This window comes from Melanotaenia boesemani, chromosome 18, assembly GCF_017639745.1.
Source record: "Melanotaenia boesemani isolate fMelBoe1 chromosome 18, fMelBoe1.pri, whole genome shotgun sequence".
Taxonomy (NCBI): Eukaryota; Metazoa; Chordata; class Actinopteri; order Atheriniformes; family Melanotaeniidae; genus Melanotaenia; species Melanotaenia boesemani.
Window position 1 is genome coordinate 2,603,986 of NC_055699.1, and position 283,925 is coordinate 2,887,910.

At 39.9% G+C, this 283,925-nt stretch overlaps 16 protein-coding genes across 44 annotated transcripts in view; 6 read left to right on the plus strand and 10 right to left on the minus strand.

The window, feature by feature from the left end:
* Positions 1-1,436: 1,436 nt before the first annotated feature.
* LOC121628896 (ATP-dependent zinc metalloprotease YME1L1-like) lies at positions 1,437-11,951 on the minus strand. 2 transcript variants are annotated; one of them, XM_041968290.1, is made up of 18 exons: positions 11,737-11,951; positions 10,987-11,106; positions 9,369-9,537; positions 9,185-9,286; positions 8,988-9,097; positions 8,677-8,827; positions 6,971-7,054; positions 6,370-6,543; positions 6,126-6,278; positions 5,909-6,041; positions 5,763-5,825; positions 5,289-5,401; positions 4,994-5,149; positions 4,734-4,885; positions 4,532-4,658; positions 4,327-4,400; positions 2,410-2,496; positions 1,437-2,318 (listed from the first exon to the last, which is right to left on the minus strand). In XM_041968290.1, exons 1-18 carry the CDS (start codon positions 11,770-11,772, stop codon positions 2,178-2,180), a joined length of 2,145 nt encoding a protein of 714 aa, XP_041824224.1. In that variant the 5' UTR covers positions 11,773-11,951; the 3' UTR covers positions 1,437-2,177. The 2 variants fall into 2 exon arrangements, with proteins under 2 accessions (XP_041824224.1, XP_041824223.1); XM_041968289.1 differs by having other exon boundaries at positions 6,947-7,054.
* Positions 11,952-12,436: 485 nt separating this feature from the next.
* Positions 12,437-21,866, plus strand: mastl (microtubule associated serine/threonine kinase-like). Of its 2 annotated transcripts, XM_041968988.1 has the most exons (13): positions 12,437-12,686; positions 12,769-12,906; positions 14,680-14,819; positions 14,914-15,002; positions 15,103-15,209; positions 15,313-15,472; positions 15,573-15,721; positions 15,855-16,859; positions 17,856-17,997; positions 18,094-18,114; positions 20,187-20,300; positions 20,376-20,477; positions 21,210-21,866. In XM_041968988.1, exons 1-13 carry the CDS (start codon positions 12,516-12,518, stop codon positions 21,365-21,367), a joined length of 2,496 nt encoding a protein of 831 aa, XP_041824922.1. In that variant the 5' UTR covers positions 12,437-12,515; the 3' UTR covers positions 21,368-21,866. The 2 variants fall into 2 exon arrangements, with proteins under 2 accessions (XP_041824922.1, XP_041824923.1); XM_041968989.1 differs by lacking the exon at positions 18,094-18,114.
* Positions 21,867-23,393: 1,527 nt separating this feature from the next.
* acbd5a (acyl-CoA binding domain containing 5a) lies at positions 23,394-29,545 on the minus strand. Its single transcript, XM_041968264.1, has 13 exons — positions 29,427-29,545; positions 29,083-29,209; positions 28,692-28,812; positions 28,104-28,176; positions 27,846-27,963; positions 27,133-27,351; positions 26,834-27,019; positions 26,473-26,552; positions 26,180-26,387; positions 25,756-25,958; positions 24,897-24,956; positions 24,688-24,797; positions 23,394-24,610 (listed from the first exon to the last, which is right to left on the minus strand). The coding sequence occupies exons 2-13, from the start codon at positions 29,177-29,179 to the stop codon at positions 24,598-24,600; spliced, it is 1,488 nt and encodes a 495-aa protein (XP_041824198.1). The 5' UTR covers positions 29,180-29,209; positions 29,427-29,545; the 3' UTR covers positions 23,394-24,597.
* Positions 29,546-30,310: 765 nt separating this feature from the next.
* On the plus strand, positions 30,311-81,019 carry abi1a (abl-interactor 1a). 11 transcript variants are annotated; one of them, XM_041969012.1, is made up of 12 exons: positions 30,311-30,532; positions 43,199-43,366; positions 59,209-59,385; positions 63,076-63,090; positions 63,716-63,819; positions 64,191-64,331; positions 70,844-70,944; positions 71,989-72,111; positions 74,815-75,054; positions 76,307-76,393; positions 77,961-78,149; positions 78,236-81,019. In XM_041969012.1, the coding sequence occupies exons 1-12, from the start codon at positions 30,416-30,418 to the stop codon at positions 78,409-78,411; spliced, it is 1,638 nt and encodes a 545-aa protein (XP_041824946.1). In that variant the 5' UTR covers positions 30,311-30,415; the 3' UTR covers positions 78,412-81,019. The 11 variants fall into 11 exon arrangements, with proteins under 11 accessions (XP_041824946.1, XP_041824947.1, XP_041824938.1 ...); XM_041969013.1 differs by lacking the exon at positions 71,989-72,111 and having other exon boundaries at positions 30,312-30,532; XM_041969004.1 differs by lacking the exon at positions 76,307-76,393 and having other exon boundaries at positions 30,317-30,532.
* A 550-nt stretch (positions 81,020-81,569) lies between these two features.
* pdss1 (prenyl (decaprenyl) diphosphate synthase, subunit 1) lies at positions 81,570-86,343 on the minus strand. The gene is made up of 11 exons (XM_041969015.1): positions 86,109-86,343; positions 85,231-85,295; positions 84,982-85,114; positions 84,760-84,890; positions 84,263-84,404; positions 84,073-84,184; positions 83,876-83,985; positions 83,692-83,772; positions 83,482-83,595; positions 82,298-82,378; positions 81,570-81,782 (listed from the first exon to the last, which is right to left on the minus strand). The coding sequence occupies exons 1-11, from the start codon at positions 86,259-86,261 to the stop codon at positions 81,642-81,644; spliced, it is 1,263 nt and encodes a 420-aa protein (XP_041824949.1). The 5' UTR covers positions 86,262-86,343; the 3' UTR covers positions 81,570-81,641.
* A 2,129-nt stretch (positions 86,344-88,472) lies between these two features.
* chrnd (cholinergic receptor, nicotinic, delta (muscle)) lies at positions 88,473-101,641 on the minus strand. Of its 2 annotated transcripts, none has more exons than XM_041968928.1 (12): positions 101,382-101,641; positions 97,024-97,169; positions 96,452-96,496; positions 96,263-96,372; positions 94,963-95,118; positions 94,646-94,755; positions 93,741-93,941; positions 93,476-93,587; positions 91,604-91,718; positions 90,686-90,896; positions 90,021-90,139; positions 88,473-89,288 (listed from the first exon to the last, which is right to left on the minus strand). In XM_041968928.1, exons 1-12 carry the CDS (start codon positions 101,437-101,439, stop codon positions 89,100-89,102), a joined length of 1,572 nt encoding a protein of 523 aa, XP_041824862.1. In that variant the 5' UTR covers positions 101,440-101,641; the 3' UTR covers positions 88,473-89,099. The 2 variants fall into 2 exon arrangements, with proteins under 2 accessions (XP_041824862.1, XP_041824863.1); XM_041968929.1 differs by lacking the exon at positions 101,382-101,641 and adding an exon at positions 97,830-97,923.
* An 11,939-nt stretch (positions 101,642-113,580) lies between these two features.
* LOC121629285 (golgin subfamily A member 6-like protein 22) lies at positions 113,581-115,823 on the minus strand. The gene is made up of 2 exons (XM_041968931.1): positions 115,284-115,823; positions 113,581-115,169 (listed from the first exon to the last, which is right to left on the minus strand). Exons 1-2 carry the CDS (start codon positions 115,550-115,552, stop codon positions 114,176-114,178), a joined length of 1,263 nt encoding a protein of 420 aa, XP_041824865.1. The 5' UTR covers positions 115,553-115,823; the 3' UTR covers positions 113,581-114,175.
* A 2,159-nt stretch (positions 115,824-117,982) lies between these two features.
* On the plus strand, positions 117,983-134,933 carry LOC121628806 (protein adenylyltransferase SelO-like). Of its 5 annotated transcripts, none has more exons than XM_041968129.1 (20): positions 119,485-119,618; positions 124,657-124,985; positions 125,073-125,191; positions 125,270-125,398; positions 125,571-125,635; positions 125,728-125,784; positions 127,069-127,167; positions 128,716-128,783; positions 131,346-131,433; positions 131,510-131,579; positions 131,666-131,738; positions 131,815-131,898; positions 131,985-132,114; positions 132,808-132,852; positions 132,939-133,020; positions 133,105-133,197; positions 134,055-134,131; positions 134,236-134,279; positions 134,353-134,432; positions 134,527-134,933. In XM_041968129.1, exons 2-20 carry the CDS (start codon positions 124,754-124,756, stop codon positions 134,647-134,649), a joined length of 1,758 nt encoding a protein of 585 aa, XP_041824063.1. In that variant the 5' UTR covers positions 119,485-119,618; positions 124,657-124,753; the 3' UTR covers positions 134,650-134,933. The 5 variants fall into 5 exon arrangements, with proteins under 5 accessions (XP_041824066.1, XP_041824063.1, XP_041824065.1 ...); XM_041968131.1 differs by having other exon boundaries at positions 119,514-119,618; positions 131,985-132,084; XM_041968130.1 differs by having other exon boundaries at positions 119,514-119,618; positions 131,349-131,433.
* LOC121628805 (amyloid beta (A4) precursor protein-binding, family B, member 1 interacting protein) lies at positions 133,748-162,027 on the minus strand. Its single transcript, XM_041968127.1, has 14 exons — positions 161,843-162,027; positions 156,101-156,160; positions 155,051-155,138; positions 153,729-153,997; positions 150,832-150,909; positions 147,902-148,061; positions 140,771-140,892; positions 139,744-139,818; positions 139,516-139,659; positions 139,137-139,247; positions 137,619-137,717; positions 137,396-137,519; positions 137,198-137,259; positions 133,748-136,004 (listed from the first exon to the last, which is right to left on the minus strand). The coding sequence occupies exons 2-14, from the start codon at positions 156,158-156,160 to the stop codon at positions 135,363-135,365; spliced, it is 2,034 nt and encodes a 677-aa protein (XP_041824061.1). The 5' UTR covers positions 161,843-162,027; the 3' UTR covers positions 133,748-135,362.
* A 4,542-nt stretch (positions 162,028-166,569) lies between these two features.
* nell3 (NELL (neural EGFL like) family member 3) lies at positions 166,570-171,628 on the plus strand. Of its 2 annotated transcripts, XM_041967451.1 has the most exons (5): positions 166,570-166,666; positions 166,738-167,405; positions 167,918-168,477; positions 169,731-169,797; positions 169,935-171,628. In XM_041967451.1, exons 2-5 carry the CDS (start codon positions 166,757-166,759, stop codon positions 171,464-171,466), a joined length of 2,808 nt encoding a protein of 935 aa, XP_041823385.1. In that variant the 5' UTR covers positions 166,570-166,666; positions 166,738-166,756; the 3' UTR covers positions 171,467-171,628. The 2 variants fall into 2 exon arrangements, with proteins under 2 accessions (XP_041823385.1, XP_041823384.1); XM_041967450.1 differs by having other exon boundaries at positions 166,570-167,405.
* A 20,649-nt stretch (positions 171,629-192,277) lies between these two features.
* On the plus strand, positions 192,278-195,890 carry LOC121629368. Of its 3 annotated transcripts, XM_041969091.1 has the most exons (7): positions 192,278-192,891; positions 193,479-193,612; positions 193,839-193,986; positions 194,507-194,650; positions 194,784-194,888; positions 194,974-195,238; positions 195,435-195,888. In XM_041969091.1, the coding sequence occupies exons 1-7, from the start codon at positions 192,467-192,469 to the stop codon at positions 195,642-195,644; spliced, it is 1,431 nt and encodes a 476-aa protein (XP_041825025.1). In that variant the 5' UTR covers positions 192,278-192,466; the 3' UTR covers positions 195,645-195,888. The 3 variants fall into 3 exon arrangements, with proteins under 3 accessions (XP_041825025.1, XP_041825026.1, XP_041825027.1); XM_041969092.1 differs by lacking the exon at positions 194,784-194,888 and having other exon boundaries at positions 195,435-195,890; XM_041969093.1 differs by lacking the exons at positions 194,507-194,650; positions 194,784-194,888.
* An 18-nt stretch (positions 195,891-195,908) lies between these two features.
* LOC121629366 lies at positions 195,909-200,816 on the minus strand. 3 transcript variants are annotated; one of them, XM_041969090.1, is made up of 13 exons: positions 200,478-200,816; positions 199,766-199,975; positions 199,427-199,665; positions 199,199-199,302; positions 198,823-199,085; positions 198,503-198,700; positions 198,327-198,413; positions 198,144-198,242; positions 197,767-197,921; positions 197,504-197,632; positions 197,188-197,328; positions 196,800-196,914; positions 195,909-196,710 (listed from the first exon to the last, which is right to left on the minus strand). In XM_041969090.1, exons 1-13 carry the CDS (start codon positions 200,698-200,700, stop codon positions 196,490-196,492), a joined length of 2,184 nt encoding a protein of 727 aa, XP_041825024.1. In that variant the 5' UTR covers positions 200,701-200,816; the 3' UTR covers positions 195,909-196,489. The 3 variants fall into 3 exon arrangements, 2 of the variants coding, with proteins under 2 accessions (XP_041825024.1, XP_041825023.1); XM_041969089.1 differs by having other exon boundaries at positions 199,766-199,978; XR_006008365.1 differs by lacking the exon at positions 195,909-196,710 and having other exon boundaries at positions 197,494-197,632; positions 199,766-199,978.
* A 2,611-nt stretch (positions 200,817-203,427) lies between these two features.
* LOC121628417 lies at positions 203,428-208,326 on the plus strand. 3 transcript variants are annotated; one of them, XM_041967427.1, is made up of 13 exons: positions 203,428-203,766; positions 204,266-204,478; positions 204,579-204,817; positions 204,941-205,044; positions 205,158-205,420; positions 205,543-205,740; positions 205,830-205,916; positions 206,001-206,099; positions 206,322-206,476; positions 206,611-206,739; positions 206,915-207,055; positions 207,329-207,443; positions 207,533-208,326. In XM_041967427.1, exons 1-13 carry the CDS (start codon positions 203,544-203,546, stop codon positions 207,751-207,753), a joined length of 2,187 nt encoding a protein of 728 aa, XP_041823361.1. In that variant the 5' UTR covers positions 203,428-203,543; the 3' UTR covers positions 207,754-208,326. The 3 variants fall into 3 exon arrangements, 2 of the variants coding, with proteins under 2 accessions (XP_041823361.1, XP_041823362.1); XM_041967428.1 differs by having other exon boundaries at positions 204,269-204,478; XR_006008169.1 differs by lacking the exon at positions 207,533-208,326 and having other exon boundaries at positions 206,611-206,749.
* Positions 208,327-208,344: 18 nt separating this feature from the next.
* LOC121628419 lies at positions 208,345-211,961 on the minus strand. Of its 3 annotated transcripts, XM_041967429.1 has the most exons (7): positions 211,348-211,961; positions 210,627-210,760; positions 210,257-210,404; positions 209,593-209,736; positions 209,355-209,459; positions 209,005-209,269; positions 208,347-208,808 (listed from the first exon to the last, which is right to left on the minus strand). In XM_041967429.1, the coding sequence occupies exons 1-7, from the start codon at positions 211,770-211,772 to the stop codon at positions 208,599-208,601; spliced, it is 1,431 nt and encodes a 476-aa protein (XP_041823363.1). In that variant the 5' UTR covers positions 211,773-211,961; the 3' UTR covers positions 208,347-208,598. The 3 variants fall into 3 exon arrangements, with proteins under 3 accessions (XP_041823364.1, XP_041823365.1, XP_041823363.1); XM_041967430.1 differs by lacking the exon at positions 209,355-209,459 and having other exon boundaries at positions 208,345-208,808; XM_041967431.1 differs by lacking the exons at positions 209,355-209,459; positions 209,593-209,736 and having other exon boundaries at positions 208,346-208,808.
* A 6,807-nt stretch (positions 211,962-218,768) lies between these two features.
* gad2 (glutamate decarboxylase 2) lies at positions 218,769-238,178 on the minus strand. Of its 2 annotated transcripts, none has more exons than XM_041968777.1 (16): positions 238,094-238,178; positions 236,947-237,009; positions 236,649-236,792; positions 235,765-235,998; positions 234,526-234,616; positions 233,671-233,783; positions 233,107-233,222; positions 232,647-232,726; positions 231,470-231,524; positions 231,204-231,320; positions 228,869-228,933; positions 228,688-228,766; positions 228,460-228,609; positions 227,973-228,080; positions 225,514-225,603; positions 218,769-221,168 (listed from the first exon to the last, which is right to left on the minus strand). In XM_041968777.1, the coding sequence occupies exons 1-16, from the start codon at positions 238,098-238,100 to the stop codon at positions 220,995-220,997; spliced, it is 1,686 nt and encodes a 561-aa protein (XP_041824711.1). In that variant the 5' UTR covers positions 238,101-238,178; the 3' UTR covers positions 218,769-220,994. The 2 variants fall into 2 exon arrangements, with proteins under 2 accessions (XP_041824711.1, XP_041824710.1); XM_041968776.1 differs by lacking the exon at positions 238,094-238,178 and adding an exon at positions 237,321-238,087.
* A 2,003-nt stretch (positions 238,179-240,181) lies between these two features.
* Positions 240,182-283,925, minus strand: part of myo3a (myosin IIIA) — a 70,083-nt gene continuing 26,339 nt past the window's right edge. The window contains exons 6-38 of one of the 2 annotated variants that reach the window (XM_041969095.1): positions 281,441-281,517; positions 278,132-278,277; positions 274,339-274,404; positions 274,066-274,221; positions 273,716-273,757; positions 271,781-271,877; positions 270,774-270,890; positions 270,532-270,636; positions 270,181-270,264; positions 269,712-269,914; positions 267,066-267,164; positions 266,833-266,947; positions 265,603-265,729; positions 264,953-265,163; positions 263,962-264,109; positions 262,137-262,290; positions 261,606-261,694; positions 261,373-261,502; positions 260,038-260,120; positions 259,789-259,830; positions 258,730-258,810; positions 258,364-258,444; positions 256,618-256,823; positions 256,365-256,476; positions 255,505-255,667; positions 255,340-255,426; positions 255,122-255,245; positions 253,827-255,033; positions 253,589-253,733; positions 249,670-249,761; positions 247,584-247,624; positions 242,482-242,763; positions 240,182-240,683 (exon numbers count right to left, since the gene is read on the minus strand). In XM_041969095.1, coding sequence (XP_041825029.1) covers positions 240,569-240,683; positions 242,482-242,763; positions 247,584-247,624; positions 249,670-249,761; positions 253,589-253,733; positions 253,827-255,033; positions 255,122-255,245; positions 255,340-255,426; positions 255,505-255,667; positions 256,365-256,476; positions 256,618-256,823; positions 258,364-258,444; positions 258,730-258,810; positions 259,789-259,830; positions 260,038-260,120; positions 261,373-261,502; positions 261,606-261,694; positions 262,137-262,290; positions 263,962-264,109; positions 264,953-265,163; positions 265,603-265,729; positions 266,833-266,947; positions 267,066-267,164; positions 269,712-269,914; positions 270,181-270,264; positions 270,532-270,636; positions 270,774-270,890; positions 271,781-271,877; positions 273,716-273,757; positions 274,066-274,221; positions 274,339-274,404; positions 278,132-278,277; positions 281,441-281,517 — 5,027 coding nt within the window. In that variant the 3' untranslated portion in view covers positions 240,182-240,568. The remainder of the gene's footprint in view (positions 240,684-242,481; positions 242,764-247,583; positions 247,625-249,669; positions 249,762-253,588; positions 253,734-253,826; positions 255,034-255,121; positions 255,246-255,339; positions 255,427-255,504; positions 255,668-256,364; positions 256,477-256,617; positions 256,824-258,363; positions 258,445-258,729; positions 258,811-259,788; positions 259,831-260,037; positions 260,121-261,372; positions 261,503-261,605; positions 261,695-262,136; positions 262,291-263,961; positions 264,110-264,952; positions 265,164-265,602; positions 265,730-266,832; positions 266,948-267,065; positions 267,165-269,711; positions 269,915-270,180; positions 270,265-270,531; positions 270,637-270,773; positions 270,891-271,780; positions 271,878-273,715; positions 273,758-274,065; positions 274,222-274,338; positions 274,405-278,131; positions 278,278-281,440; positions 281,518-283,925) is intronic. The other variant, XM_041969094.1, reaches the window with a different exon arrangement.

The window sequence follows — 283,925 nt, forward strand, 5'->3', positions numbered from 1 at the left end:
GTTTTTGTATGTTCCCCTTTACATCTTTATCCCAGGAGACTGTAATATTGTTCCAAAGGGCGACGGCTGCTGGCAGGAACGACCTCCTGAACTCGCCTGTCTTACAATGAACTTGACAAAGCCTCTTACTTAACACACTTTTTACTGTATTGTGTAGAGCAGTGGCTCTCAAACTGGGGGTCGGGGCCTATATGGAGGTCTCGAGATAATTTCAGGGGGTTACCAGATTATTGTAGAAATATATTGCCTACATTTATCAAATAAACTTGTTATTTTTACCAGAGCTGTCACAATTAAACCATTAATGACAAGATAAATCTTTGAAATCAGCACCTTAATTTTTTAACACATAAATGCATTAACAACAGAGTTAGTAATTGTCATATTAAAATCTGAATTTGACATTATTGCCTCTCCAGAAGCTGATTTTGTGCATATAGGTGTCGTTTCACAGCGGTGAACCACCAAAAACCACTTTTTCCAGCTTTACATTAACAGGATGGCTGCAAGATGACCCATTAATCATTAATCAGTCGCTGGGTGGGGGTAGGGTCGCGAACACCAACGTATGTTATCTTGGGACTCATGGCTCAAAGGGCTTAGGAACCACTGGTGAAGAAGGCGTGAAGAATCGTCTATCATGTTCAGTATTCTTCTCTGGACTATCAGAGTTCTCCCCAACACAGAACCAGCTTTCTGGATCAGTTTGTTCCACATCTTTAGATGCCTCTGTGTTGCATTTCCAGTCCAGTCTGTTGTCAAGCTGAACTGGAAGGTAATTTAATTCCTCCACCTCTTCTCCCAGGATGTAGTGTTTTATTATTGTTCATCCTGAAGTCAACAATCACCTCTTTTCTCTTCAAGATGAGGTGATTGTTTTCACACAATCTCACAAATTGTTCAGTTCTCTGGACTCAGCTTCTTGTCCATCTCTGTTACCCCACAGCTGCAGAGTCATCAGAGTACTGCTGCAGTGACTGAAGTTGTATTGGAAGTCTGAGATGTACAGTGTGAAGAGAAATGGTGAAAGTACAAGCCCTTGTGGTGCTCCAGTGCTGCTGACCACCATGCCGGACACACCTTTCAGTCTGACAGTTTGATAGGTACTCATAAATCCAGGTGGTCGTGGAGGTATCCACCCAGAATTTATTGAGCTTCTCACATAAAAGGGCTGTAGAATTGTGTTAAAAACACTGGAGGAATAAAAAAACATGACCGAATCAGTGCTGCCTGATTCATGCAGGTAACGGTGGGCTCTCTGGAGCAGGTAGATGGTGTCTTAATGTGCAGAATAAACTCTCAGCTTTGTTCTGTACATTTGTTAAGACTAAAAGAGGAACAAATAAACGTTTCTTCCGTTTAGTTTGATGTAAATATAATTTTGCAGGAAAGTAAAGCAAGTTTAAGTTTTATACAAAATAACACATTCACAAGCGTTTCATAAGAGTAATCTTTATTTGAGCTTCCAGAAGGTCTTTATCTAAAGTAACAGAAGCACCAAGCCAGTCATTTCACAAGCTTACACACACACACACACACTCCTCTTAGTTATCAGTTACTGGCGATCTTAGACAAGGACAAAAAGGTCCTACTACTACTTTTAATGGAACAAAGAACACACCTTCGGGCACTTAAATAAATAATAACACATTGTATATGCAAATGAAATATAAAAGAAAAAAACCTCTTCATTAAGAGGTTCAACAATGAACAGTGAAATCACCTGTACCTTCTTACAGCCAAAGGGTACATGATAGACTGAGGTAATTTAAGGTCCTATGGTGTTCATCTGGCTGAGCAACGTGACTCGCTATGAGCGATATCACGTTCATATGACTGATGTATTAAACTACGGCAGAAGATGTCTTCCAGGAGGCTAAAACCACAATAAAACCTCTCCTGTGTGATGAGGAACAAGTATTCACGTATTCAAACCAGATTCAGTCGTGAGACGGTTTAAAAATCACTGAAACTGAGAGTCCTCAGCAGGTGATGCCAAAAGAAAAAAAAATTTAAATAAAATAGGGTGAAACATGTTCATTTCATTGTAATCTTCACATTGACAACATGAGGAATACAAACATAAAATAGACGGCCTCCAAAAGGCCTGAGCTGGATAGCACAGCTTTATATTTACATGTACACAATTCAAGGGTCAAAAATGTCTGCTGAGGCATTTAGTGGTCCAGAGCTTTTCCCTCAAGCACCGTCTGGATCTCTTTAGCATCCAGAGTTTCATATGTGAGCAGGGCATCCGCTAGCTTCTTGTGCTCCTTACTGTAAGTCTTCAGGATGTTTTTAGCACGTTCGTACGAGTCCTGCAGAAACAATAAAAGAGAAAGAATCAGAAACTGATCAGAGAGGTAAATGTAAAAAGAATATTCACATAAGTGAACAGGAAAATCTCACCTTCAGTAAAAGTCTGACTTCCTGTTCGATAGCAGCTTGTGTCTCGGGGCTCTGCTTTGTTACATCTCCGTAGGTCATGACCCCGAGCTGCAACAAAACACAAATTACACCCTTCAGCTGAGGGAACAAGAAGACCTGCTCATGCATTTACCTGAGATCATTGCACACTGTGGGTGGGTGACTTCAGATAGAGTTACAAAAAGCTTTTCCTGGCTATAATTATGTAGCCAGAACAGCAGCTTTCTGGCTTTTTCTTTTTTTCCCCTCCAAACTGGGCCTCCATCAGTGTTTTATAGTTTATCTTTTTGGTAGACGAATAAGTGCATGTATGAAAACATCTTTTACAAAGTGGCTCTAAAGACTCATTTATGCTCGACGCAGATGACGGACAGTTTCATCCGTCTTCTGCCTCGGTTACGCGCGTAATTTGGTCCGTTTTCAGGGATCTTAGCTATCTGTCGCGGGGGCAGTGCTGAGCTAACACGCAACCAGCAAAAGGAACAAACCAGAGAAGAAGATGACGCAGAACCGGCAAATAAAAAGCACCCGAACAAGAAGACACAGGCGAAGAAGTTGAGAACATTTACAGACAACAGTAGACATGGCAGGAGGATTTGAAGAGAGGCTGTGTGAGTCTGTCTGAAACTACAGCCAAGGCACAGGGCCAAGCAGATTTTAAATAACAGCTGGGTGTTTTTGGACTTTATAGCGGCGTATTACCGCCACCGGCTGGGGTCAAAACGTGGGAGTGAACTCTGTACTTGCCCTTGTGGGTGAACTGACTTATGGAAACGTAAAAGACGCATGAGGGCGGCGACGTACGACGAAACTATCCGTCAGTCTGCGTCAAGCATAAATGGGCTTTAAGAAAGCAGTGGAGAAACATGACTGATTGGATTTGATTTGCTTCGGAGGGCTTTCTAACCAAGGAAAACAAACCTGTCGACATGTCGAGTTACAGCCATGAGAACAGCCGGACAAATCCTCTAACTATAAACGAATAATTTCTTTCTTATTTAACATTAAAAGAGAATGCTGTCCCTCTGTTCCATGCAGCTGCATTTATCATTTATTTTAACAGCCATATCCATGAGACTTGGATAAAAGTGAAGACAGGAGGAAGATATTTAACTTTTAAGACTTTTTTTTCTTTTGAACAGCTGCACATTTTCAGCTTTCATCGTCTTGTTCATATTTATTAGAGCTGGATGAAACGGATTATTCCAGGCTGTATTTTTATTAGTCCTTCTTTGTCTTCGTGTTTTCCTTTCAGATTAGAGGAAAGTGTTTGGAAAACAAAAACACTGAAGATAATTCCCTTTTGAATGTTTGACCATACTCAATGAGCAGGACCTCCCCGTATACCTTCCCCCAACACTCGATTCCTCCCCTTTAAAGCTGTGGCGAAGCTCATGTTTACTGTTAATTTCATTTTTAAAATGGGATCGAAGTGTCTCCAGACCTTTCCTGCTTGCCTGGCAAGCCTTACTCCCGAGATCTACTTTTCAAAAATATTTGGTTGAGGAAATTCTGGGTCACAGGCAGGAGGACGATGAAGGGAAGAGATGAAGAGGCTTAAATCAGACGATGGAACTGAGTCGTCTGTTGGTTTTATTTAGTGTATAATGGACGTACTGCCACCTTCTGACTACACCATGCAGAGTACTTGGCACCCCAAGGCATTTAAAGAAAATGGTGTTACTGGTTTTTGTGATGTTTCTTTGTTGGAACTGAAATAAGCTACAAAGGTTACAACTTTAGGTTGCTGCTAACTACAAACTGGTTTTGAGGGAAGAAAAACAAAAAAAAGTGTTTAAAAGAAATTGAGATACTGAAGATGTTTCATGCAGACAGACATACAGTTTACACCGAACAGAGTCTGAACAAAAATTAAACATCTCATCTATAAACTCTTACCTTGTCGCTCATGCCGAACCTTGTAACCATCATTTTTGCTATTTTAGTTGCACCATCAAAGTCACTGGAGGCTCCTTAAATGCACAACAGAAGGAGAAAATGAACTAAAACTGTCTAATAAGGTCAGTAAACAGATACTTAAGGTTCCAACATCACTGCTGCAGCATCTTAATGAAAACTAAATCTGTTCCTCTGAAGTTCGTACCAGTGGTGATGTAGTCGTCTCCAAAGATGAGCTCCTCTGCTACTCGACCGCCCATGCTGACGTCCATCTGAGCCAGCAGCTGAGCTCGGGTCTCGCTCCAGCGGTCATTCTCTGGGAGCATGGACACCTAAGCAACAAACACACGGATCAGTTTCATTACCTGGTAATAAAATGATGAGTAAGTCATGTAACCAGAACTCACATGGCCCAGAGTTGGTCCCCTTGGCATGATTGTAGCTTTATTGATGGGCATTGCGTCTTTAGTGTAATAGGCAACGATGGCATGGCCGGACTCGTGGTACGCTGTAATGGTCTTATTCTTCTTGTCTATTTCAACGCTCCGCCTCTCAGGACCTGACGGGTAAAAGATGAGAAAAAAAGATTCGAGCTTTCTGTTTTCTTACTAGGACTCCTCATGCGTTATAAAAGCTGCTGATCTGAGCACAAACAGTGTGAACTCACCCATGAGGATCTTGTCCTTAGCGAACTCCAGGTCCTTCATTGTGACCATCTCTTTCCCGTCCACTGCCGCCTTCAGGGCTGCCTGGTTGACCAGGTTCTCCAGTTCTGCTCCTGAGAATCCCACGGTGCCTCGGGCGATAATCTCTGCTTCAACGGCTGTGAAAGAACAAAAAGGTGATCAGAGAAGAGCGTTCTTTAAAGAGACGGCAAACAAAGGTGCCCTTTTAGGTCTGGTTACATCTGATGGACTAAATATTAGACAAATGGTTATTTATTATGCTACAAGGGGACCTACCAGAGTCAGTTGTGATCTTGGAGAGGTACCAGTTAAGAATTTCTGTGCGGCCTTTGACATCCGGACGAGGGACAGTCACCTGCATGTCAAACCTCCCAGGCCTCACCAGTGCACTAAATAGTACCAGCAACACAGCTCTAATCAAAATTCAAGCTCTTCTAGTCTGTCCTAAAATATGTTAAACAGGAGACCAGTAAATTTAAACTTTAACAGTATAACACGTCTACAGAGTACTCTTAAAGAGGCTGAAGAACCAACCAGTGACGAACTCTGAGGTTAAACTACTCAAAATAAATGTTTTAGCTCTAATTAACTGCAAATAATACATATAATTAGATTTAGAATTAAGTCGTATGAATTAAAAAAAGATAAGAACAATGCTGCAGATATTCCACATATTTCTAACCAGCTGATGTTTCAGCACATCAACCTGTTGCCTTGGCAACGACTTTTCCACTAAAAGAGGAAACTTACTTATCCAAAGCCTCAGCAAAGTTTGTAGCACCGATAACAATGACGCCTTCATTTGGTTTAAATCTGTAAAACATTAAAAAAAAAATCATTTTAAGAGACATTGACGGCAGAACTGAAGAATTCACATAACTGAGTCTAAAACCCACCCGTCCATTTCAGCCAGCAGCTGGTTGATGGTTTGTCTGGAGTAAGGGTGCATAGGAGACTCAATCCTCTTTCCACCCACGCTGTCCAACTCATCAATAAATATAACACAGGGAGCATTTGCTTTAGCCTCTTCTGCAGATCACAAGGAGGAGAAACTGTCGTCAGATTCGTCTTTAAGTGGTTGCTTATTTTAATCTTCATATTCAGCCAACTTACTGAAAAGGTTCCTGATTCTGCTTGCACCCACACCCACAAACATCTCGTCAAACTCCGATCCAGAGGCGTAGTAGAAAGGCACATCGGCCTCCCCGGCGACAGCTCGCGCTAACAGAGTCTTTCCTGTGCCTGGTGGTCCAACCAGGAGGATCCCTGAGAAGACAGAAGAAGACATAAAAATAGCCAGATACTCTACTCTGATAAAAAAAATAATAAAAAGAGAAAATTAAACAAGTAAGGATACCTTTAGGTAGTTTTCCACCTAAAATAGTGAACTTCTGCGGATTCTTGAGAAACTCAACAACATCCTGTAACTCATTCTTTGCCTCTTCCACTCCTTTAACATGCTCAAACGTCACGTTCTTCATCTGGACGGGGTCCAATGCAGAGTCGAGTCCCGATGTGGTGCGAAACCTCACTGTGGAATCCCAAAACAAACTTCTCAGCAACAAATTTCTTCACAGAACCTCATAACTGCAGATAAAATGACGGCTGTGCTACACATATCTGCTGCTTTTCCACAATAACTGCTAGCAGCTGCTCATTTAGCTCCAATTTGGTCATGAGCTTAAAAAAGCTGGAATAATGTATTAGTACAAATGCACCAATAATCAAACCCTACATGCACACTATGGCAAGCATATCATATATTATCTATCATTTAAGTTGCTACTTGCACACAGAAAACATTAAATTAATAATGGTCTACAATTAATTTTATTACTGTTAGAGACGCCAGTAGGCTTTGCTGTAAGTGCAGTGTGCATGTAGGGTTTACATTTAATTTATAAACTTATATAAGGAAGAAAACTGAAACAAACCAGCATCAGAAAAGGAGCCTTTACCAGAGAGAAACGGGGTTCTTGACAGGCCATAAATACCAGCAAGTAGGAGGACCAGCAAGACCAGCCTGGTTCTTCTAAGTGAGTCTGGCAAAAACAACACAAAGTTAATGATGAGTTTCATCCATATTTAATCCAGAACTTACACCTGAACACAATATGGTGGCGCTGTTGCGATAAATCAATATGAAGTAGTCATTTTCTCTCTAGATCAAAATAAGCCCCGAAGATCAGAAGGGGTGCGAGGTCATCAGATAAGCACAAAAATCTTGATGCCTTTGCTGGTGAATCACATCAAACACACAGTTAGTTGTGTGATTTATTAAAAGCAGGAAAACAAGAGCCATGCTGACTGACGTCATTTTGATTAAAATCTCACACCAGGATTTATTCACCTTTTCACAATGAACTAGTTAATTCCTAAAACCAACAGCCAAAACTATTGTCAGTGCAGATGAAACGCTCTCCTGAGCACGTCCTTACACACAGCTTTTACTCCACATATTAGTAGGGATGTCACGATTACAGATGTTCTCAGTATGATTCGTTTTTTTTAAAATAAATGCACTACTGTATAAACAAAGTTAAATAATGGTGACATTTAATACCGCGATCAAATGTGAAATCAAGTAACCGTGGCATCCCTACATAAGAACATGCTTTGGTGAGAAATAATAGTTTTTGTAACGTGTACATGAACGATGACGTTTCCAGCCTGAAGGACATGGATCATCTTCCAGATAAAATATATCCAGGAGAGCTCGTACAAAACATTTTGGATCAGACAAACATTTCCAAGAGACTTCTGCTCTTTGAGCAACAAAAACAAAAGGCCATGAAAAACGTCACACTCACACCAGATGTCAGCTGGACGTAGCCATGACGTAGGCTTCCAGGAAAAAAGGTTGGGAACCACTGCGCTGTGTTTACATTCACCCTGCAGGTCTTAATAGTAAATGGTCTGTACTTATATAGCACTTTACATCATACATCACACACACATTCACACACTGACGGCGGAAGCTGCCATGCGAGGCGCTCGACCATGACCCATCAGGAGCAATTTGGGGTTCGGTGTCTTGCTTAGGGACACCTTGACATGAGCTCGATGGGCTGGGATCGAACCGGCAACCCTCAGGCTACAAGACGACCGCTCTACCCACTGAGCCATGCCGTCAAGTCTGATTTTTTTTTTTTCCACCCGTGGCTGTTCACATATAATTTAAATGCATTTACATGGTAAATATTGATGCTACACTTGTGAGCGCGCATGCATCAATTTCAAAGTTGTGCCATCATAGCCAGCAAAATTATTACACAATATTCTTCCGTCTATTGTCTGCATCCATCTGTGCTATGCTCCGCCTCCTCCTGCACAGTTCTGTGACATCTGTCTCACTTGGATGATGTAATTCGGATGAAATTCAACACAACAACATGAGATGTACATTTCTGATTTGGTGTCACATATAAAAGTGTCCTGGGTCAAATTTGGAAAAAAAATGGATTTATGCTGTTTAGATTTTTAAAAAACAGAGGAAAAAAAAATACTTTTGCCAGCAGTGTGATCGCAGCTTCCCTTAGGCTAGGCAGGTTTATTTGTGTGCAAGACGATTCAAAGTGCTTCACATAAAACATTTGAGCATCACAGCAGGGTGCAGAAGCACTGAAAAGTACAATAAAACAAACTTTAAAAAAGGACCACATGCCTTGTGTTCTCTGAGTAAATGCCTGGGACCTCATGAATCCCTCAGTGAACCCCGTCTTGAAAGCCTCCTGCTGATTTTCTGGAAGGTTCTTTTGTTTTATCACTTGATTCAGTGACTGAACCTCAGCTTCTTTATCCCTCATCAGCAACCCCTGTGAGGAACACAAAATTACAAGAAGTCTGAAACATCTGCAGAATCACATGAATCCAAAAAGGATCATATAAACAAAAGAGGTATAATAACAAGTCAGTCTTTGTTTCACAACACAGACGTCTTTATTAAGCAGAACCTCGACTGATAAGTAACCTCACCTTCATGAAAGCTGGTGTGTCGGCCTCTGATTCCACTGGCCCGTCGTATCCAGACTCCACTCGTCTGGGTTTGGATCGAAGTGTTTTAAAACCTCGACTCTGGACCCACGCTACAAGAACAAACACAAAAATAAAAGTTGTAAAGCTGCGTTTTAGGCTTCTTCACAGTAGGCAGATGTTCAACATCAGTTTCTTACCTGGTAACAACTGTAGCTCTGAGCAGACTTCTCTGAGAGGGCTGTGGTACTGTCTGTGGAACAACGTTGAACCGAAACCCACCAATCTTCTCTGGGAAAAGCCTTCAAGACAAACTCAAAATTCAAGACTTGTTTCATGAAACGACAAACCCAAAAGATAAAACTTCAGAGTTGAGCTGCTCACCATGCTTGTTGTGAAAAAAGCTGTGTGCAGAAACGTGACTCGTCCTCCACGCTGAAGGAACAGTGGGAGGTTCCTCTGGTCCCGGTACGGGTAGTAATCTGTTGACCAGCTCGTCCAGCTGACTCACCCCGACGTCGGACAGGCCCAGATCTCTCAGACTCACACTTGGCTAAAAACAAACAACAGCAGGTTTTCACCTCTGTAATCATTTAGACTTCAAAACAACAAACTACTTTTAATCAAATATGGGACAAAACCAAATGGTTTGAACATGAAACAGACAACTTGTCATTCACCAGTCAGCTGAAGAATAACTCTCTAGGCTACTGTTACATTAAAAACAGTTAAAATATTTTAAAGCCAAAATGTCAGAAATATTTTAGTGTATAACTGATCTGCACGTGTCCTAGAGTCAAATAACTCCAACATGTCACGTTCTAACTTTTTTCATGCTGGATTCGAAATGAAAACTTGAACAGTTCTCTATGACCTGTCTATGGGGGACGTTTGTCTAATGCAATGTGTTGCTAATAGTTGGCAACACATTAGTTTAAATCAAATTTTATTTATAAAGCACTTTTCATACATAAGTTGCACAAAATGTTTTACATAATAAAATGCACACAAATACCCAGAACACGGGAAATCATAGCTGCAAACTGGAATAAAAATACAGAAATCTTTTAGCTAAAAACAGATGACAAAACAGGTATTTTCTAAGCAACGTCCTGCAGTCCAACCATAACATTAATTATTTGATGAATCACTGAAATTAGCACTACACAGCTCTGTATGACAGGTGCAAAAAAATTGTAATATTATTATTATCATCATCATCATCATCATCATCATTATTATTATTATTATATTATTAGGAAGAAGAAGAATAAATTACATATGTTAGATGTGAACCAGAAATTAATGAAGGGCGTTATAATAATACAAAAGTGTGTGACCAGACCCTTTCCTCCCCTAAACCAGCAGGGTTCGTAACCACTGCAATACCAAATTTTCTGTTCTCCAATCATTTTAAAGGAATAGGTCCAGGCCAGAACATTTAAACTGAACATTTTTGCTGATAACCTACCAAATCCACCAATACATCCTTTATCAATTTCTGTTCAAATCTCAACATACTATACAGAAAACGTCACTCTCATTAGTTTTTACATGAAGAAGTTTTTTCTCATTGGACAGATTAACTCATGTGTAACCTTCGAAGTATGCATTAGGAATGCCAGGATTATTTGAGTTAATATTTAATCGCTGCATTAAAAACAAGAAATAATCAACCAGGAAGATCCCTCAATATCGTCCCTTTCCAGAAATGATCAGTGCAACTCGTGCACTGATTGAAAACAAAGTCACGCTTCATCCACGTGTTACTACTTGTGTTCCTTTGTTTTCGTTTCATGAAGCGTGAAAGAGTCTGGCAGAGATGAGTTACTCCCTCCAAACAAACAGATTACGTCATCCTTATTGGACTTATTTGGTTATAGAAAAAATATTAACATGTCATTGTGATGGAGGCATGACATAAAAAAGTTGCAGTGAACAAAAAAACCCTATTATCATGAAATTCCTAGTTTGCATCATGTATTTGTAGCATCGCTGTTACCTCTCTCAGGTATTTAGTGTGCTCTGAAGTGAAGTCTTTGTGAAGGGTTTGGACTGATGCTGTAGCTGAGCTCTTCAGAGAGTGCAGGGCATTGATGAGCTGGCCGAGAGGAACCATCATCTGAGAAGCACAGCATAAACAGGAGGGTGAAGCATAGTTTTTCACTACATTGTGACATGAATAACATTGACATTCAAACATGTACATAACACTTACACTGGTAAAGGTTGGGGGGGGACGACAAAAAAAAAAAAACTTATTCAACTATTTCAATGTCCAAACAGGACTGTGTGTCAGGATCATGTCAGTGTTCTTCAGATAGAGTTTATTCTCTCCGCATGCGTCTGACAGCAGGGAGTTATATAACCTAGAAACTAGACTCTTTTGTGATTGGATAAGCACTTAGAATATATACTTAGACATGGCTCTTCTTTAACATATCAAATTATTAAGTGAAAATTATACAGTCAAATTTCTTGCTGCTCAACTGTCTGACATTGGACAACGTGACGTAAGCATGGGCTGATAAAACGTTGACTTGTCTAAATGCTAGCATTAGCTAGGTTGTCATTGACCAAAACAAAAGTCGTGACCAAAATAAACACAAACCTAACTCTTATTATAACTAAGCATGGAATCCTTCGGCAAGAAGATCTTTTCAAATGAAATACAAATTATTTTTAACTTAAAGACAAACGAACAGGTAACATCAGCTAGCTAAATCATCAACATGCCATTCAGTCAGATTACCTGGTGGGGCTGAAACGCCGTCGAGAGCGAAAACATTTTCGCTGAAAGACAATTAAAAATGTCTTTGGAGGGTTAGTGTGTGAGGACTGACCCTCTATATAACCTAAACAAACGAGTCCTCCTCGGAAGGATGTCCTTTTGTTTTCTTCGTTACACAACTTTCGGCAGTTACACAACTTTTTAGCAAAGAACAGCAAATGGACACTCCGCCGGCGTCTGAGGTCAAATGAACTACAATATGACGTCGAAACGAATTACTACCGGGTAAATGTAGTTTGCATCATTTAGTCACGTCTACAACGGGAATATTTAATTGTTTAAAAATAATTTAAAATACTTAAAATCTGTAATTCTAGAGAAAAAAAGTATTATGCAGAAAATCTGTGGTATAAAGAAATATCTTGTAGTATGTAGATAATCTAGTTGTATATTTTAAGCCTCATCATGACTGCCTGATTAAAATAAAATAATTGTACATGATACTATCTGAAATTATTAATGATAAATTATTTAATATTATTAAATAAATTAAATTTTTAAACACACTCACATACACGTAAGATAAATCATATAATTAAAGTAAAAATTGAACGTTTTATTCCGATATTCTGTACAAGCAGTTTCATGGCCATCTAAAATTACGTCTGAGGACCCTATCACTGTGCATTGTAATTCAAATTTCTAAAGAAACCCTGGACTGTTGTTTTGTCACGTACATGTTTACTCTGAACTAGCTGGCTGTCCTAGACTAAACGTGTTTTCTTTTCCAAAACAATTAAATGATGGAGGAAGATGAAAAGCACAATTCTGAGATAAATGTGAAATCAGTGGAGACTCCGAAACCGCCTTCAATCGACGACTTCATCGTTTTGAAACCTATCAGCCGTGGTGCTTTTGGCAAAGTCTACCTTGCTCGAAAAAAGTGCAATGCGCGTTTATACGCGATTAAGGTGAGAATATTTCTTTATTTTGATAACTTAGAATAATTCAATTTAACTCAGGTTTGGTTAAACGTCTTATTTTTTTCTTTAGGTGATGAACAAGGCAGATATGGTTAATAAAAACATGACAAGCCAGATGAAAGCTGAGCGAGATGCACTAGCTTTGAGCAAAAGTCCCTTCGTCGTTCATCTGTTTTACTCCCTTCAGACAGCCAACAAGATCTATCTGGTAACGCCTACAAGAAGTTACAGTAAAATACACAACTGTAAACAATATCAATGATGTTTCAGATTTTGCAGATTTACTTCTCCTCTCAACAGTTTCTTTGTTTTCTTACAAATGATATGTTGTTCTAGTTAAATACACGCAGCTGCTTCCCTATAGGTGAATGAAAATAACTAGCAATTATGCAATTTTAAATAACTGCAATTGCTTGAGTGTGCAGTATTTGTAACTGACCCCATTACTCCCACATTCATCCAGCTATATAACATCACAAGCTCACCTCTGTGCTTCAATGTGAGGATCTTCTGTAGATTAGGAACAGCTATGCTTGACCCCATCAGACAATAACAAACTAATCTAACTCTTATCTGATCAAACAATGTCTTGTCCAGATTTTTATTTTCCTCCTTTCCTTATTTTACATGTATGTTAATTGGAAATGACAGCACCCAGTTTTCTTTTAGTGATCACAGGCATAGACATACAATAAAGGCTCGATGTCTCTGCTTGCCAATGGGGTTGAATGGTCGTCTTGCCACAGGGAGCTCGCTCACTCATAACGTTGTTTTAATGGTGCATGCACTTTATAAATAACCATAGCTTACTCAATTTTATAACTGTTTTTAAAAGGTTTGGTTCAGTATAAATGCTAGAGGTGTAGCAATGACAACGCATACTTATAACTAAAGATTCTAGAGCAGAGTTTTAACAATGGACTTTCATATGAAAATAAACAGATAGGTGCAGTGAATATACACACGCACAAGGTATGTTAAATCAATACTTAGGCTACTAATACTCAGCGTACAGAATGACTATATATATATATATATATATATATATATATATATATATATATATATATAAATATATATATACACACACACACACAGTATCTCACAGAAGTGAGAACACCCTTCACATTTTTGCTAGGGGGTATATAATTTGAATTATTACATGTTTAGTTTAAACATGTAATAATTATTACATGATTATGATAATATTATATTACCATAACGCATTATAATACTTTATTCGCATTCTCTTTAATGTCTGTAAAATCTTGGACATAAAAGTGGAAAACAAAATAGGTAGAAGATTTACACATTTACATCCAGGAATGCAGCTTGTTGAAATCCCCACCCTGTACAGAGAACTACACATGGACATATACACACAAACAACCTAAAACACACAGCTTGGGTAAAACCCTTTGAACAGGACTGTTTTATTGAACTTCTGGTGCATGTTGTTTCTCTGGAAGCTAAGTGGAGTCATCTTGGCAATGTGGTGCAGCCTTAGCTTAAAAAACACACAACTAATGTCAGCAGCATGGTGGTGACTGTCAACATTGTACTGTATGCAGTCGGTGTGCTTCTCAAATGAATGAGTCGCTCTGATGAGCCTTACTGTGCCTTCTGATGGAGAACACAGCTACGCTGCACGTTTTTCACAGACAAAAGCTGCAATTTCAACATATTCAAGTATCCAGAATTATAGCCACGTTAATAACTTTTGTAAGAAACCAAACCGTTTGAAAATCCGTCACGATTTCAGCAAAATGCTTGTGCAGATCACTCACTTTCCCTCAGATACCATAAATCCCACGAGAGAGCAAACCTGTGGCAAGATGGCCGCCGTGTGAGGACGTCATGAAGCATCTAGCCTTTATTGTAGATATCTGTGATCACAGATTTTTCCACCTTGCATGTCAGTTTTCTTAATCTGCCATGCGCCTTATATGTAGAAAACTGTTGTTAAGCTTCGTTCTCTTAGGTAATGGAATACCTAATTGGTGGAGATGTCAAATCGCTCCTTCATATTTGTGGCTATTTCGATGAAGTCATGGCTGTGAAATACATCTCAGAAGTCGCCCTTGCCTTAGACTATCTCCACCGCCATGGAATAATCCACAGGTACTTTTCTACCGTGTTTTTAGGAGTCCTTAAATGTGTATTACTCTGAGTAATTGGCTTTCATTGTTTGAATTTATTGTAACCAAATTTTCAGGGACCTGAAGCCAGACAACATGCTTATATCCAATGAAGGTCACATCAAACTAACAGACTTTGGCCTTTCGAAAGTCAAGCTTGACAGAGGTATGAAGTCCCGTTGCTTTAAAGAAAATGTGACTGTTGTAGCCAGTATTTGTTACGTGTATTTCTGTCATGTGCTACGTTTGCTTTCTGTTTCCATCAGAGCTGAGTCTTGTGGATATCGTTTCCACTCCATCCTTGGCTAAACCTAAAACAGATTACTTCCGCACTCCTGGTCAAGTCCTCTCCTTAATCAGCTCTCTTGGATTTGTAAGCAAATTTGTCTAACTTTAAGGAAAAGACACATGTTCAGTTTATTAGATGCTTCATGTGTGCTATAATAATGACTCTTTTCTTGCTTAATTAAATTCAGAATACACCTGCAGGAGAAGGCAAACGTCACTGCAGTGCCTCTGCTGCGTCCAGCCCCATGTCTTGCAGCAAAATAAAGCAGAAGAATAATTCTCTTGCTTCTACGTTGACGAAGAATACTGAAGCCGTGTATTCTCCAGCTGGGTGTCTTTTAAAACTAGGTACATCATCAACCATGTGGGGTCTGTATGTGACTGCCTAATCATTAGCAAATCAGGTGAGATCCTGGCAATGAAAGTTTTAATTGCGCTGTCTCTACAGGACCAAAGGGGAATGTGTTTAGTCCTCATAAACTGGCAAAACATCTGACTCCCACCTTGCTGAGAACCAGAGAGAGGTTTGAAACCATGAGTGCAGGCAGCACCACTGACACTGAAGGTGTCATCAGTCCACTGTGGGAATGTGAGGAGGTCAGTGATCAGGAACCCATTCTCAAAATGTTTAACTCAAGGGAGCTCAAATTAGGAATTTGTCCCTGAGTTGATCTCTCTGATTAGTTGTTTGCACCCTTTGTGACTTTCTTTTGTCTCCTTTCTTCTTCAGAAAGAAAATAAAAGCATCAATGAGTCCAAAGGACATAAACAAGCCTATGGTCCCAGAAGCTCCTTTGCTAAAGCTTCTTGTAGTCTGCCAAAAAAGTCCAACCATCCTGCTGAGAAAAGATTGTATACCAACAATCTGGAGTCAGTCTCTGCAGTGAGAGATAACTGTCGGCCTGCAGTTCCCTCATCCTTGAAGAGGACCTTTTCAGATGTAGAAACAAGCCCAGAGCTATTGGAGGCCAAAGCCAAAAAGACGAATGGAGACTACAAAAGATTCTGTGAGATTCCAGAAGAAACTGTGAGGTCTCACACTGGGCTGACAGGGACATTTTCCACCATCCATTTGGATGGCGACTTCTTGTGTAGCGGTGACCACCGGGTTCCAAAGCGCTCCAGTCCCATCGCTGTGGCCAAAAGTCTGTTTAATGAACTGGAGGAGCAGGCAGAGGATGGGCTTGAAGATGGTGCTATTTTTTCACACTCAGGTGTCACATCTCCACTTCCCACGATCGGTGACATCTGCAGGAACTTAAGTCTCGACTCTGACGTGTCCATGCACGAAACATCTCTCACTATTGACAGTCATGCAGCTGTTCAACCGAGCAAGCTGGCAGAAAATAGAAAGTCCGTATCACCCAAGGAACCCGAGCAGAATGAAAACATCTTGTTTTTTAAGTCACGGCCACAGACTCCTTCAGTTGTCACCAACGAAACCCCAAAATTTAGCCACTTGAGCCGGGGAAGGGAATCTCGGTGTTCCCTCTTCAACCACCTTCCTGATCTCTCCAGCAGTGTTGCACAGTCCTCCTCGTTCCTCAAGCCACAAAATGTTGTTGCTTTCCGTAGTTATTGTAGCACCATTAACCAGAATGTGTCGGGCGTGTCCAGATTCAGCGTTGGATCTGTGGAGGTAATGGACAGATCCCCGTCAGCTTCTTATCACTGTGCGTCAGGCACTGCAACACCAGTCCAACAAAGACCACGCTCCAGCAGTTCCGCCTTTCAGGTAAGCAAGCGGGGGTGATGAATGAAGACATGAATGGACACCAATGAAAAGAAGTACAGACTACAAGCTAGTTGGGTAGTTAGACTTTAAATAAAGTCTACAGCAAGAGTGAGGTTGTTCCCTCTATTTTTTTCCTATTGAGAAGTCAGACTTTTCACCACAAATGGAAACGTGATCCTCTTTGTGTCCCCCTTTGGTGTTGACACAAGAAAACCCAAACAATTTGTTTACAGTCAAACAAGAGAAAAGTGGCTTAAAGTAATTAAAAAATAAATATAATTTAAGAAGAAAAAAGAAAATGGAGTCTTGGGATTTAAAGCCAAAGAATAAAAACATGTTTCAAGATAAAACTTAAAGCGGGGAAACATTGGAACCAGCCTAACGTGCACACAGGTGATGGGAATCCAGCACTGTGCTGGAATTACAGCATGTGGGTGATGGAAGAAAAAAATGTGGGATGCATGCAAGCATGGGGAAAAAAGCGCCGACTGATGAATGGAGACCTCAACCATAGCCACCATTTAACCGTTAGTGTTTCTCCAAACATTTCCCTCCGTTGTTGTCAAACACACTTCTGTGCTTTTCTGCAGTTTACATCAATCAGAGCATCATCTGCATAACTATGAAACAAGATACCGTGTCTGTTCAGGATGGGTCCACGAGAGGTTCTTAATCATTGTTCTGCAGTTTTGTACAAGATGGAAACGTGAAAGCTTTTTTTTAAGTTCATGGATGTAAATCCGAACCTGTAAATGAGCACAAAGTTGCCCCCCCCCCCCTCCATCACCTATGTCTACTTGCACCAAGACATTACCGCCTGTCCAAGTTTTATCTCTGATAGATTGCTTTTAATTTAGTTCTAGCGCCACCATGTGGTTGACTTCTGTTTGGCTGACCAGAAATGTGTCGAACTGTTGATTAGATTACATGACACATTTAATCCATCTATGGTTTTTGTTATTGGTCATATTTTCTTTTACTTCCTTCTCACATCAGACTCCTCAGCCCCTGACGACCTCCTACACCCCTCTCAGGACCCCCAAGAGTGTCCGAAGGGGTGCACTTCCTGTTGAAGGAGCACCGATTTTAGGAACCCCGGACTATTTGGCTCCAGAGCTGCTTCTAGGAAAACCTCACGGTAAGAGGGGGGGAAATTCGGGGTGCAGTAATGACTTCCGGTAATAGAAAGGCATGCTGCTTGACGTTGCAGCTCTGTGACAAAATTCTCTTTTAGTTTCAGGAAGGGGTCGGTTTGGTAAGTTTTTAATGAAATTCTTGTTTTTGCAAGCTGGCTTGCATGTTCACCCAGGCTGCTAATCTGCTAGAGGAAATGAGCTGATTCCTCACTGTTTCTGCCCTTTGGATCAGAAAACAAACTGTGGGTCTGATTGGAGGGAAGGGGGTGGTGGGTGAAGTGTGTGATTAGAAAGGATTAAAAAGTGGTTTCTTCAGTGTCCTAACATTGTACTAAAATCATTGGGCTTCATTCATCAATATCTTCTTACGAATCTTCTTAAGTTGAACTTAAAGTTTTTTTTAAAGAAAACCCTCCGTCAGAAACACAAACGTGTTCGTAGCCTCACATTTTTTCGTACCTTTCCTCTTAGATTGGTGAATGCTTATCTCTCATGAGGACGGACCAGCTGCCCTACTTTAAACAACCAAAAAATGCCTGTAAAAGGTCAAGACTTACGAAGTCCAAACAGACAGACAAGGGAAAAAAATAAACAGAATGAATGGGAAAAAAATAGAGTAGAGTAGGAAGCATTTGTCATTATACAAAATTTAACGAGATTTAAAAGCAGTTTCATAAAGTCAGGCCACATTAGTGCAGGTTTGACTTCAGTATGGTGGCGGCTTTGGGAAGAAAGATGCGTTTGTTCTGGCTCGTATGGATCTGTAGATGGTCCTGGCCCCGTCCAGTCTAATGATTAGGATGTGCACACTGTCTTCATTTTTAAAATAATTTGGTTTTAAATAAACATACAGTGAGATTCACATCATATAAAAAGTTTTATGTACGAACGGGTAATTAAATATACCTGGACGGCAGCCTGCAGTCCGGTTCTATGTGCACATCAGGATCCTGGAGGTGTTATGGGTAAAAATGGAAAAGTGACCACAGAATTCATTTTCATTACACAGCCTACTGCACTTCGTTTTAAGCTTGGGTGCGTCAGTGAAGCGAGTGGTGAAATGAAACCTCCAGAGGAAAGTGGTGTTATTAACAAGGCGACTACAACATAACCTTAATTTCCTAATAAAAACTCATCCTTATAACAAAGACTCTGTTGTAGAAGATTTTAATCATGAAATGCCACATTCAGCAGGTGGATCTGGGAGTTACAGGCGACTTGGACATTTATGGAGCGATATTCTTGCAGCTGAGGGAACAGATCTCATCAGAGACCACCAATAGCATTACATCTGTCTTCACAGCAAGTTATTCTTCAATGTTTAAAAAATATTTATAAGTTTCTCCTGAGGGTAATCATAATGTTAGGACACAATCTACAATATATATATTTTTTTAAATAAATATTTTGTAAATTACCAAGTTACTTTTAAAAATATGACCTTACTGTAGTTTTATTATTGTATTTCAGTCCATATAAAGGCTGACTTTGTTCAAACATGTCCACTCAAATGTTTGAGTACTCCTGAGACAAAAACATTTGTGAACGTCGGATTTAAGGACAGTTGTGTTGGTAAGAACTGTTGGAGAATGAGGCCCGTTGTTAACTGCAGGGTAAAGATGAGGCTGAGGGGCTTTTAACTGGACAAACAGGGTTTTCTGTGGTTAGAAACTAGTTTGGGGCGAGTGTCCTGACACCTGCATCGGTTGTGTTATGATGCTGACTGTCGGTGGCTTCTTTGCAGTTTGATTGCTCCAAAGTAAATTCATGAGCTGACATGAATGAACCCAAGTTTCTGTATTTTCTATCTTAATTTACTAAGTAATTATTGTACTTTTTATATTCTATGCTTTTGAAAAGCAAATTACTATATAAGATTTCATTATGAGACACACATTAACATTCATGTGCTAAATTCTGATTTTCATGGGTTAGTAGGAAGTCACAGGCGAGTTTTTCTTATCAAAATGGACGTTTGATTGTTAAAATGTGCTCCATTAAAGTAAATCGCTGCTTTATTTATTTCCCTTTGGTATTGATGTACGAGTAGGAGCACTAAATCAAATCCCTTCATGCTCAGGCTAACGTAGAACCTGCTTCTGCCACCGTAGTGCACTTCATTCACTAACAGGAACGACAGGAAAGATGTTTGTAACCTTGAAATGTGACTTTATCCTTTGCTTCCAATCAGACTGCATGGTGGACTGGTGGGCGCTCGGTGTGTGTCTGTTCGAGTTCTTCACCGGTGTACCACCTTTCAATGATGAGACGCCTCAGCTGGTCTTTCAGAATATCCTCAACAGAGGTGGGTTTGGTCCGTCATGATGTCAAGCTTCGTGGTTTCAGACATCAACAGGTCTTTTCCTTTTGCTTTTTCCAGACATTCCCTGGCCTGAGGCAGAGGAGGAGCTGTCTGTAAACTCAAGGAATGCCATAGAAGTCCTGCTGACCATGGATATGACGAAGCGTGCCAGTCTAAAAGGTGAGGATCGGGTCATGTTGGTCCTCAGACCATTACGTTTCACACAGTGCTGTTATGTTGTTGTCTTTTTATTTATCATATTTTGTTAATAGCCAGGTTGTCATTGTGGTTTTATTCACATTTTCAAGATGTAAATAGAAATTATTCAAATAAAAACTTAAACTAATGTGCAAAAGAAAGTTTATACTGTTTGTGAAGTACTGGTCTGGCAAATATTAAAATGACCCAAATCGTGTTTTTTTTTTTTTCACTAGAACTTTTAAATTCTAAATTTATTTATCTATGATGCTCTGAAAGTACTGGTAAATCAGAAAGTTAAGTGTTTTAAAAATGTAAAAGTAAAAGAGTAAAAAACCCAGTTTGCTCTGATTGGTCGGCTGTAATGGTCTGATTAGGCCCCGCCCACCACTTCATCCAAAATGAAAGCACTGCCCAGAGCGCAGGAGAAGGTGGTCAGCCTTCTAAAGAAATTTTAATGAAATGACTTGCTATGAATTACTCTACAAAAATTCCTGCAAAACTAGACTGTCAGGATGTTTCATATAGAAACATTTTAATCCCAGATTTCACTTCATGGTTGTTTTTATAATTAATTTTATGGAAAGTTTTGATGAGCATACCTGCCAGGAAAAACCAATAAACAAGGACACCTTTTGAACTAAAACAAAAGAAGATAAAGTTTTGATTTGTGATGTTTGTTCTGTGTTTATGGTGCATTTTGAACCTCCACAGAACTGAAGTGCCAGCCCCTATTTGACGGCCTGGACTGGGACAACCTGCAGAACCAGCCGATGCCGTTCATTCCTCATCCGGAGGATGAAACCGACACCTCGTACTTTGAGCCGAGAAACAACGCTCAGCACATAGCCGTGTCTGGCTTCAGTCTGTAGCGCGTCTTCTTCTTTCCTTCATTCTGATGTTTTTTTCAAAAACATTTCACATGTGCAATCAGCGGTCATGAGACCCAGATACCAATAAATATATACTGTTTTAAATCTTTGCGTTACTTTATTATAGCTAGATGTTTAATCTTGTGTTCATTGCCTGGATTTTTTTTTTTTTTACTTATCTACTGAAGCTTTTTGTGTTTGAACATTTTAAGGCTGATTTGCTGCACTGTCCATCTTCATTATAATGTTCCCATCCTGTAAGTTGACTTGGGTGGGCGGGCCCCCTGAATTACTCTTTAACCTGCAATATAAATAAAGAAAAACACGATAATATATCTGATTAATATGTTTTATTTGTAAATCTTTTTGATGATGTTCAGTGGACTAAAGGACTGCTTTCATATCTTTGTTTCCACTTCTGATGTGATTTCTCTTCAGTTTTACACTACTGAAACTTCCTCTTTGTAATATTTTACTCTAAGAACATTTTAAATAAAAATAAAATGTGTTGGGAACATAAAGAGTCTTTATTTCTTCACACAAACATCAGCATGTTAGAGTTTAAACTGCATGTTTAAAAGGCATGTCCTATGATGCAGAAAGTACATTTCTGTGGATCTCAAAGGGTTGTTGATGCTCATCAGACAGAAAGAGGTTTGAAAATCATCTGCAGTGTTTGTACTCCACCAATCCACAGCCAGATTGTGTACAAACCCTCGGAAACTGTTGTCACCCTCGGGAGTAGTTGATCAACAAAGATCACTCCCAAGAGCAAGATGTACAAGAGTCTGCAGGCTCACAGACGAGCTCCTAAGCAACCGAAAGAATGCTGAATAATAATATTCACATATCTATTATCAGAACCACACTGAGCTGCAATGCCATGCAAGCAGGATGCAGGAAGGAAGACACCTGAACTACATCCTAGGAAAAATATATAATATAAACAGATGAGATCAAAATAAAACTTTGTGGTTTTAATATGTTTGGAGAAAAGAAAACATACATGGAAGCATCTGTGAAACATGGTGATGGTAGGATCGTAGTTTAGATGACTCAGATGGTTTTGTCTGAGGTATTTATCATTATTCAGAGGTATTGTTTGACTTTGAACGTGGCATGGTTGTTGCTCTGAGTATTTACTGGGATTTTCACACACAACCATCTCCAGGGTTTCCAGAGAATGGTCTGAAGAAGAGAAAATATCCAGCAAGCAGCAGTTGTCTGGACCAGGATGTCTGGTTGATGTCAGAGGAGAATGGGCAGACTGGCTGGAGATGACAGAAAGGAAACAGGAAGTCAAAGAAGCACTGGTTCCTACCAAGGTCTGCAGAACAGCATCAAACTTGACAATAGAAGATGGAAAATCTGGTCTGATGAGTCTCCATTTCACCATGAGAGCATGGATCCATCCTGCCTTGGATCAACAGTTCAGGCTGCTGGAGGTGTAATGGTACTGGGGATATTATCTTGTCACACTTTGGGCCACTTAGTACCAATTTTTATTGTTTAAAAACCACAGTTGTTACTGACCATGTCCATCCCTTTATGACCACAGTGGAGCATCTTCTGATGCTACTTCCAGCAGGATAATGCACCATGTCACAAAGCTCAGATCATCTCCACCTGCTTTCTAGAACATGACGATGAGTTCACTGGACTCCAACGGCCTCCACAGCCACCAGATCTCAGTCCAGTAGAGCAGCTTTGGGATGTGGTGGAACGGGAGATTCTCATCATGGATGCAGCCGACAAACCTGCAGCAACTGTGTGATGCTGTCATGTTAATATGGAACAAAACCTCTTAGGAATGTTTCCACCACCTTGTTGAATCTATGACACCAAGAATAAAGGCAGTTCTGAAGGAAAAAGGGGGTCTAACCAGTCACTAGCTGACTGGTGGGTGAGTGTATGTGGGTTTACTTCTTCTGTAAAAGCCAGGCTTGCTCCCTGTACTGATCCATTTCATATTTAATCAATTTCCCAAACACCAGCATATTTGGAATAAAGCAAACGAACACGAATGCTTCGTTAAAACTTTATTTTAGTCTGCGATTATCACATGCAAACCCCACTCAACGCACAGGCAGAGAGGGTGAGAAAGCTTTAGTACGCTTCTTTAAAAATGTAAATCTTTACTTTATATTAAAACATAACTCTGGAAAGATTAGCGTTAATGCAGAAGCCAACCTTTGTAAATATAATTATCTACATTAATACACAGAGATGCAATTAAAATATTGCATTTGATTTTAACTGTACAGCTATTGTACACAATCTTTAAAGAGCTCACTGCAAATGATTTCCATCGCGTAGAATCTTTACACAAAAATCAAACATGTTGCTTAGTCACACATTAGAATGATACAACACAGAAAAACAACAGCGTAAACAACACAAACAAGCGATAATAATCATCAGATATCGACCTCGTGGTTCTCTGGATAGCATGATTAATGGTAATTTGGTCCAGACCTGCGACAGTCCCACTAATATGTGAATGCATGAAATCATAATGCCATCTACAGTAAAAACGTACCTTATGATGTTGGAGGCACTTTTTTCTATTAGGAAAATAAAGAAGTGAAAACTCAGACCACCCAGGCGTGAAGCACAGACTGATATGAAGCAGAACAGACGACAATAAACAAAAACCTCACTTACAGCTGAAATGTGGCCTACAGTGACTTCATTGGAACTTTCTAAATGCATTAAATATTAACTTAGAATTAAAAAGAATTCCAAATCAGTACATTACATTCAATCCTCACCTCTTTACTACAGTCATTACAACATTTTATTAAAGCAGCATCTTCTGGGCAGCTAATAAAAACATCAAAATTTTGTGCAACAAAGCCGAAGTTTCAGAAATAACCGAGAAGCTTCTGTGGTTGATCTACGGCCACGCTAACCATTTCCATCAGTGGATTTAACCTCCTAACGCAAACCGTTTCTTACAGGCAAACAGATTTCAGTACAGCTGAATCAGCTTGAAAAGGTTGTTAAATCACAGGCCCGTACATTCGTGATTCCACATCCGCAGTGCAGTTCACCGGAGGCTCAAGTTCCTCCCGCTCTTTACTCTAGATGCCTTCTTCATAGTGCAAAAGCCAATTACTGGTCTGTGGGTGTAAGCAGGAGGAGGGAGGACGTGGGAGCCATTAGCCGCCCAAATAAAGACTTTAAAGCAACTTGTTATCGTCTGTGCCTGTGGGTGTCTGAGAGCTGGATCAGTTGATGCGTCTGTTAGGACAAAGGCATATTAAATTAATTATGACATGATGATAGTGGGGATCAAAGTTCATTCTATAAAATCATACCTTCTCCTCCTCTGCATGTATAGACGGATAAGCCACTGGACCACAAAAGGCCAGATCACAGCGAAGGCCAGACTGGCTGGTGAAATGTCAAAAGGCCACCAGGATGGTTTCTAGAGGAAAGAATATAAATTTAGAAAATTACTTAAAAACGTTTTATTTAGGTTTTAGTTCCCAGTAAATGTTAAGTAGATTTTATTTTCACTTTTTACCTGACTCCGCTTGTTCAGTGGAGGCGAAACAAAAGTAGGTGAAAGCGCCACTGATCTGGCCTGAAACAGGAGAGTTTAGTTCAAATTAAAATAGGTTTACCCTCTGAGTGTTTACCAAGTCAAAGTACGATCCCCTTATCTCACCGCTTTAAAACGCCTCAGCCACGCACTGGAAATATAAACGCTCATTTTAAAAATGTTTACCGTGTAATTACTTAGTCAGGTTGGTTACTGACGTGGAAAATTACCATTAAATAGTCAGATGATGGTCAGTCTTCATCAATATAATAGTTAATATGACTGTTAAACATGTGCCTCAGCTGCTTTGTTTTGATAGCATCTCCAAAAATTATTTCCATAAATTTGTGTGAATACTTTAAGAACGCACCTACTTTTAGCCCTGACGTGAACGAAATGTGGATGCAGCTACTGAAGCTGAAACGTAAAGCCAGTAAGGACGTATTCTTTTAAGTAAAACCAACACCTCTAACTTGCATCAAAAAGAGTCAAATTCACTCTTATAATGCTAATAACCAACATTATTATGTCAGTACCTTCTGATTAGGGTGCTAGTGGTCTGAAAATAATCTAATAATTAAAGAAATATTGGCCCTCAAAGAGAGGCATTTGTCCAGCTGGATTTTAAATATCACTCCATCTCCACCCTTTCATCTAAAAAAGGTCACGTCAACATGGCTTATAGCCAAGAGTCAAGAACTATTTCCTTCCAGTTTTCTTTTGAGTATATGTAAAAGTGTGTGCTCAGCTGTAAAACAGCAACAAGTTTAAAATGCCATCAGGACCGTTGTTCACCCCCCCGTGTTTCTGAGGTTAGTGAACGACGGGGCAGGAGTCTGACCTGGCTGGCGGTTAGAGCCTCCAGGGTGTGCAGCCTCTCCAGAACGCTCTGCATGTCCTCCTGCAGTCTGGCCAGCGCCACAACAATCTGCTCATTCAGGCTCCCGCTGGGTGCTACCCCGCCTCTCCAGTGGCCCCCGTCGCCATGTCCACCGCTGTGCGTGGGCATCAGAGGTCCAGATCTGAGGCCTGGAGACCGGGAACCTAAGATCACAATCTGATTTACTGTCACATTCACGTGTGTTTAACACATTACAGCTGCACACTTTTCTTTATATAACTGACCACAGACACTTTTTACTCAAAACTGAATCATTTTCCAACAAATAAAACAAAAGTAAAAGTAAACAGACATATGAATATGTGCAGATCTTGAAACACAGTCAAGCTAAGGTTCAGGGTCTAACTGCCCCATCTAAGCATACCCCGTCCTCGCCGGACTGAGGAGCTGCCTGACTGGTCCGCATTCAGTCTTGGCCTCTGCAGATTTGTTCCAGCTGTTTCTCCATCCTCCCCCCCACACCTAACAGCCTGGGGAGGACCCTGAACATCCTCCTGCAGCTCCTCTACAGGCACCAGGACATGACTCTCCTCCACATCCAGGTCGTCCAGAGAGCGGTTGTGTTCGGAGTTCTGAAAAATATGCACAGTGACATTCATTATCAGTGGGATAATAAACAAAACAGTCCATTTGTGTGTTTTTGAAGCTCTGGCTTGCCTCTTCTTGGCCAAACTGGTCCACAGAATCACAGTAGACCTCACTGTCTGAGTCACTGGCCAGGTGATTGGTTCTTGCATCTGCAACATGAATACACTTAATTTGAGTCTTTGCATCAAGAGAACAACTAATTTACTCGACTGAAACTGTCCCAGGAGCTGCTGATGCGTAAAGTGTTAAAGATTCAGAGTGGGTTGTGTTGCTGCAGCTCTGGGAATGAAGCTTAGCAGATTATCTGGTCACATGGTACACTCAAACACGAGTGCAGGCAGAGTGTGTGTGTGTGTGTGTGTGCTGGGGGGCGGACATGCTGTGAGGCTAAACACAACAGAGCTGGAATGGAACATATTGTTTTTACGACCTGCGTGGTGTCCATTGAGAAGAGGTTCGCTGACCGAGCCCTCCTGCGAGTCGTCGCTGTTCAGGGCGGCTCTAGAATGACTCCCATTTGTCAGACTGGCGACGCCGTTGGCCAGTTTACCGTTTGATTGGTGTGCTTTGTGTCTCCTGTTTCTCTTCTTTGGTTGTGAAGCTGCAGATTTCTTGTCTGACGAAAGCAAACCCCCCAAAAAAACGGCCCCAAATAATGAGAAAATCTCCACGTTCTCCTGAGAACATTTATAGTTTCCACACTTGTTTGGAAAGATGAAACTATGTTACCTTTTCTGACTTCCATTATTTCTTCTTCTTCATCATCATCATCTTCTTCTTCTTCTTCCTCCTCGTCCTCCTCCTCATCATCTTCATCCTCCTGTTGCATTTCTTCCGTCTTTTTTAGCCTGGCAGGCCGAGTCTCCAGAGTGCCGTTCATCTCCATGTTTCTAATAATGCTCTTTGTGACACTATTTGAGGAGACCGAATTCAGCATAGTCCCAAACCCTGTGAAGAAAAAACATTAAGGACGAGATAATAAATCCTTAAAAATCTTCACAATATGCACAAAAAGAAACCAGCATTTTCTATGTTTACTTGAAGCTGATTGCTACTAATTTCAAGGTGATGCTTGGAGCCAAACGAACATCTCAGACACAATTTTCATTAATTCAGATAACGTTTGGTTTTATCTGTATTAGATGAAAGTTTCCACTTCTGATGGCAAAAGGAAACCTTTTTTATGCTAAGCTACATCTGTTAACACTATTAGAATACACACATCACATCTGCTAATAAGCACTTAAAGCATATGAGCTACAACACCAGACAGATTCCAGACTACAGCATCAACACTGCATGTTTACAGTCATACTTGCCTTCCAGTTGCCTAGCAAACTGAGTCAAACGGGCTGAGCGTGCAACAAGGGGCAAAATGTAAAGGTTAAGCTCCATATTTCTGACAAAGTAAAGCAAAAGGTCTACGAGGTGGCAAACCCTACCTGTGCTTAGGTCTGATATCTGCGTGATCTTTTTCTTCTCGTCAACCAGCTCATAGAACGGGCCGAGGACCCGCAGGAGCTCCTCCACCTCGTCAGTCATGGGCATGCCTTCCAAGATCTGCACACCATAATCACAACATTTATTCCAGACTCGTAACATATAAAGACTGGGCTGGAGTTAAGATTAAAGTGTTGAACTATCATGCGAGCATTATTATTTATTTTTAAAAAAAAGCCAAGTTTAAGCTGTAAACATACCAGTTTCATTTCATTAACATAAGCTGCCATCGCTTCTTCTTTCGGCATATCTCCAAGTGAATTCCATGCATCCCTATCACCATGAAAGTAAGCATGAAAACGCACCGCTTCATTATTTTATCCAGTAAAAAGAAAATATGCATGCAGAAACAGTTTTTTTTTCTTTGCGTTCCAGTTTTGTCAACAGAGCCGGTTTATTTGGGGTCAGTGTGCTTCCTGCAAGCTGTGGGTCAAAGGCTGCCACCAGCCACCAGAAACTACAACCACCCCTTCGCTAGGTAAGAAGTCTGCGTCTGAGTCACATTTCAGTGAGTCCAAAGGTCACCTGAAGCCCAACTTGAGACTTCTCCTCTCGTATCTTGTTTTGCACTTGGAGGTCAAGGTTGTTAAAAGGTAACTTTGTCTGCAATGTGTATAAGTTACAACACTGTTTAAGTTTTTATCAGTGAAGACTGGAGCCCAGTACAAAGTGTGCTCTGCATGTCCTTAATCTGAACATTCAATGCAACAAACACAAGATTTTCCAGTCTGAAAATCCGTGCCTTTTTTTCCTACTAAATGATAGAAGTGTGAAGGAAATATACTGACCATTTAGCTTTGCCAACTGCATCCCAGAAGCCCGGACGGGGTATATTGCATGTTCCTATAGTGGCTTGTTTATAGTAACTGTAGAACTTGAGCATCATGTCATTGGAGGGCTGAAAGGGGCCTGAGGAAATAAAGTTTGATCATACAAAATGAAATACAAGCTACAAGTTTATTTACTGACAAATTCATGAAGGCCTAATGCCAAGCAGGCTGTGTGTGGTGTTTGTTTTCCTGCTACCTAACAGGGAGACTCTCTTGGCTAATAGTAAAGTGGATTACTTAAATCGCGCAAGCTGCTGCGCTGCACCTGACCAGGTCTGTCTTCTGTCTGTTTTAAACTGGTAAAACTGGCCCGAGAGACGGATGCAGACTGGCCTGTGTGTCTTCTCACCATCCGGGGGTAAACTCTTGATCACTTTCACGGCGGCTTCAAACCTCAGCAGGGTTAAACGACTCTTCTCCTCCACGCTGACACTCTCCACCTCCATGGTGTCACTCAGTGACAACTAACACAAGACCTGCAGACAGTAGACACGCAAAAATCCCCGTGAAACAATAAACGCATATCTTAGATACTGTGTTATAGCATCTGTTGTGTTTACCAATTGGAAGAGGAGGCGTATCTAGGACACAGGGTGTCGCGTATGACACTGCTCCAATTACGCCATTATTTATGCTAACTGTTATATTTTTAACACTTCTGACGGAAAACAGCAATGAACCGACCATACGTACCGTTAAATTGTTCGGCCTATCTGTTCGTCAGAAGGCGACTTGTCCTTAGCTCTCGGCCAGACGCCATGAACAGCATAAAGCTAGGCAGAAGTGCACTCTGAGAATTGTAGTTCTCTACTGAATTCCTACAAACTCCACAATCCTCCTCGTCAGTTCAAGCTATTCTCTGTACATACAGGCTGGTTTCAAGCCCAGCAAGCGGGATCAAGTGTACTCAAAATGTTTACTATATGGATGAAAAAAAACTCTGAGATGTAAAAGTTATCAGAAGTTCTGTTACTTAAACGCTTTCCACAAAACAGGCAACACTCGCTGCTTCTTTAACTACAATTCCCACAATGCTTTAGTCAAAGTCCAAGGTTTTTCTTTAGTTGGAAGTTTGATATGTAGAAAAGCTGTTAAAGTAAGAGCTCCCACTCTGTCTGTTCTTTCGAGTACCACAACTTCTTCTACTGCATTCGGCGTGGATGATTTTATTCCCAAATTAAACTACTTTTCTAAAATAATAATATTAATAATAATAAGTAAGCACTTGACTGCTTTAGTAGGTTTTAAAATATTTTAGGTATGAGTACAACATTATTGTTAGGTCAGACTTTTGGTTGTATTTTTTATTCTGACATGTACTTGTTATTTTATATTCAGAAAAACATTTAGGTTAATTTAAAAGGAAATTTATTACACAAAATATCAGTTAGATCAAAAATATTAGTTTAATTAATTTAATTATAATTTAAAGAGATTAAAATAAAATTTTATGATTAAGTGTTTAAAAACATGAGAGCGCTGTACGTTGGACGCATTTTTCACATTTAAGTGACTCTTCATTATAACAGACGATCTTTGTGTTGAAGTTACGACAAAATCGAGGGCAGGATTCCCACAATAGCAGGCAAAGGACTTTTTTTCTACTGAGGCAGAGCTGGTCTGGTGGCTGTTTCAATCAAAGGGAAGGCAGAGGGAAGGGAGGCTCTGCGGAGAGATGTAAGATGGCAGAGCTACAAATGTTGTTAGAGGAAGAGATTCCGGCCGGTAAAAGAGCGCTTGTAGAGAGTTATGAAAACCTGACCAGAGTAGCCGACTACTGCGAGAACAATTATGTCCAGGTAAGTGACTTAGCCACCACGTTATCGCTGTTTGTCCACCTTTTGACGCAAAAAGCTCCGAGTTTAATGGTTGTTGGGACAGGAAACGTGGATAAAGAAACTCCACCCGGGGCATGGGAAGCTCAGAGCCGGGATAACGATTTGATGGCGGGGCTTTCAGGGCTGTGGGACATTTCGATAGCGCTGCTTGTTCCCACCATCGATCACATTTAGCCCGTTTACACAGAGGGTGTGTCTACTTTTATTACGGGACCGGATCGGCTCTAAACAGATGGGGAGGCCTGGGTTTTACAGCAGGACATTAAACAGGCGCTGAGAATAATCGATTTATTAACCAGCAACAAGAAAGTTGTAGTTTTTGTTGCCTGTTTTAGTGGTAAATTAATTGTGAGTAAAACTACAAGTCTATAATAAAATTAGCTGAGTAACAACAGCCTTTTACTTTTCAAGAAGTCATTAAACTCACCATATATACCACAAAATATTTGAAGTATTCTATGAAAGTGGTGGTAAACTGTAATGATTAATTTCAGTGCATGGCTTTTATTAATGAGGCATTGTTTTATATTTATTATAATGTCTCTAAATGCAGAATGTATACATGGAAATCTGTAAGGACAGTTTTTTAATCATAAATTGAGAATATTTGTGTTGGGTTTACAACTTAGATGTGAGAATGTGAGACAGAGAAAGGAGTGTAAAGTCATTGTTTGTTGGTAAAAAAAGGTTGGAGATATTGCATTTCCCCCCTCATGTTTGTTTAGCTTGCTCTGATCTCTGCAGGCTCACTTGTTTTTGTTTTAAAGTTTTTCTTAGCAGCTGATGGACTAGTGGATGATTATTATGGTGCATGTTCACAACGTTGACTGGCTTTGCCCTTTGCATTTTAGGGCAGCAGCATTTGTGGTGCACCACTAAATCAGACTTACAAACAGCGATGGTGCAGAAGCATTTTTTCTTCTAACAGGAACCCACCATATCAGCTACAGAGGGTGTGTCCATTCCAGCTGCACTCCCCAAGGACTCCCTGTAATTTAGTTTCTTTCCTCGTCCTCGGCTGAAGCTCAGATGACACAGGGCAGCTTTTTAGTTGTCTAGCTTTTCCCATGCTGGAGCAGTTTGGTTTTCCCGGTGCAGTTTTAACATCTGTATTTGCTGATCATTCAGTGAAATAGACGCGGTGTGTGTGGGGAACTAGATGTGGGAGTTTCCTTGTCATGGATTCACCCACCGCCAGCTGTAACACGAAACTGAGGCGTTCAGTCTGATTTCTCACCAGGACAACGACACTAAGTAAAATAAGTCGTTGGGAATTTTGTTAACTTAGATGTTAATGTTTAATGACACGGCAGTGTTGAAGTACTGATGTGACACCTTGTTGTCCTGGGTTTTCCTCATATTTAGTATAATTATAGTTGGAATAACAAAAGTTAAACATTTAGTGAAGCTGGGTATCAGACCTACATACTTATCAGTGTTTGGGCAGATTTCCGGATGTCAGTAAGATTTGGTATCCTCTGCCTCCTTCTGACATCTAGAAGTCTCTGTGTGGGACTGAAATTGTCTTGTTTTTCTATATTAAATTATTTTTGTTCATTTAAAGCGGTTTTTTTTAAAGCAGAGTTTGTGTATCTGCCCTTGTGATTAAGACTAACCTTAAAAACTGTGTTTTTGTAATGACAAAGTGTTGCTTAATAATTGCCTTTCATCCCAAAAAAAACATGTGTATTATCAATTATTGTTTATAAACTTAAAAAAGCCGGTAATGTAGTTTATTTGCCCATGTTTTTTATAAAAGAAATCTCTTGTAAATGTATTTAAAATCAGTAACTAGCCCTAACACAAGCACTGACATGTAAGAATTTGTGCTCAGAGCACTGGTGTAGTTTCTGTAGGGACAGTAGGTGAATTTAAGGTCTGTAAATGTGACTGCTTTTATACCAGAATGATAAATATTCTGTTTTGCTGAAGAGGTTCCAAAAATAACCTGAAACCAAACTAAGAAGCTGTAAAATGTGCCAGAAAAAGGCACAAAGGCGTCTTTAAATGGCATCTTTATGAAGTGGAGGACAGGGTGCAGCAGGGGTGGATGATGCAGTTTTCCTTCAGCATTTGATGTAAATTTAGCTCCCAGTGAAAGCACAAGAAGTTTGTTGTACGTTTGATTTTGTCCTGGTATGTTTGCCGAACCCCTTGTTGGAAGCAGGAGCAGGATCTGTGTGAGAGGAGCTGGTGTCGTGGTGCTTTCTGAAGCCCTCTCTGTCTGCTGCCTCTGATAGAAATGCACTCAGAGCGCTCCTATCAACATGTCGCAGCTTGAATCGGCTCGTCCTCTCAGCACTCCTTCTTCACATTTCCATCCATTCTTCTCTTCGTCTGTGTTCCTGTCACAGAGGCTTTCCTGTCGTGTTAAGTGTGGACGGTAGTGCAGCTCGGCGAGCTGAAGCAGATGGTGAGGGCAATGAAAGCTCTCTGACCCTCATTCTAAACTTCATAGTGACTTTTGTTTGTCCAGCAGTGTTTTCAACCCTGTGTGTGTGTGTCTGTGTGTGTGTGTGTGTGTGTGTGTGGCATATGACACACTGACAGGCCAGAGTTATGCTTCCTGTTTGCCCTGCTGACTCTAAAGATTGCCTCCCTGGAAATGCCTTCTCTCTTTGTCAGGAAGTGGCTAAATAATAGAGCCACAAACTGTCTGACTTCAAGACTCGAGCTCGCAGAAGATTCTGATCTGTGTTGGATTTTGTATTTAAACTTGTTCCTGTTTATTTTAGCTGTGTGTGCTAGGATTTCTTTTTTCTTTTTTGCATTATGCAAGTGTGTTTAACCTTTGTGACAAGGACTCACATATGCAAAGTAGGCCACCTGGCCATGAAGCCGGACACGCTGAGGAAGCTGTGCTTGTGCTGTTCTTATTAATTGTAGAGATTTCATGAAACCAACCTTTAATTCTTTATATTTTTCTTCCAAGTAACCTTGTTTTCTTTTAAAGTGGTCTTAATCAGTAGCTCTGCAGGCTTTATAAAATGTCTTTCAAAGTTTTTCTTTGGAAATTTGCTGCTCTTTTTGTGCTTGGCTATCTTCAAGAGTTTTGTTTGTTTGTTAAGCCACTTAACATTAAGCTATGAATCATTCAAGCATTAAAAAACTCAAGCGATGAAGTTAAGTCTATATATGACTGACAGCTTGGCTAAGAACCAGTTTTAGCATCACCTGTTGCAAAGACATCAATTGTTTCATTGCATTTATGAAAAAAGCCAAAGTTAGTTTCTCAATACCAAAGTATGCTAAGTGCAGACTTTGTACTTGCTGGTCCGACTCGGAAGGAAAGTCTTCCGAAGATCGAAGTACGCTCCTCCTGCGTTGGGAACGGCAGCCGACCTGATGTGTTTACACACAAAACAAACCTGCTAAAAAGGGTTGGAAATAAACGGAGCAGTGCTTGCAGGCGCTGCTGGAGTGCTCCACCTCAGGGGTGCCCAAAGTCGGTCCTCGAGGGCCGCTGTCCGGCAGATTTTCCAATGTTTCAACACACCTGACTCAAATGAAATAGATCCAACAGCCTGTTAAGTTTTACACAATGACTCATCAGTTTGAGTCAGGTGGTTTTGAAACAGGGACAAATCAAAAACCTGCAGGATTGTGGGCCTTGAGGACCGGAGCTGGGCACCCCTGCTCCACCTCGAAGCTGACCACGCTAGAAGATATTATTTCCTAAAAATAATTAGAACCCACATTACCTGAAATAAAACAGAAACGGTAGTGAATCTTCTCCTCTGCCATATTTCCATTTGTGCCGCAATGCATTCTGGGATAGTCGGCTGCCCCAAGTGCACACCAGTCACCTCACCTCGCTAAAATGGGCGGAGCAAGTATCTGGACATTTGATGCATACTTTGAATTAGACCAGTACTTCTCCGCTGATGATGTTTTATAAGTACGGACGAGTTTGCAGTTTGTACCAATGTTCTTCCCGAAAACCTGTTAGCTTAAAACTTGGCATCTCTCAGCAGCGTGTTACCTTCAACAAAGAGAAAACTCAGACTAGAGAGATGCATCTGGACCTTCAGCTGACCCATCCACACTGAAGCCTCATCAGAGATGGTCTGGAGTGGCTGTCAGGAAGCCGTTCTTAAGGAAGGGATGGGAGCGAAAGGCTGAGCCACATCATACAAGAACTGGACTGAAAAAGAGTCAGAACAGGTCTGATGGAGTGGTGGATCCTCCCCAGAGCCCAGACCGTTATCGACGTAACGTGGGATCATCTACTAAAGAACAGAACAAAAAAGCAGAAAACATCCAAATAACAGCTTGTGATAGTCTGTCAGGAAGAGCTATTCCTTAAAAATATGTAAACCATTTACAAGAAAAAAGGTTCAGGCTGAGTTTTTATTCCCATTTATGTTTGGTCAAATTTCGGTAAATGATTCATCTAGTTCCTGTTTCCTGTCAGTACAACCCCGTGTTTAAAAGGCAGATTTTTTACTTCTTTATTGTAATTTATAGCTTTTCTTATGTACACAGTGGACTGAAACTAGCAGGTGTAGCAGACCTCTGCAGGCTGATATTAGCAGGATCCTCCAGACTTGTTTCTGTTGCATAAACACACCTGAATCTTTAAAGTTATATTTAGATGCAGCGAAGCAGGAGAAATAAAACGGATTTCTCTAACAGGATGATGTCAGATCTTTTCTCAGTAAATAGACATTATAAAAAACATTTAGATTTATTTGATTTATTTATTTGTTTACCAGGACAGTGCATATTAACAACAGTAAACCAGAATTAGCCAAAGTCTGGTTTTCATCTGTGGTCCTGTTGGCCAGGTGTAGAGGGGCACCCTACGTGGTTAATTGATCCATATCTTATTTTTGTTGCACTGATGGTTTATAAATAAAAACCTCGAGTAAGAAATCAAACAGTTTAAAAGATGTTTGAGTTAAGACCTGTCCATCTTTGGTTTGGGTGGATTAACAGATTTCCTGAAGTTTTTATTGCATTTATTGTAGTTGAACCACTGCGTACGTGCTCTTATTCAGGCACTTAAAAAAAGGAAGAGTTTGTATAAACGTGGTATCAGCGTTAAGCAGGCAGTAAACAGCAGGGAAGGAAAGCGAGCTGGCGGCTCGGCCTGCTGAGCCAGCATGATGCCACTTCTTCTCCATTTGCATAGCTGAGCCTGGCGCAGAATAGCACTGAATAGATGATAACCCCTCTGAATGAGCTGCTTTAAACTGTAGGCTCATCTCAGATGTGCATAGATAAATGTTTTGACCAAAAAGGAAACGGACATGTCCTTTCTGGTCATTTAACCTTGCTATGCTGTTCTGTGCTGTTTCCCAGGAGTATTCCTGCCAGTTTTTCCACTGCAAGAGGGCCAGTCTTGCCTGAAGGTGATAAATATGAAGTTTTCTGTAACATAGCTCTGGATTGCCCCGATTCCTCATTTCCTGTCCTTCCTCCTCTCCCCCTCTCTGTGCAGAGTGGCCTGGTTTTCCTTGCAGCATGGAGAGGCCTGGCGGCTCTCTGCCCACCAGCCAGACCCATTCATGCTTTCAGCCACCTGTCACGCCTCCCTACAGCAGACCGGGCCGGTTTGGCTCCGACTGGCCTGTTTCTTTTTGTTAGACTTTTTTTAGCTGGATTTATGAAGAATGTAAATACATAATTGACCTTGTGTCACTTGGCAGACAGGAAATCCTCAAAAAAACAAACAAAAGCTTTTGTTTACCAGTTAAATATACGTCGCAGTCCTCATGTGTCTGGTCCAACCAGTTCAAGTCATTCAATAAAGGTTAATGACTTTCCTCCATGTGCAAACTTCTCCTTTGAGTCTCATCTCTCACATACTGAAGGAACTTTTAATAGTGTGCTGGTAGTTTTCAAGGTCAGGGAGACCTTATGGCCTTTCACTCAGCCTCCATCTGCCCTGCTGGAGGAAGAGGAGGAGGAGGATGACTTAACAATTCATGTCATACTCCAGGACTTTATTTCTCAAGGAGGAGTTGAAGTTTGCTTCAGGTTTTCCTTAAACATTTCCATCTCACTTAAACTGTCTTGTGGTGTGTGTCGTCCCAGTTTAAGGTGTGGATGATGTTTTCTGCTTCCTGGTGAGTGGATCCAAAGGTCCTTCAGACTTTACTGTAGAGGAAAGGAAGGTGAAAAGTTATGTGTTGCAGCATGAGAAATGTGCAGTACAGAAGACCACCAAAATGTCGACTAAACTCAGATTCCAAACCAAACACCGTTCAAACCAAGCAATTATATGCACATTTAACAAATACACGAGAACAGCACCGTCCACTTTAGAGCCTCTAATCTCTCCACTTTAAGAAAACCACACGAACATCATCATAAATCATGTTTTACATCTGCTGTTTTATTTCAAAAGATTTATTCCATCTCAAAAGCTCTTAGTTTGAAATGAATCATGAAGGTTCTGGTAGTTTCCATGAAGATGGAGGAGGTTTTATGGTTGGGATATTCTGGCTCGGACTGCGCTGCTTTCTGCATTTTAAGGTAAATTTGGGGGCAGTCCCTCAATTCTCCTGATGCTGGTGATTGATTATTAACATCAGCAGATGGCTTTCTGAGATATTTACCTCTGTTAACTCATCAGGTTCACTTTTTCAGCTTCTATTTTTGCACAGTTCTTCATCAGACATCACTTTACTGATTCCTACATGAATCGTGCTGCTATCCCATTTATTTAAAAAAATAGTAATGATGTGCTTTTCTGTTAAGAGATGGTAACAACGGTAACACACATCTTGATTCTGACGCTTCTGTAGGAAGATTGTACAGCTTGTAGTTGGATGTCATCGGCCTCATGAATAAGACGTTATCTCTTCTGACCCCCTTAAACATCATGGCTGTTTTAAACAAAGAAAATGAATATTTAATGGATTTCTTTCATTAAGATGGTAGATATTAAAAAACAAACACAAAAAAAGAAATTAATGTCTTTTTACACTAAGATATTTTTAAGGGACAGACGAATGTGCAGGTGGCTCATTCATGAACATGATTGGCTGCAGCAGCTGGAAGTGGCAGAAACTTTAGGAGATCATTTTTCATTGTTTTCTGTTTATAAAGCTTTTCATAATTAGGCTTTTTTTTTCTTCTGACCTTAAAATGAAAGTACTGGTGAGGTAGGAATGGATGAGTTGGGAACTAGAGAAGAAGCAGTAAAAAAAATGGCAGACTTCTTCCATCCAGAGGCGTTCGCTGGATAATAAATGACTTTCTGTCTCCGGTTCCTGTTGGAGTTTTCGCTTCCATTTGACTTCATCATATATCAGCGTTTGCTACAGCAGGAGGAACTAAAAGATCAGGAAATGGCATCATGTGCTCCGTCAGATCCTCGACACGTCTGTCTTGTAACCTCTTATTAATCAGCTCCAGCTTCCGGCCAATCAGCTGCTGGGCGTCAGGCCTCAGCTCGATACAACAACCCACAGATGTGTCCATTATCCAACTCCGTCCACTCTGCAGCCGTCAGCGGTCGATGCATCCAGCGAGCAAAGTGCCATGTGAGCCGTAGGACCTTTCAGCTGGATCTTTCTGCCCTGCACTGGGCAGCTCTGCTCGTAGCTGCTCCTCATGTTGACAGGTCCCGTCTCCGTTAGGGCCGACCCCTGAGCTCTTGAAAGTCCCAGAATTCCGAACATTCCCTAACTTTCTTTGGTGTGTTTGAGTACGCTCTTAAGAAGTGGGAGCTGATCTGTTTATCAGGCTAATCCAGTGTTGGGCTTTTGATTGGATGAGTCAGTGAAGCTTTTTGAGTGGATGTCCGGTCTTTCAATTCCCTCCATCTTCTGTTAGTCATGTGCTTTTCTTAGTTCTGCTCAGACTTTTGGGTGGAGGGTCAGCCACAGCTCCTCTGACCCCTGAGCCATTTCCACGCTCGGGGAGGAAGTCTTGACCTTCTGTACCAATGGTGTCAAACGTATGACCTGGGGACCAAAACCGGCCCGCCGTAGGGTTCAGTCTGGACAGTGGAATGAATTTGGTAAATGTGAAAATGACTTATAAGACATTAACTCAAATTTCTCAAATAAAAGTAACGGCAGTTTCTACTTTATCCATCGTTTAGATAGAAAACTTTTCCAGAGCAGGGAGAAAATATTCTATCTTTTTATAAATTTCTTACCTAATAGTTCTGACTTCAGTTTTTATTACGATGCGAGTCCCTTCAGGTGGTCGTACGACTGCACCGATGTGGAAATGTACACGTATGTACATTTAAAATAACTTCTAGACCCTGAAAAGTTACTCCAATCATAATGTGAAATACCATATTTTTCACTTCCAGATCCCTGTTGGAATGCACATGTAAATAAAATCTATAAAAATAAACAAAAAAATAAAAATATATGTAGGCATATACAATTAAAAATATTTTTATGTTAAAATATAAAGATACTCATGTTTAGATTTTATATAAATAAAAGTATTTTTGTTCAGATAAATATAAAGGTATATAAAAACAAACATTTTATATATGTATAGAATATAAATAAAGTAAATTTATATATAAAGTAAATATAAACAACTTGAAAACATGACAATGTACTTTTTTGGACTAAAAACCATTTAAAGCTTATTATGCTACTGTTTTGCAGGTCTGGCCTGATATCAACTGCTTGTGTGTCTCCTGAACTACCAGGAGTTCGACCCCCCCTTTTAACCCCAACCCTCTCCGAGCAGCCAATCAGGCCTCGCCGTAAACCAGCACCTTGTTTTAAAAAGCATTTCTGGCCGTTATCTTGTCAGACTGGATGGATTACTGTACATTGGCAGGCGCTCCCTCTTTTTTCTGCAACACTCTGTGACCAGATTTTCGCTCGTTCGTGTAGCTGTTGGATTTTGTGATCTCCCTTGCCTCAGCTCCCAGCTACATGTTTATTGTGAATGTGCAGCTCATGCATTCCTCTGTTCTCCCTTTTATAACCCAGCTGAGGTGCTGACAGCCTGTCTACTACTGCCTGGATATTCCATAGTCTTCCACTCAGTCATTACTCAGCTCAGAAATATGAGATAAAGTGCCCCAGGAGCGTGAAAGCTCTCAGAGAGCTCACCTAGTTTCTCTGCACCTCCCGCTGAGCTGGAGTATACTCAGCTCTGTGCTGCCGGTATCTGGCACTGATCAAGCACACACTTTGTTCCTTTCCTGGCAAACGTCTCAGCACCGTTAGCCCTCATTTGTCTGAATAACTACCGTACTGCTGAAGATGGATGTCAACGCAGATTGTTTGGTAACCGAACAGCAAATCCAGTTTGTTTGAGGATTTGCGAACCGACATCTGATCTGATGCAGAAACCAATGAATGGGAGTTGTAGGACAGTAACTAGAGCAGGAGACCCTTAAGCACGGCCAACACTGATGCCATAAAGTGTTGTATCTGCCCCCCTCCTCTGCTGACCTCACATCATATCTCCAACAGCTGATGCAGCTTAGAGGACTTTATAAAAAACACAAGGGTAAAATCTATTTATTCCTTGGTCTAATAAAATGCGTTAAAGTTGTGCCGTGCAGCTCGGCTGTTTTGAGGCTCGTGTAAACTCTAAAAGGCCAGTTTCAGCCTGATCGTGACGACTTCTCGACAAATCGTGATGACTTCATTGTGGTGGCTGTTTCTGCTGAGCTTTCTGTTAATAGACTGAGGTTATGTTTGCAGCAGCGTTGGTTTGTCTGTCCATGTTTTACAACATAAATCAAAAAGTAATGGACTGATTTTCATTAAATGTTCAGGTAATCACACAAATGGAATAAGAAACAAGTGATTTAGATTTTGGGGGGGATCCGGATCCCCATCTGGATCCAGGAGGATTCTTAGCTATTGGGAGATAACAGATAATCAACAGATAATGCCCAGAATAATTAACCCAAAAATAAAGAACAAGATGACATGGTCGATGTTGCATACACTAACAGCTAACCCAGATTGTTCCTGACCCAGACTGCTGCTATATCTTGGTGTTTAAGGGTTTGAGTCCAGGGTCAAGCATGCTAAATAAGATGTGGCATCTCTCCTGCTGGAAATAGTGACGTTAAGCTGAAGTATACATAATAGTGTTGGCATGGGGTGGGCTGTGGAGCCTTTTGGGGCTTTTCTCAGGTGAGTGGCCCTATAGCTTGGCAGAGGTCTGTGCTCTCTGAGTGCTTCTAGTTTTCTTCTTTTAACAGCTTCAGATTTAAATTACAGCTTCAGGCTGCTCTTTCTTCTCAGAGTCATATTATAGCTGGTGCAAGGCAAGCTGTTTGTTCATTGCCCCGTCTGTTCTTCCACTTGGACTGCATGATGGCTTGTTTGAGGGTTTCAGGGGATTTTAACCATTAACCCTTACAACTCCGCTAGATCGCTGGCACACTGATTGGATATCGGATTGTTCCAAAGACTACACTTCTAATGCAGATCTTTAGACTGACTTGCATAGAAAAGCTTGTAGTTCTGCACACTATACAGCAAAAACTGCATCCTGGGCTGTTTATTAAATTGCTATCATTGATATAATGTCGTTGGTTTATATTTGTTGTTCCTGTTTTCATCCAGCTGTTGCACCGTGTACAGTACTGTGCATGTTGCCACGGGTGTCTGCGTGTGCACGAGTGATTAAGTGATATCAACAGATGGCCTTTTGCTCTGAGCCTGCCGGAGGAATCCCCTCCTTCCTGAGGCTGTTACCGCTCAACACATCTGCTGCTCTGATTCCTGCTAAGAGGAACACAGCTGAAATGGTCACCTCCTCACCCGGCCGAGGCTAGCCAGAAAGCAGCTCTCCAGGTCGGATTGCTTCTGAAGTAGTTAACACACTGCCACGGGGGAATCGATCATCTGGTTGTGTCTTCTTGTGGCCTAATGAACCAGCATTGCCCCTCCAGGTCTTCCTTTTTGCCTGCCCCAGGACGGGGCTTAAGGAGATCAAAGATAACGGTTAAGTTGAAGCACAGCTCTCTTACTATACTTTTTAAAGGGATGTGCCTCCTAAGGGATGGGTATCTGGTTAAACAGTGTGGTGTCTTTAAAAAAACAACCATGTGGTGGGCACGTGTTTGTTCATTAATGCTGTCGGTTCTTACGTTGCATCCTATAGTGTTTAGGTTCTTCTGTACAATCATGGAGGACCATTAGCCTGAAATACAGTAGTTTATTAATATAATTATGAGGCAAAAAGAAGATTGTTTAGTATGTTTCTGCTTTCAGTTCTTTACGTATTGTCAGGAAAATGGGAATAGGTGCAGGGATTTATGGAAATATGTATGACCTAAGTGGAAACACAGCATATAAGCCAAAATGAGCTTGAAGTGGTCTTTAGGAATAGTTTTCCTGGGTTCTTGAAGGACGTGTCAAAGCTCTTCCTTTTGCTCTGTAGCGACGTCACTATTATAGATGTTCTTGGTACAATCATGGTCAAAGAAATAATCACAGTTTTACAATTATTATGATTATTAATTTCTTTCAAAACCTCCAAATGTGTAAAATGACATGCACACTTATTATAGGTCTTATAGTTTTATTTATCTCTATATTTCAAAGCAAACTAAACACGATAATCTAGAAAAAAGTAAAGTGACCATTCAAACAAAATCCCCTCTGCTCTGAAAATGATAAATAAATACTACATATTACCTCTGGATTTCTCTGAAAGAAAAACATGGAAAAGGCTACAAGACATGAAATTTTTTTAAAACTAGAGTAGAGAATTTAGGAACACAGGAAAAAACATGTTGCTGGTTTTGACTTGCAGCTGTCCTTTAACAGAAAAGCTGCTGTTTGAGACGTAAACAGTGGAAGTAAATAAACAAAAACATGTCTGTAATTAAATACGGTTTCTTTTATGATCTGTTGCACACTGATGACTCAGCATGACGACCTCATGCTGAGTCATTTATGTTCGAATGGCGAAACTATCCATCAAATAAACTGTTTTGGTGTTTCTCAGCTGTAATGTAACGTGAAGTAAACGCTGCTGAACTCGTCACTCCACCAGTCACACACGACCGGGAAGTCATCACGTTAGTATCGTTAAACCCAGTTATTGTTCATTTACCTCCTTCAGCATCGGGCGTAACTTTGTTTTCGTTCCGTGCAGAAGTCACGCTGATCTTCCAGATTCGCTTCAGAGATAATCTTTTACAGAAGGTGACTCTGAGGCGTCTTAGAGAGCAATTTCTAGGTCTCTGTCTACACTATGTCACACTGGGTTCTGGAGCAGGTTTATCACTCCATACGACGCTGGTCCGGTTCTTCTTGCTTGATCTTCAGAAAGCCAGAGCAACCAGAGCCAAGTCTCCCTGCTGTGGATCACAATATAACAATATTTAGTCTAGCTACATATGACCAAACTTTCTGACTTATTAAAGGGAAATGAATGATTTATGATTTGGTTTAGAAATGTTGGGAGATATTTACACTCTGTTCTTAGAGCATTCAGTATGGCGGTTGCAGGATGTGTTAAATCATCTGAATTCCTCCAGAGGGAGTCGAGGTATCTGAGGAATGAGAGTCAGGGGGGACAACTGGATGTCTGATCTAATCTGTTGTCTTCAATCAGCCAAACCTGACCTTAATACAGGCTAGAAGATGGATGCAAATGTCATGAGACATTAAGAGGAACTGGATTCATTTATTGATACGTCATTTTTCTCCCCTCTCTTGTCAGGCCCAGGACAAAAGGAAAGCACTGGAGGAGACCAAAGCCTACACCACCCAGTCCCTGGCCAGCGTGGCCTACCAGATCAATGCCTTAGCCAACAATGTCCTGCAGCTGCTGGACATTCAGGCCTCGCAGCTGCGGCGCATGGAGTCCTCCATCAACCACATCTCTCAGGTCAGAAATAAACACAGACACGAATACCGCAGATCATACAGCTGTGAAGGATGGTGCCCCACATTTCCCACTTCTCCTCTCACTTTCACACACATGATCACAGTATGCAACCCTCTGAAGTATCCGTACCTCTTTCTATTGGTTTATCAGGCTCATCCAAATTCTGTCTTTATTTCCCCCCGTAGACACTTAAAAACATTTAGATCCATCATGATACTTGTGCAATACTTGGTTTTATTTTTTATTTATTTAGTTTTCTTCTGTTATATATTGATGTTGACATATGAACATGGATAGTAAAGTAGACTGTCTCTGTGTTGCATGAGGCTTTTGCCATGTGCAGGTAAATCCAGCCGCTCATCCAATGAAGTCATTAAGCGCTCAGACAAATCAAAGAGCTCCAGCCATGTGGTATCACATAGATTAGAACCAAGCTGAACTTACAAGTGAATCGATTTCCTGTGACTGGATGTGAAGTGGGAGGAGCGCTTCCTCTGCTTTTGTCTTTCTTGTGTCTGCAGTCTGTGTTTATTCCTCTAGCACAAACTGTGCTGGAAGTGTCAAAAATCCTTTCAAGATACACTGAAGGTCAGATTTCACTCTTAATGGAGGAAGATGCGGCTTGAAAGGCTGAAGGGTTTGAGTCACGGCGAGAAAGAGAGGTCTGGTAAATCAGCTGGAAGGCAGAGAGATGGAAGAAGAAAAGAAGAAACGAGAAAGGAATAAGAAAAGGCATTTTCACACTCCTTCAGGTTTTGAGGCAATATCCTGTGAAGGAGCATTCAGCCAACCGCAAGGTCACCAGGATTCTATTGGTGGCTTCGGTCTCCATGACAACCACCCCAGCCATGCTGGAAAAGTACATTTAAGAGACGGTTAGACAATGATACTTTAGATGAGCAAAAAATAATCTAAACAATGAATTCTCAGCTTTGATTACCTTGTTTGACTATTTCCCCACTGGCTCATGTGAATTTCCAAGCTTCCGTTGCTACATTTACCCCACGTTCGTGTGTTTTTTGTGGCCGTACCAAAGTCTACAAGATGAGCTTAAGTCCCTTTAGGTCAGATGAAATCTCCCCTTTTTTTTGGCTTCTTATTTTGTTAAGGTTTTAAGATGTTCTGAGAGATAAAATGTACACAGCCTGTCTGAGGAATCCAAATGATTTAGCTAGTTTTCCACTACTAAACATGAATGCTGCTTCCATTAATAACATCTCATCTGTGCCTGGGTGTGTTTTCCAGATGAGCCCGAGCGAAGGTCTTAATGTGTTTGTCATAAAGAAGAGCATCTTTGTAGGAATAACAGAGGCAGGACTCCCAGCTTTGCAGAATGTTGGGGTGTTATTGCTTTCCGTCTTGTTCAGGGGTGAATCATTATCGTGTTTTCATCACTGCTCTTGGATATGAGATTAGCAGAGGCCCCTCAAGGCCGGTATTGGGTTCTGCTAAGTGAAGATGGAAGGTGTTAAATCAGGAGAAAAAAAAGGAAATTATCTTAAGGTACCACTTAAATATTATCACACTTCTCCATAGTGTGAATAAAGTCCTTTAAAAATTTGGACTGTATGTCAACAACTCTAATCCCGGTCTTCTGTTTCAGTCCTTCCCGTCCCCAAAGCCTGAGAAGCCTCAGAGTGCTGAGACGCTGACTGGCGTCAGGACCGGTTATAACTGGTCAGGGTGTGTCTGCTCGGTGGTGGCATCTCTGTGACTGGAATACATCTTCTGTTTTTTTTACGCTGAAAGGCAAGACTGTCATTGGATAGTGGGTTTTGTTTTGCTGGTTTCAGCCTACATGATATCAGCAGGAAGTCACGCTGCACATATGTAGTTTATTGTGGTTGACGACGGCCGGTGCCACATCTGGTAGGCCTCTGGAAATGGTGCCACAAATTCCACAAACTGCATCGCCCTTGTTTGTGTGATCCACCAGTTTTTTCTGTTCCTTTTAGGCTTTTGCAAACAGAATGTAACTTGTGCCATTCTTAGTTTACATTTTTGTGTCTCGCAGTTTCCTCTGGCACTGCTCTTATGGTTTTATGCTAAAGAAACAGAAGATTAGTATTGGGTTTAGCAGACCATGATTGGTCAGTGATACATAGGCGGTCTGTTTGCAAAGTCTCACCAAGAAACAAGCTCTTGAGGGGTAGTTTTCTATCACAACTGTCTAGAAAAACGCAAATGACTCCCACCACACCAAATGTCAAATGTGTCATCTTCAGATTGCTTTTATTTGTCCAGAAATGTAAAAATAATGTGCAGATCCATTTTAGAAAGTGGTGGTAATCTTTTAAAGCAGTAGTCCCCCAGACTTTCTGAAGGTCTTTTAGTTCCAGTCCAGTCATTGTGTCTAACCTTGTTCAGAAGAATGTGATTTTCTGTTAAGCCACTGAAAGCAACACCACATGCGCTTTGCAAACTTAAAGCTCTGTGTTTCTGACTTGCTACTCTCACATTCATTATGTACATTCTTGAAACTGTCGTCGCCCTGCAGCACCCTGAGGCTGAGAAACCAGACTGCACAACTGTTTTTCCTGTTCTGCTGCGTCATTTTACAGCAGCACACGCTAGCAAATGGATATCAACACTCTGACCGTTTGGTCGTGCATCATGGCTCATCCAGCAAGGAAAGGAACAGAGGAAACGATAAGACTGGAGACAACACTGGCTTATTTTTCCTGACTGGAGAAGAGACAGCATGCTGAATTAGTCATTGTTAGGAGGCGCCTCACTGAGGAAAAACTGCAGTGGAACGTTAACACTGACCTACGAATCGAGCATAAAAAGGCTCCTAACTCAAAGGATGAACCTGTGTTGTCAACTTAGTAAAGATCCTATTAAATCACATGTCCAGCACCTTTGTTATCCACAGTCACAAAATATCAAAATAAAAACACTGAAGTTTAGTTTAATTAGAAAGATGATATCTTTGTGCTGTGAAGTGTTGATGTCTCTGTCGTTGCTGTTCAGTCTCTGCAGTACTGAGGCGGAAGCGCTGATGGGTGAATGGAGTAGCTTGCAGAGCCTCCACCTTGTGCTGTGTGTGAAGTGGCTGTTAAGAGGCTGTGAACAGGGAGCGCTTTGTCTGTTCAACAACAAAAAAAAGCTCACTGCGATACCCCAAATACAGAGGCAGATGGTGAGAAGAGTGTGAGGTGTGCCAACACACTGTGGTTTCTGCCGACGCATATCAGAAGGTTTTTTTCTCTAATCTCGGTCACACAATTTGGTTTTACAAAAGTGAACCCAGAGCCATGAAACCACCCAGTTTACTGTTGCCATGTTGATAATTTAAGCCAGAAACAGATGTCTTAACCTTTGGGCGTAAGATGTAGAAATTATTAAGGAAACACCTCAATCCGATCACAACTCTGGCTCATACTGAAACTGAAAGATGCTGAAAACTGGCAGTCGTGCCATTTCTTCTAGTTCTTATGTATTTAAAGTAAGGGTATAAAAAGTCATGGTGGTGTAGATAAGCTCTGCCTCAAATGGCACTATTCATGCACGTCCACCAAACATAATTTAAGTACAGCAAAGTGTGTAAAAGGTTGTTTTCAAGTCATGAAAAACAACTTTGTAAACTCTGAATACTGCTTTACTGAACCCTGCAGCAGCTCAGAGGAGCAAGCAGACCTGAGTTTATTTCAGCCAAACCCATCAGGTTAGGTCACAAATGCAAACTGTAGATATGAAATTTCTTTCCCACTTTACAAGTTTTCTACTGTGATAAACTAAGCAGAGGAGGCAGCTTGATGGCGTATCAGCTGATGGTGAAGGTCGACCGTGTCGACCATGCACGTCACAATTTCACACTTAATGATAATAAAATGGGTCAAGGACTTTTTTTAGGCTGTTGAGATAATATGTCCAAAACATGTTCAGACCAAGTCAGATTTTAACTATTGAACTTTCCGTTGCACTTTTCCAGTTATCAAAACAAGACCAGTGATATCGGTGCCACCTTAAGCATGAAAACCTGAGAATGCAGAGTAGCCACTGGGGCGTTTGCGCCAACTAACACCTACAATACGTCTTTAACTCCTCTCTGCATGTGGTCAGACACCGGTGAGCGAGGAAATTCCCCTAAAATCCGAGTAAATTCTTTTACATTGTCTGGTGGAACATGGTGAGTCATCACAGCCGCTCGGTGAGGGAAGAAAGTCTGACTCAGGATCACACTTTAAATGTGGGGAACTCTGATCGTAATGCAGCTCTAGTAGAAAGTCTAGTAAGACTGGAGGAAATGTGAAGGGAATAAGTTTTTCTGCCATGTTTATCCCATCAAAATGGAAGTCAGACCACTTTCATACCACAAATGGGCCATTTAATGTTCATTTATGGAAATTTGAACCTTCTCATGCATGTGATTAGAGGATAGGGAGCTGATGAAGCAGCTGATAGATTTATGGATGTTTAGTCAAAAACAGCATTTTGCAGCTCTGTTTTTAGCCAGTACATTTACTGATGATGTAAATCCCTTGCACTTACATTTGGACTTTGGCCCGTGTTCATATTGAACCCACTGACCACCACAGCGATGAAGCAGCACAACAACTGGCTGAATGCAGAAAACAGCTGAGCCGCACACATCTGCTCAGCAGTCCCAGCTCGATCCCAAAGCAACGCAGAGTTCCAAAATATTCTTATCTGATCACCAGTCTTACTGTTTTTCTGCAAAGTGGGATTGGGTTTGCTGCTTCCGTTATTTGGCATTCCTGTTTGCATTCCCGGACGTACAGTTGCACGTCGTTGCGCTCTGGTGCTGCGCCACCATAACAATGCACACATGCTAAATAGTGTCTGTGCTGCTGTGGTGACTTTTTAACCTCATGTCAGGGAAGAATGGCACTTTCCCAAACAGGATGTTTGTGTGTGTGTGTGTGTGTGTGTGTGTGTGTTTCTCCTTGTGTTTCCTGCTTATTCTTGCACATGTAGTGTATTTTGGTCCTTGTTCTGCCTCTCCCACTGGTTTCTCCCTCTTCTTGTAAAATGCAGGCTTCTTCTACTGTAAGACAGTAAATGCATCTTTTTTTTCTGCAGTTGATTTTTGTCAGAATTTTGGGACATTTTTTGTGGTTGTTCATTTGTGAAAATTTGTTTTTAATGGAGAGCTTTGATTAAATGGGAACCTGAGAAAATTCATCCCATAAAAGGAATTCCAGTTATCTGTGTAATCTCTGTATATTGAAGGGGTTCTGGAAGGAATGTGTCTTTTAAATGGTTGGAGGGTTGTGGAGGCATCAGTCTAAAACAGGAATGACCCGTCAGAGTGCTCCAGGTCATTAATCGCAGGCGAGCATCTTAATGCACAACCTGCAACTCAGCATATTTAGCAGATTCGCTGGCTTCATTCATGTGTTTAACACTCCATTGTTTCTGAGCAGTGGTGTGGTTTTAAAATATCCAGCTCCACCCATCTGTCCCTCCCACTCTTGTGATACTTTAGAAATGTTCTCAAATTTAGTAGCAACATCAGCTTGATTCCAAGAATGAACTGCTGAGAATTTGGAGGTCAAAGTTGAAGACATGTTTTTGGCCAAAGCTCCAGAATTCACTCAGATGAATAAACTTTGCACAAAAGGAAAAAAGTAGTTTGTGTTTGGTCATTTTTTCCTCCTCTTGAATAAAAGTTCCAGTTGGTGTTGTATTAAACATCTCTGAACGCCTGATTAGTCACCTTCACAACGATGTGTAACTTGTGTGGGTCATGCTTCTGTGGAATGAGCAACGCAGCTAAACATACGATGATCACTCTTATTTTTAGTGCTGCCCGGTGTGTATCAGTCACAGATGCATGATTGACACCTCATTGTCGCGTTATTGATAGACAGACATATCTGAATGAGATTTTGGTGCCAGTGGTGATTCCGTATCTCCAGAATCTGGGACATAAATCTATCCTCCAGGATGACGATGCTCTCCCCCACAAAGCCATGATCATCACACACTGTCTTCAGAATTTGGGAGGACTTGATGGCCTGTCATGAGTCCAGACATCAGCACAACTGAACACTTGTGGAATGAGCTTAGATGTGCTTGTTTGTGCTACCGTGACCAGTAAAACCAGACTGGGACCAGGCTGGTGACCAGCATGAGGAGAAGGTACAAACATATGGCTGCGAATGAATAATCCACAGGTTTTTGAGGTCCCTGACTGTGTACAACGTATAATGTGTAAAAATGGCCAATATATATATATATATAGTATTTTTTCCTTCTTGCTGTGGGAGAACAGAATAATCCAGTCCACCAAGAAACTCAACAGGAGTGAACACCAACAGGAGAATATTGGTTTGGCACATCTTTTGGGGCTTAATCCCTACAAGTTATGGCTCGTTATGAAGGTGACGAATCAGGCTTTCCAGCAGTGTAACATACACCAACTTGTATTATTAAATAATACAAGTAATAAGTAAGTAAGTAAGTAAACAATACTTTTTTTGTGCCAGGTTTATTGCAATGAAATGAGGAAGAATAAATTCAACTTCAAAACTTATTTTGTATAAAACCTCTTTTTAACACCATGAGAGGAAGACAAAGATTACAGCGCTATAAAAAGAAGCCTTTCTTGTTTATAAACCATTACATGAAAACATCAACTTTTTTTTTTGCTTTTGAATCCCAACAATATGTCACCTTCCATCAGAAACTCACTTTTCTGTCAGCTTCGTACCATATTTACTACATTTATATTCCTGATTTTAGTCTGGAGAAATCACATCTTCATTAGTTTTACTCTTCATATATCTCATGTTTTTAAAGCAAACAGCCTAAAACCTGAAGCAAAAACAAGTAACAGAACAAGCTGCTCTTCATATTTGAAGCGTTTTCAGCTCCGTACCCATCAGAATTGATGCAGACTCATTAGGTTTCAGTTTTGTGGTGTTGTCGGTGGAGACCTTTGCAGCTTCTCTGAATGTGACACACATCTGTCCAGCATGGTTAAAGACGAGGTGAGTGGTGGGAATTGAAAGGTTGTTCAGTGAATCATTAGCTCCTCTGCCCCCACCCCCACCGCAGAGTGCAGTCATCAGGACCAGAACATTTTTTCCCACCTTGCAACCCCCCTGCGGCTACATCTCAGTTACACCTTTGTTCTGCACCTCCATCCTGTACAAGAAGGGAGGGGATTATTAGACACACTGTTTGATTTAAAATATCTGTTTCCTCACAGGAGGCTTTGTTTCTGAGATTTGGATTGTGCCGTTTATTGCCTCTGTTGTTTCTGGGTCCAAGTCTGGGCATGATGGAGGCTTATTCTGAGCTTGTATGTAAACTTTAGGGCACAGTCAGAATATTGTTTTGGCTGTGACCCAAAGCGAGATTGTCAGAAATCTGCCAGGCTGTTTCCATATGTGCTGTGTTGGCAAATAAAGCGTTGACCTTGGCATGCTGTCCTGACTCTTTTAACATATTTGTTCCCCGCTGCTGTTCATGTGGCAGAAATTGCCTCTGATTTTTCACATGTCCAGTCTTTGCAACCTCCACTCCTGGCTCCATAATTTCTCACAAGTTGTTGGATTTACTAGGTCCAGTTTTTGAGGGATTCTTGCCAAAGTGAAAACTCCCCACGGGGCAACTGACCTTCCTTTTTGGCCCAGAGAGCAGATGGAAGCTCCGACATGCTCTGTGTTGCAGCTCTGAGAAGCAGCCCCACCGAAGGCCCTTTGGACAACTGTTTGACTCCACAGATGACGGGCTTCAGATGTGTTGGCTGCAGTCTCGCTGAGGCAGACCAGACTAAGAGGCGTGTGCTCTGCTCCAACAGCCGTTTTGGCTCGGTGCAGAGCTGTTGGATTGCGTAGCTCTTACAGATGGCGCTGGATGCTGTGAGAACCAGAGGACATAAAAAGTTCCAGTGACCTGAAAATGTGAGCAGACACAAGAGCCGAAGTTTACTGGTTCAAATGGAGGACAATGTGTGGAGGACAGTGCCTCCTGAGAGGCCCTGCCACCATAAGATCAAGCCAAAGGGTCTCAATGGACAAGGATGATATAAAATTCTCACTGGCGAAGCTGTTGTTTATAGTTTTCAGCTTGTTTTCCAACTCATTGCAGATGTTTGATACTTTAGATCAAATATATATTTGTGCATCTGAGAGATTAAAGTAGCACTTTTTTAATTTAGTGATAGTAAAATATGTCCTTCTGTCTCATTTTGATGGCACAGTGACATTAATCATGACACCTTCATTGCCCAGCAGCATCCCGAAGCTAAGAAACTTTTTTTTTTTTCTGGGATACTGCACCCCTTTACAGGGATGCGCTAGCAACTGGATATCAACACACTGGCCGTTTTGAACATTCACCATGACTAATTCATAAAAAAACACAAGAGATAAGAGAAGAGCCAACACTGGACTAACTTTTACTGACTGGAAAGACCTCAGAGAAGAGACTGGATGCAAGATGGACCCCAAACAAGCCGTCATAAGTGAGCGCCTCACTGAGAAAATCTGCCAGAGTTCAGTAGTACTTCTTTAAACATTTTGCCTATAGTGTAAATCCTTACTGTCACGTTTGGAAAAACATTGTTCTGAAACTTGGGTAAGCTGTACATGAGATATCAATGATTCTTTATGTTGCTGTCCCATTTCTCTTCCATGCCAGTATACAGAAACGCCCACATGTCTATAGCATGTGACACGTGACAGCTCTGTTTTCTTTATGGCACAGCATCACACGCCAGCAACTGGATATCAACATATTGTCCGTTTTTAAATGCGGACAATAGCTGATTCAGCAAAGAAATGCAGAAGGACATTATCAGAGGAAGAGAAAAGAAGAAAGTGACAAAGTAAGAGATGAGACGAGTCAAAGTTCAGTAATTTAAGGCTGTAATTATTTCAGAAATGTTCTGTAGTTTAAGAGCTTTAGGGCTCTAAGTCAGATTTTAAATTTAGTCATTTATTTTGTCTGAGATTGTTTTTATTCTCCACTGTGTAGCTCGGTTATTGGTTATTGGTTCTTTTAATTTTCAAGGTGTAAATGGCTGGCAATGTTAAGTCAAACGATGGCTAAATAACGATTTAAATAAGCAAATAAAATTATGAATCTAACCAATTTCATTATCATTTTACTGTTTTACAAATTCAGTCCCATTTTATTTTGAAATACTGAGGCTCACTATTAAATATGTTGGAAGTTGTGAACCTACAAAGTGAAGTTCACTCTGATAAAGAAGAAGAGGTTTATTCATTTCCCAGTTTGAGACATTTTGTCACTTTTCCATCTGACCTACAGACTCATTTTAACCGGACTCTTCTGCTTCCTGTCAGCAGTCATGCAGTCGTATGAACCAAAAGCAGACGGGTTAATTATAGGAGTCTCATTGCACAACAAACACTCCCACAAGTTGTCTCAGTGACACAACTTCAGTGTTTCTCACAAAAGAAACATGTTCATGACTCTTTCTGTTAAAAGATTATTTCAGAAAATGTTGGAAACCACTGTGCTAGAGACCATGCAGGTTGAAAGGAAGTGTGTGCAGTAAAATAAGCTCTCCTCACTGCTCGTCTTCATTAAATAACTGGATGCCTTTACCTGTTAGCAGCTCTGACTTCTGCAATAAATCCTCGATCCACAGCAGGAGGACCAGATGTGTTAAACAGATGTGTTTCGTGGATATTATCTCCTCCTAATCCCAGTTCCAAACTACTATAAATTGAGCTCATCTTCATTAATTTCCTGAAACGTTCTGTATTCAACCTCTCATTTCATTTTCATGTGAATTTTGATTTATACTTCATGGCAGTGAGATGTTTTTAGCTAGCAAGGAGCTCTTTGTATGTTTGTGCCTTGCTCCCACTTTACTAAAACATTTTTCTTTTCTTTTGTTTTGTCTGTGAAGGTTTTCATTTATCCAGGTTATGATGTCCAACTTTACTGAAAAGAAACTGCCTCAGTTACACATCATCGTCTACGTTTCGTCTTCTCTTTTCGGCCACTGATTACCTCTCCCTCCACACCTGTGTTTGTCTGTCTGCTGGGAAGTTGTCACGTAACGTTTGAGTGCGGCTCTGAAATTCCAACCCTTTGAGTGGCCGTGTCACCGAACTGAGAGATTTAAGCCTTTCTGCTGATGTTGCATGGTGCATGCTGTCAGTGTGTGACCTGGTTCCCACCCCCACACCCACCTCTTACATACACTGGCCTGAATAACACAATATTTTTCCTGGAAAGTAGGTTTGAGTAAGTCGGGGTGGGGGGGTGTCCTACGTTCCCAACGTCAGGTTTTCCTTTTGAAAAGAGTGATTATCAGTGTTTTTAAGAGCGGGTGGGGATTGTTAACATTGTTATTGCTTAGTGTTTAATTGCATTTATGGTGAGTCTTTCAGTCTCAGACGCTCCTCAAATTGTTTTTTAAAAGATTTTGAAGTGTGTTAAATAAACAGATGATCACATGACGTGAAAATGACTTCACCAGGCTGCTTTTCTAGACGGAGAAGTTATGGATATTTAGCTTTTTGTTTGATAGAATTAACCTAAAATCCACTTCAACCATTACAGGTGAACTTAAATTGGTTTTCTTTAAACTTTTAAATGCACATGAACAACATGCTGTTCTCTAATAAAGTGACAAATTGCTTAAAGTGTCTGAGCCATGAATGGGCTACTAAATGTCCTGGTTCAATGACAGATTGTATTTAAACAGTCCTCTTTATCTTGCTGTTCACATTTAAGCAGGCTGGACAGAATCAGATCTATACTTTAACTCAGCATTTGAGACGCCCTTTTTAAACAACATGTGCCTTCCAGTCAAATCAGATTGACGTGTCATCTGTTAGATTTGTGGTTGTTGAAGTTCAGTTATTTAACATGAGCTCATCCTGCGTCATATTAGGAGCTGCTTTCCAAGCGCGGCCTCAGCTAAAAAGCAGCCGTCTGGCTTTAACAGAAATAAATAAATCACAATATTTAGATGCTTGATGCCACTGACAACACAACAGTTTCTGATTGTGCCAGCCACAATGCTGACTCACTTCTACCCCAAAACGGGAAAATCTTTAAGTCCAAAGAGATCTTGACTGGACTTTTTTGGTTCTTGTGTCTGGTTAAAAATGCCTCAGTGATGATGATGATGGCAGTAACTCCAGCTCCTAGCCGTTGGAGGTGGATGGATGCTTCTTCTGCTGGGTGTGGGAAGAACTGGGGAAGAATGAGCTGGATAAGGAGAAGAAGAAAACCTGAAGATAAAGGAGATGATGAGTGAAAAGAGTTGCTTTAAACCGGGTTGCTTTAAATCCTAAGAGACCGTATCTGATGGCTAAGCCAAGCACTGGAGCCAAAACCGTGCAGCATTCTGGGAAAATGGCTGCAGGCCTCGAACATGTGTGACAGTGGTTGAGAGCACATGTGAATGAATCATCCAGCTCTCAGATTTTATTCTCTTTCCACCCAAGAGATGAACCAATGGGGTCAAGTAAACACCTTTTCAGAGAAGCACATTCAGTCAAAGGAAGAGGCGAGCTGTTAAACAGGCTCCTCTCAAATTAAAGACCCCGCTGGGTCAGTTGAAAGGGTTCCAGCCAGAATGTGCTTTTCTGTTCAGACCTTTGAATTTTTGTCAGATCCATTTAACTTTCTTTGGACACCGGTCAGTGGATCAGCATCCTGCTCTCCGTGGGGGGCAACCTCTTGCTGAAGTTTGCTGAAGAAAGTGGTTTCAGATTTCCCGGTCTGTTGTGTAACTCGAGCCTGCAGAATTACAGCAGTGGCTATTTTCTCAGCACACAGGACAGAGATGAGCTCCATGTCTCCTTTTTCACCTCCCTCTCTTTGCCAGCTGCAGTGGTGTTTGTCCACATGCTGTCCTCTGATAAGGGCAACTCGTTCGTCTGCTTTCCCGGTTTCTCACTGCGGTTTCGTGGGAACTTTTGGAGTTCTGACTGGAAACACCTGCTTTCCCACATTGCCTCATGCTGTACGATCAGAGTGCTGCCTGTTGTGGCTCCATTAAGTTCTCTGCTAATAGAAGACAAATGGGTTGATTTGAATTTTGGCTCTGTTGTTTCCACATGATCCAGATATGTGACAAATTTGGAAATGATCTCCAAAGCTGTCTATGGAGTCTGGCTGTCAGCTCAGTAGAGCTTGTATCCTTTTGTTTTCTGCTCACTGCAAAGAGCTCGAGCCAGACAGGTTAGAAAAGATTTCTCTGGCTGATGCCTGGTCTTCCTTCCTAATTCAAACCCACACAAAGGGGCACTGAAACAGAACGGATGTTTCCCCACTGTATGGGAAGTCTCTGTGGGAGCAATTATATATGAGCAACATTTCCTTTTATGAAATATTGATTCTTCCTTTTACTCTAATTTTGAACAATCTGGTTTTATTATACCCTTGTGTGTCCTGCAAGAATCTTTGTTGCATCATTCTTCATACAAGAGTTAATTATGTCTCTCAGCTATGCAGGATTGTGCAAAAGTCTTGTACCCCCTCATTTCTCTATACTGCCAGGTAAATGAGAAATAGATGCAATGATAAGATAAAACCAATGAAATTATAACACACTGAAATAGAGCGTGCAATTTCTTCACGTAGTCTTCAGTAATAGTTCTCCAGACTTCTTGAAAGACTTTCCAAAGTTCTTCTTTGGATCTCGGCTACTTTTTTGTTCGGTTGTGTGTTGAGGTTTGGGCTCTGGTGAGGATTTATCCTATTTATAATATAATATTTAGCATATTTTCTGTTTCCCTTCTTGTCAGCCTCCCACCTGCATGGAGACCATTTCTGATGAGGGTTCTGTGAACCGTAGATGGATCAAATGAAGGTTTTGATGCATCTCTCAGGTCCTGTGACGTCTTTCATGATTTATTTCATGTTTCTTAAGGACCTTACTGTTCATCTGCTTGAAAGTTTATTTTAGTTTATCTAGTGGCCCCAAACTGTTTAATGATGAGATGTAATTGCCATTTGGAAATCATCTTTTTGGTACAAAAATAGTGGTTTATGTCTGTCAAACTGTTATCGTTGGAGAAATGGCTGCCGGTAGAAAGTTTGTTTCTAGAGGACACAACGCTGGTTTGACCATGAAATGCTCTGGTACATGATCTGGACAACCAGTAAAAACTTTAAAAGATCTTCAGAGTCTGAAAATATTCATACTTCTTGGGAGTAAAACATTCTTTTGTGTAAAATAAACTGTTTATGTCTTTGTTTGAATTGGGTACTTCCCAGATATGAACTTGGAGTGAACTGTTTTGTACATAATTTAAGCAAAGCAGACTGACGCTGATCTCTGTGGGATGAGGGATACTGTGAAGGAAAAGTGGGCCACACAGTGGAAAAGTGCAGAAAGAAAGACACCCCAGTCCAAATCCAGATCACTGTGGCATGAAAGGAATCCTCTGTTGGGTTGGTCGCCACTAACTCCCCCCCATGGGAGACCATGGCTTCCTTGGTCTGCCCTCCACAGACATTATAGCCTTTCATCTCTCAGAGGAAAGCCAGCTGCTCCTTGGGGTCCCTCAAGCCGATGTGGGTGTGTATTTTATTTATATTTTCTTATGGCTGATGATTTATAGGATTTATAGGGAATCGATTAATGAATAATCATTCCCTCATTGGTTCATTCAAGCACATTAACACAGTCAAACGTGACCAGGCTGGACGTCATCTAAACATAAACCACAAGTAACCCACAGATACGGCACGTTGTAAATGGTAGAAAAATACAGACTAATACTATCGTATATGTAAATGCCAAACAATGTTTAGTTTATCCATCGTATTATTTTCTCCTCTTTTCATTAACTGGGTCTTGCTACACAGCGTATTTGTTCGTAAAAACACTATTAAGGTCTGCCAAGCCTGCAGCTTTCAGACTGAGGAGGCTGCTCATGGTTAAAGCAACCAAACTGATCATAGCATTTCGTTTGTTTTGACTCATTGCTACATATTTGGTATCCTCGCATCTTAGTTTTAAAGACAAGTTCTCCATGTGGTTTAATGTTATGTGGCTCCATCCATTTTTCTGCCACTTATTCGAGGTTGGGCTTTAGCCCCTTCTTCCAGGTCATGCGGTGGATCCTGAGGTGTTAGCCGTGAAACATGTCCAGGGTTCTCCCAGGGCCTGTTCGCTCTGGACAACCACAAAGGGAGGCGTCCAGGAGGCATCTTGATGCCCGGGCCACCTCGTCTGGCCCCTCTTGATGTGGAAGAGCAGCAGCTCTGCTCTGAGACCCTCCCGGATGTCCCGACTTCTCACCCCGGAGAGCCCAACCACCCTGTGGAGGAAACTCTTTTCGCCCCTTGTATCTGTGATCTTGATCTTTCACTCATTACTCACAGTTCGCGCGCATGGATGAGGGTAGGAACGTAAATTGACCAGTAAGTCAAGAGCTTTGCTTTTTGGTTCAGCTTCTTCTTCACCGTGACAGACTGATGCAGAGTCCACATCACTGCAGACCCCGTACCGATCCGCCTATCGATCTCCCGCTCCATCCTTCCCTCACTTTGTGAACAAGACTCACATTTTTTTTTTTAGGTTTTGCTTGGACCTTGATCTGTTTCTGAATCTTTTTCTAGAGTCTATAGAGATGGACGATATACCAACTTCTTACCTTATAATGGACTAATATTTTCCATTGAAGATAAAGAACTCAAATCAGACACGTGTGACCAGAATAAGCTGTTTTCATGTTCTCTCTCATGACTCCTTCTCTGCTGTAAAATGACAAATTCCCAACGACTAACAGCTTCTCCTCATGCATGAGTGGCTTTGCCCACACTTTTTAAAGCAGCTCATTTTTCATGTGTTGGACAAACTGTGGCTAAATCACAGTTTTCCTCCGTTACATCTTCGTTCCCAGCAGACCCGCTGCTATGTGTGAGCAGCAAACGCCGCCTCAGTTGCTGTTATTTTAGTCTGTTTCTGGCTCATTGTGCTGTATGATAACAGAAATGAAACAAGAAAAGCTTTTTAAGGAATTACAAGAGCAGAGATGGAGGTAGAGAAGCCGAATAGATGACGCTGCTGATGGGGCGAAATACAAATGACAAATGTTCTCTTTATTATAGTATAAATAAGTTTTGGTATACGTGGTTTATACATGGGTTCATGTCGTCCAGTCTCTCTGCAGTTATGGACTTTTCTGACTGAATTTTGAGGATGATTTATAGTTAATATACTTGTAGTTAAAAGCACAAAGTTTCTAAAAATATAGAGTTCATATTGTTAAGTTTGTATTTTCAAAGTGAGTCGCTGCGGTAAAAAAATCTTAAAAGAATCCTATAAATTGATAATTATCAAACACTTTGGGAACTCCTGATGAGTAGTGTAGTAAGTAATTTACTCTAAAGAGGAATGGGTAATTAATCAAATAGTGGTGCAGCTTCAGTAGGAAAACTGTCTTGATCCCAGAAATTATAAATGGTGTATTTGCCTCTTGGAAAAGAACGAGATGCTTCTCAGTGTATAGAAATCTGTGAGAGAATGATGTCGGGACAGAGCGAAAAAATTTCTTTCCTCTAAAAGAATCTCAGACTGTCTGAGCTCTTCATTCTCAAACTCACATTTTAACCTTATAATTAACTGAATAATCTTCTTTTTTTGGCGTTCTGGGTCATCACAGCAATTTGTGAGGCCAGAAATGTTCAGATGTACTTCCCTCTGTCACTATTCTGAGCAGCCCTGGTTCGTGCCACCGTTTCATTACTGCACACCGGCTCTCGTAAAAAGATTAGGACCTCCGTGATGAAAAGCACAACCCCTTGATTTAATTAAACCTTCTTAATATGCTGCATGATGAGCTGACTGAATCCATGTTGAGATGCACGTCTGTTTGGTTTATTTTTCACTGCGGCATTAATGGCGTGTGTTTCACTCTTTACAGACGGTGGACATCCATAAAGAGAAGGTGGCCAGGCGGGAGATCGGGATCTTGACCACGAACAAGAACACGGCGAGAACCCATAAGATCGTAGCGCCGGCCAATATTGAGCGGCCGGTCAGGTACATCAGGAAGCCTATTGACTACAATGTCCTGGATGATGTTGGCCATGGTGTTAAGGTGAGCAGATTTGCTTCAGATTCAGTTCAGTTTAGGTGCTCTTCAGTTTTCGACTTGCTTGTTCTACATCTAATTCTCTCTCCCTTCCCCCTCCTTGTATTCTCGCCAGAGGTATTCCTATCTCCCTTCTTCTCTCTCCCACTTTTTCTCACACACAATCTCATCTTTTGTGCTTTTCTTTCATCTTTTAGTAAGCACCTCTTCTGACCCTACAGGAATATGTTGAGTGTGGGTTGGTGGGAACTGGTCGGGGGTGGAGATGAACTAAAAAGTGATTACATCATACAGCTTTCACACAGCGGCCCTATTCTTGGTGTGTTGTGAAAAAGGCAATCAGAGACAAATTTATGAGGCATGTTTAAATGCACTCAGGCCACTGTAATCTTGTTCTCAAGGTATTTGGACATCAGCTCAGTTTAAAAGGTGGGGAAGAGGCTTTTTGATGTTCCATTAAGGTTTTCTTTTAGGGTCACAAGGTTGTCCAGACAATGACATCATTTCCTGATAGCTGCAGGCATTTTTCACCACATCCAGCCTCCCTCTTGAACGTCGTCTGCTCCACCAATCAGCCAATCGATTGCAGCTGTCGGACAGATTGGATTAGAGGCCCACCATTACCGTCCCATAGTGTTACCCTGATAAGACAGGATAAAAGCCATGGTGCCACTCTCAATATACTCTGTAGAGGATTACTTTGAATCCTTTTGTCAAAATAATGAGATGTGAAACATTTTGATTGCATGCAGTTCCTAACCAGGACAGGAGTTATGAGTACTAAGTTCTTATAATGTGTCTTTGGAAGTGTTCTTTCTTTCGGCGTGTAGCCTAGCATGCATACTTTTGTATTTTTCTGTGTCGGTGAGCTTCTAGCCTTTATGCTAGGCTAAGCTAATTGTCTTGAGCGAAGCAATTTTTACTGGAGTTTTAAACTCTAAAGTTAAGTTATTTACATGTATGCATTAAAGTTAATAAACCTTAAACTCCTACTTTCAGTCAAACATTTTAATTTTGCCATTTGTTGTAGAATTGTTTTCTGAGTCAGTTAAGGATATTTTCCTGAGCACATATAATAATGAAGAATAATAGAAAAAAAGTGTTTTTAATGGATAGGAATGTAAATGTTGTAAATTACAGGGCAAAATAAACTATAAGATCGAGTTGTGAGGAAGTCATATGATATTAGAAATTTAGTGAAACCATCTTGCTTCCTGGCTGCTGCGTTTATTTTAAGGACATCAAGCATTACACCAGGCCTAATCTCTGGATTTTCTCCTTTCAGTGTCATTATGAATGCTGCATTTTAGTCAGTAAGTGTGGGAAACTCGCACACCCACACACACACATGTGCATGCAGCGGTCCTACATCACTCACCTCTTCTCATCTGCACATGTCACAGCCCGAAGAACTGATCGATACTTGATGTCAATACTCCATATTAATTCAAAGAGCATCTGTGATGGCAGCTGTCAGCGGTGGGCTCTTCTGTAGACACGGTTTAGTTATTGACCAGAATCAATACTGTAATGGGAGTTTAAATGATGTGTTTTAGCTTCAGTTTACATCGGCCGTTGGGTTTGCGTTGGCCTGAATGTTGAATTGGTTTTACACAAAGTTTGCATTGCTAAACACCTACAAAACGGAAAGGAAAGGAGCATTTAGTGCTTGCATACATAATTTAGAAAAAGAGCTTTTGTGGGAATCAAGAAGGGAGGCGGGGGTGCTGCACAAGAAGAGGGCAAAATTCATCCAGAGAATAATCGGATTATTATCTGTACACGGCAGCATCATGTCAGCAATCCTAAAAGTGACAGATCAGGACGTTCCTGCATCTCAAGGCACCCGGTCGGCGACATGATGCCTTTTAGAATTAATACAGATGAGATTTATTCTTCCAGTCAGATGATGTTTAATCTAGTCAGTGGAGCTTTTAGGAATCCAGGCATGATGACATCAGGCGGTAAAGTTAGATTCAACGTTCTGCCTCGTCTCAGTTTGGAGTTTACACAATTACTATAAAAGGCCTAATTTTGTCATTGAATAGAAGTGTCAGTGCCGGCTTCTTTACACTCACAGAATCTAGTGGGGCAAGGTCAGGACTACAGGCCAGGCCAGACCAGGCCAGACCAAACCAGGCCAGGCCAGACCAAACCAGGCCACGCCAGGCCAGGCCTGTACCTTTTTATCTTCTCTCCCTCAGCTATGCAGCCTGTAAAGCACAATGTGGTTTTGCATTGTCTTGTTGAAAAATGTATGAGTGTTGCTGGAGAAGATGGGATACGAAGGCAGCATATGTTGCTCTGAAGTGTCAACTTTTCTGCATAAATACTTAGAGCAGAGAAGTTGTAAACGAGCTTTGCTAAGAGCTCTGATTCAGCCTGACACACAATCTGACTTTGGACTTGTTGCTCATAACAGTCTAGATGGTCTTCAACTGGAACACAGTGTCAATTTTTCCTTAAAAATAAAATAAATAAATCACAAATATTAACTGGTAACTACATGTTACTGACATGTGATGGTGCATCCCAGATGCCACTACTGGACAAGGTTAACATGAGGCCAGTTTGTTTTGCACAATAAAGTTTTAAGCTTCATGATGTCCCAAACTTTTCCCATTTGTGAATTTATTCCAGTAGATGGAAAAATTGAATTATTTTCAATGATCAGAATATTAGCCCATTAATAAGGACATAGTCTAAAAATAATTACAGCCATAATGGCAGAGATGATGATAATAGAAATAATAATTGGTTCCCTTTTCCTCTTCATCAGCTTCCTGTCGCTTCTCCTTGTTCCATTACTTCTTCCTACTTATCCACCTTTAAAAAAAGATAAATGTTGTATTTTTAATGATGGGGGGCTGCTCTGCTAGGTGTCAACTTAATATTTTGAGAGTGTCACTGTCCTCAGAGTGTAAATATCAATTATAAACTCTGCTGGATGACAACGATCCTAGTTTCACAAGCTAAGCCTTCTTGAACTTCACAGTGACCTTCATCTGAACCCGTTTGTCCATAATTCATCACCAAAACATTTCCAGACCGACAGCCTGGTTTGCTCAGCAGAACAGAGGTACAGTATTTGCCAGCAAGATAAGGAAAGCAGACTCTGGCATTTCGTCAAGCTCTGACAGGGAAGCGAGATCTGAACGTGAAATTGATCATTTTCATCTGAGCTGCATGTTTTTCAAATGAGGAAATATGCTGCTGTTCTGGTGTCCTAGTGTTTAAGGAGAAGCTGCGTTGACTTTATAGCTGTCAAAGCGCAGATGTACCTCACTGCTTTTCCAGTCCTGGACTCTGGACTCTGTCTGCCATCAGCTGACACCTGAACCGGTGCTAGTTATTGCTGCGCTGCATTCACTCAGATTTCTTCTGTTGCTAAGGCACATTTTTACATTTCTGACTTGTCGATCAGTTTCATTTGAGCAACCCTGGAGGTTCCTGCAGTGTGACTCTTGTTTCTGGGTGTGGCTCTGAGCGAAGGGATCAACAGTCAGAAGCCACAGTGTTTTCCTCCGACTGCCAACCTTCCAGGTCTTGCTAAATATTTACTCAGCAAATGATCTTTTTTCTCTCGTGGCTTGTACTTTGACTCCTCCTGATGGGTTTCAGTGTGGCAATTTTGACATGCCCTCTTTCTGTCTCTCTCCTCTTTTTGTTTTTTTTCCTCCTTCGCCCACATTTTAGTGGCTAAAAGCCAAGGTAAGTCTCATTTGTCACATGACCCATTTTCCTCCACTGTATTATTGATACACTTAACAGTTAAACTCCCTTTCAGACCCATCTCCATGTAATTAATGTTGTCGTTTCCCATGTTAACCGACCTGTAGTCGTCCCTATAGAGAAGAACATGCCCCCTGAATCCTTCTAGCTCTGCCTCTGTCTCTGTATATGTTGTCATTTACTTTTCATGTTGTGTAATTCTCCCTTAAATGTTTGTTAGTCGCGTTTAACCTTCCAGACTTCCCAGACAACTCACATCTCCAGAAACAGTATCGGCACTGTACAAATATCCTTAGATATTTTAACACAAACCCAGATTCTAAAAAAATGCCAAAGAACTGAGTATGTTTCAATAAACTGCTGCAGCTCTTTCATGCTTTTCTGTGCAGAAAATAAGGAAATTAGTGGTTCAAGACTGTTGAATGAAATCTGTCTGAGGGAAACATTAGGTTGATGGGATTATGTTATCCTCAAATAATGCATCTGAGTTGTCTTTTGGGAAGCCTGTAACATCTTATTTTAGTCACATTAGTACTTGTTGGCTGCTGTGACTGAAGGAATTTGTTTATAAAATGAGTCTTTGTTTTTTTTTTCCTAACCACAGCAACATGGGAACAATCAGTCCATCAGGGCTGGAACACTATCGAGGACCACTCCGCCAACGCAGAAGCCGCCCAGCCCTCCCATGTCAGGGCGAGGCACTCTTGGGTAGGATCTTCATTTTTCTTTCGCTACATATGGTGTAAACATATGTCTTTTGTGCTTTTTTATTTAATGAATTTACAAAGCTTTAAAATGCCCGAGTATATTATGATACAAGCCATTTTTGTCTTTCTTTGATTTTGGTTTGTCTATTTAAAACTGATGCAAAAAAATGTTCTTTAAACTTTTATGACAGTCATCGTTGGATGCTCTGCATCGCTCACAGACACTAATCTGATATTAATTATGATGCACGCAGCATCCAGCTGATTTACACTCCGTTGATCAGCTCTGGATTTGCACTGAAATCGAATCATTCTCAATTTTCATTCATCATTATTTGCTTTTTATTCCCACTTTTTTTCCGGCTGCTACAGACGCAACACGCCCTATAAGACCCTGGAGCCAGTGAAGCCACCCACGGTGCCCAATGACTACATGACCAGCCCTGCCCGAATCGGCAGCCAGCACAGCCCCGGACGCACGGCGTCGCTCAACCAGAGGCAACGCACACACAGGTAGAAACACTCAGAAAACAAGACTAAAACTGTTACTGTAAATAACATCTTAGAGTTTCAAATAAGTTAAGCTTATCTGGGACAGTTTCACTTCATGGGTTGCTCAGAACACAAACAAAAATAAAATCTCTTATTTGCTTCAGTTCACTGATTCATTTAATTAAGAAGACGACACGTCTTATTTTGATATTCATACAGACATTAATAGATCTTCTCACATCACCAGGCCATGTTAAGCACTTGCATTTGGTACATTTATATCAGGGATACTCAGTCCAGTCCTATGAGGGCCACGGTCCAGCAGGTTTTCTATGTATTCCTGCTCCAACACACCTGACTCAAATTAATGAGTCACTGTGATTGGCTGTTCGATCCATTTAATTAAATTTCAGGTGTGTTGAAGCAGGAATTCATTGAAAACCTGCTGGATTGTGGCCCTCGTATGACCGAAGTGAGTAGCCCTGACTCATTTCAATGCAATTTTCTTTCCATTAATGCAGCAAATTCTTGCACACACATTTTTGCAGCAGGTGTGATGTTGCATGCCTCATTTTACGTGATGACCTTGTTTTTAACATCAAAGTTAAAAGGTTTCTGTAAACACTGATCATTCTGTTTTTTCAGAAAACCAAACAGGGATTAGGAAGTTGTTTTCAAACGCTGCTCAGGTTTTAAAATGCTGGCTTTTAATTCAGTGTTTCAGTTGTGCGATATGCAGGTGACCATCAGGGTCGCCTTTAAGGGAGAAGAAGTACGGTTTTCTCAATAAATGTACAAGACGGGCGCGATGTTTTTTTCTCTTAAAATGTCAAGACATAACCTGGAAGAGATTTTGGAACAAAACTGGGCTCTTTGTTGTTTATCATATTTAAATGAGTTCTGTTTAAAATAACCTGAGGATCCTCATTCCTCCTCTCGAGTTGTCGGGGGAGGGCTTAAGGTGCAAGGAACGGGATCACAGGTGTGTTAATTAAGATATGGGATAAGAAAAATTAAAGAACAAGTTTATCCTTATTGAATAATATTGAATAGCTGACTTCATCAGACACTAACCTGCTTGACTTTCATTTTATTTTCATTTCTCATTTTGATGCTGCAAATCTCATTTAAATTTGAAGTTGAAGTTTTTTGGTTTGCCATCTTTGTTGAATTCTCCAGTAACGTAGCACACAGGCAACATGTCAACATTGCTTCAACATTTAGGATTTTTTTTAGTAAATAGCCTTCAGGTATTTTGGATGAACTCCAGTAGATGCGCCAACCAAGAGAGAAATCCAGGGAGAAATGCTGTAGTAGGTGCAGGAAATCTAGAAAATGCAGCGCAGCACTACAGTCAGCGACAGAGATGCTACAAAATATTCATCAACACTGAGTAATGGAATCAAATACCGATTTTATAATATGATGGAAAACAAACAAAAAAAAAAAACAAAAAAAAAAAAAATAAAAAAAATAATATGATGGAAAACTAGTGAACATATGTACATATTTGTGCAGGAAAAGTACAGTAACTCTGGAACTTCATCATGTCAGACCTAACAGGTCCCTGCTGGTAAAATCTTCAATTTTTGCACGATAAAGTTTGTGGATAAAAGTCTCCAAATCCCACTGATAATCCTCAACTTTTAATTGAAACCCACATGGAGAATTTACTCTTTCTTTTTACTTTTTTGACACATAAAAGTGGAGTAAGCGTTCCAGCTCCACCTCTAAATTGAGCACTAGGTACAATGTTAGGGTTTCAATAGCGTGTGAAATGCATCTCTCCAAAAACACCGGTCGCCTTCATGTTGGGTAGTTCTAATCTCTTCCTTTAACTCAGCAGCTTATAGCACTTTCACACCTCTTCCTCCACTCTGCTGCACTAAATCCGGCATTTGTCTGACAAGGTTTGGAGGGGCTGTTACCACAGCCTGATCCTCTCTGATATTAATATCTGTAAAAGCCTTTGAAATAAAGTCAGCTGCAGCGTGGAAACCCTCAACACTCCACTCAGGGATTGTTCCTTCAGAAATTTAGCACAGAAAGCAGGAGGTGCCTTCATCAAATTTGAGTTATGATGTGAGTGAAGTTGCCCATTAGCTAAAAAGCCTGTTGTGCTGACTGTGATGCTCATAAATATAACATAACTGTTTTTTTTCCTCTTCTTCTTGTTCAACTTCTTTCCTCTAACTCCTGGTTTAATGTGTTTGGAAGGAGCAAAAGAAATGTGAGGGTTTTGGCTCTTCAGCACTGTAACCAAGCCGAAGAAGACCACGTCCGTTTAACAGACCCATGCTGTCCAGCTCCCCCATCCTCAGCTGATACTGCTGCAGCATCGCTATTTGATTATACTGGCTCAAAGTCGGCGGAGCTTATTCAGCTCATCAGTCGCTGTCAACCTCAGCTGAGGTCTGAATTCAATAAAGCCTCCTGCTGTATGTTCCCTCTTATTATCGAATATAGATTACACTCTCACAAACCGGTATCATTGTTTAAAAAAAACATCTTTATTGCAGATTCTGCAGAATCCTGGTAATTACTGTCATGTCACTGCAGTCAGGATTGGTTTAGAGTTTTGCATCAGCTCTGACTACGACGACGGCATGTACATAAGATAATGTGATGTTTGGTCCATGCAGCACACCATACGACATAAAGTAATTCTTCTGTCTAAACTTCCCTCAGCCGTCTTCCTCACCTTCCTCATACATCCCTCAACTCTTTGCATTAATGAAATTCCTCTGTTTCTGCACACAAGTGCTGCGTATAACCAGTTAAATATACCACACATGGAAAGCTGTCGTGGGATTTAATAAATGCGTTTTTGCTCTATGGTGACCACAGCAGATGCAATCACCTGTAACAACAATCAACACTGAACTTTATAAGAGTTCTTGGTAATTCACCAGTCAATATTTACTCCAATATAGTAGTTTAGTTAAATCCTCAGCCCCTACAAGTAGTTCCTATACCACACTCTATTCCGTACCACAGACTGATGTTCCTCAGCTTTCACAAAATCTCCAGTTTACACGTAAACATGGTCGATACAGTGATTTGAAATATGAAAAAAGTAATATAGAAATATAAAATATACAGCTAGGCTGTTTAAAAATTACAAGTTTATCAGGAAGTTATCAGAGAGAGAAAGGGGAACATTTCTGTGTTTATTTCATTTGGGTTACGACTTAGTAAGGTGACTCAGTAAGCTCACAAATGCTCTGAGTTCTGACTGGGACAAATATTTAGTGTTAGCTCTAAGAAGGCAAGCCAGGTTTATTTGTGCAGCACATTTCATGCACTAGACAACTAAAAAATGCCTAACATAAAACATTTAAAGCATTACAGCAGGGTGGAAAAGAAATATTAAAAATACTTTTAATAATAGAACTATTAAAACAAAGCAGAATAAATATAAATAGAAACAAATTCTAAAATATAGAGCAGCAGACAACAGAATACATAGTGGGTCATATAAAACAGACATCAATGGGAAATACATCATCATCACTATCAGTGTACACATGTGAGTAAATATATTCAAAAAGAAAAGAAAAAAAAATAATTAAAAGCTGTGAGAAGGTAAATTAGAGTTTTCAGGATCAGGCTTCAGGTTTTCTGGTAGTTTGTTCCAGATATCAGGAGAATAAAAACTAAACGCTGGTTCTTCTTGTTTAGTTTTAACTAAGTGTTGGTGGCTGATGTGGCGGAGGCAGATGTTGGACCAGAACCATTTAGAGCCTTGTACACCAGCAGGAACATTTTATAATCAGAACAAAATCAAATACCCCCAAAAATTCGCCATCACATTACAAAATAACCAAGACACCCCCCCTAATGATTTCTGATCATTAAAATAATCCATTCAAATAATTCTCCTTCATAAAACACTGTGATTCTCTCAAAGTCAAGAATAAGTGTGTTATTTAGGTTCAGACTTGTGAAGTAGCTGAAATGGAAAAAGCTTGTGTGTTCTAGTCTGTTATGCATCTTTATAACTGGGTGACTGTTGTCAGTTTGACACTAAGATGAAGCACCAGTCAAAAGTTTGGACTCATTTTCCCATCAAACATAATGAAGAAATGCATCCAAACTTCTGACTGCTGGTGTATTAAACTAAATTCAACATTACATTATGTTTGTTGTTTATATTAGGAAAGATTTTGGCCATTTATGAAGCTTTATAAAGCCTCAGTTATGCTTTAAAATGTATTTATAGCTCATTCATGAGTAATAATAAACATGACCATCATAGAGGTTTCATCAGATTTTCAAAGCCTGTTTGTAGGCTCGTAGAATTTGCACAGGAAAAGCAGAACCTCTCAGCTGCTTTTAGTTATTCTGTATCAGCACTTGCTTCAAGATGCTCAACATTTCTATAGATAAACAGAATATAATTAAATCTAAAATGGCTAATGAAGAGGTTTCAGGGACTTGTCACATACAGGGGGCCGCCTCCCCCCAGGCGATGCGTTATAAGAAACAACCGGCCAGCAGAGATGATTTTTAAAATAATTGTTCATGTAGGACTTTCATTCTCTGTGCTTATCCTGAACCACCTTCCTAAACTTTTACTGGTAACTGAGGAGCTGAGCTGTAATCATGTTTCTTATCCGTGTGAGATTACAGCAGCACTTCTTCTTCATATGTGTATTTTTATTCAAGCCTGGCTGCGTGTCATTAATGATTGATTTATGAACAGTTTGTATGCTATGTAGATACTGAATGGAAAAGACAGGTGAGGAGGAGGAGCTTCAGACAGAGAAGAGGGCTTTAACTTCACAGCGTTTTGAAACAAAGGAGGATGATGGAGGAATCAAAAGCTGGGGGAGAGATAAATGGGTTAGCAACCGAAAGGGTAAGTTTTAGAGGGATTAGGATGGATTTATCCAAAACACGCTGGGGTGGGCTGAAGTGCAGCGTACACTTCAAAAGAGGGATGACATGATATTGTTTGGCTTTTATCCCCCACAGACACTTTGCTCCCACTGTCACCATCATCCTTTAGGGGGGTAACCTCTGTTGTTTGGGCCTAGAAAGCCTGAGGGCGTGACTGACATGGATAAGTGAGGCGAGAAGGGTGGGAGGGGTTGATGGGGGAAAAGGGATAAAGAAACGTGGGGGAGGTGGGAGCGAGCAGGGGCTTAGCTGGGAGGGTTTTTGGGGAAGACAGGTGATGAAGACGTGAGAGAAAGAGGTCAAGGGAGGGTTGAAGTGCAGAGATGAAAGAGGGAAAAGAGAAGTTAGGATCAAGAGCAGCGTGAAACAGCGAGAGACAGCGGATGGGGGATTTAGTTGGCCTGACTGTTGCTCTACAAGCCCCGAGGTCACATAGAGGATGAAACTGAGCTTTTACTGCAGAGATGACATACATACTGCCTTCACATGTCCTACATCCTGCACAGAGGCAGTGTTTCTAAAATCCAATACTGCCACCAGGTCTGATAGGATACTTCTATCAGAGAAGCTGGAAATATTTAATCTGAAAATGGAACCAAGTTTAATAGATCAGTATCGAGCTCGAGCAGTCAGGGCTTCATGGCAGACTAACTGGACTGAACAACACGTCCTTTCCTCTAGACTTTGTTTTATTAAAAAAAACTCAAGACCGTGAGAAACAAGGTTTTTATTTTTAGTCCAATGAAACCAGCATTGTGTGTCTGTCTAGTTTTGTTCCAATGGTGAAGCATGGTGGTGGCAGCATCATGCTGAGGGGGTGTTTTTTAACATAGGTTATGGCGACTCAATGTAAAATACAGGTATGTATCTGTGAACATCTTGAAGTGTCACAGCCAGAACCCGGAGCTTAACTGAACAGCATTTCAGGAGACGCATTAAAAATGGCCGTCAGTCAAACCTGATCTGCAACAAATGACGGAAATCCTCAAATCTATACATCCTGACTGGAAGGTTATGGTCGTATGTAAGTATCCAGAGGCAAAGATACTGACCTGTGTTTGATCAGAGCAGCTGTTATATGAATGGATGTAAAAATGTTATGACCAGAGGCTGTAACTGACTCTGATATTACACATCAGTGTTTGGTTTATCCTGCATATTTGCAAAAGAAAAACAAAGTACATTTAACATATGATGTGCTTTCTACATCAGGCGGACTTCCAGCTGCAACATTTTTTAATATTTGTAGCCCATTTGCTTGCAAAAACTAAAACACTGCAGACTAAATGCACATCATGAAGATCAAACAAAACTCGAAGCTGGTGGTTGATGATGATCACTGTGAAACATCTGAGGATATCTTACAGTTTAATCTATTTAAATCCTGGAATACTAAATCTAATTCTGTTTCCTTGTTTTTTTTATGCTGGGTGTCCCCCTGCAGCTTAGTCCTAACACTCTGACCAAAGACATGCTGGAGTATATGCAGCATTACTGGGAAACAGAGCTTGAGGTTTGCGGTGTTGTAATAGTAAATGGGACATGAGCAGAGAAGATGTCCTTGCATCTGCAGCTTCACTTGCTGAGCAGGTCGCCCTGAATATTGTCCTCTTTCTCTTCTGTGTCCTCAGTGGAAGCAGTGGGGGCAGCGGCAGCAGGGAGAACAGCGGCAGCAGCGGAATCGGCATTCCCATCGCTGTGCCGACACCCTCCATCCCCAACTCTGGACCAGGTGAGCTTTACAGTGACAGCAGTGCAGACCAGTCTCTCACTGTCAGTGATCCAGCATCAGGCACTTTGTAATAAAACCTGCCCTATTTACTGACATTCAGTTTGGTTTCTAATATTCTGAATGCGTCCACAGGGGATTTTCTTTGCCCTTAGAAGAATACATGAAAAACGTGGCATTTAAATGGCGAAAAATCTTTTTATTTTTGACCCGAGTAAAACCTGAGATAGCACTCTTTAAACATTGGCAGGGAAAAATGAGAATGCAGAGCTTCGCTGTTTGCAGTGTGCACAGCTGTTTGAGCCTCAGCCAGCTAACGTTGTACATAAATTAAATGACAGGATCACCACTACTGTAAGCTGCTCGCACTTCTAAGAGCATATCTGTTTATAATTGTAAGGAAAAAGCCTACTTAAAAGCAACATTTAACCTACAAAAATCAGGCAACAAGTTTATTTATAAAACATTCCTATAAAATGGATGTTTAAACCTCTAAAAGGCACGTTTAAATATAACATGCTATTTGCAGTTATTTGCAGTGGGACTGCACGACACAAAGCCTATGTTTACCAGACAGGGATTATTGAGGCCCATTGTGTTCTAAGCACAGCTGATTCTCTATCCTACTGTGTAAATAGGCCAAGCTGTGTGAGGCCCACTGCTTTACATTTGAACTCTTAAGACCCACAAAACTCTCGATGCAAGCTGCACCATGCTGCACGACAGCGTGACTTAGACAGTGCCTTGTTTTTACAGCCGAGTCAAACTGAGAAAGACATGTTGACGTTTTCTGCAGCAGCTTTCTTGCTTACAGCATCAGGATCAGGCCAAGTAGCACACGGCTAACAGAAGCTCTTGCTGCAAGCGTGTTGCCATGGAGACACTTGAAGTGTGTAGAAGTGAGCAGGAAAAAAAGGGGGGGAAATAAAATGGAGTGCTCCCCTGGTACCCAAAGAGTTCCTAACTGTGATGATGTTGTGTAAGAAGCAGGGGCAGCAATGTTACGCACTTTGTTCCTGCTTCAACTAATGTTAACGCTCCTTGCAGTCCCACCCATGTCTGCTCCTCCGGGAGCCCCTCCGCCTCCCCCACCCCCTCCTCCACCACCTCCACCTGCTCCTCCTGCAGCCGGACTAGCACCACCAGCACCACCTCCTCCACCACCCATAGGTGAGATCCCTCGAACTCGGCTGAGCTGGCTGGATCGTCGCCCTGCTTTCGGGGTTTTCTTGTGGAGGACACTCGCAGATAAAGGGCACCGTGGGCGTCTGTACACACTGCAAGTCTTAGTTTTAGTTTGAGTTAAAGGATAAATCAGTGGTGGGAGTTTAACTTCAGTCAGTTCCTAGAAAATTAAAAGATAATATTGAGAAAATATAAAAACTCTAATTGGCTACAGACAGTTTTTCCCCACCTGTAAATATGTTGACCTGAGCCGTAGATTAGCCACAGATTTTTACTCCTTTGTTTGCCCGGCAGCTTGCAGTGTGTAACATTCATCTTAATCCTCTGTGGTAATGGTGGTGATGGTACTCTGCTCCTTATTTCTTCACCAGTCTCTTACTGGACGAGGTTCATGTCACCAGTATCCACCTAAAGTTACTTCACATCTACCGCAAGCTGCTGCTCACCTTAAAAATATCCACGTCTACTGGAAAAATCCTCAGCACACTAGATTCTATAGCATCAAGTTAAAGCACTTAAAGGCAGTAATCTGGTATGAAAATGTGTGACAGACTTTTCCTGCACAGGTAAAGTACATTAGTTTCACCTGGTTTTCTTTGTGAATAAATGATTCTGGTTAAAACTGCATCAGGCAGCATTTAGCCAAGTTTAAGCACATGACTGCACAATTTACTCAATAATTAATCATAGCGAGTTAGTAATACCAGAGCTGACCTTTGCAGAGATAATGTTCACACATTGTACTATGATCTAAAGAGGTTCAGAGCTACAGCTGCGTCATGATATTCACATTCATCATAACAGTGGGAAACTTTTTCTTATTTGTGCTTATTGCCATCTTCATTTATTCTTCACCAGTAATACACCTACTAACATTCAACCAATCTCACAAGCGTTTCATTTACTGTGACTCCTGAAGTATTCGAGTAAACCTTATGGTTGTGAGATTTACTCATTTCATTATAGCTCAGCAATTTCAATTTATTGATGGAAACCCTTGAGATGTAGCATCTTGTTTGCAAGGGGGACCAAAGGAGATTACTACTCTACTAGATTACCACCTCTACTAGGTTCATTCCCTAGTAGAGGCCTAAAAAATAGGTACATGATTTAAAGAGTTAAGTGGATCTTTGACAAAAGTTGATCCTACCATACAATTTTACTTCTAAAGCACTAAAAACAACCGCAGCTGACCAAAGTGCTGTACAATAAAACAAAAGAAAGGAAAAAAGCACAAATAAAGAACAAGGATAAAGATGCAAATAAAGTTAAAATGGAACCATAAAACAGATCCTTTTAAAACCAGGCGTATATATGAGTTAAAAAGTTCAGAATGGGAATCGACTCTGGTGGAGAATGTCTTCCACCTCATTAACTGAGCTTCATGATGCTATTCATGGCCCGTTAAAAGCTCTAACATATAGCTGCCGCATCTGACATGATTCAGACAATATTTTTTAATAAGTTAATTAGATTAACACCAGCTTTTAAAAAGCTTTGAGCTTTGATCATGTTGCTCTCTGCAAGGTTTTTTGTGCTAAATAAATTCCATAGAAATGGCCCAAAGTGCTGCTGTGTCTTAACTAACATGCACAGGTGCAGAAGTGAAATGCCGTCCTCGCTAATACACCCGACATTAGCATCATACATTCAGGTATTTATTCATATATTGCAAATCATGTCATTATTACAATATTCAACAGATATATTGTGCAGCCTTACAAAGATTGGCCTTAAACTTGCTTAACACTCAGTAAAAATGTGGTGGAAGTAGTCGGCACCCACTATGTTTACCTGTAGGTGCAAAGCATTTACAGTATGTGAGACTCATACAGACGTCATACAGCCACTTTTGGTGCTGCAGATATCCAGTTCTGCCTGATGCAGCTTTAATCTTCAGTGTTACTGGGTTTGATTTGCTGTGAGAGCTCTGCAAGTCCGAAAAGCATCAGCTGTCTGATTAGCAACAACTTTTACATGTTTGTGTGTGAAGCGGCTGCTTGTCCAACTCCCATAAAATCTCAAGCGAGATCATCACTTGAAACATCAACACACTCTTTCAGCTGTAATTACTGCTGTTGATAGAAGTTTGTTTGTGTTTCTCTGGATTTTTACTTCCTCTGGTTTCACCCATTTCTATTTGAGGTGGCTGTCTCCGGAGAGGTTGCATATCAAATGTAAAGAGGGAATACTCAAAGGAAAAAAGATAATCCTTCACTCTTTCTCTTCTGTGCTCCCCACAAACTCACATTTCAATAATTCTAAATGAATAGTGTGTATTTAATCCATACATATAAAATATTGTGAGCTCTGTAATATTTGTAAGGTGTGTGTAAAAGTTCATTTTACAGGCTGTTCTGCTGAAACCTGCAGGAACGTTCTGCTGTGTTGCTGCTCTGCTTATTCCTCACTCCATCTTTTCTCCCATCTGTACAAGATTTAACGTGATGCCTTGTTGGGTCTAATAAAAAATGCCTCTGTAACAGCATAACCAATCAGTGTTGCTTCCTCTAGCTCACCTGCTTCCTGTTTTTTATTGTCCTTTTCATAAGGTGTGGGGCTCAATCATGTTTAACTGTGTTGATGATTCATGTTCTGACTTCCCTTTTTCCATCTCCTTTGTCTAACCCTCCTCTCTGGTCCTGCCTGTCCTTTCTCTCTTTCCTTCCTGTCTTTGGGTGTTTCTAGCCGTGGCCCCCGGGCCTGGTCTGGGCCCTGCTCCAGTGTCCCAGTTTGGAACCATCTCCCGCCAAATTTCGCGGCACAACCCCTCCAACTCCTCTGTCTCTATGGTTTCGGCCACGGGCACCTACCGCCGGGCACCGTCGGTCACTTCGCAGTTCTCCTTGCAGCAGCAGCATCAGCAGCAGCAGCAGCAGCAGCAGCCTCACATTAATGGAGGCACCCCTGGCTACAGTCAAAACTCAAGTAAGGCCCTTCTGTCTCCAGTTCCGATGTCTGTTATAGACCCCAAACTGTCACTAAAGCACAAAATTATTCCAAATCACAAAGAGCCACTGGCTCATGCTAACCTCTAGCTTCAGAGCAGAAGTGCGTCACCGCTCTCTGAAGATCAGGCTCGCGTTCTAGTCAGAATTACTGAATTTTCCCTTCAAGTGCAGGAAAGGCATTTTATCTGTGTGATGCCTTTAGTATTGATGCACAAAGTATCTTCCTTGGATATGGAAGCAGATGCGCTCCAGTCAAAGTCTGCTTACGATGCAGATCACTTCTGGGCAGAATCAACTTCCTAACTTTTAGAGATGCAATGAGTATCATTTTAATTAACTTTAGACCTGTTGTTAATGAGCATTACCTCATTTATGGTAACATTTTTCAAAGTGAACATTGCTAACAGACACAATGACTTGCAGCTTCAGATGTCTTGAGTTTGGTGATCTCTGAGCTTTGCTTTAGATCTGTTCCCAAGAATGTGGTCACATGTTGTGAATGGCATTTACACCTGGTTGAGATCAGATAAAATACTACTCGTCCTCCAGATGTGGCCTGTCATTGTGAGCATTCATGCCTTGCACAGCCGTGTTTTCTCTTCTCTAGGTATGATAATCAGTTACAGCTTCAGAGGAAAACACAGGTGCAGACAGGTTTCTAGAGTTCCTTCATCAAGTCCAGAGGTCTGTTTGGGTTTGTGCCTCAGTCCCTGTTTAATTTAATAAGCATGGCCCATACGATCTGGCTACCGTCTGACTGGAATTCACCAGCTTTGCTTTTGGATTGGGCTCAAGATTGAGAAACAGACTGAGAAAGACCTAGTCAAACAGCGCCCCCCTGTGGCTGCTGACAGCACTTACCTTTGTGGAAAGGGTCAGATTGACCAAAGTAAAATCCTCTGTTTATTCTTCGACCCCAGTGATCCTCAGATGACGAAACACAGACGGCAGTGAATTTCTCAACCAACGAGTGTGTGTGATCAGCAGAGACAAACTTTACTAAATGTTTTTTAAAGTCAGTCATCGAGCAGCCTACATAGTTCAGCTCTCTCACTCCATTTTCTCATCTTAAATGTGTTCAAGCTCATATTTCCTGCAGCGTCTTTGTCTGGGATTCACTCTGAACTGTCTGTATATTCTTGGTAACTTACTGGCTCTGTCTGTGTCTCTTCTTCTCTCTCGTCTGTCACTTTTTTCTCCTCTTCCTGTCTCCTCTCTGCTGGTTTCAGTGTCTGTCGCTCCTCCTCCTCCTCCCATGCCCCAGCTGACTCCACAGATACCTCTGACTGGCTTTGTGGCCAGGATGCAGGAGAGCAGTAAGTGAAGAGGCTCCACTAACTTCCTCCTTATCTGCCCACATCACCCAGCATGTCTCCTGCCTGTTCGTCCTTTAAGGCCCGTCTGTTGTGGATACTTAATGTTTCATTAGGCATCCTCATTTTATATTCCTGGATTCATTTCTTACCTTGAAGCAGGAATATGTCTGTATCAACAGTTCTGTAGAGTTGTGCTGAGGTGAACGATCATATTGAGGATAAAGTGTGAGAAGTGGACAAGATAAGGGCTTTCTGCTGGTACAAAGTCTGCAGTGCAGTTGTTTACTGTGCACTAAATGTTGTAGTAAAGCTTTCTACAATTTAGGCCAACCTTAGTGGTACCTATGCCAAAATTTTGATTTAATTGAATTTAAACTGACTGACATGTTTCTTGTTATTGGAAACAACATTATAGATCTTAATGAGGATTTCTGACTGTTTAAGTTTGCTTCATGGATGGATTTTTGCAAGATCACAAGTCATGTATATAAAACCAATTTAAATCCAGTTAAACTTCTTAATACGTTTCCATAATGTAGACATAAATCCTTCCTCATGCAGTTAAGGGAAGTTGGTAGTGGAAACTAAAGGAAACAAAGAACCCCCTTATCTTCAGGATGAGAGGATTTAACTTTTATTAAAGCAGCCACAAGGATGTTGATGTAATATTCTGAAATTTCCTAAGCAAAAAATTTCATCCGACTGTGCTGAGCACCTAAAACCTGCAGGACAGTGGTCCTCGAGGACCTGCACTAAACTTTAAAGTCTTGCAGTGTTTCTTTTGAGGGTTTCTTATGGCTTCATGTGACAAACCACATCCAGGATTATTCACACTATTTCCAATAATCAGTAATAAAATCTTTATTTGCCATCAGAGCAATCAGACGGTTCTTTGTCTCTAGTGGGATCTTTAGACTCCTCACTCCTTTAGCTTTTAGTTTGGTTCAGGTCTGGGAACGTTTTAACCACCGTGGATGGACACGTCTTACTGCAAAGTCCAGGATTTTCCTGTTTCCTTCAGGCTTGTAGCAGAAGCTCGTTTAGTGGTGATAATTCACCTATTGAGGATTCTTTGAAATGATGAGCTGATTGACTTAAAACAAACATTTCTAAAGGGGAAGAATTGACTTCAGGATGGCAAACAGGCGGCACTGGACCGTTCAACAAGACAAGAAATTATTAATAGTGAATCCCAATGAGAACCTCAAAGACCCAGAGATTGTTGCAGGAGAGGAGTTTCCAAAAATCCCATTAAAGACACAAAAATGCTTGTTGGCAGTTCAGAGCATTGTTTGGTGTGTGGGAAATCACAGGATTTATCGTTGATTTGTTGATGCTGTTTAACTAAAGCATGATTCACTCTGCACGATTTATTTAACCTTCCTTTTTCTGTATGTGCATGCCTGAAATCGCATCAGACTTAGACACATGATGATGCACCTTTCTGCATGTCTTCACATATAATTCTGCATGATGCAACCGACCCATCTCCATCACCCGGCTTGTATTAATCTCATGAATTCAACCATAAATTTTTTTGAGTTTCCTCAGTTTTCTGCCTGAACAGTTGCAGACACTCCTACCCCGCCTCCCCCTCCTCCTCCGGACGACATGTCCATGTTTGACGACTCCCCTCCGCCTCCACCGCCGCCTCCGGTGGATTACGAGGAAGAGGAGGACGCCTCAGTCGTGCACTACAACGACCCTTACGCCGACGGAGACCCACAGTGGGCTCCCAAGAACTACGTTGAGAAAGGTTTGCTCAGAATTTCGAGCGTTTGACGCCGCAACCAAACTTCCTCCATCTGTGACTGATCAAACATGTCCCCTTCCTGTTGGCAGTGGTCGCCATCTACGACTACGCCAAGGACAAGGACGACGAGCTGACATTCATGGAGGGCGCCATCATCTACGTGGTCAAGAAGAACGACGATGGCTGGTACGAGGGCGTGTGCAACGGCGTCACCGGCCTGTTCCCCGGCAACTACGTGGAGTCCATCATGCACTACACCGACTGAAGGGACCTGGCAGTAGAAGTACAGTCTATTTATTCAGTCATATCCTTAATCCACTGAGAGACTGACAGCAGCGATCCGACTCCTGACAAGCATAGATATAAATCCTTTCATTTTTTATTGTTTTGGATATGGCAGAATGTTTTTTTTTCTTACTGATTGCAAATGAAATAAAAAGTAATATCTATTTAGTTTTATTGGTGTGATAAAGGCCGGGTGACGGACGTGCAGCAACATCTTTCCTGAACAAAGATTTTCTGATTGAGAGTTTGAAATGGAACAAATAAAACACCACAGAAGCACCTTCAGTCGACATGTTTGTATATAAGATGAGCTGCAGCCGCTCGGAGTCCTGCGATGAAAATCCAGTGAATGTCTAACAGCTGCTTTTATCGCGGCGCCCTCCTCGACTCGACTCCAACACAGACGGCCTGTTTATACCTTTAAATACTGTAAATGGTATTTCAAGGAACCAAATCCTTCGGAGAATCGGTTTTGGAGTAAAAAGCATGCAAATATAATGTAATCTTTAAGTTTGTCGCCATTATGCTTCCATTATGTTGTAAATGTATTTTCCTTTTTTAACATTTTTTATCACACTGTTGAAATCACTGAACTTTTCATTAAGAAAATTCGAAGCCTTCCTGCAGTCTCGCTTTTAAAAACATGGATTCAAAATCATGATGTTTGAAACAAAGGACACATTCCTTTTTTTTTTTTTAAATCAAGCGTCTAAATCAGAGTTCTGCAGGTTTTATTTGTTTCCCTGGTTCAACACGCTGGAATCAGTGAAGCAGCTCTCCTCAAAACCCTGCTCACGGGTTCTGCACAAACCTGTTAATGAGTCATTATTTAGTGCCAGGTGAGTGGGAGCAGGGAAATGTCTAAAGCTTGCAGGACACGTAGGACCAGAGATGATGAGCCCTGTAGGAACCAATTATGCACAAAAATCTTGTATTTCTGAGAAATTCAGTTGTTTTTTAAGTATGACATTATCAGCTGCAGTTGTGACATTATCAAAGGAGTTTTCTTCTGCTAGGCCAATAACCGATCTGTAGCATAATAACTTATTAGCAAATTTGTTTTTGGCTTTATTACATTGAAAATGGCCGAAATGATGACGTCATTTGCAGGTATCGTGTTATTGGTTGCTACAACCCTGGTGTAAATAACAGGCTCGTTAGAGATACCTGTGCAGACTGCATAGCTGACGTGAATAGCATGATGGGGAGATTTCTGTCCAGTTTGATCCCAGTTTGCTCAGATTTCTGGTAAAAACAGACAACTGCAATTTCACGAGATTTTCCAATTAGTCTCAGAGAATTACAGGAAACTCCTGCAGCCAACTGGTTTCCCAGTCCCGTTCCTCAGGATCCATTACTCTGCTTGTTTTGGATGTTTCCCTGCTTTAATACAGCCGGTTGGGCTTGTCTGCAGAAGCCTGTTGACTCGTTATGCAGGGTCGGGGTGGAGGCTGTGGGTCTCCACAAGCATGATTGGGAAACTTTTGATTTAGACGTTAAGAAAATAACCTAAAACTTTTTTTTTTTTTTCTGCAAAACCTAAAACTAAAATCTTTTCATTCTTCAGCCTCTGAAGGAACTAGAACCATGAATTTCCTTTAAATGACAATTATCGTGATGTTCGCAGGTATTTACAGAATCAAATCGGCATCAGTGGAGATTGAAAATGTTGATGCTTCATTTCTGAAGTGGTGAGTTTTTTTTTATTTAGACAGATTTTGCAAATGTAACCATCATGAGAGGCTGAAATGCTATGAGATTAATGATTACAGATTTTAAATTACTGTATGATTATACATATTCTGCTCAGTGGGATGAGAAATTGACAGTTTTGAAAACTAAACCCTTTTTTTTTGTTTACAATCTGTCATTTTAAAAAGTGATAAATCTGCTCAGCTCATTTTTTTTAGGTGCTGCAAACAGATCATTTTCAGGTTTAAGAATTTAAAGAAAATTTAGCTGAAACCACCAATAAATGGTCAGTAAAGCAACAAGAAACTGTACAAACTGAAGAATTTAGAAGATTTTATTAAAGCAGAGTCGGATTTAACAGCGTCTCATGTCCAACCGTCCTGCTACTTCCCATCACTGCTGTCACTTTAATCCACACAATCTGTAGGCTCTATTTCATGGAATATATCTCTGAAAGGTGTGTAGTGGTGGACTCGAGTCGTCCTGCTCACACTGCCATGTGACAGTTCAGACGTAACAATGCAGACCAACAACCAACCAATACCTCCTCAATCTTAAAGCGACAAGGACCTGCTCTGAGCTGCACAGGTGTACATATTAAAGCAGCAACTCCAGTCAAATCAGCCACTTTATATTAGGTGTCACTCAGGAATCATCCTCAACGCATCGTCCTCCGTTTTCCTCCCTGTGTTGACTATTTGCATCGCCTGCAGTGGTCACGCTCAGGATATCGCAGCTAAATGCCTTGATTCTTGTCCCAGTTTCATTTTTTATCCCCCCCAAAATAATTATTTCATGGGTAGAAGTATTGAAATCCACTTCTCTCTCTGCTCATTTGTATATAATAATGATTGAAAAATTAATGTACAGCCTTTTATAATAAACAATTCTATGTACAAATGCTTTGTGTCATTACTCAGAGGGAAATAAAAAAAACGCTTGACTTAAACAATTTAAAAAACAGTGAAGTTGGTTTATTGAGCACATGGTCATTGCAGGTGTTAAGGCAGTACAGGAGTAACCTCACAACAAAGTGAAAGACACGCGACTGTTTGGCCTTTGCGGAGTGGACGGATCTCATCCAGACAATGACGAGGAGTTTAAACTTCTTCCAGCTTTAACAGCTCCACAGCTCGGGACTAGCTCGTAAGAAACCGTTCGCTCACAGCCGGCTAGCTCGAGCCACGGGAGCTTGTTATGAATGAAGTAGAGCTTTGTGCTTTCAGTGCCATTTGTTCATTATTTTACTTTAATTTATTTAGGAACTGAAACCACAATAGAAACCATTTGTATTTAAGAAAGTGGCTCATCCTCAAATACAATCTTTTTGGGAGTGGTGAGAAGAAAACCAATAAATGTAGATTCAGAGAGGCCCCCAGCACCAGGGATCCTTCCGAACCAAAATCCAGTCACCCCTCTTTTTTTTTTTTTTCCACCCTGGCCTGCTCTGACACCCGAGGCGAGGGTGGGTCGCTGTTCTACAGATAGCTGCCTGAAGAGAAGGCTGGCAGTGGAGGGTCACTTGTCTCTGTTCAGCACGATCTCCGTGAGCCTGATGAGGGCGTCCCTCTCCGGGGACGGCCGGAGCATGCTGACCTGCCTGGTGGCTTCTTGACAGTAGCGCTGGGCCAAGTAGGTGGTCTGCTGCACGCCGTCGCTCTGAGACGGAAAAATACAAGCGGGTCAGGAGAGTTTGTTCCAGTACAGATGTTTAATAAACCAGATACTGCTGATGACCTGACCAATAACGGTGCATCAAGATGCAGAGCTGCCTGTGAGTGGCAGGGACAGGAAGAAAGAGAAAGCAATGGAGTGGGTTTTATCTGATGGTCTCTGCAGCAGAGTTTCAGCCTCCTCCATGATGTCTGAAGGAGGCGCAGCCATCAGGTCTCAGCTAATACACAAGTCACAAGTAAGGAGCGTGGCCTCTCATCTGGCAAGAGGTCAGCATACACTGTTCTTAAACTGTGCACGTTGACGCTCACTCAAACCTTTAATGAGGCAGCCACGCGCACGGGCAGCGTCAGGAGGTCACGCTGAGCTTTGAACACCTTGTTGCTCACTTCATTCCTCTTCTTATCCTATGTACTGGTAGAAACTTCTTCAGACCTACAATGGTCTAAATAAGTTTCAGATTTAATTTCCTACAAATAGCTTGTATTAACGTGTCCTACCTGAAGGACGTACTGCCAGGCTCGATCTACATCTCCTTTGGAGCTGAAACGTCTCATGATCATTGCGTGAAGCTCAGGAAACTGTAAACGGAAAAGTAAAATGCTGTTTGAGTCTCACTGAGGTCAACCACACATCACCCACTCACCTCAAGAGACCAAAACCAACTTTTGTTTAAAAATGGAAGCAACTTGTGTTTCACATGAACCCCCATCTACTCTGTCCTCTTCTTTAAGCTCTCTGAACTTCTGTTTCCTCACCAAATCCCCCATAACAAATTATAAAAATGTTTATAATAAAGTTATCTGCTTCGTTGGTCTAAAAAACGCGATTTATTCAGTAATACATGTGCTGTAGTGAGGCTGTCATCCTGCTCTGTAACCACCATTTTATCACAAGTACTGAATATTTTAATGACACCTGCTCTGTGTAATCTACTTTAAATGATCTACTCTGGGACAGACTTATTTCTCCGAGCTGAATTCATGCAGCTAATTATTGTAACATTTACTCATTTCATTACTTATTTTATAACCATACATATTACATTTAATCAAAATGGGAAGCCGTAGTTTTACGATAGCAGGAACTCCTGTTCTTACATCAACACAAAAACCTGGTACACGGACGTAAATCCCTTCCCCAAATTCAGTCACCAGCACCTCCACACTTTCTCCCTCAGTACCCGGATAGTAGCCGGAGAACAACTCGGCCCTGCAGCACCTTTTCCTCTCCGTCCCTCATCACCACTGCGTCTGTCTTTGGTTGATTCTCAGATGTTTAAGGAGGTTTTTGGTCTTCCTTCACATCACATTGCTGCTGTGTGTGTAGCTGAAATATCTCCTCACACGGCAGCTTTTTGGACCTGATCAGCAGTCAGTCAGCGACAGGCTGCTGCGACGCTACGTTGTGCCTTATTTCACATTTGACTATAGCAGGTGGAAGTAGAAGTAGTTCCTGCCGATCCTAAAGTTTAGTTATTTTCCACTTCATTCCTCTTAATAACCTATATATTTACCCCAAAATAAAAGCTATATGAATAGGTAGCACTGGATGAATTTATATTTCAGTATCGATCTGCACATCACTTATTTGTCTACTGAGATAACCTCGTAGCTCCAAGCATTTATTTTATGAATTTCAATACAAACAAGAGTCCAGACTTCGGTGTCCTCAGTGGTCTCACCTGTTGACAAGCGAACAGGACCGGTCCTGTGGCCAAACCCAGTTTCAGATCGGCTGCTGAGGGTTTGCCCAGCTGATCGGCTCCTGATGTGAAGTCCAAAACATCGTCTACCAGCTACACAGGAACAAACACACACACCCTTTATTCTTCTAGATGCGTCTCGTTCCTTCAGGAGTCACAACTAAACTTAATTCATGGATAAGAAATGACCTGGAACGCGATGCCGACGTTCTTCCCGTATTGGTAGGCTATTTCATGAACTTCTGGATCAGAGTTTACCAGAATGGACACCTTCAAATAAAAAGAGCAGGCAGTCAACAAAAAACCATACAGAGCAGAAAGTGAGGCTTTTCTCCATCTGCATGTTATTAATGTGGAGACAGAACGTACATACTGCTTTACAACTGTTTGCAATAAGACTCGCTGTCTTCTTGAAGGTTTTCTCGAGGTAATGTTTGAATCTCTCGTTCTCGTTCTCTTTGGAGCCCAGTTGCATGAATTCCCCTGGAATTAAGACCCCACAAGTTAGCAAAATTAAGGCGCCTAGGGGTGGGGGTGGCATTCACCTGCAGTTTTAGAGCTGTATTGTACCTCGCACCAGGTCCTCTATGACTTGGGAGAGCACTTTCACCACTGTGTTGTTCCCGATACGTGCCAAGGCCATCGAGGCAGCTGAGAGGATAAAATCTCCGGCTAAGATGGCCTGCAAGACAAAACAAACTGCTAAAGAAGTTGTACCAGAAAACAAAATGCAGTCAGGACAAAGAAAAGTAAACCTTACCTTTCTTTCCCCCCACACTTCATTGATTGACCTCTTTCCTCTTCGCTCATCTGATCCATCTATTACGTCATCGTGCACCAGGCTGGCAGTATGAATCATCTCCGTGATCATCGCTATCGCCCTCTGCCCCGGAAGCAGATCTCTAAAAGCAGAGGTCACATGAAAGGAAGGTTGGGTCAAATAAAACTTTATTCTTCTTGTGGTGACTTGGAGAGAGGTGTGGTGCATCTAGTGTACTGTACTTATATAGCGCTTTTATCCAAAGCGCTTCACATTCACACACACATTCACACACTGATGGCGGAAGCTACCAGGTGCTCAACCATGACCTATCAGGAGAAGTTAGGGGTTCGGTGTCTTGCTCAGGGACACCTCGACATGAGCTCTCCGGGCCGGGATTGAACCGGCAACGCTTGGGCTGCAGGACGACCACTCTACCCACTGAGCCATGCCGCCATAACTTTGCCACTAAAACCCAACTATCTGACGTCACTTACCCAGCTCCGTTGCTGTGGATGTTAAGGGCGCGGGCCATCAGGATGACAATGATGGGTCGGATAGCCTTACCCCTGCCATCAAAGTAGTAGTCGCATAGATACTTCAGTTCATTCTTAGAAACAAAAAGCTCCTGTGGAGGACAGAAAGCAACATGTGTTTAGTTCAGGCCTAAAAAAGCATGCTTGCCTGAAATTTTCATTATCAGACATACAGCTACGCACCTTTTTAATGTCATCATATAAACTCATCAAGTCTTTCTGGGCTAACGTGAAAGGGTCCTTCAGCTTCGCATCGCTGTGCGTCCTTCTGCAGCAGCAAGATTGTAGTCTGGGATGCTGCAACGGAGAAGTGTGTCTGCAACGAAACGCAAGCAAACTTAACCGTGACGGCCAGAATTAGTGTCTTATACACCGAACCATCACTTATCATTATTTATAAATAAATGCTGTAGTAGTGCTAGCACAGCTCACCTGATAAGAGATGGGTTTAGGTTTAGAACTTTTGAGTGGATCTGCGTAGGTAATCGTGGCTTCCCCTGAAAGTCAGAAGACACAACATGATCACTTGTACATCTTAAATAAATATTCAGACAAACCTGGCATCTTTTTTTTATATTTGCTAAAGGGATTTGTGTGTTTCAGCTGTCAGGGCTTCTTTTTTTTTAAATAAATATACAGATATCTGTGTTTTACAAAGCAAAATCTTAATTCCTGAAGATCTAGAGCTGACTTAGAAATATATAGATCCTTACGCCAGTTCTTCTAATTTACTGGAAGAATCAGCTGAAAGCACCGTTGTTTAATGCATCATAAGAAAACACCTTTTAAAATCATATTTTTTTAGGAGGTTCTGCTTAAATATCTTTAATTATGCTTTAGGGAAACTTTATAAATTAGTTTTTAAACATTCTATAAAATGAATGGATTTGCTGTTGAAATATTACCTTCTGCAAATGTGTCTCAATGTCAAATGAATGAATGAAGGGTCTATAAAGAAATGATGTAAGGGTAGATAATAAAATAAATGAATGGGAAGCTGGCTGTACGTGGACAAGTATGAAACTGACAGATGGTCAAGTCAAGGACAGACTATTATAAATGTCCTTTAATGACTTCACCTTTATTACACGAGCTGTGATACAACCAAAGAACAAACATTAGCAACAAGTTCATTTCAGAGGCTCTTACAAAATCCAGGAAACTCTTGCGACAGACAAATTTCTTAATACAGCTACGAAATGCCACGAACACAGCCGAGGAAAAGCTCAGGACCGGACCACCGGCTGAAGGCTCGTCGGTATGTATGACCTTCCAGGACTGACAGCGTTCCCCACCCGGTGCAAACTCACCTCGTTTCCTGGGCCGGAGCTCCAGCACGCGCTGCTCACACAGCGCGCGGAGGAAGACGCAGAGCTGCTGTTCAAACGCCACAAGGCTTCAAATAAACTCCTGCTGGACCGAGTCGTGGTCCACCTCCTACAATGCCTCCACGGACCCGCCATGTTCCCATGTAGCGTGCATCAGCCCAGGTTATCGTGCAGCGGAAACGGAACCGGGTGTTGTGCGATGACGTCACACAGGCTCAGTTTAGCCCCTCCCACATGGGAACGTCTTCATCCGGTTACCCGCAAACCTTGTTTGTTTTGTTTATTATTGTTACAGTGGAAATAGTGGGGGAAAAGAGGAATACATAAACATAAGATGTAAACGCTTCACTTTTTTATTAAATGAAATAAATAAAACGGGTAAAATTCAACAAATTAAAAAAATTCGGCGCTTGAAAATCACTGTCACATAAACAGCTTTAACATATATAAAAAAAGACTAACATCACCTTCAGGCTAATTTTAATGATCGATTTAACATTGTCAAAGTTTTAATAAAAGCCTGTTGAGGTAAATACAAGATTACTGCGAGCGTAACAGAGAAATAACTTGTTGTTGATACAAAATAATATATTTAGCTTATATATCTTTTACCTGATTTACTACCAAACCACTTTGTGGACAGCTTTTAAGATACCTCAATAAAATTAGAGGGACAGTTATTTTAAAAGCTGAGCTTTAAAAGACACTAAGCAGTTAACATGACTCAGACTTTCTTCTTCATCTTCCTCTTCATCCTCCTTGCTTCTTGCAGAGAGCTGCTTCCCTGGCAGCCTGTAGTCCCCTTCCTTTCTCTCTCCTTAGTGTTTCCTTTCTAGGCATGCTGCAACTGTTAAATGAAAAGCGACTAACAGTCTGAATAAGTCTTGGTGACATTACTACAAGGCAGCTTGACTTTTTCTGTTTGACATTTAGCAAATAAATTACTGCATATATTAATTATATAGCCTAATGTAAACTTATACTGTTATACTATCTGTCTATGTTAATGAAATGAGGTACACAGTTTTCCGGGGGCATAGGTCATCCCATCTGGTTTATTTACTTTCCCCCCCATACACTCATACATTCAAGCTACGTCCTCCTCTAGCCTATAGAGTTCCTCCAGGTGCATTTCAAATAAAGGTCTTCCTGTTTTTATTGTAATAAACTTTGCATATACAATATTAAATTTACTGCCCTCATGTGGCGTCACTGCTAAATTAGACAGCCAGCTAACATATAAGTTCTCCAATTGCACAAGGCTTGTCTTTCTTGTTTTGTTTTTTTTTTTGCTGTTGTTTTTTTGTTTGTTTGATTTGTTTTGGTTTTTTTTTTCTTTTGAAAGTCTTAATCGTAAAACTGAAAGAAACACCTGTTTGAGCACACTTTTGCTAAAAAGTGGAGCAAGTGAGAGAGGAGACAGAATGTTTTTATTTTCGGCCTCATACACAGGCTATGAGGACACATGTGATGGTTGGAAAACCTTTAAAAAAGTTAAAACCTTTTAAAAAAGTTAAAAAATTTTGCATAATATGGGAACTTTAACACACCCCACAACACAGGAAAATCGGACACGATGTTGTTTGCAAACATCTGACAATCAGGCCTTTGCTGGCTTTGATCGTTAGGGGGAGACGGGACAAAATCAGCTGATTATCCTGTAGTGTGTGTCCGCCTTAACTAATTTACTGTACTACTATGTATAGCGCACTATATTTTCAGCTATAATATATAGAATGACAGCTTCACGTGCTGTACCAAATTACAAATTCTACCATTGCTTGTGTGCTTGCTTTAAGCCGGTGGGCCACATACAGCACGGTGTACTCTATTACAAAAGTAATGACTCTGAAAAGGGCACTTCGTTGGTTCAGAGGGCAAAGGGCGGGTGCTCTAGCACCATCTAGTGAACGCCACTGCATACGACTCAACTGACTTCCATTAATTGTTTTTTTTATTAATCTTTATTCAGAGCAACAAACCCTAAAGAACATGGCATACAGGATAAAATAGAGAATAAAGAAAACATCTACAACTTGGGTTTATTATCACACAAAATGTCAGGAGTTTCAAACAAAATGGAGTTTAGAGAAATAAATTAATGTTTCAAAAATATGACAGGGTGCATAAATAAAAGTGAAATTTTAGCTTGCTAGCATAATCTCTATAACCACATTAGACATTTTTCCAACACAGAAAAATTGGGGTCTATGATAAAATGTGGTTTTGTATGTGGACGATGCAGATAAACGTATCATTGTTTCTCCTTGGGCTTAACAGAAAGTGTTGGTAGGATAAAACCTGTGCAACGTTTTAAGAGATTTTCTTAACCTTTTTGTTTAAATTTCACACGTTTTTTCCTTCATTTATACCTTTAACAGGAGCAAAAAGGAATGAGAGGAAGGTTTGCAGCTAAATTCTTGATGAAATTGTTAGATTCTTCTGTTTGGATGCGGATAGAAAATAAGTCCTTTTGATATAAGTTTAAGTTCCCTGAGGAAGAAAAGGCAGAGCACAACTTCCTACTACACCTCTAAGAAGTCAGATCAGTTTTATAATGTAAAAATTCAAAATTCAGGTGTAAAGATCCCCTTCTTGATTAAATAGTTGGCTTGCTGTAATAATGTTGTTTAACCATTTTTTTCTTGTATAAAGAGAATTTATTTGAAGCCTTGATGTGGGCTAAAGTTGTGTTTATAAATTAAAGACCATGCCAGCAACATTTGCTTATGAAAGGATCATCATTTCAGGGGAATTTAGTTAATATTAAAACATGTTTCAGCTCTCTGATCAACAGCCAGAATAAATGACAGACAGGCACATGTTCGGTCAGCTGTTTCTAAAAATCACACCAATAAAACAGTGTTATACAAACCTTAGACTAAGAAAACACACACAGCTGCAGTTTGAAGCTAGAAAAGTCACGTAAAAGTAATTAAGGACCAACAAACTACAGTTAAAGTAAGTTATTTCTCAGAGTTCCAGCAGACGTGCGCTTTCCTCGATGTAGTCATGTGGGTCACCTTTAAAGGGCAGGTGTGGAGGGTGGTTGCAGATTCCCGTGAGGAAGATGATGATGGTGCCAAGGGTCATCACTGGAGTAACAAGGAAGAGGCAGAGACGGTCCACGGTGCGGGCGATGCCGCTCCAGTTATCTTTCTCCTGTGAAGACAGTAGAGTGGATTATTTTGAACTTTCACTCCCATAGTTGCTTTAAAACTGAAGATCACAGTCCTGCATCAGCATCAATAAGCCGCTGAAACTGTCTCCACTCCTCCGATTTTAGCTTTCAACCACATTTTTAAGCCTCTTGCAGGGATATTTTTCAGATTCAGATACCAGAGTCGCTATGATGATCAGCTCTGACTCATAGTCAGACCTCCAGTCCTTCGATTGAGTAGAGTTTTAATTAAATGAAGAATGGAGCTTCTTTCACGATCCAAGACAGAGTTACAGCAGCCACCTGGTTATTCCTCTACCAAAGCAGAGCTTCAGCATGGGTATTCATCCAGAGCTGCGTGTTTATTTCCCACCTGGCTGAATTTTATTAAACATGGGGAAGAAGGGAAGCATGTGCAGAGTGTGGGTCCAGATGAAAAACTGGCCTTTCAGAGGTTATTTTCAGTTTTAGCTGAAACTATAAAAAATGTCAATTCCTCTTTATCAAAGGGGAATATTTATAGATTAGGTAGACAAAATTTACTTTTCTCATCTCCACAATGAAAAACTCTTTGGGCCACAGTGCTGCTACACTTTTCTACATTATGGTCAGAATTTGGTCAAAAAAGAAAAACATATTCTTAGACTGACCATCATATTTAGAATAAATGTATGCTGACTTGTTAACTATTTTCCAGCCGTAGAAACACAAAGAGCATCCTCCTGCTGTCTCACCTCGTTGTAGTCATTCTTGTTGCGCATGTGTTTGATGATGTAGTTCGCTCCGTCCACAGCCGGCTTCATCTCTCCATACAGCTGATCCGTCACACCTCCATCTTCCTGCGGCTTCACCACTACACAAACACATCCTTGTTTTTCTGTCTGCAGTCATGCATTGATGTTACATTTTCTATGAGACTTTATCAGTCTAACAGGAAGATTTTGAAGAATTTTAGTCTCTCTTTTGTAAAATGTTGCTTCAGTTCATTGAAGTTGCCTTTTAATCAGGTGGAGGTCTGAACTTTCACTGGATCATGTCAACACTGATTCATTCTCCTAATCTGCTGTGTTAGGGATCATGTCCAGTTGCAATGCATTCACCCAGTTTCAGACAGATGTCTTCGTATTTGACTAAAATACAAGCTCAAATCATCAACCAACCACCACAGTTAGTGTTGTACGAGGTGTTTGTGCTGATATACGTGGCGGCTGAATGGCTAGAAGATTACTTCTACATAATTATTAAATAAAATGAGTTGATCCCTTGATAGAGTCAAAAACAAAAGATGTCACATTAATATGTGGTAAAATGTTTTGTAAGTGTTCATTTCACTGCCACAAATGGCCAAAGAAGAAAAAAACACATCAATTTAAATATTTGCTGATTTTTCTGGGCGGACCTGCAGCATGTGTGGACCGTTTCACCAGTCCATGCCTCTCAGACTGCTTCTCAAACATCAGCTCACTGCGGGATTTGACGCTGTAGTATTCCTCTGCTTTTGCGATGTAACCCGCTGAGCTGGATCGCCGTGGCAACGCTCCATCCCAATATGGCTCGGCCTCTTCCGGGTGAGACATACGCAGAATCCGTGGCAACCGCTCCAAGAAAAACTGGACTCAAAATAAACAAAAATGCATGAAAACCTGATGACACACACAGTACAATTTAATCAATGAGCAGTTTAATTAATGAACATGTACATCTGGAAGTTGACACAAAAAACCTAGTTTTTCTTGGTAAAAGTGCACTGCACCGTCTTCAAGAGGTGAGTTGCAGTGTGAAAATTAACTGTCTTCTGATGGCAAAACTGATGTGTCAAGACAATAATACAAGACACTACCTCAACAGGTCAGAAAAGGGGGTTAGAGCAAAGGTAGAAGGTGGAAGTCGGGCTCAAGACTCAGAGCTGGATGGAAAGTCAGTCAGTCAGGTCTGATGGAGGCATGAACCCTCCCCAGAGCCTGGACCTCAAAATAACTGAAGCAGTGTGGAACCCTCTTAACAGAAAACAGAACCAAAGTCTGCCAACTCCCAAAGGAGAGAGATGTCCTTCAAGAAGCCCGGAGAACTATTCCTGAGAACTACTTAAATAAATGATAAGAAAGTAGGTTCAAGATGATTCAGTGTGTGTTTAAAAATAAAGACAGTCATAGCAAATACTGACTTTCAAACTCTTTAGAATTGCACACGTCTCTTTTTACCTGTTTCAAAAAATTATTTTCAGTTTTTCCGACCGTATTTAAAGAAAAATGAAGGCTGGGTTGAGACTGTTACACAGTTCTGTACCACACATGTAGGTGTGTTTAGTGTGTGTTACCATCTTGGTCCACTCAGTCATCACATGTGTGCTCGGTGTCCTGAAGTGCAGGTTGAGGACGACCACACAGTTCAACACCACGACAGTAACCAGCACCATGATGAACATCAGATACCTGAGAGACAGTCAGTAGTGTATTAACATTTCAGTAATCTTTCAGCTTAGTTTGAACTTACTTTCATGGACTATGATGGACAGCTAGCACACCTGCTGCTCCCTATCTGTGCTGATGCCTGTAGCTTCTGTAAAGTTTTCTGCAGACATGTTGTTCTGTTACGTTTGTAATGTAAATGTTGCGGTTTAGTTACACCCTACAGGTTTTTGTACAAAGAGGTTTAGTGTGAAAAGCAACTTTTTTGAGAAGTTCTGATCAGAAAGATTCATCCAAACCAACCACTGATATCATATATAGTTTTATTAGTATTGTGTATGTATATAATAGCAACAGTAACAATAATTGCAAGGTATTATGTAAATAGCACCTCTACCCAAAAAGTAACTAAATGGCAAAACTAGAAAAGAGGTGAGAAGGCAGCTAGTTTAGCAGCAATATAATATATAATATATTCATCAGACCCATGATCCTCCAAAAACAGTTTTAAGAAGGGATTTGAAGGTATCAAGAGATGTCGCAGTGGACAAGGAGTTACATGAGGTGGGGGCTTTAATGGAAAAATCCAGATTGGATCTCCCTTTGTCACAAGCTGTGATCTGGGAATGGCTAAAAGGGCACTATCTGCTGAGCTCAGTGGTCAGGAGGAAACATGCCAAGTCAGCTATGTGAGCTGGATGTCAGGCACGCTTAAGGTTTTGAAGGTGAACAAAATCTAACAAGAAGCATGTGAAGGGAGGAAAGAATACTTTTTTCACCAGTAATGCGCCTTGCTGCAGTGTTTTGAATTATTTGTAGGTGACAGAGGGAGGCCTGACACTAGTCAACTCGAGAATAGACAAAAACCTGCATGACCTTTTGTAAAATCAGCGGTTGGAAGAAATTACTTGATTTTAGCTGGAAAAAAAGACTTTACAAAACTATTGACCTGAGCATCAAAATAAGATTAACACCAAATATTTCTCCTTTTCATAGGAGATTGAGTGATCTTATCTGAAACAATATAAGTTACAGAATTTAGGGGACCAAAGAGAATGTCCTCGGATTTTTTTGTCATTGAACTTACGGACATTTTGGGCCATTCCGGATTTAATGTTAGAAAGACAAACCGTGAGACTGATAAAGCTGTTATCTGTGGGTTATATGGGCATGTACAACTAAATGCCATCAAAAGTGGTAATTACAGTAAAATTCACATTATGGGCCTGAATAAGCTGGCCAAGAAGTAACATGTAAATACAGAACAGAAGGGGACCAAAGACTGAGCCCTGTGATACGCCACAGCTAAGCTAAACCACAGAGGAGATAAAATTATTCAACATGATAGAAAAAGTTCTGTTGGGGGGATATGTGCATAGTAAGCTAAGAGGGAAAATATTAGTTTCAACCCTAAATGACTGAAGATGTTGAGGTCAGCAGTATTAAAGGCAGAACTTAAATCTAAGAAACTAAAATACAACAATCTCCTTTCTGCTCTCAGTAGTAGGACAGTGGTCACTCTGACAAGGACTATCTCTGAGCTATGCAGTGAAATCTGTTAAAATTACTGCTTTCCTTCAACTATGCAGTGATGACTTTCTCCAAAGCCTTACACAGAAAAGAAAGATGAGTCTGCAGTTCAGTAGCAATGTGGGATCCAGATTAGGTTTCCCTGGTAGTGGTTGCACAGTTGCATGTTTTCAACTGTCTGGAGAAGATCCAGAGGCCAAAGACAAATTAAAAACCTTTAAGACAACAGGGCTAAGTGTGTTTTTACCTACTTGACAATTAGTGGAACAGACATGGACGTCTCTGGCAGCCTTTGAGAGATCAGCAGCAAGAAGACAGACTGAGCCAGCAGCACTGAGATGGACAACGTCATCTTCTCACCACCTACATACCAAACACAAGCAGTTTTCAGCTTTAAAACCCAAAAAGGTGTTCAGAGTTTTCCAAAACACTTTGAGTTTAACTATAGTTATTTTGTCATTTGGTTGAAATACTTTAGTTCTAACAGGGTGTTTAGAGAGATGAATGAGCACTGACTGTCAGCAGGCAGGTAGTAGACGAGTGAGGCCAGGAAAGAGATGAGCACACAGGGGATGATGATGTTGACAATGTAGAAGAGAGGTTTGCGCTTGATGACCAGGTAGAAGGTGATGTCCTGGTGCTTGTTGCTCTCCATGGGAATGTGTTTGTAGGTGTTTCTTTTGGCTGGCCGGTGGATGATCTCCCACTCACCGTTCTCTGTGCATGAGAAAACAAGTTTCAGATCATCTAACTTCAATGATTATGTATTAAGTGCAGTTTACAGCAACATTATAAGAACCTGGCAGGTGTGTTTCTCTTCTGAATCTACAAACACAGCTCATTTTTTTCCACAGTTAAAACCTACAAAGTTTAATTTAAATAAAATGACTTAATTTAGAAGAAAAAAAAAACAAAAAACAAAAAAACTGATCAACTGTTTTCCTGGCAGCACGGGAGATAATATTTGTGATATGAACTCAAATTATTTGATTTAATTAAATTTAGCTCACTTGTACAAAGCCCACCTTGTGCCAGTTGCTGGAAGATGAATGAACAAATAAATGAATGAATAAATAAATAAATAAAGCCCATGATGTCAGTTCATAAAGTGTAATGCATGCAGGTTTGTAAACCATGCATGTGGGTTGGATGTTCTCATTGTGACCACAGGTTGTCATTCATGTTCTTGGGTTTGTAAATCATTCACAGATTTGTATTTGTGACCTTTAAGAGAAGTCCTTTTAAAATCTGTGAGCACGTTTACACATGGATCACAAAACTGAAAATACACGTCAAAAACTGAGGTTAAGTAAACACAAACGTGTGGCAAGAGGAAACCTGATGTTAAATTCAGATTATCATCATCATATGTTAAATAACTTCAGCAGCTTTTGGAGCCTCTACTCGTTTTGAATTGTTACCCGTGAAGCTGGCAGGGTCGATGATGATCCATTCTACAGTCCATTTGGTGGGGTCATCCCCTTCTTCCTTCAGCAACATCCTGATCTCTTTGGCATTGTAGGTCAGAGATCTGCAGAGTAACATGAAAATCAGCTGTATACCTTTCGATGAAAGGAAGGATGTGCAGAAGGTTACAGTGACATAGACATACACCACCAGTGAAACGTTTGGACACAATTTAAAACTGCGTCCAAACGTTTGAGTATAAACAAGAGTTTATCAGTGAGTTAAATGTACCACAGACTTTATGTTTACTGATGTGTGGTTTCTGTCCTACGTGAATTTAAGGGTGCAGTTCTGCCAGTCGAAGGGAAAGTAGTTGACGTTGATGGAGCATGAGGAACGGAAGATGGCAGGAGGTAACCAGTAACAGAGACCATCTTTATCCACCAGTACATTACTGTAGTAGGCCACCTGGAACTGGGCATCATTACTGAGGAAGAGACGAGAAACAGATAATACAAGTGTCTAAAAATCACACTCTATACAGTCATGTGAAGAAGAAACTATACCCTCTGTTTAATCTATAGCTTTATGTTTATGCACATGTTTCTTCCCATGTCTTAAAGGTAGGTACCTACAGCCTCAGTCAAACAACAACACATCATATTGCACTGCATCATGATCTATCTAAGAAAAACTAAACCAAGCAGTGTGTGAAAAACTCACTGCTGCCACAGGATTCGAGAGGGTAGGTTTTTGCCATGTGCTGATAACCAAGCACTTGATTATTGATGTGACCACCTCTACAGAGGCAGACGTTTTGGTGGTTTGTAAGTATGCAGGATTCAGGTGTGTGTTAACACAATGCCAAGGAGGAAACACATCAGCAATTATCATAGAGAAGCAGTTGCTCATTTTCATGATTGCTTTGCAGGACAGACCAGACTAAAGTGGAAATGTCTGGTCACACAGCAGCAAGTTTGGCTAAAGCTTGGCTGCAACTGGTTCATGCAGCAGGACAATGATCCAAACACAGCAGATCTTCAACAGAATGAGTAAAAAAGAAGAGAATCAAGGCACTGACATCCAGCTAAAGATAATATTCTAACATTACTGAATCAATATCAGATTATGTATGGATCAAACTTGACACTAAGCAGAGTGACAAATCTGAAAGTGAATGTCACAGCAATGTTGTGACCTGGAGAAGAGCTCTGCTTGAACCTGCAAAGTCCAAACAAACGTCTCATCAGAGAAACCAACGCAGAAGCTCAACGTTATCACGGTTCAAGCCTTCTACGGCCTTCAACGTTAGATACAGAGGCTGACACAAAAGTGAAGAGGGTGTAAATGCCTGTCGCCCAGGCAATGGCAGACAGAGGTCATTGCGCATGCCAGTTACCTCGGCAACGGCAAGGAAGCGACATCACCAGTAAGAAAGTGACGTCAGAGCTAAGCTGAAGGTATGAAAATGATTGATTTGGCTGAAAGATTATTTTCCTCTGGGCTATGGAAGAGTAAATTTGGGGACTTGGAAGAAGTCAAAAGCTGGATTTCATACTCGGGGAACATTTTTTTCCTCCAGATGCAACAGATAGAGCAACTCTGCAGGTAGAAACCAAACAGAATCTCACTTGTTCTCCAGTACGATTTCTGGCAGCCACACCATGCTGGGCGGCAGGCGAAGTATGTTGATGCCGTCAAACTCTGACACATTCCACGTCAGTCTGTAGTCGGTCCATGTCTGTCACAACACACAGACAGATGTTAGACACAAAAAAACAGAATTATGTAAACAATGAAAGAAATTAACCTTAACGTACGTGGTCAATCCACACATTCGTCAGCAATGTCTCATCTACTTCTTTCTAAAAATTGAGAAGAAAAAGTCAAAATTAAACAGATCAACTCTTTAAAAGAGTCTTCAAACAAATAAAATAACTAACTTTGCTCGTCAGACAGACAAAATCTAAAAAAAGAAACCTCTAAAGACTGAAAATATATTTAACCTTATCATTGTATGAAGAAAATTTAATGTTATTTTCATTTTTATTGTTTATTTGACATGGACAATGCACAATCACATGATTGTAGCAGAGTTAGCTGAAAGCTAGTTTGCATCTGTAGTCCCTCGGCAGGTAAACAAACAACAGTAAATACAGAATAGAAGAACACGACATTACACGAAACAACTGACAAACAATTTTAAAATGGAACGAATACAAATAAGACAGTAAGAAGCTATAAATACAGCCTAACAATTTAGTCTAAATAACACAGGACTTAAAAATATCAACTGTAAAGGCATAAATAGTGAATAATAATATTAAAAGGCCCTACTTTCCAGGATAGTAGGGCCTGGAATTTAAAATGGAAACAGGTGGAAGGTGTGTACCAGAGAGATGAGGTTAGACAGCGTGAGGGCGAGGTAAACATCAACAGCGTCCTGCTGCCTCTCGACTGGCCGCAGCTCTTTGTTGTACCCTTTCTCTTTGAACAGGTAGTTGATCAGACGCTCCTCCTCGTTCCTGCCCCAACACTCTGACACAAAAAACACACTTCAAACTTCACATTCAGGCCAAAACAACTACATCCACTACATATAAACCACAGTATAGAGCACACACTTGAGATCGTGATAATCTTCCTGATGAAGCAGAAGACAAAATTTGTAGACATTAAAGTAGATATTTCTTTTTGGGCTTTTTTTTAAAACCTTTCCAGTCCAGCATCATAGCAAGCCAAATGACAGCCTGATTGCTGTGTTGTGCCGAACAATTTGCTTTGCCAAGAGGAGGTTTATGGATATAAGGCTCCTCTTGATAAAATGATTAATTACTTAATTTATTCATTGTTATTTATTTACTTTGAATTATGGAATCTATGTAATCTTGCCGGACCTGATCAGAGGAAACAGAAAAAGAAGGAAGACACCCTCAAAAAAAAAAAAAAAAAAAAAAAAAAAAAAGCAAAGGGAATAGCAGAAAGAGGAGAAAAAACACAACAAATGGAAAGAAACGACCCTTCAGTCCAAACTATCACCAGACAACAAACTGATACACTTAAACAGAAACATACCAGAACATTTCCTTCAGCTTTTACAGAAAAACAGAGCTGACAGTAATCAAGAATTACTATAAAATAATATAGTTATCATAATTCCTAAATAGTAACAAAATCAAAAAACCATAACAAACGTACCACAACAACAACTGAAATACCAGATACACACTCACAGAAAAACTAAAATATCTCTTAGTGTATAAACCTACTGGACACCTCAGTGACTGTCTGCATGCAGAGGATGAGGAATGAGGAGTGATCAGAGATGAGGAGTGGTGAGTCAGATCATGGAAATGCGACCACGCCTCCACAGAGGCTAGAGGTAGACTAGGGCGGCCCAGAGACCCGGGCCATCAGCAGCAATCCCGGAGTACCAACCCAAGCTACCCCACATCTGTCACGTGTAGCGGGCGGAGGTGAGGACCCAAATGCAGGCAGTCAAGGCAGGAGGCAGAACTGTGCTGGTGACAAGGTTTATTTCTCGAAACACAGGACAGGGAACCACACACAACAGGGGAAAGAACCATATGTAAGGATCTGACAAAAGCAAACTGAAAACCATGGGGTATATATGCACAGGAGGAGTAACAAGGAACAGGTGAAGTGAATGAGTAATTAGACCAGGTGAACTAATGAGCCAGAAACAGGAACCACAGGAACACAAGAGGGAAAACCAAACATGACAAAACTGAAAACCTAAAGCATGAACATAACAAACTGAACATGATAAAACCCAAGAACTATAAACCAAGAGCAAGACTGAACTAAACATGACAAAAATCAAAACCCAGAAACCATGACAACATCGGAGAAGAGAAGAGAACCCCCCCCCCCCCCCCCCCCCCCCCCCCCGCGGGGGCACAGGCCCTGGCGGTCCAAGAACCCTAACCCTAACCCAGCCAGGCCAGGGCCAGAGTGAAGGGCCCAGGGCCCCAAGAGCCCAGAGGCAACTGGCTAGCACTGCTAAGGAGGAAAACAAGCATTGGTTGCATTTTATTACTCCCATTTGTGATTGAAAAGTCCAATCTTATTTATTTGGAAAAAGTTTCAATCTGAACTCTCAACAAAAAGACAAAAGAATTGACAGAACTGCAATAAATAAATTGTACATTGTCAGTAGTTATTGACACACTTACTACTTACTTACTACATCTCAACATCTGATTACAGCAACATCCAGTTTCTTGCTACATGACGTTAATGCTCACCACCTCACAATGTTATCATCTCATTCACTTTCCAGATGTTCAGCCTATTTATTTGGCTGCAAACACTTTTTAAGAGTTTGTGAGACTTCATCTGTTTGTCATTAAGTCATTTGCACTGACAAGGAAGACATGAACATTTCAAGTATTTCTTATTCCAAGCAGGAGCCAAACCATGTAATAAGTTGCTAACAGCTCCTTTACTTGGTGTAGTGTTTGTTTTTCTCAGTGACACACAATATGTATCAAGGACAATGCACTCTGGTCCAGATTTATGGCCTCTGCATACCGACATATTGTGGAGCTGTGTGGGTTGTGGAGCAGAGGAGGTACCCAGATGAGGTCGAGTAGTGAAGACACATGAACTGAGCTTTAGTTTATTATCATAGAGATGCACAAATGCACAAGAAACTGACCAGAAAGAGGAGTAAAACATCAGTAGAGAATATCAAATTAAGCTGAAATAAAACATGTTCACACTGATATGATCCTTTCACTAGACTGCATTTCCATCCAGTTAGCCTGTGTTCATATTTTCCACTCTTTCACCTTTAATACCATGTTCTTGTTCTTACAATGTTGTAACAGAGCTGACCACATTCCAGGTGCCAGTTGGAAAACCATTCAATGTTTTGTTTAGCGACCAGGCTAGCGTTCAGCATTACAAAGTAATAAAAACTACACTGGACAATATTTTGCACATGCAAACAGCAGAAATAAATGTTCATGGATAGAGGATGGACAATACAACTTGTGAAACAGATTTAATGAGACATAAGCTGACAGAGGTACAAATAAACTGCTAATTTTTGCAACTAAGCACAGGGAAGCCATGCTATTGAGATCATGGCTGAAGAGGTTCCTAAAACTTTTGAAGTGTAAAATCCACATTTGGAGATATTACAGTTTATTTATTTTTTTTATTTCCTATTGGTAGCGCCATAATTCCTGCTTCCAAGTTAAAATGTAACAGACTAATTGTGTGCTTTTTGTAGCACTTTTACAATTTCAACTGTAACACTTTGTTCATTATAAAGTGCACCACACACTTTTCACATGGTACACAAAAAGCTGTGGAAAAATAAGAAATGTTGCCTGAAACAGCTGAAGAAACTAGCAGTATCCCATGAAAGACCTAGGAAACGCTGGAAGGACTACATCTCTTGGCTGGCCTGGGAATGCATCAGGATGCCCGGAAGTCTGGGCTTCTCTGCTTAGGCAGCTGCCCCTCTTCACCCGACCCCAGATGAGGAGTAGAAAATGGATGGATGGACTCATGATTTAAGAAAATTTTTACATTCTTTACATATTGTTCAGTGAAGGCAGTTAACATGTTGGAGATGCTGTAATGTAGCTGCATGTGAAAACAGTTGTTTACCCCGTGTTGTTTTGTTTAATATATTTAATCACTTTTCATGGGATCAGTTCATAATATTCATGAGCTCACTGCAGATCAGATAATTCATAGTCACAACTGTCACAATTACAGCCCATGCCTGAATAAGGTACATACAGCTGAAAACATTGGTTCTCAATGAAAACCAGTAACTTTGTGCTGTCCAACACATCAGTTTGGACATGCAGCTATCCCACCAGTATTTGTTTATGCGAAATCTACCATATTATTATTAGTACTATTAGTGTTCCTAAAGGTAGCATTAGACAGACCCAAATAAATTAACCTCATCCTACAAGTTGAAGGAAATGGTTTACCACTTATCAAGAATCTCTTATTGAGAAACAGCATTGGCAAAATGGTGCTGCCTTCTTGCTTCAGTCATGATTGATATTCTAGCACATCAGAAAATGTTTTAAGAATTTAATTTTCACCACAGAGATCTTTTAGGACTGTTTTTAAATGGATAGCTCTTCTTTTTAAGGACGCATGTAATATAATTTATTCTTCGAAAATGCTTCACCAATTACTGCAGCTCAAGGTTTTTACTTGTTTTTTTATTTTATTTAGTTTCTGACCTTCATTTGTTCAGATGATATATACGGTAAACTGAAAATTCCTTGGTATTCACACAGGCAGATGAAAACAAAGTGTGTGTGGATGCTTTCTTGCTGCTCATATTTCACTGTAAAGCAGCTGCTCTGCAGATCAAACTACCAACACTACTGCCTTCATTGCACAAACGGTAACCGGCATACATTTCCCATCTAAACAGTTTATCACATAACCTTGTTCATGTTTAGTTTTGGTACAGTGACAGAAAACTGTCAACTATGTTTTTTAATGGACTATTTTGAGACTGCATGTGTACGTTTTAATAATATTAGTAATTATAGTGAGGAAAATGGAAACATTAAAATAATTTAGATATTTACAGCCAACACACAATACTTTACGAAGTAAAAAAAATCATTTAAGCCATCTTCTTTATCAAATAAAGCATATTTAATTCTAATACTTAGAGTAAAAGCAAGAGCATAACATAAGAAAACTGTTATGTCAAATTTTAAAAAACCACCATGAACTCACCAGTTGAGAGCAGCATGAGCAGGAACACAGTTACAAGGGTTGCACGTTGAAGCTCCATGGCCGACTGGCAGTAAAGAAGTGTGCTGACAGCTGATATTCACCGACCTTCCACCAGAAATCGGGCGGATTGACAGGCAGCAGCTGCAGAAACAGAGAGGAGAAAATAGAAAACTGACCGCAGGCCTGAGCAGCCGGCTGTTGCCACCCCACTCTGAACTGGAAGCAGACAAAACCAGGAGGAGGAAAGATGTTGGTCTGCTACAGGCAAACAAAGCAGGCTGAAGTTCTCTAAAATCACTCTGTACACCACAAAAACCCTTGTTTACCAAACACATTGAGCCTCCTCACTGAGGTTCCTGAATTGCTGTTTTCCTAAAGCTATGCTTCAGAAATTGTGGATGCATCTTTCCTTTTGTTTGAAGAACTAAAATGCTCCAAGGCCAGAAAGAGCTACAGTGGGAAATAATAGATTTATAAGTTTTAAAGTGTTTCCATCACTCAGGTTTCCTCTCAGCTGAATAACTTCTGTTTGTGTTGGTGTTATTTTCCTACATGTAGTCATGTGGGTCTCCTTTAAAGGGCAGGTGTGGAGGGTGGTTGCAGACTCCCGGGAGGAAGATGATGATGGTGTTGAGGGTCATCAGTGGAGTAATCAGGAAGAGACAGAGTCCACGGTGTGAGTCATACAGCAACAGTGGATTATTTTAAACTTTCACTCTCATAGTTGGTTTTATGCACAGCAGGCTGTTGTTTAAAATCAGGAAAGAAGAAAATAAACTGCTGCTTCTTTGATGGACCTTTATGCAGAATCAAGTCAGGCTGAGTCCAATTAGCAAAGTAGAGATATCTGCTGCATCCTCCAAAATCAAAAGCCATGCACTTAAAAAATCCCAAAATCACATAGCTGCAGTGGTAACTGTTTTTCTGTCAACAAGTTATCAGAAAAAAAACCCTTTAATTTTCATGAAAGTTGTTTCAGTGTTTCACTCTTTGTTTCAAAATTCCCACAACAAAAATGAGGACTGGACACCAAAGACCAGACATTTCCTATAGGTATGCAACCAAAACATTGAGTGAAATGTACTTTATTTGGAAGCAGTTTAACTTTAATTTTATTAGTGAGATCCAGAGTCCCCGCCCTCCTCGCTCTTCATTCTTTAAATACAGTACATGAGACATTTCCCAGCAGCATGCTGACATGGGGGTGCCCACTCCTCTAAAATTAGATGGGATGACCGTTACACAGATTGCATCCTGGGCACTTCTCCATTTCACCCAAAAACCACCACTGAGTGTAAATAATGAAGAAATTCCTTTTTTTTTTGGCCCAGTCCCATTTATTCGCACTCCCACCCTTGTGCCCCTGGATTGCGCGTTGATGGGCGCGAGTGTGTAGTGTGTCCCATTCTCCAGAGCGGAAGTTTGCCTCGCCCCTTTGCACCCTCAGTCCACACTTCGGCTAAGTCCGCATCCATGCAGACTTCACCGAAGCATATTACCCATGAAATGACGTTCAGTTTTATTCGATTTAGGTCTGAAAATGACCATCTCTTCACTGGGCACAGAAATGCCTCTGCTCAAGGCTATGAGTGAGTTTACGGCTGTAAACAATATTAAAATGTTTTAGGTAAATATTTAACAGATAGACAGACAGATATTTTTTTCCAATTTAACAGCGAAATAATGAAAATAATGGACTTGGAGGGGAAAGTAACTCCTCAACAATGCAAGAAGAAATGGGAAAACCTAAAGAAAAAATATAAGGTAATTTGATTAACAGTATGAAGTGTCTTTGCATCTGTGAGACTGTAGCATGTAAATATAATTTCTATCTTTAATATATGCATGTATTGTTATGTTAAGGACTTGTCACTTCCAAAAACTGGGTCAGGGACAGATGAGGGAGAAGTTATAGCAGCAACTTGGATTTTCTATGCTGCCATCCATTAGACCAGTCAGCCTCTACTCTTCAGGGCCAAGCAGTGTAGTGGTCAGCCAGACGGAGAATGAAGACAAGGCGGACACAGCATCTCTGTCAGCAGCAGGAGCAGCGAGCTCAGAGGATTAGCTCTCCAGAAAGTTCTCCAGTTGAGACGCTGAAGAGGCCGAGGAAAAGGAAGAAGAGTGATGAGAGTGCAGCAGAGGGCCTCAGGGAATGGTGTGAGAACATGGAGAGGAGGCAAAAAGAAGAAGATGATCGTGACAGAGCCTGGCTTAACCACTCCCAGGGACAAATGGATAAAATGCTAGATCTGTTTGTGAAACTTGTTGACCACCTTACCAAGTAAAGTGGTTAACAGGTTTTATTTTATCCATTTGCCCCAGAAAATGCATATGTTCTCAAAAATGTAAGCATCCTGTTATGTATCTGTTACGTCTGCTCAGTTGTTCTTTACCCCCACAGCAGCTTTGACAGTATTGTTAAACATGTAATAAACACATTTTCAGAAAAATACAAATGGCTTTTATTTATTTACATATAATTTATAAAAAAAGAAAAAAAGAAGAGTGTCGTAACAAGACATACACATTCTATTAATGACTAAATGCAAGCAATATATTTTGTATTTTATTTTATTTTTAACCTTTTACGTTTATAGGCCACAGAAAAACTAAAGCAAATATTTTTTTTTAGAACTGATTAAAATTCAATATTTCAATTCATGTGAATATTTTTTCTAAAAATCTATAAGTTTCGTCTTCTAAAATTACAAACTCAGTTTCAGTGAAATTTAAAAATGTTACTCTGATGACAACTCTCAAAACAACGAGCCCACAATGGCATATAATACTTCACTGCAATGTTGGCTAAAACATAACAGGAAACAATTTAAATAATCAACATTTTACCAGGAAAAACATTTTAAGGTTAGTGAGTTCCAAAACTAGATGTAATCATGTTGAAATAGGTGTGCTTGTAAAGTAAGTGGTGCAGAAACCTGGGCAGAGAGTCTTGCTCTCAACATCCTGCCGCTTGCTTCCTGTCCAGCATCTCCTGGAGGCAGTGGTGGGGGTTGATCATCCAAATCTTCTGGTTCAAGGACATCACCAGAGGTCAGGCAGATATTATGTAGGAAAGCACAGGAAGTTACCACTTGAGTGCAAAATGCAACCTTGACCTCTATTGCTTTAAACATGGTTGTGCGCCATCAAGCTTTCATCATGCCAAAGGCTCGTTCAATTACTGAACGAGCACATGCATGGCAGTTGTTAAATCTTTCTCGAACCCGGCCCTGAAGTGGCAGTTTGTAAGGGGTGATAATGGCTATAATGGCTATAGGCAACTGAATGCAGGGATATCCGCCATCACCCAGAATAAAAAAGCCAGGTGGTGGGTATTCAGCATTCACATACACAGGGCTGTTTTTAAGAACACGCGTGTCATGAACAGAACCAGGAAAACCAGTGAAAATGTTCAGAAATCGGCCAACGGAGTCACAGATGGCTTGCATGTGAATGGAATAGAACTGCTTATAGGAAAAGTAATCTTCTTTGTTTTGATTTGGTGGTTTAATTCGTATAAGACAGCCATCCACTGCACCTACAGCCTCATCAAAGGCTTTGTGTCGAGCTAAACGTCCAAATCCCTTCCCAATGTCCTCCAACTCCTCCTGTTTTGGATAACAGATGACTTTGTGTGCATTTTCCATTCAGACTGTTGACTTCGGCACAGAGAATGCTCTGGCTGCAACTCTGTATGAGATGCCATGTGCAAGCCAATAGATGAAGATCAGTATCTCCAGTGGATAACCCCAGCCGAGATCTTGATCTCTTTTTAAAACTCTCATCAAGCCATTGATTGAATCCCTTGTTAGGCGGTAGTCTGGTTTCAGGTCTTGGTCAGGATCAAAGTACACCTGAAGAACTGGAACGGTGGAATTCAGTCTTGTGTACAGGAGCAGTGCTCTAGCCTAAAATTATATGGAGATGAAATTAAAAAAATATCTTACGTCTCATCATTTTCTTATTTTTTTTATTTTATTTTTTTTTCAAATCAGAGTAATTACAATTACTTCTATTAGGACGGGTATTTACCATCCAAGATGCAAGCGGGTGTGCATCTTTACTGCTTTTCATTGCGAAAAATATCTTCCCACCGGGCAATAGGGTAATGATGGGCATCTTAGGAAACAGTAGCCCATAGCATTTAACTTACCGTTCGTACGAACTCCGGCACAGCATCGAGAGTCTGCTGTATTAGCCTCCTTTGGTACCTCCACATCTTTCTTCTCAATATTGTTGTTTGTTGCAGTTTTATAATTATTTTCATCAGCAAAATAGTGTACAAAACAATCGGTGCCTGCCTGCACTGTATAGTTGCCCTTACTCAGGTTCTACTTATGACACTTTCATTGTTCTCATTAAATGTTAGAGGCTTAAGGAACAGCACAAAACACAAGGCAATTTTTCTTTTCTGCAAGGAGCAACCTAGAATTAACTATTATCTTTTTCAAAAGACACACTTGCCATGTTAATTTCTGGAGATCCCAATGTGGATGCACCAATGACTTATTTTTTTCGCATGGAACCGCACACTCAGCGGGTGTGGCCATTTTCTTTAACCACAATGATGGCAAAGTAGGGTGACAATGAAGGCCACTGGCTTATGATTATTATTGAACTCAGTGACTGTAAATGCATCTTGGCTAACATCTATGGTTATCTAAAAATAGGAGACTAATGTGCAACGTGAATACCATGATTGATGAATGGAAGTTTATGTTCTCTACAGACAAGGTCATAATAGCAGGCGACTTTAATGTGGTCCCAGATGAATGGCAAGATAGGTCGCCAACCTTGCTTACGACTCATGCTTTTAACCCTCTTATCGCAAACCTTTCGAGGTCCCTTGACCTGATTGACATATGGCGCAAGAATAACCCAGATAAAATGCAATATACTTGGAGTAATAAGGCTGACTGGCCTAAATATTCTAGGATAGACTACTGGCTGATATCAAGCAACTTGGTTGAATTATCTTCTAGCTGTGAAATTTACCCCTCTGCTCTCACTGACCACTGTGTTATTTCCCTATCTATCTCAGCACAAAAGGACTACATATTACCAAAAACATCTCTTTGGAAATTCAGTAGTCATCTTTTAAGTCAAAAGTTGTTCTGCAATAAAATTTTAGCCTTAATTAGAGATACTATGAAGTTAAATGATTTAAGTCCCCTTAAAAATGGGAATGGTTGAAATTTAAAGTTAGGGAAATCAGTATTCAGGAAGGGAAGAAAATGGCGGTTAAGAGAAGACAACAACAATCTGAACTAATATCTCAAATTAACTCGCTTTACAAACAGAACAGAAAAAATGCAGAATTGCTTCCACTACAATCAAAATTAGATGACTTTTACACCGAGAAGGCCAAAGGTGCTTTTATTCGCTCCAAAGCGAGATGGATCGAAGAAGGAGAAAAAAATTTGTCCTATTTTTTCAACAGACAATCTAAAAAGGTTATAAACAAACTAAACATTGAGAACTGTATTACTGACGACCAGAATAAGATCGATAACTACATTTGTAACTTTTATAAAAGCCTATATAGTTCAAATTACATAGACAATGAAGCTACCCTGTTCCTGGACATGATCAGAGAATTACCTCCTAAAATTGCTGATAACTTAAATGTGAAATTCTGACTGTCCATGATAACAACCAAAGGCACATTGATAACATCCCGGTAAGATGTGAGGTCAAATATCTCGGCCTAAAAATATCAAGAAATCGGCAGAACAGGGTAACCTTGAATATTTCTCCTAGACTGAAATCCATCCAAAAATCTTTAGGCCACTGGCTATCACGTGATATATCTCTGCTAGGCCGCATTCTCCTGTCAAAAGCTGAGGGGATTTCAAGTCTCATTAACCCCTGCCTGTTACAATCTGTCCTGCCACTCCTCCATTCACTCCTCACCTCCCTCATCCTCCACACCTGTTCCTCATCCGCTCATCAGTGATCTAGTCAACCTGCCACAACCACACCTGTCACGCATCAGTGGAGTCAGTCTCCAGAATACTGATCAGCCACACCTGCAGTCAATCTGAGCCTTGGACTATATATACTCCCAATCCACATTCACTCCTCGTCAGACCTCGTTTCTACATTGTAGGACTTTCCCAGCGCTCCCCTTCCCGGTCTCAACTCCCTTGCAAGTCTCCCTGATTCCTTGGTTTCCAGTGGACTACTCCAAGCCGTGAGAGCCGTTTCAAAGATCCATCTCAGCTCACATCCATCTCTGTAAATAAAATCCTTAACCTGATCTGTCTGCTTGAGGTCCTTCATAACACAGCCAATCCCTATTTACACCATCTGATGCTATAAAAACAGCTAACTCTATTATTTTTAATTTCATATGGAAAAACAAAACTCACTATTTACGTAAATCTCAACTGGTCAGGGATTATAACAATGGGGGTTTGAGAGCCATGGAATTTGAATCGTAATAGCTGCTCTTGGGATCAAATAGCTGAAAGAGTGCATTTCTCAGTCCCAGTCAATATGGTATCACATTCCTAACGAACTACTTAACAAGATTGGTGGTATTAATCTCCTACTTAGATGTGATGTTGAAGTACCTAAAATTTCTGTTCACCTCTCGGACTTCCACAAACAACTATTACTGTATGCAAAGATGTTATTCACCCACAATTTCTCCCCACATAAGTATATATTATGGAACAACAGAGTTATTACCATCAACAGGAAGTCTACATTCAAACCCAACTGGTATGAAAAAGTAGTTCTCTTTGTGCATGATATGCTAGATTCCAATGGTCAATTACTATGCTTTAATGACTTTGTGACCAAATACGATATTAGTATTTCCAAAAATAAATATGATCAATTCTGTAAAGCTATCCCCATCCCCTCACTGCGTCTGATCCAAAATGCTATGCTGCTCCCCCATGGACAATTTGGAAACAAGCATTGCAGATGTTGTGAACATTATTATTTTGCTAGGGAAATACCACATTCATACTTGTAAGTGGGGAGGTTCAAAGCCATCTTTCAATGGGTTTATAAACAGCTTTATCAGTTACGTTAAATCAATTAAATGTCTCGTCCATAAGAATACAAAAGCTAACAAAATTTATTCTTATATCTGTAAGTCCTTGCTTTTCTAATAATCCTTTTTTTTGTTATTGTGCAATGTCGTCAATCACAATTCTCCTGGCCTCGATTGTTTTGGGTTTTTTTGTCTCTTGTTGTGTTATTGTTTTGTTATTCACTGTAATGATGACTGTTTACACTCTAACTTGTTGCACTGACCTTAAAAGTCAATAAATTCCATAAAAAAAAAACAAAAAAACAATCCGTGCCGCCATCATGGATGTCACAGAAAATACGTGAAGGCGCAAGTTAATGGTGTAACCATCACTGTCCCAATTCCCCTGTTTTCCCACGCTTTTAACCTGCACACTCAAACACTTGCGTGCACTTCTACCAAGTGCACAATTCATAGGGGACCATCGGTTGTAGTGTAGGTATTGGGACAGGGCCCTAGTCCTCCGAGCCGGACAAACGTCGAAACGTAGAAGACGAACCATAGCAACAACTGAAACTATTGGTAATTATATGAGTAGATGGTAATTCTTCAAATTCAAAGTGAGGGAATTCTCAGTTACCTTCAGCAAAATAAAAAGTAAACAACAAAGGGAATTGGAAAGCAATCTGATTCACAATATAAACAAATGCTGTAACAAACATGTCATGACGAGAACAGACAAAAATAACCTTTTATCCCTACAAGCCCGATTGGATGATTTATATAAGAAAAAAGCCCAAGGAGCTTACATTAGAGCACGTGCAAAATGGATTGAAGAAGGCGAAAAAAGTATGTCTTACTTTTTTAATCTGGAAAAACGAAGACAAGAAAAGAATAAGATAAACACCCTCTTAATAAATGGAAAGGAATATACAAATCATAAAACTATAACAGAGGATATATTTACTTTTTATGCTAAACTATATTCCTCTGACTATTTGTTAGAAAATTCAATACAATTTTTTGACCTAATCAAAACTCACATCCCAAAGATCGATTCAGGGTTCAAAGGTATATGTGATTCAGATATAAAAATTGAAGAATTAAACCAAGCTATAAACAAACTAAAAACAGGCAAATCCCCTGGTCAAGATGGGTTGACAGCAAGTTTCTATAAATTCTTCTGGGAAGAATTAAAAGATTTTCTCCTTAAAGCTTTCAAGGATATAATCCTAAATGAAACATGAACTCCCACAATGAAACAAGGCCTTATAACGCTGATTCCCAAACCTGGAAAAGATAAGAGGATTGTTGACAACTTACAGCCAATTACTTTATTAAATACAAATTACAAAATTTTTACCCATATCATTGCAAACAGATTAAAGGACGGCCTAGAACAGATTATTGGTGAAACTCAATTAGCTGATGACACTACTTTATTTTTAAAGAACATTTCACATGTCCCTATTGCACTGTCTCAAATCTCATTGTTCTCTAAAGCTTACCAATTAAATTATCAGACTTTCACAAACAGGTTCTCCAATATTAGAAAATGATATCCAAACACAACTTTTCCCCTCACACAACCTCAATTTGGAACAATAGGTGCATCTTAATAAATAGAAAATCTATTTTCTATAAAGACTGGATGGACAAAGGAATCTGGACCACTTTACATTTATTAGATACTGATGGAAATCCTCTCTCATACTACAAATTCATTGAGAAATATGAGGTGGTATGTTCTGAAAACAAATTCAAGAAAGTACTAAAAGCTATTCCTTTGGCAATGTTTCAATTGGCAAAAGAGATCTTGACTCATTTCCATTCCTATATAATCAGAAAACCATCTTTAATAATTGAAGGTTGTCTATTTATGGATAAAAAATGTAACAATAAATTTTTGAGATTAAATCTCACTAAACACTACTTTCCATCTCAACTAAAAAGAAAATGCTTTTTAAAAGATTATAGCCCGAAATTTATGATTCAATATTTAGCTTTCCCAATTCCACCTAAAGCAAAAGAAATCCATTTTAAAATTTTAAACGCTATTTATCCATCCAACGAGTTTTTACATAATAAGTTCAACATCGGTTCGAATATGTGCACTTTCTGTAAGGCGGATATTGAAACAGTGGAACATCTTTTCTATTCTTGCAAAAAAACGCTAGACTTTTGGACTGGTATTCAGTACTGGATAACTGGTAAAAAATATATATTATCCCCCCTTAACTTTTCAAATAATTAGATTTGGTTTGAGAATGGAAAATAAAACAAACGAATTTGGAATTAATAATATGATTATACTAGCAAAATTTTTTATTCACAAATGTAGATTCCTGAAAATTGACCCAATCCTTGAGGCCTTCAAAAAAGAAATATTCCTTTTGAATAAAGCTTTGAAATATTGCAAATCCGGTAAAGCCCATACATTGGATGATTATTTGAAACAACTTCCGAAATAACATAAAGAAGAAAAGAAAATAATCTGTGCCGTTTTGTTTTATTAGTTTTATTTATTTACTTTTTTATCTCTTTCATCAATATATATATAAATATATATACCTTGAACCCTTGTTTTTTCATCCTTTGTGTTGTTGCTGTTCAGCCCTGTTCTTTTTATTTGTACTTGTGATTTACTGTACTTATGGCATGCTGTATTTTGATGTGTTTACTTAATAATAATAATAAAAAACAACAACAACAACAACAAAAAAAAAAACAATAGCAAAAACTGGCAAAAAACGTAGAAGAAGAACCAATAGCAACAACTGACAAACACGTAGAAGAAGAACCATAACAACAACTGGCAAAAAACGTAGAAGAAGAACCAATAGCAACAACTGACAAACACGTAGAAAAAGAACCATAGCAACAATTGGCAAAAAAGTAGAATAAGAACCATAGCAACACCTGGCGGAAAACGTAGAAGAAGAACCATAGCAACAACCGAAAAACACAACACACAGCATGGAAGAGGATTTATAGGATGAGGGAATGATGGTGGACTTGGAACTATTGTTAACAGAAAAAGCCAGAACTAAAAAAAATAAGAGACTCGAGACGGCGTGAACACGGACTTTATTTACTTCATTGTTTCCCAGCCAGCTCGCTCTCTGATTGGCTACATTCCGGCTTACGTCACCATCCACACAGTCACAATGCACGAGTCCTCTGCTTTAGAGCAGTGCCTGTTAAACCACAAGTTGTCAACAACAAATTTACTTCTTTGATGCCACCTCATAGTGTGCAACATTATATCATTGCAAGTTCATCCCGACAGTAGGGATAGTGAAACCGAGGCCTCATGAATCATCGAGTCAACTTTGACCCAAATGCCTGAAAATTACTTACTGTTCTGAATCCGGGTCAAAGAGCGCCATCTGCTGGCTGTGGGCGTCTGATGCATCAGAAAGAAAGCGTTGACATGGCTTCCACACTGCACATCATCCCTGTGTCTACTGATAAATGTTCAATAAATGATACTTTTTCTACCATGAGTGAATATTTATTTTCTTTTGTTCATATAAATTATAAGGAGGGGTTATTGGGTAAGATTAGTTAGGTAACAGAATTGTGGTGTAACTTAAAGTATACTAATATGTAATGACACTAGTAGTCTACTCACGGGGGGAAAGGGACCGTATGAGGGAAGGGGTGCTTGTGCAACGGGGATAGTATTGTGTTAGTGATTTTATGCAGTTGTATTAAAATTGTTTACTGTTTTATGTGTCTTAATATTTATAATAGATATTGCACATGCGTCTTATCGTCTACATCATGAGTTTTTTTTTGCACAGCTGATCATTCATTGTTGAATGTGGCACAACAGTCTATGTAGCACACTGCACATTATGTACATAGAATATTTACTCTGGTTTTTTTTCACTTTATCTGCTAGTTGTTTTTAAAGTTGTTTATTTTTTTATTTTATAATGTTTTATGGCATTCAGTATGGGCAGGAAAGTAAGAATTTCATTGTTCTGGGAAACTTGATTCCTTACTGTGCAAATGACAAGAAACACTTTGAATGTTGAAATGTATTATAAACAAAAATGCTTTGGCAACTTTGTGATGTGTCATAGATTTTTATTTTAAAACATATTTTCTCAATAATGTTAGGCTTCAGTCTGCTCGTCTTCTGGCATACCACCTCTTCAGCTTTGAAGAGATTGCACCTGAAAGAAACACAAGAATAAAATAGTAATTAACCAACTTTAAAATCATTAAAATTCTCTGCTGATGGTGATTAGAAACCAGCTTGGCTGTCTTCAGGTCCTGCAGCTTGTGGTGTTCCTATTTAAATAAAACATCTATCAACCTCTATCAACATGAACTCTTAAGATGTAAAAATTGGGTGCTACCACTTCATCAGTTTCTGGGGGGAATTCCTACAAACAATCCCTGCAAATGAGAAATTGGTGCTTTTTTGACAATCGCCACTAGATGGTGCTGCAGTACCGCAGTTACCATTTTGGACTAAAGACACAAATGAGACCTAATGACACAGCACAGGACCTACAGACAGAGACAACATGGTCGAAGAAGAAAATCAATGTCCAGCAAACAAAATAGTACTGGCTAAGTAAAGAAACAGAACACACACAGTAAGGGCCTTGGTTAATAAGAGTGTCTCCAATCACCACCTTCAAAGCTGGACTGGTAACCATACCTCTGCATGGTCACCATGGTCATCAGGAAGGGACACTGTTTGCCGTCCCATGCCAGCTTGTAGGAGTTCAAGCTCCTCAGCTGGCATTGGAGTATGGGATGTGTTTCTTTTGCAGCAGATAAAAATTCAGGGTGACGATCTTACTAGTTGTTTTGGAAAGCTGCTTGGTGGAAAGTAAGAGCCTCTTTTTCCCACGGGTGAAGTTTGATTTGAAGCATCATAGAAAAGCTCTGTTGGATAAAAATGTTTTTCAAACATTACATGACTTGTCAGTGCTGTTCATCACAATTACAAAAAAATTTAACCAAAGGACTGTTTCACCAAAGGTTATGTTGTGTGGAATAGCTAGTTCGATGTCCAACCCTCCTCCTTTATCCGGGCTTGGGACCGGCAAAGTGGCACAAAAGAGACACTTTGGCAGAGTTACTAAGGTTTTTTTGTTTTTAATTTTTTTTTATATATAGTTTTTTTAAATTTTTTTTTTTAAGTTTTTTTAATAGGTTTTTTTTTTAAGATTTAAAAAAAAAAAATTAATTATTTTTAGTTTAGTTTCTAACCTTGTGCTCCACTTAGAAGCCTACAAGCCAGAGTAAAGCATGAAGAAGTTTCTTGTCAGAAATATAAGAGCTGAACTATCTTTTGGATGGACAGTTTTAACTTGACAACATTAACAATTTAAATGGACCAAACCGGAACAATAGGAATGATTGTCAGTGGCCATGTGAGAAAATGAAGGTAACTGGTCCGGCCATAGTTCAGGTTCCTTGTTTGTTTTTTTCAGATCCCCCCCTGCACACACACATGCTATGCTGGCTCACAGAAAGAGTAGGTCATCTTCGTTTTTACGCTTCCTCTGCAGGTTCAGCAACTGAGGAAGCTGTCTTAAATGAGTAAGCAGCTGATGATCTTCTGTGTGTTTGCTGGAAGTCATTGTGGTGTTTCTGTATGTGTTTATATTGGGAGGGGGTCGCTTATCTCCTTTTGTTGGAGCATAGGAGCTCTTTTTAGATTTTTCAATTGTATGTCTTTAAACTTCAGTCATGCGAGTCACTTCAATCCTTCAAAATAACCTTGATGTTGAGGAATTTTCTGTTTGCAGCATTGTTTTGTTTGTGCAGAAATTCAGCCTTAATCATCAATTGTAGAGTCAAATATCAGCTTTCCTAATTCCTTTCCGAGTTTCTGATTTTGCTCTTTAAAGTCTTTATTTTGTTGCTGCAGAAGATCCACCTGGTTTTTCATCCCATCACATGTGGATTCAAAGAACTTCAGGTCTTGCAAATCGTCTCTGAGTTTCTGATTTTGCTTTTTAAAGTCTTCATTTTCTTGCTCCATTACATAGAGCTTGTTTTTTGCCACATCGCATGTGGATTTAAAGAACTTTAGTTTCTGCAAATCCTCTTGGAGTTTCTGATTTTGCTCTTTAAAAGCATCATTTTCTTGCTGCAGTAGATCCAGCTGGTTTTTCATCCCATCACATGTGGATTCAAAGGGCCTTAGTTCTTTCAAATCCTCTTTGAGTTTCTGATTTTGCTCTTTGAAGTCTCCACTTTCTTGCTGCAGAAGATCCACCTGGTTTTTCATCCCATCACATGGGGATTCAAAGAACTTTAGCTCTTGCAAATCGTCTCCGAGTTTCTGACTTTGTTCTCTAAACTCCTCAGTTTGTATTTGCAGAGGTTCGTTCGTACCTTGCATGGAGTTAAATGTGGAGTGAAGGACCTGCAATGTTTTTAGATCCTTTTTAATCAAGCCTTCTTCATCAGTTGTAGAGTCAAATATCAGCGATTTTAAGTCCTCTCTGAATTTATGATTGTGTTTTTTAAAGTCGTCATTTTGTTTCTGCAGTAATTTCATCTTGTTTTTCATCGGATCACATGTGGATTCAAAGAACTTTAGGTCTTGCAAATCGTCTCTGAGTTTCTGATTTAGCTTTTTAAAGTCTTCATTTTCTTGCTCCATTACATAGATCTTGTCTTTTGTCACATCACACGTGGATTTAAAGAACTTTAGTTTCTGCAAATCCTCTTGGAGTTTCTGATTTTGCTCTTTAAAAGCATCATTTTCTTGCTGCAGTAGATCCAGCTGGTTTTTCATCCCATCACATGTGGATTCAAAGTACCTTAGTTCTTTCAAATCCCATTCGAGTTTATGACTTAGCTTTTTAAAATCATCATTTTCTTGCTGCAGCAGATTAATCTGGCTTTTCATCTCATCACATGTAGATTTAAAGCACCTTTGTTCTTTCAAATCCTCTTGGAGTTTATGATTTTGTTCTCTGAGCTCCTCATTTTGTTTTTGAAGAAGTTCGTTCGTATTTTGCATGGCGTTAAATGTGGAGCCACAGACCTGCAATCTTTCTAAATCCTTTTTAATCAAGCCTTCTCCAGCAGTTGTAGAGTCAAATATCATCGATTCTAAGTCCTCTCGGAGATTTTGATTGAGATCTTTAAAGTTGTCGTTTTTTTTGCTGCAGCACATGTATTGGATAACATGTGGATTCATTGAACGTTAGTTCTTGGAAATCCTGTCTGAGTTTCTGACTTTGCAGAAAAAACTCTTCATTTTCTTGTTGCAGTAATTTGACCTTTTTTCTCATCACATCACACGTGGATTCAAAGTTTTTCACTTCTTGCAAATCCTTTTGGACTTTCTCATTTTCTTCTTTAAAGCTGATATTTTCTTCCTGCTGTAAATCGACCTGTTTTTTTGAGACATCACATGTGGATTTAACGAACTTCATTTCTTGCATTTCCTTTCTGAGTTTCTGGTTTTGCACGTTGATCTCATCAGTTTGGTTTTGCAGACATTTGTTTTTATTTTGCATGGCGTTCAATTTCATGCTAAAAAACTGCAATCCTTTTAAATCATTTTGGATTATTTCATTTTCTTCCTTTGAGTCTTTGAGATTCTTGTGATGCTCCAGTAATTTGATTTTGTTTTTAATTAAATCAAATTCGTTTTCACTGGAAACCAGCCCTCGAACATTATCATGGAGTCTCGTAGTTTGCTCTCTAAGCTCTCTTCTGACCCATTTTGCCAAAGGAATGGAAGTTGCCTAATAATTATGCACACCTGATATAGGGTGTTGATGTCATTAGACCACACCCCTTCTCATTACAGAGATGCACATCACCTGATATGCTTAATTGGTAGTAGGCTTTCAAGCCTGTACCGGTTGGAGTAGAGCAACATGCATAAAGAGGATGATGTGATCAAAATACTCATTTGCCTAATAATTCTGCACACACTGTACATGCTCCTCTAAGATCCATAAAATGACATGTGGTGTGCCCCAAGGGTCAGTTTTAGGCCCTGTTCTTTTTAATTTGTATATGCTCCCTCTTGGCAGCGTCATCAGGAAGCATGGAGTAAACTTCCACAGTTATGCTGATGATACTCAGTTGTACATCTCTATGTCTCCTGATGACATGAGACCAATGGATGCCCTTTTCAACTGTATTTTAGATATCAAATCCTGGATGGCAGAAAACTTTTTGCAGCTTAACCAGGACAAGACTGAAGTTTTAATCATTGGTCCTGAGGCTCAGAGAGAGAAACTCTTAGCTAAATTACAGACATTTGCATTAAATCCATCATCACAAGTAAAAAACCTGGGCGTTATTTTTGACTCTGAGCTTGGTTTTATTCCACATATTAAACATGTTACTAAAATAGGATTTTATCACCTAAAAAACATAGCCAGAGTCCGTCCCATTCTCTCTCGGGCCAACACGGAGATGTTGATGCATGCTTTTATCACCAGTCGTATTGACTACTGTAATGCCCTGCTCTCTGGTCTTCCCAAAAAGAGTATTGCACCTCTACAACTCCTACAGAACTCAGCTGCTCGTGTGCTGACGAAGACCAGAGGGCGGGCCCACATTACACCGGTTTTAGAATCACTGCATTGGCTCCCCGTGTGTTTCAGGATCAATTTTAAGGTTCTCTTACTGGTTTTTAAATGTCTTAATGGTCTTGGGCCTTCTTATCTTTCAGATTTGCTTTTACCTTATGAACCCTCGCGGCCCCTGAGGTCTTCCGGTACTGGCCTCCTGACTGTACCTACAGTCAGGACACATACTCATGGAGAGGCAGCTTTCCAGTGGTATGGTCCTCGTCTGTGGAACAGCCTGCTGGAGGAGCTCAGGGCTGCAGAGAACGTTAATGTTTTTAAGAGCAGGCTCAGTTTGTGTGCTCGCATGCTCCTGTTGTAATGATGACCTGTGATGACTCCATCAACAGAACCAGCAGCTACAATTTCAGATTCAATCATGATATCCTGAAAGCCAGCATCAGCAAAAATCTTCCCAATGCAGGAAAGGTTTGCCATGGTTGCGTAAAACTCTCCCATCCTTAGGACAAATCTCTCCATGTAAGAACTGGTCTGCCAGCGGATCTCTTGGGCTTTGGCATTAATGGCTTGATCCATGACTATCACCATTTCTTTTTGTTTCAGGCTGTCAGCAACAGCAATGGAGTGACTCAGGATGGTATGGGCAGTGTTGAAATCTGTTGGGCTGGCATCAGTGACTGGTAAGTAGCCTACATTTGTAGAGGGTAGGATTGTGTCCTGCTTTAACATAATGTTAAAACCTGTCCACCCAGGAGGGATTTTCCCCAGAGGCTCTGGCATTTTCATGAGGAAGAATGCAGCATCAACTTTTCTTGCAGTTGTTTGAACATGTCTGTATTTGTTCTGCTGCAGATCTGCCTTAAATGCAGAATTCTGTGGACCACACTTTTCTTTTGTGTATGTCTCCAGAGGGGAGGAGGATTAATGGATCACGCTCTCGTTCTCTGTCTTGATGTCCCAGGTAAAGACGCTGAATCACTAGCAATGGCCTGCTGAGTAATTATACTATGGGTGTTGTGTGTTGTCCCTTTACCACGAAGAATCTCTTCAGCTGTCAGATCATCAACGTATACAAAGTATGTTGTTGATGCTTTCTGAAATCTTAAGAAAGGTTATGTCTTCTGAAGTCTGGCCTTCAGTGAATATGGTTTGTAAAATGTTACATTAAGTTCCTCCCTTTCTCTTACAATTTTTTTAAAACGCATATTCAGTCTACAAAGTCACAGGACTTCTCGTTTTTTAAAAAGCCTCTCCTAATTACAGTCTTGCAGAAATACGTGTAGCCATTTTCATACAAGTTGCTCTCTTTTGTGTCATTTTTCTTTTTAAAAAGTTATTGAGTATAGTCTCTGAAACAGATGAAGTGGTATCTTGCTTCGCAGGCCACCAGGTCCCTGTCCCGAATGTGCAGAAGCAGACTCTCATCTTTTCTTTCTTCAGCTGCAAGGAGCAATTTCCCAGCTGAGTGTTTCACACTGGATCATTTTTTCTTTGATTCTTTTCCGAGTGTACGGCTGATGTTTATATTTTTCATGTTTGCAAATTATGCAGTGTATTGGTAGCAGGTGTGGTGCCCGCTTGGATGTGCAGAGTTCACCGATGTGTGATCTCAAAGCCCTTGTTTTTGCTGCATTTGCAGATGTCAGGTTAGTGGCATCACATTTATTAATTTATTATTGATTTCCTGTGTGTGTCCAAATAATGGGTCAAAATTTCATCCTCTGGACAAAAGCGTAATACCCTTATGGCTTACTCACACAGGATCAGACATCTAACTAAAACTCAAGGAATCTCATTCATGCTGCATGGGGCTGCTGCATTTATATGCTGCATGGGGCTCGGGGGGCAAAATCCAGAAGCATCGAGTGATAGTTATTATAGAGTCTTTTTAGATAATTCTAAGAATGCAATAAGCTTATGTTACAAGTTAAAGACAAAGTTTCGTTAATGTACTTAATATCATTGTGCCTTGATGCCAGTTTCCTTTTTTTTCTCCACAGATTCACAGCTGAAGTTCAAGGTTTACACAGACTTAAATATTCTTTCCTCATTTGACACCTACCCTCTCTTTCAGCCTCTTTCTGAAATAACGATGTCTTTTCACTTCTTCTCTGGGCTTGTTTTATGTTTGTGATGTTAGTGAAGTGGCTGTAGCAGTCTCTGTGATGGCTGCTGTTGGCTGGAAGTTTAGCAGGTTCCTGAAGTTTAAAGTTAACTTATTTATAAAGAGACAATTGGCAAAAGTAATTTCCATTTTCAGTCTTTTAGCAAGTCAAAGCCATCCACAAAACAATATACAATGTAGCATGACAATGACAAACCTCAGTTTTTAGATTAACTTTCTAAACTGCCTCTTCTGCCACAGTACTCTCTGGTACTGAGCTCTTTCCACATAAACACAGAATCAATACATTTCTTTCATCCTGTGTCTGTAAAGGGGATCACAGGACTATCTTTTTCAGAAACGTGCATACAGCGCTCCATTTCTGTGGCGTCTGCTAGCAAACAGTTTGAACAAGAATCTGTGGCTAGCTAATTTTTGTGATATCATGCTCATCATTTTGTTAGATTGACAGGTGTGTGTGTGTGTGTGGTCCTTATATTCCCCAGTTCCACGTCCATTCCCTGTCGGACCTTAACCTACGTACCTACATGGACTAAGCCTCTTTCCCAGCCTGGCTCCCTGTTTTCCTGTATCTCCAGCTACCTGCCTGAGTAAGATCATCCCTTTGTGTTGATTATAATAAACGAGTTGTGTTAACCCTTATCCTGTCTCCTTGAGGTCCATGCGTAACAGAAGGTCCAACCAACTAACAGAATGAGCCATATACGGATATCACATTTGGAGGACTTACCTGGCCAAGGATGCCTATCTGACCAGTGTGGTGGGGTCATATGCACCTTTGTTTGGGTGGCAACCACTACCAGGTTGGTATCTCTATGGGCAGAGTACCTCACCTTACCTGGAGCTGCCGATTGATGGATAGAGGCTGTTGTCCGGAAGGCGAGGGCTGAACTCTGTCATCTGGCTTCCACGCCTGTGTCCTCAGCGTCGCCTCCGGCTTCCCCTGACGGTGTTTTTATTTGCACCGGTGTTTCAACCAGTATGAGTTGCTTTTTTTTAATTGTCCTTATTGTCCTTATTTTACTATTTAGGCCCGAGCACCGAAGGCGGTGCGAAGGCCTATTGTAATGCAAGCGTTTATTATTATTTTTATTTCGCACAATGAATCGCATTTTTGGGGGCCTGAACATGCTCAAAAACTCACCAAATTTTGCCTACCCCCCCATTGGAATGCGAAAAATTTAATAATTTGGGGTGCTCGGGACTGTTCAGGCAAAACTGAACCAGAGCGCCACCTATTTGTGATGCCCCTCCATTGCAAGTTAGCAATCTTCATGAAACTTTGTACACATGTTCCACATGGTGGGGGGAACAAAAAAAGAAATTATAGTAAAGGTCTAAATAAAACAGGAAGTCGGCCATTTTGGGTCAAAGTCGCCATTTTGGCGTTTTACTGACCTCGCATTTGAACGAACTCCTCCTAGAGATATTATCGTATTGACACCAAAATGGCTCAGCATGTTCAGAAGGCATGTGTGATCAAAAGTTATGCAAAACTCTCTCAAAGGAGTAACGGCGTACAGGGGGCGTGGCCTCAAAGTTTGATGTCTCGCCATGAAAGACGAAATTGAAATAACTCCCACATAAAACAACATTTCTGAACCAAAATGCCCACGTATGATAATAGTCCCATTCTCAACACAACTGCGTGGTCAATATTGGATTATGAATAGGCCACGCCCCCTGGCGACAGGAACTCATGTTTTTTACTGAAAGACCCACTTCTCTGACATTTTGAACACAACCGGGGTCAAACTGCATCAGACACCTGAAAACAAGTTGGGGATGATATCCGGTGAAAACTATTGCTCTAGGTTGCAGGGCGAGACCGTGGCGCCACGGCGAACTTCGATAAGACGCCATGACATCATAAATCAGTATAACTCCCTCATTTTTCACCCAATCACCATCAAACTCACAGGGCTTAGTCATGGTCCAGTCCCGAACACACCCATATGACCACTTCCGGTCTAGCCCTAAGCCCCGCCCACTTTCAACAGGAAGTGCTTTTTTGCAGTTGTCGTGGTCCTTCTCCTCAGGCATGAACCCCAGACACTTGAAAGTGCTTCACAACAGGTCAAACCCTTTCATGATACTATAACAAAAATCTCAAGTTCCTTCGCCAAACGTAACCATGGCGAATATTGGTCCGACGCCACCAAACAGGAAGTACTTGTAACTCACCCGGTGTACCATCGATCTCCACCAAACTCGGCAGGCAGGATCGTATTCAGAAGTGGAACTGAGCCAAATTGACATTTGCTGGAATAGTGACATAGTGGCTCTGTAGCGCCCTCTACAATATTTCTATCAACCAGCCCCGCCCAATACGTGGACCGACATGCATGAAATTAACAACATTGATTTATCATGCCAGGATGTACAAAATTGTCCATTACACATCTAGGCTAATTTCAACAGGAAGTCGGCCATTTTGAAAAAAGTGTCATTTTTAGGGTCATTTTTGCCTGTTTCTTGCCATTGCATTTGAACGAACTCCTCCTACAGACTTTATCGTATTTACCTCAAAATCATTCTGAAGCTTCCAGAGGCATGTGTGATCAAAAGTTATGCAAAACTTTCTCAAAGGAGAAAGGGCATGGCGGGGGCGTGGCCTCAAACTTTGATATCTCGCCATGAGAGACGAAACTGACATAACTTACATATAAAACAACCTATCTTGACCAAAATGGCCCCGTTTGATGTCATTTCCATGCTGACCACATCTCCATGTCCAGATGTTGTCACCTGGACATTGCTCAACGCTGCATGGCCAGACGGTGGCGTCATGACAAACTTGGATAAAACGCCATGACATCATTAATCAGTATAAATCCCTCAATTTTCATCCAATCACCATCACACTCACAGTAATTACTCAGGGTCTGTTCCTGAACAGATACATTGACCTACTTCTGGTCTTGGTCTAAGCCCCGCCCACTTTCAACAGGAAGTGTCTTTTTCAGACACTGGGGTCCCTCTCCTCAGGAATGAACTCCACACACTCAAAAGTGCTTCAGATCAGGTCAAACTCTTTCGTGATACTACCGAAAACAATCCTCAAGTTCCTTCCTCAAGCAAAACCATGGCGAATGGCGTTCATCGCCATGAAACAGGAAGTATTTGCAACTGACCCATAGTACTCCCGATCTCCACCAAACTCGGCAGGAAGGACAGTGGTCAGGCCTGGAACTGATTTAAATAGACATATGCTGGTTATGTGGCTCTATAGCGCCCCCTATAATTATTTATTCTATCAGCTCCAACCACTGCTTTGACTGACATTCATGAAATGTGGCATATTTATATAACATGCCAGTACAAACCAAAAAGCCTCTTCATGTCCTGATGTTTTCAACGCCATAGCCCCGCCCCCTGGAAACAGGAAGTACCCCTTTTATCCCATTGAAAACCCTACACACCTACTCAAACTCATCAATATTATCCTTGATGAACACATGACTCACAATATAACAAACTGCTTACACCATCATGAATAAAATGGCTGCCTGTGAGGTTTCTGTCCCTCGCCATCAAACAGGAAGTGGCTATAACTCTGGACTCGGTTGACCCAATGACGTGATACTTGGCAGTTGTCATTAAAGTCCGAACCTCAACATGTTAGTACAAGATCAAACACTATAGCTCCACCTACTGGCCATGTTGATATCTGCAGATCTTAAAAGCATGATTTTGTTTGGATTTGTTTCACACTATTGGTCAGAACAAGGTCATGACCACTTCTGATGTCATTATTAGGCCCATTGATGTATGAGATGATGGTCAGAGAGAGACAATGACCACACGAGGCAGAAACATGGGGACGACTGAGCGTACGGCTGCCAGCCAGAGCGAGCTTGCTTGGGGAGGGAGGTTGCAGGCCGAGGGGGCGGTGCAATAGGCCAGAGCGGCGCCAGAGGTGCGAGGGCCTTCATCGCTGCTTGCAGCTTTAATTCTTTTTGTATTGTTTAGCTTTAATTGGTGATTATTATTATTTTTTTTATTATTATTTTTAAAGCTTCTTAGCTGTTTTCCGTTGAGCACTTTTGTTCAATAAGTTGCTTTATAAACAAAGTTGTTTACAGGTGTGTACTTTTACAAGTACTTCACTTCAACTTCATCCTGAGATATGCTGCATTTTAAAAAGTTGGTAAACTGTAATGTAATGCACACCCCAGGATTAAAGGCTTAAAATGTAGCGAGCAATGGTGGATTATTTAATATTTCATAGCTATTAATGGTTAATAACCACTTAATATTTTTATTCATAGATGTGGCCAAACCACTTCTGACAAAAACTGAATACTTCTGACTCTTCTGTCATTCATTTTTATAGTGAATGCTGCAATGCAAAAATAACTACATGTATATGATTATGCATATCACTTTGGCTTTTCCTGCCATCCTGTCCATTACACCCCAGAGACCCTCCATCACAGATCTCTGTTGGCTTCAACTCTGCCCATAGAGCCGTTCGCTATGTGCCAGTTCCTGGATGACCTGCAGCTGTTATTGAAGACTGCTGCCATGTGGACCCTGGCCTCACTAGGCTCATTAAAGATCTTTAGACCTTCGGAATTAAAAGACATCTTACAAAAAACCAACACATCAACATGAAAAAAACAGACAAAAAACAAAACAAAAAAACAAACAAAAAAAAAAAACGATTGAGCAAGAAAGACTGTACGAAAGAAAAGCTCTGAAAAGTGTGTAATCCAGTGTTTGGCCACTCTCAGCATGGCAATCCTGTCTGTATAATCTCGCGAGATTTGACTGGAATCCGCCTTAGTAGTTTCATAAATATGGCGGCTGCGTGGGACTGGAGTAAACTCACTGAACATTCAACCGTTTCCTAACCTAACTATCTTTACTGTCATTTACTTACTGTTATGCCTCTTAGTTTTAGACGCATCTGTCGTGTCTGATACCATCCCACGGTGTACTGAGGACGGTAGGATTCAGACATTTACGTCGATCCTCTGTTTACTTTCTTCAGATGAAAAGACTGCATGTAGCAAAGCTCAAGTTTGGGAGAGAGAGTGTGAGGAAAAGACAGAGGTGATGAAGGCGAGAGAGAAATAAGCAGTCAGGCTGCTGTCCATTTATTCCAGGATAGATAGTTGAAGTGTTTTTCTTCGTGTTCAAAACAGACAAAAGCTGACTGACCCTTTTACATTCAGTTCAGCCCACTTACCACAGAGATGTGTTTGGTTATTTTAGTGGTATCTATAGGATTATTTTAAAAGCAAAGTATAGATAATAATAACAGTATCAGTATAGGATTTGTGTGAATCACCGAATAAGGCATTTATTATTTGTGTACTTTAAGAAAATATTTCAGTAGGTCAAATCTAAAATGAGCAGACATGAAAAGAAATTAAGGAAGATGTACATAATACATGATAGCATTTATACATCTTTATAAATGGGTACTATTTAGATATACAACATATTATTTGCATATTTAAGTCCTACTTTTACTTTTTCCAATATTAAAGATCAGTTTTCACACTTATGCATTAATGATAAGATATGAGTAACGTAACCCGTACATCTCTTATAAATCCTACCTTTGTACTGCACATAGATACAGTTGTACTTTAACTGAACGTCTGTTTTAAATAACAGGATCAGGACCATCTGGAAGCCACTGTTCACCCTTCTCTCTATGGCTACATAACTGCTTCCAGAGCAGTCACATTGGAGGCTTCTGCTCTCTGTGGGAATGTGGAACACCTGCAGAGCTCTCGTCTTGGCTCTGGTAGCTGCATCAAACTTTCCACGTGTGCATGTCCTGGATTGCTTCCAAAGCGCTGATACTGACTGCTACAGTCATGCCAACGCAGCGTCAAGTAGCCGGCCGTCCTCATCGGCTGTCAAATCCTGGTGGAACGTGAGTTTTTCAAACCTCACGCGCGACCTGGACCGGTTCATCGTCTCCTGTGAGAAGCTGTTAGGTAAAATAGATTATTTTCTTTATGGAACAGCTTATTGTTGAGAAAGCAGCAACAATGTCTGCTTCTTATCTTTTGTTTTTTCTACAGAATCCCTCCCAGTTGATGACGTTAATGGCAACTTTGTTCGCACTGTGAAGAACTGCGTATTTTCCAAATCCGTTCCTACCCCACTGAGAGGCCCGCTGCGACTGGCGGCCGTTTCTAAGGTGATGTAATATTGTTAGCATTGCAGCGTCTACCACAAAAAATGGAACATTTATTCAAATCTGGATTTTCTTCAACAGGATGTGATTGAGGGTATCTTAGAGTTAGATGTGGCGGTAACACAGTCGGAGAGTTTCTTGCTTTATGCAAGCGGTGGCAGACTTCTACCTGGTTCTGTACCACTTGCTCATAGATATGGAGGTCACCAGGTAAAGATGATTTTTTTTTCTTCTTTAAAAATCTTGTTTAAATCCTAATGAGCTGTTTTTGTGGGATGCAGTAATTGTATAACCCCAAATCTCAGGATTACATTAGACTACCATTTTAAGCAAACCTGTACAAATTAACTCATGATTGTATGTTTTTTCCATCTTTTTTTAGTTTGGCTACTGGGCAGGTCAGCTGGGTGATGGTCGAGCACATTTGCTCGGTCAGTATTTAAACAGGTGAGAGCCCTTTGGAATTAGATTTCACGTTTTTTTTATTCAAGCAGCATTGAGTTTTAAAGCCTTCCCTTATTATTTACTTCATTTTACAGGAAGGGGGAGGTGTGGGAGCTGCAGATCAAAGGCTCTGGGAAAACTCCATATTCACGGTGAGGCGATTTATATAGCACTTTTTATACAAAGCTCAATGTAGCACGAATTATTTTAGAAAAAACAATAAAACAGTGAATTCCCACCATGTCTCACCTCAGCTCTAATAAACTAAAAGGTGGAGATGCGACGCTTGACTCTGAGGCTGTTTCACTTTAATGAGGCACACCTGTTCGAAATGTTGCATTAAAGCCTGTATTAAATCTCCGTGATCACGTGACTGGTGACACGTGAGGCTTCATACGCCCTAATGAGACACCGGAAATGACATGACCGATTCAAATCTTTGGCGGTGTCAGCTGTCATGACATCATCCATAACCTCATCAGATTCCTGCAAGGGTCGGGGTAGCCGACCGGTAATTCACAATAGTACCATTTTGCGGGTAAATATTACACAAATTAACTTTCACAGATATTTATTTAGTGCAGGTGAATCACAGATGAGAATAGGATTTTCTTTTTCGTTCTAATTTCTTTTAGCCACGACAAGTGTCTTACTTATCAGTCAACGGGGTCACCTTCACTGTGAAGCCCTGCAAGAGTATTTCCAGACCGTGTACTTATTGCAAGGAATGTTCTCACCATCCACCCAAAAGATCAAAACAAGAGTATCACATTAAATATAAGAACGAACAAGGAAAAGTAATGCAATGAAGGGAAGGATGGGGTGTATTTACAGTTAATGTGTTATCGCAGGTCAGGTCACGGGTCTTACATCGTTGGGTCAGGTCTAGATGAGATAACGGGTTGGGTTTGGTAATCAATCAATCTAATGGTTTGTGCGCGTATGTGTTGGTTAAAAATGGACCCGTGCAGGACTCTGATTGGCGTTCCCTCCCTGCTCAGTGCTGTTCAGCCTTGCAAATAAAATAAAAACTTGGGGAAAAAAGTGCAGCACAAGTACAATTTCCTCAAATTCACTTTATTTTCACTGTGGTATGAGAAAGTTCTTATTATTCAAACAAAAGTACTACAGTGCTGACTTTGAACTTTTCAAATTATGCATTACAATCATGTTCTCTTAATGAAAATCAGCAAACAGCCTATGATCCAAATCCAGGCTTGTCCTAAGCCATTCCCACTGAGTTGCTTAAGCACTTCTCTAAAATGGTCAAAACACTGATGTTTACCTGAATACCTGTCAGATGAAAAGTTATAAGATCGTTAAGTTACAAAAATTTCTAGGCGGTGTTTTAGAATTAAATATGAGTAAAAGTCTGATTAGCTCATATTGTAAGTTGTGAAACAGTGAAATAAAACAGACTTTGCATCTCACTGCAGGTCTGGAGACGGTCGAGCTGTAATCCGCTCCTCAGTGAGGGAGTTCCTGTGCAGCGAGGCGATGCATTTCCTTGGTATTCCCACCAGCAGGGCTGCCAGGTAAGGATACTGATGAAAGGTGAGAAGTCATCTTGTCCTGTTTCGGATAGAGCTGCAACTAAAGACTATTCTGATGGTCGATTAGTCACCGACTATTAAAACGACTAGTCGACCAATCGGATTATGTATCTCATGATTATTAAATGGATCTTACGTCACTTTCAGCTTTGAAATCTTGCATGAGGTTGTTATGTAAGTCCGACGTTCCTCCTCTTTAAATGTTCGAGGATTGCAGACGTACTTCTGCGGTACGCAAGGTCCGCTTTACAAATCTCACATGCATTAAATTTATTTTGTAAGTTTAACGTGAAGTTAGTTCAGACTTTTGACGTCCTCTGCCACCAGATTGGTTGGCCGCCATATTTTTCCCCTGGTGGACTTTTTATGCAACTCTCAGCAGAGATAAGTAAAGAAAACAATGTCTCACTCTGTAGGTTTTTTTTTTTTATTTTTATTTTGCTGACAATAGTCGACGGATAAATTCGTTGTCGACTATTTTTATTGTCGACTATTGTCGACAACATCGACTAATCATTGCAGCCCTAGTTTCGGGTTGAGTTTCCTGGTTTTTGAAAGATCTCTGTCAGGTGGAAGATTTTTTTGTTTTACTGACTTAAAGTGTAACTCCACCCCCTACTTTCTGTGTAACTCCACCCACTGGCGAATTTGAAAAACTGAAACTGCAGGGTTGGGGTGGGCGGTGTGAGGTGTGAGGTGGTCAGGGGGCGGAGAGTGGGCGGGTCGGGACACACAGGCAGAAATGATTGACAGACAGCAGCTCAGCTCACTGGCAGGATGCAAAGTGAGATTCACAAAAAGCACCAAAGCGGTCTTTGATGTGGAAGACGTTCCCTCTCCTGAATCTCCTCAGCTACACATGAACCAGGTGGTCCTGAAGCGTGTCAGTCTGAGCCGCTAGTGCTGTCAGCTGCCTGTCGGCAGTTCCAGCAGGTCTGGAAAGCTGTGGAGACTCGCGGCAGGTTGTGGTAGGTGCTGGAAGTTGCTGCTGCTACGATTTGAGCTGCTGTCTGTCGCCAGATGAGGATCAGCAGGTAAAGAATAAAGTCCGGTGTTACATCCCTTCATATGCGTTGGTGGGCGTGGACCCCTGCTGTCTGCATCTGGAGGGAGGGGCTGTGGGGTTTTTAAAAATCCTCGCGGCATAGATATACAGTAGCTCTGTGTCATGAAAAATACAACTTGGTTTTACCCTGTAGAGGGTGTTATGAGCCATTTTTAACCACAAAATCCAGTTTTTAAAATAAATTCAAGAAAAAATACAAATTTTATCAAGAATATAGCTGGTTTTCATTGCAATTAAGTAATACTGTGATGTTTACAGCTAAAAAAACACAGTTTTGGTGCCTTATGTGGGAAAAAAGTGCTTTAAATGAAACACGCTTTCCTCATGTTTTATGATTAATTAATCGGTTACAACTTGTTCCTCCGCAGAAGAGAAACATGAGTTGAATAAATGAATTTCATGAACTAGATGCTAGATGAATCTCTGACCTTGTAATCATTTATTTATCTTTTAATTTCTTTTAGTCTGATAGTAAGTGAGGAGCCGGTGTTCAGGGATCAGTTCTACGATGGAAATGTGAAAACAGAGAGAGGTAAAATCCGTCACCACATACCGAGTCTTCATGTATTTCTAAGCCCAACACAAACATTTCTCTTTGTAAGCATTGTGGCCCAAGTACAGCTTTATGTATGACTGCAGCCTCTCGGTCCTGGTCCTCGACCTGCTGTCCAGCAGGTTTTTGAAGTTGCGTTGCTGTAACATTCTGTTACTGTTAGGAAAATTCTTCCCAACATCAGGCACTGCAAAGCTAAACCTTCAGCACAAGAAAGAGTAGACAGTTTTACTTTGCAAAGGAATATGCGCACCATGCAAGTATCATAGTCACACTGAATTGTTTGACATTATAAAGGTGGTTCATGAAGTCCTTCCCTCAAACATCGAATTACACAAGTCTCAGTTTACAGCATTTTCCATTAAAGACATGAAAAATAGAAGGCATGTTAGTGTCCAGGGTACAATCATGTCCTTTCATCTCACCCGTGGCCTTGACTTTCTGTTCCTTCAGACAAACGTAAAACCAGCACACATGCACAAAGAATGCTGCAGAGTGCATTTCCCAAATCTTAATACTTAAAACATAATGATCGGTACAAAGTAAAGTGAATCACATATTATAATCGATAATATACATGATTTTTCTTACAGCTTTACCCAGATTTGGGTCAGGTGTGTTGCAGCAGGGAAACTTCAAAAACCTGCAGGAAACTGGGCCTCCAGGACCAGGATGGAGGATCCCTACTCCTCATCCTGGGGAGGTTCGGCAGCACCTGCTTGCTGCTAATCAGCGGCGTTGTAACAGCTTCTCTGTGAATCACAAAATGTTTTCAGCCGTACGATGGTGTGGATTAAGTTTTCATGAAATGTTCAGTGTTTTCATCAGAAGATGTTTCTCTGTTCCATGTTTTTCATTTGCAGAAAGATCCATCTTTTCCCCAGACTGCATAGAAACTACGCTTTGCTTAATAATGTGGAACAACCTCCTTCAGTAGCTTCCCTTTAATTAACCTGTTAAGCCCGACAGGTGTAAACACAAGTTCATGTGTGTAAAAAAGTTACTTTAGTGATGTAAGGATATTTTATTTATAATCTTAAAGAGGAATACCTAATGCCACTAAATCAACTCTTCAAGTGCATTTAGTCAACAAAGTATTTGTTTAATAACAACTTTAAAATACGTATGCCACAAACAACAGCGCCACCACAACCAGTAACACTCGAAACAAAATGCAACACAACGCGTGATCCGTTCACTCCACCCCAACATATTGGGTATCAAATGAAACTAGAAAAGCTGCACTTTCATATGATACCAGGCATAAAAAGATATTCGCCAAGCACCTCACGTCAGTCTCAAAACAAACACAAAGCTAACCGTCGCATATCACAGCAGCCTTATCAGATAGCATGTTTATCACTAAATACACCAAATCCCAAAGCTATTCTCACAAACAGCCACATATTTTATTTCCTTACCTTTTTGTGGTCATTTTCAGTCTATCCACATTGTTCTTCGACCAAAACTCACAGCGTAATAATCCATAATGGTGCAACTGCGTCATGCGCTAACATGTCATGTGTTCCCATTCACAGCCATTTTGTTGTCTTGTTGTGGGTCTTGGCAGCGTAAATAAAGTTTGGTCAAATTCTACATCTCACAAGCTTTCCAACGATATCTTACACTTTAACGAGGATTTACCTGTCAGGTATAAATACTTGCGCGTAAACAAAGGAACATCATCGCCGTTTTACTGCAGTTATGCACGTGGGCGCACCGGAAAGAGCGAATATCGAACAGCATTCATTTCTTTGCTTCATTTTGACTTTTTATCCATTTAGAACGAAGGATAAAAGCCATAAACATGTCAAAGAAATTACTAAAAACCAAATACAGTTAGAAGCTCTGGAGGAAATACAGATACAGCACAATTTGGCACAGTTTGGGTATCAAAGTGGCCAAATGGAGAGTCTGCCTGGTACTATCCACACTAAAACCTGCATAAAAGCTATGAGCTTTGTTCTATTCTCATGAAACTTTGTACAGTTGTAGTCAAGGAGTTGCTAAATGCATGCAGTGCAGTTTCTATCATGATGTTTTCATCTGTGTAAAGAAAAAAAAAAACAATTAGGCAAGGATAATTTTTTCATTTTTATCTATGGTTTATCACAATTTGCACAGACATGTTAACATTCACAATGTTTCTGACACTGGATTTATATTCCATAGGGTCTTACCTATCCATTGAGACCAAGGTTATGTATATTGACCTGAATATTACAGTTATTGTTGATTTAATTTGGGTAGGTCTGTTCAGGCAAACCACACCTCCAAAAACCCTAGGATTTAAGAGGTTAATCTCACCTGGGAAACTAACAATCAGACCTGTCTGAGGCTGCTGTCATTGATCTAAACAGAGCTAAATCTTCCACAGTAAAACTAAAACCTAAATGCTTCATCAACTGGAATCTACATGCAGCATCATTTAGATTTCGGTGTAATTAAAGTAGTTTGGAACCATATGTGGTTAATTTGGATGGTTCATGTTTTTCCTGCTGTCTTAATCCTCGTCATAGCTGAGGGTCGTTTCTCCCACAGGAGCTGTTGTTCTCCGGTTGGCCAAGTCCTGGTTTCGGATTGGATCGTTAGAAATTTTGTCTGAAAGTGGGGAAATAGATCATCTAAGGTGAGATTGGTCACATGATCAGGTTTCCCGCCTTAAACAGTAACAAAATAAACTTGCAGCATCTTTGTTTTTTCAGAACGCTGCTGAATTTCATCATCGACAAACATTTTACTTTCATTAGTGCAGATGATCCAGAAAAATATCTGGTGAGTTGTTAAATTAAAAAAAAAATGTTTTAAACCTTTGGAAGTGACACGTTAAAGCCTTACTGTGTGTTTTTGTGTGTTTGCAGGTGTTTTATTCTACGGTTGTAAATGGAACGGCACATCTGATTGCTCAGTGGACGTCTGTCGGGTTTGCGCATGGTGGGAAGCTGTTTTATCACTTTTATCACACAGTTCATCAAAACACTCCTGATTTCTTCTGCTATGATCACAACAGGTGTGTTTAACACAGACAACTTCAGTCTTCTGTCCATCACCATCGACTACGGACCATTTGGCTTCCTGGAGTCGTACGACCCCAGTACGTAGTGTTGCCCTAATTCCTTTCTTTGAAATATGTGAGCATTCTGCTCTCATCACATGTCAAACAAAACTTTGGTTTTGCAGATTTTGTCCCGAACACGTCTGATGACGAGGGCAGATACAGGATGGGAGCTCAGGCCGAAGCTGGCTTGTTCAACCTGGAGAAGCTCCTGCTGGCTCTGAGGCCTTTATTCACACAGAAACAGCAGAAACAGTGAGACAACCGTCAAACTGTGTGTTCAGTTCAGAGAATTTTATTTATCCTTAAAAGGCAATTCAGTTTCACACAGTACCCAGTGCACAGCAGAGCTACAGCCACCAAGTTACAAATGTAAATGTCAGGAAGAGACGCAGCACAGGGAGGCCAGGAGATGTGCAAACACACAGAATACAGTAAAAATAAATAAATATGATGTGTGACGTATCTACAAGTGATTTGGTCTTTTGAATTTTACAAGTAGTGATTGAAAGTATGATTATATGAAGTTTGGTCATATAATTGATAGATTTATTAAACTAATAAAAAGACACCACACTAGCCATGTGGGAAAAAAAACCCTTATTAATAAATGGTTATAATTATGGTTAGAAGCCCCAAATAATTATCATTGATTGGGGCTGCCTGGCCGCTTCAGGCACTGGACATTTAACTTTTTCAGCTGAATTCTGCATCAGCTAAACAATTCATTTCTGAAAATGAGAGGTTATCTGTCTTTTTTTCTGTAAACTAAAGTTGAACCAGAAGGGGACTTTTTACACGAACACAATCCTCAGCACAAAGTAGCTCAAACAGAAGAAATGAGAGGTTGTAGGAAGGCAAAGCTAAGCTCTTCAACCTAATGTAACTTTGAAATGTGAGTAACATGTACAGTTTAATTGTTAACGTCTCTGTTTCTCTGTATTTTAGGGCTAAAATGATTTTAAATGAATATACGAATGTTTACCAGATGCGGTAAGCCTCATGGTATTTTCTGATATTCACCTTCATACTAACATGTAATCCCTGATGGTAACCGTATCTAAAACTCACTGTTTTAGGGTTCTTCAGATATTTAAGACAAAACTGGGTCTTCTTGGTGAAGACGAGGAAGATAACGACCTTATTGCCTTCCTGCTTAAGGCAAGCTATTTGTGATCCTGAGTCTCCTTCTTACATTTTATCTAAACTCTGTATTTTACTCCTGCTGTATATTTGACTTCTTAGATGATGGAGGACACGCAGTCGGACTTCACCATGACGTTCCGCCAGCTCAGCGAAGTTTCGGCCAATCAGCTTGGCAGCATGAACTTCACGCAGGTAGAGCTGAGGTGGAATTAGACTACACGTCTTTAACCATAAATACATTTGATGCACGCGTTTTTAGTCTTTTTATTTTGAGTTCTTCCTTGTTTCCTGTTTTTATTTTGTTGAGTTTATTCACAAGTGTTTCCTGATTCTGGTTTCTCGTAGTCACGACTGGTTTCTTTTGCTGATTGTCTCGCCTGCTGCTCATCATGTGATCGGTTCTGTGTACATCGGCTGTTGGTTTTCTTGTTGAATCATTTTCACGTCATTCCATGTTTCTCCCCTCCTAAAACCACCTGAGCTGCATCATTCCATAGAAACATTCAGATTAATCCTGAAAGTGTTTTTTTTTGGGGCAAGCCTGAAACTTTTTTCATTTGTGCTATGTGCCACCTTCATTAATTCTTCAGCAATAACACATATACTGATGTTTACACATCTTAACAAATCTCACAAGTGTTTCTTTTACTATCGTTAAGATTCAAACAAACCTTGTGGTTGCTGAAATACACTCATTTCATCACGGTTGTGCAGTTCTTGAGCAGAGAAATAAAAATTGGCACAGAGCTCAAAGGGTTTATTTGTCTGTGTTTCACATGTCAGACTTTACACGGTGTTTAGATTTATCTGTAAAGTAACTTTTTAGTACTTTAGTACAATATTTGCTAGAGAGTGTTTATGTTTGTTCTCTTGTAACGAAACGGTGAAGAAAAGACATTAAACTTTCAAATTATGATGTTTCCATTGCCGTCCAAAATACTGAAATTGTGATTAGTTAAAATTGAGGTAATCCAGAAGCAGAAACATCTAGAATAATGTAAGATGTTGATTTTCTTCTTCACATGTATTGTATTTCCGCTCTGGATTAGATGTGGGCTCTTGATGACCTGTCCTCACACAAGCTTTTCTCTGATTGGCTCAACATGTACCTGCTGAGGCTCAGTCGGTAAGAGACTTAACATCAGAGTGATTTCTTTTGCTTAAAAATGCTAGAAATGCAGCGTTTATGGGTTTATGGGTGTCTGTTAGAGGTTTGTTCTTTCTGTTCAGACAGCAGAGTGACAGGGATCTGGACCGGCTGCACAGGATGCAAAGTAAGCCTCTTAAGTAACCACGTTGATTCCACCATGAACGTTGTGAAACATGGTTGCGTCACATTTCCTGCAGGTGTAAATCCGAGATATGTGCTGAGGAACTGGATGGCAGAGTCTGCTATCAGGAAAGCGGAAATGAATGATTTTTCAGGGGTAAGAGACTGAACCTGCTCTCCAGAAACGGCCAAAAGCAAAATCAGCTGCTCAGTTTGTCCAACCCTTCTGCGGTGTCTCTGTCTTCCACTAGGTGGAGCTGCTCCTCCATATCCTGTCCTCTCCCTTTGTTACACAACACACTGCAGAGGAGGCGGGCTATGCAGCAAGACCTCCGGTGTGGGCTAACAGGTTAAAGGTCAGCTGTTCTTCATGAGTGAAACACTCAAATGAGGAGGGGTAACCCCTAACCTTCAGTCGTGTTGACAGGACAAGTGTGAAGGTCATGGCTGTGTGTGGATCTATATCTGCTGCCACACCACTAGTTTCTGTCCTTAGGCCCGAGAGATAATTGAATTCACAGCAGTTATCTGACTGATTATCCATTTGTTTTGTAAGAAGCATAAAGGGAACCACCGCCATGAATTTCATTATACTGTACGTCTGTTTCATGAGGAAAATTTAACCCATTTTGATTAAAAACTTACTGTTTTATCCACATCATGAAGATGTCATCACTTTTTAATGCATATTTATCATTCAATATAATCAAATTCTGTCCTGTTTAATTGACAATCACAGCAGGTTGTACTTTATGATGTAATAATGATGTTCAGTTCATACGTTTGTACATGGAGCCTGGTAATATAAAAGGCTTTATTCATTTGAAAACTGCCTGAAAACAACTGTATGCTGTTTGAAGACAGCATGTAAAGCTCTCCATGCAAGCATATGTACAATGTGTGAGAGTCCTGGTGTCTGAGTTTGAGTGTTAAAACTCTGCACAGAACTGGTTTGATTCAATTTGTGAAATCATAAAATAATGTTCAGGAAAAGGATGGTGAAAGTGTCTATCTCCACCTACTGCATCGTCTGGAAAAGGTTGATGGTGTTTCTGTGTCCCAGTTCTTTCCAGTTTGCTTATGTGAGCTAATTATTGCTGCGCTTCTTCTGCATGGCTTTCATCAGTTCTGCCATGAAGTCTCCTTCTCCTCCTCCTCCTCCTCCTCCTCCTCCTCCTCCTTCCAACAGAGGTGTAGTCCTCTTTGGTGGAGCAGGAGCCATCTTTACAGACCCGGCGGGCCGCCCAGCAGGTCGCAGAGCTGCTCTTGGGGCAGCAGGAGCAGATGGAGGTGGTGGTGGTGGAGGGGGAGGTGGTGCACCAGCTCCTATGATCACTGGTTCAGGTGGAGGTGGTGGTAAAATTGCTGGATCAGGTGGTGGAGGAGGTAAGGACTGGTCAATGCCCCTGAAATTAGTTAGTGGAGGTGGTGGTGGTAGAAAGTTGTCTTTCAGAGGAGGAGGAGGAGGCAGCGACCCAAAGCCAGTGGCAGGAGGAGGCAGCGACCCAAAGCCAGTGGCTGGAGGAGGCGGTGGAAGGAAGTCTGGTAGGGCTTCTGAAGAGTCATCGATAGGTGGAGGCGGCGGTGGAGGGGGGAGGTTATCCATTGCAGATTTTGGGGAAGGCTTGTTAGCCATTGGAGGTGGTGGAGGAGGAAAGATGGGGTCAGGAGGTGGTGGAGGGAGGATGTTGTCCAGTAATGGGGGTGGAGGTGGGAAATTTCCAGAGCCCTGAAATACAGTGAGATGTGGACAAATTTCTGATCAAAGGAAGATAATTAATGTGAGAAAGATGCTGTTGGTGGCATTATGAGAACCACAGGATCCAGTGGTTTTATGCTTCAATTCTCCAAGTTTAACATTACATTCTAATTATTATGAACCTCCGTCAGCCAATTAAGTTTCAGTTTCCAAGTTTCTCCAGACTGGATCAGTCACTACATGTTCAGTGAAGCAGTTTTCACAAGAGACCGTGGTCCAGCTATGGATCTTTGTGCAAACGAAAGATCTAAAAATATGTATGCTTCATGCACGTCAGTAAATTCTGGTTCTTTTAGATATAAAAACTCATCACTTTAAAAATTCCATTATAAGAATTGTGAATATTTTAAGTCATAGACAAAAGTATGCTTATGATTAAGTAGACCCACAGCAGTGCCAGAACCGGTCAATGCAAATGTGATATTTTGAGAGATAATAATAATTGTTTTATCATTCATGGATTGGGAAGTGCGTCCAAACTTTTGACTGGTAGTGTATATATTACAACTGAAGAAAAATGCCCACTGGTTTTGACTTGATGCATTTAATTGTGTGGTAAAGCTGATTTGTGTTTACAAGTGTTACGAGTCTATTATGTAGTTCAATGCACACAAGTCAGAAATAAGAACTGGTGAAAGAGTGAGTGATTGCTAACATCTGATCAGTCCAGCGGTGCTTCTCATTATGCAAACATTTTCATGAAGAAGCAAAGAAGAGACGTGAGGATGGCGGAGTATTCTGTGACGTTAAACTGTGCTGTCTTCACACAAGACTCCTCATCCCCTTGAGGTGCATTTACGGTATTAGAAGATCCTCCATGATAGTGGAGGAAGACGAGAGAGGAGGCCAGGAAGCTAGCATAATGAAAAGAACCTTGTGTGGACATTTCTGCTAAATTTAAAGAAAGTCCTCCAATGGATTTAAACATATCTTCTTCAGAATTTGCTTCTGACCATAACTGTAACTTACTTTATGTGTAGTTACAAACAAAAACTTCATATTTGAGCCTTTCCACAAATTAGCATCACATATTTCTTCCCTTCTGGTTCTAGTTGTCCTTTTATAGGAACTGCTGATATCACATTTGACTTCAAGGGAGTATGATCATATTTCTTTTTATCCATTTCATCTTTCCAGCTGTCTTATTAATGAAAGGTTTATACCTGAAGAACAGGTCCAGGTTGGGGCTTTGGAGCATGACCATTGGCTTGGCTCGGTGCTTTGGCTGTGAGAAGAACAGAAACATGAAACAACTGCGTGAACTTTCAGGACAAGGAACAGATTTGTACTTATATCACAACATCTGGGTTGTTTCAAATCAGCAAAGCACTCAGTGGAGGGGAGATTGTGTGTCGTGCGACCTTTGATGGTTGGTGAGGGTGTCGATGGATTGGAGCTCAATGGAGTTCTGTGGTTCGTCCAGGCAGAGCTGACGGAAGCCGCCTTCTCTGCTGTTTTATAGTTTTCATACAGGGAGGCACCGTACTGGAAGTGGAGGAAACAAACCGCAGAGCTTGATTTTAAATGATGTGGTTTAGGGGGAAATAAATCTTTGCTATTAAAAGCAGAATTGCTCAAATTTACCTTTGCAATCCGTATTCCAGTCACCCAAAGGTTCATGGACCAAGCATCGTCACAGCAGAGATACTTGATGTACTGGGACTCTTTCTGGATTTGAGGATGCTGCAGAGACAAATAGGTGGTTTAGTCACTGTGTTTTACAGAAGTGATATTTGAGATTCTTCCGCAACCATTTTTGACAGTTGACTACCTGTGCAAGTGTTTTTTTAACCTAACTGTCAGCATAGCTTACAGATAATATCCAATGATGTATTTTATCAGTAAATAAGGCTCTCTTTGACCTGCTTTTGTTGGGTTTTAGTATTCAGTAATAAGCATGCTTACACTTCATAGCTTGGTGACTGTTTAGGGCATGGGGTGGACCACAAGAGGGCAGAGTGGCTCTAAAAGGTAGCAACTAAATGGATTTTAAATTAATTTCCTGTTTGAAAAATATGTCAGCAGCTGGAACTTAGATGCTTCCGTGTTAGAAAATGTACAAACGTCCTTTGGACCATAAGAATACTTCCTCACGCTGGAATAAATACTTCAGTCAATTGTTTTCACCCAGAAGAGGAAGCTGAATTTGCATGCGATGACATGATATCAGTGATACATAATGAGGATGGTATTAAAGATCACCTCCGGCAGCTTCTCTGAATATTTAACAGCTGTGATAAGGCTAAATTATTTTGCCATTGTCTTTGAGTTGTTGCTGTTTTTGGCAGCTTATAAACACCGCCCCTCTAATCTTTCAAAACACTCCCTAATTTAACCCTCATGAAAGACAGCTTTTCTTATTATAAACGTTCTGTCTTTCACAACCAGCGAGGAAGCGCTTATGTGCTTCTTAAACAATAAGAATGAGCTGGCCTTCTAACGTATCCACTCTTGGCAGGTCATTTTCCTTTGCCCTTGCACCAGCAACTTCTTGCCTTCAAGCCCAACCTTGAGGATTTTGTGTTACACCTGAAGGTAATTCAGTGTCTTTGCTTCTTTCAGCTCTTTTCTCTCTGCTTCTCACCAACTAGTCTAATGACCGCTACTGATTCAAGTGTTTTAAAGATAAGATACAGGAAAGAGAAAGAAAGCAGACTTTCACATCCCTTTAACAATGACCACTAATCCATTTATTTCTAGTATGTGTTGTGTCAGCATTTCTTAAACTTACATAGATGCTGTAAGTCCCTCCTCCTTGCTGTTATTCTCAGATTAGCTAGTGGTAATTAAATGCATGTGGCAAATTATTTCAAGAAAAAAAGAAGTGCTTTAAACTGGGTTGTTTTCTTTCTGGTTGAAAAAGTCTCCTTTCGCTTCTTCATATTCAACTATTTTTGCAAAGTCTCAATAAAGCCAGCAGCTGCATCACACACCCTACAGCCCAGAAACAGCTTTGTAACACTTATTTCTGTTTTTAAGTATTTTGTGCAAGATGCTACACTATATAAGATATAGTGTCTGCATCTTCTTTAGGGAAGTTTCAGCTGTGATCACATCTTCAGTGAAAGGGTGTTTGAGGCCAGAGAAGATAAGCAGACTTACTTTCAGCACAAAACAGAAGTCAGTCGGGGCCTTGTATTTGCTCTTAAAGTCTTTGCCATAGTAGACGTTCAGGTTGTCCAGCTGGACGAAGCAGACGAGGTCGCGAGACGACTGCAAAGAAATGAAGAGAATTTCATTAATCTGGTCTGCAAAGTCTTTTTTTATAACTATATTTCTAGTTCACTGAAGTAAATATTGACACCACTGATGTTGAGAGGCTTAAAGTCCTGGATATGAAAGGTTATACATGTGTGTGCGTGTAACAAGGAAGGGGTTGATAATGAAGGCAGCAGAGCTCGACCAGACGTTTGTGTTTCAGTAGAAATGTGTATATCTGCTGAACTAAAATAGATCAATAGTGCTTGAAATGATGTTTGACCTTGGTCTTCCCTTTTGGAACATAATAAATTCCAGAGGCTCTGAGCTGGAAGAGTCGCTGTTTCCAGGACTTCTTGCCATCTTCTTTAAGGTGCAGCACCCCCTCGAGATCAGGCACAATGGTTGAAGTCCCGCAGAAGTTCTCCTGCACATGTGCAGGTGAAGTTCAATGTCGGCTCAAAGACTTGACCCACAGGATATATGTATATGTACAAAGATGTTTATTTACCTTTATCAATATTTCCTTGTCTTTGTCTTTTATGTCTTGGAGAGCTTTTTTGTCTTTCTTCCAGAGATAAAAGTTCTGCAGGAGTAAAACAAACTGTAATAATGATCACATAAAAGCTGATTTGCCATAAATGTGCTCATTTAATTTGTACTGGCTTTATTGGTGGACAGAAAACAGTGACATTCATTTATTTACTTTAGCTGCAGATCTCATGATATCCTCGCTAGCTTTGTCGCTAGCTCATTGTCAGTAAAAAGCCTTGATATGTTAACACACTAAACCCAGACTACTACTTTACATGTAGCTGATGTTCCAGCTATCTTTAGCCTTGCTGTATACTAACTTTGTAAAGTAATTATCTAATCTTCCTTTGGCTTAAAAAAAGACAGAATATCATATTATAAGCTTAGCTGTTAGCGTCTAGAGCGGAAATGAACTCACTGCATCCCCTCTAGTCTTTAAACTGTATTATTTTGTCTGTGTGTGACTGGAATACTTTGGCTTCATTTTATACCCCAAGTTTTTGTTTCATCACAGGAAAAAGCCCAGAAGGAAAATCTATTTGGAAGCTCTTGTCAAAAGTTAAATTAGCATAGACGTAGTGTAAAAAAGCAGATCTGTCTGAGATGGAGTAGTTTAGAAATGAGCATCTCTCTGCCTTTCCAACCCGGCTATTTCTCTCTGCCAACAGACCAAATCCATTAAATACACTCAGATTGTAAAAGGTCCCATTATAACAACAAACATGCCAAGATCTAACTGTCTGTCTGTTGCCTGAAGGGGTTTAGTTTGATGTATGGCAGTGAGGACGTTAACGTGAGGGGTCAGCCTGCATGGAGGAAAGATATCTCCATTATTCAGCAATGAAAAGAGCCAGTTGGCTCTGAGCTGCAACGATGTGGAGATAGATTTGTGCCAACTTAGGCCAAGATTTTTAACACTGGAGATATCACAACTCTGATCACCCAGCTTATAAGCTGCTATATTTAGAGGGTGAAGCTGGTGTTGACGCAGTGAGCGGACCAACCTGCGGGTTTTTGAAAACCTCATATTTTTCTTTTCTCTCTTTAAAGAGGATTTGGTTTTCACTGTCTCTTGTCCATGCTGAGAGTGGCTCCACAAGGTTCTCGTGGTCTTCAAACGTCCGTTCTGCCAAAAAAAAAAAAACAGCACAGTGAGCTAATTTAAATTTATGTCTATGTGATTGCATAGCAACAGATTTCAAATGATTTTTAAAGCAACTGGATGAAAAATTTGTGCAATCAAGATTGTTTCCTTTTGGTGAAACCAACTCTTTAAATAAATTTCCCAAAGAGTTTTAGAGTTTTCTTTTTATAATTTTTGCAGCTGTAATCATTCCTTTGAGCCCTATGCTTATTTTATTGGCCTCTGCTTGAAAATTGCATACCCATGCAACCACGAGGTCTATCTGAATACCTTTGGCATCATAGCAAAGGGAGCTCATAATATAATTTATTAAGGAGTAAATATAAGTGAAGAGCAAATTAAATGAAATGGCACAGAGCACAAATGAAAAAATTTTCAGGCTTGCCTCAAAAAAACAAAACAATCACTTCCAGGATGAAAATAAATATCTCTTTGGAACGATGCAGCTGTAGCTTTAAATCTAAATACTAAAAACAATATGTGAGCATTTTCTCTACAAAGAGCAACTCTGATAAAGTGAAGCAGAACAAGATTAGAGATGTTTTAGTAAACTTGATTTGTTCAGATGAGGTGTCCAAAATGGCACTTTTGACCCAGTTTGGCATCATCTCTGAGACTTTAGGTTAATATTGAAAATAGCCGGTGTTGGGAGTAACGCGTTACAGTAACGATTTTACTTAAAAATATTTGTACTGAAATTACTGGACTACAGTAACATGTTTTTCTGCGTTACTCGAGCCGTGTTTGCCTATGTGTAAAGTTCTGATCTGTTTTAAGTGGTACACACATGCTGCTGCCTGTGTGTGTGCTTGCCTGGGCACGTTGCCATTGAGATCGATTTGTGTGACGTAGCTGATTGTGCTCCAGCCAAGAAAAAAGAAAAATGGAGCAGGAGACAGAGACAGGGCCTTTTGGTCAGTGGCGATATTCGCATTATTTTCAGTTCGGTCCAGTCTCAGTCCAAACGTGTGGAGAAAGATCCTGCTCACCGGTCAGTGGAAGGAGTCCTTCAGCAGCCGACCCGCCTGAACAAGCAGCCGACCCGCCTGAACAAGCAGCCAAACCCGCCTGAACAAACAGCCGACCCGCCTGAACAAGCAGCCGACCCGCCTGAACAAGCAGCCGACCCGCCTGAACAAGCAGCCAAACCCGCCTGAACAAGCAGCCGACCCACCTAAACAAGCAACCGACCCGCCTAAACAAGCAGCCGACCCGCCTGAACAAGCAGCCAACCCGCCTAAAAAAGCAGCCGACCCGCCTAAACAAGCAGCCGACCCGCCTAAAAAAGCAGCCGACCCGCCTAAACAAGCAGCCGACCTGCCTAAAAAAGCAGCCGACCCGCCTAAACAAGCAACCGACCCGCCTAAAAAAGCAGCCAACCCGCCTAAAAAAGCAGCCGACCCGCCTAAACAAGCAGCCGACCCGCCTAAAAAAGCAGCCGACCCGCCTAAACAAGCAGCCGACCTGCCTAAAAAAGCAGCCGACCCGCCTAAACAAGCAACCGACCCGCCTAAAAAAGCAGCCAACCCGCCTAAACAAGCAGCCGACCCACCTAAAAAAGCAGCCGACCTGCCTGAACAAGCAGCCGACCCGCCTGAACAAGCTAAGCTTTTTTCAGCTTTTCCTGAAGCGCAGCAGCCGGTAAGACAGAAATGAACAAGTTAATTGCAGGTTCATTGTAGGAGACATGCTCCCCCTGTCGACTATTGAATTGCCCAGGTTTAGAAAAATACTAGATAAAACGATGATGAGACAAGTGTGGCCATTTGTACCCACAGACAGGGATGTTGTTTTTATGGTTTAAAGCCATTTAGTTTACAATATACATTAAACACTCTGCAGACAGGCAGTGATGATTCGGCTATGATGTTTGTCCATGTCGACACGCTGAATTAAAAAATGGTAAAGCTTAAAAAAGTAATAAGTTACTTTATGTTACTTTTCAAATAACTAGCAACTAATTACTTTTTTTTAGAGTAACTACCCCAACACTGATAATAGCTTGTAGTTTTCTGCATCTTTTAGCCGTTTAGTTGCTAATTTATCAGAAAAAATACCCTTAAAGGTTAAAATGTGGTAAAATATCCACATATAATTTGTATTAAAAACAAGCTAAATAGTATCCGTTAAAAGTGGTTAATACATAGAAATTTTGTGAACTTTTTAATTCGCCACCATTTGTTGCTAATAAATTTGATTGTGTAGGACAAAGTGAATAAAGTTATCTTGAATCCTGAAACCAAAGAGTTCATGGTCTGGACTGCCATGCACACCAATCATAAAATAAAATAATAATTAAAAAAAATAAAAAAAAACATCAATATATTCAAAGAGACAAGAAAGCAGGAAGACGTGAAAAGAACAAAAACAAAAGAAAAAGACTGTCTTTTTAAAGACTAAGAAAAAGGAAATTGCACAAGGAGAGAAGGAACTGAGTAGTTTTGTATCTGTGCTTTTCTTTCATTGTCCAAAATCTTCTGTAACTATTGTGTAGAATTTAATTAATATGTCTAAACAACAACCAGTTTTCTCTGCTCATCACTACCTCGAAACTGCAGGGTAACCATAAAGTCTTTTTCATGTTAGAAGCATGTATTTCTTAAGAACTTTACTGTAATACAGTCTAATCTATTTGCTTTCTACCTTGCAGTAACTCGAGCCTGTTTGTGTCCGTAAATGGTTTGGCACCATCTATTCAGAGGATTAAAATGTCTCCACGTTTACTCTCCAAATCTGATTCAACAGCAAAATGTGATTTAAATTAGATCAGAATATACGTAAGTATTTGCTCTCGGTACTCTGAAACAAGTGCTTTACCACGTGTAGTAGCTCACCGGGTCACAAAATCTCTAAATCAGCTGAGCTCGGTTCAAAGTCAGTTTCACAGTTGTACAATTCTCTGATTCAAATGGACTGAATTAAAGATAAAATAAAACCTCTGTGTTTTTTTAACACATAAAGAGCACTTTCTTCCTCCTCCTCTCTGCCCACCCACCCACTAGGGTTTCAGATCGCCATCACACATTGGCCATTTGACTGCAGTTCAGCCATGGTCTCCAATTACAGGTTACCAGCTGAGGCAGAGGTAGGCATTACAGAAATTGCTGCCAGGGTTCCAGACTGTAGTTTGACTATTACAGTCATTAAAGAGATGCTGTGACTGCTGCTGGAGCAGAAATCTCTTTGAACTGTGTGTCAGTAGTACGCATGGTGAGCACATGGGTGGATTTTACTGCAAACACTTGTAGACATGTTGCTGTTGAGCTCTGTGGGGGTTTACTGGGCGTGACTCTCCTGGACTTTTTGTTGATAAAGATTAAAGGTCAGTTAAGCTGGCAGCAGTCAGAACACATGTAACACTCTGGGGTGGTTTACAGACATTTAAAAATGAATTTACTCCAACATCTTCCACTTTGATGCTGTCATGTTGTGCAGTCTAAGATGACACAGCGCTCCTTCCTTCCCCGTGCTCATGAGTCAAATGTTCTACACAGAGGATTTTTGCATAGATGACATGTTAGAAATAGTAAAGTGTGTGTTAGACAGCCACTTTAAACATAAGCTATGATTAGGTTTAAGTGTTGGCAGAGGTGAACACATATTTTGTGCCAGATGCAAAAAGAAACGAGGAGTAGTAAGGTCTCTATCATGTAAAAGGTTTTCACACTTGTTTGGTTCTCTGGTCAGGACCAATGCAGAAATTAGTCCTGGTCTAGTTAGGACCTAGTGATCAGGTCAAACCCTGAGTAGATGACCTCTGTATATTTTTCTGGACTGGTCTTAAAACCTACAGAAACATACTGTACGTGGAGATAAACACCCTTCTTTTCTTTTGATGGATAAATGGATTTAAGTAAGTTATATACTGAGGAATTTCTACCAGTGGAGATACTACGAAGAACTTTTGAATGTATTAAGTCCAGTTTATATTCCAGTCAGACTCCATCATAGTTCGCTTGTTTCACATGAAAACGTTAAATTTCATCAAGTGATCAACAGACGGGAATCGCACTGAGGTTGGTTTGAATCGAACTAAGTGTGTAATATTTTATAATAAATGATCAACTATTTCAATATGTATTACCCAAATACTTGTTACACCCAGTTTTTATTCTCATTTCAATAAAATCTCAGGAAAAGAAAAATAAACAAACAAAAGGTAAAGAAAAAAACAAACTTTTTAAGTATATTAAGGCAAACTGTGGTTTCAGTCCTCACACCTAAATGACCAAATCAACCAAATCAAAGTTATTTGCATAATGCTGTCATTTCTCATGTGGCTTTCAAACAGGGCGAGATAAATTTAAATTCTGTGTGAACATTATTGTTCTCACAGTCTCACCTTGGTGTTTGGTTAGATTAAGGCTCCAGAGATTACAGTCATTTAGCAGATTAAATTATCCAAAGCAACTTACAGTGGTCAGGCAGCAGCATTAAGGGCTTTTCTTAAGGACCCAAATGGAAGGCGTTAATATTTGTTCCCCTGTGGGATTTGAACCAACCAGCTGAGCTAACCAGCTGCTGGTTGGTCATGGTGAGAAGTTGGTCTGGGGTAAAATACAGCTTTCCAGCACTATCCATGTAAAAGAAAATTACAGTCGACTTCCCAGGACTTCCACTCGCTTTTACAATCACAATAGTAGTTTGTTTAATTGTAAAGTGACCAGATTATGCCACATGCCAAACAGACCGCAAAGCTTATTTAAGTAGACCCATAAAAAACTATTACAAAAATAATTCTCTTGGGACTTTTAAGAAAATAATTTACTAAATTACATAAATACAAACTACAGAAAAAACCCACAAATTGACAAATAATTTATTTTTTTTCCCTCCAAATGGATCCATTGATTTAAACCTACATGTAAAAGTTCCTGAAGGATTTTAAGGTAAAGTAAATATTGATTTAGAGCTCATTGCTCACAAAAATTAATGGTTTTACCACAACCATTTATATATATGTGGAGGATGGAGTAAAATCAGTTATTGTGTAAAAATATAAATATTTTTTTAACAATCTGAAGCAGCTGTGATGAAGTGGATGATACCGAGTGGAGGAAGAGACTGATGGTGGATGAGGTCCAGCAGCTGAAGTAAATATAGCTCCGACGGCTCAGACTGAGGATTGCGATCATAAGGCTTCTATTTCCGCATGACAGAGAAGATGACTGACACTGTCCGATACAGCAAATTAAGCCCACCTGTCTACACTACTTGTGTGAGAATAAGCAGGAGGGGGAAAGGTAGCGTACAGGAAAGAAAAGAGGATGAGAGATTTTGATGGATGGGAGTAAGATCAGTGTTTCATTGAGCTTGCTGCACTGCGGCTGCCAGTAAAAACACAGTCCATCATCTGGACCAAGATGAAATATCCCACCCTGCACAATGTCTGGGTATATCTGGTGTCTACTTCATCTAGAAACACACTGAAACTTTTACTTCTCAGATCTATAATCTACAACCACTGCATTTTGTTGATATATTTGTTGTTCATCTATAGTTTATAGTTGTTTCTAAACATTATCAAGAAAACACTTCAGTGTAGCAGAAGCTTGACATTCTCACTTTTTATTTTCACACCTTTATAAATACTGGATCTGTGTGTAGCTAATTAAATATAAAGCTACTATGGTGCAATATTAACCAAAGACAATGGTTAAGGAGCAACGGTATCTGTTCTTAGATCAACCATGGACATGAGTTCATCAGCCAGACATTTTAAAATCTTGTTTTTACTTCAGGGTGAAGCTACAGAGCATTTCATCACTAACTGTTGAAATGCTGATGACACACAGTGTACACACTGCTATGTTGCAAGATAAGCAAAGTATCTGTCTTTTAGGAAAATTTTACATGTACTATCTGTAGTTGTTTTACAGCACAACCTGTACAAAACTGAAAAGGCAGAGATTGTGAGGCTGTACTCAGACCACTAAAGATAAATGAACAGTTTAATAGAAGAACAGGCAGTGATTGCAATAATGTTAAACTGCTTCGTCTTGACTTTTACAACATTTCGGAGAACAGTTGTTGTCTTGTATAAACTCTTGAGGCCTGTACATACACTGAAAGAATAGAGAAAATAGTTCTTTTCTCGAGGTGGCAAGAACAAGAACAAAGTTTGTACTTTACAAGAAAGCAGGGGCCAGGGCTTTGAACCGGTGTGATGTGCTTATCTTTTAATGCCTTAGGGCTCATTTATGGCCACATTAAATATGCATATGCCAAGATGATGGAGCCTTCTGTCTGCATTCATGTCCATTGTCAGAAAGCTTGTGGATGTTACATATGACACAGTACAACCAGTGTGGTGATGTTTAGCTGAAGTGGTTGAGCCTTGTGTACCAAGACTACAGCTCCTCTGTGTGGCTTCGGTTCAAGTCTAGATGGGGGCCCTTTGCTGCAGGTCATTCCCAGCTCTGTCTGACCACTTTCCTGTTCAGCTACTGTTTAATAAAGGCCAGTAGTGCCCAAGAATCCCTTAAAAAATATTTAAAGAAGAAACAGAACTACTGTAAACCACAGGGACAGTGTTGTGCAGCGTACCTCACATGTGGCCAGTGAAAGAAGATGCAACGGGTTTAGTAGTTGCACCTCTGCTTTTCCGATGTTTCGATGTGCATAAATGTTAGGCCAGTGTGATCATAAACACCAGCAACCAACCTTTTAGTGATTTATTTTTAATAAGGTGAAGAAATGATGTCACTATTAAAGCTGAGTCTCCACCATTTTCTTTAACATCAAGTCTTTAACATTTTTTTCAATATCAACCTTGAGGCCTAACATGATAAAAAGGAGATTTTTAATAATTATGATAAATTTGACCCAGAGTAAATGATGAAGCATAGCTAACTTTAAATTTTACCAACAAGCTTTCACCATCTTCATTTTCACTATAAATTTTTTTCACTATAATTATTTAATTAATCAATTTAAGAGAATAACATGCTGACCAGCATCCATTAATATCTGATATATTTTGGTAACTCACCAAGTTGCAGTTCAGGGTTTGTTTCGCAGAGACTCCAGTCCACATTGCAGTCACAGTGAGTCTTCTCAAACAAGTTGTCCAGAACTTCTCTGACATTTTGCCTCTCGTCAACCATCAGAGTCTTGGAGCTGCCATCATTCATTAGCACCTTCACCACCAACTGTCAGGAAAACATGCCTTTATTTCATGCCCTTTATATATATATATATATAACAATACAAAAACAAGAGTGAAATTCCAACTTATAATTTGATATTCTTCAGGGGATTTAAAAAAAAAAAAACCTTTCCCTCTGTTTTGGCCTTGATAAATAAAAAGCTACAGCTTAGCTCTCAACCTTTAAGGCAGATTTATAATCGCGCGGCGTCTGCGTGCGGTCAGCCACGGCGTAGCTGACGCTGGTGAGTTTGCTCTCGCACGCGAACGTAGGGGGTGCACGTCATTTTGGTGTCATGTTGCAGTTTCTCCTAGTATTCTGAAGATGGCAGCGGGGGTGGTATCGACCCGTAAACTCACCAGGTCAGAGTTCTTTTGATGGTTCATTTCAGTTCCGGTTCGTATTTTCTGTTTTAAAACAACAATGGCGTCCAGGATAGTTCAGTGGCTGTGTCCGAATGTCCACCCTACTCCCTACATAGTGCCCTATATAAGGGCCACGCCATTTTGTAGGGGCGTCCAAATGTCCAGTGAGAAAAAAGTAGGGCACTCAAAATTACCCACAATGCATCTTGAAAAATAGTGAGCATCGATGGTCACTAGACGGGTTAATATGGACCACAATGCATTGCAGGCAGAAGCTCAACATGGCGCAAGGAGGCGAAAAAACCGAGCAGCGCCACATGACCTATAAATGTAAGTATTTTACTAATCATAGTTGATGTATGAATAAAATACAACATAAGGAATAAAAGTAAAAATATTTACACAAAACTTTGGATTGAATCACCAAGAGAATGAGTCACTATGTAGTGTGCTGTATAGTGCAGCCCTGTGTAGGAAACAGGGGGTTAGGGAGTGGGGTGGACATTCGGACACAGTCTTTATTAGCTTGTGGAAGAAAACAGAAATAATTCGATCAGCCTCTCATCGACTTGATCCATTAGGTGTTGTTTTTAAATGGTTACTACACAAATTCAGCAAGAAGATCCAGAAATCTGTAAACTTGTAATCCCAAATTGACCAGTCATAAGGGAGTACATCTGCGTAGCCGTCTGCATAGCAGGGGTGCACGTCAGGTCTGGACGAGGTGCGTGGACTTACCCAGTATATTTGCTCCATTAAACATTCATCCAACTAAAAAGCTAATAAAACTGTAACTGCTTGGACCAAATTTAAGTTATATTTTTTCCTCTTTCTTTGTTTTATAAAAAGAAAAGGAATTCCTGTGTTGTGTTCAAACCCCGCTAGTCTATTTAATGTTGTGTTATCATTGTTTGTAATATTATTATTTATTTTTGCGTTGTTGTCTATCAGTGGCCCTACTTGGGATCAGTTTGCTAAAACCACCTTGTTTTGCTAATGGAATGAGTAATGTTTGTGCCATTATTGCCTCTGTGGAGCTACGTAGCGCCTACGATGGTGACACAGACGCGCAAAAATAAATCCGCCTCTAGTTTAGCTGTTTAGCTTACCAAGCACCCTGTCACATTAAATCTAATGAAATTGATATTTTTATTAGCAGATAAGCAAATTTGTATCTATTTTTCCTTTTTTCCTTTTACTTTGCCTTTGAAAAAACTGTTGTTTACTTTAAGCTAGGTTAGCCACTCTTTGGGTTATTGTTTGAAGCATTAAAGAGGAAGTGATGTGGCCTTTTTCTGCTATGTTTAGGACTTTGTACGTTGTTTTACAAAACTCCAACATGTGCTTAAGATTATTGTCCTAAGTGAGACATCCTGCTTTTGAGCACATGAAGCTTGTTTGTTTGTGTTTAAGTACAGGTTCAGGATGCTAAATGATTGTTTCTGCTTGTTGTTGGCTTCACTAGAATAGCCAGATAATCAGCACATATGTCTCTCCAGCTTTATGGTGACTTCTTTTCCATTGTCTGGGTGCACTAGCCAGAGCGGAGAATAGATGAGAGGAATACACACTTCCTCTCATCTGGAAACAAATCCACCTAAGATCTGCAGATTACTTAACTTTTGTCTTAAAATGTGGTTTTCAGAGATTTTATTTCTGGAAAACTTCAACTATTAGATCAGAAGTCACTATCTTAACCCTCCCTGGACAAAGAATCCAGTTTTGACACATTATTGAATAAAATATTATGTTTTTTAAACTGTTTAGCCTCTTGGTACTTTGATCAAATTCTGGTTGAAAACATTGTCAAGAAAGAGTGGGTACATCTGAAACTTGAGGGTCTCTGACCACAGAAAGATCTGCTGAAACCACTAAAAATCTCAACATCCTTGCACATCACAATCCAGAGACAGATGTTCCTGTGAAAGTGGCCATATTCAGAAATTTCTTCCAATGCTTCCTTTTAGATTTCACCTAATTTGGCGAATTTAAATGTACTTGTCAATGTCCATCAAAACATCAATAAAAAGGTTCTTAATGAGCTGATAACAGAATTGGCTAACATAATCACATCACCCATGTGACTGTGCTATGTCATGCTGAACTTTTTTTTAATAAAAACCAATGTGTAGTTTGTGTTCTAAACCACATGCCATTTGGCCGATAAGAAAGCAACAACATATCACGCAAAGAGGAAACACTATGGTCCTGCAGGATGTTGGCCAGATGAAGGGATCCTTGCATCAATGTGATTGATGATGCTTCCCAAAGAAAAGGAAGGAAGACAGCCGTGCTTTGTTTGAGAATAAAGTCTGTTACAGTGACGTCTGGAGGTAGTCATAATTCTTTGTGTCTTTAGTGCGACCAGGTCACGTCAAAAGAAACTGCATTGAGTTTTCATGTCTTACCTTTTTCACTTTGGCTTCTTTCAGCTTCTCAAGAGCAAGTTTAATTTTGTCTGCTTTCATCTGTGACTCTATTTCTTCCTAAAGAGGACAAACAATACAGTGAAAAGACAGCTGGAAAAAAACTGTGTAATATGCTTTATGTTTATATAGAATATTGCAAAGGTTTAAAATAATAATGAAGCCTGTATGATGTTCTTGTGAGCCAGCACTTCTGGCTTCAGACTGCTCTGAACACTTATTTTCCTTGGACCTTTTGACCTCAAGCTGATGTCATTTTATAGATTTCTTTACATGGCCCATACAGACCAGGCAGTAGTGACTTTATAGCATAACCACACATCTTAAAACCATTGCTAAAGCAGTAGAAAAAAAGCTTAACACTCATCAGTCTGACAAAAGTTACCTGGACTGCGAAAGTTATTAGAAGTGTTCAGAGTGACGAGACTAAGCTGAAAACTTAATACTGTCCATAGAGCTAAGCTTTTTTTTTGTGTGTGTGTGTGTGTGTGTGTGTGTGTGTTATTTAAAACTGGACAGCACACTTTGCTTCTGGGGAAGCTTCCAGAAACCAGCCAATCAGAAGGAACTTTAAGGTAAATTGTTCAGGAGCTGACCACAGGTAACTTTAATTAGACAGAAATGGTATTATTATTATTTATGACAAACTCAAAATCTGTTCCTTTAATCTCTTGGTATGGTATAATAACTATCAGCCTGATTTCAAACACTTTTTACAATACTTTCTTTAGATGTAAAAAGTTAAATGATCATGATTGAAAATTATTAAATGATGATTTAGTTTGGGTTTATTACTACTACTACTACTACTACTACTAATAATAATAATAATAATAATAGTAATAATTTAGCTTTGTAGATTAGAGTTTACCATTATATTCTTTTAAATACTCTTAAAATTATAGCATGATGAAATGACTGTGGTAGTCTAGATGGACATAGAAATTACTTTAAATTCCAGGCATGGTTGTGAATGGACGGTGGCCATCAGCGGCCAAATTCTTCCAGCCATAAACATGTTCTTATCTTTGAGTGGATCCAATGGTCTCAGGTGCAGCGATGACTAGACTACAGGTAACTACTTCAAAATTGTATACATTTGTCTTCTTCTGTGGTCCTTTTAAGGCGTTTCTTATCCCTAACGGTGCTCTAGCACCTACCAAATGAAACCAGTACTGCAGTTTTAAAACAGAGTTTTCTAAATTCATACACAGAGTTGTTTGTTCTTTCAGAGACACTGTAGTAAAAATGGTGGGATAAATGTGGCAGCCCACAGCAAGTAAATATAAATAGCTCCTTCTAACAGAATAAAAACATATGTTATTTTGGAAAAGTGATTAGATACCAACAGAAACACAGTCTTAAATAATAAATTACATTTTTCTGTAACTGAAGTTTGATTTTGCTTCACACTGCACCTTTAAAAATCAAATGGGTCACCAGTGGTGTTCCGCAACGATAAATTTTTCACTGTAAATGCTTCCCTTAGGCTACAACTTTCACAAAGTACATCTCATTTCATTCCTTTGTAGATGTTACAAAAAATGATTTAATGTGATTTAAAAATAAAATCAGTCTTACATGTTATAAAAGGCTATGCTATACAAAAGGGGGTAGATTTAGGACATTTGATATAGCTGGTTGTTGTGGTGTAGAGACACGGTGTTTATTTTCTTACTTAAATCTAGTTATACCATGGTCTGGGTGAATACTCTGTTCTGATTGGCTGAAGGGTGTCCATTAAAAAGTGATAATAGACAATTATAAAAGAAGTTCTGGTCAAATTGACTTATTGTTGTAAATTATTGCACTGACTAAATGGGAGTTGGTAACCATGGCAACAGAAACTCATCATGTCTGTGGTCGCCTCCGCGTCGTCCATTAATTTATGATAATGGACACCTCGTCTGGCATTATCCCTTACATAAAAGTGAATAAATATAGTGTACTGTTTTTCCCAAAATTTGAAACAGTTCAACAAATTTTCTTCAGGTAAATGAGAGACACAGGACCAAACTCTGCTGAGCCCAACTGAAGAGGAACAGCAACATTTCCAAGTAGGTAAGCAGGACGTTTACGCTGAATTTCTTCCTGTGGATGGAGATGTTTTCAGGTACAGAAGAGTGTTTTGTGGAATAGTAATTCCCACTTCTCAGGTATCAGTAGGCTGTAATGGGCTACTCTTTTCTTTAGATTTGTCCTTAAAAGTCAGGCACAATTATGCATGAAAATCCTACGAACAGCTTTAATTAACTTGTACACATTTACCTAACACTGACGCATTCTTTGCCTCAGCACAGCTGGTGTTTTTACCTCAGAGGGATGAAGTCACCAGCTCTGCTGAAGCAATAAGCTCCTGTCCGTCTACCCCACCTCCAACACTGCCACCCTATTGATCCTGTTACACTTTTCTCATGGCTGCATGTGTTTGATCTGTTCCAGACAGACACTCTGGCTGTTTCGCCTCACAAGTCTCTGTAACTGTAACAGATGCCTTCATTCTGGAACAACTTTTCTATGATCTCACCCAGTGCTATAAGAGCAATACCACTCTTCTGAGTTCTACAGAGAGTAAAAAAAAAGAGATGCAGGAAGGGGTAATGTTTGGTTTTAAAAGTGCCCTGTCACGCATGGCTTAGAAAGCATTTTACATGTGGTAAAATAAGAACTGCAGCCAGTAAAATAAATACTGTGACATTATTGCTATGATTCTTTACATATGCTGTTTCAAGAACCCAACAAAGCGTATTTCAATATGTGCTCCTAAAATTAAATAGCAACCTAAAATAATTTTTATTTACATATTTACTTCTTGAGTTTTGGACCAGCTCTCAGAAGTTGAGGTTGTTGCTATTCATGTGTAAAATGACCCAACCCACCTTTGAAGGCTTTGCTGATGAAGGAGGTGGAGGTGGCAAAGCAGAGGTGGCGGAGGAAGCTGAGTTGCTATCATTGCTGCTGCTGCTGGTGCTTCTTGGTAATGTTGGTGTACTGGAGGATTCAGGTCGGGTGCTAGGGCCCTTCGGTGGAGGTGGTACGTCCAGACCTTTTATCTCTGCATTAAGTTTCTCTTCTGTTGCATTTAGATCAGCCATCAAATCAGCCATGAGCGCATCCAAGTCATTGTCCTCCAGCTCATTAAGGCTCTCTGAGGAAGAAGCATAATTTAGTCAAGAAATAACTTCAGAAAGTTAAAAATGTTTTGGGATTTTTCAGCTTTTCTTTAGGTTTTCCTTTACCTTTTAAATAGTTAAGCCTGCTGGTTCTTCACATGGAATGATAGTTTTTACTGGATACATTACAGTCATTTAGCTGATGCCTTTATCCAGCGACTTACAATGGTTAGGTGGTAGCGTTAAGGGTCTTAAGGACCCAACTTGAAGGTGTTAATATTTGCTTCCTGCGGGAATGAACTCTGCTCTCCCACATAGGAGACAGATGATCTGCCAACTGAGCCATCCAGCCATACAGTGGATACCACTTTAGTTGGAAGCACTATGTATCATTTATGAATGATAACTATGTAATGAACGTGTTCTTTATACAGACTTGGACTGGGATAGATTTGACTTGGATCAGGAGATACCATTTCTGATCAATGGGTACTGTACCCCCCTGTATTTCAAGGTGGTCAGACCCTCAGTCATGCTAATGCTAACAACACAAACATTTTTTTAAAGAGCCAAAAAATGCAGCTGAACAAAAGTTGATGTAAAACTCTAATCTTATAGAAAGTTAAGCACATTTTTTTAAATTAAAAGTTATATGAAGGGCAGTTTGTACTAAAGTCCTTTGAGTTATGCATTTGTTAAAAAGCGCTGCACAGGCTATGAATGTAAATTGACATAATAGCGTTTAGTGAGCACATAAAAAGGATGAAGGCTAGAAAAAAGTGTTAATACCACCAAATGGTTTGACCTTGCTCTAAAATACTTACTATACTTGTTTCACAACCTATTTAATAGTAAAAACAGTGGTTAGATTTGATTTGAAATCTTGAACAGCTGGCAGATACATCGCAAAGGGACTAAATTGTTTTTTTTTTTTTTTTTTAAGGGCCAGTTCCCAAATCTTGATAACTTTATATGGTGAAACGTGATTGCGTAACTGGGGTGTTGCACTAGGAAGTCATTGTGCAAAAGTTCAACACTAAGTTCATGTCATCTGCACAAACCCAATGACAAACAAAATCTTAAATCACCGTTGGGATCATTGAAGCCGATGGAGAAGTTGATCTCTTCATTGGTGCTTGGAAGAGGTTCAGGAGGCACCGTTTCCTGTCCGAGACTCTGCAAGTAAGAATGAACAAGGCTGTGTATTTATAGGAGTGAGTACAATTTCTGCATCCAGCCACAAGACCCCCAGAGACACATCCGGCTCAGCTAATCCACCCCACATTGAGGGCCCTGAAACCAAAACTTTCACTAAATGTACAGTAATGTAAGAAGGTATAGCTTTACAGTTAATGTTACATCTGTTTCTAAGTATTAACTGTTCCTCTGTGCAACATGAAGCCTCCTCATGGCAAATTAAAGTAATGTAAGATGACAGGCTGTCTGGAAAACAACATCAAAGTGATCAGCAGGGTTTTCAAATGAGATTAAAAAACAATCAGTGGTTGGTTCATTTGACCTCTTCTAAAGACCAAACATGTAATTTCTGGTTGAGACCACAGTGTGTTTCCCCCACTGACTCGGTCAGGTTTTCAGCCTGCAGCATCTCAATGATCATTGGTGGGTTTTGATGATTTTGTCATCTACTCCTAAAACATTGGAGGCATTTGAAATGAATGTGGGCAGGCTGGAGATAGTGCTGCCTCTGTGCACCTGAAGCCACGTGTGTTTTCCCATTGATTAAAAGAATAAATTGTACTGGTGTATTTTGATTACGCTAACATGCCAATAATGGCAGGAACTGCACTAAAGGTGCAAATTATGGTAAAACATAAACATAGTTGCAACCAGTTATTTCAAATGATTAAAGTGAAACAGGAATGTGTCTACTTATGTTGTGACATTAGCCAATTCCCTCAAATGTGTGCAAATATCCCTGCCCGGACTCATCTGGCTGTCCAGGTGTAATAATGGAACACACCCAAATGATAGCTGCGCCGCACATGCTCAGACAGCTTCTCTGAGAAAAGCATGTGAGAGTTTGTCAATGCTGCACTAAGCTGGTGACTCCTGCTAAATGTGCGTGAAAGGTTGTAATAAAATGTCTTAAAGTTGTCATGGCAACAGCCTGAACTTACCTGAGTGAGGAGATCCATCTCCCCCAGCAGGTCAGAGAACATGGCATCGATGTCATCCATCTGGTTAATGAAAACAACAGAAATAACAAAACAAACAAACTATGAATAAATGTTGATAACAGAAGAGCAGGGGGTTATTAACATGACATTAGAAGACATTTATAATTGCTATAGATCTAATTTACTTAGCTTATATCTGTGAAGTACGGAACAAACAGTATACTGTATCTATTTGCAAGAAGGAAACAAATACAAATGCTCGTTACAGAGGCAGTGGTGAAGTGCAACACCCTGTGTGCAGAAATAGGCTCCCTGTGGCTACATTATCGTGCAAGGCAATCTCCAACCCAGACTACAAGAAGAGAAGTATGTATGCACAGCTTCAGGCGTTCATTATTTGTCAGAACTTGTCAAGTCTTGCTGCGCATGTTGGAATAGAGAATTTTATTTCCTTCTTTTCTATCAGATGAAAACAAGTCAAAGTTGACCTATTTAAGGTGGCAGATGTGAGAAAAGCATCATATGTTTTAGTAGAGTTGATAGAAAAAATGTTTTGGGGATCAAGTTTTAACATTAATTTGCAACGTTGACTGTTGCAGATTTAATGTGGTTTAACCCTGACATGGACGTATGGAATGAAATATTACATAATCAACACTATTATTTAAGCTTATAGTGGCAAAGCAGCCCAAGAGACAGCTATAGTAGCTGTGCTTTTCACGAAAACAACTCTTAAAGACTCACTGTGATTACATACAGTCAGCTGCCAGAGTGTCATGTATTATTTGCAGCCTCATTTCTCAAAGCAAATGTTATGATGGTCTAGAATTTTCCATCAAAACAGAGAGTCTGTTTTCATTTCTTACACTGCAATATGAGTATCTGTAAGGAAACAAGATGGAAACAAGAGAAGTGAACACTATGGCAGAAATGCAATAGTGTTCACCTCTCTTCTTCTTCTGGTGGCATATTTACAACTTTATCCCATCTGTGTTCCCATGAGATTGGTTAAACTAGTCTGTGGAAATGTTAACAGAAATTACAGATGCAGAACCATTGTGAGTATCTGAACAAGCTCCACAACCCCCAACTATGCCATCGCTTTCTGATTCAGTAGCTACCTGCTAAAAACTAAATTTATTCATTTTATTCCAGTTGTCATTCACTTTTGTTTCTGACCAAACAAAAGGATGAATTTCCACAAAACATTTTGACAACAAGCTAATGGGCCACCATGTAAACAGTACATGCACTACACACACAGGCTGAAACAAGGACACACACATCTGACAAAATTCCATTTATGATTAAGAACCAACAATTTTACCTTACTGTGTTCACAGTCGTCTCTCAGAACTTCAACACAAACCGAATGTGCTCACAGACAAATTTGCCAATCAGAAGAAAGTGATCGTTTAGGGATGAATGCCTTTAAGGCTCAGGAACAACAACAGTTGCTGCATAAAGAGCTAGTATACCTTACAAAGCTGCTGTTGTGGAGTCAGAACAAAAAATAGAGGGCTTGTTAGCTGAAAGCTTACATTTGTGTAACTGCAACCTCACAACTAGTAATAGCTCTTAGATTTGTTAAAGGAGCACTACTGAACTACTGATTCATGCACAGTGCGTACCCTAACAAAAGCTAAATTGGCATCCTTCTTGCATCAGATCTCTTCTCTGAGCTCTTTCCTCACAGTTTTCACTTTTTTCCTCTCTTGGCCAGTGTGTTGATAACTATGATGCGGTGACATAAAACTAAACACAGCTGTCATGTGATGTCCTGGACTGGAACACAAAGTAATGAAGTGCAGTTTTTCAGCCTTGGGACTCTTCAGGGCAGCTCCAGGAATAAGCTTAATGAGTGTCAGTGTACCATCAAAGTTAGTCAGAAGCACAGAGTTTTATGGTTAGAGATGTATGGTTAGCTATGTAGTGTTGCTTTAAGCTTGTCAATATATGTAAATTAGACAAGATGATCACAAGGATATTTGATAGAATTATTTTTTGGTATAAATTTGACTCAAAATGATGATAACACACATGTTTATCATTCAAACGTCTAGATTATTTTGAATCGTTGTAGTAAGGCTGTTTTGTAACTCTAACCCACATAGTTGTAGCTTACTTAAGTAGACGGTTTAGGTTTATTCAGATATGTCTGAAAATAGCTGGGGTTATGTTAAAATTTGTGCCTAACACTGTGTGGAAGTCATTTGACTCTGTGTAGCTCAGTCAGCAGCTGGTTTCTGGAACGCTTCTTTTTTTGTGCACTGTGCAGCAACCGACACAGAAACTTTGCATTTAGCTCCACCCAGGTCTTCATCTCCTCAGTTTCACCCATCTAGTGTAATTCCCCCACCAAATGATTGCATAACAAATTTTGTTGTCTCTGTTTTCCTTACTGCCATCTTGCATTGGATATGAAATATGATCTTTAGGAAAGTGTAGCTCACTGCTTTCAGTCATCACAGTTTCTAATCTAATTATTAACCTAAAAAAAAGAAAGAGTTTGCAGGAATTTAATCAAAAGGCACGCTGTGCAAACCTCCAGTCATACTGTGGGGAAGACAAGTGTGACTGATTATATTCCAGGAAATAATTCATGTGGGATAAATCCTGTTTCAACATCTAACAGATGGCGTGTGCTTATGAGACAATCTCCTGATTCTATATCTCACATTTGGCCAGCTAGTTGGTGAAAATCTCTCTGGTTATTATGACGTTTTCCATCCTGATGGAATTAATTTGAAGACATAATTTCCAGGTGATGTGCATATGTTTCTGTTGGAGAGTGTGAGCCAACTTCTAGGAAGTGGTAACGTGGTAAAGGGTAAACTTCCTGCCACTTGCGGTGTTGTAATTGTATCGGAAACTGTGCCAGCAACAACCTACAAGTTAAATGGTGCAGTTTCCTTTGTTATTGCTTCTGTAGATAAATGAACTTAAACGCTGACCTGATATTAAATATCTTTATTATTTTCACAGCTTTTTTCATATCTTCTTTTTGGCATTACATTTAATTCATTTAATGAATTATTTTGTACATCTGCTCTGTGACATTATTTAAAGTCAAATAGCTAAAAGTTTAGTCTGTCAGATCACTTGGAGCTGTTGCTTTTAGAGGCCAAACATTTTAAACAGACTGCTCTCAATTCACATTCAGTAAAAAGAAGAAAGAAAGGATGGGTGCATGTGATCCGATTGTGAAAGCATCAAAAGCTAACCCAATCTTAGACACTTCTCCCTCATGTAGGTGTGCAATCGGAGTCACAAACAAGCAGCAAAGTGGAAATGACACTTATCATTAGGCTGTGTGACATGCAGATGAGGTGAAAGCCACAGAAAATGTGTTAAAAATGCAGGAGTTTCACTTCAGCTGACATAGTCTATGTAAGATCAAAAGATTTCAGCTCTACCAGAAAACCCTTTTCACTGGAAGTGGAGGTGTGACTAAGACCGGCTGAGAGCTTTTACTATTGCATAAAGGTCTGTAAAGCCATCTCAGTTTTCAGTTTTAATCAAGCATGTTTCAAGAAAGAAAATAAGCTCATGACTGGTGGAGATTGTCCTCTGTGAGATAAGATAGAGAGCAATGAAATGACAGAAACACGTATGTTTTTGAGCTCATGCAGTCATAAGAAAGGGCACCCTCTTTCAACTCTTTCACAAGTAAAAACTATTAAAAGACAGCTGAAGGTCTTTTCATTAATGAGCATCCCTGCAAGTTCACCCTAAGGTCAGACTGAGTGAGAAACTGAAAAAAATCAAAACATTGGGCTACATCTCAAACTCTCCAGGCCTCAGCATATATTGAATATTAAATATTAAAGCCTGTGGCAGTACAATTAGAAAAAGAGTGAACAAGTATGGTTTGTTTTCAAGGTTTGTAAGAAGAAAGCCTCTTTCCTCTAAAAGAACATGGCAGCACAGCTTAGGTTTACAAAGTTACATCTAAACTAACCACAAGACTTCTGGAGCAATGATAAGACCAACGTGGAGATTTTTTGGTCGTACCAAAGTATTCTAGAGTCAAATGCAAGACCATGTGTGCGAAGGATCCAAACACAGCTGAAAAAGAATCACAGGGTATCAATGGCCCAGTCAACGTCCAGACCTCATCCTGACTGAAATACCGTGGTGGAATTTTAAAGAGCTGTGCAAGCTGAAAAGGTATTCCAAAATTCTCCCACAACAATGTGAGAGACAGATAACTTCACACAGAAAAGGATGGCTTCAGGTTTTCTTACACACTGCCTCTGCATTTTTTATTTACTTCATTTTAAAGTAACCTTCTTAAAATATGTGTTTCTGACTCATTTTGATGCACAGTGACAGTGAGGCGTAACCACACATTACAGCTGAATTTTGCTCTACGCATCACGTCACACCCCAGCAACTCTATCAACACGCTGACCTCGCACCATTGCTGATTCACCAAAGACACACAAAAGAAAATTATAGGAGGAGGAGCGGGAAAAAAAGAGAGAAAGTGACAGAGCAAGAGATAAAACAAGAATCAACATCGGACTGACTTTTACTTGCTTGAGAGAGCTCAGAGTACAGGTAGGATGCAAGATAGATGCCAAAATATCTACCAAAATCTACCAAAATTCAGTAGAGCTTCTTTAAGACCTGGTAAGGTTTTCTTCTCCTGACATGTAAAATCATTCCCCATATATCTCCATTAACATTCTATGTTATAACAAATTAATAAATAAAGTTGAGAATATCAAATGCAAGCAGCCTCTTGTTGTCTATGTTGAGCAGTCTCGGATATAAAGCATGTTTAAGCCTCTTTATACAGTAAGTCATTTCATGTAGCTTAAGATTTAGGCAAGACAATGCAAAGTGGACATCTGGTCTAAGTGGCTGTAGAGAAGAAACTCAGATCAGATCTTTGTAGCCGGGGATGTGTTTAAAGAACAGGATGTAGGCAGATTAGGGGAAACAAATATTTAATGACCATAAACGATAAGTGACATAACAAAACAGCAGCTCTTATCTAAATCAAAGTTAGAAGTTTGAAATTAAAAACCTACAGTTCTTAAATAATATGTGTTTATTTTTAACATATAATCCTTGCTGCACATGAGTCAGTGACGACGTGTAAGATGACTCAACCATTGCTCAACAACACTCAAAAATAGAAGGCAACCTGTAACAAAAGGCTTAAGGTATGCCTTTAATTTACATCTAATTTAGCTCATATTTCTCTAAATAAATCCTAGAAACCAAAAATGTTCTCATTAGCGACAAACTGACAGCGCTGTCAGCTTTAAGACTTGAGGGAAACCATATCAGTTTCACGATCCTATTGTGTCATACAGCAGTGTGACAGCAGAGCAGGGTCCACCCAGTTGGAAAGAACACATGTAAGCGTACAACCTTTTTAATCAGAACCACATTAAAACACACCCAATGGCTGTTTCGTGTTTAAAAAAATAACTCTTTTGTGTTGTTATTGTTCCTGATATAAAATTTGACACCTTTTTTGAGTCTACTGTGACTCACACAGTTTGTGTAAGGTTTCCAGTCTCTAACGTTTATAAAATCAGTCATATTATCTGTACTGTTATTTGTTATCTGTTCTATTACTGAAAAAGATGTGGAGAAAAAGATACAGTTACTGTGTGAAGTAATCACTGAAGACAATGTTTTTTACCTCATGTTCAGAGTAAAACAGCTCTAAATCTTCACCGTTAACTGAAGGTACAGCACCCAAAGTAACAGATGTAAACTCACCTTTTCAGGTAAAATAATCCTTAGTTTCAAAGGTTAGCTTCAAGATGAACGTGTCATGGACATTAGTTCCACTTTAAGATATTATTTTCTAAACAAACTCCACACCGTAAAAAATAACAGGCATATGCAGGCAGATCTGGGTGCGTTGATGTGGATTTCATCTGGCTCTCTGACTATTGGCTTCTTCCTGCTTCATGCGGAAGTTCAGGTCTAGACTTGTCACTACATTCCTGCTAAGAGACGAACACTTTTACAACAGTCTTGTACTGGGCTATGCCCCCCCAACACTGCTCCTTATCTGCAACTGTCGCTGCAAACGGTTGTTTCAGATGTGGACTGAAAACTGGAAGAGAGGTCTCTCCAGTTTGGAAAGGTGTGTATTTGAGATGGTGACTGACAGTCGCTTGATCAAATGATGAAGTTTTTAGAGAAAAACAAAGCAAACAGCTGAGCCGACCTGAGGAATGTGACAGGTCTCGGTTAATAATTCACCTCACTGAAACTGATTTACAGCAGGTCTTTAGACAGGAGTGGTAGCACTTCACCTGAGCTCCACTGGTTCAAATCATTCAGAAAAATATTCAAATGTCCGTTGTGAATACAAATAAAGCCGTACAACACTAAAATCTGGAGGGAATATCTTAAAACAACACTGCGGTGTAATAAAGTGAGTTATTATCAGGGGGGAACAAGAAGAGCCAAACTGTCAAGCTATGAATAACCTCCAGCTCTTATCTGACCATACAGAAACAGATAGCTCTATTTATTTGCATTTGTCCTTGAGTCAACCTGCGGGGGGCCAAAAAGTAAGGTTTCACTTCTTTTTTTTTAATCCTCTTGAAAAATTGCACTTTCAGAAATGAATGCAAAATTATACTCAAAAGATCAAATTCTCTCCATTTCCCAGGCAAATATTTGCATTATTTCCCTATAATTAGCTCATCTGTGTCATATTTTCCCTCTAGACCAGACTCAAATAGGAAAGATAGACCACCCTCTCTGTAGCAAAATCTTCTCATCCTATGGTAAAGCTGAGCACCACGGGGGGAGCCTCAGATGCCTCAGAGAGCCTTTCATGACTTGTGATGTATTAAACAAACACTCTGGGTGCAGGCATGTGTCCCAACCACCCTCATTTCCTCCCTCTGTCAAGGGTTGACAAACAGATGGGCACCAAAGGCAGCCTCCTAAACACAAAGCACGCTAGTGGCTCTGAGAACATTTCTCAAATAAATAAGATGATTAATGGCTGTGGAGCCAGACAGCAGGGAATGAGGTGATTTTTGACACCGGGGGTGGTCCAACAGTGTTGGTTCTGATAGCAGTTGTGTTACAGATCATGCATCGCAGCTCTGAGTCGAGAAACAGATTAAGGCTGCTTTTTTTTCTAAGTTTACTCAAAAGTCAAGCCTGTAGAAACTCCAAATGAGAAATATTCCTACTTGACAAAGAGAAGTCTGTTAGTTTGAGAGACTGCAAAGCCCCAGACATTGAAGTTTGGGTTCTAAGGCATTCTTCTAAGCCTTTAGTCTCCATCCTATAATATCTGAGCACTCCAACACCCCTCTAAGTGCATTTCAAGGACTCGGGCACTAAAAGAAAACAGGGTGATAATGACAAAACCAGTGGGCACCTTGCAAAGTAATATAGCATTTGTTAAATGTGACAAGCTGTCACCGCGATGATGTAAAAAGTCGTGCATAAAGGAGCGTTGTAGTGCCCTCTGTTTGTACTCTGCTGCATGCTCTTCAACTCAGTGTGTGGTGAGGAGCAATCTATGCTGGAAACCTGCAGTTCTTTTTTCTTTGTGGTGCAATAATCCACACCGCAGGTTTACACCCAGAAAACAGCGAGACTAATATTTTTCTGTGTGTGCAACCAGTTTGTGTCTGAACGGCCTCCTGCATGTGCTTTGCAGGAGTTTTTTGCAAAGCAAAAAACTTCTGTCTTTACAGCAAACTGTATATGTGAAGTGAAAGGTGGCACTGTCCCAGTCATGTCCACATAGCAGTGTGTTTAGGTGTATCTGCTAAAGTCTTTATCATTTGGAAGTTTTCTCCACATGGAAGCAGCATTTTAGGAGCCCTAAGAGATGCTTATTTTTTTAACCGGGTTCCAAAGTGAAAAAATCTGAAAATGGCACTGTTTTGTTTCCATGTTTACAACCTATTCACATCATAGCCACACCTCTCCCTTAACCAGCGTGCACAAACCCGACCAACAGCTACAACAATGGAGGATTACTGTGTTGCATTTATGGGGGGATGAACCGAAGCCATTTGCTGGGCCACCACCAATATTCTGGATGCAAAGTAGGGGATCAAGACAAGAGCTGGGCCCCGAACTGCTGGGCTCTCTATGGGGAGGATCCCACTACAGTCTTTTTTTGAATGTAGTTTTTAATTCATTTAAAACTAAATGAACACAAATAAAAACTAAACAAACCCGAATAGTTTTAAAAAAAGACAAAACAAAAGAAAAGAAACAGCTGTTGTCAAGTCAACAAAGGAGCAGGATGAAATAATAACTTAGCCTAAAAGCGCCTCTAAGATAAAACTGTGTCTTTAATCTGATGTTAGAGCTTGTACTCTGACATGATTGTTGTCTGAAATTGCTTAAATTATATTTTATAAGCTTTGAACCTGTATACTTTTGAGGTTATAACTCAATACTCTTGAGAGCTACATAGCAAAGAGAGCAAGTTTTTCATGTAAAATCTTTTTAATGTTAAAAGAAAAAGCCATAAAGGAATGGAAAGTTATGTTCTTGGAAAGATAAAAAGATAAATTTGTAAAGACCGGAGTGGCACCATTTTCATTGCTACAGCACATTTTGCACAAAGGTTATGGAGCATAATTACACACCTCTCCGAATTTGGAGTTGTTTTGCAATTTGACCTTGATCTTGGAAACTTGAGCCAATTAACACTTATGTCTTGATTTTCATTTATTAGTGACCAAATTCATGTCCAATTAAGCTACTTTCCTTATAGAGCCTCCCTCTCATTGTGGACTAGCTGCACAGACCCAGCCTGTAAGTAGACCAGATTGGCCTGCATGGTTCCTCTGACCAGCCAACATGGGTTTTCTAACCTCTTCCTTCTGAGGCTTTCAGTGGTTTTCTACAGATTGAAAGCAGAAATAGCTTGCCCTGTCTTCGTGAGGGAAAAAAAGTGTTATGAGCACATTTAAAAGTTTTAAAACTTGATTTTAGTCCTCATGGTTTGCTTCAATTTTTAGTTCATTAGTGGACAAAAAGTCCTCTCCACTGCTACAAAAACATGACAGATTTTATCCACTTTTATTTCCTTAAATCTTTTAGTCAACTTTAGTCCTTTTCTTAACACTACCAAATATGTAATCATTGAAAATTTTTTAACCCTTAAAAAGACAAATTGTGGCTACATAATGTCACTGTTTTTATGGAAATTAAAGCATCAAATTAGTTTTTTTTTAAGATGAATCTTTAAATATAATAAAAATTGGAAGAAGATTAGTTATTAGTGTCTTTTGACAGTCAGATTCATAATTTATTAACCTTTTGCATCTTTGCAGGAAAAACAAAATTCTCTATAAAACCATTACAGGTTAAATATTTTGTATATTTAAGACTGATCTTCAAAAACATGTATAACATAGGAAATAACACATTTTAATGTGTTTTCCATAAAACCATGTAATCAAATGATTATTTAAAGGATCCAAATCATTTTAATTATTACATATTTGGTAGTTTTGGACTAAAGTTAATAGAAATATTTGCACAAAAAAGTGGAAAAACAGAATTAATCTGTTTTGTTTTTATGGCAGTTTTTGAGACAACTTTTTTGTTTACTGTTACATAAAAGTTAAAATTTGTTCCCAGTGTCCTGTTTGTCTTAAAGAAAATTTTAAATTGAAATTTTAAAATAGTTTGACTGAAAGACTTATAAAGAAATCATCCCCTGTGGTAAAAACCAAAATGGCCAAAAAACGAGTGAAAGAATGACCTGAATGGACATAAAAGTCCCAATAATGACCTGCAAGGATTAAAGACGCACACTGGAATAATTGTCCAACAAACTCCAGTCTGACTGTATGAAATAATCAATTAGGCTATATTTAATAACCTTCACACATCCACCTTCTAACTGGATGCTTAGCTGTACAAATTACTAGCGTGGGAGTTTAAAGGAGGGTCTTGGAACCAGCTGTGAGATTTTCACATTCCTGACTTCTGCCATCCGTCTCCTCAACAAAAGTTTGACCTCTGCAGACTCTGTCAATAATAAAAAAAGAGAGGGGGGTTGGTGTTGACAAGGCCAGTGTAAGTGTAAGGTCGTTTTTGCTGAGAACCAGCAGCTGTCTCAACATTCAGGATGTGCTCAACACAAAGTAGCCTACTGCTTTCTGCAACCTGAATGATCGCTGGGCCAAAGAAAATTCAACAGTGAGCAAAATGAGAAGTGATAGTCATCCACAAAGCAAATATTAACATCTTAAATGGTCTGAAGAAGGTTATTTTTAACAGAACCGAAAACATCCGTTATTTCTGAATGAAATGATGAGACATTATTTTGATGTTAGTATTAAAATGTTTTTTTTTTTTTATCAATCTAACCTAATCGCAGGGAAATTCAACAGAGCGGGGAAGGTGAAGGGTTAATTTGTGGCCGGGAAACCTGATGCTAATTAAGTCTTAGGAATGCCACATTCTGACATTGTAGTGCAGGACTCCTTCAGAGTGGGTCAGACATGGATAGAGCCAGCAGAAATGCCTGTTTCTAATGTTTTTATCCTTACTGACAGTCCGGACAGCTAGTCTCACCAAAGCCTGGAGCTGAAGGTAATGTCAAGAATAGCTCAGTTTGATGATAATTATGGGAACTTTCAATTACTATTTTTCTTCTTTTGCAGACCACATATAAGAAGCAAAATGTTTTTACTGACATCAGTGCTGTCGCTGCTACTCTCGTGGGCTTCACTGCACAACACCGTGCAAGCTGCAGCAGATATTTGCCTGGGGACGCACTGCTACGGCGGGAACACCGGCGATCCAAGACCATGCACCGGAGCGCACTGTCCGGGAAGCAGATCCTCCAGACTTCCGCGGCAGTTTAACCCGACAGCGCAGGGGAGAGCGGCACAGACAGCTGGTAGCCAACATCATGCGCACCCAAGCCCTCCAAGAATGCCGTATGTGGAAACATATCCGGCCGCGCAGCTGATCCGCGGGCGGCAAGGCGACAGTGGCACACGGATGAGAGCGCCTGAAGTTTTCCCTGTAGGATGCACTGGTGCGGACTGCGCCGCTGTTGTGAAACAGTTTCAACCTACTAATGACACCCGAGACTGTAGAGGGATCGAGTGCAGGCTGCCCCCGAGAATACGACCGATAGCTCGGGGAAGGTCTTGTGTAGGAGAGGAATGTCCAGCCGCATCGGAGGAAAACGGCCAGCTTCCTCCCGTCCATCTGTCCGACAGAGCCGCTCTGTTTCTGGCAGATTTTCCGGAGTTTGGATCTCCATCGTCGGAACTTGGCGCAGCGCCTTTAGGAGTCCAGCTCACATGTGACATCAAGCCAGGTCTGGTAGTTTCATCAACCCTCTCATCTACAAGTTAAAGCACTTTGTAACTCTGTAAACTGATTAACTTTGTGGATGAGTGGAAATCATCTAAATAAAGTTTCATCCTTAAAGTAGCCTTTAACAGAACCAAATATATCTTTCTTTTGACTGGCTTTATGTTCTTTTCTCCCATCAGTGATCAACATGAAGGTTAGCTTTTTTTAAAAGCGAGGGACTACTTTGATCTTAAGTCCTTAAAAAAAAAAAAAAAAAAAAAAAAAGACTCCTTGCCGACCAAATAGTGTAGCTGGAAAAAAATGTCTCAGAGGCAATCGCCCAGAAAATATGACTGCTTTGATGTGAGTCCACACAGGAAACCCTCAGTCCATTTGACAACTTGGCATGGCTTGGCCACGCAAGTGGGTTTACTGTGTTATGTAATGAAATTACTAATGAAAGATAATAATAATTAAAATAATAATTATAAAGTTTGCCACCCCATCTTTAATTATTCTCCCATTTAATTTCAGGGGAGAATGAAGTTCCTTCAGAGGATGCCCTGATCTTGCACCTCCAGCTTGCCAAGGGACAGGAGAAGCTGGTGGAGGCCCTAAGAGCCCAACAGGTAACCATCCGCGACCTGCAGCAGAAGCTTGTTGACCAACAGGAGGCGCTGCTGTCGCAACAGCGCGAGATCCTGGAGCAGCAGCGGCGAATGTATGAGCAGATGGATGCAGTGAAGGCTCAGTATGGCCTCCTCTCAGACACCGTCAAGCAGGTCTCCTTCCAGGGTTTGCAGGGCGAACTGCAGAGCTACTTTGAAAGCCATCTGGCGGGACTACAGAGCCAGGCTCGCAGCCACCTGCAAAAATCCTACGCCCTCCACAAAATGGACCTGGACTCGAAGGTGATGGATGTTGTCGGGGAGGCTCATTTTCCTCAACCTTTGCTGGGATGCCCTTCACCGTGTGGATCAGAGGAGTACTGTGATTTTCAGCGGGATCCACCTCAGTGTGAAAAGTGCACCATGTGTCCACCGGGTTTCTTCCTGATCTCACAGTGCTCCCCAACTGCAGACAGAATGTGCCAGGTATGAAACACTAGAAACAAACAAAACAAGAAGGCAATACACACATCTTTCCCATTGTATATGAACAGTAAAGCCACTGCTTTCTTTAGCTGTATTTTCTTCCAAGGAGGCTTTAAATCTTTTAAAGTGGTCTGGAAGAAAAGCTCTCCAGGCTTTCTGGAGGTCCAATTTGCACATTGGCTGCTTTTCCACACATTTTCAGTCCAGTCTTTGAACCTTGAACATTTTCAGAGCAATGTGACTTTTTTTTTGTTTCTAAGCCATTTAACACTGGTTTATGGATCATTCAAGGATTTAAAAGCCCATAATGCAAGCGATAAACCAGTGTTGTGAACACTGAGCAGAAAATAAGTATTGAAACAATTATAGATGGTATTGGTATATCTCAGCATGATATGCAGTGTGCCTCTAATGGAGCCTAAACGCTTAAATATTATTGAAGCAGTGTGGGATGATCTTGACATAGAAGGGAAAATAAAGCAGCTAACATCAGAAGACTAGCTTTGGAAAGCCATTGAAGAAGATTGGAGAACTATTCCTGAAGACTGCTTAAAGAAATGACAAGAAAGCTTGACTAAGAGGGTTCAGACTGTGGTGCAGCTGAGGTACCACACCATGCATCCATAGGTCAGCAGAAGTTCTCCAGCAGAGGTGGAGGGAGTTTTTTTTCTTCCTCAGCGTTCTCAAGAAGAAGAGATGCTGCTGGGCTTTGTGTTCACGGTCCAGCTCAGGTCCTTTGAGATGGATAGTTTGAGGAACTTAAACTTTGTCTGCAGTTTGCTCGACATTCACCTTCATCAGCTCCAGCTGAAGTTAACAAACAGCAACCTGACATATGTGTTAAAGGTGGTCAAACTAAATACTCACTTTCAAGCTGTTGATAACTGTGGAGACGCAGTTATCTCTTTACATTCTGTGTTACCATGTCAGTCAGAAACTTTATATTAATTTATATCAAAACATGTTTGCAAATTACATTGAACTGCTGCATCCATGCCCTGTATTTATGAAAATATATACAGAAATGAAGGTTTTTTTCACTGTAAGTCAGAGCAAAAGTTTTACTTCAATCTGAGATTCTTTACACAGAAGTTTTAAGAGCTGAGATTTTATGAAGTATATACCAGCAAACTGACTGTGAGGGAAAATATTCAGATTTCCTGGTCTAGATGGCTGACTTCATGTCCAACAAGCACAAAATAAATCATTATTTCTCAGACTGAGCTCATGATGGTAATCTGTATGAATTGCAGGACAGAGATGAATGCCTAGAACTACCACACATTTGCGGGGAGCGGGTCAAGTGCCTCAATACTCCTGGTAGGTCCATGTCTTATTTTCATTTTCATGTTTGAGCATTTTTATCTCAACATTTTGACACTGATAAGATAGTTAAAGTGTAATGAATAGCTTGTCTGTTTCGTTGTTTGAACCTGGTTTGTTCTCTCGTTGTGTAGGAGGATTCAGGTGTCTTGGAATTTCTGAAAGAGAGGCAGTGATGGGCCTCTGTGGTCACGACTACTTCTACAACCAGGAGCTGCAAGAGTGCCAGGCCTGTTCAGACTGTGAGGGACAGCCTGTCACTGTACCCTGCACAGTGATCAGCGACGCTGTCTGTGGACAGCTTTCAGAGAGCCGACTCTCCCAATCATGGGCAGCGAACGTGGCGCTTCCCTCTGCCAGGACATCTGGCACCCATATCTTTCCCGGATTGCAGCTAAACATACGAGGCAAGGAAATCAGTGATCTTTTGTCCAACGAGGCAGGGAAGGTGACCTTCCTGCAGCATGGCTTGGTGTGGCTGGATCATAACTTTGCTGTAAAGCACAACTGCAGGAACTTCCTACAGGTGGGGATGAGGCTCAACAGAAGCCAGGAGGAGGAGGGTCAGGATCTCAGTGGTGTTCGCATCGAACAGCCAGATGGGAAATACTTCCAGGGGGTTAGCGTCAGTAGTGGGGTGGAGGTGGAACCCAACCACACCTTCACGTTGCTGCTGAGGAGTCCAAATCAACACTGCAATCAGAGCAAGGATCTTCATGTCTTTGATATTACCACTCCCTCGTTAAGTCTGCTCTGGTTGTCTCATGATACTGGTGCTGTGGCAATGACAGCTCAGATGTCCCTGCATGTGCACTACCAGACCAGCTACCGCCCAACTTTCCGCATGACGTCTGTGTCTGACCCCTACATGGTAAGCCTGACTCATGACAGCCGTGGGGTGAGCTTCACAGAGAGTGGCGTGGTAAAGTTCGTCCTCCAGCAGGCGTTGTACTCCATGGGTCACACCTGCATTCGAGAGGGGTTCTCCCTGATTGCTTACACTACTCAGAATAGTTCCGGCCTGGAAGTGATGCAGGCTTTCAAGACAGGTGTAAACTACAGGGACACCTCCATTACACTCTCTGGTGCTGTCAGCGTGGACAGCAGAGACACCCTCAGCTTTGAGATCACATCCCCGTCTCAGTGCAACATCCGTTACTTTGGGGACAGCACTGGGATCAGTATGCTGAGCCTAATCTGGATTCCCTCGGCCATTTCTTCAACCTTGACAGCTACAGTGTCCCGGACTGGTCTTCCATTCGGGGCTGTCAGAAATAAACCACTGTTGTTCCAGCAGGTCAGTTCTGACACACCACAGGTTCACCTGGCTCGCTCTGGGGAACCAAGCAGCCGGAAGAACTTCATATTCAAAGACAAGGGAACAGCAAACATTGCTCTCAACCTCAAGCTGATACACTCATGTAATATAGTTAAACTCACATTGCAGCGGGTGGGGGGTCAGGGTCAGCAGGCAGGTCCTGTGGCTCAGCAGGTGTCTGGATCTATGCCTGAAGGGAGCCAGTGGGCCAGCATTGGATTGAGAGCTTCATTTCAGGTCCAGAATGGCACAGCTCTTTATGCCACTCTGGACTGCATCCGAGGAAGAGTTAACCAAATAACACATGAAGGCGGCACTAACATTTCAATCCTCTGGGTTGCGTTGTGATTGAAGAGACTGATTTTGTGAAAAATGACAGTTTTGCACAATGATTTACAGAGCAGGTTCAAAATATACCAAATTAAATAAGAAAAAAAAAACATTGTCATCTACTCCACATATTCCACCACCTCATTGTCATTAATGTATATTTCTTCACCTGTTTAGAGTTTCAGTGGTTGTTTTTGGTTTTTGTTTGTTTGTTTGTGGAAAACTTAAGTACTGCTTATGCTTGAAGTACTTCAGCTGGTTGAGCAGTGACCAATTCAAAATGTCTATGTGTGCATGTTTGTATGTGTAAGTGTGTGTACATACATGGTGCTGAAATACGTATGTACATATATATACAGTACACACACTTTGGCATGCCTTCTTATACATGTAAGAGTCATTTAGTATGTAAATTTGTCCATCCTAGCATATATTTAACACACATGCTGTATGTAACAAACATTTTGTATTGCAACACCAAATTTTGAAAGCAGTAGTTTGACATTTTAAGAATTACCCTTAATAGAGCTGAGTAACATGAGTGTGTTTATTCTTAATACTGGCTGGTTTAACTATACACAGAAACCTGCTGGTTAACAATAATAAAATCCATCTATTGGATCTACTTCTAATAATCATAATATAGCATAATAATTCTAATCATATAGCATGTGACCACACATAGACTACTAGTCATAAGTTTGGGAACATTTTGAGGGATACAAAAAATGTTTTAAAACAAAAATTGAAGACTATTTTCCACAGACTTAATAAAGTCTATGGAAAAGACCAACACACATTTATTAAATATCAAAGTCATATTGACTTAATAAAAGTCAGTGTAATGTCCCCTTGACAATAGAGATGGAGTAGGAGCACTGAGCTATAACCTAATGCTAACGCTAGCTAGCCTGGTTTGCAAGCTGCATCTGAAACTCATGCTAAACAGTAAATTAAAACATGTGAAAAAAGATTTACTATTAGTCAAGGTGTTTATCATTTAGGGGCTTCTTTCCATAGAAATGTAATAGAATGTTCTTCGTATCAACTGTAGCCCTTTTTTGGGGTCATTTAAGCTCAATGTTAAATGTGCATTCGGACAGAGCCTTCTATCTGTTATTTGTGTTCATTTCGTGTGTACTTTGGCATGTTTTCAGAGAGCTTGCTGATGTGTACCCAGATGTGGCAAATGCAGCAGTACCACCAGTTGTAGTGTTTTGCAGCTCACATGGGATCAGTGAAAGGAACTAAGAAGAAGAAGCTGCAACGTATTAAACGGCTGCACAGAGCAACACTGTCTACTGCGCTGCCTCTTTTTATGCGTGTGTTTGAGAATTTGGATGATCATGATATCCTTCACTGTCACCATGTTTGCTGCTGTGTAATGCTATTGAAACTGATGTTGTGGTTGAATAGCCTTAAAACCATACCAGTGTAAAGCATGGGAAGTATATAGGGCAGGCAGTCACATTTGCCAATGTTTGACATGGATGTAATTATTTATAAAGGTAAAGAGAGCATAAATGAGCCATTACTCATCTAAAAATACCCCCTAACACATGCTAACATTCTGGCTATTGAATGAGCTATAATTATTACCAATTATGGATTAAAACAAGCCATTGAATAGCAATGACTAATAAACATGCACAACTGATTTAAGCTAACTGATGACTTAACATCATCCACTCTCAAGCATATCAATCACAGAGTACTCTAAAATCAGCACCTAGTGGCCTTGAGTGGTACTGCAGCTAAAGGCACTAATTGGCTTAACTTTTCTGTCTTGGTGGCTAGATTTCCTATATTTCCTACAGTCCATAACTAAAAACTTCACAACATTCACTCCTTTATCTGGATGATGCCAACATGTATAAAATGACCTCCCATAGAACAGCTTGACGTTTTTACATTTCCTTTTTTGTACTGATAAAAACAACTATTGATTCGCTAAAATATTGATTTTATAACTGCTAAACAGAGCAAAGTCAGTTGTTTTCCCCTTGTTCCAGTTATTTTGAAAAGCTAAATTGAGCAAATTTCATATTAAATTTAAATTTTAAAGCTGGTTAAAAAAAAATCTAAAATAGCTCATTTGCTGTTTTGAATTGTCTGTGGTGAGAGACCATATCACTCTTTACAAAGCAGGAATTTTATATATATTTTTAAATATGTATTTATTAAGACATTTGTGCTTTACAAAAGAAAATAAAAAATATGCATTTTTTTATATAAAGCTCTGACTTCACAGTGTTAGCCTCTATCATGTTTATTTAGAGACATACAGTATAGTTTAGTATAGCTTTATGGAATGTGTAAACATCTTTCTTTCTAAATGCTGTTTCTCTGTGAAGGGCTGCCCATGCATATCCTACCTAATTGCCTCTGTGTGTTTTGTCCTCCCAACAATTAGGCATAATTAAGTGTTTCATAGAGTTGGCAGCAATTGAAATTCTTCAGCTTTATTCTCACTTCATTGCACAGTGGTTTTTGGGTGCTGTTGTCTTGTGGAACTTCAGTGTGTGTATTCTTGTTCAACACCAAATAAAATATATATTTTGCCAGAAAAAGGTTTTCACTCCTAATTGCAAAACGAATAAAATTTGTACAGTGCTTCCAGGTTGGCTTTATTCCAAAAAAAAAAATCAGCTTGAAGATGGAAAACTGGATCTAATTAATTCAGTTTTTCCAAAATAGAAATACAAGAGATTTTTAAATGCTGTTCAATGACTCATTTTGTGTGACAATTTTCACCTAGGAAACTTATCTAACCACATCATATGACCTTGTCATGCGGCGTGGCCTTAATTCCATTACCCTGAAATTGATATTACATTAAGCCTACCTCTCATGACCTCCAACATGAACAGCATTATCTTCCATTGACATAAAGGGTAAAAGTTTAGCATTCAAATTTGATCTCCAACATGCTGAGCCAATTAAAATCAACCTTATTCACCAGCAATTGTGCCAAAAACTGCAAACTACATCGAAAATAATACACTGTATTTCCCTCATTGTTGGTTATAATCAAGTTCAAATTATTTTTCCATCTTCTGGTTTTTTTCAGCTTCAGGAAAGTTTTCCTTGAGCTTAAACACAACAAATAGTCTGTGAGTCACTGAAGGGAAGAGAAAAAAAAATAGTCGTTGCATGAAACAATAAAATGTTTCTGTCGGTTGCCTGAATTGAAAACAGGTGCTTCAGTGGAGCGTTGCTCCAGATGTCTGACACTCGAGATCAAATGCGACCCTGAGCACATGAAGAGTTTCAGAGACATCAGAGAGAAAAGACGGGGACAGAGAAAGAGAGCAGGAAAGAGTCAAACACAAAGGAAACCGTTGTGTGTATTGGAAGATTTGCCATATGGCTCCTTATGTCAGGATTTTTTAAAAAAATCAATAATGGATCAATTTACTTTTTATTGTCATCATCAGTGTTTCTTTAGTTCCTCTTAGTATTTATTTAGCCTTTTACTTAAACTCTCATCTTTTTTAAAATCCTAATTTAATTGGAATTCCACTTATATCTCTTTTAATATGTTCAAAATAAAACATTCATTCATTCAGTTAATCTATATTTGGAAGTCTGGCAGGGTATTTAATCATTCTTCACCACTTTGGAAGGTGTCTCCAGTTTTGACCTGAAGATCTCCAGTTCATATTTTGCAGAGATGTTCTTGTACACTATGCCGGCTACTTGTTAATGGTGATTCATGCTTTTATTTTTAATTTTTTGCCAGTATCTTACACCCTGCTGTTAGGTGCTGGGTTTACTCAGAGGCCTCTTTGTACAGCCTGCACCTGGGATCTTGCCTGGTGAGGTATATCTGGACCTCTGCTGCTGTAGTCCTCAAAGGTTGCGCCTGTGCTGTCCTTCAGTCCTGCCCTCTCTAGCCATTGGTAGGACTTGTTCATGTTGCATTATGCTTCTTTTCTGATGCACCTTATATGACATTACTAGGTGAATTACCTAATAATTTTTCTTTTCTTCTGTCATATCACACCAGCTAGTATGAAACTATCTCTACAATTAGACTTTTAAAAATGTTTCTCAGGTTTACTTAGAGTTTGACTAAACTGTGTGGAGTGAGCATAAAAATATTGTTAGGCTACAAACACTCCCTTCTATATAAACTGTTAAGGTTTTTTGACTAAATGCTTGAAGGAAACCTGGAGTTTTTTTTCATACAGTTTCATAAATGGATTTAGTTGGCCCACATTTTTTACCCTCTGTGGTCTTTTTATTGTAATAACATGTTTTATGTAAACCTTTTGCTGCCATCATAACCAAGACTCCCTGGAAAAATCTTGTATCTCAATGGGACCTTCCTGATAAAATAAAGGAAATAAAAAACAATGGAATCCAGCAGAAAATACGCTCTAGTTAACCACCTTTATGATAGATTTCTGCAATGGCAGTCAACGTTAGCGACAAGCTCAGAAAGCTGCCAATATGAGCACCTGTTGTAAAGAAGGATTTTTCCTTTTGCAATGCAGAGGATGACTGTGTAATGAACTACGGGGAAGATGGTCAGAAGTAAAGAGTACAGTTACATATACAGCTAAGCTGAGCTGGACTTACTTGGTCATTTAGTGGTCCTCTGTCCTTGTCCCAGTACACATGCATGTGAGAGGAATGGAGTCACTTACCACAGTATTTCCATAGCTGTGAGAAAAAATCAGTCTGCCTCTGTCTCATACTTGTATCATCCTGCACAGATGTATGTAAATAAGTTGAATATTGAGTTTGTCAGATGATGCTCCAGTTACAAATTGGGATTTTATCTTTTATTTGATCATTGCTACAGTCTGGAAATAATTTCTGAGACTGCATGTTCATAGAGTCTTAATGAGCTGCTTCTCAGTGTCAGTTTCTGACTCATTTAGCTGTGTGAAACAAGAAACAGAAACATCTGTGAATGAGAGCAGCTTTATCAGGAACGTAGTAGTAGTAATATACACTTAAGCCTTAATGTTTGACAAAAACAAAAATGGAGGTCACGTGGCATGCCTAAGCTAATTTCAGTCTGGTCTATTACATGAGTTTTTTTTAACCCCCAACTGCATGAGTCCAGTTTTGAGAGTTTTGTTTGACCATGACCAGTTTGTTCAGTCTTTTTAAGTCTCTGGCTCTGATGCTGCCGCCCCAGCGATGCTGCAAAGCTGATTGCACTTTCTACAACAGACGTATAGAAGATAAACAATAGCATGACACAGACACGGAATGATCTCAGCTTCCTTAAGTAGAGTTGGCTCTATCTTGTAGATGCTTTTGTGTTGCGTTTCCAGTCTAGTATGTTGTCTAGTTATACTCGGACGTACTTTCCCCCAGGATGTAAACAATATTTTGTTTACTCCTGTTCCTCCTGAAGTCAACAATCATCTCTTTTGTTTTGATGAGGTGATTGTTTCTAAGTAAACTTAAATGACTCAGCAGAGTCACCAGAGTATTTGTACAGATGACAGAGTTGTATTAGAAGTCTAAGCTGAAAGAGAAATGGTGAGAATACAGTTCCTTGTGGTGCTCCAGAGCTGCTGATCACTATTTCAGACACACAATCTTTTAGTCACACAAAATGTGGTGTGTTTGTTAGGTAGTCATAGATCCAGGTGGTTGTGGAGGTATTCACCTGGAAATCAGCTGAACTGTGTTAAAAAGAAATTGTGTTGTGAATTGTGTTAGAAAAACGTGATCCTCAAAGTGCTGCCAGCTTTGTCCAGATGAGAGTGCGATCTCTGAAGCAGGGAGATGATAACGTCTTCAACCCCAAGCCCATTAAAATATGATTATGATTATGTTGATCTTTACTTAAGGTGGTTATTACATTAAGCTGCTTTGATCACACAAATACATATCTCCTAAAAATACTTGAGCTGAGATATTTTGGTAGGGAAATGTGCATAGAAAATATCACAACGCTAGACGAACAACAGAGGTAAACAGTAAAGCTTCAGGCTGAACAATAAGCAGCAAGATGGTTTCAAGCTAAAGGAAATGAGACAAAATAAATACCATGATCTATTAAACAAAAAGTATTCAGAAATTCATTATTAAATTGTTTAATTTTAACAACACAAAGGGTGCCATGCATTTTGAGGCTTCAGCACCAGACATGCATGCCAGTATGTCTGGGGCACAGCAGAGAGACATCTTTCACCACTGCGTCTGCATCTGTTGTGAGTTTATTTGCTTTCTGAGGGTTTTTCAGTTCGGAGTTAACCCAAACAGTCAATGGCCTGCCAGCTACTCTAACAGAGCAAGAATCTGATTCCAAAAGCAGCTGTGTTTTAGCAACTAAACAATCCTGCATGTCTAATATTTATCATTTTCATGTTCATAAAGTGTTTAACTTAAAATTCAGAAAGTGTATCAGCATCATTTGTTCATGTTTGCTAGGAAAATACAACATGGTGTCATTTTGATAAACACATCCATCTTGGTGATTTGTGGTTGAGGTGAACACCCTCTTAACCCAAATCTGGCCCCAATGTGTTCAAATGTTGACTTAAAAAGGACAAAGCCTGAGACAGGCTTGCTTTAATCAGAAGCGGATGTTACTGTAAGAGCCAAGGTCTCTTGTCTACGGGGAAATGTTTAGACCATGTGGTGAGCAAAACTCCCCCGTTTGTTTCCCTGCTGCTCAGAAGATTTACAGGTTGACAAGGATATTTCTGAGGAGGTTGTTGGCCTTTTTAAAACACATTTTAAAAACATTTAATCACTTATTTTTTGACTAAAACAGTGGTTCCCAAACTATTTCAACAAGTAATGCTTATGAAGCACTCACATTTATTAAAGCTTAGGTCAAGCTGCTAATGTTAAGTAATACCTTACTTAAGATCAGCTGAGGGCTACCTGATGACATACACAGCACAACATTAGTAAATGATTACTTAAGACATTAATAATGGTTTATTAGTGCCGATCCAGGTAATGTGCACTCTATAGGGAGAGATTAGTAGATGCATTAGTTAGCTGTTACTTAATACTTATTCACTAAAAATCTACACCATTCGTAAACAATTACTTTAAGGGCTTATATTAACTGACATCATAATTAATGCTGAGTAATGCATACATAAAGACAAATAATTACATAATTCAACTTTTGTTAACACATAATAATGCATTAAGTAAGGTTGAGTGGTAAACATTAATTATCTGCTTATTAATGTATTAAGTAATATGCAAACTAAGGCTAAGTAATATGTAATATTAGTTAATAATATATTATTCAACATTAGTTAATGCTTAATAATGTACTAACTAACCTTAATTAAGGGGCCCTTATTGTAAATTTTCACCCAAAAAGTTTTTATTTAGCCTTGGTGCCCCACCCTGTTATAACTCTCCCAGTTTAGGAACCAGTGAACTAACACAAGAGCCAGTGCAAATATTTGGTCTTTTGATGGTAACATTAAGTTATGCCATTGAAACAAAAGATAAACAACATTTCTTTTTCCTTTTTGTTTCAATATTTCTGCCTTTCTGTTGTCCCACAGACATTGTACAGTGACTAGTTAGGTGGTTTAATCCTTTACAGGAAACTAAATTGTCTCTTTTAAGTGTTCAAATTTTATGAGCTGATATTATATCAAATGGATACCAGATGTTTTTAAAATATTGTTAAATACCCTTACATACTTTTAAATACCTAATTTTAAAATTAGACTAAAAGCTACTGAAATTAGCTTTGACATGCATTATCTAATTTTTGGATAATTCTCTTACCCTACTAGCTGTTGCATTTTGGAAATTTTTATGATTTATTGTCTCTCTGGCCACACATCTAACACTGCAGTGAATATGTTAACTTATCAAACATAAACACCAAACAGCCACTGTTAGCCATTTTGATTTGCTGTAGCCCTCCCTTCCACATCCTAGCATGCTACAGTTAGCGGTTAGCACCATTAGCATGTATTGTGTTAAACAAAATAAAGATTTTAACTCTGGCTGTTATGTAAAGAGTCAGTGGACAAAAAAATCTGCAGCTCATCTTTAGGGAAAATATTATTCATCCTGCAGGAACAAAGAAAGGTCTATGAAATGTCAAACCTATGTCACAAGATATTTCTGGAAAAGTTCAATTTAGACCTGGTGTGATGTAACAACTAAGTGGGATTCATGCTTTCAGATCCAGTAACATTTTTGTGAAACTATTTAATAAATATTTAGTCCAAATAAAGAGTTTGTAATGACAATGTGCTCCTTTATGTCAGCTCACTGATGTGTGCATCTGCCATTAGCTCAACTTTAACTTCCTCTGAGAGAAGCTTGAAATACAAAACTACCTTCCAGGTGTGCCTAATTAAGTGCAAATAATGATAGAGCTATATGTTAAACTGGTTGTCTCTTTCAGCCTTTATTTCATCATGAATTCTCCACCATTCCCTCCTTATGCACATCCACTCATCTGTCACAATCGCCTCCCCCCCTTCGCCCATCTGTGCCGGTGTTCCTCTCCTCATTAGATAGGTTACTGATGCATGAGGGAATGAGCTGGCAGGTCAGTAGCCACAACCGCAGAGTGGGATTCGTATTGAACAGCCTGTGAAAGTTTCTCTATCTGACAAAAGAAAAAGTTGACCACACTACTCTTAAATGTAAAGAATTTCTATTTCACCAAACCAGATGCAATTACACAAAGTGCAATTCTTTTGATATGCAGCACTAACAAAACTTTTCTTTTTTCTCCGGGGGGGTATTTTGGCTGGACAACACACATATACTGGCACTGAAAATAATCATACTGGACATTCTCTATCTCCATTTTCCAGACTTGGCAGGGACTGTGCACAGTTTGCTCCAGTGTCTGTTAAATTCCCTCATCACCCAGAATGCAGCATTTAATTTTCTTGTTTTTTAGCTGACCTTAATCATTTTTGCATCAAGGGCAATCTAAAACTCCAGAGCTGTTGGGACCAGCCAACCAAGGTGTGGAAATAAATACCTGCAGGTGTATGTGTGTGTGTGTACATGTGTATGTAAAATGGAGTGAAGGCTGTCTTGCTGTGTCCATGAAGAGGCCATTTAAAGCGCTGATGATGAATAATAGGTTGGCTGAATGTGAGTGCACAAGTCCCTCTGGTGTATATTTAAACGGTGAAGAGACGCTCTCTCATTCATATCAACTCTCCGGTGGCCTGTAAGGTTAATTGCTTTTTCTGGCAGGCGCTTACAGATTAACTATCTTACTGAATGCATCCATACAAATGACTCTGCATATACCTCTGGAAGTTTAGCAGAGCAGTGTGTGAGTTTAGTGCCATGAATCACAACACGATGTATGCTTAGGTAGCAGGCACAATGCACAATAAGGTGAGAGAAGCTAATGAGCGCAACTGACTTTTACAAACTAAGAGGACTCAATAGATAGCCAGAAAAAAATGAGAAGAACCACTGAATTTAGAATATACACTGCCCACTTTATTTCGTACACCTTGGGTTAGACCTCCTTTTGTCCTCAGAACTGTATTAATTCTTAGTGTCATAGATTCAATAAGGTGCTCCTCAGAGATTACCTTCCACATTGACATGAAGCATCACACAGTTGCTGCAGGTTTGTCGGCTGCATCCATGGTGAGAATCTCCCGTTTCACCACATCCCAAAGCTGCTCTACTGGACTGAGATCTGGTGGCTGTGGAGGTCGTTGGAGTCCAGTGAACTCATTGTCATGTTCTAGAAAGCAGGTGGAGATGATCTGAGCTTTGTGACATGGTGCATTATCCTGCTGAAAGTAGCATCAAAAGATGCTAAACTGTGGTCATGAAGAGATGGACATGGTCAGCAACAATACTCATCTTGGCTGTGGTGGATAAATCATGATCAGTTGGTACTAAGGGGCTCAAAGTGTGCCAAGAAGATATCCCTCTTACCATTACACCATCACCACCATCCTGAATTGCTGATACAAGGTAGGATGGATCCATGCTTTCATGTTTTTTTACCAGCAAATTCTGACCGTAACCTCTGAATGTTGCAGCTGAAATGGAGACTCATCAGACCAGCAACGTTTCTCCATCTTCTACTGTCCAGTGTTGGTGAGTCTGGTGTGGTCTTCTGCTGCTGTAGCCCATCTGCTTCAAGGCTGGACATGTTTTGGTTTCAGAGGTGCTATTCTGCATATCTTGGTTGTAAGCAGTGACTTCCTGTTGCCTTTCTATCATCATTTTCAACCAGTCTGCTCATTTTCCTTTGACCCCTGACATCAACAAGGTATAATGGTCCAAACAACTGCTGCTTACTGGATATTTAGTATTTTTTTTTAGACCTTTCACTGTAAACCCTAGAGACGATTGTTTGTGAAAAGGATAACTGTAAAAGAATTTTATCTAAATGTGAGAGCAGCATCTTTTTAAAAGATTTACACTTATGTAGTGCGTTTCTAACCTTGCATCAGGGCTACAGGAAATATTGATGTATTTTTTTTTTTTAAGTCAAGGAAAGGTTATTTGTATAGCACAATTCAATGTGTCTCAAAGTGCTTTACATAAAATAAGAAACATAATTTAACATTAAAAACAAAAGAAAAAGGAAAAGAAAGAAAATTGGTATTAAAGTATTAAAACATAATCAAGTTTGAAAATCCAAGATTAAAAAAAACAGATACAGATTTGGACATTTAAGTAAAAAACTATTCAGATGCAGAATAATAATAATAATAATAATGGATTAGATTTATATAGCGCTTTTCAAGGCACCCAAAGCGCTTTACATTGTGTGAATCCACTATTCATCCACTCCTCACTCATACCTGGTGATGGTAAGCTACATGTGTAGCCACAGCTGCCCTGGGGCACGCTGACGGAAACGTGGCTGCCATTCTGCGCCTACGGCCTCTCCGACCATCACCGAACATTCATCCACACATTCATACACCAGCGATGCCAACACTGGAGGCAAGGAGGGTTAAGTGTCTTGCCCAAGGACACAACGACAGATGACTGCGGGAGCGGGAATCGAACCGCCGACCTTCCGATCATTGGACGACCTGCTCTACCGCCTGAGCCACTGCCGCAAGTAAGAAATCAAACAGGAGGGGACATCTTAATTAACTGGTAGTCAGACTGCTGTGAGTCCAGTTGGTTACAGGTGTTGTTGTGTAGTGCTAGAGGCCGTGCCTTTATTTCTTTCTCTTTCTATAATAGTCCTTTGTTTAATTACAAGATCACAATTTCATCACACAATATCTTGGGCCAAAGTGCACGCAGCTTATACAGTGCTGAGTTGTGCCAAAGAGCTGGACAAATCTTTCTAACTCACTCCAATGAGTAGAAAAGTTAAGCTAAGTTCAGAAATGCTCCTTAAACTGCTGAGTCTTTAGCTTGCTTTTAAAAGTGGATAAGGACTCTGTGGATCGAGTTTGGTACATCGTTCCACCACCGGGGGATAACAGAGGAGAAGAGTCTAGCTATTGATTTTACACCACTTTGTGGTGGGAGCACTGGCGGAGCGTAACTGTCCAGAAGGAGTGTAGCTCTGGATTAAGGAGTGGAGATAGACTGGAGCTGTTTGGGTTATTGGACATGGACCTTAAAGGTCAGCTTGTTGTCTACCATGATACCAGGATTCCTGGTCGAAGACGTAGGCACAAGTGTGATAGAGTCGAGCTGTACGCTTATTTATGGCTGGACAGACAATAAGCTCGGCCTTGGACAGATTTAGCTGAAGGTGGTGATCCTTAATCCATGTGAATATCAACAAGGCATGCTGGTGTTAGCATTGAGACGGGTGTGTCGTCAGGTGGGAAGGAAAGGAAAATCTGAGTGACATCTGCATAGCAGTGGTAGAAGAAGCCATGACAGCGAATGACTGCACCGAGTGAGGAAGACTATAGTGAAAAGAAAAGAGGGCCAAGCACCGAGCCCTGAGGCACCCCTGTTGTCAGCCCATGTGATCTGGACACTTCCCTTGCCAAGATACTTTGAAGAATCTTCCTGTAAAGTAGAACATAAACCACGAGAGAATGGATCCTGAGATGCCAAGCTCAGAGAGTGTGGCGAGGAGGATCTGATGGTTGACTGTGTCAAAGGCAGCAGACAGGTCCAGCAGTATTGATCCAGCAAAGAACTGAGGATTGACCAGCAGATCTGGCAAGCCATAGGCAATCAGTAACTGACAGGAGAGCAGTTTCAGTAGAGCGGCCTTGCCTATAGCCAGACTGATTTGGATCTAACAGGTTGCTGTCACGTGAGCCATGGACTGGGAGGATTTTGTCCAGCTGGTGTTGACACCATAGGACAGAGTTTGTCCAGAGAGGACTTTGTGTGTTTGCGTGGTGTTCGTGTATGACTGTGTGAAAGAGAGACTGGAATCTTTTTAAATTGCTCTGTTATACTTCGTTGTGTGAATGCTTGTTTTATTTTAATATGCATAAACTGTTTTCATTATGTAAAGGACTTTGTGTTGCTTCAGGCATTAAAAGCATTTATAAAGCAAATTGTAAAATATGGATTAATGATTCACTTTGGGATGAGAACACAATGGACAGATTCCGGCCAGAGAATCCTTCATCAGCTTTATTATTCTGGTCATCAATTGCAGCAGATACAGGTTGGTTCTGGCAGGTTAGATGCTTAAGTATAAGACTGCTTGTTGATGAGCGTGTATGTGTGTGTGGTCTAAACAGAAAGATAAACAGGATAATACAATTAGAATATTGTTAGCTAATAAACAAATGAGCAAGTAATAACACTTGTTAATAATGTGAATAACTTGTGTGACTGATGATAAATTGCTTTGAAACAATACAGAACTGGCATTACTACAAGAAATGCCTCCTCAAATCACCCTATAATTCTTCATTAATCAACAAACATAACTACTACAGGAGTGCAGTTTTCAAGCTAGTGAACACGGTAAATATAAACAGTTATACACTAAATGTGTACAAATACACAACAAATAGGGATTAGCTTACTTTAGCAAGCTACACATTGTACACAGTGAGCACGTTTCACAAGCTAGCAAGATACAGCCTCTTATTAATCAATAAGAAATTTAGGGAAAAGACTAAAGTAAAGTTAACAAATAGCATTACAAATAGTCATGTAAAGTCCAAAACATGTAACATACAACTTACTTGTTGTTCATAAAACGCACACAAACAAAGAACGGTTTTCCTCCGTGTCTGCTCTCATAATACCCGCATGTCACAACGGAGGTGCCCTGCATGCACTCTTCAGGCACAGTTCACGTGATGGGGCTTTCAGGTACACTTCGTTAATCACGGCTTTAGACGAATAGGCCTTCAGACAAGGCCGCCCCCAACTGTCCGCATGGCAGTTGAAAGAGTCACAGAAAGCCTATTTTGAGGGCTCTTCTTCATCCTCGTCGTCGAATGCTGGAAGTAGTATGAGTCGGGCAACAGGACGAACATACGTGCGGTCCTTTACTTGAACAGTCGCAGTGCGGACCCGTCCGTCTCGTCCTGGATGTGTCTGAGAAATACGGCCAACAGGCCATGATGCTCGAGGGAGTTGAGGATCCACTATTAAGACAACATCACCTGCTGAGGGTGTCTGACCATGGTCCGTTTTCCACTTGCTGCGCTCTTGCAGAGCTGGCAGATAATGACTAGTGAACGATGACCAGAAGTGATCAGCGATGGCTTGGCTGTGCCTCCAGCGCCTTCTTCCAAGATCACTGGGGTCATAGATTGCTTGAGGAAGTGATGAGTCATGACGGCCCATTAGGAGGAGGTTAGGCGTGACTGGGTCTGGATCAGAGGCGTCAGCAGACAGGTAGCCAAGAGGTTTTGCATTCATTATGCCTTCGATCTCCACCAGGGTGGTAAGCAGAACCGGTTCAGGAACAGTCTGGTCTTTGAGCACAACACGCAGAGCAGTCTTAATGGATTTTACTTCCCTTTCCCATGTGCCCCCAAAGTGCGGTGCACCTGGGGGATTAAACTGAAAGGATATCTGTTGCTCTGCAAGTTGGTCCCTCAACTCAGGCGCCATGGCAGCAACTGCCTCACGCAACTCCCTCTCTCCCCCAACGAAGTTGGTGCCATTATCCAAAAGGAGTTCGTAAGGTTTGCCACGTCTGGAGATGAACCTTCTCAGTGATAACAGGAAAGCATCTGAGTCAAGGCTCTCCAGCAGTTCCAGATGCACTGAGCGAGTTGTCATGCACTTATAGATGATGCCCCACCTTTTCTCAGTGCGGCGACCAATCCTCACTTGGAAAGGTCCAAAGCAGTCGACTCCGGTTGAATAAAACGGTGGCTTATGGCGCCGAAGTCGAGCAGGGGGGTAATCGGCCATCTTTGGTATAGCAGGTTTTGCTTTCCATCGTTGACACTCCAGACATGAATGCTGGTGTTTCCGAATGGCCTCTCTGCCCCGCAGGACCCAAAACCGGCGTCTGAGCTCAGCAAGGACTCTTTCTGGCCCAGGGTGCAGTAGCGACTCATCAATGTCTTTTATAATAAGCTTTGTCACCGGGTGGCTTGGGTCTAGGATGACAGGGTGGATGGTGTCCAGAGCTAGTCCTTCAGCATGCCGCAACCTTCCACCAACTCTGAGTAGCTTTGTGGCTCCATCATATTCTGGTGACAGGGATAGAAGCCGACTGTCTGAAGGTAGAGCATGTCCAGCCATGAGAGCTCTCTGTTCTTCAGCAAAACAGTCATTCTGAACCCTCTGTAACATCAGTTTCTCTGCTTGCAGATGGTCAGCCGCTGAATTGGTCAGTGTAGCATTGTCATCAGCCGCCCCGTGAAGGGAGCGAGCTGTCTCCCGCAGAAGGTCTTTCCAGGTGGAGAAAGTGCCGGGGTCAGGCAGATGACTTGGAAAGGAGCAGGAAGTGGCTCCAACGAAAGCAGACTTTCTTAATTCTGCGATGTCTGGCTCAGTGTCAGATGTGGGAATAGCGGGCCACTCCCTATCAGGCAGGTAGAGGAAAGGTGGACCTTTGTTCCAGCGATGATCACGGACCATGTCCTGTAGAGAAAGCCCGCGTGTAATATCGTCCGCTGGATTGCTCAGCGTGTCAACATATCTCCATTGTGTGGGATCGGTCAGGTTCTGGATTTCCCCAACACGTGTCCCCACAAACACTTTGAAGCGGCTGGATTCTGACTTAATCCAGTGTAACACGGTTGTGGAGTCTGACCAAAGAATAATGAGCTCTGGAGGTATTTCAAGCTCGGTCTCGATTACTTTGGCCAGTTGTGCGCCTGTTAGTGCGGCACTGAGCTCCAAGCGTGGGATAGACAGCTGCTTTCGCGGCGCCACTCTGGATCTGGCAATCACAAAGGCGACATAGACATGCTGGTTGTCATCTACTGTCTGCAGGTAAGCAACTGACCCGTACGCTCGTTCCGAGGCATCGCAGAATATGTGGATACGACTGGTTGCCGTGGCGCTGTTAACTGCGGCTGGTGTGTAAGAACGAGGCAGCGTGAGGTGTTGCAGAATGGGAATTTCCTGCACCCAGCTCATCCATTTTTCCAGAAGCTCAGCAGGGTGGATCTTATCATCCCAGCCAATGTTGGACTTCCACATGTCCTGGATCAACACTTTGCATCTCGTCGTGAAAGGAACAATGTAGCCCAAAGGGTCATAGAGTTTTGCCAGAACACTGTAAACATGTCGGAGAGTGGCATCTGCTGGTTCAGGATGGCTAGGCTTGTAGCTTAAGGTGTCAGTCAAACAGTCCCAGCATAGTCCAAGTGTGGGCTCATTGAGGTTGTCACTAGCTTTGGATAGCCATAGCTCACTGCTAGCTGACTGTGCCTCCGGAGGTAAGTGTTCGACTACTTCCGGCACATTGCAAGCCCACTGCCGGATATCAAAGCCTCCCTTACTTAGAAGAGCTCGTAGATTGTCGATCAGGGCCTTAGCATCTTCAGCTTTACTCACACTGTGGAGGCAATTGTCGACATAGAACGAGTTCTCAACCACCCGGATGTGCGGAGAGTCTGGTGGTTCGTGGTCCCTGACGTGCTGCTGCAGCGCATAAACAGCGCAGCAGGGGCTGCACGTCGTTCCAAACGGTAACACTTCCCACTGGAAGATGCGTGGTGCTGATGTCCTCTGTATGTCCCGCCACAGAAATCGAAGTAGTGGTTTGTCATTTGGCAGTAAGCGGATCTGGTGGAACATAGACTTGATATCGCCACTTATGGCCACAGCATGACAGCGGAAACGCATCAGAACTCCAATCATGGTTGGACCTAAGGTGGGTCCAGGCAGGAGCTGGTCATTGAGGGAGAGACCGTTGAAGGAGAATGAACAGTTGAAGACTACTCTGTTCTTTCCGTTGTGGTGTACCATATGATGAGGTACAAACCACGACTCTGCTGATTCTGATGCCTCCTCTGCAGAGATTTCAGTAACGTAGTCAGACTGGACGAGTTTGTCAATCTCCTTGCTGTACGAAGCTGCTCGAGTACTGTCCTTAACCAATCTGCGTTCAGTGCTGCGTAGATTGGGTAACACTGCATCTTGCTGAGCCTGTAGTGTGACGACTGGTTGGCGACGTAAGAGTGGAGTTGCGTAGCGTTGGACTCCATCGACAGTGACAAGTTCGGAAGCTGACTGAAGAAGTGTCAGCGCCTGCTGGTCTTGCTTAGAACGAGATGCAGTTTTCTCACTAACATATGGAAGTGTGTCGATGTGCCAAAGGCGTTCCACATTCTTTAGAAGCTCCGTGTATGAAGACTCAGTGGCGATGTGCAGACAGGAAGGCTGGTGAGAGGAAGCTGGAATGATGTCCGTAGGACCTTGTAGAGACCAACCTAGCCTTGTACAAATGGCTACTGGACCACCTGATAGTCCTGCTTTAACCGGCTGAGTCGGAGTGAGGAGGTGCGGCATATCTGAGCCAATGAGGAGAAGTGGTTGAGCTCTGTGGATCGGCGGCAAAGGAAGTCCTTTGAGATGCTCATACCGTTTCTGGAGAGCTGCCACTGGATACGTGTGTTCAGTAAAACTCAGGCCGTCTGCAGTGAAGGCATGTTCAATCCAATACTTCTTGTTCGGCTTGAAGATAGATGACACATGCAGACTGACTGACGAACCTCTCAGCTCCTTAATCTCTTGCTGTACGGTTCTCAGGTGAAGCGTTTCTGGCTGCTGGGCAAGTTGTAAACGTTCTACTGCTTGTGGCAGGATAATTGTCCTCTCTGAACCATCATCGAGCACTGCGAAGGTTTCCAGAGCACAATCTCCCTGATGCAGGAGCACCTTTACAATCTTCAGCAATACCCTCTGAGGGCTCCGGGGATGTTCAATGTAGACAGTGGGCTTCCTGTCATTCACCATTAGCACTCGATGAGCTGACTCTTGGATTGCATCATGCAGAATTGTGAGATGTTTCTCTTTGCATTTCTTGCATGGACGTTTCAGCGTGCAGGCAGTAGCCTTATGTCCACGTCCACATCTCCAACATCGGTCACCTTCCTGAATCCATTTCTTAATATCTCCAGTTGTCAGTTCCTTAAAGCTTGGGCATGCATTGAGATAATGCTCCTTATTGTTGCAGAACGGACAATATGGACTGGGTTTGAATGGTTGAGATTTAGGCGGAGTGGGCTCCTTGCTGGTGGCCATCTCCCCCGAGCAGAGGAAGACCGATGCCGTCTTATCCTTAGGTTTTGAATTACGCTGCTCTCTTTTAGACAGGGAAGGCCCTGTGGGGTCGTAGTAGAGAGTAGCTCGGCTGGCAAGTCGCTTGGCTTGAGCTTTCATCTGAAGCCATGCCGCAAGGTCGGGCAGGGTGTAAGTAAGCTCAGTACCTGGCTGAAGAATGCCACGGACCAGACAATATTCCACAAATCCATCTCTGTGAGCAGGAGACATTTCGCTAAGGAGACGGTCAACGTGGGAGCCACACTTCAGCTCAAAGCCAACAGGTCCCTCCAAGGTTCTCAGCATGCCAACTAGTGACTGAACAGACAAGGCAAAGGAATCAAATGCTTCAGCATCTCCTGACTTGATGGCCGGTGAATTAAGTATTGCTCCCAATTCACTTTGCACCAGTTGTCTAGGTTGACCATATTTGTCCTGCAGAGCTCCCAACGCAGCTGTGTAGGGTGCTGGGTCATACATGTATGATTTGGCCAGTTGCAGAGCACTCCGGAGTTTAAGCTGACCCAGGAGAACTTGGTATTTATAGTGCTCGCTAAGATGAGGGTGGCTGTTCATCAAGTTGTCGAGCGCCATTTTCAGAAGCGCAAAGTCGCTTTCTTTACCACTCTCAAAGAAAGGGAGCGTCGGTTTGGGGATGCCATAAGATGTGGCAATCAGAGTCTCCAGGCCAGGATAGGGCCAGGGTGGTGTTACCGGTACCTGGACTGTAGCTGGCACACTGGGGGGAATGTACTGTCCTGCTGGAGGTGGCTGAGCAACAGTAGCTGGCTGTGGGGGGACACGGAGGTCTGTGCCTGGGTCCGGGACCCTTGAGTAATGAAGAGTGTTGGTGGCAGCGGATCCTGCAGTCGGTTGCGTTCCAGTTGCCTGTATGGTTATCATGGATGAGGGAAGAGTAGGGACCATTTGACTTGTAGCCAAGACAGGTGTAGGTGGTAGGATTAAAACTGGGGCTGTTGTAAGTGCTGCAGTACCAGGAGCACTGTTCGGGACACTTCTGACTGGATTAGCATGTGGTGCTAATACCTGAGCTGAAGATGCAGGAGGCGGAGGGGATGCATGAGCCTGACTGGGATTCGACAGTTGCACTGGTGGATGCTGAGTGAGGACAGATGGCTCATGATGTTGTAATAGTTCCGTACGAGAAAATGTGGCGGGAGCTGACACTGTTGACAAGGCGTCACCCTCATCTGCCTCGGATAGGTAAGATTTAACTAGACCGGCAATGTGTACCTCCTTCTCTAGCTTCTTCAAGCGTCTCCGGCGTGTCATTTCTCTAGCCATTCTCTCTTTAGCCAGATGAGCTTCCTCCTGTAACCGCTGTCCTTCTCTGGCTTGTGCATCCAATGCTGCAGCTTCCAAGTCTGCTTTCCTTTCCTCCTCTATCTCCTGTTGTAGCTCAGCGAGCTCCAACCCCTTTATCTGTTCTTCCAGCGCAGCTGCTTGGACATCAGATGTACTCTTAAACAGGTGAGGTCCGTATGATGACTGAGAGGACCGTCGTGAACGTACAGATGACCAGTGACTAGCCAGACTCCTAGCGCTGCTTAGTTGAACCTGGCCGGGTTGTCCTACAGGAGTTGAGGAGGCTTGGGCAACAGGCTGTTGAGAGGGAAGGAGCGTGACATCATAGGAGGCCAAATGCTGGGGTGGACGATGATCTCTCTTAGGTCGGACTGACGTCTGGTCCTGCACATTATCAGATGCTGACTCCATAGTGTCTGTAGAATCCCAATCCGGCTCGAAGGACCAATGTAAAATATGGATTAATGATTCACTTTGGGATGAGAACACAATGGACAGATTCCGGCCAGAGAATCCTTCATCAGCTTTATTATTCTGGTCATCAATTGCAGCAGATACAGGTTGGTTCTGGCAGGTTAGATGCTTAAGTATAAGACTGCTTGTTGATGAGCGTGTATGTGTGTGTGGTCTAAACAGAAAGATAAACAGGATAATACAATTAGAATATTGTTAGCTAATAAACAAATGAGCAAGTAATAACACTTGTTAATAATGTGAATAACTTGTGTGACTGATGATAAATTGCTTTGAAACAATACAGAACTGGCATTACTACAAGAAATGCCTCCTCAAATCACCCTATAATTCTTCATTAATCAACAAACATAACTACTACAGGAGTGCAGTTTTCAAGCTAGTGAACACGGTAAATATAAACAGTTATACACTAAATGTGTACAAATACACAACAAATAGGGATTAGCTTACTTTAGCAAGCTACACATTGTACACAGTGAGCACGTTTCACAAGCTAGCAAGATACAGCCTCTTATTAATCAATAAGAAATTTAGGGAAAAGACTAAAGTAAAGTTAACAAATAGCATTACAAATAGTCATGTAAAGTCCAAAACATGTAACATACAACTTACTTGTTGTTCATAAAACGCACACAAACAAAGAACGGTTTTCCTCCGTGTCTGCTCTCATAATACCCGCATGTCACAACGGAGGTGCCCTGCATGCACTCTTCAGGCACAGTTCACGTGATGGGGCTTTCAGGTACACTTCGTTAATCACGGCTTTAGACGAATAGGCTTTCAGACACAAATTAAATTTAAATTTGAAAAGAAATGGCTACGGCTCAGTAAAACAGCTTACGGTAGCAAACACTTTTATTTTGTATCAACGACCAAAGCAAGCCAGATGGTTAACATGACTTACAAGCATTAGCGTTAGCAGTAAAAGTATGACTTCATATCATCATATCTTTATATCATTCCTAAAGGCATGCTTTAAGCGTGGAAGAGGGGCTGGCTTATTCAAATAGCCTCCTGTGATGACGAAATCCCAGGGGCAAATTAAAATCACGTATTTGAGAGAGTTTACCGTTGTTGGCGGTTTTGCTGTGAACAAAGCGCCCAGACGGAAAAACTCGACCGTCTTCAAAAGAAAGGCTTTCAGGGACGTAAACGCTTCGGTCCAACACTATGGAAGCCCGAAAGATTCATAATTAAATAAATAAATACAACATTTTGAAATAAATAGGCACAAAAGATTAATAATTAAATCAATAAATACAACATTTTAAATAAATATCATTTTAATAAATAACAGACAAATATATAATATGACCATGAAATTGTAAAATGGGGTAGTAATATTGTGAAATATATTTCATTATTCTTTCATTTCCACCTTTTTTATTATTAAATAATTATTTTCACAATATCATACTTTTTAAAATAATCCCTTTTATTTAATTTCTTAAGATTTTTATTAAACTTTTGTTTTACAAATTCAGTTTTTATTTCATAATGCCCTTTCCCACAATGGTCTATTTATTTCACAATTTTGTTTTTCAGCAGAATGACTTCAGCTGTCAATCAAAGCTAGTGGGTTGGACCTGTGCTTGATGCTCTGAGATCGATTCTTTTTCCTAGACACCGGTCATGGCCGTTTCTTGGGAGACAAACTCCAACATGCAGAGTCAGCAGACAGTAGATATGACCGACTCCAGCAGAGTTTCTGCAGCTTTGCTGACTCTAGCTGATCAAATAGAGCGTGAGAATCTGTCAGGAGATGCTGTTTTGACTCGTTTAGATGATATTTTCGAAATACTCGGGATGGTAATTGCTATACAGGATGCTAACATCGATGACAATATTTTTGACAGTTTGAGAGAAATTGAGCACCGGGTGCATATAGAATATGCACAGGAAGAACTGTCTTTAAGTGCTGGCCGTCCACGACTTGAAATTCCGCGTGAGACTCTCGGGACTTTGGTGCTCTCTGGGATAACCATCCGGAGTATTGCTGAAATGTTTGCTGTGTCGCCCAGCACTGTTCGGAGGAGAATGGTGGAAGAAGGTTTACGGTAAGTTACTTTTAGTATTTTTATGGAAATGCAGTGAAATTTAGCTCACTGTTGTATTTTCACAACAGTCTGTACAGTTGTTGCTGTCAATATATAAAATGATGATTACTTTTTATGATCTGTTTTCTCAAGTAGCACGAGCTATGTAAATGTGTGTGGCACGAAATGTAAAATGCGAGCTGCAAGAACCTCTTTAATAGATAAACTGTGCATTTTTAAACTGCCACAGAATTATCTTACATATTGCATTATAATTATTATTATTATTATTGCATTAAGCCGCTAACTGCACTGCCACTCTTAAACGGCGCTATCATCGTGCACTTGAACTTTATAATATTAGGAGTGTTTTGCCCCATGAGTCTGAGAGTAACGCAGCTTTCATTCTGCTGTATGTACCATGCATGTACCAGAACTGACAATAATGCAACTCTCTTAAGTTGTTGATTGCCACAAAGAACATGGCAAACAGCAAATTCATTTCATTACTAGCTGAAAACGTTTTTCCAGGCTTTCCGAATTTTGTGTTAGACATAGTATATTTAGTTCATGCATTCTGTAACATTATCATCTGTTTTGATATGCAGGAAATCTGATAGGTATTCTTCTGTTGGAGATGCAGAATTGGATGCCATAGTGCTGGATATTCAGCATTGTCACCCAAATGCTGGCTGGAGAATGATGTTGGGACATCTACGATCCAGAAGAATACACATTCAAAGTAAGGGGATACTGTTTGGATATCCAAACTCTCTCTCTCTCTCTCTCTCTCTCTCTCTCTCTCTCTCTCTCTCTCTCTCTCTCTCTCTATCTATATTTATATTTATTTATTTTCGTAAAGGTTGTTGAACCTGTTAGTACTAGATTTTACTATTCCATTATCTCTGTAAACCAACTGTGAAGTCACAACATCATGACAGTGAATATAACTGAAATTGTCTCATCAGGATCTCGACTGGTAGAGTCCATGAGACGTGTGAATCCAGAGGGGGTCATGATGCGACGCTTGTCTATTCAGACTGCCAGACGCCGTCAGTACAGTGTGCCAGCACCAAATTACCTCTGGCATATAGATGGAAATCATAAGCTAATTCGGTCAATATTTTCTATTACTTTTACAAATGCACATTTTTTAATTCCATGTACTATCATCCATGTGTCAAATTCTTAGCACTTTCTCATGTACGCTGTAGAGAATCTGACATTCATACTATAACCCCACATACACCACCCATCTATCCATCTTCTTTACTGCTTAGTCCAATTCAGGGTTGTGGGGGTCTGGAGCCTATCCCAGCAATTAGTAGGTGAGAGGCAGGTTATGGACAGGAAACAAGTTTATTACAGGACCAACAAAGAGACAGACAACCAGTCCCTACAACATGCAGATCTAGATTATTTGATCTTTTAAAGTAATTAATTTAGCACTTATATTCCGTTATTGCAGTAGCATTCTTGTCATGTAATACACATGCACATTTGAACTTGTAACTTTTCCCCCCTTAGAAGTCCTTAGAATAGAAGTCCCCCCTTCTATTATAATTCTTTGAAGTTGCATGAAAAAAATCTAATAACTCTCTAGAGATGACAGGGATCTTTCTCTTCTTTTAACCAGATGGAGATTTGTTGTCCATGGAGGAATAGATGGTTTTTCCAGGTTAATTGTCTACCTTAATGCTGCCACTAACAACAAAGCCACAACTGTGTTTGATGGGTTCTTGTCAGCTGTCAGGCAATATGGCATACCATCACGAGTTAGGTATGTAGTCAAAGACGTATAATATCTTGACATTCCTCTACTGGACTCTTCCAGACTGTAGATACCAGCAGAATTTTACTGTCTGATTTTACTGTTTATAGTCATATCAGACCTCCTCTTGCCCCAACCTCAGGTCAGACAAAGGGGGTGAAAATGTGAAGGTGGCTCATTTCATGGTTCAGACGATGGGGGAGAACAGGAACTCTCACATTACAGGCAGAAGTGTGCACAACCAGCGGTATGGAATCTTGACTGTTGAAAATGACCCGAGAACAATAACAAATTAAAATAAACTATTTCTCTCACTGTGTGTATCTTTACAGAATTGAACGCCTGTGGAGGGATGTGTATGAAAACGTCCTTGACCTTTTCTACACAATGTTCACTCAGCTGGAGATTCAGGGACTACTTAATCCTGGAGAAGAAATTGACCTGTTTGCACTGCACAGATGCTTTTTGCATCACATTCAGCATCATCTTCAGGCATTCAAAGAAGCTTGGAATCAGCATGGACTGAGAACAGAAAACAACTGTTCACCCCTTCAACTCTGGTCGCTGTACAGAAAGGAGGGACATGACTTTTCACAGGTACACATTGATCTAATCAAAATTTGTTATTGCTTACAACATTTTACCATGTAGATGGGACACAAGTCTACTTCTGCTGGGTCAAACACTAAATAAAGTTCTTACTACCTGTTATTACCTACATGTGCACCTGTTGGCTCAGCAGGAGAGGACAGTGACACAGCTACTGTGCAAAACATTTTGAATTCTTTTTCAGGTTCCTGACGACTACGGCATCGACTGGACAGGACCACATAGTCACCACCCATCAACTGAGATTACCATTCCTGAGATCCAGCTCCCCCGTTTATTCAGTCAACAAGAACTTGCAGAATTACCACACACCAATGTTCCACTCAGCCAGGCTTTGCAAGTTTACATTCAAACTGTTCATGCACTCAAACATTTGTTTCATAGCAACTTTTGAACTGAGAGTGCAAGATGCATCACTTTGTCATTACTCATGTAGTTACTTTGTAAAATATATACTCATTGTCTGATATAAGTCATCCTTCCTCTAGTAGTCCGATTGCTAATCTGTGGGAACTTAACTTTCATTCAGCTACGTCACAGTAATAAAGACACTGAATATGACCATGTAGTGTGTCTCCTTTATTAATTTCTGAATGACAGACAAACAGTACAATAACTGCTGCTGTCACACACTGTGTTTACATCTGTGTGCTCTTGTAACAGATTCTCAAACTTAAATCCTTTTTTTACCACTGGAACAACTGTGGCAACCTAGCAAATGTTTTCAGATACAAACCTCTGTGCCAGCTCTGTACATAAATTTGTACACATGTAACAACACAGATTTATTAGAATGCATGCACTATGATTATTCCTTAATTTTACTCTACAAGTCTGTATTGCATCTGTATGAAGCAAATATTAACAAAAAAAAATAGAAATACAGAGGGGTCCAAAAGTCTAATAGCCCATTGAGCGTGTTTAATTCTCAATTTAACTCGAAATGGAAGGAAAATAATCACCTAAAAAAGCCGAGAAGATGTTATGTAAAATTGAGAAATATCTATTCTTTGTTAATGTATTAGACAAGTTATTAAACCAAGACTTAAATGACAACATCAGGATTGTGTAATATGATTTCTAGACCCAAATGAATGGAAAAATGACTTCATGTCACTTCACATTACTGAAACCTTCATGTAGGTGTATCTGTATTTTCCCTGTCTGTATAATTAACTGGAACTCACACATAGTGCAGTAAAGGAACAACAAACAACTCCATTGCAGTTTATATCAGTCCTAAACCAGGCCAAAACCTGAGTCAGAGGATTTGAGACATGCCTGCATATCCACACAAAATGACTCATAGTTCTGGTAATGTGCAGGAAGACGCAGGACCTCGAAACAGGTGGAAGACTTAGGAAGACCTTTGCCATTCACCACTTCTACAGTCATTTCTGTGGGCAGGACTTCCCATCCAGTCCAGAATTTCAGAAGGGCCTTATGTTGTTCACATGATGCTGCAAGAAAGAGGTTGTTTCTGACAACATCCTATATTATTGTACTCGGTTACAATGTATTGGATGTTATATAACTGTAAGAGACTTACCATTTTCAATGAAAGACCGAAGGTACCCTGTTACTCTGCACTGGTCCTCAACAGCGCATTCTTCCTCATCTTCATCGTCTTCCATTACAGGCCACACAATCTTTTCTAGGATAGACTGCATGAAACAGTACAGTACTGATAAATCTTTCTTTTGATTGTTATTAGATTTGTCCGCCAAGCATGTCAAACTGGTTTACATTTAAAATTGTTCTGTAATACTTAGAATAGCATAGAATAGAAATACTTTATTAATCCCCTTGGAGAGTCCTCAGGGAAATTTGGAAAACATTGTAAACACCACAATACTTGTGGCAATCTTCATATTTATATTACTTTTTAAGCTTTGTGCTTTCTTCAGATTTGAAAAAGGGGTAAGGTTGCACTTTACCTCACCAGTGGGAGCAGTCTCTGATTCCCTTGGTAAGAACAGGGGAATAATGTCAGCTCTCTCTGTGAGAAGCGGCCAAACCATGGTCTCCTTGAGCCCTTTCCTCAGCTGCTTTACCTGGCGACTTGTTCGAGTCATGACCTGAAATGGTGGGACCGAAAAATTCTTCAGTTTACAGAGTGCTCTACTACACACTTTTATGTTTAAATACTCAAATGTCTTTAACCTATATGAAGCAACTCATCTTTTTGGTAATTTTGGTTTTGCTTTCAGATTTAACAACAAAAGCTCCTGATTAGAACAAACCATAACTCACAGCATGGAATAAAAGACGTTCATACAGCCACCGTCGATTGGTTTGTGTGACACCTGGCAGGTCCCAAGAAAGTGCCAGCTCGAGAACATTGCTTTTTTCCTTTTCTGTTAATTCAGCACTGCTGTCAAGCTATTTATAAATAAAAAGTTAATTAATGAGTGATAAACAGTGATACCATTCTACAGAACACACCATTGTAAATTTAATATTTAAAGAAATAACATTTTCCATTTATTACAAATAAGTGGAACTAAATTCCAAACCAGCTGAATAGTGCTGCGGATATCAATATCGGGGCAATCCTCAATCTGAATTGTAGCCGTTTCAGGTGAACCACCGAAAAGGACATGAATGATTGCAGGACTCATCCCAGACACACATGGTCCACCATGAATGAACGAATGGCCCATCATTCTTCCTAAATTCAAACACCAAAATTCACTAAGCATGTCATTACAATGTTAATAACAAAGCTTGCAACGTGGCTGTTTAGGAAACATCTTACAGAATTCTCCCTCAAATGTTGTCTGATTATCTACAGTAGATTGATGCATAGCTTCAACTTTGTCTTTACAATTTTAGTTATTAGAATGTGACAGTAATAGCGCTGAGCCTTTTCCATTTCTACACAATACTTTACCTGCCACTAAGAACATGTCACTCTCCAGCAGAGTTTGAGAGGTAGATGGTGTCAAGTGATCTGGTTCTCCATCAAACAATCTTGTAATGTCTGTGTTCCCTGAACAGAAAATGGCAACGTTATATTTGACTTATTCACTGCTCCACTTAACTATACTTTCTCTCGTCATTGTAAATTACATACCAAAGTTCAAATGAAAACCAAACTGTACTAGAGAAATCGTCTTTGAGAAGAAGAATCTCTTCACCCCTTCCCCGACAGCTGCATCTCCTGGGACAAAAAATAAATTAAGAAAGACTAACCAAGCAAACTTTGTAGACATATATTTAACTAGTACTTCCCCAGTATGATGGCAATACCTTCCAGTTTGCAGCAGACAGGGCTTGCCCACTCGACCTTTGGCTCTTTGTAAAAGGAGATAAGTGATCTCTCTTGATCCATTATACTTTCCCTCAAATCCATTCGCAGGACAACAGCCTTTTTAGTCTCATGCTGTGCAAGTAATTTAGACTTGTAGAGCCATGCAGCTCTGGTTCCATCAGCTTCACATTTCCACTCTGAAACACAAACTTAGATTAGATAGGGTGGATTAACAAATAGAATAATTTTACCCTAATTCATGTAATTCTGAGCCATATAATCATTTATATCCTCAACTGTTTATCTCTGCTTTGACTACCTGGTGTTTCCCCTACACTTGATTTTTCTTCATCTCGACGAGATGCTGCATCTTGAGGCTCTACCATGTCATGTGAAGATTGCTCAGCTCTTGTTGAGACAGTGGTAGATGCCAAGATAACAACATCCTGTTCCACTGCACTGCTGCAAAGGTTCCAGGCATTGCTGCTGCTACAGGATGGGACCTCTATCCCTACGGTAGAATTATCAGCCTGCCTAGCCTGAGTCTCAGTAACCAACCGAGGTTCTGCACCATTCAGTGAGCTGTGAGGAGGATTAACAAATATTTTAAACCTATCAACAATGTACAAAGTGGATTTACTATTAATATTTTTGTGGGAAAAATGTTAACTACAAATAAAAACACAATACCCTACCTTGTGCATTTGCTGATGTGGTTTTTCATTTTATTTAATGGAATTTCTGTGTCACAGCTCAGACATTTTGTGAGTGGCCCTTGTTGCTGGAGGGTGCAGGAACTCTAAAAAAAAAAAAAAAAAAGAAGAAGAATGTATACTTTATATACGTTTCTGATAATGATAAAAACATTATGTATATTTGCCTATTTAAATATTCTCTGTATTTATTAGTAAAAAATCACTCACATTTTCCAAAGAGATACTCTTCTGTAGTGGTCTTATATAGATTACTGCTTGTCCAATTCCAGTCAAAGGGCTGCGGAGATAGCGTACTGTATATCCAGTGTCTGGGCATGGGATTGAGCACAGGTTACGGCTTCGTGTTGTCCCTGAGATTCTCAGCAATTCAAACCCTCCTGTGTCGTTTAGCTGAGGATAGTTATCCTCAATGGTCGCCTTGAAGATTAGTGGATCATCATCCCTTGCTGCACAATAGATTACATGTAGTTATACAATATCAATACATATTCATGTTATAAATTTATACATTTTCTTTTCTCCTTAAACTCTGACATGTCACATCACCTCGAAATGAGATCCGTTTTTCCCCAAGTCCAGCTGCCGTTAGTTCATATTTAACTGCTTTGGCTGGTACTGTGTCCGACATGTGATCACATAAGCAGAAGAATGTGTGTGTGTATGTGACGCGGCAGGCTTTCTTGGATGATTGGGAGGCCAGAGATGAAGGTGTTGAGGATGGCCTTGCTCTGTAAGGGGCAAACAATCTTGCGACCTCTGCTTTAAAACGTGAAAAAACAGAAAATTACAAAGTGCCAAAGAAAAATGGAATTAAAGTGCAATCATAATAAAAAATGATGGTATCACTTCATGATCATGATTAGTTGTTGTTGTCTGCTTTACTATGCTTAAAGATTAATGTAGGAGCCGTACTGTTTTGGGAAATGATCACTGAATTTTGGGATTGTTTCATTTGGTTGTTATGGTGATGTGAATCACTTGATGTTGCCTGCAACAGGTGAGTAGTCAAAAGGGATTTTCAGTCACTTGGTGGTTTTGCCAGAGAGGAAGGCTGGGTAGCCATGGTTTGCCACACTAAATGTCTGATTATGTTCAACAAGTTTCCATGTACATTGCGTTACTCATGTGAACTTCAATCACGTTTAAAAAAAGGGGGGGAAAAAAAACAATGAATCTATGTGTGTTATTGTGTTAAGCCGTCAGACCGGATCAATGCACAAAAACTAAAGAAGCATGTATACCTTCAAGGGTTGCTTACCTTGTACTGGGGTTCGTGGAGCGTGGCCACCTGCGCTAGCATTAGCATTTGGTAGCCTTGATGCTGGACTGTTATGTGAACTTAGTCCAGAAACCAAATCATCAAAAACACGCTGCTGCTGCTGTGATCCTATTTCAGAATGAGGTAAAGGCCTTATATTGACATCCAACCGATAAGCGACCTCTCTGAGTAACTCAGAAACGGACTTTTCTCCCGCAGCCATAGCTTTTCAAACCCGTCATCCACTTGTCGCGCTTTCAGCAAGACTAGTTATCCAGTTTACGTGCTTGAATGGCTTGAATCGATACAGCAAGTGCTGCTGCTTATGCCTGGGTAAAGGAGCAGCCAATCACTTAACTGGCTCCGCCTTGTCTGCTTTGATTGACAGATTAAATCTTTCTGCTGAAAAACGACATTGTGAAATAAATAGACCATTTTGGAAAAGAGCATTATAAAATAAAAACCAACTTTGTAAAATTAAACAAAAAAAAAAAAAAGTTTTTTTTTAATTTCTTTTAAATAAATTAATTAATAAAATCTTGAGAAAATTTAAAAAAAGGCATTATTATATTAAGTATGATATTGTGAAAATAATCATTTATTTTTGAAAAAGTGAAAATTAAAGAATATTGAAATATATTTCACATTAATACTGCCCCATTTTACAATTTTATAGTCATATTAAATATTTGCTTGTTATTTATTAAAATGATATTTATTTCAAAATGTTGTATTTATTTATTTAATTATGAATCTTTCGGGCTTCCATACATTTCAACTTAAATGGGATGCTGGTCAAACTTAACACACCCCACCAAAAAAAAAATAAAATAAAATAAAATAATAAAAGACACAATTTAAACAACAGTACAGGTTTTTTCTGAAAATTCTGAGCTTCTGATTCATTTTGATGGCACACTATAACATTTTTTATTTACATTCCTGGATTTGTCATTACATTACAGCATCCAGAGGCTGAGAAACCACACGGATGCAAGACTGATGTTGAATTAGCTTTCATTAGGGGTCATCAAAGTTTAAATGGGAGTTTTAACAACTGGTTTTATGTGAGCTGTTCTTCTCTACACCCCGCATGAGATTTTTATTATCCAGCAGGCTTTTGTATATTCACACAGACACAAAATAACTTGTCAGCCCATTCTCCTTTAATTATAAATATGGAGTAACCTACAAATATTCTTGATGCTACTTTTGGAGTTTTTATGTCATGAGTCTTCCAAATTAATTTCAGTCAAACTTTATATGCTGCCTCAGTGTGATCCCACAGCTGGCAGACCGTTCTGTCACCAATAGGGTTCAAATATCTTAATAATGTCTTTATATTATTAAAAATGAGCACACATAATAATGATTAAATGTCTGGCATGTCTCAAGTTGTAACGCTCCTTACTTTCTGTGATCAGAGATCTTCCCATATGTGCAGTTTATCACGTGTGACCTGAATGATCTGCTCAGTGTTCACACAGCCTCATAAAGCCCCAACACGCTAATCTTCCAGACAGCTACATAAAGACATAAACAGCTACCTGTTTCCAATGTGTAGAGAGGAGAACTGTAGCAAACAAGACATGAAGTTAAAGACACTGAACTCTTTTCTTTTACTTGGTGGTGATTTATTAGCAAAGCTGCAGATGGTGAAATCAGGGTGGTTCACGTTTGCTCTTTTTTGACTGAAGGAGCAAACAGATTCTCAGGCTTCCATAAACAACTGAACTCGCTCCTGAAATCAGTGTGTGTATGTGTGTGTATGACTACTAAGCCTCTGGCCCTGGTGTCACAGAAGCTGTAAAGTCATCTGTTAGCGTTTAGTTTCACCCAGAAACTCCTCAGCTATCACATGAAAGCCTAAAAGGCCACATGCTTGCAAAAGAAGTCAACCAGTCATGCATGTAAGGTTATATATCAGCTGGCCAGCCAAAGGTTCTTTTCCTTCTGCTTTTTACTGTATCTGAGCTCCCTATTCTATTGATCGTGTCCTATTGCAACTGACTACACTACTGATTTCTACTCTTGCAGGACAGAAAGGTTGTTGAGACTCATCATCCTCAGTGCAGTGTTCCAAAGTTTAAGATAAAAAGTAAGAGCTTTGCTCAAATGCAAGGTTCAGACCTTTTGGCATGAATTCTCTAAATGTTTGGTTTTACTCTAAGTTGTGTCCTCAGATATGAATTTGTGTTTGCTGTTGTTTGTGGTGGTGTTTGGAGAGGTTGAAGTGAGCTGTGGGCCTTGATGATAAAGATCTGTGTGACAAGTTATTTAAGGTGTCATGATCTCGGTTTATGTTCTTGTTTCATGCGTTTGGTTTTGTCATGTTTTTGGTTCATGTTCTTGATTTTTGGTGTTCAGTGTCATGTTCTCTGTTTTTTGGTCTCTGCTCGTTAGTTCGCCTGGTCTGATTCATTCACTCCACCTGTGTCTAGCTTGTCCTTCTGTGTATTTAAAGGAGTCATCACCCAGAAATTGCACTTTTTCAAGTTAAAACATGTGTACTGGTGTTGTATGGAAGCCCGAAAGATTCATAATTAAATAAATAAATACAACATTTTGAAATAAATATCATTTTAATAAATAACAAGCAAATATTTAATATGACTATAAAATTGTAAAATGGGGCAGTATTAATGTGAAATATATTTCAATATTCTTTAATTTTCACTTTTTCAAAAATAAATGATTATTTTCACAATATCATACTTAATATAATAATGCCTTTTTTTAAATTTTCTCAAGATTTTATTAATTAATTTATTTAAAAGAAATTAAAAAAAAACTTTTTTTTTTTTTTGTTTAATTTTACAAAGTTGGTTTTTATTTTATAATGCTCTTTTCCAAAATGGTCTATTTATTTCACAATGTCGTTTTTCAGCAGAAAGATTTAATCTGTCAATCAAAGCAGACAAGGCGGAGCCAGTTAAGTGATTGGCTGCTCCTTTACCCAGGCATAAGCAGCAGCACTTGCTGTATCGATTCAAGCCATTCAAGCACGTAAACTGGATAACTAGTCTTGCTGAAAGCGCGACAAGTGGATGACGGGTTTGAAAAGCTATGGCTGCGGGAGAAAAGTCCGTTTCTGAGTTACTCAGAGAGGTCGCTTATCGGTTGGATGTCAATATAAGGCCTTTACCTCATTCTGAAATAGGATCACAGCAGCAGCAGCGTGTTTTTGATGATTTGGTTTCTGGACTAAGTTCACATAACAGTCCAGCATCAAGGCTACCAAATGCTAATGCTAGCGCAGGTGGCCACGCTCCACGAACCCCAGTACAAGGTAAGCAACCCTTGAAGGTATACATGCTTCTTTAGTTTTTGTGCATTGATCCGGTCTGACGGCTTAACACAATAACACACATAGATTCATTGTTTTTTTTCCCCCCCTTTTTTTAAACGTGATTGAAGTTCACATGAGTAACGCAATGTACATGGAAACTTGTTGAACATAATCAGACATTTAGTGTGGCAAACCATGGCTACCCAGCCTTCCTCTCTGGCAAAACCACCAAGTGACTGAAAATCCCTTTTGACTACTCACCTGTTGCAGGCAACATCAAGTGATTCACATCACCATAACAACCAAATGAAACAATCCCAAAATTCAGTGATCATTTCCCAAAACAGTACGGCTCCTACATTAATCTTTAAGCATAGTAAAGCAGACAACAACAACTAATCATGATCATGAAGTGATACCATCATTTTTTATTATGATTGCACTTTAATTCCATTTTTCTTTGGCACTTTGTAATTTTCTGTTTTTTCACGTTTTAAAGCAGAGGTCGCAAGATTGTTTGCCCCTTACAGAGCAAGGCCATCCTCAACACCTTCATCTCTGGCCTCCCAATCATCCAAGAAAGCCTGCCGCGTCACATACACACACACATTCTTCTGCTTATGTGATCACATGTCGGACACAGTACCAGCCAAAGCAGTTAAATATGAACTAACGGCAGCTGGACTTGGGGAAAAACGGATCTCATTTCGAGGTGATGTGACATGTCAGAGTTTAAGGAGAAAAGAAAATGTATAAATTTATAACATGAATATGTATTGATATTGTATAACTACATGTAATCTATTGTGCAGCAAGGGATGATGATCCACTAATCTTCAAGGCGACCATTGAGGATAACTATCCTCAGCTAAACGACACAGGAGGGTTTGAATTGCTGAGAATCTCAGGGACAACACGAAGCCGTAACCTGTGCTCAATCCCATGCCCAGACACTGGATATACAGTACGCTATCTCCGCAGCCCTTTGACTGGAATTGGACAAGCAGTAATCTATATAAGACCACTACAGAAGAGTATCTCTTTGGAAAATGTGAGTGATTTTTTACTAATAAATACAGAGAATATTTAAATAGGCAAATATACATAATGTTTTTATCATTATCAGAAACGTATATAAAGTATACATTCTTCTTCTTTTTTTTTTTTTTTTTAGAGTTCCTGCACCCTCCAGCAACAAGGGCCACTCACAAAATGTCTGAGCTGTGACACAGAAATTCCATTAAATAAAATGAAAAACCACATCAGCAAATGCACAAGGTAGGGTATTGTGTTTTTATTTGTAGTTAACATTTTTCCCACAAAAATATTAATAGTAAATCCACTTTGTACATTGTTGATAGGTTTAAAATATTTGTTAATCCTCCTCACAGCTCACTGAATGGTGCAGAACCTCGGTTGGTTACTGAGACTCAGGCTAGGCAGGCTGATAATTCTACCGTAGGGATAGAGGTCCCATCCTGTAGCAGCAGCAATGCCTGGAACCTTTGCAGCAGTGCAGTGGAACAGGATGTTGTTATCTTGGCATCTACCACTGTCTCAACAAGAGCTGAGCAATCTTCACATGACATGGTAGAGCCTCAAGATGCAGCATCTCGTCGAGATGAAGAAAAATCAAGTGTAGGGGAAACACCAGGTAGTCAAAGCAGAGATAAACAGTTGAGGATATAAATGATTATATGGCTCAGAATTACATGAATTAGGGTAAAATTATTCTATTTGTTAATCCACCCTATCTAATCTAAGTTTGTGTTTCAGAGTGGAAATGTGAAGCTGATGGAACCAGAGCTGCATGGCTCTACAAGTCTAAATTACTTGCACAGCATGAGACTAAAAAGGCTGTTGTCCTGCGAATGGATTTGAGGGAAAGTATAATGGATCAAGAGAGATCACTTATCTCCTTTTACAAAGAGCCAAAGGTCGAGTGGGCAAGCCCTGTCTGCTGCAAACTGGAAGGTATTGCCATCATACTGGGGAAGTACTAGTTAAATATATGTCTACAAAGTTTGCTTGGTTAGTCTTTCTTAATTTATTTTTTGTCCCAGGAGATGCAGCTGTCGGGGAAGGGGTGAAGAGATTCTTCTTCTCAAAGACGATTTCTCTAGTACAGTTTGGTTTTCATTTGAACTTTGGTATGTAATTTACAATGACGAGAGAAAGTATAGTTAAGTGGAGCAGTGAATAAGTCAAATATAACGTTGCCATTTTCTGTTCAGGGAACACAGACATTACAAGATTGTTTGATGGAGAACCAGATCACTTGACACCATCTACCTCTCAAACTCTGCTGGAGAGTGACATGTTCTTAGTGGCAGGTAAAGTATTGTGTAGAAATGGAAAAGGCTCAGCGCTATTACTGTCACATTCTAATAACTAAAATTGTAAAGACAAAGTTGAAGCTATGCATCAATCTACTGTAGATAATCAGACAACATTTGAGGGAGAATTCTGTAAGATGTTTCCTAAACAGCCACGTTGCAAGCTTTGTTATTAACATTGTAATGACATGCTTAGTGAATTTTGGTGTTTGAATTTAGGAAGAATGATGGGCCATTCGTTCATTCATGGTGGACCATGTGTGTCTGGGATGAGTCCTGCAATCATTCATGTCCTTTTCGGTGGTTCACCTGAAACGGCTACAATTCAGATTGAGGATTGCCCCGATATTGATATCCGCAGCACTATTCAGCTGGTTTGGAATTTAGTTCCACTTATTTGTAATAAATGGAAAATGTTATTTCTTTAAATATTAAATTTACAATGGTGTGTTCTGTAGAATGGTATCACTGTTTATCACTCATTAATTAACTTTTTATTTATAAATAGCTTGACAGCAGTGCTGAATTAACAGAAAAGGAAAAAAGCAATGTTCTCGAGCTGGCACTTTCTTGGGACCTGCCAGGTGTCACACAAACCAATCGACGGTGGCTGTATGAACGTCTTTTATTCCATGCTGTGAGTTATGGTTTGTTCTAATCAGGAGCTTTTGTTGTTAAATCTGAAAGCAAAACCAAAATTACCAAAAAGATGAGTTGCTTCATATAGGTTAAAGACATTTGAGTATTTAAACATAAAAGTGTGTAGTAGAGCACTCTGTAAACTGAAGAATTTTTCGGTCCCACCATTTCAGGTCATGACTCGAACAAGTCGCCAGGTAAAGCAGCTGAGGAAAGGGCTCAAGGAGACCATGGTTTGGCCGCTTCTCACAGAGAGAGCTGACATTATTCCCCTGTTCTTACCAAGGGAATCAGAGACTGCTCCCACTGGTGAGGTAAAGTGCAACCTTACCCCTTTTTCAAATCTGAAGAAAGCACAAAGCTTAAAAAGTAATATAAATATGAAGATTGCCACAAGTATTGTGGTGTTTACAATGTTTTCCAAATTTCCCTGAGGACTCTCCAAGGGGATTAATAAAGTATTTCTATTCTATGCTATTCTAAGTATTACAGAACAATTTTAAATGTAAACCAGTTTGACATGCTTGGCGGACAAATCTAATAACAATCAAAAGAAAGATTTATCAGTACTGTACTGTTTCATGCAGTCTATCCTAGAAAAGATTGTGTGGCCTGTAATGGAAGACGATGAAGATGAGGAAGAATGCGCTGTTGAGGACCAGTGCAGAGTAACAGGGTACCTTCGGTCTTTCATTGAAAATGGTAAGTCTCTTACAGTTATATAACATCCAATACATTGTAACCGAGTACAATAATATAGGATGTTGTCAGAAACAACCTCTTTCTTGCAGCATCATGTGAACAACATAAGGCCCTTCTGAAATTCTGGACTGGATGGGAAGTCCTGCCCACAGAAATGACTGTAGAAGTGGTGAATGGCAAAGGTCTTCCTAAGTCTTCCACCTGTTTCGAGGTCCTGCGTCTTCCTGCACATTACCAGAACTATGAGTCATTTTGTGTGGATATGCAGGCATGTCTCAAATCCTCTGACTCAGGTTTTGGCCTGGTTTAGGACTGATATAAACTGCAATGGAGTTGTTTGTTGTTCCTTTACTGCACTATGTGTGAGTTCCAGTTAATTATACAGACAGGGAAAATACAGATACACCTACATGAAGGTTTCAGTAATGTGAAGTGACATGAAGTCATTTTTCCATTCATTTGGGTCTAGAAATCATATTACACAATCCTGATGTTGTCATTTAAGTCTTGGTTTAATAACTTGTCTAATACATTAACAAAGAATAGATATTTCTCAATTTTACATAACATCTTCTCGGCTTTTTTAGGTGATTATTTTCCTTCCATTTCGAGTTAAATTGAGAATTAAACACGCTCAATGGGCTATTAGACTTTTGGACCCCTCTGTATTTCTATTTTTTTTTGTTAATATTTGCTTCATACAGATGCAATACAGACTTGTAGAGTAAAATTAAGGAATAATCATAGTGCATGCATTCTAATAAATCTGTGTTGTTACATGTGTACAAATTTATGTACAGAGCTGGCACAGAGGTTTGTATCTGAAAACATTTGCTAGGTTGCCACAGTTGTTCCAGTGGTAAAAAAAGGATTTAAGTTTGAGAATCTGTTACAAGAGCACACAGATGTAAACACAGTGTGTGACAGCAGCAGTTATTGTACTGTTTGTCTGTCATTCAGAAATTAATAAAGGAGACACACTACATGGTCATATTCAGTGTCTTTATTACTGTGACGTAGCTGAATGAAAGTTAAGTTCCCACAGATTAGCAATCGGACTACTAGAGGAAGGATGACTTATATCAGACAATGAGTATATATTTTACAAAGTAACTACATGAGTAATGACAAAGTGATGCATCTTGCACTCTCAGTTCAAAAGTTGCTATGAAACAAATGTTTGAGTGCATGAACAGTTTGAATGTAAACTTGCAAAGCCTGGCTGAGTGGAACATTGGTGTGTGGTAATTCTGCAAGTTCTTGTTGACTGAATAAACGGGGGAGCTGGATCTCAGGAATGGTAATCTCAGTTGATGGGTGGTGACTATGTGGTCCTGTCCAGTCGATGCCGTAGTCGTCAGGAACCTGAAAAAGAATTCAAAATGTTTTGCACAGTAGCTGTGTCACTGTCCTCTCCTGCTGAGCCAACAGGTGCACATGTAGGTAATAACAGGTAGTAAGAACTTTATTTAGTGTTTGACCCAGCAGAAGTAGACTTGTGTCCCATCTACATGGTAAAATGTTGTAAGCAATAACAAATTTTGATTAGATCAATGTGTACCTGTGAAAAGTCATGTCCCTCCTTTCTGTACAGCGACCAGAGTTGAAGGGGTGAACAGTTGTTTTCTGTTCTCAGTCCATGCTGATTCCAAGCTTCTTTGAATGCCTGAAGATGATGCTGAATGTGATGCAAAAAGCATCTGTGCAGTGCAAACAGGTCAATTTCTTCTCCAGGATTAAGTAGTCCCTGAATCTCCAGCTGAGTGAACATTGTGTAGAAAAGGTCAAGGACGTTTTCATACACATCCCTCCACAGGCGTTCAATTCTGTAAAGATACACACAGTGAGAGAAATAGTTTATTTTAATTTGTTATTGTTCTCGGGTCATTTTCAACAGTCAAGATTCCATACCGCTGGTTGTGCACACTTCTGCCTGTAATGTGAGAGTTCCTGTTCTCCCCCATCGTCTGAACCATGAAATGAGCCACCTTCACATTTTCACCCCCTTTGTCTGACCTGAGGTTGGGGCAAGAGGAGGTCTGATATGACTATAAACAGTAAAATCAGACAGTAAAATTCTGCTGGTATCTACAGTCTGGAAGAGTCCAGTAGAGGAATGTCAAGATATTATACGTCTTTGACTACATACCTAACTCGTGATGGTATGCCATATTGCCTGACAGCTGACAAGAACCCATCAAACACAGTTGTGGCTTTGTTGTTAGTGGCAGCATTAAGGTAGACAATTAACCTGGAAAAACCATCTATTCCTCCATGGACAACAAATCTCCATCTGGTTAAAAGAAGAGAAAGATCCCTGTCATCTCTAGAGAGTTATTAGATTTTTTTCATGCAACTTCAAAGAATTATAATAGAAGGGGGGACTTCTATTCTAAGGACTTCTAAGGGGGGAAAAGTTACAAGTTCAAATGTGCATGTGTATTACATGACAAGAATGCTACTGCAATAACGGAATATAAGTGCTAAATTAATTACTTTAAAAGATCAAATAATCTAGATCTGCATGTTGTAGGGACTGGTTGTCTGTCTCTTTGTTGGTCCTGTAATAAACTTGTTTCCTGTCCATAACCTGCCTCTCACCTACTAATTGCTGGGATAGGCTCCAGACCCCCACAACCCTGAATTGGACTAAGCAGTAAAGAAGATGGATAGATGGGTGGTGTATGTGGGGTTATAGTATGAATGTCAGATTCTCTACAGCGTACATGAGAAAGTGCTAAGAATTTGACACATGGATGATAGTACATGGAATTAAAAAATGTGCATTTGTAAAAGTAATAGAAAATATTGACCGAATTAGCTTATGATTTCCATCTATATGCCAGAGGTAATTTGGTGCTGGCACACTGTACTGACGGCGTCTGGCAGTCTGAATAGACAAGCGTCGCATCATGACCCCCTCTGGATTCACACGTCTCATGGACTCTACCAGTCGAGATCCTGATGAGACAATTTCAGTTATATTCACTGTCATGATGTTGTGACTTCACAGTTGGTTTACAGAGATAATGGAATAGTAAAATCTAGTACTAACAGGTTCAACAACCTTTACGAAAATAAATAAATATAAATATAGATAGAGAGAGAGAGAGAGAGAGAGAGAGAGAGAGAGAGAGAGAGAGAGAGAGAGAGAGTTTGGATATCCAAACAGTATCCCCTTACTTTGAATGTGTATTCTTCTGGATCGTAGATGTCCCAACATCATTCTCCAGCCAGCATTTGGGTGACAATGCTGAATATCCAGCACTATGGCATCCAATTCTGCATCTCCAACAGAAGAATACCTATCAGATTTCCTGCATATCAAAACAGATGATAATGTTACAGAATGCATGAACTAAATATACTATGTCTAACACAAAATTCGGAAAGCCTGGAAAAACGTTTTCAGCTAGTAATGAAATGAATTTGCTGTTTGCCATGTTCTTTGTGGCAATCAACAACTTAAGAGAGTTGCATTATTGTCAGTTCTGGTACATGCATGGTACATACAGCAGAATGAAAGCTGCGTTACTCTCAGACTCATGGGGCAAAACACTCCTAATATTATAAAGTTCAAGTGCACGATGATAGCGCCGTTTAAGAGTGGCAGTGCAGTTAGCGGCTTAATGCAATAATAATAATAATAATTATAATGCAATATGTAAGATAATTCTGTGGCAGTTTAAAAATGCACAGTTTATCTATTAAAGAGGTTCTTGCAGCTCGCATTTTACATTTCGTGCCACACACATTTACATAGCTCGTGCTACTTGAGAAAACAGATCATAAAAAGTAATCATCATTTTATATATTGACAGCAACAACTGTACAGACTGTTGTGAAAATACAACAGTGAGCTAAATTTCACTGCATTTCCATAAAAATACTAAAAGTAACTTACCGTAAACCTTCTTCCACCATTCTCCTCCGAACAGTGCTGGGCGACACAGCAAACATTTCAGCAATACTCCGGATGGTTATCCCAGAGAGCACCAAAGTCCCGAGAGTCTCACGCGGAATTTCAAGTCGTGGACGGCCAGCACTTAAAGACAGTTCTTCCTGTGCATATTCTATATGCACCCGGTGCTCAATTTCTCTCAAACTGTCAAAAATATTGTCATCGATGTTAGCATCCTGTATAGCAATTACCATCCCGAGTATTTCGAAAATATCATCTAAACGAGTCAAAACAGCATCTCCTGACAGATTCTCACGCTCTATTTGATCAGCTAGAGTCAGCAAAGCTGCAGAAACTCTGCTGGAGTCGGTCATATCTACTGTCTGCTGACTCTGCATGTTGGAGTTTGTCTCCCAAGAAACGGCCATGACCGGTGTCTAGGAAAAAGAATCGATCTCAGAGCATCAAGCACAGGTCCAACCCACTAGCTTTGATTGACAGCTGAAGTCATTCTGCTGAAAAACAAAATTGTGAAATAAATAGACCATTGTGGGAAAGGGCATTATGAAATAAAAACTGAATTTGTAAAACAAAAGTTTAATAAAAATCTTAAGAAATTAAATAAAAGGGATTATTTTAAAAAGTATGATATTGTGAAAATAATTATTTAATAATAAAAAAGGTGGAAATGAAAGAATAATGAAATATATTTCACAATATTACTACCCCATTTTACAATTTCATGGTCATATTATATATTTGTCTGTTATTTATTAAAATGATATTTATTTAAAATGTTGTATTTATTGATTTAATTATTAATCTTTTGTGCCTATTTATTTCAAAATGTTGTATTTATTTATTTAATTATGAATCTTTCGGGCTTCCATAGAAATGGGCTTGAAAGGGGCAATGGAAAGTGTTTATTTGTTTAAATTTAGCTTGGTTCATTGGTTTGTTTAGCACCACCTGTCTTGATCAGGCAAGGTTAAAGTAAGGGATCTTGCAACTTCAATATCAATTAAACTTATTATTCAATCTATACATCATGAAAGGAGCTGTGGAGAAAGGAAAGTTCTCTAAGGCTCAGGGTTAACATAAACATCAAACTTCAAAGCTTTATTCTCCCTGGTCTTCAATCAAGAGTCGGCAGAGAGAAGGCCCCCTGGCCGAGGGTCTCAGGAGACAGCAGGGTTGTGTGGGGATAAAACTTCTAAAAGATTCTTAAACTGGAAACCAGAGCAGAAAAAGCTAAAACTGAGGTTAAATTTACAGACCTGGTTAATTTTAGTTCAGCATCGACTATTATCAGACTCCTGTAGTTTAGTTACATGAAAAATCTGATGGAGCCATTCAAGCATTAAAGAAGCACTACAGAACTTTAGCAGATTTTCTCAGTGACACGCCACCTACGGGTGGCTAATTCAGTCTTTTCTCTTGCTCTGTCTCTCTCTCTCTCTTTTGAACCATCTGTGGTTTTATGTGCAATGAACAGCTGACCGGGTTATGTTATATTTAATGAGAAACTTTGTCCGTGGGCGGGGCAACACTGTCCGTGTCTTTAAATCCATTATTAAAGCTATTTGTTAAACCTCGCAGCAGGGGAAATGCAGAAGCCACAACTCTCCGCTTCATTCTTTTCCCTGTTAACCACACCCACTTCAAATGTCCGACCAATCACACAATACTTCTCAGAGCCCTACAAGAAGAAAGTTCTGCTCGCCGGATGTGTCCAGGACAAGCCACAAGCTGTCCCATTCATGTCCGCGAGAGGACAGTGACGTAATTTTGTTCTTGTGGCCTTGAGAACAAGAATAAAGTTCTTGCTTCTTGCGGGTATGTAACAGCTTAACTTGTACTTGCTGGAGAGAGCTCAGAGAAGAGACAGGATATAAATGTATGCTGAATTAGACATTGTTAGCAGTGCTTTCTAACCATCTGAAGGTGAGAGTTCAGTGGAAAAAAACTCATTTTGAGTCTTGAACCAGCGAGCTTGAGTACCAAGGTCTGTGATCATCACCCTTCACTGTTCTCTATAACCCGCTTGTGCTCCAAGCAATGACTCCAAATATGTGAAAAATCAAAATCATTGTGTAACTGCTGACTTGAAATTTAAGCTGTTTTGTGTAAGAAACAGACACATTTATGAGAAATAGACATTAATGGTTAAATTGTTCCTTTTGGGTTTTGAAAAGCTTTAATGAGTCTTTATATATAAATTGATGTAGAAATCACTACCACCAGATTACATAGGGATGACTGATGGTATGACTGGGCTTCTACCTTCCAAACCATGATTTTTTTCTGCCTATCTTTCTGACCCAAACCTTAACACCTTAATGAGTAGTTTGGTGCCTAAAACTAGCCAAAACAATTAGTTATACATTCAAACTCTGTTCCCCGATGCCTTTCCTAATATTAACTAGTTTAATGGCATTATTAATGTTTTTAGATGAAACTAAAAATTCTTTGGAGTTACTGTCATGCAATAACATGTCTTATGTCTGTTTTCAGTGTAATCTCATTCCTGTAATCTCACAATTAACTCCAGGTTTGAGCTTAAAAGCTCCCAACAGAAAACAAATAGTTTTACTCAATAAACAAATTTTCTCCACTTAAAAGACCAATAAAATTACTTTCAGCCATCTAAAATCTCTAGTTTGACAGCTTTAATGGACATCTTCACACTTCCAAGAGAATACATTTCTCTTCAGTACCGAGACCAAAATCAGTCTACATTATTGTGCTCCGTGTTAACTTTTCTCGTGGTCCTTTAATATAAAGAGTTAAACACAGAAACATCTAAAGCTGTTTAAACACAAACTTTTAAACAAAAATTGGAAACATCTCACCCATTTGGCTCCGAAGCAAATATATTCCAGATGTGCAAATATCCACTTAGTGTGGTCAAGGTAACACAATAACCCACTGTAACATGGTAGCCACAGCCTCAACCATCAACAGGAAGAACATTAGGCACAGTTGTCGGCCAGTCTACACGCTGAAACGTGTGTGGATTGAAGTCTGAGGCTTCGCAGCAACAGGAGAACTCATTTATCTCCATCTTCCAGTGCTCAGCCATGGTTTGATTGATCAGGTGATTGACACATCACATGATCTGCAGAAGGGAAACAGTTAAGTTTCTGAATAATTGCATGTCATTTTTGTAATGCTGAAGCAAACCTCTGAGCCAGAGCCAGCTGATGATATACTCCCCACATGTTCACCTCTCAGTCTCGTATCTTATTGTTATAAAGAAGTGGAGTCATTGTCTGGATTTGGTTTAATCTTAGAAAGAGGCAAGAATTGCTCTCATGCAGTATTTTTATCTGTGTGAGAAATAGAAATGAGGTAAACCATCTGGGAACTTTCTGCATTGTTTAGGATTTTCATCATTTCTTCTTTCCAATGGCCTTGAAGGGGATGCTGCAATAATAATAATAACTCACTGAAACAAGAGCGGAAACTAATTTGTTAAAAAATTTCAAGTTATATTTGCTTTCCATGTTTATTTTGGAAGAAGGGAAAAAGAGGAAAAACACACCTTTTTTTGGTCTCTCATGATGAAACTGTGAGGAAGCAGTGCCACCTAGAGAAAACATGGTCACCTACCAGTCATGCTGCTCCAAAACAGACTCACGCTTGTCATTAATCAAACTCATGTCAGCAGTCTGGTACGGTGGTGCTGCTGTTAATCTGCACTGACTGCTTGTTAGAATTGTAAATATATATCTTCACTGTTTAAATATGTTAGATAAAGACATTTTATTTTTTAAAAATAGAAATACTGTATTTTGTAATAGTTGTTTTATATCTGAAATAAAAGTCTTGATGATAAATGACATTGAGATATCTATAGTTTATAATTTCGGAGGTAATGTTACCACAGAAATTACAAATATTCAATATTTATAAATGGTAAACAGTAAATGTGACTCTTTTTTATTTTTATTTTTCGTTTTACAGCACGAAAACAAAGAATGATAGTGGGCAACATTATTATTTAGATGCTCTTTTTATATTGTTAGATGATCAAGACCTCCAAAAAGCACCCAATCACTCTGGCCATTGGAGATAATGTTAATGATCTTAGAGGCCCATGTTGGCATTGGCTGGTATTTTTGGGCTGTAGTTCATGTTGCATAAACACAAGATGAACAGCAAAAGAATGCAAGCCATTAGTACCCGGCCTCTTCATATAGCTGCTCAAAATGAACCTCCAAGTGGCCCAGCCAGTAGTCCCATCAGTAACGCAGAGAAAAATATAGCAAAAAGAGAGAGAAAGGGAAAAAAAACAGTCCTTCTAAAATTCCTACATACAACAAATTCCTTATTTTTTAAGCAAATCTTAATAAACCTTTATCTTAATCTTAAATGGAGATGACCAAAAGAGATCCAAACTGACCTTTATGAGAAAACAACCATTAAGAGATGTGTATTAAACAAAGTGACATAAAACATCCAAATGAAAATGGAAAATCTTGACTGTGTGTGTGTGTGTGTAAATGAGACTCAAAAGAAAACCAAATGTGTCAGAAAAAGACCTTGAAGAAAACGAATGACTACAGAGTTCCAAAATTACTTAAATGTGACATGAGAACCTAAATTTAATGCGAATGACCACAGAAAGGTGCAGAAATTGCTTACAAAGCGGCCATGAGGAGATGCAAAAGTTTCACATAATCTACAAAATGGGAAGTCCTCCCTGCAAGATAGACAAATTTATACCAACTCATATGTGTACGGTTTGTGGTTTGTGTGTTTTGTTCCCTTTAAGGAGCTTTAAGGAGCCTTTTAGACATCGATGGCCTGCGATCTGTTGTTTCATAATCCGGCCGTGCGCTTGCCTTGTAATGCTCTGAAAGTGCTGCTTTTCAGTTCCACTTTATGTTCAAGGACCTTTTCCACCAGCTTATGCAACAATTTTAACTCTGTTCACATAACACTGCGCTTTGTCTAACAGATGGAAAAAAACATGCTGTAAGAACCTGTATGGTGTTTAAAGTAAGAGGTTGCTCTGAAAAATATAAGAGTTTGCTTGGAGGAAAAAAGTAACAAGGAGAGAGAGTCATACAAGTTTTGTTTTGGCAATGTTTATTTCTTTTTCTTCCCAAGAGTAACATGAAGTTCAGGACAAATGAATGTTGGAGAAGCCAGTACAGCAGTTTGCAGATCATACACGGCATCATGTTTATTTAAATGCACTTTCAATGAACTACAGTAGGATTTTTTTTAAACAGTTTTCATAAACAAATTATGTTTAATTAATAAATTAGGGTCTGTTTTTCATCAATGTGGATTTCATCTCTCTATACCATGGAGTCAAGGGCCTTAGTAAAACAAGCCACAGACGCGAGATAACATACTGTCTCAGACACACAAACAGAACGACAGCGGGTAGCCAAGACATGTCAGAGGAAAGCGCGAGGACATGTGGTCACTGCTACCAGAGAGCAAAGCAGAAGAGAAAGAGAGGAAAGGTCATACAGGCTTTCAGAAAGACATGCTGAGGGACTACAATTATATATATTTATATATATGAATTTAACACTCAGAGCAGCGACAGTCTTCAAGCAGAAAGACAGAAGTTAGAGTCAGATTAAGCGCAAGAGGATTACAATGCAAAGCGAGGTTAGCATGCTTGCAGCACAGAGAAACTTTACAGGAAGCCCAAGACACAGAGATCACATGTAAAGGCTAGAGCGACAGTGCACTAATCTACAGGCTAAGCTATATAGGACACTAAAGCTAATTACAGAAGCTACACATACTGAATATACGTATATAGATATATAGGAGACTGTACATCAAACAAGCTGGATAGGCAAGGCATCGCATGCACGTGCAAAAGAAGCAAGTCTAGCAGCAGCAGCAAGAGAAAGAAAGTGTCTGGCTTTCCAAGACAGTGAAATTCCTTCATCGCTGTTTAAATCTGATGTTGTCTGTGTCACAGTGTCTACGCCAGTTTACGTGGGGCATGAACAGAAATACTGTCCAGTAAATATTTAAAACTTTAGGCTACTCTCTGAGACAAGACTTACAATATCTACAAACTGGAAAAGGAAAAGATTAAGTGCTTTCATTTCTAACAGACCCTTGATTCAAGACAAATTCAGACCAAAGAGCTTAAAGTTACTTTTTAAACATCAACTCATGGACAACCATTGGACATTGCACTGTTATTAGGTCATATGTTTACTCTAAAGTGCACAACCTCCCCTTTGGAGGAAAACTAGACAATACTGGAAAATTTCTACTAAGGCAGCACAGTTACAAACACACTAAGGAACACATTGGCACATACTGTCAAGTATCACTTGTGCACACACACACACACACACACACATACACACACACAAAAGAAAAAACACAGAGCTTCAGAGTCAAAAATGGCTTTGCATATTAATTTAAAATCCAGACACCTGAGTCTCACGTCTCTGACTGAGACTCGTAAGTATTTCCAGGTGAAATCTGCCCGTTTCTTTAAAGCCAGTCCCTGAAACAAGTTTTCTTTGAAATAGCTAGAAGAGTCACAAAGTATCTGACATACATACAGACACACAAGAAAAAAGCCTTTTGGACTAACAAGATGAAAATACATGTAATCTATATCAGAGATAGAGAAAATATGAATAACTTTACCTCACAAATAGTCTCTGGTTATACGTCTTATATACATGTATGTATACACAAAGATATGTACTTAGGACATCTTGAAATACTATTTACAGTATATGATCAAAAGTGATTGTACACTGACCGACCATGTTGAGCAAATTGTGCTTTTCTAACGTTTTCTAATGAGAATGCTACAGAACCTCAGATTTCTTATCCAGAGTTCACATTCCAACAACTAACCCGCCGAAGATAAGCATGTTTTATATCATGTTTTCTGTACAAACTACTGTGTGCTTGGTCTTGAAACTTGATTATCTTTAATATACATTTAAATGAACCATTTCTTTAGCTATTTTGCAAGATATATAGATTGGACCCTCACTCAAATATTGCTTGTGAATGAACTCAGAGGAAATCCTGGTTGCAATGCTAAAGGGATGCCACTCCACCCCAAAATGATTTAGTGCAAGTGATGTCTGGTTTACATGCAAATCTGGTGAAGTACCCATTTTCAAACAAAACAACATTATTGCCCCACTACGTTTTCCAAGATCCCTCCAGGAGAAGATGAGAGGTTTACAGATTTAATGGTATAATGCTTCAGATTTCCATCTGGATTCAAACAGGTTATAAGAGATTGTTAAAATATCTGAGTTGTTCATAAAATGCTGATAAGTGTATGGCCACCACTTACTGCAGGTCATTTTTGTTTACTGGTCCAAAAAGCATTCCAGTATCAAGGTAAACTTAACCCATTCGTTTCCATCCAGCTCTTTTTGTGCACATTTTATATTTGAGCATTAAACCTCTGGATGGAAACTCTGTGAATTTGGAAAAATCATGAATTGCTGCAACCTTATTAATTAATAATTCCTGCATACATTCAAGTTTTTATGCGTATGAAGTGGAAAACTTGGTATAAAGATTAAAAGTCAAATACCATAAAGTGTAATCTACAGGCTTAGCAAATAAACAAGGTAGTACAAAAATCACATGACCTAAATTCCTCCAGAGCCTCAGCTTCTTGTTACCTGGCTTGTCATAATCATTATTTACTGTTTTCTTACAGAAAAAGTTTGATAAGTTCTTCTTTAATGACAGCGTTTTGTGCCATCTTCTAAAGTTGTGCTTGGAAAGTTAGCACCACCTGCTGCTCACCTTAATAAACCAACCCCTTAACAGCAGCAGACGCAGATGAGTGTAGATTAGTGTTTTATTTTTCAGATTCTTCCAAACGTTTGGTTAAAATTTGCGACACATCCGGTTATAGATTCTAGTGTTCTCACTGAAACTGTCCTGGATGTGTTAGATGGTTTGTTTTATAGAAAATTCTGGGAAGCCAGAATTAGAAAGTTGTCGGAAAAAGGAAGTTTTATTCAAATAACTACAGAACTTGAAGCTTACTTTAATCAGATAAGTCAGCCACAGTCAGCAAAGCTAGTTGGTCAATCAAACTCTTGCTGAAGCCAGTCAGGAGGAGAGCAGAAGGATCTTTTTGGGAAACATTTCAGTACAGAAAAGCCTTCTCTTGATTAAGAAGTATGCTTTAGTTCTGGCATAACTCATGTAAGAAGCTTTTATGTTGCCTGATTTAAGGACTGCTATAATGGTAGCTGCCAGTATAGGACACTAGGTGGTCTGAAAAAACTTGTCTCAACCAAGAACCTGAAGCTTGAAGCCTGGCTAGATAGGTTCTGTTGTGACTGTGATAGGGAGAATTCCCTTTAAAAGTAGGCAAATGACATTAGAAATACCAAAATCCTTTTCATTTGCAGGGTTTGATGTCCCGTCAGGATCAGGGACATGTTGGTAGTTTGCCCAGCTGGTAAACTGGTTTTACTAAACAGACATAGGAAATTTAAAGGAAACACAAGTTTTGAGAGCCAAAAAGCTCAAAGATGCTTCTTTGAGTTTTTTCTTGTGCGACCAAGGGCAGAGAAAAGCAAGTTATCTCAGATATTTAGGAGCTTTGTGCAATGGACAAACTATGGAAGCCTGAGAAATGCTTTTTGGCATAAACACCCACCAAGTGATTGGAACCAATTCAGAACAACCTGCATGTGGTATCCTAGAGTCTTAATACATGCAGCATGTGTGCTGATCAAAGTTGCAGCTTTGGGAGAAATGCACCAATGAAAGAGGGTAGTCTTATATTATCTCATGCATATGATGAAATGACTCCACAAGTTAACAATTACCAGTAGAACTACATAGAGCAGCAAACACATAATAAAATGACTTTGAATTGCTTTGCAGAATTAACAAGCTAAATTTACAGCCACAAATTTGATATTTGCATCAAGCAAATTTGCAACAACTTTTTTTTAAATGACTTTTAACATACTTAAAAGAAAACGAAGAGCAAAATGGTTTTAAAGCAACAAAGAATGCTGAATTTACTTTGCAGTCTTGTCATTTTAGTGGAATGTTTGCTTTTCTCAGTTTGTTTAGTAATCTACAATATGACCTGTTTTGGTTGGGATAAGTCTTAAACCTGCTGGTACTGCTATGCAACATCAGATAAGAGAAGCTTTGTCAAAAATGACTGCTCGAAGTACTATGTGCAGGTGTAAAGGCAGTTAATTAAGCTGAGGTAAAGTGAAGTGCTATTTTTGTTTTAAACCAGAAGTTTAAAATGTTAAGGTTACAATATAACACAACCACATTTGGCACTTAACAATTATGCAAATGAGAAATGATCCAAAAATAAACTCTTTCCCATCGACTTATTGCACAAGCATTTCATGTCACAAAAAGTACATATAAGTTACATCACTTACACTACTCTGGGAGCCACTACACTATAAGAAAGGCAGACAGAAGCACTTTTACAAAGCTTTGGACCAAGCCGGTCCATGCCAAAGCTGCAATACATAATATATGGATATATCTGTAGATCTTTTTCTCAAACATACTCTTAAATATGTGACTTTGTGGGAAAGAGATAGCAAAGAAAATGTTTACCAGTACATTCACGACAAACGTTTCATCCATCAAGCGTAAAAGTACAGAAGGATTTGGTGAGATGAATCTTATAGATCATGGCCGAGTCGTTCAATCTCCTCGATGAGAAAGTCGATGTCCTCGAAGGTAGCAGCAGGATTTGAGATCACCATGCGGAAGAAATTGACCTTGTCCCCTTGTGGTTGGTAGCTTACCATGGTTGTCCCGTACTCCATCATCCGGGCTTTTATCACTGGAGCCACCTGACAAGATGCAATATGTAAAGCATAAATTAGTGTTACCCCAAGAGGAGAAAATATATTTAAACATGAAAGGCACAGGAATTTATTAGGAAGTAGGGCTATCACATTATCAGATATTCACTACATAATTATGATATTCTCATGCTAAAAAGGTGGGTAATGCCCCCTATATGTACCAAATTCCCCAGCAATATTCTCCTGTTGGTATTCAGTCTTTTTTTTTTATTTTAGTGCTGCCAGGTTGGTTCACACAGTTTTAAAAAAAAATCTGTAAAGATGGAAAAATTTAAAAATCTGCGTATGTCCAAACAAAACCCCAGAAAATGCTGTAGTACATATGCCTGGCCTGTAAGTGGCACTCTAATGCTGCCACAGAAAACCACCAAAAGTAGAGAAGAAGAGATGGAACGTTCACAGAACCTCGTGTTTGGGTTGTAAACATGGAAACAAAACAGATTTATTTTCATTAGACGCTGCCAAAACGCCGGCTCCATGTGGACTAAACATCTAAACAATAAAAAACTCTAGCCAATACAGTTAGACTTAGTCAGTTAAACAATGTCTAAATGAGATTCTGGAGTCAGGGCGTGATCACGAGTAGGAAGGTTTAACTCTAACTTTAACAGAGTACATAAGATCATCAATACAAAAAGATTCAGGAACTAAAAACTTTTCAACAGAGTGATGTGGCAAAGGGAATCAACCCATTTTATTCAATCCAGGGCTCTGCTTATTGGTGTAGGTAAAACCTCAGTCCCAGTTACACCACTATTAAATGAGCTTAATAAGAGCTTTGTTAAAGGCCTGTACTGTGTGTCGGAAAATCAAAGTAGCAAACAAGCTAACAAACAACTAGCTTGATTAAAAAGACCGATTTTTGTAATTATTTGAAAATAAATGCATTTCTTGATTTTGATCAATAGAGCCTGTATTATGCAGAATAAAAAATTAAAGCTATGCAGAAACATTGAGGCTTTTTCCAAATGGAAACAAAACCTATTTGTTTTAAAAAGGTTTTCTGTAAAGACGGAAATATGTGCATCCACACAAAACCACTGAAAACGCTGTAGTACATATGCCAGGCCTGTAGGAGGTGCTGTTACACTGCCACAAAAACCAACACAAATTAAAAAAAAACCAGAATAAAACATGGAGCATGCACATAAACAAACAGCGTAAACAAACATACAAAGAAGAAGAATCCAGCTAAAAAGAAGCATTTGTGTGGGGTTTGTGCTGCGGGTCAGAAAAGATGCGTATGGGCTGGAAAAACTGAAACGAAACAATGGCGTTTTCAGATTTATTCAAGTTGGGACCCAGTTTTAAAAATGAGCTTTTTCAGGCTCCCAAAGCACTAGTTCCATAAGGACGAAAGAGCGAAATGATAAAACTTTAGAGGATACACCTAAACCCGTCTTTGTGTGGACATGGCCTAAGTACACGCAAACTGCAGAGAAACCATCAGGGTTACCAAACTCCATTAACTGGGGGACGTGCCCCAGTATAAATGCTATGATTAATTTTCAGCAATAAATATTCATCATACATTAATTCAAATAATTGAGATGGGAGAAGATATATATTTCAACTCAAACGCATAGCAAGAGCGTCAACTTCAAATAGAGCATCTGGCTCAGGAGCACATTCTGTCTCTGCATGTCACCGTGCACGAGCAGCAGGTGAACCACACACACGTCACGCAGCTCTTCCATGTGTCAGGAAAGCGGTGAGCGCACAGCGAGGTCTCCTAACATCACAAAATGGTCAATTTTAGATTATTTTTATAAAGGAAACCAAATGACCTCATACTAACTGAAACATATTATCACGTGACTTCTGTAGATGAACATCAGGAAATTCTTCACCCGAAGCAGAGACAGGGAAGCAGCAAGGAGAGATTAGAAAAAGGGAGGTAAGACCGCAGTGAAATCAGTTTTAGGTTGGATATTCAAGAGATATTTGCACTGGAGCGACCGGCGTCTCATTTAGGGACCATCAAGAAATGACAGGCTTTCCGTAAAACGGAAATTCTCAAAAAGGACATGAAACAACATTTTCATACTAAAGAAAGCAAACTTCTGATGTAAACATTGACATTTTAATGATTTCTTAAGAAAGAGAGAGAGAAAAAATCCAATAGCTTCTAAATTAAGTGACCCAGTCACTTCAAACCAAAGCTGAATTGAAACAGATAAACATCCAAACAAGACACAACTCTTCCTGACTTTCTTAAAGCTGAGTCACAGTCGAGTGATCGACCACTTTGTGGAATTAAAAAATAGGCATTACGCTTTATTGCTCAAGAATGAAACAAACTGTTCAGAATGAGTAAAGCTATCGCCCTGAAAACCAGGTAAGAACTATTACTGTGGAATGTGTATGAAGAGAGTTCTGACTTGCCATCTTTTGTTATGGCTTTCATGCTTTTGCTGCCATGTTGAAAGTGTTCATGTTTGTTAAATATGTTCTTACACTCATTAATATCTCAATTAATATTGTTATAGGAATGTGGCAGTGCCACAAAGCAGTGTGTGTGTGTGTGTGTGTGTGTGTATGGGAGACGGGGGATATGTGGTAGGGGGCCTGTGCCCCAGTAGAGCTTTATGCCTAGCAACGCCCCTGAGAGAAACTCTTTAATTTTTGAATACACCATTTTTTTTTTCATCTGTTCCTTCTCTTAGGCTGTTTTGGCAGGTAAAATACATGACAAAGCACCAAATGAGTTAACAAGATAGTTAACTAGTGACATGCTAATACCTCCACTATAACATCAGTGTTATAGGCATTGAGTGATGGTTTTTGATTTGCCCAAAAACTAAAAAACATGACAACACGTTTAGCGATCAAATTCCATAATTTAGTTAAAAGGTTTAAAAGTTTAAGGAAATCACAAAAATTGCTTCCAGTCTTTAACTGTTTTGCTTGATAAGCATTCAAACTGATGTTTGTGTATTTGTTGGGTGTGAGAGTGACCGAGAATGAAGGAATAACTGACAACCGGCCATTCTTGTACTTTTAGAAAAACAGGCAGTTTGTTTATCTTAGCTCCCATTTCCCCCTTAGTTAATCAGCAGCTAAATAAGTCACATTTCTTTCAGATTTTTTTGGCCCTCTTGCTTCCCACTGGTCTGACAATTAAATCTGACACCATCCAGGCAGAACGCAATGCCGCTTCCAGCAGAGGTTATCTCCAGTCATTTATTTTGTGCTGAGCAGAGTCTTGACAGTACTGTGGATTTTAAGTTTGCAACCCAAACTTTCTTTTTTTGTTTTTAACAAAGAGCAGCTTATAATTTAGTGCATGTGACTGGAATATCATTTTAGAGCTGATGATGTTTAGGGTTTTTCTGAATTTTGTTGTATCTTTATAAAGAAAGCAAGAAATGAGTAATTACATTTCTGTATTATGACCCAGCTTCATGTTTGGATATGAGATTCAGCAAGTTAAAGTGGCAATCTGGTGCCACTTAAGCCTGAGGGCTGAGCGCTTAAGTTAACGATGAGTCATAACTATAAGTACAGCATAATCTAGCAGGAATTTTAATAAAGCTGAGAGCATTAAGCTAAAAATCAGACTGGCCTTTTAACGCTTAGCTAACTCCACAAGGACCCAAAGTTGGTCTAAGCATCTTATTGCAGTCTGTTAGAGTCAGTAAATGTACATAATCAGTCATTCCTTCTAAATCTCTTGCAGGCGTCTCATCGCAGTTGGCAAAGCATGCCGTATAATAATCAACTCACAAATCAGTCATTTGGCAATTTTCCAGTCCCTCTCGTTCGTTAGGTGGAGTCATTAAGTTCAATGGAAAATAAAGAAAGCTAGTTAATCTCAGATTCCACCTCAAAGCCCTAATGGAGGCAACATGACATCATCCCTCAGTCCTTCCAGCCAGTGACGCATGGTCGCTACTGTGATTTCAACTTAGTTTTAGAAAACAAAAGGAAACACCTGCATGTACAGAATTACAACGAAGATGTCTTTGATTTATAGCTGCTAGTTTTAGAGAGACACAGAGAGCAGGGTGATCTTTGCACCACCATCTGCTTGTCCTAATTGTCAATTAGTCAGCCTCTGCTGCTGTGGGAGCCTCTGAATGGCCACCACATTAGCTATAAGTGAACACCCTTACCTATATTTAAGCCTTCCTCTGTGACGCCGTTCCATTTTAAGGCTTGTCACAGTTCACAGTTTTGCATGTGAACAGCAAATTGTTCTTTTAATCCTGCGTTAAAGCTGATCCTAATTATCCGGACATGCGATGGTCGAGCTGGATATGAGTGTACGGCACAGGGAAGGTGTGCTTGGCAGATGCTGCAGCCAGGCCTCTTATCTCGGCTCACCCACCTTGTGCAAGTGTTTCTTTTTCTCCTCTTTGTCCTCCATGTAGCGGATCCCAGGGGGGAGGTACCAGAAGCAGACATTGGTGTGCTGAGGCTGAGAACACACAGGCGACAAGAGACCAGAGGCATAAACTGCCAGCATAACACAAAGAAAAACACTTGTGCTGTAGAGCTGGATAATAATTAAAGGATTGCAGAAATGTTATTGGATTAAAACACACATTTATACCTTTTCAATATCCTTGGAGATGTTGCTGCACAATAATTATAATAATAACTGTGTAAAGGAGACATGACATCATTAAATTAGCTGGAGAGGTGGGCAAATGAGGAGCCCAAAATTAAATGTTGGTGCAGATCTAGATTGCTGGTGCTCGACTGGCCACAGAAAAGAACTGAACGTCAAACTGAAGACTTGGTCAAGTTTGTTATTTAATACGTTTTTAAAAAGTGGTTTCCCCAACCTCTAAATTGTGGTTTTACACACTTGGACAGCACAAATAGTTTTAACAGGTTACTAAAGGCAGTTTAATTTATTTAAAGTCATGACATAGGAAAGAGTCGGATTTGCCAAATCTGCAACAAAAGCATCCACCAGGACAAGCCACCAAGCTGAGCCCAGGCTCCACCATCAGCCACCAGGCCAAGCCCATCCTCTGCTACCAGCTACCAGGACTCGACTATTATGTTATTATTTTACTGCTCAATCACACTTGAGATGAAATTGTGCAACATGTGGCCCCTGAACTAAAATGAGTTTGACACCCCTGTTTTAACCTTCAGATCGGGGATCATCAAGTCCGATCCTTGAGGGCCGGTGTCCTGCAGGTATTGAATGTTTTCCTACTGCAACACCTAATTCAAATAAAATGGGATTCCAACAGCTTTTTGTCAAGTTCTGGACAAGTCTGTTAATGACCCAATCATTTGAATCAGGTGTGTTGCTGCGGGGAAACATCCAATACCTGCAGGATACCAGCCCTCGAGGATCGGAGTTGGTCCCTGCTTTAGATGATGTTTATCATTTTACAACAAGATCTGTTTCTGGTAACTACCCTCTTAATACTGAGTAGGTCCTCCTCAGAACATTACAAGATCTCTGACCTAAAAGAATATCTGAAGGTATTCTGGTGTGTCTGGTACCAGAATATTAGCAATAGATCCTTTGGGATTGGGCACATTTCCCACTAATGCCATTAAATCCCATCCGACTGGTACCTGGAGAGTTTCCTGAGTAAACCTCTCAGACTCTTTTAGGACAGCCACTGGCTTCTTACACTTATCTCCTGTCCACATATTTATCTGCACAAATCTCAGCACAACTGGATTTATATGAATTAATTGCTTTGGAAGCTGCAGCTGCAAAGAATTGTGGGACAGGAAAAGAAACAGTCCCATTGTTGTGAAGGTTTTGTCAGATACTGTAATCAACATCACAACCAATCACAGCAAAGAGTTCCTCTAATCAGCTGAACCAACACCATCTGATACTCAGAACTTTCAGAGGATGTACTCTAGAGGTTCAAAGAAATATTAAAAATATTATAAAGGTACGAGCAAAACCCTGAGCAAATGTCGGGAAAACACTGTGCACACAAAAGAAATAATATGATCCTAAAATCATAAAAGAAAAAAATCAATTAAAAGTAGTTGGAAGTGGCTGCAGCTTGAACCACAGCTGATTTGGATTGAAAATGGCAATTCACGTCACAAAGCAAAAGTCGATTAGTGTTCCCAGCATCAGCCAGGTAGGCTGCCTCCTCAGATACTCTCCAGATGTCTGAAAACCCCTCACAGCTCTGCTTTTTGCCTCTGAAATCAACTGTCTGCCTGCCTGCCAGTAGAAAAGCATTCATTACCAACAGCTGACTAACCATGCACACCAGCCTCATTTATACAGCTGGGCTGGTTCGGCTGTGGTACACTCATCCTCAGATTGATGTAATGGCTTGGTGGGAGGCAAGACAAGCGAACACCTGGGTCATTGCCCAGAGGAGTTAGCTTTTTCTCGTCACTCTCTGATGCTCTTAACCTCGTTTTTTGGCCTCAGTGGGAAGACAATAAGCCTTGAAACATTACAGAGCTTTTCTTTGTAAATGACTCCGGGTGTCCAAGCGTTCCTCTTGTAGAGGAGTTTCTTAATAACCTCGTTATACCCACATATGTTAGCACAGCAGTTTAGCTTTGCACAGGATATTCAGACACCATGCTTTTCATATGCATATCAGCAATTAGGGGCCGTTATGCTATTCATTACACATAATAGCAGCACATTATACTGGCAGCTAGAGGCAACAATGGCATCCATCCAACACAAAGCCAGAGCTCTCTATGTGCCAATCAAGTCACCCATAATGACACCGAGATGAAAGTAGCAACATGGACTGATGTTAGCTATTTTTCCCTGGTTGTGTGGCTGCAGATGAATTATCCAAGCAGAGTAAAGGATAAATGTGCACATACTTTCCCATCAAAGACCATCTCGTATCCTTCTCTGTCTTTGATCTTGTTGTAGAGGTACTCCGACAGCTCCAAACACTTGTCAATCTGAGCCTCGAAGCCAATAGTTCCCTGCCAGAGAAGAGATTTTCATCTGTGAGATGATGTGAAGCATGTGGATTAAAGCTAGAGAAATATATTTATAAATATAAAGAAACTGAAAAAATCTTGATTTTTGCAGGATAATTAAACACCAACACTTAGAGTGTGACAATTTTACAACACAATTAAAGGAGCACAAGTTTCTCAACTTTATTGACTGAACTACTTAAAAATAAATTTACAAAGGGTTTAATTAATATTAATTCCAACAAAATTATTCAAAGATTATCAGCAGTTCTTTTTGTGTTTTTTAAAAAAGGATTTTAGAGCCACTGTTTTGCAATAAAACCCATCTGGGATGCACTGCAGTGTTTTTAAACAACCAGAAACTTCATATGAGCCATCCTACCTTAGCTCTCCACATGAGCCACAGCTTGAAGATGTCCACATGGCGTCCACACTGCAGCGCTTTGTCTCCGGTGTCGTAGGACAGGTCGTAGTGTTTGTCCTGCTGGAACAGGTAGCAGGCGTGCATCTGGTTGCAGTTCTGCATCAGACCCTGTGAAACCAGATCCAGACAGTTATAGCATGGCCCGACCAGGAATATGTGGGATGAAGTAGTAAAACTGGAGCCTACCTCCTCTCTGACCAGCAGGGCAGAACACTGCAGGGGCACGGACATCATTTTGTGCGGGTTCCATGTTACAGAGTTGGCCCTGCAGTTGATAAAAGCAGCCTTTTATCATTATGCCAGATTGTCATAGCTTCTGGGGTTGTCTCTTTGTATTATATAAATAAAAAAAGGAAAAGTGTCCTGCCTGTCAACTCCGTCCAGCTTCCACCTATGTCTCCTGGACATGAGCAGGCTTCCTCCCCACGCACCCTGAGAGGACACACATAAGTTTATCATACATGTTTTATTACACACTGGATGAAGCAGAATAATATTCTCCTGTTGGTGAAGCAACAATCTTTTCTTAAAGGGCCATTCCCCTGATTTAACATATTAATTTGTTGTTCTTCTGTAGCTCTAAAGAAGCTTTGCTGTTCCTGAATTAAATTCTCCGAAGGCTTCCCTTGAATAATCTGAAACATTTGAAACTGTTCTCTCAGTCTGCAGATGTTAACATCCAGGTCTGGAAGGCCTGGGGTCATATTTCATCTCAGCATCTGTGCAGTTTGATGTTTTGATATGATGGTGTAGTGTTTATACAGTCAGAACGCTCCATGGCTTCTCAAAAGGGTTGAGATCAAGAGATGATGGTGGCCACACCATGTGGTTTTCTCCCATTATACCCACAGCAACCATAGATTCAATGGTATTTTGTGCAGCATAGGATGGTGCTTTTTCTTGCATTAAAAATTATTTGCCCGACAAAGGTGCCCTCAGACACCCTAAAGGGGTCTACCATCCCACTTCCCATGGTTTCAGCCTAGAACGTCACTCCACCACCACCTTGCTGACATAGCATGACATGTATCTGTAAATTAAGCAGCCTGTGAATAAAACACCTGCTTCCTGCTCATCAGTGGCTTTTTAGAATCAGAATCAGACTTTACTCTCCATCTGCTGCAAATATAGTGAACAGATTTAAAATAATAATACTTACAACTATTTAAAATTAAAAGAGAAGGAACGGGTAAGCAGCAATCATAGTAAATAAAAAATAAGTGTTAGAGGCCACCATCACAGCGAATAAAATGCAATATAAAACACAATATACAAACTAAACAAATGTAAAACTTGAGGCTACATATAAGGTTGTCAAACTGTGCTGTTCAGCATTGCGCCTGCTCTGGGGAAAAACTATTTAAAAACCTCGAAGTCCTTGCTTTTATTATTCAGTGCCAATGAAGGCAGCAGCGTAAACAAATAGTGGCCAAGACGAGAGGAGTTTGATGATGTTGTATGCTCTTTTAATGCATCTATAGTGGCAAATTTGGCAAATCTAGGGTGTGTAGTCGGATGTTGTTCTGTTCTTCTCATGAACAGCAGAAAAAGCAGATGTTGTCTTCGTATGACAGAGATCTTCTCTGATATTTCTATTTCAGAACAAACCCGTTTCCTCTCCAATCACACAAGTTTTTAAATGTCCAATGTTTTCATTCCTTCCACAAGGCATTAAACGATCTCTCATTTCATTTGCAGGATGATCCATTTTTCTCCCCAGACTGTATGGAAACTGAGACTAAATAAGGTGGAACAACATCCTCAGTAATTTCCTTTTAATTATTTTCTCCTGGGAAAGTAATGATCAAACATGTCGGAGATTGTTATCAGATAACATACAGGAGAAACAAGCTAAAGCTAAATCCCACATAAAAACTAAAACCCAAAAATCCTGCATGTAGAATCATTTGAATCACAATTTAAACCAAAATTAAAACATGCACGGCTAAATTTGATATATAAAACATCATACAACTATATATATATCTATATATATATCTTTATCTATCTTTACCTAAATTGCATAAAATAATTAAATTTCAATGCAAAAAGCAGCATTTGAGTGAAAATAACTTTTTAAATGAGAATTTATTTGTTTTCTTACATTTCTCTGGAAATTTTTCCTTAATCTTTTGACTTATCCAGTCATATGATTAGTTGTGACGGAGAACTATCTCTCTATCTTTTTTTTGAAGGCATAATGTATGAAGCTATCTGCTTATTTTTTCAATAGAAAGACATTTAAACAGGAGATGCCATAGTTCCTGAAAAGATTACTTTCCTTTTTTCTTTTTTCTTTTTTCTTTTTGCTTTTAAATCTCAGCTAGCTGAAGAATGATGGACAAGACCATTTACGGGTCTTAATAGAGGATAACACCACCTTCATTAATGGAGTTCCTTCGGTGAGAGGGCCTGTGATGGCAAAGCCAGGGGAGGAGATGATTTACAGCCTCTGCTCCAGTTTTTCTAATCTCCACTGTTAGATAGGAAACAGCTAGCTCTCTATCTGGGTCAACCACAAGCAGTTGGAGGCGAGACAGACATAATAGATTTGTCAAACTCAGTGGTGAGCTGTGTGGTTTCTGTGGACAGATGTGTGAGGTAACAAAAACAGTTTAAAATAAGGAGTCAAAAACAGTTACTCAGGTTTCTGTCCAGTACTGGAGAATTTTAACATGTAAACTCTAATGTATTTGACTCACGTCCACATGCATCCAGATGTTGTACTTCTTGCAGATATCAGAGATGGCAATGAGTGGGTCAAAGGCTCCGTACACTGTTGTCCCAGCAGTAGCGCTGACAAAGAAAGGAACAAAACCCTGCACAAGGACAAACATGCAGCACATCAAGCTCCTTGTTGCTCCCATACGTGTCCAAATGTCTCCATTTCAGTCAAATAGAGCCCATAAAAACCACTGAAGTGACATCTCTTTATTTATAGCAAGATTATAAATGTGTGTCACGTTACCTTCTGTTTCGCCTCTAGTATTCTCCTTTCAAGGTCAGCTGGGATCATTTTACCGCTGCAAAGGAAAAACAAGCTTTAGTTACCTTTTGTGTTGTTTATGCATTTGTTAGCAGACAAAGGAGAAGTTATACTAAAAAAAAAATACAAACATAACAAATACGGTAAATATGGGTGAAAGTTCTGTATCAGTCAAAAGAACAGATCAGCATTATTCTTAAGAAGTACAACTGAATGTTGTATGAAGCTTGTTAGTACTCGTATATCTCTAATAGTGGGAAGTAATTCAGATTTAATTTTAAGTTTAATAAACACTGTTAATGTGCCTCAGTAGTCAATAGTCTCCTCTCAGGAGCTGCTCAGCTCTGAAAATAAAGATAACTGATTCTTTAGTTTAATCTGGTGGTTTCCAACCAGCTGATTAGGCCTCTTTTAAAACATCCATCCATCCATCCATCCATCCATCCATCCATCCATCCATCCATTATCTTGACCGCTTATTCCATTATGGGTCACGGGTGAGCTGGAGTCTTTTAAAACATCTAAAGATAAAATTCAGCAGTCCTGACATTATTCAGCCCAGTCATGGCTAAAATATAGTCATAATGAGTGTCTGTTGTCTTGTGGAGGGGATGTTCAGGAAACATAATGCAAACCCTTAATTATATAGATATTTATGGACAAATATCTGTAACCCTAACCAATTACTATGGTTAGAGACAGTTTGTGATGTAACACCACCCTTCTTTGCCTCCTACGTCCTAATGAGCATTTTGAAACAATATCACATTTGTGACATTTTCACATGATGTAAAATGCATTTTACAGTCTGCAAAGGACAAACCTTGAAATTGTAGAGAGCCTAAAATCTTTGAGCATATATGAGAATTTGTTTGCCATTTAAAGAGCAGACAGTCATATAATGATTTGGTCTGGCAGGAGGTGTAGTAATCCAACAGTTCTGAATCTTTTGGTATTTTTTGGCGCAGCAGGATGATTGTTGGAGGAGAACAGATGAGACAACAAATTGCTTTGACTGTTTGACTTTATAAAAATCAAACTCTTCAGACTTTACACAAGTACTCAAATCAATCTGCGCATTAACATTTCTCTGTGCACTGTGCAGACAAATAAAAGCAAAGTCGCCCTGAACTGTGATATTTGAGTAAATGCACTTTACCATTCATCTGCTTTGATGCAGATCACGCTTTCAGTCCCGATACCAAGAGCAGCTGCTCCTTTTTTGATGGAAAAGTGGCTCTGAGAGGTGAGAGAAAAACATGGGAAAACGAGTGACCACATCATACGAGACAAATTTAAGCTGTGTGTACTGAAGATGGCCTGTTGTGCTTTTGAATGCCTCTAAACTAGCAGCATCTTTCATTTGCCCTGTAAAGACAGAGGAGGTGAAATATAAGGTGACAGACACACCTGTCACCTTGTGTCCTTCTAAGCCTGACAAACATGATGTCGGCTTTAAGCACGAGAGGGACACACTGTACAAAACACATCATCCTGCTGCTACCAGGAGGCCATTTTTTACTCTAAAACTTGAAAGAAATATGTGTGACATTTGTTTGAAATAAAAACAGTGGTGTGTGTTTATAATCGGATCCAACTGGACGAAGTGGAGGCCTTACATGTTCTGATGTGAAGGCTGCCAGTCTGGGGACAGATGACATGCCTTTCTCTTTCACCTCTGGGAACATCTTGAAGCGCGCCAGCAGCATGGCATACATATTAGAAATTGCACCACCTAGAGGACAGACAGGGATTTACAGTCTCAGGGGAGCGATGCAGGGTTTCCAGCTGAATCAGAGCGGAACAATTTCAATGTGTCCTTGCATGTTTAAAAATGAAGACACAACTAGAAAACTCAGTTTACACATAGAGAGATGACGCAGCATCTAAATTCACAGCTTACTGTCCACAATGTCACAGCCAATCACAGGCTTTGCCATTAAATCCTCAAGAGACTGCTCATCATCATGTGTCAACCAGAAGTAAGAGGGAGAAATGAAAGATTCAGAGCTGTCAGGGGAGAGGGAAGGGGGCTTAAGCTAAGAAAAGAAAATCGTTTCACGCTAATTGGCCTTGAAACGAGTTCCATTTATATAATCAAAATGCAAATTGACACATTACAACACACACAGCCGGTTCCATTTCCAGTGAAAGAGAGGGGTGTTGCGGCGCCTCACACATACCAGGTGAAAAAATGCCATCTCCTCGCCCGGTTGGCCAGCCAATGATCTCCCTCATCTTCTTCAGAGTGACGTATTCCAGCAGCACAAAGACAGGAGCCACCTCATAGGTGAACCTGCGTTACACAACGTCACATGTTGCTGGTTACACAAAATATGGCACCATCATGACTCATCACCAAAAAAGTAGAAAGTAAAGCGACAGCTTTTCACTGCAGTTTGATGGTTTCAGGGCAAAGAAAATATCTGAAGTCTTCAAATGCTTGAATTTCTTTTCTCTTTGATCAAGAAGAGCAGAATTATTGAGTTTACAGACTTCACCTTCATTTCTAAAGGGGGTCGAAAGGCTTGAGGAATTAATATGTTCTATGTCGAAGGCTGTATTTCTGACACAAATGTGCTCTTGTGGTTCAGAAGTCTGACGCTAACTAATCGAACACATTTATTTTCTGTTAATAAAATGCTTTACAGGCTGCAAGAGATTTCTTTGGAATCCCTCACAGCTGCTAAAGCTGAAGAGTTTATCACCCCAAAAACACACGTCTAAAATTAGCCTCAGATTAGTCTGAATTTAATTTCAGAGCTAATTTTCTCCCCATGAATCCCCATGGGGATCAGAGGTGAGGGGGAGGGATAAAAGGCAGAAGTGGGAGGGGTGTAGAGTGGGACTAAAGGGGGTGTCTGTCTTTCATTTCACCCTTTTCATTTGCAGTGATTGAATGAAAAAAAGAGAAAGAAAGCTGCTATCAGCCTGTGCAGATGCAGAGCAAAGTGCACACAGATGCCCCGGAAATGGATTTCATTGTCATCGTCATTATCAGGATTTAAAAATGGTGCTGAAGCAGGCCACATACTCACATGTTGGTGTTGGCGGTGGATGTTAGCCAATCGGCTGCCAGTCCAACCATATCTAATCCTGTGGAGAGCTGATTGAAGTACCTGGGGTGGGCTGATCCAGAGAGAAGGAGCAAAGAAGGAAGGAGGAGAGGAAAGCGTTTAAGATGGCTGCTTCCTGAAGGCTTTTTCATGCAAACTGAGATGCGTTTGCACTGAAAGGAGCAGAAACTGTCATTTTCAAAATGCTTTAATTGCCGGTTAGGAATGGAGATGCAGCAACGCTTTAATAAGCTTTGGAAAAAATAAAAACATTTGGTGCTGCAGTGAGTGGTGCTGGGATTTATTCAGTGGGGTAAACACACCCCAAATCTGCAGTTTTTATGATCACAGATGCTTTATTCCAGGAGAAAGGAAGAACTTTTTTGTGTGTTTTATTAATCAGTCCCAATTTTGGTGATACTTATTTTACATTTAAAAACAGTAAAAAAAAAACAGTCCCTGTAATTAATGTTTGCAACAAAAGAAGAAACCTATAAAACATATAATGTTTTAAATGATCCCATCTTTCAATTGTATCTAAGTATACTATAAAGCTGTGACTGATTCATCATATTCCTGAAAATACATCTTTCAAAACAGCTTCTGTCTGTATTTACTTAGGAGGAATAAAATGTGTGCTGCTGCTGTAAATTTCCTCCCATATGTGAGTGTCACTCAGCAGAGAATAATGGACTTGGCCCATGAAGGAAGATTATTAGCCTATTATCTGCCGCCTGCTGAACCAGAGTTACTGCGTCACTGCATTTATCGGTCTGGTGGACACGCAGAAGGTTGATGATGATGAGGAGGAGAACTTGCATGTTGATGCTCTTTCATCATGCTGTTATTATAATAAACATTTAAAGATTTTACCCTTCTCTCCTGGCTTTATTCTGGAAAATTCAATGTAAATGTGTAAATTTGTGAAGTAAAGGTTGCATCTTTTGCATCACAACCGCTCTCTCTCTCTCTCTCTCTCTCTCTCTCTCTCTCTCTCTCTCTCTCTATATATATATATATATATATATATATACGTATATACATATTGTAAATAACTAAGTCGTTGACAGTTGCAGGCCGGAGATTAGGCCTTGGTCTATGCAGCAGCAAAAAGAAAAGGCGTTACCCGGGGATATGCGCTTTTTTTTCTTTTCTTTTGTTTTTAATGGTTTTAGCACGCATGCAAAAATAAATATATAAATAAAATAAATTCTAACTTACCCGTTTTTATGGCGTATTTCAGAGTAGCGCGACAGCTGATCAAGATATCATCCAGAGTGGCCGGCTCGTCCTGCAGCTCCCAGTTGTTCATTTGAAGCAGCTCGTTTGGATAATGAAAATCAATGACTTTCGTTTCCCGGTCGAAAGACTCCACAATGTAAGCCAGCAGAATATCCACAACCTCTTGCAGGAAGGTCATTGTTTTGGTGTCACCATCCATGGCAGGTAACAGGTCTGTGGAAGAAAAAAAAACTTAATAGGAGAGGAGACATTTTTGGGATTCATGTCTGGTCCTGAAGGAAAGAGGCACACAAAAGCAGTTTTAAGATGCATATTTAAAGGCCTTTTGATAAGGGTTTCGAATTCATTTTTACTTGAAATTATTCTAAATAAAGAAAATAAAAAGAAAATAACAAAATAATTCATTTTTATAGATGTTTTTTTTAAACGGAGCATTGATTTCTCAGAACATCCAAACAGAATTGGGCTGAAGGTGACCTCTGAGAAAAAAAAAAAAAAAAAAAATCACATAATTTTCCAGCATAAAAAATACAGCACATGTAGATATAGAATACAGACCTATCTAGAAAGTATTAATCTAAACAGGCATATTTTGTGTTCGTTTTTTATTGTTGAGAACAGAAAATTAAAGGGTAACGCCATTTTTTTTTTGTTTGTTTTGTTTTTTTTTTTTTTTTTAACAAAATTAAGTTATTAAAATCAGAAATATTTTTTACTCCGCGAATTTAAAAAGGACGACACTTCTTTGGTCTGTTATTAAAAATCTGACTGAAGACATGGACGTTATTCGGTGTAAATTGTGGGTTTTGCACCAGACGAAAAGCGCAGAACTAATAAAGTGTGACATAAGAAGGCTTTCGTACCTGTTGAATAAAGGTCAGTGAAGCCCACATCAGCTTTGGTGCAGTTGCAGGATTTGTTGCAGCCGCAGGTTCCGGCGGTGGTCTGCGGCGGCTGCTTGGCGGCCGGCTCGGCGGGTTTCTCCACTTCCCCGACATTAAGCAGCGCTTTGGAAAAGCCAGAAACACCGCCAGGTAATATTTTTAGTTCTCTGTTCCTACAAGGCCAATCTTGAAATAGCCCATAAAAATAGCTCCCCCGCCCCCCAACACACACACACACACACACTCTCTCTCTTCACTATGCTGTGAACCAACATACCACATAATTTAGATCCAATTCCTCCGGATAATTTCTGGGCCGCCGCTTGGCACCAAGCCCTGGCTGGAAGAGAGAAGGGGATAAATCACACGAGGATGCTCGTGCCTCATGGCTTGCGGTTCAACTTTATGACAGAAAAAAAAGTGCCATGCTATTTGAACAAAACAACTATTTAGATAATATTTTTTAAAAAACAAACAAATTAACAAACTAAAAAAAAAAAAAAAAAAATACTGAGGAAAACAAAAATGAAAAGAAACAGCAGATATGGAGACTCTACGTGCAGCAGGCCTGTCTGGTTCTCAGTCGTTAGAGACAATGCCCCAAAATAAATGTTGCACTTGGTCCTTTACAAACATAAAAAAGCCACTCACGCGTGCTGGGGCTTTGACTCCCGGTACTGGCCGCCGCATTATCTCCACCGAGAGACCAGAAACCGTGTGATGCCATCGTTGTCGGTTGTTAGGAGCTGCAGGAGACACGGAGACCGACAGAGCCCATCCACACGCGACGGCGGGAGCTGTTCAGAGCCAATGTGGTGCTGAAACTGACCAGCGCTCTCAGACAGCTGGAAATCCAGCCGTGCATCAGCTACTCGCCACTTTACGCTTTACGGGAGAGCCTCTAAAAATAAATCGACCCGAGTGTGCAGAAATGAAACGCATAAGGCTTCCTCCGTCTTTTTTTTTCTTTTATTGTCCTTAGGTGTCCACAGGTGCACGAGCCATGAAGCGGCGTCTCCGCACAGACATCCACTAACACTGTGCGCACTCGGTCAGCAGCGCGCAGCTACGCTCTTCACTCAGTGGAAGGATAAAGAAAAAAAAAACAGCACTGCACAAGACAGTTAGAGAAGTTCAGGATGCGGTTTGGATGAAACCTGCGACATTTAAAATTAAACGCAAATAAAAACAAAAAGAAAAACAAGGGAAAAGGAAAAAAGAGGTGATGAAAGGTGGCGCAAAAAACAGCTACAGATGTCGGTGAATATGCAGCGCACGAGCCACCTCTAATTGCTTCCAACCTAAATTTCACGTCACTAAAGAAATCCCATCGTGATTCACTTCAGGGTCATGACGAACTGTGTTGCGTCGTGCGTCGTGACTCCATGCACCCCCAACATTTGTCCCCTGCGTGCAGAACTTACCCTCCATACAGACAGTGAATGCCAACTAATTCATCCGCCCGGCAATTGCAGACCTATTTCTTGGCCACCGACTGGTCTGTGCCCGCAGGGGGGAGGAGGACAAACTGGGAGGAGAGGGGGTCGGTCCCTCCCCTTTCCTGTCAGTGCTGGGGGCGCTGAAAAAAAAAAAATCACAAAGAAAAAAATCTCTGAAATTCTGAATAATGTTTTACATTTTCATTTTAATAAAAAAAAATCTGAAAAAGAGAAGGTTTCGAGCTAATTTGCTTACTCCAAATCTGTGTGGACAGTGGAAGAAAAGGAACAAAACTATAGTTTCTTTTACTATTAATAAATAATTTATTTCTAGTCCTGAACAGTACTGTATACCATATTTCAATATAACAACCAGTCAGTTTCTCCACTGTTTTCTTATCATGCTACCAGGAATAAAAGCAAACAGTCCCTACAGGCATCAAAACTAGACTGAGCCACATCTGTGGTGTCTATTAAAGCTACAGCCAGCAACCATCTGATGGCATGAAAAGCTCATTAAAATAAAGCGAACCCTTGGCAAATTGCTTTTACTTATAGCAACTTTGTTTTTCTCTTATTTCTAAATGTTAATTTAGAAGATTGCTTGTAGCTTTTCAAGTCAAAGCAATTATGTCCTTCCTATCTTCTTCGTCATGAATCCAATATGCCAAAAATTAGAGCATAAACATTTTTTCTCATAATACAGTTAAAAAAAAATAGGTCATGGGCCTCCTCATTTCTTCATTATTTGCTTTTTGGAGCCAGACTTTTAAGCAATATCCAATTATAACTCCAGCTCAATTCTTTTTTGACCATTTTAATGTTTATTTTGTTTGCTCAGCACTGACTTGACAATCATTCAAGCACAAAAGGCCTCTAACTGCATGGATCAACAAGGAATGTTGAAATATAACAGGCAGCTTATTAGAGAAACTATTTTAAAAGGAATGTTTAGGTATTTTTTGAATCAAAAGGTAATTCCCAAAGAGTTGAAAACATAAAATATGTCAGCATGATGTGCAGTTTGCCCTTAAAAGACGTGAAGAAACTGTTTTGTATTTATTTATTTTTTACCTTTCACTTGCTGCTGAAACAACTGGAATTTCCCCAATGGGGAGCAAATAAAGGGCTGTGATCTTATCTTAAAAAAAGAAGAAGTATTAGATCTAAAAGAAAACTTATCTACAGCAGGTGAACAGGATCTGAAAGTGATGAAATTAAGAAAATAGGAAAACAAATCCAACAAAGACCTGACACAGGACCTAAAAGATTCCTCTGAACCTTCAGGTTATGCATACTGTTCACCGAAGCCTCATCAGGAATGGTCTCCATGGAAGGCGGCTGTAAAGAAGCCTTTCTTAATGGAGGGAAACGGGGAGAAAAGGCTGAGGTATGCCACAGGACACAAGAACTAGACTGGTCTGATGGAGTGAAAAATCCTCCGCAGAGAGCTGAAATATTGTAGGATCATTTGGATAAAGAACAGAACAAAAGGCAGAAAACATCCAAAAGAAGAGCTTTGGAAAGTTCAACTATTCCCAAAGACTACTGAAAGAAACGATAAGAAGCTTGTCTAAGAGCCTGTTTAAGACTAACACAGATATCAAATACTGACTTGTAAACTTATTAAAAAAGTAAAAACTCATTTTTTTCCACTGTTTTTCTATTTCTATTTGAATGTTTCAAGTTGCTCCGATTTCCATGTTGTCCTGGAAATATGCAAAGAATTGAGAGGGGATTTTGCAGAGTACAGTTAGTTTCCTGCCAGTGTGCAGTGGGCACTCACTAACAATCCCTGTGGCAAAGTTCCTGCTTCAAAATGTCAGATAAAGGTTGGAGGTTGAATCATGAGAGAAACGAGTGGAAGAATACGGCAGGAATTCATAGAGGTTGGTTTAATAGCACTGCAATCAGTTTCAGGAGAGAGTCACAAGAAATAAGCTGTTCAGCTGAAATGGAGGCTTGGAAACATGATTGTGTTGTTGTTGAAAACCTTGATAGTGTACATGTAATAAAAAGTCTGGCAAAGTATGAATTCTTTCAAAATAAGAGACCACTAAACATGAGAAAGAATTTAATGTAGTTTGTGTTTGAATGAAGAAACCAGACACGGCAGCAAAGACAAGAATGCACATTTCTTACAGCTTGAAGCTGATTTCATATAAGCTGATAAAGTCTTTACAATGACTTCAATGCACAGTTTCAAAGCTGAAGAACATCACCTGCAAGCTTTTACATCAGAAAAAATACTGCTTTAATCAGTGGCTGGATTTAAGATCGTAAAATGAAACCTTCATTTACAGCAAGTTGAAAGAGATTTTATTATTTACAGTCTATTCTTTGACATAACCAGTTTGTAAATCAGACATCCGAATCCTGACTAAACAGGATTGTCATGTATGACTTGTTTGTTATGGTAGTCAGTGCTGCGTGGTGAGGACAGTGTCGTTCTCCTTGTCTTCAGTAGTGTTTGATGAGCTTTCGTCTCTGCGATGTCTTCCTCAGCAGATGCCTGTAGTCGTATGGATTGTCCCCAGTCCGACTCTCTGTGGAAGACATCCGGGGAATAGAACGCCTGTCAACACAACACAGGACACAACTGAGGAATTTAAATGTAACGGTGGATGTGTATATGTGTATATGTGCAGGAGATGCTTTGAGTAACAGTAGCAAACAAAACAAAATAAAAAAGGGAGAGAAGAAGACTTGTGTTCAGTAAGAGGTTTTCATTATCGTTTATCATCTTCAGCCATTTTTCATGTGCGCTGTGCATATGAGGTGATGAACAAGCAGATCCTTCTATGGTTTACATCTCTTTACCTTTCCCTTTTTTGTATTCACTCAGCTTTTCTATTTGCTTTAGTTTCACCCAACAAAGATGCCTGCAGAAAAGTTGATATTTTCAGTTACATATCATGAGCAACACAACTATGCCCTCAAGTCTCTGTTTAGCTGCAGCCTCTGTATTTAATTATTTCACTAAGATGACCATTAAACAGTTTTTACGAAGTGGCACCAGTCAAAAGTTTGGACACATTAAATCTTATGAGGAGGTGTGTCCAAACTTGTGACTGTTACTGTAAATTTGCTTTAATTCAGTTAAAATGAAGGATCAGTGTGTCACATCCTCCTTCACATGGGCCAACAAAGACTTCTGGACACATCGCATCCTCTCTTGCAGCCTCTCTCCTTTATAAAAATGAAGACATATGCTGAACAATTTCCAGGCCACATGCCAGAGGATGGATGAGAGAGGAGGCAAAGAGAACCTTAGCCATTGTTTATGTCATTCATTATACCTGTGCTTCTCATCCTGACAAGTCTGTCGAGAAAAAATGGTGCAATAACAGCTGAAAAAAAAATAAAATAAATAAAAAAACAGTGTGCTGACTTGTGGGGTTCACTCTACTTTTCAACAAGCTTTCCAGTTTTCTAGTAGAAAGCTAAAACATGCTAAATATCCAAATATCCATGTCTATGTGAGAACTGTGAGGTGGAGGAGACTATAACACATGCAGCAATTGCTTGTCCAAAGAACAACACAGAAACACAACCTTTAAGAAAAGAACTGAGGAAGTCAGGGTGGTGTCAGATAATTATTAAATTCCTCATGAACTGAGAATATCGAACTAGTACTATAGGGTTGAGTACTAGATTTTCTTTGAGTTCAGTAGATACATTATTAAACAGACTAAGAACAGAAGAGCAGAAGTTGGTGATAATGCATCTCATACACTGGTTGCCAACCACCATTAAAAGCTAAGATGAAGAAGAAGAAGAAGAAGAAGAAGAAGAAGAAGAAGAAGAAGACAAAGAAGAAGACTACGAAGAAGAAGAAGAAGAAGAAGAAGACGACGAAGAAGAAATAGAAGAAGAAGAAGACGAAGAAGAAAACGAAGAAGAAGATGATGAAGAAGAAGAAGAAGAAGAAGAAGAAGACGAAGAAGAAGAAGAAGAAGAAGATTACTGTGGTTACTGTGACCATCTGTACCAGCACGCCCTACCCACTTGCACGTTTAACTTCATGTGACAAAGCAACAATGACAATGCCGCGAATAAAAAGATGTGTAAAATATATATAATAAAAAGTAAAAAAAGAGAGTGTATTGGAGGGATAATCATGCATCTTCCCCTCTAAAAACCTTCTTATCCATGAGGCTGATGGATCAGTTTCACTGTCTCATAACAAGATGAGGAGGAGTTTCTTGTAGCCCAGGTCTTTTGGCTCCAGAAGTTTTTCTCTAACTGGACCTACTTAGAAATTTACTTCAGACTGGTGTGGTGACACTAGTGATCCGGTGCCACCCTGGCCACCCCTCCAGCTCCGCCTCTGTGTGTCAGTGTTTTTCTTGCTGAGGATTTTGATGGCGTACCTGTTGTCTTTGGCAGGTCTGGGAAGCTCTGGTTCAGTGACAGCCCTCTCTCTCGGCTGTCGACTGGAACCTGCTGGTCTCTGCTCTGTGGACTGCCGTCTGTCTCCGTTCTGCCTCCTGTCCATAGACCGCCTCCTGTCCATGGACCGTCTCCGCTCTACAGACTGTCTCCGCTCAGGCATTCTCCTGGGTGATGTGTTTGCTGTGGACATGGAAGGTGCGGACCTACTGGTGGACAGGGTGTGGTAGTACTGGTCATCTACATCCAGCAGTTTACCTGGACTAGAGCACAAACAGGGCAGGATGAACTAAGAGTGAGGTGTTGAGACCTTTTATACACATTTAGCATAAATTTATTAATACACCCCTCTGAAACAACCATTACTATAGGTTGCCTGTAGTTTTTTAAAACAAACTCCACTGTAAGCAATAAATTATCAGTTGCAAAACATAAGCTGCACTTTGTAATTAACCCAACAGAAACCTGCAGCTGTTAAAAATCACACAATGAGTGTGTGAGAATAAGTTTGCTTGCTTCAAAATGACACAGGAATAGTGTCTGCCTGCTTCTAGTGTTGCGACACCACATGGCATCCAAACATCAGTACCAAAGGATGTCATGTACAGTCTGAGAAGCCAACGAATTTGACACAGCGTCTCAACATAATGCTTGTTTAGTCTTGTATGTTATGAATCCAGCACACCTTTGCTCTTTAGAGCGATGACTTTATCCCGTCTTAAAAGGTCAAATTTGCTTCCTGCCATGCTGTTGCATGTTTAGCTCAGCTTGAGCTGAGATGTTGGACAAAGCCTTTGGTCAACAAGTAAAACTAATGCAGCCGCTATGAAACACAGTGGTGTCAATGAACCCAGTCAGGAGCATAAAAAATCTCACAGATTACTCCGTAGTAGTGACTGATTTTGCTTTAAGCTAGCAGCCCTACCAGACTTCCACGTTCACAGCCTCTGCATGTCCTTTCCTGATACCTGAATGCTCATACTAGTGTAAACAGAGCCAGGTGAAAGTGGTGCCAAAAGTATTTGAAGAAAGTTTTTAGTTTCAAACATAATTTTTGAAGAGCTGAAGACATCATTTAAGGTGTTTTGGATAAGTAAAACCACCATTTCCAAAGGCTGAAATCAAACGTTTCAGGAAGAAATTTAGCCAAACTGATAAATTTAGCCAAACACAGTGTTCAAAACAAGCTTGAATTTCTTCTACAAGAAGTTATTTCAGATCCTTATTTTCTCTCACTACAAGAAAACTATTTCTGTATTGAACAAAAAGTAAAAAAAAAAAAAAAAAAAACTCTTCAGGAATTAATGAATTTTTAATTAAATTAAAACTTTACTGTGACCTCAAGCCAAAAAATAAACTTTATCACAGACCTCTCCTGTAATTGTGGTTTCATTTGCAGATTTTTTTTCTTTGCATTATTAGTAACTTTAGCATGAAGGAACAGTATTGTACAACAGAATAATTGTAACATACTGTGGGAAAAAAGGGATGAAACCTTCAATCTAACCTCCATCACATCAGAAGCATAAACAGGAAAAATTTTTAGACTGAGATCAATAAGTTTCACACATCATTACTAACACACAGTGATGAGCTGCTGCTGAGCTTGAGCTCAAATATAAACCTGACCTTCAATATTTTTGGAGGAGGGGAGGGCATACAACCATCCCACTAGTGATGAAGATAAATGTGCTGCCTGTGACTGAGAGTAAAATTTCTCCATTACTCTCTAGACACTGGCAGAATAATATGACTGACGTAGCAGTGGAAAAGGAAGATCTGAATGACACTGGCTCATGAAATATTTAGTCATCTATCAAGTTAATCAGCTGTTACACACAGCGCTGCATCTGTACTAAAAATAAATTATCCAGGAACACTGATGTAGAATACGTAGTTGGCACTATGATGAAATTGTCAGCATTTTATCTCATGCTCTTTGGTCATAAAACAATACAATTGTAGGGACATGTACTTCTAACACAGGGTTGTCCAGTTCCGGTTCTCAAGGCCCACAGTCCTGCAGACTTTCGATGTTTTCATGCTCCAACACACCTGATTCATGCCCAAGCATGTTGACCCGTTAATCTGATTCAGATGTGTTGCAGCAGGAAACACCCCAAACATGCAGTGAACAGTGAATTATTATGGAGTGTAATGTCTGTCATCTGATGAATCATCCATAAGGACAGTGCAGTTGAAGTTTACTTATAAATTACCTCCCTCCAAGGCAGAGATGAGGCCTAAACAAGAAGATCTTGGAGAGCGAGGGTTTCTGGAGAGCATATTTCTCCAGTTTAAGTCTATCTTCATTGGCTTCCTCTTAAATCTAGGATGAAATTTAAAATTCTTCTCCTCACACAAAGCTCTCCAAGACCAGACTTCATTGTTTATCAAAGAGCTTATGGTTCCATATATTCCCAACAGAGCACTTCGCTCTCAGATTGCAGGTGTGGTTCCCAGAGTCTCTAAGAGTACGATATGAGGCAGAGCCTTGGCTATCAGGCCTCTCTCTTATGGAACCAGCTCCCAGTTTGGGTTTGGGAGGCAAACCCAAACTGGCTGGAAACGATAGGCTTAAACTGCTGAGGGATGTCCCACGATGCTCTGAGCACTTCCTGGCTAAAAGTTGCAATATCTTTTGGTCTCTCTTTGCTGTCCTCTCCACCACAACCAGTCGAGGCAAATGGCCTCCCTCCCTGAGCTGCGTTCTGCCAGAGGTTTTTCCTTCCCGTTAAAAGGGAGTTTTTTACGCATGTAAAGAACACAGAAGACAAAATGCTCCGTATCTATCCGTAAATACGTCTTTAGTCTTCATTGAGTTTTAGACGTAAAGCTTCTGTTTGAGTTCAGTCAAAGCTTCTGGTAATTCCGACCTAATAACTTGGTTAAACATAGCGATGTGGAGAATATTCCCTTTCATCCATTGTTTGTTCATTCTTGGCTGTCCAGCAAATAATATTAGCCTGAGGTGAACCTGTAAAGTCATCTGCTTCCCAATATAGACAAGATGCCACCCGGGCCATAGTCAACAAACCAAAAACATTTCACATCATAACCATAAATCATACCAGGCCACAGATGTACTGTCTGACATACTGTAGTTCTTATATTTCTCCACCACAACTGCAACACTTCCTTCTTTTAGCTTTCTGCTAACTTCATTGTGTCAGCCTGCTCGTACTGCTGTAAAGCAATAAACATATTAGAGTTCAGCATACGTTGCTGCAGCCAAACTGGCAAAACACATAATATAAAATATATAATAAAACACATAGTATTGTATTCTTACATTTTGCATTTTTAACTTATGTAAATGTGCAAAAAATAACAAAACAGTTAATATCTGATCACAATGGCTCTAGCATTTAGATATCTAGCAATTATTGCTAAAGTTTATTTGCTATGACACAAATCAGGCAGAAAGCACGTTCACTGTGTTATTGAATATGATGTGAAAGTTTTCTGTTATCCAACAGTGTAAATAAGCACGTATCTCATGGCACACTGAGGTTAAATAGTATGCTGTGCATTATTGTGCTTAATGCACAGTACACGTTTTTTTTTGTAAAGAACAGGTTTAGTTTTGTCTTTGGATGTTAGGGGACATTCAAACCATCTCTTTTCATTTGAATCTTGGTCCTTATGCTTAGAAAGTCCTTTTTATTTGGGGAGGTGTGGATGTGCACAGAACTCGTTCTCGGTCCGTTTCAGATGAACAAAATTCAGTGGAATGCAAAGCAAAGTGGATTGTGGGTTTAGCATACAACATTGTGGGTAAACATCAATGCTGTGCACTGAACAACCAAAACATACAGGTGATTCTGGCGAGGAGAAACGGCTCATTGTCAGATGTGGAAGAAAGTGATAAAAATCCTAAGAGAAATATGATCAACCCAAGACTGCTAGGGCTCTGATTCTGCTCCATGTTTTGCTTTCATATAGTGGAAACAGACGTTGCTCTACATTAACTAATAGCGAGTTTTCTTCGTTGTGTCTCGCCTTTTCCTTTAGTAATTCTTGATGGAGCTCCGCTTCTGGTGAGGAGGTGAATACGTTATTTAAAAGATCTTGATTGTTTGAGTACGTGCAGTGTCAAAGCAAACTCGGTCTGGATGAATGTTCTGCTTCTGGTATGAATGCACTCTTAGTCTCAACTGCATGTAAACCATTTCATTCTTGATAGCTGTGATATTACTAATATTCATTCTCTTTGCAGCATTAAACTCCAGGAACACATTTTTGATGCACCGAATCTCATCACACTCATTGAACAAAGTATAAAGTAGCTGATTATGGCGATAAAGTGGAGCTCTGATACAGTTTCTCTTCCCATTTCTCCTTCTTTCTGTCTTCACCCACTTATTACCATCACGTCCATATACTTTACTCTTTACCACCCACATTTTCCATCTCCCATCCTCTGCTGTCAGCTTCAACCAAAGACGCCATCGTTCCTGTTGACCTTCTCATCCTTAATGATGCATGTAAACTGCTCCTGTCCATTGCTGGCTTTATTTATCTGCTAACAAATTATTACCCTTGATGTTTAGGACTGTGGTGAATTGTGTGTGCTCACATCAAGGTGGGTGTGTGAGCCTCTTCAAACTGCTGTGATAAAGCACTTTGGCCCATGCTTGTTCAGCCATCCCTATCTGTCTATCTTCACCCCCTCACTCTGGGTGGTTTACTCACCTTGTAGCTTGTGTGACTCATACATATGCATGAAAACACAAAAAACACACACTCTGTAGCAACTTCTTTTTTCTCCTCTCCACTGTTTCTTAAAAGATCATGCAATTATCTACAAAACAATACTGATGAAAACCATTAGCGTGACATTATGTGTCTGACTATGTTCAGGCAGTGTTACTAATGGAAACGATGAGGCTGATTAATTTAAGTAAGAATGTGTGTGATGCTGCACATCATTAAGTTTGGACCCAGATACTGTCCTTATGTTGGAGCGGGGTTAGAGTAATTACTCCAAATCATGAGTGGCAAGTGGGCAGACTGCAAGCCAAGGTGTTAAAAAAGAAGTGATATGTTGTTATTTACACTGAGAGAAGAACTGGACACTTACTCCTCTTTCCTGGGTTTGCGTTTATCATCCTGGACAGATCTCTGAGTGGAGAGAAACAGAAAACAGATGATCAACAAACCAATGCTTGTTTTCAATAACAAGTTTTTGAAAAGTGTGTTACAATTGGTGTTAATCAGTTTATAAAGGTTCCTTGTGTCCACCAGTTATAAATCTAATGCTTAATCAAAATCACATTTCTTGTAGAATTTCTCAATTAAACATTTCAAATGCTAAATACCAACATCACCAATATTTCAGGTCATCCAAACAGATAATAGTGGTTAAAGAAAGTGCTTACAAGCTAACCTTACAACTTGCTAAACATCAACTGATAAACTCCATCCATCCATCCATCCATTCATCCATCCATCCATCCATCCATCCATCCATCCATCCATTCATCCATCCATCCATCCATCCATCCATCCATCCATCCATCCATCCATCCATCCATCCATCCATCCAGCCATCCATCCATTTTTTATATGTGCTTATTCCAAATACAGGGTTGCCAGGTTTTCCAGAAAGTTTTTTAAGTTTAATCAAAGTTCAAATTTATTGAATCAAAATCATGACTGGCCCTGATAGACTGGTGACCTGTCCAGGGTGCACCCTGCCTCCCGCCTGCTAATTACTGGGATAGGCACTCTAAATTAGACTAAGTCAGGGGTGTCAAACTCAAATACACAGTGGGCCAAAATGAAAGAATTGGAACAAGTTGAGGGTCGAACTGGTTCAGCATTTATTTCAAAACTTTTAAAAATGATCTTATTGCACACATTGAACCTGGAACTAACAGAGCCTATTAGTTATTGCCTATAAAACAACATTAATCATTAAATAAATTTTAAAAAAGAGTCTGTTCAAATCTGTTGCATTTATTTCTTGTGGTTTTATATGCATTTCTCTCTTTCAGAGTAATTTTAAGGGAAACATTTTCTGCAGACTAACAACTGTCAAAAATACCGTACAAATACCCTGAAATAGCCAGATAAAAATGCTAAAAATTAAACTGCATTAAAGGTCAGGTCAGACACAGCTTTGTCCTTTCTACAAACATACTCTTTGTTTTCAAAGACCACTTTTCCTTTTGACATTTTTAGATAAGAGGGGTTGTTGACAAAGTTGAGTAGCTACATCAGGCTGCTAAGAAGTATGTGCTCACAGGCCGTGATTGACGCTCCAACGGACTGGCAGTGCATTGTGGGACCTGTAGTTTTGTGGTGGTGCATGCACTCTGTCAGCAGGCCAGCTCTAATAGTGATTAAATATGATCATGTGAGCCAAAAATAATTTATTTACGGGCCAGATGTGGCCCGCAGGCTTTGAGTTTGACACAAGTTATCTGGAAACAAGCTCATCTCAGATGGAAAAACAGTGGACATGTTCTGTGGTCAGAAAAGTCCATGCTTTGGACAGACCGTCCAGGTAAGTGGAGGTGTAACAGTCAGTAACTGTGATGGTTTGGGGATACATTAGACAAGCCAAGGCAAGCTTGTTTGTGTAGCACAATCCAAAGACAGGGTAATTCAAAGGGAGTTAGCATTCATGGTGTGGACAGCTTGCATATGTGAAGGTGCCACTGATGCAGAGAAGTATAACAGAATTTAGGAGAAACATATGCTACCATCAAAGTGAGGTCTGTGGTTATTTCAGCAGGAATATGGCAGACCTCATTCTGCTTCAAAGAAACAGTTTGCGCTGAACTGTTCTGCACTCCACATCTGTCTCTAATAGAACATGTATGGAGCATCATGAAAACAGCAACAAGCACAAAGACTGTTTGCTAAAAATCTTGTAGGCCGCAAGAAACTTCAGTAAGCTTCCCATGGTAAGTTTTTAGATCTGCAAAGTATACTGTAAGCTTTGTCCACAAAAACAAAACTAAATAAAAAAATAAAGAAAGAAAAACATGACAGCATTACAAAAACAGTCTGATATTTCTGCCTTGGAAACATTTGTGCTGAAAAGAATGAACTCAGAAAAAAAGCTAATCAGTGTGTATTTGTAAAAGCACAAAGGTGGGAAAGCAAGGCTTTGTTGTTGAAAGTATCTGAAATCAATCACCATCTTTTCTCTGACTTACATGAATGAGGGTGTAATAGGTGGAGTCCTCTGGTGTGTTCAGGGTCTTTGGCTGTTGGGTTCTGCGGGGGGTTCTTGACAATCTTTTGTCAGCTGGAAAGTAACAAAGACATTTACAAATATTGCACCATTGTTTTGTTTTTGTTTGTTTTTTTGTCCCACAATTAACCCAACAAAACATAAGAGGATAATTCAAGAGAAAAAACATTAAGATGTTGTTTATCATTACAAAATGACCTCAGTTTAGCAGATTTCCTTTCATTTAATACATAGCCTACTACATTTATGACCCAGACTCGTGATGTACACTTTACACTTGTGTTTTTTTGTCTTTCTTTTTAAACACCTGCTAAAGTCACTTTCAGTTCTACCCAATAAATAGCAGGTTTTTTTTCTTTCAGGTGTTCTTTGGGTTAATATTTACCAGTGCAATATATCTCTGTCAATATCATCCACATTGCTTCAGTAATGTTAAGGTTCGGAGAGGATTTATTGCTCCATCAAGACTTGTTGTTGCCCCTGAGTTTCAGTCCAGTTCTTGTGTTATTTGTCATAATTTTCTCCACATTTCCCCTTAAAAATGACTTGTCGATGGCCACCTTGAAACCATTTCTGATGAGGATTCAGTGAACAGTAAATGGATGTCCTGCAGGGCTAAATGCATGTGTGTTAGATCATTACTGTTACTTATGTATTATTTTTGCTAATTTCTTAAGGGTATTGTCGATACTGTTGAAAAACTGTATCTTTAGAATTTTTTTTATAAATATAATTTAGGAAATAAGCTGTTGTAACTAAAGGTAATATTTAAAATAAATTATTTTTTAAGTTCTTTTGTGTAGCCACAACTCTAGCTCATCCCTTTTCATGTTTGAATGATATGTAGGTCAGTGAAAAAAAAACCCAACAAAACAAACATATTCCTTTTAAAATAGTCAAGTTCAAGCACAAAATGAGTGAAAAATTAGTCAATGACCAAAGAAAAACTTTAAAACTGTGACACACCTTCACAAAGCCTAGTGAACTATTGCTTAAGGGCACTTTAAATGCTTATTACATATGAAGTGAAAGGAAATGTGGGATGGATCAACATAACAGAACATTAAAAGTCAGGTGAGTGCTTTGTGTTTAGTTTAAACCTTTAAAGAAATGCAGAGGATTTAGTGTCTGGTTGTTTTTCACCCTGAGAGCTGGTGGGATCTGCATGCCTGACTGAATTACTGGGAAACCCACCCCTGACTTAACCGCTGGACCCAACGCAAATCTTGTGGGAGTGGGCGGCTACGATATGCAGACAGGTCCTGAACTTGCTCGTTGATGGAGAGTGCAGCTAAGGTTTGTAACAAAATAAAGGCTGGAGAATATGAATCTAAAGAAATGAAAGGAAAATCATATTGTAACATCCTGTAGTTCATCTTCGTGCTTTTGTGACACTCGGGGATGTTATGGGTGTGTGGTGAGTGGGCAGGAGAAGTGTGCTGATGGAGTCTGTGTTTGTGAGTAGGAGAAGAGATGTTCAGAGTTCGGTACCGTGTACTGCGTGGTTGCGACCAACAGTAACCATTTTTTTGAGACACTAAATAAAGTGACAGATACAACCATCCTATGTTCTCGTTGCTTCCTGGTCCTGTGGACATTACAATATGTATTCTCTCTAGATGTTCAAATTTAATGTGATATTGACACATTTGTTTAGCTAATAGACTTTTTTATATATATATATAACTACAGATATTTAGACAGCTTATGGTGTTTGGCCTCAGTTTGCATGAACATTGTAATTCAAAACAAATACTTTTGTTAAATATAATTTTATTGTGTTATATGTGGATATAAACTTATTTTACTTGGCCTATATCTGGGTCAGCGGGTTTGGATGCAGGAGCGGGATTGAAAAACAGTCCCACACAGGCTACCATGAGGCCTTTGTCCAGTTTTCATTTTTAACAGAGATTATGTGAAACAACCTTTGAAACAAAGTTTCCAATAACTGTGCAACCCTTTATGCTCCCAGTATTCTCAATTTGTAGGCTTTTGAACGATAAATTTTTGACATCCTCCACACTGTACTGCAGTCTGTCATACCTGTCATGAGTGATATGCTGAAAAAAAGTCACCTTCATCTACTGTAGATTATTGCAATTACAAATATATTAGAGTGACCTTTGCTAGCTCATTATAAATGTTTATATTGAGGGGGTAACAATCTATCATGTGCAGAAGCCGTCAGGTAAAGCAAAGTTCTTAATATCATTGAGCAACTTCATCTAAAGGTCATTTTTTACTGCTCATACAAGTAACGCTAGTTTTATACCCCATCATATTAATTTCTACAATAATTGTTGGCTCACAAAACATGATTAACATTTGATGACCTTTCCTATGAAGAACAGTGTGAGTGACATTCCTCTGCGTTCACTGTGTGAGGCACAAATTATTCTCAGTTAGTGAAATTCATGAGGACAGATTAGCTCTGTCTGTGGATGAAGAATGTAATTCTCTGAGAGTTGTGCCGATGATTGAAAATAACATAGATAATTCATCCTGTTTGACCACAGGCAGCATGGTGCAGAAATGCCTGTAAAGGGCAAATATGCCTAGATTAAATAAACTGTGTTTGAACACTCTGAAGACTAGCATACAGACAGGGCCAGCAGCATGTTAGCATAGCCTAGCATAAAGATAAGAAACAGGAAAAGTAAGCTAAATTGTGTAAAAGGAAAACAAAATCTACAAACTACAAAACTGTTTTAAAGAAACATCACTTTTGGTTTCTTTGGAACTGCTGTGAAACAGAACAAGACAAGTTGTCTGTATGTTTTTTCTGTTTTGTATATTTAGCTGAGCTAAATCTGCTAGCTGGGGAAAAGCATCCATATTTCCTGATTTCTGTCATTTTATGTATGCATACACATTAATCCTTTTATTTTATGTTTACAAATTATATCCAGTTTAATAATTACAATGATTAAAAACAAAACAAAACACTCACACACACAAAAAATCATATTTGTTACTTAACAAGTAAACTATGGGGGTGGCATAGCATCTTCCTCACGTCTGTGATGAGTATAGTAAATAACATATTTATAAGTTATATAGAGTTTTATATATATATATATATATATATATACATATATATATATACATACATATATATAACTGGAAACTGGAAAGGGGGCATGGTAGAAAAAGTCTGGACTAAGTGATAGATTAAATCGTAATACCAACCAAATTCCATCTTTGGTCTTGTTATTGAATTATTCCATTATGTAAGACACCTGGACCCACGATGACTGTCACATTTAAGTCGCCAGATTGGTCTTCTGGAGACTGAACTTTCAATCCCCCTCTCACTACCCTGAAAGCTATCACATGTGCATATCAAATTAGATTTTTGATGACACATCAAACAGAAATGCACTTTCTGTTTTGGCACTCGTGTGTCTGCAGGTTTCCTGATTTAATGAAGAGAGAAAAGAGAAAATCACCTATTGATAACATCACTTTCTGCTTGGCAAAAGGCAGCAATGACACCTGCAACTAAGCGTCTTTTCTTCCATCAGGAATACATGGATAGAATAGAAGAAGTGGAGAAAGGCCCCAAAAACCAAAAGAATAAGCATGAATTCCTGCCTGAAATTCTTCACCTCTGCAGTTGTTTTCTTTATGCTTAGTGTTTGTAGAAGGAAGTGACTTCTGGCACTTTTAGGTGACTACTGTACATCTGAAGTAATTGTTGCCTAGTTGAAAGACACGTAGTCTGAGAATGTAAAAACAGTATATCCTACATTGACTGACTGGGCTATAAAATAGAGCTAAAAGTTCACATTAACCTCGGGTCAATCTATGCCAATGTTATGAATGATATTTATTGCTTTATAATCTGTTTTTCACTGAGCCACTCTCACTTATCTTACTTGATTGGTGATGCTGGGAAGCGTAGCCATTGATTGCTTTTCCTCGCACAAACATGCCATTGCTCTCAGGATTTGATTGATGAGCTTGGATGATCTCATTCAGTTTCTGCTGCAGGGCCTGAAAGTCCTGAGAAGTCTTTGTGATCTGTTGAAGTGATTACGGGAGAACAAAACATAAACAGACAAAATGACAGGATTGTGAACTGACTGTTTAAAAGAAAATCTGTTTAATGTTTACCTCCTTGGAGAAGCTCTCCAGTTCCTTGGCTTCATTCTGTGCTGCTTCCTTGTTGGCCTTCAGGTTCTTTCTGTCTTTGTTGCCTCTGAAGTTACTCTGGATCTTCACTGCAGCCTGCTCTTCCTCCTGTGTTTCTTTTTCAATGTTGGCCTCATCTTTACGATCAATCACCACATCAGTAACATCCAACACCTCCTCCTCATCTGTAGTTACCTCCTCTGTCTCATCAGGAATCACACTTTCCTCTGTGGCTTTCTGTTGTGCTTCTTTCTCTGCTTTCAGCTTCTTTCGGTCCCGATGGCCCCTGAAGTTACTCTGTAGGACAGTAGCAGCTTTTTCCTCATCCAGTCCCTCTGGGTTCTCTGATGAAATGTCCTGCGATTCTGCCACTGGTTCTTCAGTCTGCTCAACATTTTCTTCATTTTTTGGTTCCTTCTTTCTCTTGGGGATCTTTCCTTCCTCCTCGAGTCGTTTGCGCTCCTTGTGGCCACGGAAGTTGCTTTGAAGCACCACAGCTGCTTTGGTCTCATCAGGGTCATCGGATTTGTCATCATTTGTAGATGAATCTGCTCCAGCTTGAGCTGCTGTTGTTCCTTCACCTGCAGGAGATTCTGCTTTCTGTTTCTTAGCTGGGATTTTGCCTTCTTCCTGCAACTTCTTCCGCTCTTTGTGGCCTCTGAAATTACTCTGGAGAACAGTGGCTGCCTTGGTTTCTTCATCTGAGTTGACAGTTTCATCCCCAGCAGTCTTCTCCAGTCCATTCTCCTCCTCTTCTTTCTCTTCCTTTCCAGCGACTGCATCCTGAATCACTGCTTCATCTGCCACCTCTGTATGCTCTTCATCTTCTGGCACCTGAGTATTATCACTGTCATCATTCTCTTCTGCTTCATAAGTACTTTCATCATCTTCATCGTTCTCTTGCTTATCAGCCTCTGTGCTATTTGGCTTTTTTTCCTGATTCTCTCCCTCACCTGAGCTGGGTAACTCCAGCTCAGCACCGGCCATCGTCTTTTTTCTCTCTTTAAACTTTTTCCTCTCCTTGTAACCCCGGAAGTTGCTCTGAAGAACCACAGCGGCTTTAGTTTCATCCTCCTCATTATCTGCTTCATTAGAGGCACTTTCATCATTAGGATTTTTCTCTGGTTCTGTGGCTGTTTCCTCCTTTTCTTTAAGAACATTTTCTGCTTTCTCTTTCTCTTTGGCTTCCCTAGAAATTAAATGGTTGCATTCAGAAAAAAAAAAACCAGAATTCATTCTATGAGGTCTATATTGTGCTTATTTCCTGTCTCTCATACCGTTTTCTTTGGAAACTCTTCCTCTCCTTGTGTCCTCTGTAACGAGCCTGAATCTTGGTTGCTGCTTTGTTCTTCTCATCTACCAACTCCTTGTACTTCTTTTTGGCAAGATAGCCTCTGCAAACTAAAAAGTATGGAATGAAAGGGGGAACTAAAATTATATAGTTTAAGCTAAAATTACGTCATTTAACTTAATTGATATAAAAAAAAATTCTTACCAGCTTGAAATTGGATGATAAAACCGTCAAACTTTGCTTTACTTTTGTCATCAGCCACCTTCTTCCGAGCTTTATGACCTCTATAAGCTAGAAATTGAAGTACAAAGTGGTGTGACTGCAGCAATTACTGATATATTACACAAGCAGCGTGCACAGTTAACCAACCTGACTGCAGCACCACAGCACTCTGTTCTCGTTCTTTTAACATCCGTTGGTACCGTTTGGCTCCCAGCCAGCCTCGGACACAAGCTTGGAGCAGGATGAGTCGGTTTGTGGCCTGCTGCACCATCAGATTCAAATGTTCAACATGGTAGTACTTCAGGAAAACCTGAAATGCAAGACGCATAAGAAACACTTATCCTAAAATTATTCTCCCTTCTTTGGACAGTAAGAAGTTCAGCTGCATTGTCAAACTTTCCTATACAGCTACTTTTACGGCATTAGCCGTGTGTTTTGTTTTATGTCTACTATTTTGTACCAGAGTGAGTCATTTTTTTTCTATAGATGGTTTGGCCTTTGAGAGTGTCTACAAGTTTAGGTGCGGTTGGCTGTCCCAAGGCATGTGTCACCTACTGATTGGCCTCTTGCTGAACACCAGCTGACAACCAGCCATCTCCAGACTGGTCCCTGCCATCACATGCTGCCTTGAAAAGATCAAGTGTTCCTGTGTTCTGGTGGCAGCACTTTTGACAGCAGCAGCGATCAACCCGCTCGGTCCTCAAAAAAGGTTTTATTTCAGGTTTATTTTCTGTTGGGTTACAAGCTGCTGATTCCCACATGGTACTCTGTGTGAGTATATTTTTGTTGTAGCAAGTTTCCACTCACATTGTGAACTTTCATCACTGAGTTTATACTCAGATTAACCGACCCACAAGATTTTAAGCAGCAATCAAGATAAAAGCGGTTTAAATTTTCCTAACTTTTAAGGAAAGGAGCCACAGCTTTTACTTGATCTTTTAGAGCATCTTTATGAATGTTACAGAACTTACATTTTTTCAGTCAGACGAGTCCAGATGAAACCTCACCTTAGTTTTCCCCATTGCCCAGTTCTCCAGCTTTGCCTTCTCCAGTACGGCTGCACATGTCTCTGGGGTCACAGCTGGCTCCTCATGAGCATGAAAAGCTAAGATATAGTACCTGCAACAATCGCCTAAATCAGGTGGACACTCACATACTGCATTGAAAAGATGGTCAGCATAAATGTTACACTGACTTTTACATTCAATAAGCTGTCGTCATCTCTGGAGTAGACCCAGTAAGAAAAGTGGAACCACTGACCTTTTTATGAAATTAGCAAAGAGGATGCGATGAGAGTAACCCTGTCGCCTGATCTTGGCAGTCTCCAGAACGCCAGTGTATCGCAGCTGAATTAAAACTTTCTCCCTATCAAATTTGTTGGCGTGACGATCGTTGTTGGGTTTGATGCAGCGCACAAAGTGAGGCTGCCCGGCCACCATCTTGGACAGCAGGTCCATCAGAGAATACTGGGAAAACATGAAAGGGTTTAAAGCAACCATAAGCAAAAAACATCTAAAATCACCAAAATTAATACTCCTTCAACATGTTTTATGGCCCAGTAAAGTGCGTGGGGATGCTGTTCCCTGAAGAGAGCCAGGGATCCGCTGGTATGTCCCTTGTTTCTTTTTATTTTGCTGTGTTCCTAAATTTGAGCCCTGGGCTGCAGTTTTATGAATTTTATTATATCAACCACAGTTTTATTGACCCAATTGTCACCTTGTCATTTCATCTAGTCCAAGGTGCATTCTCTAATCAGAGTTTCAACCAAATTAAAGAAATATTTCACCTAGTAAATAAAGCTACATTTGTATTCACATATTCAACGGTTTACTGTTTAGAAACACCAAACACTGCAAAAGCTTTGGTTTGTATAGGAAGAGTTTTATACAATATCTTGATGTTCTCTTTCTTAACTCTCTAAAACCTGACCAAAGTGGGGAGAAATTTAAACTTTAATTTTTTTTTAATCATTTTTGTATATTTATTTACTATTTATTACAGTGTGATAGGCCAAAGTTATGTAGTACATTAAAGCATTATTATTGCAACCACCAGGGGGCAGAAGACAAATATCAGATTGTGTACAACAGGGTTCTGAGCCAAGTTTTTACCATAAAGTGATGCAAAAGGTCTCAGAAACTGTGTATGATAAAAATGGCATTAAAGGGTTAATTTAAGCAGCTACCAAAAAAAAAAAAAACATCCAATTTACTGTTTTTGTTTTGATTATTTATTGATATGAGAAGTAACCTTACCACTTTATTTCATCCTTTGATTGTGGCTTGGTTTTGTGATTTTCTTTAACCTTTTAAAACCTGCATTTTAGAGACCTTGTCTGAACTGTCTGCAGTAAAACTTCTCTTATTTTGCTCTGCTTCGCTTTATCAGAGTTGGCTGTTGCAAAGATAACCCACATAATCTGGAATAATCTGGCAGATTTAGAGCTATAGCTGCATCATTCCAAGATATATTTCTATTAGTCCAGAAAGTTTCTTCTTTTTTTTTTTTTTTTTGTTTTGTTTTTTTTAGACAAGCCTAAAACTTTCTTCATTTTTTTTTCACCAGTAACATATTTACTGATATTTACACATTTTAACAAAGTGTTTCCTTTTCTATGACTCCAAAAGTATTCAAACAGACCTTGTGGGTTTCAGAGTTATACTCATGTCAGTGTCTGTATGCAGTTTTTGAGCAGAAGCTTAAAAAATAGACACAGGGTCTGAAGGATTAAATCACTCATCTATTAAAACTCTGGACCTACATTTACACTTGACTGGGTTGATGTTGCTATCCGTCACTCCCTCACACATAGCTGTTATGCTGCATTAAATGACAACTAGAAAGATTAAAATCTAATCATGGGGGAAAAGTGAAAGAAGGTGCCACAGGAAAATGGATTAGTAAGCTGATAACTTGAGTAGGTTTTTCTAGAAGGACAGTTTGCACAAGTAAGACAAAAAAGAGAAAATTTTAAAATACAACATCTAAGAAAAAATACAATCTTACTCTGAAATATGACGCCACTGTCTGCGTTTTCATGTTGGTGGTTTCCCTTGGGTGGTAAGGCGTGTCCCCAGGTTCAGCTGGCTGAAGAAAAAAAAAACATTAAAACATATTTAAAAATTTAAATTGCCAACTTTACTGCTCAATTAGACTGCACTCTACCCTATTCATGCTTTTATGTATAGGTTTATGAGATAATGGGTACATTTTGAAACAGAGAAACCTTTTAACTAAAGTTAATGTAAAGTGAAACTGCTTTACAAGCTGAAGCACACCTGTACAGTGGAAGAGAACTTTTAAATCATAATGCAGACCTTTCTTTGTTTCTATGCGTTATGTTTTATCTGGTTTTTAAAAATCACCAATCACCGTTTGAATTTGTACTGTGTCTTCAAGAGGCACATCGAGCAAGCTTTTTTTTTCAGGAGTGTGCTTTAATTTCCAAGAAAGCTGCAAAAGAGATAAATGGATAAGTGCCAAATCAAGAGTACTTCCTTGTTACCTTGTTTACAGCTATAACTCCAAAAAAATTGTTCACATACATATTTCAGAATCATTCAAAGACAAAATGCACAAAACTGCAATAATCAACAAAAACTTGCATTATTTCTTATTAAGACAACAAACTGCTACGATGCAGCATAGATAAAATACTACATCTAACTCTCAGCACAATGTGGTTAAATACTACAGCAAGCCATATGCCTTTTACATATGCTATTTGAAATGCTGATTGTGGCTTCTTAAAGAGCTCCTTGATGACCTTTTCTTATCGTTTTAAAGATATGCAGATGAATGGAAATAAATTCAAGAACTCATCAAACACAGTAAAGGTAGACGTAACTACTGTCACTGGCTTTAAAGTTAGCAAATTGCCTTGAGGCTTACATTTAGTGAGTAATGCAGTCATGCACTGCAGCAATCTAAACCAATTTACACAAGTTGGCCACATAATTAAGTTGCCAGGAGTTTTACTTGGCTGTAGTTTAAAGAAAGAGAGCCAGGCTGATCGTTTAAACATTTTTTAAAAGTGCTTTTAAACACTTTGAGTCAAGTTATTTTATTGGTATTATGTAGAAGGATAGGGCAAGGGTTTATAAATACAGATCAACCACAGTGAGGGACATAAACAGAAGAGCAGAGTTTCATTAGGTGGTAGAAGGAGGTGGTGTTTAGCATCTTTCAAAATCAGGTTGCACATATAACAACAAGCACACTGACTGTTTTCAGGGAAAATAACAATAAATAAGTAAATATGTAGCATATCTACAGCAATAATCTAATTTAATTCTTTCCAAGTTGTCTGTAGACATCTGGATCTATTATTCATTCATTCATTCTGGGATTTCTAGGGTGAGGAAAAGGCATCTATATTGGCAGAATAGTGAATACATTTAGGAACAAACTATATAGAGATAAACTAATTACCTCACTAAAAGAAAAAGAACTGTACAAGGTTAGCACTCCCATCTTATAGGTCAGAAAGACAAAGATAAAGAGAAGAAAGAGAAAAAAACAGAAAAAAAGTATAATTACAGTGGATCATAAATGAAAAACACTGCAGACACATGCAGTTAAACTGTGATTCAAGTGCAGTTTTTGACTCACTGACAGCCAGATGGAGGATGCTCATTATGTAGGAAATAATACAGCTATAATACAGACAGAACTAAGTACCTTGGCTAAAGTGTTGGTCCGTGTCGGAGTCCGCGGACTTCGCATTGTGTTTATGCCTTTACCTTTGGTGTGGGCAAGGTTGCCTATAAAATAAATAGTGAGTCAGTAAACAGAGTGCCCCAAATGGGTACAAGAGTTAGTCACATATGCAAAGATGTCCACATCATAAAAGTTCAGAATATTCTCTGTGAAATGGACAGCAGGTTATTCAGCCATTTCAAATGACTTTCCAAACCAGAGAACAGAAAGGCATCAGTTCAAAGTGCATCATTAAGTGAGTAGGGATGAGCTAAACAATGGTTCATCACTTCATATTAAGTCTAAAAGCAAACAGCTAAATAGATTAAATGTGCTTGTGTAAGTTTTTAAGTGTTGTTTTGGTTGATATATTTAAAGAAGATGAGTTAGTTCAAAACAAAATTGCAAACTAGGAAAATAAGCTTGACATCAAAACAAATCTACTAGCAAGCTAAGCTAATGCTGATTTAGCTAGCTTAGCCATGGAGCAATTCCATGATAAGTGCTCACAAGACAAATGCTAACAGTAAGTTATTAGCTATAAAACAATATAACTTATATATGTTTGTCGGTGTGTCTGTGTGTGTGTGTGTGTTTGCTTTATGTGTGTGTGTGCGACTGTGTGAAAGATCATAATGACTGTTTTCAATTTTTAGGTAATTCAGTTTTGACGTGTAAAGGCTTATTTTGTTTTTAACATGCATGAACTTCTTAATCATGTAAAGCACTTTGATTTGCCTTTGGCATGAAAAGGGCTTTAATAAAGTTTGATGTAATGATTTGATTTGAAAGCTCAGATACATTAAGAATCCGTTAAGTCATAAACTTCTAATTATCCGAGGACAGGTAGGATTATCAGGATATTTTTATTTAGAGCATAAAACATGCCTGATGATGGGCTCCTGGCGTGCTCAACACTGTAAAAATAATTCTGTTAATATTTAAACTCAGTGGGACAGAAACTGGAAAGGCTTTCCTCTTATGTGAGTTACCGCTGATTAGGTCAGTGACACCCGCACCGTGTCATGAAACACCAATGCCTGATACAACAACTTTAAGACTTCTTTTATAGGGCGATTAAGAGATTAAGAGACTTTGTGATTTAATTCTGACTGAGCAGGCAGCTGACTCTGCCAACAAACAAAACTCACTAGGCCAAAGCTGGCTTACTAAAAGAAATCTGGCACACAAAAGGGAAAAACCTTGTTCTAAAGGCTAACAATAGCCTGTTGTTTCAGTTTGAGAATTTATTTAGTTCTGTTTCGAAATGGTTTAATTTGGTGGTTGTTTACTTTCCACAAAGTAAAATGGATTTACCTGTTTTGGTGAGAGGATGTGTGACAAGTTTGCGAATGAGCTCGTTCTCTGACGACCTCAACAGCAGGATGATATCAGCCGGTAGTGTCTCTCTGTTCTTGGCCAAGAAGCCTGCTGCATTGTAAATCACCTTAGTGTTTGGTGGGAAGGAAAAGCACGAGTGAGAGGACAACACATGTCAAGCAGCTTCAGTTTATAATGTGTTCAGATTAAAATAAATAAATATAAATTACCTTTCCAGCATAGTGGTGAATGCCAAAGCCAAGGTCCACCCTCTTTGGCCTCCAGAAGCTTTTTGTCTTCAGATTATCTTCAAATTTCTCTGAAATACCAAATTATGCATTAGGTAATTATATTCACAGCTAAGGTTATTACAGTGAGAACTCACAATTACATGTTGTTTAGTTCACTTACAGTATTTGAAAATTGATCACTTTTTAGTGTTGTTTTTGACACTTTTTGGTTCAATATCAGATTTAATCAGCAGAAATTAAGAAATCAGTTAACTATGTTCAAGCCTTTAGATGTTTGATACATAAAATGTCTTACTCTGTCACACTGTTTGGATTTAAGGAGAGACATGAAAACTCTCCTCCCATTTTCCAAAAATGATGATACTTTTATGAGAGGAATCTTTTTTCTAAGGATAATTTGGGGTTTCTTTACTCTTGATCCATTGACTGTACCCGCTTATTCCAATTCAGGCTCTTAGGGCAAATTCCCCTTAAAATGCTTCTTGTCCCAAGAAAATATGATGGACTGACCTACAAGTGTCTGGTCAGTGGCCTGAGGGAAACGACTCTCTTCATCCAGAAGTGAAAGCATCCCCATTGGCTTCTGCAAGAACAAGTCAAGAAGTGGCCGGTTGTCCTCATACTCGATCATCCGAGCATCAACCTCTTCATTCAGGTACTCATCCTGCAAGGTGAAAAAGAACATAATCCAAAATAATCGTAACACATCTCAATTCCTTTGCATTTGCAAAGGGATGTTGCAAATGTCTCATTACATTTTTCTCACTAGGTCTAAAAACTGCACACACATTTTTGTGGGGATTGTCTGTAGCATTAACAAACCTATTTCCTGTGTTATTTCTAAATGTTCTTGTGCATCTCTGTTAGATGTACTTCATCCCCTTACTTGATTGTGTCCATTTTTTGTGCATGTCTCACATTAAACGCCAGGAAGATGACATTTAGCTGTCACTGTCAGCCTAAAGGCCCGTTTATTGACGAGGTAATGATAATGTACATTCTCAGATGTAAAAGGCAGTGTAGTGCCGGCAGTGGTCTGTGCAGCCATTAAGTATATCGCAGGCTATTCTTCTTTTCTTTGTTTGTTTCATTGGTCGCATGTCTACTATACTCCTCAACAGTGCCCCCATGGTTTCCGGTGGTACTACAAAATTAACCAAATTCCACACGTAAAGGATGCAGAAGATGAAAGGAAGGCTCCATATTTAGCATAGAGCATAAATGAGTCTTAAGGCCCATTTATTCTCTTTATGTACAAAAGTAGTTACATCTGTTTCAAACATTGTGGAATGGTTGGCAGGCAATACATCCACTAAACGGCAGGGCAGAGTTCAGAGTTCACTTCCAAGTTTTGATGTCAGTTTCAATGGCTGCACAGCAAACAATGGAGGAGATCATGAGAATACATACTCTCAGAAAGAGACATAAAAATAGGCACCACAATAGATGCCAGTGGTCTGTGCAGCCATTAAATACATCACAGCTTCTTCTTTATTGGGAGGACAAAGTGAGCGTAGCCTCCACTTTATATTTAGCTAATTTGATCACATCAGACTGACTCAGAGCTGGTATGACTCAGCAAAACATTAGAAGAGACTTAAACTCAGTGAAGAAAATGACATAAATAGGAACTAGCAACATAAAATCAATCTGCTTATTCTAGCATAAACTACCACTGAGAAGTGAATGAAGCAGGTCAGGAAAGAAACAGGGGGGCAGAGAGATTTCAGATAAGAAGCCTTATATGGAAACATGGAGGCACTGCATGTGATCCAATGATAAAACCTTACCGCGTTCTGTACGCATGGGGCCTTCCTGTAGGTGATGCTTATTAATCTCATAGTACAGTACATTTCCCATATGCCCAGAGTATATGTGTTAGCTGTATAGGACAATGTATTTCTGGGCCTGGTTCCAACAATTCCCAGGAGTGAGTTTAAGTCCAACATGAAGTGTTTTCAACTCCTAATTGACCCTTGTTTGGGATGATTTATAGCACCTCTCCACGGGTGAGTCCAAATCGTTTAACATTAGCTAATCATTCTCTGACCCCCCCAAGGCAAAACACTCCCATAAGACTGCATCAAGGGAGAATGGCGAATCTCATTCTGCCGTAAATACAGTCAGCAGCATATTTTACCCTTGCCATCTCTCTTAAGGCGCAGAGTGACAAACAATGACGTGTTATCACAATTTCGATGGAAATGAGGTAGAACCAAGGTTAAAACTGTACACAAAGTGCTTTGAAGAAGGGATTCAAGCATTCAGAAAACAATCTTTGATTTCAGTGCTGGGTTAGGTGCATGCTAATGTGAGCATGCCCGCAGAGCTCTACCTGTTCCCAAGCAAATATGTGCTGGTTGAAATAAAACTGGATCTGCTCGTTGGCAATATTAATGCAAAGCTGCTCGAAAGAGTTCTTCTTGAAGTTTTCAAAACCAAAGATGTCCAGGATGCCGATGTTCAGGCCTTTGTCATCCTCTCTGGGGGTGACAAGAATGAAAAAGAAAGCATATAGCAATTACAGAGACTCCTCACTCCTACAGTTTATTCATTTTTCATCTCCCTTCCTGTAAATGATCACTTAAACATTGAAGACACAAGTTAACATGCAAAAACCAACCAGTGCTGACAGGCTTTTTACTGCCTGTCAACCGATCGGGATGTAGGTCAGGGGTGGCCAACGTTGGCCCTCGAGAGCCACAATCCTGCAGGTTTTCCAAATTTTCCCGCTCCAACACACCTGACTTAAATTAATGAGTCATTGTGCAGATCCTTATAGGCTGTTGGATCCATTTAGTTTGAGTCAGGTGTGCTGGAGCAGGGAAATTTGGAAAACCTGCAGGGTCGTGGCTCTCGAGGATCGACGTTGGCCACCCCTGATGTAGGCCATTGAAAGTAACACAGCTGCAGGAAAGGCTAAGTCTCATCATTCTCAAGCCCGGCTGTGTGTGATAGAGGCCATATACACTGGAAAGAAAACAAACTTAAATGACAAGGTTTATAACAGGAAAAGGAGAAGTTTTTGGTAATGAAGATTATAGGTGAGGAACTGGTCCCATGTAGTTTCACTTGTGGTGTGGTTAAGCCAACCAGTTTAACCAGACTGGTAGGTTTCTGTTGCATCAGTTTTAACTGGTTACTATTTTGATCTATTCCTTGAAATTTTAAAGATGTAAAAGAATGCTTACCAGTTCATCTTCACCTTACTCCTAGTCTTTTGGGATTTTTGTTTTTCTATGTTTATGTTAAGCTTTATCCTGTTTATTAAAAAGTATGGCATCACGTATGGCACACATCATCACATTCTCTGCTCTTCGCCTCACCCGAGCTGGCTGTCAGGCCGCAGCAGCGTGTTGATCCGATTGACAATCCAACTGAAGAGGCGGCCGTAGAGAGCTTTGCCCATGGCGTCCCGCACCTCCACTGCTTTTTCCACCGTGTTGGGCCTGACGATTGTCTCTCCCCGGGCCACGACACAGTGGGAGGTCAGGGCTTCCTGGAGCTCGTCTGAGCGAATACGCAGCAGAGATGCCACTGGTGGGACATGATAGACGGGATTGGATAAACGTCTGTTTTTCCACATAAAAGTCAGATATGAAAATGTGCAGCCTATGCTGTCCTCATTCTTAATTAGAAAGACATTTATCCAGCACATTTTATTAATAAAATTAATCAAAAAGGATTTGCAAATCACCAACCAGAGCGTGTTTTTACATTTAAAAAAGATTAGGTACACCATGGAGTGTAAAATCTGACTATTACAAAATGGATATTTGGTAATGATTTTCTGGAATGGCATGTCTCTTCTGATATATAATTTATTTCCCAACAATAATTTCCTATATTTATCTCCACTCCGAATGGCGCTTGCAGCAGAGTTAATGATAAAAAGCAACGGAGGGAGGAGGAGGAATGGTAGCAGCGGGAATAAACAGTCCTGTTTAGTCATCACAAACTGTGTCTCTTGTCTTACCGTTCTCCAGGACAGAAATGTTGGAAATGTTGCTCTTGTCTGTTTGGTGCTCTGAAGCAACTGCAGAAAACTCAATGTCGCCAGAGTTGAGGATGGCAGCCAGCGTGCTGTAAACACTGCCCAGCTCCTACAAAGAAAAGAGATGAACAGTCTTATGAAAAAGAAATTATATAATTATGTCTTAGGGAAGTTATAATTTCTAACATTTCCATTTCCATCATTCTACAGTGAGGAAGATTATTCCCTAGTGGAAAACAATCAAGGCAGCAGTCAATCTTCCCAGAAATGGACATCCCAACAGGTTCACACCAAGGTCAGTTCATGCAATGATTGAAAACTTTGCAGAAAAATCTAAGAGTTATGTTATTTTTAAATGTTAAAGTTCATGACAGTACAAAGGCTGAACAAATATGGCTTCTTTGGAAGGGTTACCAAAAGAAAGGCTTTGATTAGCAAAGCTGCATCTGAACAAACCAGAAAACCAAAGTGAAGTTTGACCATAAACAGCACCATGTTAGGAGAAAACCTGAATATAGCCTATTAACATGAACTTGTTATACCAACAGTTAAGCACAGCAGTGGAGGGCTGATGGTTTGGGCCTATTTTGCAGCCACAGGGCCGGATTATCTTAAATTCCCTGAGTTGACATGACACTTTTCTGTATCTCAAAGCATTTCTATCTGTCATTGGTTTATGTAGCAGGACAATGATCCAGTCCAAGTCCAGACCTCAACCTGCTTGAAGTGCAGTATCAAGACAACACAGAAGTCGACTTCCTCGAACCAGACAGTTATGATCCCAAAACTCTGCTCCAAAACAGATAAAATGGCATCATAGCTCACTGTGGTATGAACTGTACAAATTCACTGAAGATGTGACGGGCTCAAGATGTAGAATAAGAAGTCTTTCAGCAGCGATTACAGGATAAGTGCTATTGACGTGCAGCTCCCAAGAGCAATCAGTTCTTTGAGGGTCATTAGCTTTCACAATGTCAACAGCTTACTGTGTGCACGTGCCAGTAGTTCATGCTCCATCACAGACAACCGCAGGGACTGCATGCGCATTGCATATTGTACAAGTAAAATATGTATAAAAAAATGAATAAGAAAAACAAGATAAAACAGAAAAGAGTGGACAAGAGTGTGCATGGATGCTCAAAACATGCTGTAAAATCTTTAAGGCGGTTCTCTTTTAGCTTTTTGTCCAGTACTTAATGCAGTAGTTTATACCTCCAGGGTGAATCCAATGACTTTGAAACACTGCTCCACTGCATCAAACTGCTCCTTGTAGAAGGCGTTGCTCACTATATCAGGCCCCAATTTAATGTGCTCGTTACACAGATACCTGCAGATTAAAAAGGATGTGCAAAGGTTAGGACTGGGGTCTGAGGTTGTAGAGCGTCTGCAAACTGAGAAGGAAATTGCATTGCTTGAGAAAAGGACTAAGAAATGTTAAAACATACTTTGGTGTTTTGCTGTCAGAGAGCTTGTAGTGGGCGAGCTTTTTTCTATCAGCCAGACCGGCGTATATGTAGTAGAAGATGTGGAAGTTCCTCTCTCCTCTGTGCAAAAATAAAAATGCAGTTCAGAAATTCAAATTTATTAGTAAGACATGAAGTGCGACTATGCTATAAAAAGCTGAAGTGCTAAATAAATACATTTCCAGCTCTTCACTTTTATTCAGGGACTCCATGAAAATTAGATTTGCATATTTCATTGCAAAACTGTTAAAACCATATTCATGTGTTCTTGTTCTTTATGCTGCACCTCAATCCATCCACTGTGTGAAACCTGCTTCTTTGGCTCCCATCTCTTTAAGAAGATTGTTGTTTTAAAAGCCAGACTCATCGTAGGTTAATGGGGATGGAAATTTTAAACCATTCAACTTAAAAACTTGTTCCAGATAATCCAGAACATCCAAAATCTTACTGAATGGCAGCAGGTGCTGTGGTAATGATTGTCTAGTTCCTTGTTGATATTCTAAACCAGGGGTAGCCAACGTTGGTCCTCGAGGGCACCAGTCCGGCAGGTTTTCCAGATTTCCGTGCCCCAACACACCTGACTTAAACTAACGAGTCATTGTGGAGATCCTTATAGGCTGTTGGATCCATTTAATTTGCGTCAGGTGTGCTGGACCAGGGAAATCTGGAAAACCTGCCGGATTGGTGCCCTCGAGGACCAACGTTGGCTACCCCTGTTCTAAACTAATAAGTTTAGTGTTTTATTCACCTTATCTCCACTGAGCTGACAAAAACACTAGAGAGCTTTGAACCAGTGTGTTTACACAACATGTCCAAAAATGACTTTCAGATTCCAAACCTTAAAAGAAGTTCTTGAGTTTTTGTGTAAATGGGTGAATGAGAAACACTTTTTAAAACACTTTGCAAAACCTAGATCAGGTTTAAAGGATAATTTAACATTCATTTCTAATTAGCAGCTGTATGTGAAGAGTTAAAACCAATACAAAGAAGACAAGCTATATATTTCTGCAAGCACAAGGTCTTTTTGGATACTTCTGGAGTCATAGTAAAAGTAAGATTTGATAGGATGTGGAAGTATCAGTGTCAGCCCTAGTCCTGCAAGTTTTCAATGTTTCTCTGCTCCAACACACCTGATTTCATTTCAGAGTCACTGTGCAGAACTTGATAGGCTGTTGGATCCATTTCATTTGAATCTGGAGTGTTGGAGGGAGGAAACATTGAAAACCTGCAGGACTGCTGCCCTTGAGGATCAGTGTTCCCCACCACTGGTATATGTGGCAATGGTAAAGAATACATGAAGATGGTACACAGCAAAAACGAAAAAAGTTTCTGGCTTGCCTGAAAAAAAAGAAACAAAAAGCCTAAAAAAAAAACCAAAAAAAAAAACAAATCAGGATGAATATGAAAAGCTCTTTGAAATGATACAGCTGTAGCTCTAAACCTCTAAAAAACATCATACTAAAAAATGTAAATATTCTCTCTGCAAAGGTCAGCTGGAGAGGTTATAGTACAGACAGTTGAGCCGACCACTCAAAAATGGACACAATTTACCACCATCTACTCTCAGAAGTCCCCTATTGGTGGACCTCGGGTTTTAAAAGGCTCAATTTCATTATCATCATCCAACATGCTAACATCATGTATAGTATCAGTCAAAGGTCCCAACACATCTTTCCATTAATTTTGAATAAGGGAGTGTATCCAAACCTTTGCCTGGTATTGTACATGTGACAACAAATACAAAAATATTTGTTGTCTACTAGTGATGTATCTTGATCAGGAGATGTGGAAAAATTGGCTTTCAGGCAAAAACGTCTCTGGACGCTAACTTGAATAATAAAAAGAAGTTTATTACAAAAGTTCAGACATAAAAACAGATTTCTGCAGAAAAATCTGGAGGTCCCAAAACCAGAACGAAGACCTAAAGACCTGATGTGTCGTTCTGTCTTATATAGGGTTTAAACAAAGAAAATTCCTCAGTCCTGTGTCCTCCAATCATAGAGTTTGCCTATAGGATGCACGTTCGTGTGCGAATCCAGTCTGTAGGACAGAGATCCTTATATGGTAAAAACTTGAGTGTGTATCATACAAATGCTATGCTTAGATACCTCACTAGCAATTTTCTATGGGCCTTTGAAACATGCAGCAAAAAATGATCAGACAAATCCAAAATATATCTGTTATGATCATTTTTATTTTTATTTACCACCTCTGCCAAGAAGCAGCAGAGTTGTGCTACAGTAAGGTAGCTGAAGGGAGCTGCACATGCTGCTCACTCCCAAATCATACCCTCTCTGACCTGCAAGTCTGTCTTCTAATGAAATACTTGAGCCTGCTTTTGAAGTTCCACTAAAGTTTCTTGCTAGACCACAATCTTTGATCAAATAGGAAATAAGTCTGCCCCTCCACTTGTCCCAGCCTACCACACGGACACATGATAAGAAGAAAAGCTGGAGTGACTGGAATGTAGACTGACGGCAAATGTCACCGGTTTCAAATGGAAAGGAGTAAAAATGAGGTAGACAAGTACAAACTAACAGAGTCATGATATCAGTTTCTATGATTGTCAGATATCTTGTGAGATAATGAAAGACAAGACAAAGACAGGAAGAGGGAATGGATATTTACATCGCCTGGTGGATGACTCTGGATTTCTCCAGCAGATACTCAGATATCTTTGCTCCGACCACCGTTCCCCCGCAGGTGAACTTCATCTCCAGGTACTTGCCAAAGCGGCTGGAGTTGTCATTGATGACGGTGCAGGCGTTTCCAAATGCCTCCACCAGGTTGTTGACCTGCAGGATTTTCTCCTGCAGCGTCCGATTGTTGGCCTGGAGGAAACATTATTCCAGGTCATAGAAGTGGAAGTCAAGGTCAGAAATGACATATTCATGCAGAGTGACACGTCCAAGACTGAACCAAGGATTTTAGGTAATAAATCCTCTAAATATCTCCAGTCTGTTGCACAGCTCAGTGCTACATAGTCTATTCTTGTTATTACTGTTTCACACTCAAGAGGGACACTTGAGAGGATATTGGGAGTAATAAGGAGCAGTAGAAAAAATAGGACACACTGATGGTGTGTTCATTGTCTCACCTTTCCAAGAACTGTCAGCTGCTGCACCAACAGATGAGCGCTCTCTGTTTTACCAGCTCCACTTTCCCCACTGATCACAACACACTGCAAACAGGAAGTCAGTCACAGTTCAAGCTTTTAAAGTATCAGTCATGTATACAAACACACATAAACAACAAGTAAAAGACTGTGACTGTCGGCCCGAGGCTTAACAAATTTCAGATTTACAAAACACAAATTCACAGAGAACACAACCAATCCCTGAAATATGCACCAAAGATGAGGCTGGGGAGGTTTCAGACTCTATCTGAAATCTCGGCTGGTGCATCTGTGTCGTGTTTGGTACACAGTTTCTTAAGCAGTGCGTTATACCTGGTCGGTGTTGTATGATACCATAGACTGGTAGGCGATGTCGGCCACAGCAAAGATGTGTGGCGGGTTAGCCGTCCTCTTTGCTCCGATGTACATCTTTGTGTGCTATAGAGTTCACAAAAGGTAAAAGCAAGATTGTGACAGCACGTGTGAAGAGCTGAGGCGAAATAAGACTACTTTAGTGCATTACTGACTAAGGCAGAGTAATAACACACACAAAGGTCTGCAGTATCCTCACTGACCTGAGGCATGTAAATCTCCATCTTATGGAAAGGATTGACAGCGATGAGGATGTCGCCCACATACGTGTAAATTTGATCTCTGCTGTACCGACTCTGTAGCTGCTCTGTGACTGTGTTCTGACAAAACAAAGCATCATTCACAACACCAGCATCATGTTGTTGCTATAAATGAAAATCTATGTGGTTGTCATATTAGAAAAGAAAACAAGAAAATACTTCAGAAAGCCACCCGAGGTGTTAGCTCATGGCCCGTCTCCAGTCAAAGTCTGTGTCAACGTATTATTTTCATTACATGGTGATCAATTTTTCTGTCTGCACTCTGCCAGGTTCATCAACAACAGCTGAGCTTCTCAGCTTGAAGGATGGGAAGAAATATCCGCCAGCTACTGAGGCCGGTTGCATCGTTCAATACGTCAACGCGGCGATCAGATTTGATAAATCGCTTCAAGTGTTCTTTCAGAAAAGGAAGCTGCTGTGTTTGTCTTCCACATACCAACGTTTGATTAGGAGAAAAAAGTAACACTAAATGTTTTAGGCCCTGGAGCTTTTACTACAGCATTACATATGATCGTTATTACTCAGTTTGGATTGATCATGACTTATTAGCTATAATGGCTCAGTGGCTTTGTTTTGGCATAAATTCGTCTTCCTTTGGAAAAAAAAGGAAAAACAAATACAGACTGAGATCCAGTCACTTGAACGTTGGTTAGTATGAAACTACAAGAGATAAAAAAATCTTACCATCTTGCAATTCCTTCATCTTTATTGTATCCACTCTATTTTGTGTACATATGTAGTGCTATTTTAGCACAAAAAGTAAGGATAGTATTTCTTGCTTGTAACAATACTTCCTGGAAATATATCCTATACTGTTGGAAAGCCTGTTTATTTCTCTTTTAAATGGTGCCACATTTGTAAGGAAAATGTTTATGTGTGCGCTAAGTTTTTTTTTTTTTTTTTTGAGACCAGATATAATTTTAACCATGCGAGTTGAGACTTTCTTTTACCTCATCCAGAACCTCAAGGGTAGCGAGGTCATCAACCTCATCGGCATCGGTTTGTGTCTTCATGTGGCTTCCTTTTTTAGTGTGGATACGTTCATGCCTGGAATTCACAGGATGCAAAGCCATTATTATAAAGTAAATATAGAGTAAAACAACCTCAGTATATTACTGAGTAATATACAATATCGTTTTCATACAATTTGAGACGCTGTGTAAAATCTAAATTAAAAGAGAATATCTGGGTTTACTGGGGAAATAGTAGGCTACAAGACAACATAATTAAAAATAAAACTGAGAAGTTCTATCTATCTATCTATCTATCTATCTATCTATCTATCTATCTATCTATCTATCTATCTATCTATCTATCTATCTATCTATCTATCTATCTATCTATCTATCTATCTATCTATCTATCTATCTATCTATCTATCTATCTATCTATCTATCTAGTTGTTCTTAACTACCAAAGTAGAAAAATTTCTCACTTTCTATTGAAAATAAGAACAGTTAACGTCGCCTATAAAAGTTTAAAAAGTATTTGGAACCTCAGCATGATCATGGCTCATCTACCAGCCACCAGTTGAATGTTGGATCATATTATTGTTCCTGTCTGTGGTGTGAAATAACCGGAGAAAAGGCTCCCCAGTCACTATCACCCTTATCTAATTGGTCTAAATCGGCCGAACAAAATCCATGAGGACTGCAATATCTTAACCACATAGTAAAAGAGTCAGACTGCTGAACTGAACAGCCTGCAGTTCAGATCTGTGAAAAGCTGAAAAACAACTGCTGCATTATAACAGGAAAAATATAGTAAAGGAAGATTTAAAATTTAATTCTGTCAAGCAAGAAAAGATAAACATTTAAAACTTCAGAAAAAAAAAAAAAAATCAGTTTCAACATTTAATATGTTGCCTTTTAACTATTTTACATGAAGTAAGAATAAATACCTTGCATACTGTGTAATTGTTTTCTGTTTTTATTTACTTTTTACACAACGCCCCAACTTTTAAATGCATGTAAAGCACACTTGCACACATGGACATTGTATGAGTACACTAACTTTAAATTCAGTACATTATGAGCACTAACATAAACTCCCAGTTGTAGTTCTAAAACCAGCGGCTGTAAAAGGCCCCGATTGTGGACAATGTACATAAATAAAAAAATTCAGCTTCACAAACATCTAAACTATATGTTGATCCATTAGTTCTACTTTTCCTGTCAGACATTTTTCCTTTTTCTGAGCCTGAAGCAGAATAAAACGAGCTAAAACACGTCACCCGCAGTACCTTTCCTCTGTCTCATTTTTTACCAACCTAACTGGGATACTGGGTGCTGTAAACTGGAAACATTTTCAATCCCGGCTTATTTCTGTCATCACTACATTTTCAACATCTACCAAGCCAAGCAGATGTCATCTGAATTTACTAAAAACTTTAAAATGCCAATTCTACTAAAATCAATTTCTGGATTTAGTTAAATTCACAAAGTTTTAGCTTTACTGGTGAAACCATGTTATTAAACTTCATGAACACCTTAAATTTAATTAGCTTTCCATATATAATGTAATAAAAGAAGTTTGATCACACTCGATTAGCTGCTGATGGCAGTAATTTCCCATCATAATTGTAATTGAGCTCTAATAAAACATCTGTCAGAGGGTTGACAAAGAACCCTGATTAGCTGCTGTTATTGCAGGACGCCACATACACCTGAGAATAAAATAATGAAACTTAAATATAAGATATATAATACAAGTTCACGAAACAGAAGAAATAAAGACAAAAAAATTGTCTAAAGAAAACAAAACAAAATATCTAGAACAGCTTGTAGACAATCTACATCCCATGCAGTGGATGGCAAATACACGTGCAACCACGACTACAACTGAACTAAAAAGCTCCTACTAAAGGCCACATATGCATTTGTTACCTGTCATTACTGTCTGTGCTTCTGTCTGTCTTTCCATGATGGCTTAAATGACAGAAATAGGATTAACATTGCATGAATGTATGGGAATACACACTGTTTGGGGCAACATGTGACATATGCTGTACAACCTGCACTTTAACTGGAGTTGGTGCAGGATTGAGATTTTGTTTGCATCAGGGCGACAGGGCTTGTAAAATATCCGGCTAGAAGGGTTATTTGCCTGCAGAGCTAAGCTGCAGCCCAGCACATAAAACCCACTGACAGGACGGGGTTCAGACTTTGTTCTATCACACATTCTACGGTGGAAAAGAGAAATAGGGCAACTAAAACATATACTTTTGGGACAATACCTTGTTTTTTCAATCACTCCCATTTGCTGGTTGAGATCAATGAGTTCAATCAATTGTTTCTGCAGGATCTTCTCTCTGCCAACGGTCTTTTTAATGAACATGTGCTGAAGCAGGTCAAGCACATTTGGCCTCAGCTCAAAGTCCTTTATCAGGCATCTGTGATGTGGAAGAAGAAACATGTAGAAGGATGAAGGAATTTATTTATCACACTGGCATTCAAAACACCAGCTCACATACTATCAGTGCAAATATTTATTATTCAGTGACACTCACTTGCAGATGAAGTCATTAAAGTCATCTGACCAGAGCTCCGGCTGGTGGAGAGTAGGCGGAGGGTTCCTGTTACAGGAAGAAATGGAAAAGATAAATGGAAAGATAAGATGAGATGGGATTTACGCAGGCAGGATGGAGAACAAAGGCGGAGAGTGGAACGATGGAGTGAAATCCTAGCGGTGAAGCAATTTGTCACTCAGGGACATCAAGAGCTGTTTCTGTGGTGGGATGAGGTAATTACAAATGTGCCTCTACCTGTGATGTTGGGGGTTTTGAGACAGTTGATTTTATGACACAAAAAAAAAACAATAACACTGCTAATCAGACACTAAATTTATGCAGATTTCTTTCCTGGTTTGAGGTTAAACTCAACAAGACTCCACAGTAGCCAAATGACTCTTTGTTCTGCCTTAAATGCCTTTTTACAAGAGGCTTCCTGGCACATTGGAAAGAAGTCAGCACTGCTAATGCATCAAGGCCTTTTGCTCTGACAGCTATAAATTGCTCTAATGAGAGGACATACATCTCCTGTTTATCACAAAACACAGCCAATATAGACAGCAAATGCGTCAGATGTTTATTTGGTGTCTGTTAGGCTAATGCTGGGACTATTAGTGTTTTTCTTATCCAGAAGACAAACAGGGTTTTGTGGAGATGACTTGGGAAGGCGACAAGTCAGACATGTGGTTCCTTAATTATACACCTACTTAGAGGTTTCAGCTCCTTATTAAGGCTAGAAGTAGGAGGGTGCATTTTAATTATAATATTGTGTTTATAACACAGTACAGTGACGCCATATGCTGATGTTCACTCTGCAGTAATAAAGGCTTATCTTCTCTGTTACACATAAAAATAGATAAAAGCTTCAATCTTAACACATGGTCATGATTTAACTTTTAATTGTTTACTTGTTCCAATTTATATTGTACATTTTTTCATCAAAGTCTTGCCTTTCTATTTGGATTAAAGCTAAAAGAGAAATTATGTACTCGTTGCCCTGCAGTGTCCCCAAGCTGAGAAACTGCACTTTGAAAACTGCTTTTCCGTGACTCTTTATGGCTACGTTTTGCTTTATGGGACCATGTCAGATGCCAGTAACTGGATATCAACACTGGCTGGTTTGAACGCATCACAGCTGATTCAGAAAAGAAACCCAAGAAGACATTATCCGAGGCAGCAAGGAAAAAAAAGAGAGAAAGAGACAGAGCAAGATATAAGACAAGAGTCAACATCAAATTGACTTTGGCTGGAGGGAGCTCAGAGGATAGGTAGGATGCAAGACGGATGCCCAATTAGTCGTTGTTAGGAGACACCTCAATGAGAAAATCTGCCAAAGTTCAGTAGTGTGGTTTTAAATGTTTCTAGCTGGGGTTGTTTTCAGTGGAAACAGGTCTGGTGGAGGTAGGAATCCTCCTCCGAGACCAGACCTCACATTACTGAAACAATGTGGGACAGAGAACAGAATAAAAGTCAGAAAACATCCAAAGAAGAGCTTTGAACTGTTCTTCAACAAGACTGGAGATTTTCACAGAAAGCTCATCTAAGAGGGTTCGAACTGTGCTAAAAAACTGGCATTTTCCAGTTTTCAAAGTATACACAGAACAGAGCAGCATAGGTTAGCTTAGTCTGTGACGGTGACTGGATCACACAGCTGTTACAATAAAATGAGAATTAACCATGGCCTGATCTAGATATGTCATTACACAACCAAGTGTTTACACAAAATCTGTGTGCATGTAAGTATGTCCTCTGGGTTGTTGTAAAAGAAAAAACATGTGATATATCAGAGTTTTGCATTTGAACACATGGAATGGTCACAGTGAAGACTTTTGTGTATTTGGTCTCATGGGACGAGTCTTTCCTTTGTTTGGCCTGGATTCACAATCTTCCTCTACTCAAAGTAAAGGGCTGCAATTCCCTCAAAAATGAACAATTCCCATCCTACATTTTTGGCAGAACTGCCTGGTCATTGCAGCCTAGGAGCGTTGCTTTCTGTTTCTAGTTGCAAATGCATATTTGTGATGATTTTGCAAAAAAACCTAAACAAAATCCCAAAGATGGCTCCAAATTCCAAAAAGCTACAGCATGGCTCCACCATCTTTTTTTTTCTCCATTTTTATGGTATAAAATATACATAGCTGCAGAAAATAATGATGTTTAATCTAAAATTTAGCTCATGAAAGCAAATGGTTTTACTTGAGAAACGACAAGGCACCAGCACACTCCTAACTGATGAAATATACATCTGATTTTTCACACATGGAAACGAACGTTGGCCTTAATGATCTTGTTTCTGTTAGCTAAATGAAATTAGACAGGAAGTGGTTGAATTACACCCCTTACTGTGGGTTTTTAGTCTGCCAACCCTGTGAGCCTACAGTAGTGAGAGGAGGGAAGTAAAGAGTGTGAACAGAAAGCCTGGAGCTCTGACTGCAGCAGTCAGACAGATTCTGGGAACGTTGCGTGACGGCTCCAGTGGAGCACGACCCCCACAGCAAACAGAGGACAGCTTCAATGCAGAGGAAGGCTGTATGTGTGTGTGTGTGTGTGTGTGTGTGTATGCTTCAGGGCAGTGATGGACAAAACACTGTGCTTTTAGGATGACAGTGACAGTAAGTGCTTATATGGGCTTCACACTGGAATCAGCAGATGATAAACAATTAGTTTTCACCTTCAGCTCACAATAGAAAAAGAAGAGAAAAAGTGGATGTGCTCTCAGCCTCTCCCACAAGACAAAGGGAGTCAGGGAAGTGGGAGACTGATAAGCTTCTGCAAGCAGAAAACACACTGCAGTGTGGACCAAGAGATGACTTTTCATTCCAGCAAATAACCCTTTAAAGTTCTCACTAAGAAAAAAGCAAGAGAAAAATGTTTCTTAGCATTTTTTCCTTTGGAAAAAAATAATAATAATCAATGTTTATTTAATAAATGCTTGAGATGACAGTCAGTAATACAGTAACAATAAGGAAATGGTCCAAAATTGAAACAATAATGAGACAACAAATGCTTCTAATTACCCAAACCATGTGGTGGTAGAGATGACGCTAAATGTTTATTTTATGGTAGCTTTCATTGGTTTGAAAAATGGGTCCCGGCCAGAGACTAATGTCTTTTGTGGGGCCCTGAAATAAAAAGGTTTGGAATCCCCTGCTCTAAACAACACTGATCCCAGTATTGATTCCAAAAAGAAATTTTAGATTTAACAAAAGACAGAAAATAATCATGTTTATTTACAGACTTTTTAACTATTTACAAAAGTATCACTAAAAACCATGAAAAAAACAACGTGGAGGTTCACCTGTTCGTAAACACGGAGCTGGGGGTAGCATGGATTTATGGGCGTGTCCTCAACCCCACATACAAATTACAGTTTTGTGTTGTGCACATGCACAGATATCATAGTTTGGACATCTTGATGGGTTGGATGGCGTGTTAGAAGACTGGCAGGTCTGAATGATGCAAATATTGGATGAAACATTACGTAAGGTCCTTTCCTGGAAAACTCACTTTGTTACCAATGCAAAGGCAACCAAATGAGGTGTGAGCTTACACAACGACGATAAAGAAATTAGAAATTTAAATTCTTTAAAATTCTTGATGCTCTTGACAATTTAAATTAACCCAGTTACATGCACAAAAGAAATGACCCATTCTTTTGTGCTTGTAAGTGACTTTGTTGGACATTTCAAGAACATTTAAATGTGTCAGTCTGTTTCTTGACTGCAGAACAGGCCTGAGCCACACCCCACTGAGGATGACTTCTGGTTCTTGTGAAGAGCTGATGAAGGCTTACCGGGGTATTTTAAAAAGGGCTCTCATTGGGTGGAGGTCAGAAAGGGGCGGGTCTCCATCTCCCAGCTCTATGGCAGTGATACCCAGAGACCAGACATCACAGCGAGCGTCGTAGGTTGAGTCCAGCTGCTGTTCACATGCTATGACCTGCAGACACAGAGCAGAGATGTGATGAAAGCTACAACATCCCTTTACACATATAGAGTATGAATCCCACTTATTAGGAAGTCAAGTTTTATTAATTATGAGACCATGTTTTAAATTTCATCTGCTGCTACACAAAAATGCACAGTAAACAACCTTGTAACGTAGTAAAATGCCATTATAAAGCTGTACAATATCAGAAACATGATAGAAAGCAGCAGCAGCTCAGCCAAAACCAGACTCAACATCATTTACTGTGAGCAATACAGCAAATTGAACACACACATACACACTTATAGTCAATCTATCACCATTGTCCTGAGGGCAACATGGTACCCAATCAGCAATATGAGTCATCTGAGTGGGAGGCATGCACACACATAACCACACACACACAGAGCTCACACACATAAGGCAGATTGTGATTATTGTAAAATGTCAGAAATCAATAGAATTTGTGTCCCCTGTTCTCAATAGGTGAGAACTTATGCACACAGACCAAATGAGCAGATAAATCATTATCACATTCAACAAGACACATTCATTACAAGACGTTACTTGTCTCTGCAAAATACAGAGCTCTGCACCCTCATACTCCTTTTTACAAAAAAGTCCATGTTAAATCTGTTCAGACAATATTCTGAAAGAAGAAAACTAATCCAGTGTAAGATAGGAACCAAAAAGATGCATACACTGAAAACAGTCTGATTGCAAGTCAGTAAATGAGGTTTGACTTAAAAATACAGTCTGCAAATATGATCCAACTTACCCCACAGCTCAAAGTCTCATAATCAAATCTTCAGAAGTTGACCTGACTCATTCACTGTTTGATATCCACAATATCAAGATTTACAAGTTCAGTAAGAATTATGAGTGCAGATCCCTGTTCACAAAAATCTCTGCTGACTTCCACAAACCTCTCAGCCAGTTTCAAGTCTTCTCAAGCAATGCTCTTTCTTAGATCTTTCATTATCAACATGCAAATGAGATCATAGTCCTTAAATCGCAGAGCACGTCATACTACCTGCACTCTAATGCTACATTTGCACAGAATGCAAACCTCATGTAAAAATGCTCTTGGATTGTAACTTCCTGGGGAGAGCATCCAGACTGAGGGGGATTTAAATGCAGGGGTTACAAAGTGTAGCTTTGGTACTGGAGAGCATCATTTCAGCTAAAAGTGGATGTAATATACTCCTGTGATATTCTGTAGTGTGCAGGTAGGCGGTTGAGAGATACCTCTATGTTTTGTTGGATCAATCTAAGACAAGGTTTCTGTTCAGTGGCCTAAATGCTTCTGCTTGTTGAGCACTTCAAGCATTCAAATGAAAGAAATCACTGGTTTGTTTAGACATGAGCCCAGGTTTTGTTTCATCCTTCTCAAATGTAGCTCAGCTGTAGGTGCTAATAGGTTAAGATAACATAAAATAAATTTAGCCTTGGCATAAACTATTTTTTTAAACAAGAACAACAATTTGTAAAAAGGGTCCTCAGATGGGCTGAAGCTTTGGCTCATTATTATGTGTAAAAATGCAAAGAATCTCATAAAATATAATTAAAATATTTTAATAGTTTGCAGAAATCTCTGCTTGTGATCTTGGCCCTCAGACAGTGTTGCTTTAACCCATAAGTGCCCGACGTGACATATTTGTCACATACAGTTTCTGAGACATTTTGCTTGAATTTATGGTATAAACTTTGCTCAAAATCCTGTTAGACACAAACTTGTCTTCTGTCCCCTAATAGATACCCAGAAGTAGAAAGCCACACTAAAATATTTTTTAATATATCACAAGGTAATAAATGGTAGATATCCTCCCCCCAAAAAAATTCATTTTTTGGTTACATTTTGTTAAAGGGCCAAATAAAGACCTCATATGTAAAAAATTGGACTTTTCTTACCATTTTTTTCATGGGTCGGGCCTTAATGGGTTAAAAACAGACGTGATTCTGTGTGGAAATCATTGCACGAGCTCAGAGACTCTGATAAAAACTATTGTTTTCACAAATGCAATGCAAATCAGTGCACATTATGGGCATGCATTGGTACAAGGTGACACAGGTCACCTGCATTTCTGTGAAGGTGTATTCAACGATGAGCAGGTTTTTTGAGCAGTATGTTTCCTTTCACAGGACATCTTCATGAAGATTCTTACTTATTTCTGCAACAAACATCACATTCTTCATGTATTACAATAGCTTTGTAGTGAAATATTTTTGGTACTAAAGTGGCAAACCTGCAGTCCAGACCTGCCACCGGGGGAGGATGTTTGGTACATTAGGAGACATACAGAACAACAAAGGAAGTTTCGATGTGATGAGGAGCAAACACTGCACATCTGGGTTGGAAAAGAAGGTGATGCTACACAATGGTGATGAAATGTTAAAATAAAAAGAAATAACAATGACATGATGCCTTTGTACAACTTTCAATTACATGTAAGTCATAAGTAAATAATCGAATCCTGTTTTTATTCAGATTTTAACTGTATCACTAACAGGAAGTGTGATTTATTTCCTTTTGAATGTTATATTAAAACTATTTATTTTTCATTGTCAGTGGATCGTAGTATTTGTGGATTTTTCTAGTCCAGCCTCTTTTTGTGTTTTATCTCTCTATGTTGTCTCTGTTTTTATCAGTGTACAGTATCTCCATGTGATTTTGGTTTATATAAATGAATTTTGACTGAACTGGACAAGCTCTCCTCCATTTTCCAGCTGGTTACTGTAAATAAACCACACTTTACCACCAGAAATAAATGTGAATCAGAAACTTTTTTGGTCTAAATCTAGACTCGTCTTCATTTATCCATTAATAAATGTCTTACATGTGATCCATTTGCACAACAAAACAAAACATAATTAACAGTATTAGTAAATATTAGTAAATAAAAAACAAGAAACTTCTATAAAACACATTTATATGAGCCTTCCCCAAACAAAAGTAAAACACTTTCATGTCTGTTAAGGCTATATGTACTGTGAAAGGTACGGAGGCAGGAGAGGAATGATGGAGGCTGCTCCTTTCATTCTCCAATGCACATTTAGTGTGACAATGTTATCTCCTTGATGATTATGAACTGAACTGCCCACTGGGATCGTGTCCAGGCTAATGTGGCGGAAAGAGAGGAGGCTGGGGAGCCATTATAGACCAGTTTTCATGTACCTCAGGAGCCATCCAGAAGGGAGTTCCCACAGAGGTGTTCCTCCTCAGACGTGTGTTTGTCAGCTGGGCTGAAACCCCTGCAGGGAAGAGAAGAAGAGTCCTTTCAGCCTCACTCTGAAGGCTCAGAGAAGACGGTTCACATCATTTCACCAACTTCCTTCACATGTTTTTAATTCTCACAAAGATCATAGTGGCAGGTAAACATGATGCAGTAAATCGCAGGATGCTGCTCAACTGATATGAGGCTGAATAAATTTTAGAGTTTCTTGGTGCTATGCTGATAGATCTGTCACTAGTGACAAGGAGAAAAAAACTACATATACTGTACATCCAGAGAAATGTCAAACTGCAGTGTTTTCCTTTCATAATGATAGATTGCTTTGAATTACATATTCTTTTGTGCCTGTAAGTGACTTTGTTGGACATTTCAAGAACAACATTTAAATAAAATTCAACTGTACACAGCTCCAGCAGCTGGAGACTGAAGATGTGTCTCCCTGTGATTTATTAGATCATACTGTAAGAAGCTGCATTACAACAGTCACACTGAGGCAGATAAATTCTGCAGAAACAACACAGCAGAGATATGGAGGGGGCATGTGTGTGTGTCCTTATGCATGCAGTGAAAAACCTGACAAGGAACATGCTGACCCACAATTGTGACCTCAGTCCAGTCCAGACAAATCAGTGTTGCACCACGCTGTGATGCACCCCCAGGCTGCCGCCTGCCGAAGCAGCCAGTCAGCTCGGGAGCTGGACCCAAAACAAAAAGAAGGCCTGTGGACAAAAGCATGCCCGCTAAACCGAAGGTGATGTAGACATGACGTGCAGCTGCAAAGCAGCTTTGCTTCTTCTTTTTTTGACTTTATTTTATTAGGATCCCGAATAGAGGCAGCAAGAAGCTGCAGCTATTCTTCCTGTGGTCCGTCATAATAATAACCATTCATACAGTGAAAACAGATTATTCAAAAACTGTATACAATAATAATAATAATAATAATAATAATAAAGATGGCAGCAGCCTTGGAAATATTTTAGTAGCTTGCACGGCACTAGCATTAGTACACTAACTTACAAAAATAGTGATGTTTACATAATAATATTGTGGTGATAATGGAGCTAAAAAGAAATCCACAGAGACTTTCTGTCATGAATCTCTGGCCTCTGTTGTCTGTTTCTTCCTCTCGTTTTCCTCCATGTGTCTTTCCCCTGTGGACGTGGGTGAGGTGGCCTCTCGGCTCTGGCAGGTTGCTGAGTGACAGCGGCAGCTCATCAGTTCATTGTCTCTGCAGTTTATCTACCCGGTTTGTCCATCATTCAGTGCCAGATTGTTGACCTTATAACAAGTGGTAGATCTGGTCTTGTACTTTCTGAGATTTAAATAGTCTTGTTTTGTCTGCACAGTCTTATCCCTGCAGGAAACCCACCTGTGAATCCTTCTTCTGATCCCCCTGTCATGGAGCTACATTTGCACCCACAGTCCTAGTGTATTCAACCCATGGAGCTGAAACACCATATCCATCTGCACATTTGTGACACTTACAGCTAATTATCATGATATACTACTGTGACATTAAAAAGTGCGGTTTAAGTATTCATTTGAAATTGGATTTTTTGCTAGTAGATGATATATTTATTAGAAGTGCATTCCTATAAAACATTTCTCCAAATAAAAACTAAAAAAACTAAAACTAAAATTTACAAAAACAGGTAAAGTGAAATTATTAGCCATTGCATGTTTCGTCATATAATTATTTATCTTTGCTAAACTCTAAATTCTGATATAGTTTAAAAGAAGTCATAGTTACAATTATGAACAATTAAAAAAGTAATCTATTATTAACATATAACCAATTTAGATTCCTACACATCAGAACAGGGGTGCCCAAGTCCAGTCCGCGAGATCTACCATCCTGCAACTTTCCGATGCAACCCTTCTCCAACACACTTGAATCAGACGCCATCTGCACGTCATTCAGCTCTGCAGACGCCTGGTAACGAGCCAGTCCTTTGTTTCAGGTGTGTTGGAGAAGGGTTGCATCTAAAAGTTGCAGGATGGTAGATCTCGAGGACCGGACTTGGGCACCCCTGCATTAGAGTAACATTTGTCCTTAAAAGTGTTGTTTAGTTGCTTTAATTGGTTTATTTAATACATCAGTTGTTAACTGTTACAAATCCACAACTTCATTTGGCTGATTTCTGTGCTCTGAGAGCTTTTTGTTGTTTCTTCGTTCAGCACATCTGTTACTTTGTCGCTCCTCGTTCATACTTTGTTCAAACAGTATCTTGTAATCTGTATCACACACTTTAACGTAAAATTTGGTAAAATTTGTCTCTATTCAAAGAGCCAGCTCTTCATTATTCCCATTGAGTATCACTTTGGGTTTATTTTTCTTTTCTTTTGCCTAATTTAACAATTATGAATTATCAAAAAAATAAAACTTGAAGTTAGAGTGACGTATATTTTCCTTTTATAAATTCTGCA

Coding starts and splice junctions, on each gene's coding strand:
- LOC121628896 (XM_041968289.1), bottom strand. CDS start 11,772: ATGTTTTCGCTCTCGACGGCGTTTCAGCCCCACCAG. Junction 8,828..8,987: donor ACACACCAGCTTTCATGAAG/GTGAGGTTACTT, acceptor TGTTCCTCACAG/GGGTTGCTGATGAGGGATAA. Junction 4,659..4,733: donor GGGGACCAACTCTGGGCCAT/GTGAGTTCTGGT, acceptor TTTGTTGCTTAG/GTGTCCATGCTCCCAGAGAA.
- mastl (XM_041968988.1), top strand. CDS start 12,516: ATGATGGAGGAAGATGAAAAGCACAATTCTGAGATAAATGTGAAATCA. Junction 12,687..12,768: donor CGCGTTTATACGCGATTAAG/GTGAGAATATTT, acceptor TTTTTTCTTTAG/GTGATGAACAAGGCAGATAT. Junction 15,210..15,312: donor TAATCAGCTCTCTTGGATTT/GTAAGCAAATTT, acceptor AATTAAATTCAG/AATACACCTGCAGGAGAAGG.
- acbd5a (XM_041968264.1), bottom strand. CDS start 29,179: ATGGAGGTGGAGAGTGTCAGCGTGGAGGAGAAGAGTCGTTTAACCCTG. Junction 26,388..26,472: donor ACCAGTTTGGCCAAGAAGAG/GCAAGCCAGAGC, acceptor CATATTTTTCAG/AACTCCGAACACAACCGCTC. Junction 25,959..26,179: donor CTCAGTCCGGCGAGGACGGG/GTATGCTTAGAT, acceptor TTGTGATCTTAG/GTTCCCGGTCTCCAGGCCTC.
- abi1a (XM_041969012.1), top strand. CDS start 30,416: ATGGCAGAGCTACAAATGTTGTTAGAGGAAGAGATTCCGGCCGGTAAA. Junction 70,945..71,988: donor CATCCCCAACTCTGGACCAG/GTGAGCTTTACA, acceptor CGCTCCTTGCAG/TCCCACCCATGTCTGCTCCT. Junction 76,394..77,960: donor GGCCAGGATGCAGGAGAGCA/GTAAGTGAAGAG, acceptor CTGCCTGAACAG/TTGCAGACACTCCTACCCCG.
- pdss1 (XM_041969015.1), bottom strand. CDS start 86,261: ATGGCGGGTCCGTGGAGGCATTGTAGGAGGTGGACCACGACTCGGTCC. Junction 85,296..86,108: donor GCTCCGGCCCAGGAAACGAG/GTGAGTTTGCAC, acceptor TCTGACTTTCAG/GGGAAGCCACGATTACCTAC. Junction 83,986..84,072: donor CATAGAGGACCTGGTGCGAG/GTACAATACAGC, acceptor TCTTAATTCCAG/GGGAATTCATGCAACTGGGC.
- chrnd (XM_041968928.1), bottom strand. CDS start 101,439: ATGGAGCTTCAACGTGCAACCCTTGTAACTGTGTTCCTGCTCATGCTG. Junction 91,719..93,475: donor TCTGTTCCACTAATTGTCAA/GTAGGTAAAAAC, acceptor ACTGTCTCTCAG/GTATCTGATGTTCATCATGG. Junction 90,140..90,685: donor ACGGTCCACACATGCTGCAG/GTCCGCCCAGAA, acceptor GTGTTTGTGTAG/TGGTGAAGCCGCAGGAAGAT.
- LOC121629285 (XM_041968931.1), bottom strand. CDS start 115,552: ATGAATCCACATGTTATCCAATACATGTGCTGCAGCAAAAAAAACGAC. Junction 115,170..115,283: donor GAGGATTTGAAAGAACAAAG/GTGCTTTAAATC, acceptor GAAAGAACTAAG/GTACTTTGAATCCACATGTG.
- LOC121628806 (XM_041968129.1), top strand. CDS start 124,754: ATGTGGAACACCTGCAGAGCTCTCGTCTTGGCTCTGGTAGCTGCATCA. Junction 131,580..131,665: donor ATGATCCAGAAAAATATCTG/GTGAGTTGTTAA, acceptor GTGTGTTTGCAG/GTGTTTTATTCTACGGTTGT. Junction 131,739..131,814: donor GTCTGTCGGGTTTGCGCATG/GTGGGAAGCTGT, acceptor TGATCACAACAG/GTGTGTTTAACACAGACAAC.
- LOC121628805 (XM_041968127.1), bottom strand. CDS start 156,160: ATGGATGACATCGATGCCATGTTCTCTGACCTGCTGGGGGAGATGGAT. Junction 148,062..150,831: donor AAGAAGCCAAAGTGAAAAAG/GTAAGACATGAA, acceptor TTTTCCTGACAG/TTGGTGGTGAAGGTGCTAAT. Junction 139,248..139,515: donor TTCCAAAAGGGAAGACCAAG/GTCAAACATCAT, acceptor ATTTCTTTGCAG/TCGTCTCGCGACCTCGTCTG.
- nell3 (XM_041967450.1), top strand. CDS start 166,670: ATGTCAAGAATAGCTCAGTTTGATGATAATTATGGGAACTTTCAATTA. Junction 167,406..167,917: donor CACATGTGACATCAAGCCAG/GTCTGGTAGTTT, acceptor ATTTAATTTCAG/GGGAGAATGAAGTTCCTTCA. Junction 169,798..169,934: donor CAAGTGCCTCAATACTCCTG/GTAGGTCCATGT, acceptor CTCGTTGTGTAG/GAGGATTCAGGTGTCTTGGA.
- LOC121629368 (XM_041969091.1), top strand. CDS start 192,467: ATGGCCGTTTCTTGGGAGACAAACTCCAACATGCAGAGTCAGCAGACA. Junction 193,613..193,838: donor CAGAAGAATACACATTCAAA/GTAAGGGGATAC, acceptor TTGTCTCATCAG/GATCTCGACTGGTAGAGTCC. Junction 195,239..195,434: donor AGGGACATGACTTTTCACAG/GTACACATTGAT, acceptor ATTCTTTTTCAG/GTTCCTGACGACTACGGCAT.
- LOC121629366 (XM_041969089.1), bottom strand. CDS start 200,700: ATGGCTGCGGGAGAAAAGTCCGTTTCTGAGTTACTCAGAGAGGTCGCT. Junction 198,414..198,502: donor TGTCTGCTGCAAACTGGAAG/GTATTGCCATCA, acceptor TTTTTGTCCCAG/GAGATGCAGCTGTCGGGGAA. Junction 197,329..197,503: donor AACGTCTTTTATTCCATGCT/GTGAGTTATGGT, acceptor CCACCATTTCAG/GTCATGACTCGAACAAGTCG.
- LOC121628417 (XM_041967427.1), top strand. CDS start 203,544: ATGGCTGCGGGAGAAAAGTCCGTTTCTGAGTTACTCAGAGAGGTCGCT. Junction 205,917..206,000: donor TGGTTTTCATTTGAACTTTG/GTATGTAATTTA, acceptor TTTTCTGTTCAG/GGAACACAGACATTACAAGA. Junction 207,056..207,328: donor AGACTGCTCCCACTGGTGAG/GTAAAGTGCAAC, acceptor TGTTTCATGCAG/TCTATCCTAGAAAAGATTGT.
- LOC121628419 (XM_041967429.1), bottom strand. CDS start 211,772: ATGGCCGTTTCTTGGGAGACAAACTCCAACATGCAGAGTCAGCAGACA. Junction 209,737..210,256: donor GGAAATCATAAGCTAATTCG/GTCAATATTTTC, acceptor TCTTTTAACCAG/ATGGAGATTTGTTGTCCATG. Junction 209,270..209,354: donor AGAAGTGTGCACAACCAGCG/GTATGGAATCTT, acceptor GTATCTTTACAG/AATTGAACGCCTGTGGAGGG.
- gad2 (XM_041968776.1), bottom strand. CDS start 237,396: ATGGCATCACACGGTTTCTGGTCTCTCGGTGGAGATAATGCGGCGGCC. Junction 234,617..235,764: donor GAAATACGCCATAAAAACGG/GTAAGTTAGAAT, acceptor TCTCTGGATCAG/CCCACCCCAGGTACTTCAAT. Junction 228,610..228,687: donor CCCTGCTGGTCAGAGAGGAG/GTAGGCTCCAGT, acceptor CTGGTTTCACAG/GGTCTGATGCAGAACTGCAA.